The sequence below is a fragment of the Podarcis cretensis genome (assembly GCF_951804945.1).
Source record: "Podarcis cretensis genome assembly, chromosome: 11".
In the NCBI taxonomy this organism is placed as follows: Eukaryota; Metazoa; Chordata; class Lepidosauria; order Squamata; family Lacertidae; genus Podarcis; species Podarcis cretensis.
Window position 1 is genome coordinate 23,268,838 of NC_137180.1, and position 288,358 is coordinate 23,557,195.

Here is a 288,358-nt window from a genome sequence, read left to right on the forward strand (position 1 = left end):
TGCTTCACCCATCATGCAATACCAAACCATCGCTAAGCATGCAGGCTCCAAGAGAGACCATTGTGGCCACTTTGCTCCTTTCTCAATTGTGCTACTGATGTGCTGCACTAAATCAAAGTATGGCTTAGTGTGTGGACTAAATCTGGGTTCACCGTTTAGTTTTCCCAAATTGTGAGTCATAAACCACAGGACAAACCTTGGCTACAGCTCCCACTTAGTCTGGAGGGAGCTGAACCACAAGGTTGGGCTAGAGTGAAACACTAAGCCAAACCATGGCTAACTAAGTGATGCAGGGCTATCCATCCCCACCCCCAAAAAACATATACTGATGCCAGACATGTTATTTTTATGTTCAAAAGTCACTCTGGGCATGCCAACCTATGCCTTGAGATGATCAGGCTTTCAGGATTTACAAATGTTTTTGCATCCCTGCCTAGACACAGTATTATGAACTGGCAACCAAGTGAAAAAAACAACAACCAAAATATTATTTCCCTGAAGGGAAATACCATATTATGGTTTTTATAAATACCATATTAGGTTCAGATCTGGTTAACTGCAATAGCAATTTCTCCCCTTTTTGTAATGTATACATTATCCTTTCGTTTGTTCTATTTTGGTTTCTACCTGGCTACTATTTCATGTTTCTTCTTCTTTGTGTCTTCTCTTACTCTGTGCACTTGCAATTTTGTACTTTTTATAAAGAATATAAAATTAAAAAACCAAAATATCATTTTCCTGAGCCATTCATCCCTCGGACAAGATTTCACATATTTCTTCATAAAATGTTGAGTAGGACCACCAACACGCGTTGAGCATGTTCAGCTGCTGTGCTCCTGATGTTTATCACTGACATATAGTTGAACACAGGACACTGAACCAAAATTGTAGCTAAAAGGATAGTCAAAGAAAGTCTTGCCCCTTCAACTGTAACAAAATGGGACAAAATGTAACAATTTCTAGTTACAAGTTTCACAAAGGCCTATTTCCAAGTTACTATTCTGAAGGTAAAGTATTAAAATAATGGTCCTCACCAAGTACTTCCTAGAACAAGTGCCTAAATATGATTAAAGTTTATTCAAAGAATTATGCACAAGTTTTTCTTCCTTATTCAACATTCGTCTTATCAGCTTACTACAATTTGTAACCATTGGCTTAGATCCAAACTTGGTCCAGTTTAGAAAACAGCCCTTGAAATTAAGCCTTGACTAACAAGACCCATTTATTTCCAGGTTCTATTCACAAGCATGACAATCCAATTTGTTAGGTGCAAAAAGATCTAAAGACATTTGATCAAAGTTTGTGGCTACTCTAATCTGGTTAGTATTGGCCCTGCCTGAGAAGGCTCTTCCCATGGTGTCTGGATTATAATCAGTGCTTTGACTTAAACTTAGGGAAAATGCCCTGGGCTCCACACTTTTAAGGACCCCCCAAATCTTGCACAAAATCCTGTCTGCCTTGCCATTAAATTTTAAATGCAGCAAAAGTTGTTTTTCCACTGTAAATAGAATTCTGTGTAATTCTAGAGCTGGGTTTTCAATATTGTTTCCAAACAGTATTTTTGTATTACTAAATCAATATCCAGTGAAAAGTTTAAAAAGGCAAAGTACCTTCCATGGTTGAAATTCTAATGGCCTTTTTAGTTTATGAATAATGGACTGAATTAGTAAACACACAAGAAAAATAAGAATAATAATTTTATTATTCGTACCCTGCCCATCAGAATGGGTTGCCCCAGCCACTCTGGGTGGCTTCCAACAAATATAAAAGCAAAACAAAACATCGAACATTAAAAACATCCCCATACAGGGCTGCCTTCAGATGTCTTTTAAAAGTTGCATAGTTATTTAGCTCCCAGACATCTGTTGGGAGGGTGTTCCACAGGGTGGGTGCCACTACTGAGAAGGTCCTCTGCCTAGTTCCCAGTAACCTAACTTCTTGCAGTTATGTAACATTTAATTGAAACTTGCATAATATAGCTTATATGGCAAGTTCATGCTGCATTCTGTGATGTCTAGAATTCATGAAAACATCCAAATTGGTTTAAGGTGATGCACAACATTATATTTGTTAGTCATTAAAGAAATTTAAATTTTGCAGCTATTGCAGACATCTGTTCAATATACAAAAAGTGTTTTTCAGCACACAGAATTTTGCATCTTTACCATTTTTATTATCCTACTCTTACATGGTCTACCGCTAGGTAGTGACTAGGACCACACCTGACCAGCATCAATGTTTCCAAATAATTCATCAGACATCACCTCTTAAAATTTATTTAGATTTATAACTGCATATTGAGTGTTTTACCATATTGAATATTCTTAATTTTTGACAGGGAACTTTACTGTTTCAGCAGTCATTTACGCAATAATAAAAGCACACTTTATCTGTGAAGGTAGCACAGATTCGTGTTTGAATTTGTACAAAATAAAGTTATCAAGTCAAGCTGTACAGTTACCTTTTTGAAACTTAAGAGAGAAAATATCCATTATTAAACTTGATTTGCACATTAAACTGGGCATTCTTATAGAACAAAAGGAATGTTACAACAAAGCAGTCTTCATGTAATTTAAAATGCAAAGGCTTTGGTTGAAAAGAGTCTGTAAATGCACCCAAATTTCTTCAAGCTGGGGTGACAGTCTGGATAGTTCTGCCAGCAGATCTGGTTCTGATGAAAGGATTTTTAAGTGCAACTGAAAGGGAAGCATAAAATGAATTACATAAATACATGAATCAAATTTGATGGAACTCATTTCTTAAATGTCTTGATTAGTGTGTTAAACCACCACATCACTTTTTTATTAGTTAATAAAAGTTGGGAAATATCCACCATAACATGATGCCAATGTTTCACAAACTGATCAAAGTTTTTTTTAAAAAAAATTCCTTCCAGTAGCACCTTAAAGGTAAAGGTACCCCTGACCATTAGATCCAGTCATGACTGACTCTGGGATTGCGGCACTCATCTTGCTTTACTGGCCAAGGGAGCTGGCGTACAGCTTCTGGGTCATGTGGCCAGCATGACTAAGCCGCTTCTGGTGTACCAGACCAGCGCACGGAAATGCTCCCGCCGGAGCAGTACCTATTCATCTACTTGCACTTTGATGTGCTTTCGAACTGCTAGGTTGGCAGGAGCAGGGACCGAGCAACGGGAGCTCACCCCGTCGCGGGGATTCGAACCGCCAACCTTCTGATCTACTGGTGCTACTGGAAGGAATTTTGTTTGTTTGTTTATTTCGACTACGGCAGACCAACACGGCTACCTACCTGTGATCAAAGTAAGTAACTCATATTAGTAACTCCCCTCAGATGAGCACTGTAAGGCCAAGCAGTGCTATCACACAGCAATAATGAAAGTTTCAGTAGGGGGAAATGCTATTGCAAAAAGGAACGGGTGCTGTCAGTCATTCTTTATTCAGTGCCAAGTGTGTCTCCCCGCCCCCCCAGCGCATTCAAATTGGGGGCTTCTGCACTAAGCAAACTGTGCTGCACAGAATGTCACTAGCAATTGTATCAAATGATGCATTTACCTTCAGAAACAATGCAAGGTATGCCTGAGCCAGTTCAAAGTCGCATTTTGTAGTCAGCATGGCCTCAATCATTCTTAGGAAGCTTTGCATCACCCTAACAGAGCCACCGCCATCGGGGGACAAGCCTCTCAGTTCTGCCTCTGTGTTAGATGGCCCCATGTCCTTCAGAATACGGAGCGGAGATTTATCTGTCAAAACAGGAAGAGTATGGCTACAAGTTCTAGAAAGTGTTACAGAAATGGGGTATGTGTGGGTATATGTGTGTGTCTATCTCTCTCTATATAATCTATATATCTATCTATATCTCTCCCCCACCCCCATATATATCTCTGTGTTTTAAATAGTTATCCTATACCCTGCATCATTCAACAATTTGGTCATAATCCAAATCGTTCATTTTATGCAATTAAGAGAACAGCACAAGCTGGTGGAATTTTATTTGACCCTTTTTTTGTGTGGGAAAAAGAAGATCCCTATTTCCCAAAGTCATGCCATTTGAAACCTTGCCTCTTTGGTAGCGGGAGGCTCTAGCTGTGCATATGAGCCCCTCCACTTATCGTACTTTTCCGTGTATAAGACTAGGATTGTTTCCTGAAAAATTGTGTTAAAAATCGGGGTTCGTCTTATCCACAGATATTGCATAGCGGTGACGTGGGATTGGTTGCTGCCGTGAGTCAGAGATTGTCAGTGGCTATTTGGCGTGTTATTTGTGGCTGTGGCAAGGGCTGGCATTGATTGGCCGTTGCTACAGCAATATGGAAAAACAATGGAAACTAGCCAGTTGAACATCTGGCTAGTTCAGATGACAACGTTGAGCTAGGTTAAGAGCTTTGAGAACTTAAAGAAGGAAAGTCACTTGATCCAGGGACAGCCCACATATATATATTGGCCTATTCCAACCTCTTTTTCTTAATGGTGACTGCTCCTGCTCAGGCTGCACAGAGAAAAAGCAACTGGGTTCCAGAAATCCATTCCAATTGTGCAGATAAAAAAAATATATCTGATACAATTCTACAGGATGGGGTATTAGTGTGTGAAAACAGTCCAGATCCAATGATCTCAAGATGGTTGAGACAGCCCAGGCATTTTCTCTTGGTCGCAAGTGGTCAAAAGCCAAGTGCAAAATGAGCCTGGGACCAAGCTGATTTCAAACACTGGTCAGAACAGTAGTAGTGGAGTAGTTCCAAATTATCACTGACCAAAGAATCTTGGTTTGCAAACTGCCCTAAATAAAAAAGTTTTATGAAGTTATTCTCTGCCATGTCATAGTAACCTAGGTTTTCCTTCCTATCTGGCTTTCTTGATTAACCCTTTAAAACCAGAGCACTTTACACATTCCAGTTCCCTGCTATTGCTTGCCTGCATTTTTTATAAAAGGCCTTCAGCTAACCTTTCGTCAGGGCAGAAGTTCTGACATAAACAATGTCAGATCTATACAATGGAATTCTGATATGCCCTAAAGGAATTTCCTAAAGGACTGAATGCTTCAAAAAGTCAAATTGTTGTGAAATTGGCTCTGGGGTATGCTAGGTGTGTATTGCTTTGAAAGACTTCTGTAACTAGCTCGACTGTTACCACAATTAACAGGTCAACTCTTTCCCAAGGCATCCCAGGAACCGATGATTAAATAAGGATCAGAAGCATAGTAGCAGCACCATCACAACTTAATGGGAGTAATGGGGATTAAGAGGACCCAAGATATTTAACCTTTTCGTAATGTGTAATACCAAGTTCAACATATTGGGAGAATTTGTAAAGCTGGTGTCCCCTTAGGGGAACGCTCTTTTAAAGAAGCTAAATTGTTCTACACACACTGTACCATACTGAAATTGCATCCCCCAACAAGCCAAGATAAGGTATCCTTTCTCCCAATATCTATTTTGAAGACATGTTATTCCAGCCTTAAGAAGCCCAATTCACTACCACTACAATATATGGAGAAAAAGGAAATAAAATACACCTTCTCCCTCCACCTTGTCGGGATGCAAATTTATTCATTTCATAGTATAACTTACAGTCACTGTTTATCAGAGCTTCTTCAAGCTTCAGGTAGAACTCAGATTTTTGTGCCAGCACTCCAAGGTTTACTACTTTTGACTGAAATATAAAAAAAAGCTTGTCAATTGAATTGCATGAAATACGACTTTTACAAATATATGTAGATGAAATTTTAAATGTAACATCCTTACGAGAATTAAAAGGGGGGATTTTGAATGTTGAATTAATTTAGTTCTGTACTCTAACTTACAATGCCATATTGAAGAATGGCATAATTAGGAGGAATCTCACCCAGTAAGATGAATATCCTTACACAGGCACTTCTCCTTTGAAGACATGCATGTGTACATGCATGCACATGGGAAAACATGCATCGCATAAAAACAATGGAAGAAAGGGCATCTGGAGAAATCAAAACAAGGATTTCTACGAGGACTCTTCAGAAAGCTAAAGATAGATGAGGACTAGAGGTTAATCTATGTGATATTTAACAATGTATTTAGGATTAAATCTCAGTGAGAAAGCGGTCTTAGATATGATAGAACAGCAAGTTCTTTCTATATATGATGAAGCTGCCCAATATTTAAGTACCAGTTTCAAGTATTAGATTGCAGATAATTATCTACATCATCGCTTTAATACCCAGTAATTGTGCAGTTGAGGTGCCAAAACTCTGTGCTTTTATCAAAGATGTTGTAAGTGGGAATAGAGAATCGAAGGGGGGAAAATGTTATAAAATACAGTAGGACCAAGATCAGTTACTGCAATTCACCAGTGATTTAGCACCCATTACATAAGAAATTACTTCCAAGAGGCAGTCATAAATCCAGAGAGAGAGAGAGAGAGAGAGAGAGAGAAGTACTACATGCAGATGTTTTGTATCATCAGCTTTCTCTTTACCTGTTGTCCACCATTTTCATGTTCAATGGAAGCATATTGTGGTATGAGGCCAGGAATTGTGGGGATGAAGAACGGTGCAGATTTTGGGGCTTTTGGTGGCTCTTTGGGTTTGTTCTTTTGCTGTGGATGGGATATTTTATATCATCAGACAATTTTCATATTCACACTGTAACCCTAAGAACACCAAATGTATTAACTTTCTATCTGTGAAAGCGTTAGAATCTCAGCTGGTGTGTTAAATCTAGGTTGACTATGTGTAAAATAGTTCTGATATTTGTATACCCTACAAACAACCTAGATGTTATCCCAAACTATGCATTCAACATAACACAACCACGTAATATGTAAAATGAGAGCAACAGGTCCTGGTCAGAAACCTTTTAAAAAATAGCATGAACGTGCTACCTTTATAATATCAAGATTGAGGAGGTTCTTCCATCTAGATTTTGGCAACATAGAAAGGGTCACTAATGCTTCTCCCAGCTGTTCTGGAGAATCGTATTCTATCATCTCATCACTTATTTCTTCTTCTTCTGTGACATCTACATCTTTAAAAATGGTAACAGACGGGGGGGGGGGGGGAGTTTAGCAACGTTGGGAAATGTTCGAATGACAGTAGATCCTGAATGACATTCCGATAAACACAGCTGGTTAATTACACAAGCACATTGGGATGATATTAGATTCTGGTAGGCAGCCGTGTTGGTCTGATGCAGTCGAAATAGAGAAAAAAATTGTCCAGTAGCACCTTAGAGACCAACTAAGTTTGTTCTTGGTATAAGCTTTCGTGTGCATGCACAAAATTGCAGTGTATCTGAAGAAGTGTGCATGCACACGAAAGCTTATACCAAGGTGCTACTGGACAGTTTAATATATATATATATATCTATGTATATATATGCATGCATATATATATATATATATATATATATATATATATATATATATGCATGCATATATATATATATATATATCTCGATCGATTGGGATGATACGATGATAAATCTGTGAAGGGAAGAAAATAAAACAGAAACAATTCAGATACCGTTGAACATAACAAGATGAACACAGCCAGAGGAGGCACATTCCTGTAGCATAAATGGAAAGCCATGCTTGAAATTCCTCACAAGGGATGGTGTCCCCTTGGCTAAGGGTTTCATACCTGCAATATGTATCTGGTTGTCTAACTAACTTTTCTCCTACCCCCAATCTGTCAAAGTTGGCCTTTCAGAGGCCAAGGAGATAAGGATCTGGTCTTCTTGTAAGAAAAGGTTGATCACCTCTCTTTAAGAGGCACAAGTTATCAATTTTACAAGAACTAGAATGCGTATGTGGGGGCCGGCAAAGGGTATCTCATTTGATTTAGCTGCTGAATCTTAGCTGTGGGAGCTCCCCCAGTGCTCTGAACGACACAGAATTGGCAGCAACGAAGACGTCATTTTCATGCCTCTTTTGAAAGGTATTACTCACAGAACATAGAGCTGCCAATCTGCTTCAGGGAATGAATCAAAAGTAGTGCCTACACTTGAATCTGCAGGATAGATAGGAAACTGGATTGCTTCCAGTTTCATTACATATTTTGTCTGTATCATTTTCTCACCATTACACAAAGTCAGATGATTCAGGAGAAATCATCCAAGGCTAAGGGTTTCATACCTGCAATATGTATCTGGTTGTCTAACTAACTTTTCTCCTACCCCCAATCTGTCAAAGTTGGCCTTTCAGAGGCCAAGGAGATAAGGATCTGGTCTTCTTGTAAGAAAAGGTTGATCACCTCTCTTTAAGAGGCACAAGTTATCAATTTTACAAGAACTAGAATGCGTATGTGGGGGCCGGCAAAGGGTATCTCATCTGATTTAGCTGCTGAATCTTAGCTGTGGGAGCTCCCCCGGTGCTCTGAACGATACAGAATTGGCAGCAACGAAGACGTCATTTTCATGCCTCTTTTGAAAGGTATTACTCACAGAACATAGAGCTGCCAATCTGCTTCAGGGAATGAATCAAAAGTAGTGCCTACACTTGAATCTGCAGGATAGATAGGAAACTGGATTGCTTCCAGTTTCATTACATATTTTGTCTATCATTTTCTCACCATTACACAAAGTCAGATGATTCAGGAGAAATCATCCAAGTTATCGGAATGCTGACTGCACCATCAGCAACTGGAAGCACTGCCAGACATCTGCATGGACTCTAGACATCAGTGTCTCACCAGTGTCTCGCCTATTGCATGGGAACGCCTCTTGCAGAATGTAGTTTCTGTAGTGTTTTGTACCAAATAAATATCTAAATGTGGCTCATTTTGTTCATATGTTAGAAATATACTTAAAAGCAGGGCCTGGATCGCTGCAAGACTGCAGTTCTGAGTTGACAAATCCTCTGACTAGTGGAAGGGAAGCCCCTTAAGTTTGCACTCTTAGCATGCTCTTGGATCTGCAGCTGGGCCTGGAAAAGCAGCCTGTGATGGGTTCAAAAATACCCTCTGCTAACATCAGCAGCTGAGGACTGTGTCATCGTTTTCTTTTATCTGATCTGAAAGCTTACACACATAACTGTTCAATACTAGATTACTGCAATGCACTCTCAGAGGAGGCTGGCCTTCGTGGCTGTGAGCTGGTACAGCTGGCTAGCTCAGTTGGTTAGAGCGTGGTGCTAACAATGCAAGGCTGCAAGTTCGATCCCTGGGTGGGACAGCTATGTATTCCTGCATTGCGGGGGTTGGACTAGATGATCCTCAGGATCCCATCCAACTCTATGGGTCTCTGATTCTATGTTCTGCTTATGAGCTTCCCATAAGCATCTGGCTGGCCACTTTGGGAATCTGGGTGCTCAACCAGATATGCCTTTGGTATGATTAAACAGGGCTGCCTGCCATAGAATGGACACCAAACATACAGTACATCAGTGTTGATGCCAGCTCTCCATCATCTTCCTCACACAATCCACCTTGACTGCATCTCTGCCAAATTCCAAGACAAGTTCCTTTCTCTAGATGGTTGCCTATATAGCCTAACATAAAATATATATACTGCTGTTTCTCTGTGTTGATTTTCAGGTTGTAGGCCTGTCCTATATTCTGTGAAGTGCCAACTGATGGCTATATTATATTCGGGCTGGCCTTTTGACAGTCGAGGCTGAGAAGATGTGGACCAATCAATTTTATAGCACATTTTACTTGGCTATTTTCAACTCGTTTTATGTTTCGAATTATTATCTGCCCCATCCTAGTTGATGGAGAAAGATAAGGCATAATGAAGCAGATAATACTTCACAAGTTATTGTGATTTTTTAAAATATTGGATCAGATGGTTGCTGTTAATTTTTGATATGTTTTATCATGTTTTTATGTGTGCTGGAAACCGCCCAGAGTGGCTGGGGCAACCCAGCCAGATGGGCAGGGTATAATTATTATTTTTTAAATATTATTTATCATGATGCTACTCACTATCTGGAGTGAAAGCTCTCTAGATAAAGAGGTCACCAAACAAATCGCATCATGCACTCTGTGAAATTGGCTCTATGCAGGTTAGAACCGCCCCCCCGCTCCCCCCAGAACAGAACATATGGGGAGGGCTTGATATACTGACATGCTTGCAAACAGAATGTTAAACATAGCATGTCATGAGATCCCACCCACGGCTTCAAATATATGGTCATTAGTAAGGACAACTGGTTACACACTCTAGGGCAGGGGTGAGGAACCAGTGGTTCTCCAGATGTTTCTGGATGCCAACTCCCATCAGCCTCTGCAGTCCTGGCCGCTGGTCAAGACTGGTGGGAGTTGTAGTCTAGCAGCATCTAGGAAGCCATAGGATTTTCTAGTTGAACAATATGTCAGAACACAAGGGAGCGTAGAATCTTTCACACATTCAACTTTGCACTGGCCTAGGAGCAGTATGCAAGCCGTTACTTTGCGATTACACAAACAAGGGATTCAGAAAAAGTACACTAACGGCCAAAAAAACCCTCAACGACTCCCTCCTCTAGTACCTTGAGCTGGACATGTTCCAGGAAGCGTTACTACAGAAGGCTCATAATCCGGTGGAAGCGGACGCAAAGAGACAAGCGAATACAGCGAACGGTTAGACCTGTAAAATCCAAGATGGAAGACATCGTTATTTTGGCTTGGGGGTGGAGGCAGAGGAGAAAGAAAGCACGCCATGTTCTTTGTGGATCTATCTGCTATAACTATGAGTGATTAATGTAAGGTATAGGACTAAGTTGTTAAGAGTGAGAGATGGCAGACCAAAAAGAGAACATTTTGAAGTTAAATGCAATCGTCATACTGATATTTATGTAGAATATAATGCAAATGTTGATTAATATAACAGCTTTTTCTATGTTGTAAAATGTTAATGTATGTATACTGTATTTATTATGTATTTAGCTATTTGGTATGCTTACTGTTTTTGATTTAATGTAGTTTAAATTAAAGTTTTTTTGTTGTTTTTTTAGAAACTAAATTGTTCGCAGTCCTAAGAATATTGACTGGGATCCAAAGAACAACAACTACCCCGATGCCCCTAATAACGTTTTGAGCTTACTTTCTGGACAGCAGAGCCCCACCATGTCATAAGGCAAGCTGGTTCTGAAGATAAATACAATTTCAGAAGTCGTTTCTGACATAGGATAAAAGATTACAGTTTAAAAGTGGAGGAGGGAAAATCTTACTTGATGTAAAGCAAGTTCAACTGACATAAACAGAACTCGCTTCCAAGCAAACGCGTCTAGAATTTCATTATATTAGGAAAACCGTCCCAGTACACTTAACTGATTGGGAGGCAGGGGCAGCTACAGAGGAATTTTCCAAAGGGCAGAACGTGCACCTTTTACTCAAGTGCCATGGAACAATGCAGCAATAGAAATGGGCAGTCTGATGTCTTATAGTTCTGCTCTAAAAATGGAAATGCTCAGAAGACCACTGGAAGACTTACCACAGGTAAATTCCAAGATCATCTACATGGGAAGAAGCTAAGAAGTCTCCCGTAGGAGACATAGTAATGCTTACTGCTGCTGAATCTAGTAGGAAACAGTCGACAAGGCTGCAAAGAGAAAAACAATTCATCACATAACAGATAATATACAGTTCAGTTACCAGTTATTAAATGCATGAAACCAATACCAGTCATTATATTATTAGTCTTCTTATTCTGCTTTTCAGACAAATGTATAGACTTCCCAAAGACGTTCACTTCAACGTTTTAAAAAAGGAGACAGGGCAAGTTCTTGTGTTCAGGATTACAAACCAAAAAAAAGAAGCCATATTAGGGAGCAGGAGTGTGGGGGAAAGGGAGAGATGGGAAATCAATTTGAAAATGTCAGAATAAAGTGGCATTTAAATCCAGCTGGGCCAGGCTTGATCTCATGCTGGTGATCTCGCTTGCACAGAGGTGAGGCAACTGATCCAGCAGCCCTTAGTGCTCTGGATGACAGAAGGTGCCAGAACATTATTCCCTTCAGTTCTCCAGACAGTTGGAGCAGAGCGTTCAGAGGATTAGATTTAAGAAGCATGGACATCTACAAAAAAATATACAAGGATAAACACATATGGTCTTTTCTAAGTACGACTGGGTTGACGGTCCTACATCACGGTTAACAAAACAAAAATAAAATATAATGGTTAAATTCAAAACCCTGAAAAACCCTGTAAAAATGACTTATAACTTCAAAAAAAAAAAAGTTATCCGGTGTTTCTCTTTTCTTTTGCTTTTATACAATGCTTTAGCTACAAGCATCCCCATAGTTTTTACTCATTGTGAGGATAGTTTGTAATGTTTGATTTTTAGCATACAGAAATCAATCTGTAGTGTTTGTGACGAATCACAATTCGTTCCCTTATGTTCCCAAAAGACTAAACTGGCCATGTAATGTGATGACAAAAATATTGGGTGGGGGGAAAATACTGGGTGGCATTAAATGCAGGAGACTTTTATTTCCTCTTCCCTGCAGCTCCCCAGGGAAATCACCTCTGTATGGTTGGGGGACCCTCTGGAGCATGTTTTGGGGACACAGAGGAGGAGAATATTGCAGAAGCAGAGTTCTGCCCATGGAACATTGGATACACTGGGTCTAGTGGAGCCTCATAACTCAACTTTATCAGACGCGCATTGCCCATTATGAGTAGAATGAACACAGGACTGCATGACTGGCAGCTACAACTGTATTCCAGACCATCTGGAACCAAAGCTACCCCTTTACCCTTTGTCGCTATGCCAGATGCCTCAAAGGAAGAAAACAAAGAACCGACTGTTGTCAGACCAAATGAAAGCAAATCATAGTAAAACAGTTTAAAGTGTTCCACTTGGTGGGCACGCACGCCCCATCTGCCAACTCAAGAAGTGTGCAATTGCGGTCAAGAATCAAATCTGCAACTGCTCATCAGTCCTATTCTTCCTGCAAATTGGCTGAAGTTCCATTTGATCTTTAAAAAAATCTATCCTTTTTCATTCCTGCCCTAGTTAGCCACAGAGCATCAAATACAAGGGTGAAGGGAGAACCAACTCAGACTGAACTCTTCAGCAGGGAGACACAAACAATAAATCTGAATGAAAGCTACATTGGAAGTCCAAGTACAGGTAAATTAAAAAAAACTGCAATGTGTGTGTGGTTGTGTGCTCTGGATATTATTATTTTTTTTAATTTATGAAATGCCTTTAACATATGTCTCAAGGCAATGTACTGTGAAGGCATAAGGTAAAGGTAAAGGTACCCCTGCCCGTACGGGCCAGTCTTGACAGACTCTGGGGTTGTGCGCCCATCTCACTTAAGAGGCCAGGGGCCAGCGCTGTCCGGAGACACTTCCGGGTCACGTGGCCAGCGTGACAAAGCTGCATCTGGCGAGCCAGAGCCGCACACGGAAACGCCGTTTACCTTCCCGCTGGTAAGCGGTCCCTATTTATCTACTTGCACCCGGAGGTGCTTTCGAACTGCTAGGTTGGCAGGCGCTGGGACCGAGCAGCGGGAGCGCACCCCGCCGCAGGGATTCGAACCGCCGACCTTTCAATCGGCAAGTCCTAGGCGCTGAGGCTTTAACCCACAGCGCCACCTGCGTCCCCACTGTGAAGGCATAAGAAACCCTAAATGTTAGTCCAATTATGTCATGCTAGTTAACGTAATTGGTTTAGTATTGCAGTACATTCCTATTAAAATTGAAGTGCTATCAAACTAAATCAAGAGTTGCATCATCAGACTGTACAGTTTCAATGTATGCATAAGGAAATGGAAAAACAAGTACATTATGTACTAAGCTGCATATGGACAACTCCTCTGACATATGAGAACCATTTTGTCATTTCCATTTGACATCCATACTGATATCTGGAAAATGTTATGATAACAAGAAACTCTGAGACTTTTTTGGTGGGGCAATGTTGCAACATTTAAATGTCAGTGCATTCTAAGGTGAATGAGAAGAAACACAAGTTCAAACAAGACAGCCTGACATAAAAAGTAATGGCTCAGATGGCTAATTACTTCAAAGAAATCTGACAAGTCTAGGTTATGCTCATAGGCAAGATTTCAAAAAGGCAACAACACAGGAAATTTGAAATGGAAATGGGATTTAATACATCTGACAGAGGAAATTAAAGGAATATAAGACATGAGAAATTACACAATCTTGGGGCACCTAAACTGGGATTGCCAAGTAGACAAGAGAAACCATTTTAACACAAATGCTTCATTCGACTGAAGTCTGTCTTGTTCCAGTAAAAAGGATGGAGACGCATTACAGGCTGTATACAGAACTACAAAAACTAGTCAAAAACTACTAGCCATTAAATCTAAGCCATTAAAAAAGTCAAAGACTACTAGCCATCATCTAAGCCATTAAAAATTCACTTTCAATTAAAGAAAGGGATTTTAAAAATGAAACATGTATTAGTTAGCATGATTAAAGTCAAGTTCTGCTGAAATTCAGGGGCTGCCCATTCTAACTTTAGCTAGAACCTTTACCATATAGCATAAGACATAATATTCTGTTTGGTCGAGTGGGCTGGGTGCCCCTTCTCCTCCCCGCACTCGGAGCCTACACGTGATTAGCATCATGATAGAATTTTTCTTCGGAAAGGGGGCACTGTATTACATCTAGGTGCCACTTCCCTACAGCAGATGAAGCACTGGGTTATTTGGGTGGGGAGTCCCCCGCTCACATGACTTCTCTTGCAAACTGCATCAGCCATTGCAAGAACCATTTTCTGTTAAAAATAAAAAATTAAGGAACTCAAGCCCTCATCTACCTATGAAGCAAAGAAGTGCCTCAATATATTGCCAGCTGAGACTGGAAACTGAGTATGACAAGGTATCATTCTTGTGTACCTTTGGAAGGCCGATTCAATCCTCAGGCATAAAGGCAATAAAACACAAATAAAAGAAGATATTTGCAAGTAGACCAGTTCATTTCTGTTCTTGCTTATTATGTATTTTGTGTTTTCATTTTCTATTTTTATGTTGTGAACCACCCAGTGATCTTTGGATGAAGGCTGCTATACAAATTTAATACATAGTAAGAATAAGATAGAAAGGCGTGTTTTAAAACTGATTGTGGTCTTTCGTCAGTACACACATGTAACATATCAAAGTAGCAGTTTCTCTGCAATCTCTAAATTTACTTACCACCCAGATGGCAGATCCCAGGTTCTAATGGTGCAGTCCATAGCTGCCGTTATTAGCCAGCGGCCATCAGAACTGAAAGCCTACAAAAAAAATATGATTTCTCTTTTGAGTAACAGCTGCACAGATTCCTCTGACAATGTTACTAGGATATTTGGAAGAATGGGTCAAGCGTAAGGAGCTAATATGGAATTTATCACTTGTTGCTAGTACAGTGGTACCTCGGGTTAAGAACTAAATTCGTTCCGGAGGTCCATTCTTAACCTGAAACTGTTCTTAACCTGAAGCACCACTTTAGCTCATGGGGCCTCTTGCTGCTGCCACGCCGCTGGATCACGATTTCTGTTCTCATCCTGAAGCAAAGTTCTTAACCTGAGGTACTATTTCTGGGTTAGCGGAGTCTGTAACCTGAAGCGTCTGTAAGCCGAGGTACCACTGTATGCTTGTTGTGTTGCAAAAATGGAATAATAAAGCCACCAGCAAGAGTGAAAGAAAGCCTGGCAAAAAGCGAGGTTGGCATAAAGAATTACCGGTAATATGGCTGAAATATGGTAAATAAGAGAGAAAACTTGAATATAAATGGAAGCCCTTAATTGAATTCATGAAGACTAGATACAATATGATACAGTCATACCTTGGGTTACAGACGCTTCAGGTCGTGCCAAAACCCGGAAGTAGCAGAATGGGTTACTTCTGGGTTTCGGGGGGGTGCACATGCGCAGAAGCGCCGAATCGCAACCCGTGCGTGCGCAGACATGGCACTGTGGGTTGCGAACGTGCCTCCCACATGGATCACGTTCACAACCCAAGCATCCACTGTACTGATTACAACCATTTATCTATGCAGTATATTAATATGTTGTAATTTTTGGATTTATAATATTGGTATTTGTAGCTGTATTATACGCACGCACGCACGCACACACACAAACTTACACACATATATATGGTATTACAGGAACAGGTATTTACTTGATATATCCTTGCAATCATCGTATTTTATATTTTATAAATTATAATGAATATTTTTTTAAAATAATTGGGATGATACTCTAGCTACACTAGCAACAAAAAAGCATTTCAAAGTTGAGTTGTTGAAACACTGGATATATTCAAAGCTGAAGAATACTTAGGAAAATGTTTAAGTTAGCACATAGTAACTGTATCCATTCACATCATTTATTACAATTCATATTCCTGTTCTTCTTTTAGAAAGCTCAGTGTCCTCCATGGGACTCCCAGTGGTCTTCCATTCAGGTCCACATGCCCTTAGCTTTACTCTTGCTAAAGGATTAAAGGTAAAGGTAAAGGTACCCCTGCCCGTACGGGCCAGTCTTGACAGACTCTGGGGTTGTGCGCCCATCTCACTTAAGAGGCCAGGGGCCAGCGCTGTCCGGAGACACTTCCGGGTCACGTGGCCAGCGTGACATCGCTGCTCTGGCGAGCCAGAGCCGCACACGGAAACGCCGTTTACCTTCCCGCTGGTAAGCGGTCCCTATTTATCTACTTGCACCCGGAGGTGCTTTCGAACTGCTAGGTTGGCAGGCGCTGGGACCGAGCAGCAGGAGCGCACCCCACCGCAGGGATTCGAACCGCCGACCTTTCGATCGGCAAGCCCTAGGCGCTGAGGCTTTAACCCACAGCGCCACCTGCGTCCCTTGCTAAAGGATTAGGTGACCCCAAATCAACTGACCCACATACAAGAATATGCATTTGTTTCGGCACAAACCTCAAAGATCTAACATGATGATAGGCAACATGGTACCCTGTTGATACTGTGGGCTGCAACTTCCATTCTCCCTAACCATTCGCTATGTTGGCTGGGGATGATGGGAATTACAGTCTACAAAATCTGGAGGTCACTATGTTGCCTGCCCAATGTAGATGAACTCTGGCGGTATGTAACCTCTACACAATTGATAGTAAATAGATACAAACTTACCAGGTCATTTATCTGGCCTTGGTGCCCTGAAAACTTCCTCACGATTTTTCGTGTTTCTATATCCAGGACGCTAATGGTGAAGTCATCCGTAACAATTCCCAGAATGCAACTGGTAAAATCAAGAAGAATATAAAGTAGAATATCAAACACATGTTAAGGAAGAGGCAAAAAAATGCCTTCTTTGTTATTGATATTCTTGGAACACAAACTTCAGGGGAAACCCCCAATAGATGTTTAGAGTAAGGCTACCCTAAATGTTTTGACAGGGGAAAGGAAAGGCAAAAGCTGGATATAAGCAGGGCATAATGAGCAAAATGGACAGGTGACTGTAGTGGGTTGGATGTGTAAAGGGTAAGAACCTAATTACAGCAATAATTTTGTTATTTTCATCAGTTAAGATTATTCCAGTTATTTATTTGTTGCTTTTTACAAAGCAGCATAGGGAGAAATAAAAACAATGGAACGTAAGGCAAAATACTAAGCACTGAATGCATACAGACAACGGAAATGGGACCCTTTTTCTTAAGGAAAGGCCACAGTAAAGATTTTAAGGCAGGAGTGGCTCCAGATCCAGCCTGCCAAGCCAATGCCAGTTGTCTGCCAGCCCCTGGCAGACTCAGGCACCTCTTCACTTTGCAAATGTGTCTCCTCTTCTTCTGTCATCACTGTTAGGTCTCACAGGCCAGTGGGGTGGGTGATAGGGAAGGAAGGAGCACACTCTCCTGCTCATGACTGGCAAGATCTGCTAATAGCAGTGCCATGCCAGTGGGAAAAGAGCCATCTTTGAAAGATAAGCTGCATCACAGCAAAGGAACTGGTTCTATTTATCACCTGTGTGCATGTGGTGTGTGTGCATGGATGTCTGGTCTGCATGTCTGGGTTATTGTGTATTGTATCTGCATGCATGCATATGCTTGTGTGAATGACTAACCTTCAATGCAGCCCTTGGTCCAGAAAAGGTTAGCCACCCTCTTTCTAAAGCCTTCTTGAATGTCAAAACTGAAGAGGCCAAGTGAATTTTAATTGGAAGGGAGGCCTGCAGCTGCAGGGCCACCCTCAAGAAGACCCTGTCTAAATGAAGAAACTAGGGAGGCGGCACATATTTCAGAAATTAGGAGGGGTAAAATTCTTTTAGTACAACTGTGTTCTGCAAATATGAATAATGAAAATATCACCGCTGAAGTAAGAGAAGTTATTAAAAACAATATATCTTGAAATAATCCCACCTGTCTCTGTGAAGCAACATTTTACTTGGAGAAGAAGGGAGGTTAATAGAGTGAACAAATTTTCTGCTCTTGAAGTTCCAGAACTTGATCAGTCCTTCACTTCCTGCTGTGGTTGTCAGCTGGTTTAATCCATCCACGGCTACTCCTCTTATGGAGCCTTCATGAGCTTTAATTGTGAAGTAAAAGAGTCAATTAATAGTCTACCACCTTAATTTAGCATCTTCCAACTATTTGTTATTATAAAGTTATATACAGATCCTTAGCACAGCTCACAATCTAAGCACAATATAACATCCTTCAGGAATAGATAGATACCATACCAAGGTTAATCATATTCACTTTCTGTCAAATTTTTCCTGTAGCGCAGTACATTGTGCAGTACTGGATTTCAACCAGAATGTTTTCTAAGTGCCCTATTTTCACCTTTTTCTTTGCCATAACGCCCTCTGTGAATGCCAGACTGCATGTTGTATACATCCACATGTCCTGTTGAAAGTCCAATTACAGCAAAGTTTCCACAGGAACTGATATCTACTGCCTTTTGGGGAAAGAGAAAGAAACAAGTTTTTTTTATAGAAGCAAATATTTGAAATCTTACTTCCAATATTTGTGATTAACGATGTCAGATTATTAACAGACATTATTCAATACAAACTGATTCTACTTTCAAAAAATTACTGAGATGTTCAGATAAAGAATAATTCTTGCTATTATTATTTAGCATACTGTGGAACCTTGGTTTCCAAACTTAACCCATTCTGGAAGACCGTTTCAGCTTCCAAAAAGTTCAAAAACCAAGGATCAATGGGCTGGCTGCCAAGTCAATGGGGAAAAATGAAAAGCGCTTCCAAAAAAACATGTCCAGCTTCCGAAAATTGTTTGAAAACCAGAGCAGTTACTTCTGGGTTTTCGGCGTTTGGGAGCTGAAACGTTCCAAAACGGAGGCGTTTGGGAACCGAGGTATGACTTTACTTATTTGCCACTTTACCCTAACGTGTGTTAGAGCAATTTACACTAACAGAAGTTTCCATAAGTGGTAACTTCGAGGCAGGGGAAGAGACTGACCGTCATTGCCTTCCCAAGCATTTGCCTTTTGCTGCTGCTGCCAGTCTCCTCTGGAGTTAGCATATGAGCGGCAGGTGTATGTCACTTAGCCTGGTGAGAAGTCCCTTCCCCTCTGAGCTGTAGTTAAGCCAGGCTCCCTGGTGCGCACGAAGACCAGAAAGAGAACCCTTCTTGTCAGTTAACACTTGCTTTCTTTGTATTTATGTACTTAAACCTAGACTGCTTTTTTCCTTGTAATACCGAATTTAACAGTCAAACAGCAGCAAATTGTTGATTTTTGTCATTTCTGAATTTACTGACATGCTCTCTGTATTTCGTATGCTTGCATTTTGACATTTTGGATGTTTCCTGTAAGCCGCTTTGTGGAAAAGTGGCATATAAGTACACTCCAACCTACCAACCAACCAACCAACCACAGACATACCTAACTGCCCTCCAATTAAGCCCTAAAGTCTTAGGTAAACAAGAATGGGCCCTTTCAGTGATGGCTCTCTGTTTGTGCATCTGGTTTATTGTATTTTAAATATATTACTGCTTTTAACAACAACAACATCAACCTATCTTGGTTATGTCATTCTGAATTATGAGTGGGTTTTTCTGTACACTTAAAAACAACAGAACTATATCCTTCAATCAGTTAAAAACAACCCTTACTGTTGCATATACACCAAGAGGTCTATTTTTGCTGAAGTCTTGTGGCGTCAGTTTATGAATTCCCATTGACCCTTTCTGATAATTCCAGGTAGTACAGGTTACAAATCCTTGATGGCAAGCAATGATCCCATCCCAGTCACTTTGACGGGCGACCTCTGTAACACAATCAAAATACGTTAAAAGGCACAACTCTTAATCAAGAAGCAATTGTCCCATGGAAAAATAGCTTTGCACACATTTTATAACAATTGTTTAGCAGTTGTTTAATTTAATACAGTGGTACCTTGGGTTAAGTACTTAATTAGTTCCGGAGGTCCGTACTTAACCTGAAACTGTTCTTAACCTGAAGCACCACTTTAGCTAATGGGGCCTCCTGCTGCCGCCGCACCACCGGAGCACGATTTCTGTTCTCACCCCGAAGCAAAGTTCTTAACCTGAAGCACTATTTCTGGGTTAGCGGAGTCTGTAACCTGAAGCGTATGTAACCCAAGGTACCACTGTACATAGTTACAGTACAAGGGTTCCATGTCTGCCATTATCCTAACTGTAAAGAGTCCGTCCAGCACAAGGTAGTCCGTCAAACAATGGAAGTTGCTCCCCAGGAGGCCACCAACTATGGATGGCTTTAAAGGAGGACTGTACAAATTCATGGTGGACTAGGCATGACGACTATGCTCTATCCCCTGCAGCTAGAGGCAGCAATGCTTCTGAATACCAACTGCTGGAAACCACATGGGGGGGTGCACGAGTGCTCATGTTTGCTCCCTAGTTTCCCACAGGCATCTGCTTGGCCCCTGTAAGAGCAGCATGCTGGACCAGATGGGCTACTGGCCTGATACAGCAGGCTCTTCTGGCGCTGTGGGTTAAAGCCTCAGCGCCTAGGACTTGCCGATCGAAAGGTCGGCGGTTCGAATCCCTGCGGCGGGGTGCGCTCCCGCTGCTCGGTCCCAGCGCCTGCCAACCTAGCAGTTCGAAAGCACCTCCGGGTGCAAGTAGATAAATAGGGACCGCTTACCAGCGGGAAGGTAAACGGCGTTTCCGTGTGCGGCTCTGGCTCGCCAGAGCAGCGATGTCATGCTGGCCACGTGACCCGGAAGTGTCTCCGGACAGTGCTGGCCCCTGGCCTCTTGAGTGAGATGGGCGCACAACCCCAGAGTCTGTCAAGACTGGCCCGTATGGGCAGGGGTACCTTTACCTTTACCTTACCCACTTAACGTTGAACAGAATGAATATTGTAAGAACAACCTATAGTACTATTCTGAGGCTTGTTACACCAAGTGTAGAAAAAACAACTTAAGAGCAGCGCTGTGGAATCAGACTAGTAGTCTATGCAGTCCAGTGTCCTGCTTCCAACATCTAATTGCAGCACACTGCCACTATGTCTAGAAGTCCCATTTAATTGTCATAGCCAACAGCCCTAGATAGTTCCGCCCTCCGTGAATTGGTCTATGCTGCTTTTAATGTGAGGTCAGCCAGCACCCATCACAACACGACGTGGCAGCAAACGCCATAAATTAAATATACAAATAGGCTGCTAAGAATTGCACTGTAGATTTCTGTACATAGGCATTATTAGAGGAGCCTTTCATTTTCAATCTCTTCTCTATAATCATCTCCAACATGGGATTTGACCTTTTCAACACAACTGCACAGTGAGTTAGTGTTTTCACTGAGCCATCCACCAATTACTTTTCTGCATAGTCACAGCCACCTTGGTTCCCATCAGTGTCCATTGTTTTCCCCAATGCACATCATTCTAGATTTACTTGGAATCTCATCAGCCACGTAAGATGCTATTCAATGGGGGCAGGGGAGGGGGGGGGGAAGACTTGATGTCGTATTACCTCATTCATTCAAGACAAGCAAAGAATTACGCACCTGTAGCAAATGTTGTAATAGGTGGAAGAGCCATTGTATCATACCGGAGTCCTTTCCTTTTTGATTTCTTTTTATTTATGGAACCTTCAAGAGATGAGAAACATGACACAAATGTACGACAGGCACTGACAGTTTGAACATATTAAGTCTTAGGGAAGGCTGTTTCCTAACTCTGCCACACCACCACCCAATACTACACCAAAAGAAAAATTACACTGAAATTAGGATCAGGTGTTAAGTTTCAAAAGCACAAACAAACAAAAATTATCATAAGAAATTTCACTCATTTCACTAGAACTTTCTTTACAGAATATTATTTCCTCTGGTTCAGGATTGTTTACCAGTCATTAAACAACAAGAGTCTGAGCACATACAAAGAACAGCTAGAAACTGTAAGTAATCTGGGTGCACCGAGCAGCTACACAATATTTTAGCACTTGTACAGGTTCAATACACCAAAATACCTTCACAGACATTTGATTATGCATTGTGTAGTCCCACTCACCACGTCCTAAGCTTTTATTGAATCGCTCATGCACCGTGGAAAATGACTGCAAGGTACTATCTTGTCCTACAGCAGAACATTAAAAAGAAAATGTAGGTATACCTATGCATCAGTTCATTTTGCAATGCAACTTTTAAATGTAAACTGTTATAGAAATTGTTGGAGAAAACCTTGCTTTTGCATCCAACATCTCACCACTGACTTGCCTCCCCCTCCTCTCTGCTCTGGAGGATCTTCTAACCCTTCCGGGTATATTTTCTGGGGAAGATGGGCTGCAGAGGAGAGGGAGGAATTCATTCCGCCAGCAGTGTGTCCTATTGGTTAATAACCAATCAACAAAGCTTGAAATTATCTCCTAATGCAGTGTTAAATTACATGGGCCCACTACTTACACAATGGTTCAGTTCCGGGGGTCTGAACACAAAGGCAAAATTGCACAAAGTCAGGAACGCCCGCCCCCCGACCTCCCCCCCCCCCGCAGGTGGAGAGCTGCTTACTAGGGTCGTGGGAGGGTCCTGAGTGCGAGTAGGATGCCTTCCTTACTGGCCTCTGGGATGCTCCCAGAGCTTACACACCTCCTTCCCAGAGGCTGGTAAGGAAGGTGTGATCCTGCTTACTGGACTTTGGCGAGGTGGTATGAGGGTTCTGGGATGCTTGTAAGAGAGGAAGATATAGCTGGGTGTGCTGGTGCTGGTGGGAAAGTAAATAAATGAAAGATCAGAGAATGGTGGGTTTCCATGGCTCTTCATTCATTCATTCATTCATTCATTCCCCCCTGCACAATGTTCTAATCACATTAAGTAACATGTGCACAACTTGTGGGCTTATTGTATTACGTTATTTTGGACAGGGGCCAACTTTTACAAGAAAACCAAGACTTCAATTTGAAATCAAAACTCCTAGTATTTTTGTGAACTTAAGTAGCAGCAATTGAAAAAGGTAAAACTATGTTCAAGATCCAACCTGCATACTGGACCAAAACCAAACAAGTCAGAGATAAATTGGCTGGCCTATGACTAATCCTTAATCACGAGAAACTGAACTTCACATGACTTGATCCAAAAACAGTATTACTCATTTCAACATAACTGGAAGCTGGTAGAATTCCTACCGGCACTGAGAATTTGCTGCCCATTTTGCCCATGATAACTGATTTTTGTTGGAGGTGCACTGTGGCCCATTCGGAATCTCAGCAATCTACCACTTCCTCCAGGGCCATCAAAGATCCATACCTATTCAACAAGTAAACAAACACAAGAAAACAAGTGTAAAGGAAAGCAAGACTTGAAAATAAGCTTGAAGCAAAATAAATGCACAGTAATAAACCAATAAACTAGTAATATTCAGAAGCTCTGTATGTGGCCACACTCATGTTTCATTCAAGGACATACAAAACCTTCTCTATTATTTTTACAAATTATAGATACTTCATACTTCCGAATACCTGATTTTAGCAAAGAAGTATTTCCTAACGTAAGTACTTGGATCCTAATCTTTGTGTTTTTTATAAGAACAGGGAACAATGCACACTAAGTAATTTTTAAAATTTTATCCAAGAGCACAAATATGCCTTTTCTTGTTAAAAGAAAACTTGTAAAAAGACTGTTCTAGATTGGGGACAGGGAGAGAAGGAGGAAGTGATTTAACGGTACATGATTGCTCATTCAAATCCTCAACCAGATTAGTGATAGTTATATCACTAGTAATGACTGGCTTAGCAGAACTGTGCAGATTGCCTGCTGTTTCTCAACAAATGAAACCTAATTATGCAACAACGAACATAAGAGGGCATCTTACAGACGCACCATAATGCTCTACCCGGAACAGTTTTGCACAACTACACAGTATTTTTGTTCCCAAGAACAAAAAGGAGTATACATTGTGTTTCTAGGTGCATGAATTAAGTAATTAAGTATTCTATGTATATGTTTAAATCTACGTTTGGTTTTTGATCCTATTTATTTAATAATTATTCGCTTAGATTTATACCGTTATGCTATTTATTCAGATGTTTTGCTTATGCTGGTCTATGACCGTAATAAAATAAAGTGCTTGGCTAGGTGCATGAATCATCTTAGGATCATCAGAAAGGGGCAGGGGAAATCACTTTGGAAATGGAATATTAATTAGTTAAAGCCATATAACTTACCCTTATTGCATTGTCCGAACCATTGGTAATAAGAAGTGGTTCCCCTTGGACAAACGTCATACCCGAAATTGCTGTAGAATGGGCACCTCTCATCTGGCCCTGAAGTTTCTTTTCTTCTAGATCCCACAACCCAATATGCCCAACAGGACTTCCAGCAGCCATAACTGGGTGTCCATCTGATCACATGCAGAAAAGAAACAAAACATAAATACAGATACCTTAAATCAAAACAAGTAAGACTGAAGAGCATACAACTGGGAAAGAAAGCCAACTGACATTAAAATAGATTGGGAGAGGGTGGAGAGGGTGAGTGATTAAATCACTCACGCCACAATTTTCCTGTTCAGGCATAACAATAAACTATTGTTTGATTAGACCAGAAAAATTTCCATAAAAACTGTGCATGCAAGGGGAGAATAGAACGTTCAGAATCATCTGTGATCTTCAAGCCATCGACTGGAGGACTGTCTAAATGCAACTACAGCAAGACCAATTACCTGTACATTTCGGTCCTGGCCTTATGATAGCTTGCAACAGGTGACAAGTAGCTTATACTTAAATTTGTATTTCAACTTAAGGCTTTAACTCATGTCTGAGGTTTCTAATAAGTGCTGAAGTGTACCTGTACGGAATGATATCGCTGTTATGGGACCCCAGTCTTGTTGAAATTTCATCAGCGTTTCATCAAATTTAATATCGTGCACTATGATGTAACCAGACACAAGACCTACTGCAATGACATCCACTGCTGGGGCCTGCAAAGAAAGTTATACTATTAAACAACAGCAACTTTTGATATTTTGCAACTGAGCATAAATAAACCTATTAAGATTGGTAAGCTTGGTAATGGTAAGATTCCATTAGAAACTTTTCCTGGTAGGATTCCATTAGAAACTTTTCCTGGGCACACCTGAATGAAATCACCAAGTTCTGAGTAAGCACACAAGTTCATTCTAATGAGGCTTTTGTTACTTTTTAGACAAGAATGAGCTTGCTGCATCAAAGACATGCTTTTCCAATTTCAAAGCTTGTTTACTGTCATGCATTTTTATTATTGCATACTTAATAGAATGAGATGCATGTAATCATTATTCCATGGCATTATTTCCCAGTCATCTTCTAATATTTCCAAAATGGAAGGAGCCTCAGAGTTCAGACTAGGTGAGATGCTAACTCCAAGATCTTGCCTGTTTCCTTCAACCTCCACAGAAGCAGCAAGAGAGGCTATCGGAGACTTCGGGTGATACAGTAGGTTTGGTCAGCTTTCATCAAAATGTTGCCATTGTGGAGGAAGGGCAAACAAATTAGTTCTACACATTTTTACACCTACTTACATCTTTATTTGGAGTGTGTTTCACCATCTGAAGCCAGGGCAAAAAAAGCTGCGGAAGCTGCAGACTAATACTCTCTAATAATACTCTCTTTAGTAAACTTTCACTTGGATTCAATGGTGCTCTGTGCACACACGCTGTACTCGTTTGGAGCGTGGGGGGGGAAGAGATTTAATTTGACTCCCCCTCCCAACTACAGCCCACCACTCCAGAGGGTCGTTCAGAGGTCTTGATCCATGAGCATAAGTTTGCTTGTTTCATATGATTCATCCCTCTACCTCTAACTTAACACACTCTTTGATTATAACAGGCTACAGAACTTACTGTATTAACACTAAAGCCCAGTTTCCAACACCTTGCAAGCCTTTGTGCAAACCTTATTGTCGTTCATATCAAATATATGAATGCACAGCAAGGGAACATACATTCAGGGCCACACCACTCACAGTACACATAACATTTTAATTACAACTCTTCCACCTAAGAGTGGACGTTTGGATGAAATCAAATTTTGGATGCATATATTTAGCACTAACCTCACTGGGGCTTACTTCCAAACAAGTGTGCTTAAGGATTACAGCCTTGCGTAAAACCTACTAGTATATAATTTGGGACACTGACACCATTCTAATTATGTTCAAATAGAAGTGTTTAGAAGCAGAGCACAAGTAATGAGCTCCATAAAGGTAAAATTCTTTTTTTAAAAAAGCTACAATACATGGTCCCAAGATTACTACATTTTAAGAATATGTGATTTGTGGACCATGGTTTAACAGTCTAAACCCAAACATACTGCGTTAATTTTAAAAAATCCATTAAATGGAACAGAACTTACTTCTAGATAAGGGTGTGTAGACTGAAGCCTGCAAGTGATTGTTCCATTTCTATTCTAGTGCTAATTTTTAGCATAGACTTTTTGAATGAATTTCAGATTGGCAAGAGCTAGGTTCATTTATTTAAAGAAAAATCACCTGCATATATATTATTTTTGCAACGCCACTAGCAATATAATATAGTGGTGCCCCGCAAGACGAATGCCTCGCAAGACGAAAAACCCGCTAGACGAAAGGGTTTTCCGTTTTGGAGGCGCTTCGCAAAACGAATTTCCCTATGGGCTTGCTTCGCAAGACGAAATGTCTTGCGAGTTTTCCCGACTTTTCCCCCTTTTTCTAAGCCGCTAATCCGCTTATCCGCTAAGCTGATAAGCCGCTAAGCCGCTAATAGCGCTAAGCCGCTAAGCCGTCAATGGGCTTGCTTCGCAAGACGAAAAAACCGCTAGACGAAGAGAATCGCGGAACGGATTCTTTTCGTCTTGCGAGGCACCACTATACAGCCCAAGTATACAGTGTTTGCAAGAGTACTGACATGTACATTGACTTTGCTTACTAAAGTCTGTCATTCAGGATCCTGAAATAGTAGTAGTAGATCTGCTAATATGAATTAGAAATTAAGGGACAGGCTTAGCATTGTGGGCTATACCTATTTGATCTAGCAGAGAACATTAATAAAGCAATCTGAAAATAACTATCAAGGAACAGTATATAATTGTGGCTGGGTTGAAACCAGAGATGAGCCTGCAGAAGGTAATTGAAGCTGCCACTCACAGAAGGTGTTTCCACTTGATTTTCCATCACCTTCCCCCTCGGTCCAAACTATTTAGCAGGGTTCCCCAAACCTAGGAAAAGCCTTTTTACAAGGGCAGACCGGCAGGAAGAGGAGGTGCCAGGAAACTCATTTTTTGCCCACCACCTTCTGCAGACTGATCTCTGGATCCAACCCTCTATATATTCACACACTTACCTGTTGAAGGACTGTCACTCCTGCTCCCCAGCCAGGAAATGTATATAAAAGTTTGCTTTGGTGGGGGGGAGAGAAAGAGGTTAGTGAATTTTAATGCCACGAAACAAAACTACATCAGAATGGATGTTAAACACAAAACCGGCATTTGCAGAAAAAATTCTTAAAACTTCTGGGATGCTATTTATTGGGGTGGGGAGGAATACTACTAGCATTGTCTTAGGTCCCAAGAACTAAAAGCAGGAGGAAACTCCACTCATGCAAAGTGCCTCTGCCGGTTCAATCTTCTCACAGTTGTCAGGGCCATTGTCTCTATGCAAAGACACCCCTAAGACAATACTCATCAATGACACCAATAGGTGCATAGTGCATGTCTCATTTAAATAAAACTAAACAAGGAAAATAGTGCTTGTGACTTTGGCCCATATTTTTAGATCAAACCCTTCTACTGTCTTAGAAACATAACAAAATTCATGGTCACTTCCAATATTCTCAGTTATTTCCTATGTAATTTGAACAGGCTCGTTGCTAAACAAGTCCTTCAGTATAGTTTTAGTTTGAGAACCACTAGCATGTGATTGTTTCACTTATGGCCATATTTACAATTTACTCTGTTAGAATCAAACAACATTGGAAATTGTCCACCTCCAGTCCATCAGCGCTCTGCATTAATTCCACATTTTACGGGAGTAAATGACTGATAACCAGGCTAATACATTTGTAATTTGGGTCAGGAAGTTGGGTGGGGGAGAGAGAGATGTTCTTACTTGGATTTTACATTCCACAACTGTAGATTTCCTTGTTCACTACCAAGAAGAATTTTATTCAAATAGGTACTTGGGTGCATAATTGCAGAAACAGCAAACACTGTCTTATCAAAATTCATCTGCAAGTATTCTTCTGCAGGAGAAAGAAGAGCATTAGCTGCCATATATGCTACAAATATGTTTAATGTTTTTAGTTCTCTGAATAGTTATTACTTTTAAAAGGGTCAAATATTACCTTCTGACTGTACATCCCAAATAATGAGAATGTTATCACGATCAACAGATATCAAATGATCCCCAAATGGCAGTATAAGGTGAACATCTGCTCTGTGACCTTTGTAAGTGTGAACCACCTGCAATTCAAAGTATCTCAGTTATTTCCTTAGAGGTATGAAATCATATCTGGACATGAAGTGCCTTCAGCACCATTTAGCACAGGTATAGGAAGCCTGCGGCCCTCCAGATGTTATTACTTCAACTCTGATCAGTTCCAGCCAGAGTGAGGGATGAAAGGAGAGGCACAGGTTCCCTGACATTGATTAGGTGGAAAGGCAGAATACAAGGATAACATGCAACCCAAACTGGATTCAAGAGTTATAATATGACCCATACAACATACCAGCTGTACCAATTTCAGAATTAATATTTTAAACAATTCCAAACGTAAACCAGATATTGACTGTAACATCATACTAAGGTTTCAGAGCAACTCCAGCCCACCTTTGAGATAGGCAGGGGCAAATCACCCATACATTAATAGTACAGCACCCATATCCTGAATACAAATGTATACTCAAAAGCAAGTTCTATAGAATTCTGTGAACTACTCCCAGGTTTGTGGATACAGGTTTGCAGCGTAAACACTTTCAGGATCAGATACAAATTGGTATATCTTGCATAATAATTATACAAACCTCTCTGTTCCGAGCAAAAGCATGGAGAAGACTGCCACAAGATGCAAAGACCAACATTCTGTCGGCTGCCAAACAGGTAATGTCCTGTGGCAAAGCATTGCCTAAAAGATAAGGGAAACAAAAAGAGCAAGCTCTGTCAATTTTAAAGTACATACAGTAAAGAAGACACATTGTGATGGATTGATAATTTCCCTCAACGTTGCAGTATACTGAATATCAATTGCTACTAGAAATACACACACAAAATGTTGACACATGCTTAGAACTAAAACACACAATTTACTGTGTGCTCCATCAGTAAGAATGACCAGAAGGCACATTCATTTGAATGCTCTAAGATAAACAGGACTTAAAACACAAAGATTACTTGGACACAAGTTCCTCCAGTGCATGGTGGAAGGGCAAGAAGTTTTAATTTATTATTATTACTCCCAAGTAGAGTCAGTTAAGAGATTTTCTGCCTCAGATGTCCAATTAAACTTGGGTACAAAACACCCCATTTTGTAGTGGATTTTACAACTTTTAGCACCATTTTTGTACATAAACAGTATTCACTGCAACTTACAATTTGTAAAGAAAGATACAAAACTAAACCGCATATTAAATGCACATACATAGAACAATATACTTACTAACAGCAACTAAGCCTAGTCTCTTCACCTGCAATAAAAGCATAATATTTTTTAGAAAAATAGTTCAGTATTACAATTATTAGACAAGCTATAAATGTTTCTGGAGAAAGAGAATAATGTGCATGGAAGATGGGCATAGTTATTCATGAAATAACTGCTGTAGTTAGAAAAGTTATAATAGTAATGGAACTGGCCTCTTGTTAAATCTGTGGAAAAACACCCCTTTAATGAAATTCAGCTGCACTCTTTCAGATTTACATGCACCATGATATGAAAACATTTTATGTTACACAACAGCTGCAGTCCCATTTATTTTGGAAAGGATGTGAAAATGAGGATTATCTTGAGTGATATAGAATAAATTATTTTGTATAGCTGCAAGTCAAATGTTATGCAACAGAACAAGCCCCACTCCTTCCGTAAAGGATGTGAAAATGAGGATTATATTGAGCAGCACAACAACAAAAATCCAAGTCACATTTCTCGCTTCCTTTCTCAGTAATGTATTTATGTTCCCACTCCCACTCCTTCCTCTTCATTTAGAAATTACAGCCAATTTGGAAGTTCATCAAGTTGCTATGAATGAATTAATCTTTATTTGCGTCAGCCATCGGTCATAGCAATAAAAGAACCATGCAATATACAAAGAACAGAAATAAAAGTCAATTATATAAAACACACATTATGGTCCTGAATCAACAGTCAAAGAGTGGACCTTATTTTGATTGCCGCAGCTAAAAACCTTGCAACCTTTGCTGTCATCTGCTCATCTTGATCTGCCAAGAGAAAGGGCACTGTGGCAGTGGTTGGGCGACCCAGAATGAACAATAAAAGAGGGGTGATAATCTCATTCTTCAAGTCTTTATAAAAAGTGCAAGTGCCACTGATTCAGTACTGCCATCTCCACAGGGACATAAGTGTTTTTCATGTGGAATCTGTTGGAATCATTCCACAAGAACTGCCAAGGGCTATATTTTGGAATTGCTAGGTTATGCAGATAGGGTGCCAGAAAGTCGAAATGGGAAGGTGGAAAATACCATGGGCAAAATTTCCTTACTGTGGCCAAGTTGTTCTGACACTTGATATCATTAGGCACTGACAGATTAGACTGTTTGCTTTACTAAAACCCAAGGTGAGTGAGTAGCTATTGTGGTGATAAACCACAAGAGTGAAGTTTTTGACAGACAATTTTAGACCAGGCACTCTTGTGACAATCTTGTAGCACTAGGGATATTAGACGGGGGATTTGAGTGTCCTATGCCAGATCTGTAATTCTACCGATGGAAGATTAGCTTCTACGCCAGGGGTCAGCAAACTTTTTCTGCAGGGGGCCAGTCCACTGTCCCTCAGATCTTGTGGGGGGCCGGACTATACTTTTTTGGGGGGGGGAATGAACGAATTCCTATGTCCCACAAATAACCCAGAGATGCATTTTAAATAAAAGGACACATTCTACTCATGTTAAAAAAAAAAAAAAGCTGATTCTTGGACCGTCCGCGGGTCAGATTTAGAAGGCGATTGGGCTGGATCCGGCTCCCAGGCCTTAGTTTGCCTACCCATGCTCTAGGCGCAATGGTGCTTTTGGGACACAGGGTGGAACAGAAAAAAATTGCCTTAAGAACTTTTGATTGGACAGCTTCCGTAGAACCAAGGTAAGTGCCAGTCCAAATCTGAGCCCCATATAATAAATGTGCTAGGGGTTTAGCTTGGAACACTTCAAGGACTGTTTGCCACCTTTTGTGTGGAAAAAACCTGTCAGAATTTTGGTGCTCTTTCTTTTGTACATTTCTGGTTGCTAATGAAGAATGGCATGATGAAACAGCCTTTCACTATGGTTTGTCCTTTGTATCGTATATTAAGAGGTATGCAGCATCCAAACATGGAGGTTCTGTGTAGCCATAACCACTTTCACACTTTTCTCCTTTATGATTTTGTCTAACCTTCCATAAAGTTGTCAGCTGAACGACACCATGCTTTGAGCGAACTACTACTACAAGTAGAACAAAATCCTTTCACGCCTGGGGTGATGAATCACGAAGCTCATTGGGTGACCTTAGGTCACACGCAGCTGCTTAGTGTAGCCTACCTTACAAGGCTGTCATGAAGGTAAAAGGGGGAGGGGGAAGAACCGTGAGAAGCCACCTCAAGCTTCTTAAGTGGAAAGGTATGATGCAAATATTTTATTTAAAAAAAAGTTTCCCCTACAAATCTCCCTCATTTGAGGCTTTACTTGGAAGTTTCCAATTCTCTTATGAAGCTACCGAAGATAAGGACCGCCACATTCAGTGGCAGTGAACCCCATAAGGTAAATCGGCATTGGGTGACAAAGAAACTCTCATTTTTAAAGCTTCCCTTATAGCTGAACTCGAAGGGACGCAGGTGGCGCTGTGGGTTAAACCACTGAGCCTAGGGCTTGCCGATCAGAAGGTTGGTGGTTCGAATCCCCGTGACGGGGTGAGCTCCCATTGTTCGGTCCCAGCACCTGCCAACCTAGCAGTTCGAAAGCACATCAAAGTGCAAGTAGATAAATAGGTACCACTCCAGCGGGAAGGTAAACGGTGTTTCCGTGCGCTGCTCTGGTTCGCCAGAAGCTGCTTAGTCATGATGGCCGAATGACCTGGAAGCTGTACGCCGGCTCCCTCCGGCAATGAAGCGAGATGAGCACCGCAACCCCAGAGTTGGCCAACGCTGGACCTAATGGTCAAGGGTCCCTTTACCTTTATAGCTGAACTCAGTTGTTTGACTTTAAACCAGTGTTTCCCAACCTTTGGGGGGGGGGGCTATGTCCAACCTAAGCATCTCTAAAACCCATTTCACTGGGTGCCCAAGAAACTCTGCTCATTTTTTAAGCTTCTGTATGGCTGAACTCAGTTGTCTGGACCTAACCAGTGTTTCCCAACCTTTTTTTTTTTTTCTGGCCATGCCCCACCTAAGCATCTCTAAAACCCTGATGCACACATACACCTGGTGACATATAATTCCTATTGTTCAAAAAGCAAACTCCTATTCTCGTGAAGCCTAAAAGGCGGCACCATTATCTGTTAATAACTCATTCTCGAATTGCCACCAGACCCCCCCCCCGCCCTTAAATATCAAATTTCGCCCCCTCTGTGGGGCGTGTGCCCCACTTTGGGAACCACGGGCAGCCTAAACAAAACACCTGCAACTCTTTCAGCCTCTCAACGAATGGTTTTTTTGCGGGGGGGGGGGGTTAAGGGAAGCATGTTCAATTTATGCCCATCGATCCCGCCCCACTCTCTCCACACTTTCTGATTTCTGCACTTTCTGCTTTCTACACCTTCTGCACGCAGCAAGCAGGTTGAAACACGAAAGATACTCCCCCGTGTCCGGTGTTTTGGGGTGCGACTCACGTTGTACGTGTGGAAGCTCTTCCCCACCGCCGTGACCAGGTAGAACTCCCGGTGGCGGCGGTGGAAGCGCACCACGTGCGCCAAGTGGTTGGAGTAGAGGCCGAGCGCGCGGAAGCCCGCGAACAGAGCGCTGCCCCCCTCGCGGCTGCTGCCCTCCGACGACATCGCCTTCCTTTGCGGGGGGGAGACGGACGACCAACGGCGCGCGACCTCCAAGCGCCCCGGACCACGTTCCCCGCTGCGCCTGCCGGACGCTCTGCGCTGGAAAAAAATACAAAAAAAAAAAAACCGGCGTCCTCCGCTGCTTCCGGCCCTTGTGTGCGCTTGCAAAAGTGGCTCGGCTTGGCATCACGCGCTGGGCACTTTAGTTCCGGCCGGGGTCCCCTCCTCGCTACCACACGGAGCACCGCTTTCCTAGGCAGTGCTGGGCAAGGATGCAGGGCAGACACGTTGCGTTTGAGTCCCGATGGCTTTTCCAATTAAGGGGGGGGAGGGGGGGAGGAGAGCCATTTACGTATAAGCTAAACAAGCTATAGCTTAGGGCCCCACTCTCTTGGGGGGCCCCCAGAAAAATTAAAGGGGGAAAAAACTGGGTGTACATTTCGAAAATATAAGATTAAAAAACAAATAAAATAAAACCTGCATGCAAGCAACAGTGTTTGGTGTTGTGTAGGCTCCTATGATGTACATATTTAGTTATGTGCAAATGGCTTTAGATACCTATTAAAGGTAAAGGGACCCCTGGCCATTAGGTCCAGTCGTGGCCAACTCTGGGGTTGCGGTGCTCATCTCGATTTATTGGCCGAGGGAGCCAGCGTACAGCTTCTGGGTCATGTAGCCAACATGACTAAGCTGCTCCTAGCGAACCAGAGCAGCGCACAGAAACGCTGTTTAACTTCCTGCCAGAGCGGTACCTATTTATCTACTTGCACTTTGACGTGCTTCCGAACTGCTAGGTTGGCAGGAGCAGGGACTCAGCAATGGGAGCTCACCCCGTCACGGGGATTCGAACCGCCAACCTTCTGATCGGCAAGTCCTAGGCTCTGTGGTTTAACCCACAGTACCACCCGCGTCCCTAGATACCTATTATAGGTCCATAAATTACCATATAGCATATATTCAACACAAAAAATCAGTGGCACTTCGTTGTTGACAAAGGACAGCTGGACATATAAAGGGCCCCATTACCTTCAGTAGCTTAGGGACTCATCAAATCTTAATCTGGCCCTGAAAATCACCATTCAGTCTTTCCAATGAGTTTTCTCTCTTTCATTAGAATAATGCAGCCCATTGATTACTGAGTCAATATGTACTTATGAGCATAGAATAGGTTTTATGCCATTTTAAACTGCTGTGACTTTTTCCCTAAGAAAAGGGGGTTGTAATATTGTGGGGGAAGGGACGCGGGTGGCGCTGTGGGTAAAACCTCAGCGCCTAGGACTTGCCGATCGCATGGTCGGCGGTTCGAATCCCCGCGGCGGGGTGCGCTCCCGTCGTTCGGTCCCAGCGCCTGCCAACCTAGCAGTTCGAAAGCACCCCCGGGTGCAAGTAGATAAATAGGGACCACTTACCAGCGGGAAGGTAAACGGCGCTCCGTGTGCTGCGCTGGCTCGCCAGATGCAGCTTGTCACGCTGGCCATGTGACCCGGAAGTGTCTGCGGACAGCGCTGGCTCCCGGCCTATAGAGTGAGATGAGCGCACAACCCTAGAGTCTGGCAAGACTGGCCTGTACGGGCAGGGGTACCTTTACCTTTACCTTTAATATTGTGGGGGAGCTTGCCATTGATTGATTGATTGATTGAATTTAAGGTATATACTGCCCTATACCAAGAGGTCTCAGGGCGGTTCATAGAAAATATCATGGCAATTCCTTTTATTTGTTGTCGACCTCATAGCCTCCGATGAAAATAGGGACATCCCAACATTTTTCTGATGAAAATAGGGACGTCCTAAGCATAAAGCGGGATATACTGGGATCAAATCAGAAACTGGGACGGCTTCTGTAAATCCAGGAGTGTACCTGGACGATAAAATAAATTTTAAATATTTCTTACCTCCACTGATGATATTGTTTGGATGGGGGGGGGGGCTTTTATCCATTTCCGCAGTCACATAATCAATCAAGCAGTAGCTGAACTGAGTTCCACACAGTCACAAAAACAAATTAACCGAAAAAGCCTCAAAAACAAAAACGCAAAATAAATAGCAAAGACAAAAGCGACGAACTTAATCCATTCCGGAAGTCTGACTTCTGAAATGTTCGAAAAGCAAGGCGCAGCTTCTGATTGGTCCAGGTGCCCCAGAAACAATAGCCGATAGCTGCATCGGATGTTCGGCTTCTGAAAAGCATTCGAAAACCAGAACACTTTATTCTGGGTTTTCAGCGTTTGAAACCAAAGTGTTTGAGAACCAAGGCGTTTGAGAACCAAAGTACCACTCTACTGTTTAAAGCCCTATATGGCTCAGGACTGAATCTCCCCATATGAACCAATCTGCATCCTGTGCGCTTCACTAGAGGACTTTCTCCATGTGCCCCTCTTTAAAGGAGTTGTGGAAGGTGGCCATATTACAGCAGGGCTTTTCACCCGTGCTCACCCCATCTGTGGAACAATCTCTGTGGAAATATGTGCCTGGCACCATCATTGTCAGTTTTTGACCTTGGAATCTTTTTCTTCACTGAGACTTTGGTAATTAAGTTACCTCCTACACTGATGTTCATCTTTTAATGGGGTGAGTAAGGCTTATCCTTAGTAAATTGTTGGATGAACATTTTATTCCCTTTGCATTGTTCATTGTTCTACATTTTTTAAAAAAATTAAATGGCTTTTATTTATTGCATTTTATCTTGTTAAATGGGGACGCAGGTGGCGCTGTGGGTAAAAGCCTCAGCGCCTAGGGCTTGCCGATCGAAAGGTCGGCGGTTCGAATCCCTGCGGCGGGGTGCGCTCCCGCTGCTCGGTCCCAGCGCCTGCCAACCTAGCAGTTCGAAAGCACCTCCGGGTGCAAGTAGATAAATAGGGACCGCTTACCAGCGGGAAGGTAAACGGCGTTTCCGTGTGCGGCTCTGGCTCGCCAGAGCAGCGATGTCACGCTGGCCACGTGACCCGGAAGTGTCTCCGGACAGCGCTGGCCCCTGGCCTCTTAAGTGAGATGGGCGCACAACCCCAGAGTCTGTCAAGACTGGCCCGTACGGGCAGGGGTACCTTTACCTTTTTATCTTGTTAAATTGTTTTGAGATGTATAAAGAAACTGACAAATGTAATAGTAATAACAACAACAACAGAGTCAAAGAATAGTTGAGTTGGAAGGGACCCAAGGGTCATCTAGTCCAACCCCCTGGAATGCAGGCATAACAGCTAACAATAATAAGACAGATCACATGCACCAAGTCATGTAGCATGGAGAATACTACTACTAAACTCAGTGCTGGATTTAGGCATCTAAGCAGAAGCTCTATTCAAAGCACACTGTTTCATGCTGATGTCCACTGTTTGATCATAAAGCCTAACCTGTAAATTTGTTTATTTGTTTTGCCTTCAATGGGAAGAAGCTGGTTTTAAAAAGGTAAATACAGGCAAAGTGGTTTGATTGACTCCATGGGTTTCCTTATTCCCTGACACAAATTGCACAAGATTGTTCACAACTCAGCATACTGTACATTGCAAAACATTTCATCAAAGCATTTTTATTCATAAAAATATAGACCTCTGACTCATGCAGAAAACATATAAGCAGTGTACAGCAAATATAAAACCACAACATAAGGCGAATATAAAAGCAAGAAACAAAAACATAAGGAGCTGGACACTCACATAAAAGTTATCCCACTGAATTGGTTGTTGTAACAGTAAGTTATTATAAGACATCGAAAAATGGGTAACAACAGTGCCTGGAAAATTTCTATTAGCAGGGTATTCCAGGTGTGGTAAATGCTCAATTTTTCATAGATATCATTTGGACCTCATTCACACATGGGTAAATTAACAGCATTGCTCCAGTAGATCTCAGTGATCAAGCTGTTCTTAAGGGCTTTGCACATTGATACAAGGACCTTGAACCTAGCCAGTAATTTATTGTTTGAAATATTACTATAAAATAAATTAACACCATCAAATATAAGCCTTGTAAAATGTATGCTGTCTATAAAAAAAACCCCACAGTTTGAAATGTTCACAAAGAATAAATTAACAGCATTAAAAAAATAAACCTTTATAATGCATAAAGTCTGAAAGCTTGCAGAGTTTAGTAGTGATTCATTCACTCAAGGTGATGTATTAACATTTCAAATCCTCATATAGCTGTTCCACATTTCCTGAAGTTCCTTGGATGTGTGAGTCCCACATTTCTCTCTTCTCTGCATGATACACTTTGTGGTGTTCCGAAATCTGACTTCAACATTCCAAGATCCATTGTTCTGTTGGGCAAAAAAATAATATAGTATTAATTACTCATTTTTAATGACAAATGTAGTTCTTAGTGACCAAGTAGAACTGGATCCAGGAAGTGCTAATTTCTTTTTTATTCAGTAATGATTGATGGTGTACTGGAATTACATGATTGCTCTATCAGTTTCTCTTTGAAACCTTAATTGATATTATCCCCCTGTCAGTTTATTGTTAATTTAATAAAACATTGAGTAAGCAGCACATTCTTCTCTCCCTGGATATAAAATTATATATACAGTGGTACCTCGAGTTACATACACTTCAGGTTACAGACTCTGTTAACCCAGAAATATTACCTCGGGTTAAGAACTTTGCCTCAGGATGAGAACAGAAATCGTGCAGCGGCGGCGCAGAAGCAGCAGGAGCCCCCATTAGCTAAAGTGGTGCTTCAGGTTAAGAACAGTTTCAAGTTAAGAATGGACCTCCAGAACGAATTAAGTACGTAACCAGAGGTACCACTGTATCAACTTTGTCACAGTTTCTATGTTACAAACTCTTTCGACTAATGGCTACTCAACTATGGTTTGTGCTATTCTTTCTGGTGGCTAATATACAGTACAGTATACAGAAAAAAAGACATCTCAAGTCCTTTACACTTCAATGTACACTCACTGAACAAAGAAGAGGGGAAATGAAGTGAAGGAGGGTGCTGTCAAGTTTGTATATGACTTTTTCACTAAGATGAGCCCAATGACCCTTGTGGCACCTTAAAAGGTAAAGGTATCCCTGATGGTTAAGTCCAGTCATGGACGACTCTGAGGTTGCGGCGCTCATCTCGCTTTACTGGCCAAGGGAGCCGGCATTTGTCTGCAGACAGCTTCTGGGTCATGTGACCAGCATGACTAAGCCGCTTCTGGCGAACCAGAGCAGTGCACGGAAACGCTGTTTACCTTTCCGCTGGAGCGGTACCTTATTTATCTACTTGCACTTGACGTGCTTTCGAACTGCTGGGTTGGCAGGAGCAGGGACTGAAGAACAGGAGCTCACCCTGTCACGGGGATTCGAACAGCCGACCTTCTGATCGGCAAGCCCTAGACTGTGGTTTAGACCACACCGCCAGCTGCGTCCCTGTGGCACTTTAAAGACTACCAATTTTATTATGGCCTAAGTTTTCATAATCATTATTCATTAATTTATATCACAATGCCAAAATAGGCTTCTAGGCATTTACAAAGCAATGTGCTCAGGTGTTCCTTGACTACCCTTCATCAGATGCATAAAATGTTACCCTGGTTTGCAAACAGTAGTACTGTAGTTAGCAAGAAGGAATGTTCACCTGGCTTTCCATCGGTGAGCATCATTGCCAGTTACCAAGAGGGAAAGGCAGCCAGGAGCTCAGCATGGTTTGGGTGCAGCAGTGAAGCCAATCCAATGTTCCCGCTGCCACACCCATGCTGCATTGAGCTCCCTGCTTCCTCCTTCTCAGTAACCAGCTGTGACGCTCAACATAAGGAAGCCACTTGAGCAACACGATACCACTGACAGCTACTGGTTGCAGGTATACTACCTGATAGATAATGCTGGAGAGGAAGCAGTGGTTGTGGAGCATGTTGGCACCAATGACATGGGGAAGGTTTGGGAAGTAAAATTTACGTTACTAGAGAGAATGTCGTCAGCCAGGACTTTCAAGGCAGCTTTCTCTGGAATGCTACTGGATTTAGAAAGGTGCAGTAGTGTAGTCTCAATACACAGATGCAACAGTGGTGTTGAGTCTAGAGGGCACTGAGTCCAGCAATCTAGAAATTCAAAAAGGGGCAGACTTCTCCACTTACCCGTATTTTTCGCTCTATAACACGCACCCAACCATAACACGCACATAGTTTTTAGAGGAGGAAAACAAGAAAAAAAATATTCTAAACGAAACAGTGGATGTATGATTTTTGTGGTTCATGCTGTGGCCACAGACATGTGATCTGACGGTGAGTTTGGGGTAGCCCAATGCAAAAATCCTGAGGATCCATGTGGATCCATGCTTTGTAACCATGTTTTTGCACCACTGCGACCCCAGGCAACAGTGGGTGCGTGATTTTTTTGGTGCAAGCTGTAGCCATGGACATGCTATGTGATCTGATGGTGAATTTGGGGTGACCCAGTGCAAAAATCCTGAGGATCCATGTGGATCCGTGCTTTGTAACCAGGCTCTCTGTCCCTCTCTTCTCCCCACTCAATGGCTCTTCTCCCGCTTTGCTGTTTCAAAGCGAGCCATGGAGGAGGGAAGAAAGGAAGGGGAACCATGGATCCTCTGCTCACGACTGCAGCAGATCCCCCCCGCCATCCGTAGGCATTCGCTCCATAACACGCACAGACATTTACCCTTACTTTCTAGGAGGAAAAAAGTGAGTGTTATGGAGCAAAAAATACGGTAATTGTTGTGGGTGGTGATAATTTAGTACTGGGAGCATGCTATCATCCAGCTAACCAAAATGTTCAGGGGAGATTCTGAGAGGAAGAATGAAACCAAGGAAGCATCCAAAAGAAGAAATGTAGGAATGGGTGATTTCACATAGTGTGTGGTAATCACCACAAAGAGGTAAAATGTCTACATATCCACAATGCTGTGCCCTAGAACTGACTAGCAAGCTGTAGGTGCTTTTGAACTGATTGGGAACAATGAACAGATTGCTATCAAACTCAGTTGTAAATGTAAATGGACAATTGTCCCCAAAATCCAACATAGCCACTATGGGCAGGCCATAGGCCTGGGCACACTGTGTCGTCCTCTTATATACCTGCTGGGATTGACAAAGCTGCCTCTGATTGGTTATCATTTAACTCTCATGGGAAATAATTAGCAACACACGTCATGTGTATGGAAGTCGCCGAACCAATTAACCAACTAGAAGGATTACTGTTAATAGCACCAGTTTTCCTATACTGTAACTTGATATTGCTGAATATGGGCAGGCCTATTCACTATGATGTGAGTGAATAGGTGCCAGTGCCCAGGATGCTCGATCACCCACACAATTTCCCATGTGAAGGGGCCAGGCAGCCACAAATTTTGGTGCCAGGGCCATGCACGCTACATGGCACCCACGCATGCAAAGCCAAGCTGGCACTCTTGTGTGAGTGTATCACAAGCATACATACACTTGCATTTTTTAAAAGAAAAATCTAAGAATTAGCAATTGATCAAAGCAGAAATTGTAGAACACCAATCACACTCATAGCTGTCAACTTTTTCCTTTTTTTTAAAGGGAAATTCACTTATTCCGAATAGGATTCCTCGCAAGAAAAGAGAAAAGTTGACAGCTATGCACACTAGATTAGAAAAGTGGTCTGTCGCTGTTGCGTGATTGTCCCTGGAGGGCTTTAACGCTCCTCCACCGCAGTGTATTTGGCCAAGGCAATCGCCGGATCATGCATGAGCAAACGTGGGTTAGCACATTTCTGTGGACTTTATTTCCACGATTGGCATTAGTTGCGCCTGGGCTCGGCCCTAACTCCCGCAAGCACAGCTCCAAGCATCTTTGAAAAGCAAAAGCTTCTTTTTTTTTCCTCCCTCACCACAAATATTCCCTTTCCATCTGGGATTAGGAAGCAGGACTCCTAGATCACACACCGTCACTTCCACGCAAACCTTGCGCCAGCCAAACTTAAGTTCCAGCCAAAGCCAGGTCCGGTGCCGAGTGCCGTCTAAGCTGGGGGAAACTGTGAAGAACAGCGCGCTAAGGAGCGCAAACTGCAGCCCTGCACACCTGCTTGCCCCAAGCGTGTGTGTGTGTGTGTGTGTGTGTGTCTGTCCCGTCCCCTGTTCTTACCTTGGAGTAGCCTCCGCAGTTTCCCTCCAGGAGCGCAACAGTGCCTTTCCAGATAACTAGGTGCTGCTTGGAGACGCACGATTTCGTAAAGCCGTGGATGCAAGCCAGCATTGCGCCCCGCTGCTTCCAGAGGCAGGAGAGAAAGCAAAAGGGAGAAAATGTGGCACGTTAGTGACGCAACGCCTTGTCGGGAGAAGGGAAACGGCTCATAGCTGCCAGCCGGCACCGCCTCCCGTCCGCGCCCTGGGTGCAGATCCTGCCAACAACTGCGAAGAGAGGTCCTTTCCCGGCGCGCATTGAAAGAGAGGGCGTCGAGGGCGCGTCATTCTGCGGGTTCAGGAAGAGGTCGGCGGTTTCAGGGCAAGGAGGGGATGCTTAGGGAATGCGGAGAAATGTAGACCATTTCCCCCCGTTTCTGAAGCTCGCATTTATTGCCCAGGTATTATTTCTGTTCTTAGAGGACCATCGAGGTGCGAAACTAATCTGGATACTTAAAGATGATGGTTGGGTTTACCGAACTGGAATCACAAGGATGGATCACGTGTTTTTCCTGCAGAGGATCCCAGGTGCAAGCCCGGGCATCGGGTGCAGTACGAGAACGATATTGAACAAGACTAGACGGACCAGTGAAGAAGTCTAGGCGTTCATAAGGAGGGAAGATCTCTGATTCATTATAAATCTCATGCCTTTAAGATTATTTTGAGATTTTTTTTAAAAAAATGTTTGACAGGGACTTTAATACTGAACCAGATATATCAGGATTGGCACTTGCAGCAACCTTTCAGACTTTTCACTCAACGAATATAAATACAGTAATACTTTCAACATAAAAAATTCCTTCCAGGAGCACCTTAGAATCCAACTAAGTTTGTTATTGGTATGAGCTTTCGTGTGCATGCACACTTTTTCAGATACACACGAAAGCTCATACCAATAACAAACTTAGTTGGTCTCTAAGGTGCTGCTGGAAGGAATTTTTTTATTTTGTTTCGATTACGGCAGACCAACACGGCTACCTACCTGTTACTTCCAACATATATAGTCTATTGTGCCTTGAGGCATAGTTGGAAGGAGAAGAAAGGAACAAATGCAGTATGTGTGTGGAGTCTCAATGGTAAGCAGTGTCATTTTCCACTTTGCCATTATGCCCTCCAGGTTGCCATAAAACACAATACAGTATTAGATTTGCAAGCTATATCTAAACATAGAGAACTACTCACCTCCAGCTCTGGGCAGCAATTCATAATGCGACCTGCCTGGAGAGAAATGATAGACCAATTTTGGCATTTGGAACAGCCTTAAAGTAGACTTTAAAAAGAGACAATTTTGCATGCACATTATAAAAGTTTACAGACACATAACTTCACCCTAAAATATGAAAGTATCCTGTCAATCTAGGTCATGGGGAGCCTTCTGAAACCTTTTAGCTCAATATTATTAATAATTAAATGATAAGATGCAATCAGAATCAATTTATTCATAGTTAACACTTCTATTAAATTGTGAATACAATGCATATGCATGAAAAAGTTTTATCTTGTTAGCCGCTTCTATCCCTTCTTCTCCAGAAACAATTCCTTGCTCACCCCCCCCCCGATTCAAATGGTTTCTCAGAATAGTGGATTCCGTTGGATATTACACACACACACACACGCACACACACACACATTGCAAAATGTTCACATTACAACATTGCACCCATAGAATGTCCACTATAAATTTGATCCAATTTTTGAGGGGGTAGGAGAGAAAAAGGAACAAAAGAAAACAAACCTTTATTTTATTATTGTTTCCCTTCAAGATAATCTGAATATCTTTCTGAAAGAAATTAGAGATTTTTCAAAAAGAGTTGCTTACTGAACAGGTTAGAAAATGTAATAAATTCACCGTACTACAACTGAATGCTTTAGTTCCTCAAACTCCATACTTGTTAATTAGGGAATAAGTCCCTTGGGTATAGATGAGACTTATTTCCAAGTAATATATATATAAGATTGGGCTGTTAGGCTGCAATCCTGTGCTCAATTCATAGGACTTACTTCTGAGTAAACATACGTAAGATCAAACTACATTTCCGGGTTAGGGAGTGAGGGATCCATTTTCAGCCATCCAAAATTTTCTGTGTCCCTACAGAAATAAACTTACTACATTTGAGCATTATAGTTTCACAGTGCAACCTATATAAACAAGTCTAATAAAAAGTAAACCAGTTATCTTAGGTAAGTGAGTGTAGGATTGCAGCCTAATTTATTAAGAATTGATCAGTATATTTTCACTTCATAATAGGAAATGTCTTTGAGAGTAGAGGCATCGTTCTGTTCTTCTGAAAATACAACCTGAAGTTCAGAACTCTACAGTCTTTAATACGTTTCTGCCTTTTGGTTTATAATTACAGAGCTTGCCTAACACTAGATATTCTACCATAAAGCTCCCCCCCACACACATACATTTTACAATCAAATGCATTTTAGTGCAATGCTATACAATACCTGGAGCAGACTCCGGTAGCCTCTGATGATTTCCATGTGGTTACATCTAGTAAAATTGTAAGCTCCAGTGATGTAGGAAGACAAATGTGCCAAGGCAGTGCATTGAAGAAAGAAAATAACCTTGGAAGAGCCTGTAAGGAAGTTGCAAAACATTAAAAGCTGTATCATGATGCTCTTTTGGCAGCTAAATTAAACTGAAATATCAGGCACTAAAAGCTTATTAGAGAGGGATGGAGGGATGAATGAATTGGTGCTCTGAGGGCTAACGCATTAGAAAAGCAAGTCCATATATTTACCCATGATGTCCCTTGAGAACAGACTTTTGCTTCCGAGTTCCTTGCCTTGGTGTCTCCCTTTATATTTACCTTTTCACAAGCGTTTCCCCATTCCAAGCATGTCAGATTGAAAGGATGCATCACCTGTCTGTAAATAAGTTACAAATTTCCTAAGAAGGAGATGGGAAGTGGGAACCCTTTGAAAAACACTCCCAACCTTGGAATCTTATCAAACATTTAGATCAGACTATTTAAAAAATATTCCCCCAGGATCTAAGCATATATTGCCGAATTACATCACTAACTTAAAAAAAAAAGCTAGGCACCCCTACACCATAATGAAACCTCCATAAATTAGAGTAAAATGGCACACAAACAAAACTGACATATTGCATCACCTATTACTCATTTTGGATTTTCCTGTTAAAAGTGGGTTCAAAGTTCACTTTGTCACTGAATCATACATTTTACTACATTGTTGTGTGATCACTTAGCACATGGTTTCTCTTTTTCTTTTAAAATTTTTTATTAACATTTTCAACATAACAAATTAGCAAAACGTATCATATTCATTATTTCCCCCCTTTTTCCCCACCCCCATCAAACCCTCCCTCCCTCGCCACCCTAAGGCTTCCCTCAACCCCTCTCTCTGATTTCTCAGCACATATTATTCTCTGCATACTGTAAAGTTGTATAAATCCTTATATTATCTGTCTACTATGTTAACAATCAATAAATTTGTGTATGTTTATTCAAAACCTGCCAAGGAGTCCAATTCATTTTGTTTTCTTTTTAGGTAATTTATAAAAAGTTCCCATTCTTCTCTGAAGTCACAGTTGTCCTTATCTCACAGTTTGTATGTCAATTTAGCCAGTTCTGCATAGTTCATCAATTTCTCTTGCCACTGTTCTTTTGTTGGGGTTTCCTCATTCTTCCATCCTTGTGCTATCAAGACTCTTGCCGCAGCGCATGGTTTCTAACATTTTCCCACGTGCTTATTTAAAATGTACTTTCATGTTCTTTAAAATTACATATTGCATCCAGCTTTGCATGTGTCTATTAGTGGTCAATATACCATATCTTTCTTAAGAAATTAACTAGAAACCAGGAAGGCAAACAACTATTACAGAAATCATAATAATTACAAAAAGATAAAATTATCCACAAAAAGTGTCAACTAAGAACATTGATTACACTTCCATGCAAATTGTGCATGTTTTTATCGCAGAACAAACTCCTGCATTCAGTAGCATAACCCTGTACTGCCTAATTGGTTATTTACCTATTTATTCCAGTTAGTCATATCTCTCAATAGGTTACGTCAGTTCAATTATAAATGTCAATAAGCATCGCATACGTTAGTCATGTTTTAAGCAGATGGAGACTTTCCCCTTTCACTAGCTAATGAAGCATGCCTCTCCAAAAGCACCAGCACCACAATGGCGCACCACCAGGCACTCTCAGTTCCGATTAATAGCTGCTGCTCTTGCTTTGTTTGCTACACAAATCAGTCTTCATGACAACACACTCCACCTGCTATTTTGCTCTTTAACTCAAGGCTAGCCACACCAGCACGACTGACATATGAGACAACTCAGACCACCAAGGATGGGTGAGTTAACAGAGATGTCTTTAGGGACCAACTCCTCCAACTCTTGGCTAGTTAAAAAGACAAAGTCCTAGTTGAGAGCAGAGAGTCAGAAAGCTGGGGAGCCACAGAAACAGAACAATGCTTGGATTGAAGGCTGCAGTTGTGGGGGAAGCAAGGCCCCCTTGGGGTGTTAATGCTGTGAACCCGTCCATCGTAGGTTCAGGTTGTATATATGTGTAAATAAGCCGTATATCCTAAAGACACTACAGTCTCCACTGGGCCTCATTCCAAAGGAAACACGAACTCTGGGTAAGTGCATGGAACCCCTGGAATCTCACACCACTTGGAGGTTGGGATGGCATGCAACAATATACTGCTGTAAAAGAGGAGACCTTACTGAATAAATTATGTTAAGTGTCATGGCTATCATTCTAGGGAGCAGTGCTGTTTTTCTAGAAAAAGAGGTTCTGGAACTCACCATGAACACCTCCCTTGTTCTCTTATAATGGCAATGGTACCCACCTGAGAAGGTGTTGGAACTGTGTTCCAGCGAGTTCTGGCTTAATACAAGCCCTGCTATGGAGTAGGTATATTACAGGCACAGGAATATGAGAATATAATTGGTTTCTGAAATATTGAGCAGGAATGGTAGAAGGATATAAGGGAATGACAATAGTAGTTGTGTATGCCCCAAATTTTTCACAGCGGGATTCCACTCCCCTGAAATTGGTCAAAGAGAGTGAAAACTTTAGGGAAGGGGAATTAATCCTTGCAGGAGGTTTTAACTCTGTGTTGGACCCCTATGTGGACAGCTCTACAGTAAGAGAAGTAAATATTAACAAGATTTCAATGATTTTTTAAAATTATGGTTAAATCGGTTTAGTGGATGTATGGAGATTTGTATATCATACTATAAGGGTTTACACTTGTAACTCCATAAATCGTAATAATCCATATTCTGCAATAACTATATATTTATATTTTTAAGGTTACAGTGGTGCCTCGGGTTACAGATGCTTCAGGTTACAGACTCCGCTAACCCAGAAATAGTACCTCGGTTAAGAACTTTGCTTCAGGATGAGAACAGAAATCGCGTGGCAGTGGCGCAGCGGCTGAGGGAGGCCCCATTAGCTAAAGTGGTACCTCAGGTTAAGAACAGTTTCAGGTTAAGAACGGACCTCTGGAACGAATTAAGTTCTTAACCCAAGGTACTACTATATATGATTTAGGTATATGGAAATATAGATGAAAAAGCTGTCTCAAATCATTCTCCAGTGAGTATTGTATACACACAAGCACGTCAAACTAAGGAAGAAAATATGGTGACTATTATTTTACCAAAGAGTTAGTTATTCAGGATATAAAGGCTGATACTGAACAATGGAAGAAAAACGTGGTCTTTGCTGGCCAGGATAAATCCAGTTAAAATGAACATTTTACCCATATTTTTGTTAATATTTATTGCATTGTCAGTGGTTTTTAGCAGAAAATTTTGGACTGTTTCATTGTACAAGATAAACATACAAGAAATGACGCAAGTACTATGTGGGCCCCAAAACCAACAGAGAATTTAATAATTTATCATGAAACATTTGTTAACTTGGCTGAGGTTTTGCCTTTAGCATGATGAAAACGAAAGGATACATTGTGGGGGGGAAATAGCAAAGGACAAGCCAAAGTGAATTGTGGTGGGAAAATGCTATCATGTTGCGGGAAAGAGAATTGAGGGAACAACCTCTGAATGTCAGGGACTGGGCAGAGGAGGAATGATGGACACTTCCTTCCCACCCTGACCCTTCCAGAGAAGAGGAAGATAATTTAGAATTACAAAAGGGGTTTGAGGGAGGTCACAGCTCAGAAGCAGATGAGGGGAGAAGTTGGGGAATATTGGGGGAGGAGGAGGAAGAAGAAGAGGAAGCACCAGGCGGGGCGACAGCTGACGGACACAGTGTCTTTAGAAAGCATTCCAGACCTTCCCTCTCCAGAACCCAGCAAGCCTTGAAAGTAGGAGAGCAAAGAGCTCAATTACAGAGGGCACTCCTCAGCACCTGTAGGAGAGACGTTGAGCTTGACAAATGAGGAAGTGGGAGAGATGGGGGTGGAGATTCACTTGGGACAACGCCATTATCCAAGAGGCTGGGTTTTATAGCCTCTCTCTGTAAATATTGAATAAAAAGTGGACGGTAAGAACATTCCTCGTCTTTGTACGTTCCTGGGCAACCAGCCGTGGGAGTCGCTGGCAGCAGCCGGACACCGAATCACAATGGTTGAAATATACCAGTTAAGTCTGACAGTATGAGTGGTTCAATATAAATTATTAGTATGATGGTATCTAAGTGCTATGGACTGGCTGGATGCAGAGGAGGGGTGGGAGGCAACAGCTGGGGAACCCCCAGGAGAAGAGGACTCAGAGCCAGGGAATTGGTGGTGGGACAATGATGAGTGGTCAGAGGGGGAAAGGTGCAGACTGGAAGGAGGACGTGTCGGAACCAGAAGAGGTATCAGGGTTGAGTGAGCAGGAAGAGGCTATGGCAGAGAGCATTTCAGACTCTAAGGCTGCAGCAGAGGCTAGAGAGGAGTGGAGCCAAGAAGTAGAGGTGTGACAGGCTGCTGAAGAATCCAGGGAGTCTTCCCCATTTGCTATGACCAGCTCCCCTCTCCCCGGGCTCCTAGAACATGTAGAGAAATGAAAATAACAGAACAGATGTTGGTTGTGCACAGACTCAGTTTTCAACTGCTTGGGGAAGACAGTGGTCGGAAGGCAGAGACCTTCAGTCCTCGTAGTTGCCTCATTGGAGCGAGACCTACAGGGAAGAGTTGTGGAGATCACTAGGCCTGTGCTGGTTTGGTTTCTTTGAATAAAGAGTTAACAGCACTGACACCATGCAAGGCTTAATAAACTCGATTTAAATAGTGGAAATGTTTGGCAGAGAATGTGGACATCTTGCACATGTAGTGGAACTGGTTTTAATTTCTAGAGGTGATTAGTATTTCTGTTAATATTTGGAATACTTTGAGTTTAATAAAAAATTCATCATGTTTCATCTGACTGAGGAGAACATTCCTTTGGATTCAAAAGCATTGATTTTAGTGTTGTTGACAGCATAAAAAATTGTGTGGGCTAGGAAATAGCAACTAATCCCAACACAACGGAAATATTCACTGAAAAGCCCAGAACTGTCAGTGATGAATAGCCTGACTGTATTGGTCCAAGGTAGAGAAGGAAGATTACGAAAGCTGAGAGATGGACTTATTTTGTTAATTATTGGAATGCAAGAATGTAAGGCTGGAAAGAAACCCTTTGCGTAATGTTTAAGGAGGATGAATAAAATGAAACTAAGGGGAAATTCATGTATTTTGACGTTAGCTGAAATAAGTGATCAAATAAATTCAAGGGTATGTTCATAGAGATTTTACTTTCTTGGGCTCCATGATCACTGCAGATGGTGACAGCAGTCACGAAATTAAAAGACGCCTGCTTCTTGGGAGAAAGGTGATGGCAAACCTAGACAGCATCTTAAAAAGCAGAGACATCACCTTGCCAACAAAGGTCCGTATAGTTAAAGCCATGGTTTTCCCAGTAGTGATGTATGGAAGTGAGAGCTGGACCATAAAGAAGGCTGATCGCCAAAGAATTGATGCTTTTGAACTATGGTGCTGGAGGAGACTCTTGAGAGTCCCATGGACTGCAAGAAGATCAAACCTAGCCATTCTGAAGGAAATCAGCCCTGAGTGCTCACTGGAAGGACAGATCGTGAAGCTGAGACTCTAATACTTTGGCCACCTCATGAGAAGAGAAGACTCCCTAGAAAAGACCTGATGTTAGGAAAGATGGAGGGCCCAAGGAGAAGGGGACGACAGAGGACGAGATGGTTGGACAGTGTTCTCGAAGCTACAAACATGAGTCTGACCAAACTGCAGGAGGCAGTGGAAGACAGGAGTGCCTGGCGTGCTCTGGTCCATGGGGTCACGAAGAGTCGGACACGACTAAATGACTAAACAACAACAATGTTCATAGAATTGTAGAGTTTCAACGCCCTGCAATGCAAGAATCACAGCTAAATATTCCCTGACAGTCGACCATCCAACCTCTGTTTAAGAAACCTCCAGTGAAGGAAAGTCTACCACCTTCCAAGGCAGTCTGTTCCACTGTCAAACAGGTCTTAACATTAGAAAGTTCTTCCTAATGTTTAGTCAGAATCTCCTTTCTTGTAATTTGAATCCTAATCAAGACCTGCTCTCTGGAGCAGCAGAAAGCAAGTTTGTTTCATCTTCCATGTGACAGCCTTCAGATATTTGAAGAAGGCTATTACATCACCAGCCTGGGCTGGATGAATCCCAAACCGGAATTAAGATTGCCGGAAGAAATATCAACAACCTCAGACATGCAGATGACACAACTTTGATGGCAGAAAGTGAGGAGGAATTAAAGAACCTTTTAATGAGGGTGAAAGAGGAGAGCACAAAATATGGTCTGAAGCTCAACATTAAAAAAACTAAGATCATGGGCTCTGGGCCCATCACCTCCTGGCAAATAGAAGGGGAAGAAATGAAGGCAGTGAGAGATTTTACCTACTTGGGCTCCATGATCACTGCAGATGGTGACAGCAGCCACGAAATTAAAAGACGCCTGCTTTTTGGGAGAAAAGCAATGACAAACCTAGACAGCATCTTAAAAAGCAGAGACATCACCTTGCCAACAAAGGTCCATATAGTAAAAGCTATGGTTTTCCCAGTAGTGATGTATGGAAGAGAGAGCTGGACAATAAAGAAGGCTGATTGCCGAAGAATTGATGCTTTTGAATTATGGTGCTGGAGGAGACTCTTGAGAGTCCCATGGACTGCAAGAAGATCAAACCCATCCATTCTTAAGGAAATCAGCCCTGAGTGCTCACTGAAAGGACAGATCCTGAAGGTGAGGCTCCAATACTTTGGCCACCTCATGAGAAGAGAAGACTCCCTGGAAAAGGCCCTGATGTTGGGAAAGATGGAGGGCACAAGGAGAAGGGGACAACAGAGGATGAGATAATAATAATAATAATAATAATAATAATAATAATAATAATAATAATAATTTATTATTTGTACCACGCCCATCTGGCTGGGTCTCCCCAGCCACTCTGGGCGGCTTCCATAAAAACCAAAAATACACTAAAATATCACAGATTAAAAACTTCCCTGAACAGGGCTGCCTTAAGATGTCTTCTGAATGTCACGTAGTTATTTATTGCTTTGACATCTGATGGGAGGGCGTTCCACAGGGCAGGCGCCACGACCGAGAAGGCCCTCTGCCTGGTTCCCTGTAGCTTTGCTTCTCGCAATGAGGGAACCGCCAGAAGGCCCTCGGCACTGGACCTCAGCGTCCGGGCAGAACGATGGAGGTGGAGACGCTCCTTCAGGTATACTGGGCCGAGGCCGTTTAGGGCTTTAAAGGTCAACACCAGCACTTTGAATTGTGCTCGGAAACGTACTGGGAGCCAATGTAGGTCTTTCAAGACCGGTGTTATGTGGTCTCGGCGGCCGCCCCCAGTCACCAGTCTAGCTGCCGCATTCTGGATTAGTTGTAGTTTCCGAGTCACCTTCAAAGGTAGCCCCACGTAGAGCGCATTGCAGTAGTCCAAGCAGGAGATAACTAGAGCATGCACCACTCTGGCGAGACAGTCCGCAGGCAGGTAGGGTCTCAGCCTGCGTACCAGGTGGAGTTGGTAGACAGCTGCTCTGGATACAGAATTGACCTGCTCCTCCATGGACAGCTGTGAGTCCAAAATGACTCCCAGGCTGCGCACCTGGTCCTTCAGGGGCACAGTTACCCTATTCAGGACCAGGGAGTCCTCCACACCAGCCCGCCCCCTGTCCCCCAAAAACAGTACTTCTGTCTTGTCAGGATTCAACCTCAATCCATTAGCCGCCATCCATCCTCCAACCGCCTCCAGGCACTCACACAGGACCTTCACCGCCTTCACTGGTTCTGATTTGAAAGAGAGGTAGAGCTGGGTATCATCTGCATATTGATGAACACCCAGTCCAAACTCCCTGATGATCTCTCCCAGCGGCTTCATATAGATGTTAAAAAGCTTGGGGGAGAGGACGGAACCTTGAGGCACCCCACAAGTGAGGGCCCAGGGGTCTGAACACTCATCCCCCCCCACCACTTTCTGAACACGGCCCAGGAGGAAGGAGCGAAACCACTGTATAACAGTGCCCCCAGCTCCCAGCCCCTCTAGACAGTCCAGAAGGATGTTATGGTCGATTGTATCAAAGGCCGCTGAGAGATCCAGCAGAACTAGGAAACAACTCTCACCTTTGTCCCTAGCTCGCCGGAGATCATCAACCAGCGCGACCAAGGCAGTTTCAGTCCCATGATAAGGCCTGAATCCCGATTGGAAGGGATCCAAATGGTCCGCATCCTCCAGGCGTGCCTGGAGTTGTTCAGCAACCACGCGCTCAATCACCTTGCCCAAGAAAGGAAGATTTGAGACTGGGCGATAGTTGGCCATACTGGCCGGGTCTAAAGATGGTTTTTTAAGAAGCGGTTTAATGACCGCCTCTTTCAGCGGATCTGGGAATGTTCCCTCACAGAGGGAAGCATTCACCACCCCGCAGAGCCCATCGCCCAGCCCTTCCCGGCTTGCTTTTATTAGCCAGGATGGGCAAGGATCCAGGAGACAGGTGGTTGGTTTCACGCGTCCAGGCAGCCTGTCCACATCCTCGGGGGTAACGGATTGAAATTGATTCCATGCAACTTGACCAGACAGAGCTCTAGCACTCTCCCGCCCCGGCACTGCTCCCACGGTGGTGTCTAGCTCCTTCCGAATATGAGTGATTTTATCTGCAAAAAACTTTGCAAAATCGTTGCAGGAGATCTTGGGGTCTTTACAAGGCCCCGGTGGTAAAGGTGGTTCCGTTAAATTACGAACCACCTGAAAGAGTCTCCTGCTACTATTTTCTGCAGATGCAATAGAGGCGGTGAAGAAAGTCTTCTTTGCCGTCGCTATCGCCACTTGGTAGGCTCGACGTTGAGCTCTAACCTGTGTCCGGTCAGATTCGGAGTGAGTTTTTTGCCACCGATGCTCTAGCCGTCTCAGCGATTGTTTCATCGCCCTCAGCTCCGAAGAAAACCACGGAGCTGTCCGGGCTCCATGCAATCGGAGAGGGCGCTTCGGAGCCAGACAGTCGATAGCCCTAGTCGATAGTCTAGACTAGTCGATAGACTAGTCGATAGTCGATAGTCGATAACTCCGCATTCCAGCGGGCCACCAGGGAATCAGCTGAAAGGCCATCAACATGGGATAAAGCATCCCCTACCACTCTCTGGAAACCATTTGGATCCATTAAGTGGCGGGGGCGGACCATCCGAATTGGTCCCACCTCCCTGCAGAGGGGAAGGGTCGCGGAGAAGTCCAGTTGCACCAGGAAGTGATCTGACCATGGCACTTCTTTTGTTTCACTTTTACTTAGTGTCAGATCACCCACGTCACTACAGGTGAACACCAGGTCTAAGGCATGTCCATGACTATGAGTTGGGCCAAACTTATTCAGGGACAGCCCCATGGAGGCCATGCTTTCCACGAAGTCCCGAGCAGCCCCTTGTAAGGTCGTGTTGGCATGGATGTTAAAATCTCCTAGGACAACCAAACTAGGTGTCTCCAGGAGAAAATCCGCCACGACCTGAAGCAGCTCAGACAGGGAGTCCTTGGTGCAGCGGGGAGGTCGGTACACCAAAAGGAATCCTGTACTGCCCCTATTGCCCAGCTTCCAGAACATGCACTCAGAAAGCTGGATCTTCCCAGTAGGACGCCTGGTGCAAGCTAGTGACTTCCTAAAAATCACTGCAACCCCCCCTCCCCGCCCACATGACCTGGGTTGCTGTGCGTAAGAGAAACCTGGTGGGCAAGCAGCGGCAAGGACAGGCCCATCTGCTTCCTCCAACCAGGTCTCTGTCACACATGCCAGGTCAAATCCTCCATCCACAATCAGGTCGTGGATGGCAGTGGTTTTATTCATCATTGACCGGGCATTACACAGCAACACCTTCAGGTCATGTAGGTTTCCCCTGTTGATTCCAGTATCCATCTGGTCAAGACCAGACCCGGAGGCAGGGATAGTCTTCAAACAACGACTAAACCTGCCTCCTCGGTAATGACATGGTCTGGTCTTAGCGTAACTCCGCCTCCTGCCCATGATCACCGAGATCGGATGTCCCAGTGCTTCCCCCCCTGTGGAACTTGTCCCAGCCATCGTGTTGGCTGGGGCCCCACTCCCAGGCAGCCCTGATCCCGCCCCTTAAAAACAAAACACAAACTATACAGAACCAATAAAACAACAACAACAAAAAGAAACAAAACAATTATACTAAAATTAATCCCCAACTAAATATCCATCCCACCCACCCCCAACAATGGAAAAAAGGGGAAAAAAATTTAAATTTAAATTTAAATTTAAATTGCCACCGACTGCTTGAGGACATTTTAAAGCACATTAACCACCTGGAACAGGGAAGAATGGCAGAACACTTCCCACCCTTCCCAAAAAGTTTGTTCCAAATAAGTGCCTGGGCCACGCCCCCTGGGCCTGCTGGAAAAGGCCCTGGAAGGGAGCAGGCCCTGCAGTCCTCACCCAGCCGATGTTCCGAGGCCTCACTGCAGCAGGAGTCCCTTTATAGCCGGGAGAGAGGGCCTGGGCCACGCCCCCGGGCCAGTTGGAAAAGGTCCTGGAAGGGAGCAGGCCCTGCAGTCCTCACCCAGCCGATGTTCCGAGGTCTCACTGCAGCAGGAGTCCCTTTGTAGCCGGGAGAGAGGGCCTGGGCCACGCCCCCTGGGCCAGTTGGAAAAGGCCCTGGAAGGGAGCAGGCCCTGCAGTCCTCACCCAGCCGATGTTCCGAGGCCTCACTGCAGCAGGAGTCCCTTTATAGCCGGGAGAGAGGGCCTGGGCCACGCCCCCGGGCCAGTTGGAAAAGGTCCTGGAAGGGAGCAGGCCCTGCAGTCCTCACCCAGCCGATGGTCCGAGGCCTCACTGCAGCAGGAGTCCCTTTGTAGCCGGGAGAGAGGGCCTGGGCCACGCCCCCGGGCCAGTTGGAAAAGGCCCTGGAAGGGAGCAGGCCCTGCAGTCCTCACCCAGCCGATGGTCCGGAGATGGTTGGACAGTGTTCTCGAAGCTACAGGCATGAGTCTGACCAAACTGTGGGAGGCAGTGGAAGACAGGAGTGCCTGGCGTGCTCTGGTCCATGGGGTCACAAAGAGTCGGACACGACTAAACAACAACAACCTTGTTGCCAAGGGGCCAGTCATTGCTGACAGTACTGAGTTATTTGGAACAACGGTCTGCCTTGCTGTAAGGCAGCTTCCTATGGTTCTTCCCTCTGGGAGTGATGGATAAGAGTTTTCCTGTATGAGTCAATTCCTCCCTCAGGATGCCTCTCTGCCCCTGTTCCCACTTGTTCCTGAGGCTGGATAAGTATTTGGAGAGGATAGAAAGTTTTCCTGGTTTCTTGCCCAGTCTGTTGCTTATTGATGCTTGGTTTTTACCTATCCATGACAGTTATTATTTATGTTCTACTCTGAGGAGAATGCAACACAAAGCAATGAGCATTCAGCAGAGTGGATGCAACCATCATTAAAACGAACTCACACTATCTTGGAATGCCTGGACACATGAAATATTAGGCTTGTTTGAAGAGCCACATAGACTGGTTGCCATTATGTACTAACTACTGACGCAAAAGAGGGAATGTATCCAAGAGGCAAATGTTTCGTTTTTTTACTATCACATGTGAGTAATAAACAAAAGAAGAGGTGATGCTGGAACAAAGGAAATTTTCTACTGCTGAGTCACTCCACTGGTTTATTTAACTCAGAATAAAAAATGGTTGCTCTTTAGGATTTCAGAAACAGGACATTGCCAACCCTACTTGGAAATGCTTTGCGTCAAAACTAAAGCCCTTGGGTTTCCCTTGGGTTACAGACAGGAATGTTTGCTCCATTCTTCTGAAAAGTAACAAGGGTGTTTTCACATCCCAAGAATGCACAGCAACTGAGGACTCAACACCCTTGGTGGAAGATGGGAAGAGCTTATCAGTCTGGGACGCTGGAAAAGTATGGTCAATTCAAGTGTGGTGGATAATGGTATGCTTTGTGGTGAGAGCCAAACTGCATGTGAGTATTAGCTGTGAGTATTATCACTCTTTCCATGCGTAACATTTATTTGTCAGCCTTTATCAGGAGAGGGCATTGTTACAAAAGTTGGGTGCCACCCCCACTCTCTGATGAGAGATAGCAAGATCCCAGGGGATTCTTGGCACTTACCAAGGGTCTCTGTTCCTTTGGAGAATCGAGATACGACTGAGACTATCGTAACTTTAAGAAATATGATTTATTCACCTATTTACACCTTCGTTCTGCATGGAGGGAGTCCAGATCTTATAGCACGGTTATTTCAAGAGGAGCTTGTCCCCCACAGTAGTGCAGCCATGGAGTCCAAGGCATCTCTCCCAGCCAGCCTTCAGCCAGCCTGCCCAAGATGGATCTCAGTCTTTTCTTTCTCCTTCTTCTTCCCATAACACCTTGCTAACAAACTCTCTTTTCCTGCCACTTAGAGCACACACCCTATCACCTTGGCAACATCTGTCTCCCCAGGCCATACAACACCTTTTGTCATGTTAACAGATGTGATCTTCACTAGGCTGGTTTGCATAAGCCAGCCCAGGTATTCCTTGTCCCGCACAGTTCTGCAGCTTGTGCTTTCATCCATATCCCAATTAATCAAAATCCTACCATTTATTAATTTCTAGTGTTTGGGGGGGGTTCCCCTCAAATCTATAACAGTATTTTTCAGTGCAGAATCTGTCTGCAAATTGGGGGGGGGGGAGCAGACAGACTGAGAGCATTGAGTAAATTTTGCTGTTTTCTCCACTGTTCTTCAGTGTAACAGCAAAGGTACTCTGCAGATGAAAAGGAGATACGTATAGTTTGGCTCAGAGGTGTCTAATACATTTGAAGCAAACGACTTCCTCTAAAAAATATTGGGATTTGTATTTTGTTAAGGGTACTGGGAATTACAGTGGTACCTCGGGTTACATACGCTTCAGGTTATAGACTCCGCTAACCCAGAAATAGTGCTTCAGGATAAGAACAGAAATTGTGCTCTGGCAGCATGGCAGCAGCAGGAGGCCCCATTAGCAAAAGTGGTGCTTCAAGTTAAGAACAGTTTCAGGTTAAGTACGGACCTCTGGAACGAATTAAGTACTTAACCCAAGGTACCACTATATAGCTCTATAAGGGGTAATTGACAGATCCTAGGATTTTGCAGGGGGAGCAATGAGCTTTAAATGCGCTTTAATCGTACGGTGTGTACGCAGCCTTAAAAACTTGTGTAGCACCCTGCTTGTGGTTAACGCTTAGCTGGAATGAAATATTCAACGCAGCAATAGAGAAATTAAAATAATAATTTATTTGTCAGACAAATAAATATGAGGCACAGTGGTATATGGTTACCAAGCTCTGGCCTGGCCTCCTGCCATTCTGGCCAGCACTTATATTTCCTTAATCCAGCCCCCTTGCTCCTCCTGTGGCTGCCTCTGTCCAATCAGCCGGGTTGAAATTCCTATTGGCTGTTTGCTAGAACCAATCACAAAAGATAAACCCATTTCCTCATGCCCTTTTTTGGGAAACAAAAAGCTATATATTCTTCTATCTATAAATGACAAATAAGTAGTAGTATATCTTACATGTGTCTCAACAAGGAACCTTAATTACCAGCTCACCTCGCCCTATTCCCCTCCAAAACAAATGGTTTAATCTCAAATTTTTATCTTAAACAGATGTCAAGGATCATCATTGAAAGATCTCCTTCCTTTGGAGGTCTCTAAACAAAAGCTTGACAAATGCTCTAATGATGTTTCCTGCTTGGCAAGGGGGGCTGGGCTGGTGGCTGATGGCCCCTGTGATCTCTTCCAACCACATGAAATAAGAATCTAACATAAGGATTCAACATTTCTTAGCTTCTAATTCCTTTGCATAATTACATTTAAGCTAATATATTTAATACATAACACAGATAACCTTTTAAAAGGAAAAGAAATCTTAAAAGGATCTCAGTTTAAGAAAGAAACAACTTTAGAAAAAGACTTCCCAAAATACTCTCTTCTCCAGCCAAGCCAGTTGCCTTTTTTCACTGCTCTTGACCTTTCAACCTTAGGAAAATATGGCTCAAGTTTAATGGGAGGCACATGGTTTTATTTTACTATTTACCCACTCTTAATTATGTTTATCTCTTTTTTTATCTTCTGTAATATGTAGGGTCAGTGTAACCTTGGCTGTCAGCCTGTAATTCCCTTTTTTTACGACTTTGAGAATTGTTTTCTGCTATAAATCAGGGGGCCCCCTTGTCTAGGAGGAAAAACATTGCCAAGGTTCTTAGGCAGCTGCTCTTCTGCCTGGCATGAACATTTGAAAATCTTTAAGCTCATTTTAAGATACAGGCCTTAATCAAAAATATAAGCTTGATAAAAATGCAGGCTTATGATTAGATGCCTCACTTGGAGGTGAGGGAACAGGTGTTTTCAAACATACTAAGGTGGCCTATGGTGGCATGGGGGGGGGAATTCTGACTGGGGGATGCAGAAGGGGCATATTATATTTCTAGGTGGGTGAGCTGTGTCCCATGTGTTAAGATCTCTGGGAAAAAAAATAGCAGCATATGTTAATGATAGGAGCCCAGCAATAGGTGGAGGGTGGGGAAAGCAAGTTCCATGTTGATAAGGGGCTTGACCCCATGCCCCCCTCCCTCTGGCACATGGTGGGTCATGGTGGCACATGGTGGTGGGTCATAATGTCCCTGTTAAGGAACTGGGTGAATTGTCTATTGGCCTCAATCTTCATTAATCAGACATCCAAGCCCATCAGTCTGATTAGTACAGTGGTACCTCGGGATAAGTACTTAATTCGTTCCGGAGGTCTGTACTTAACCTGAAACTGTTCTTAACCTGAAGCACCACTTTAGCTAATGGGGCCTCCTGCTGCTGCCGTGCCGCCGGAGCACAATTTCTGTTCTCATCCTGAAGCAAAGTTCTTAACCTGAAGCAGTATTTCTGCGTTAGCGGAGTCTGTAACCTGAAGCGTATGTAACCTGAAGCGTATGTAACCTGAGGTACCACTGTATTGATGAAAAGGGCAAAACTGAAAAACAGACCCTCACATGAGTCAATAACCTTTTATTATGCTGATTCATAAAGTTTGTTTTCCTGCTGACTAAGATGGTGATAAGCACGGGAGAAAAAGAATTCTGAGTGTGCAAGAGAACAATTGGCCTGTTTCATCAGCAGCTTAAGCAGGTGCATCACAGGTGCAGAGTGAAGGGTTTTTATTGTATCCTTTATGTACATCCTCTCAGTTATAACTTCGTACAAGGCATTGATGATCAATACTCAAGGTGCAGAGGGCGGAAATGATGCAGTAATATGAAACAATGCTTTGTAACCTTTTCTGCCAGTCTCAGGAAAGGTGATTCATACTCCCACATGGTACTGATCAACTTTTAAAAAAATAATAATATTGGAAACGCTAAACTTTCTGCTGAAAGCAATTTAGATCGCTATTTAGATCTATAGATAAATATTATTTTACTGGTCAAAGGCCCGGTTTGATTCATGTTGATTCATGTCCACTCAGCTTATACAGTGGTACCTCGGGTTATGTACTTAATTCATTCCGGAGGTCCGTTCTTAACCTGAAACTGTTCTTAACCTGAAGACCACTTTAGCTAATGGGGCCTCCCGCTGCTGCCGTGCTGCCAGAGCACGATTTCTGTTCTCATCCTGAAGCAAAGTTCTTAACCCGAGGTACTATTTCTGGGTTAGAGGAGTCTGTAACCTGAAGCGTATGTAACCTGAAGCGTATGTAACCCAAGGTACCACTGTATTTCTTAGAGTACATATTTGAACCCCTAGTTTCTCTTACAAAGAAAAAAAAAGGAATAATCTGTTAGGATCTCATATTCTATCAATCATTTTAACAATTATGGTGCAGCAATAAACCTGTTAGCACCTTTGCAAAGTGAAGCAGGGTCTGGTATGGTTTCAAATTGGATGGGACACAGTGTGTTTGGATGGTTGGACGAGATGTCCCCTGGAGTCCCTTCCAATTCTATGATTCTCTATACTGCCACACCTCAAGGTTTAGTGGTCCCAGGGGTTGTGAATTACAGCCTTCCCTCTTCAATGAGAAATAGTTTGATGGTTGTCTGCTTTTTTGTGTGTGTGTGTGTCTCATGGAGAAAGATTATTTCATAACCATTTTGACTTCAGAAAATCACACACCCATTCCATTTAATTACTGTTTCCAGGTCCCTTTTATCCCAACAATATATACAGAAAGTCCACTCACAATTAGTGCTTCCTTAGAAAACGAATGACAAGACAGAGCTGTCACATGAAAACCATGTGCCAATAAGACAAAAATATGTATATCTCCTGTTTCGGATGCCAGTCTCGTTCTGGTGATCGCTTTGTGATATTTTTCCAGTGTCTTGGAAACAAAGGTTGGGGACAGGGGAAGATTCATGTGACCAAAGAAAGGTAAGACTTAACTACCACCACCTCCTGTCCTGGCCTGAATATACAGCAAGAATTTCCTTGCTGGATGAGACCAAGAGTCTATATACCTAAATAAACCCACACACCAGAGTATTTTCAGCAACCGGCTCTCCCTCCTCTGGGAAGTGAATGAGGTGATAAAAAAGATTTGTCTTGCTGCTGCTGACAGTAACTGTGGGGAGAGGAGAGGTGAAGCATCTGGCTCCTCATTCTTCACTTCTCACCCCCTTTCTCCACTAGCAAATCCATTGCTCTCCTTTCCAGCTGGCTGGGAACTCCAGCGAATCTCTTAGAGAGACCAACGCTCCAACAGGCAAGCTCAGTCTGTGGTTGAGTTTTTACAACTGTGGCTGAGTTTTTACAAAGAGGCTGAGCAGTTGGTTAGCTGATTCCTATCCCTGACACTCATTTAAACATAGCTGCTGATCCTGAAGAGAAACCAAAGGGTGTTGGTCCCTTTGGGGCTGTTAACTGTTGCTGGTTCCGTGAAGCTACTCCACCCAAACTCAAGACCAAAGTTATCATCAGAATCAGGCATGTAAGGTTGTTGGCTGTATCTGATTGTTTCTCTGCTGATAGGCTATTTGATGCGGCAGGTTTCCATGAGCAGGTGGTAATTTTCACCAATTCTCCTCCCATCTGCTTTTCTCTCCCCATCTGTTTTCCAAAACATTGACTCTATCCAGAGCAGCATGAGGAGGCATGACAGAAAGGATTTTGCGTGTGTGCAGAAGTCACCTCCTTTTTGCTCACTGCATGTTCTACTGGATTAAGGAGATTTTCAATGGCAGGCCACAATATCATATGTTGTGTCTTCCACAGTTTGGATAATTCAAAATATTTCATTCTCATTGTTCTTCCTCTGTGAGCTGAGTGGAGACATGTAGAACTGCTGTAATGTAGGCAGCCTAACAATTGTTTTGCTTTAAAGCACATGTATTTAGTTCAATATGGGACATGGGTGGCGCTGTGGGTTAAACCACAGAGCCTAGGACTTGCCGATCAGGTTGGCGGTTCGAATCCCCGCGATGGGGTGAGCTCCCGTTGCTCGGTCCCTGCTCCTGCCAACCTAGCAGTTGCAAGTAGATAAATAGGTACCGCTCCAGCGGGAAGGTAAACGGCATTTCCGTGCACTGCTCTGGTTCGCCAGAAGCGGCTTAGTCATGCTGGCCACATGACCCGGAAGCTGTACGCCGGCGCCCTCGGCCAATAAAGCGAGATGAGCGCCGCAACCCCAGAGTCAGTCACGACTGGACCTAATGGTCAGGGGTCCCTTTACCTTTATTTAGTTCAATACTGCCTTCAAATTCTTTTTAATAAAAACAAGGACTAAGTTTCCTGTCAGGGCTGTTTTATTTTATATTAAAAAATATTTACTGTTGATTCGCTTTAGCAATACTACCTTTTATTTTTATTTTTTTGCTCTTAAACAGCATTCCCCCCCAGGCATTTTGAGAATGCTGAATATAAAGGCAATTTCTGAAACACCAACAGCTATAACAATGCTTGTATCCTGAGAGAACCTCTCATTGTACAAAGCTGAGAAATTATTATGAACAAAAATCTGATTTCTGCATACAACCCCAGGAATCAAATGTGTTCCTGTTGAACTTTAATTAGGGCTACCTCACATGTTGAAAAAGGCTAACATGCAAGAAAAAGTATTTCCCTCTCCAATGATGAACCCAAATTAGCCAAATATGCGCTGCATTCTCAGCTTGGGACACCTCTAACGTACACACAGTATATATCAAGTTTAAAAAGATGATATGGCTCTCAGCCAACTATTTTTCTGATTCCCCCCTAATGTCATTAGCATCCTGTCTAGGTGAAACAAATTTATTATGTTATCAGGACCCATGGCTCATCACAGTATTATGTTTTTAAAGTTTTATTTAGTGCTACTAGTGCACCATCCTTTAAAAGCATTCAAGATCCCTTTAAAAGCATGAAGATATTACATCTACAACATACATTTAAAAGTCAATTCCCCCCTAAAATTCTTCTTCTTAGGTAATTTGTTTGCAGCATTTGCTTTGTTCTGCCAAACAGTCCAGATGCAGAACAGCTGATCCAAGGGCTTAAGACACCCCCAAATGTTTGCTAACAGTGAGCAGAACAAATGCTTTCTTTCAGTGCTATTTTCATGTGTGTCAGAACAGTTCAATGTGTATGCAACATTTGCTTTCTATTAAATATGAACATTTATACATAGCCTAAATTTGCACATTTACTAGATTCATACAGCTATACCAATTCTCGAATACCACTTGTTAATTTATGAGGTAAGCAAGAACTTTTCAGAACTTGTTTTCAGCATGCTAGTGAATTAGAAACATCCTTCTAAATACTTCCATTATCAAAGCAAAATAAAACATTTAATGATCGGAATTGGTTTTTAATAAAGCCAAAGTTTTAAGTCTAGTGGTGGTATATTATACTGACAAGCAACAGAGTGCTGCTCTACAACTATAACCACCTTTCCCAGAAGAATAATTAAGCAAAGATTAAAAAGCTGAAGTCATAAGTGGAGAGGACACTGATTGACACTGATTTCAGCCAAAATTCTTTAAAAAGAACTTCACTCTTTGGGGAGCAGGGGATGAGCAATGTTAAAAGGCAAGCTTTTTTATTATACTAGAATCAGAATCATCTTTATTTATTATTACTAGCCATAGCAATAAAATAAGATACTTTTGACTGGTATTTGAAAACATGATCTAATTAGGGCCATGACTGTGCTAACATATAAAAAATAATAAAGCATATCTTGGGATAAGACATATCTTATTTCGAACACATTTATTTAAAATAAAATCCATCAGACTTCAATGGAATTTGTTTTCAAGTGTTCTTATGGTGTTTGCCTAGTAGTGGTCAGGCAATGTATTTATAAACCGCTTATAATATTTTAGAATCTTCACACTTTTCATTACCATTAGCCTCATTGTCACATTTGTAAATTAACAAGAATACGATGTGGAAAAACTGGAATAGCAACCGCTTCTACATTCACACTCGTAACCATAGCAATTTTAATCCTTGTTACAGCAGTTATATGGCAAAACCCTTCAGCAGAGTTGTCAAAGTTCATTGGTTTTTGAGAGCATTCAAATGTAGTCAAAATAATTCTACGGACAGAAGCAAAGGCACACAGTCCTCAGTGCAAGTCCCTTTGAGAAGTGACAAGACTTCAAGAACAAGATCACAGCTATCATTCATTTCAAATTGAGTTTGTGCAGGATTTATCAGCAATCGGAAAATCACACTCTACACAGCAGATACAGATTTACAAAAGATGTTGCAATAGTTTATTTACATTTCAATATTGAAAAGCCCTGGCCTGTATAGACTTCCATGCTTCATTTCTCTCTCTCTCACTCTCTGATTAAGTATTTCATAAAGGGCCTGGGACAACGCACATCTATTTACACAGGAACATTCTAGGTGGCTGGCAAGGAGAAAACCATTACTGTAGATTCTAAACTTGCAGCTTTCACTTGCTGACCTACTGCCTGAATACGTGGACTTTTGAGTGGCCACACCCATCACCTTCTAAGAAACATTCTGGAGCAGCGTCGAGTAAAGAATTTTAGTGAACTGCAGAACAGCAACGTGCAAGGTGTACTGTACAACTACAGCCCCAAACCCTTTGTAAAACCCCAATATTCCTTCTTCGCGCTTTATGGTATTGATACAGTCTCTCATTCCTTCGTACTGGGTATTGATGGGGAGGACTTCGTATCCCAGGTCCGTATTGTCAATGATGGTGCGTGTTCCTTGGATATGAAGACGGTGCAAAACTGTCTCCAGAGGGTAGAGCATCACATCAGCGCAAAGGCTGGCAGCAAAGCTGGCAATAAGTTCCGGGAAATAAGCATCCAGCATGCTTTGCACAGAACTCGAGTTCTCAGCTGGAAGGCTGGGGGAATTCTCTTTCTTGAGGAGGAGCAGGACTAACTTTTGAACAATGGAACTGATCACATAATGAAGAACTCCGTGTAGAACAGTCGGAAAGGCCAGGGCCAGGAGAGGGAGGAGCCGCTTGCTATGGGGCACTCCAAAGCCCATTGCTCTGCCTATGCCCTCTTTCAGACAATCCAAAATCCCAGGATTATCCCGAATGATTTCGCTCTGTAAAAAGAAAAAAGCACCACAGTGTTTCCAATGAATAAACGTCCAGAAGTTGTGACTTTTGCCATTTTTAAAATTTTGTTACTTATAAACAAATTATCCATTACCAGCTTCAGCAACAGGATCATAACCCACATTTGCAGGGATACTCTCAGCATAGTCTCCCTGCAGCAAGAGGCATCAAAAAGGGCAAGGAAGTGGGGGACTGACCACCTTTACCTCACTGGATCTGGTTGGGGAAATTAGTGTTGTGGAGTCAGATCTCCTTTATATTTCTTGCCACTACAGTTTAGTGCAGTGGCAGGAGGCCCATTTTTCTGTATTAACACTTACCTTCCACCAGCACGCACCCTAAACGTGGTGGTTAAGATTTGGACCGACCTAACAAGCCTAGACACCGTTTACTTTCCCGCTGGAGCGGTACCTATTTATCTGACGTGCTTTCGAACTGCTAGGTGGGCAGGAGCAGGGACCGAGCAACGGGAGCTCACGCCGTCGTGGAAACGGCGTTTTCATGCGCTGCTCTGGTTCGCCAGAAGCGGCTTAGTCATGCTGGCCCCATGACCCAGAAGCTATAAGCCTGCTCCCTCGGCCAATAAAGCGAGATGAGCGCTACAACCCCAGAGTCGGTCACGACTGGACCTAATGGTCAGGGGTCCCTTCACCTTTAACAAGTCTAGACAGCATTTTAAAAAGCAGATACATCATCTTGCCAAAAAAGGTCCATATAGTTAAAACTATGGTTTTCCCAGTAGTGATGTATGGAAGTGAGAGCTGGACCATAAAGAAGGCTGATCGCCGAAGAATTGATGCTTTTGAATTATGGTGCTGGAGGAGACTCTTGAGAGTCCCATGGACTGCAAGAAGATCAAACCTATCCATTCTGAAGGAAGTCAGCCCTGAGTGCTCACTGGAAGGACAGATCCTGAAGCTGAGGCAGTGCATAACCACATTCTCTTATCTCACTCACATGTAAATATACAGATACACGCTAACCTCTCCATATGTGTATTGAACAGAGCAAATTAGATCCCAAACAATTTAGGTCATTGGAAACAGTATGAACAAACGTTTCATTGGAAACCTTTGGGGATTTGCCAATACGTCAGTAGGTGTTTCCAATTATATCCTTGCTAAATGGCAAAGGAAACTAGTGGTTTGAAGCTATTCCCACCAAGCTGACATTACGCCTCTAAAAGATATCACACCCATTTTGGAAAAGGAAGGGAGGGAGGGGAGGGCTGTTTCCACCCACTAGCTTCCTTGAACTCTACTAGGCTGTATAAAACACAAACAGAAATTCACCAGTATTAATAATTTTAAAAATCCATGGTCAGGATCCCAAGAACCTGACAACTAGTCCTATGCATCTAAAGATGCTATGGGCATTTATCAAACAACACCACACCACACCACACCACACGAAGGGCTATTTTTAAAAACCAATAGGAGTTTTCCATGTGGCACAGGGGGCTGCAGAAAAGATAGAGCATGTAGAACAAGTTGCACAGTTCTTGGTGTCCTGAGCTCCGATCCTGATCACAAGCATTTCTCATGATACCAAGAGCCATTTCATTCCTCGTTTAAGAGAACACCAAGCAGAAAGAAATAAGCATGTGCAGGTTTTTAATTTCACGTTATAGTAACAAGAAAGGTGATTTTTCAAAATATGCAGGTGAAAACCTCAAAGGATGTTTTGGAAGCATGAGGACACACACAGAGAGCTGCACTACTGTGGTTAATTGAACACAGAAATGAACCAAATCAGCTGCTCAATTTCATCCTATATTCTTCAAACCCCCAAGCCAAAAAACTTTGAAGTAACTAGTGCGCCACCAAGTGGCTTGGAATGGCACAAACTGAAAAGCAGTAAACTAGAAAATAAACTTACTGAGTGATGGAACATGCAAGCCCAATCAAATTTGACAGGTAGTTCAATACATTAAGAGAGTTTTCCTCACCATATAGTTCAGATGTCATTCCCTGCCCATTGATACAGCTTTTGGCACCTGCTACAAACCTTTGTGTTGGATTTTCCAGATCCAAATAAAACCATTTAAAGAAATTAGCTGAAATCAGCTCTTGAGAGGTAGGAATTATTTGCTGTGAATTTAAAAATAACTAGTAATACAAAACATGATATTGCTTGTATCAAATATTTTTAATAAAGGAGAATATCTCTTCTTCTAGGGGCAATGCAAATAAAGCCAGAATACCAAAGCCCAGGCCAGCTGATGCTAGGATACTTTGACCTCTGATTCCCCAAATACTGTTACCTGACAGCAGACAAAAAGCATTTAACTTACCTGTACTGTTTCGATCAGACTTGCAGAATAAAAAGGCATTGCTATCAAGCAAGTCAGCCTAGAGGAAAGCACAGACACTTATCATTTTGATAATGACATGGGTTTTTTGCTACAGTCAACAGTCCATCTAAACCAGGGGTCAGCAATTTTTTTCAGCACGGTGCTGGTCCATTGTTCCCTCAGACCTTGTGGGGGGCTGGACTATATTTTGGAGAGAAAAAAGAAGAACAAATTCCTATGCCCCCAAAATAACTCAGAGATGCATTTTAAATAAAAGGATACATTCTACTCATGTAAAAACACGCTTATTCCCGGACCATCCGTGGGCCGGATTTAGAAGGCGATTGGGCCGGATCCGGCCCCCGGGCCTTAGTTTGCCTACCCATGATCTAAACTGAGGCTTTAATTTTTAAATCAGTTTAGCCCTGTTTCTAAGATTTAAATTATTTGGCTTAGGTGGGGGAAGGTGCTGTTCAAATTCTCCTAACAGTAAGATGAATCCACACCCAAGATTAATTTAGTAGATATGGATTCTTATGGCATTACTTCTCAATATGCATATTAAGTGAGATACAGTGGTACCTCTGGTTGCGAACGGGATCCATTCTGGAGCCCCGTTCGCAACCTGAGCAGAATGCAACCCGCGTCTGCGCAGGTCACGACTCGCCGCTTCTGTGCATGCGCACGATGTCATTTTGAGCGTCTGTGCATGCGCGAACGGCGAAACCCGGAAATAACCTGTTCCGTTACTTCCAGGTCGCCGTGGGACGCAACCTGGAAAGATTTAACCTGAAGCAAACGCAACAAGAGGTATGACTGTAGATCATATTCTACAAAACCATTGGTATGATATTTCTGTGCAAATTCATTAGTGGGAGTCTTACAGAAATGACAGTTCAATTCCAAAGGCTTCATTTCTAGACATTAATGCAGCAATCTCCTTAGATGTACTCCTTGGAGCAAGATGGAGACACGTGATAAGACTTACATATATAAAGATTAGGTGATTTGAGAGTCCTAAAATTTAACTCAATTTGAAGTTGTAGATTCAGGTATGCTAATCATCTGCATACTATCCCTTCCTTTTTCCTGTAGGACTAATTGCAGTCATTAACAGTTGTCAACAGGTTTGCCATACTCACTGAGTCAATCACCCATCTCCTACTACCCTCCTGAGAAAAACCCCACCCCACCCTCCCACTATATATAAGGGTCTGGTGACTTCTGTTTCAGTGTATCTGAAGAAGTGTGCATGCACACGAACACTTATACCAAGAACAAACTTAGTTGGTCTCTAAGGTGCTACTGGACAATTTTTAAACTTTTTATATATTTCAATTTGCAGTTGACACTTCAGATTGCTAAAAAAAAAAAGTTATTGCCATATTGCTGATTAATCTTTTTTTTTCATATTTGCACTATTAAGTTGCTCTTGGTTCTTTTTTCAAGCAGTATAATAACATCCTTCTGTACTAAAAAAAAAATTGGGAGTAAATTTAACACATATACGTACCCTTTCAGCATAAGATGTCCTCCTATCTGCTTGGGACTCCACTTATATGAAAGTTCTCTACAAAAAATAAAGTAGCGATTGGCAATAAATGGTTACTAACCAAAATTCAAGGCATAGATACCGGTCCCTCCTTTATATCTTATGGTGAAATGACTTGCACAACAGGCAACACCCAATAGCACCAGTCTGCTTGCGGAACAGACTTCTGCTCACGTGACGGAAATTCTTCTCTTCTCCTCCCGGCAGCCCTCCCTGTGCAATGGCAAAAATCTGTTCCAGAGGGTGCAGGGGTGATGGCCAAGTTGTTTGTGCAGGGTTGGATATTGCTCATAATCTACAGGTTTTCAGAGACACTGGTGCCTACAAAGCTCTGCCTGAAGTGCTATGGTAAAAACAAAATAAAAAAAATCCTTCCAGTAGCACCTTAAAGACCAACTAAGTTAGTTCTTGGTATGAGCTTTCATGTGCATGCACAGTTCTTCAGATACACTGCACACGAAAGCTCATACCAAGAACTAACTTAGTTGGTCTTTAAGGTGCTACTGGAAGGAATTTTTTTATTTTGTTTTGACTATGGCAGACCAACACGGCTACCTATCTGTAACTAGTGCTATGGTATGCATTTCTACATCAGAGATTACACCGCATATAGGAAAGCCACTGCATGTACAGAACATTTCTCACAAAAGAAGAAAATCTTTAATAAAAATACATTAAAAAAAGAAGAAGAAAGGAACAGAAGAACCTGTTTCTGGGCCTTTTTCATGTTGAACCACGAAAGGCTACAGAACTTAAGAACTTTATTAAATTCAAACTTTTGTAATATAGTGGTTTTGTTCCATAAGTAATTTTGAACAGTTGTTTTGAATGACACCAAAACTATTAATACAGATTTCATAGATTTTTAACAAACTATCAGTGTTAGCACCAGGTACGATCTAAAGACAAAATGTGTAGAACCTTATAACTAGCTGGGCAACTGTGACGGGGGCGCAAGGGAAGGGAAGAAACAAAGAAGCAAACCTCTGCAAGGATATTTCATTACCTATTAGTGGTAACAGGCATTTATACCTTTTTGAAGAGTTTTATAGTTTCCTACTGAGGATTCATTTAAAGCCAATCTAGTAAATTAACAACTAGAACAGTGCAACGACTGCGTCTTATGGCTATCAGAATTTTTTAAAAATGCAAAGTTTTTATTGTATTGACTTATTTTCATTCATTTTGCAATAATCAGCATGTCAATGAGTCTTCCTTTACTAACTACTGGCTAGTTACATTTAAAATATTGCTTTATGTTCCTTGAGGTCATGCAGAGCAAGTAGTGACTCTGCTATACAGTGGTGCCTCGCAAGACGAAATTAATTCGTTCCGCGAGTTGCTTCGTCTTGCGGAGCACGGATTCCCCGGGTATTAACGGCTTTAAGAAAAAGGAAGCAAACCCGCAAGACGTTTTCGTCTTGCGAAGCAAACCCATAGGGAAATTTGTCTTGCGAAGCACCTCGAAAAACGGAAAACCCTTTTGTCTAGCGAGTTTTTCATCTTGCGAGGCATTCGTCTTGCGGGGCACCACTGTACAGCGAAGCTCACACTCTCAAATGCTTTACATAGTTTGCAATACCAATTTCCATTCAGTAGCAAAAAGGCAGCAGACTTGGATTTCTACTTTCGCTAAAAAACTACCGTTACTTTACTTTGGGCTTGTTCCTGGATTTCAAAATGCTACTGCCAAGATAACAAGCTTACTCTTTGAATGACACATACAGTAATCAGCTTGGATCTACTTAACAGCTAAAACAGCTCATCTTAACTGGAAGAGACACTGGCCAACAGGGGGGGGGGGGACTACTAAGAAATGGTATCAGCTGCTCAAGGTCAAATAGTCTTCAATCTGGAAACATAGGGAGCATCTGATACTCTTGAAGTGTATTTAGCTTCCAATAGGAGAGGAAAGCAAGTGTTAAAAAAGAGCTCTAATTCACAGGAAGACTCAGTTACTGTTTATACAATTAACACCCCACCAGAAATATATCCAGTTTCTTAAAGAGGTACACAGATCAGATTGCAGTGCAATCCTAACCGTGCCTGTTCAAAAGTCAGTTCCACTAAATTCAGTGGAGCTTACTCTCAGGATTGGGACCAGATAATGGGTCTACTGAAGACATCATAGTCTAATTTTGCGGCTCTTCAGCAACCATCTTCTATAGGTCCCTATTTACTAATGGCAAACGTATTCCACAGCTTCTTGGCTGTTGATCTCATCCATGTCATCATGCTCATTTCCTTTCCTGCTCTTTATGCCACTCTTTTCAACAATGCCTTCTGTAATTCTACAAGGAGGTTCTACTATTATTCCAGGGATATTCCCAAGTATAAGATATCATCACCTCTGGCCATTCAGATTTGCCATAATAGGACTAATTCAAGCCAGCTTTTATATGTTCTTGGAAACCTAAGACTTTAAACAGAATTGCAATGCCATGTTCTTGGCACAAAACAGGTAACTAAGCATATTCCGCTGCACAGTTCTACTAATGCAAACGTTGCAGCAATTGGTCAGACCTAAGGCGGGTGGATGAAATCCATCGGTGTCTGTCCACTAGTAGAACAGATACCGTTGGCAGAACTGTGTGCCTTCCAGAGGGTTGGAACAAATACTGCCTGGAGCAGAAAGGGGGTTGCTGAGGGAAGAGAGGAAGGAAAAGGCTCCTGTGTGAGTGGAAGTCCACTTGCATGACATTAAGAACATAAAAAGAGAGCTGCTTGATCAGACCAGAGGCCCTTCTAGTCCAACATGTCATTCTCGCAGTGGCCAGCCAGAGGCCTATTGGAAGCATGCAGGTGGGACCTGACTGCAGTGTCGCCCATTGAGTTTTAATTTAAACTGATGCAATCAATTTCTGAGACTATCCCAAAGAGGAATGATGGACAAATACTGCTTTTACTTAACATAAGAGAAAAATGAGAATTACCTGGGCAAGGGTGTGAATTCACTGATGATGCCCTCTGCTCCAAGGGTTATGCCTTGAACAATGAAAGTGCTCCCCATTCCTTTCCAAAGAGCTCTAGGCCCCTGAAATTTAAAATGATAGCTTGAAGAAAATAGCTACATAATCTAACCCAGTATTTGATGTTTTCCTGCAACTAGTATTTCTATACAGTGACTTCTATGCGTATATGCATTCATTATCTGCCATATTTTTATACTGGCCAACTGCATTTGGGGGACAGGGGTAGGAATCAGACTTAAAGTAGTATATAACTGGTAGTTATATTTAATTTCTCTTTAAACAAATCTGTAGACACCAAATACCTACCTGGGCCTTATTGATGCTATACATAATGTTGACAATTGTAAATGGAGTGAGATGATAATTCCTGGCATGGTAATTAACCTGCAAAAACAAACATACATGCATACAGTTACAAACATTTGTAACTGGTATAATTAACATGTTATAATAACATATTGTAATTGACTCCACAACACTATCTCAATTGTTTCCCTAAAGACTTACAGGATCACTCAAATACAATCCATGCTGAAGTGCTATCCAAATATCATATTTTAACTGCAACTTGAAGGAAATGTCTAATCCAGGAGAGGGTAACATGTTGGACCGTAAATCCCATTATCCTTGCCCACTGGCAGGAGTTGGAGTCCACATTTGGAGAGCCACTAGTTAGCCAATCAAATCCAGTATTTTCTGTGACATTAAAATTAAATGGGCTGTATCCAAAGATAGTCATAAACCAGATAGATCCATTGAAATTAGTGCATATGACAAATGTAGGCCCAATAACGTCATCAGGTCTACTGTGAGTAGAACTTAGTTGGATACAGCACAATACTAAAAGCACAAGCCTATCCATGTTTACTTGGCAGTAAATCCCATTTCTGTTCAATGGTGCTTACTCACAGGAGCATATGCTGAGGACTGCAGCCTAAGTGAGGCCAACAAGACACATTTGAGAGAGCAACTCACAACAACTTACCTGGCACTGTCGACGCAGAACAATGCAAGGATGAGCCAGCACATTTTCTGTAAACAAACTTTGGAAAAACAATTATGTTAAACACAGAAGTTTCTCCCACTTATTACTATTTATTTCATTTATGAAACGCTTCCTATGAAGCACCTCAAAGCAATTTCACAATACAATAAAACATACATGAAACAACTGCATATATAAAAACCACTATATATATAAAAAATAATTTCAAACTCAGTACCGATACCAACTGGGATAAAAATCTCTACTTAGAAAGCTTGTCAAAAGAAGCAAGTCTTCAACAGACACGGAAAAGACAATTGAGATGGCACACTAAATAAGTGTTGTTATTATATTGTTTTAGTAATCAACATAACTTTGAAGTATTATTAAGTTACAAAATGTTATTAAAATGCTTTGGTACTCTAAAGCAAGGTGGTTATCTATCAGAATAATTTGTATAATAGCAAGAACCAAAAAGATAAACTTTACAGAATATCTTGAAATCACTCAGATCTCATGAGGTTGGATGTAGACTTGCCCTTTCATTCATGGAAGGGATTTTGAACCAGTGGCATGATGGAGAAACAAGAGAAGGAGATCTTTGCTAAATTTCCCTTCCTCCTCTAGTCCACAGTGCTATCTCCCATGGTGTTCCAGAGGGTCCCACAATCCTCCAAAATAGGTTTTCAGGGGGCTATGGGAGGCTGCAGGGCAAACGATGGAAAAGAGCCTCCTGCTTTCTACCAAAAGAAGGGTCAAGTTAGCAGAGTTCTTTTCCTGGCAAGTCTGGATCCAACTCTCCAAGTTCACTCACAGCTTTTTATAATTAGCATCTATGAGCTGCCCAAGCAACTGAGACAACTTATAACAACACTGATACAATAAGTCATGTATGATACTTAAGCAGAAATTTAAACAGCCTAAAACCTCATTTAAAGCATTCCATTGATAAAAACAGAAATAAAAATGTATGTGTCTGAATAATAAATAATAATAAATGATGATAATAATAATAATAATAATAATAATAATAATAATACTCCTTGCATCTGGCTGAGGTAATAGGCAAGGGGGAAGGAAAATAGTAAAGGCAGCAGCACACCCAACAGCAGCAATACGAGCAACAAATCAGAACTGCTAGACTATATAATTCTACCCAATGTCAGCAAAAACCTTTTGAAAGAAAGTTGTAAAAAGCTGGTGGAAGACAAATTAAAGGCATGGCTAGGGGGGCTTCCTTGGCAATTAATTCCACTGGATGGGAAAGGACTTTTCCCTTCATACATCTTTTGGGGGCAAAGGGCAAAGCATGCCTCTTTTTCCATTCCCAAGGTATGCTGAACTCAGGTTATTCAGGACTTTAGAAAAGATCACCATCACCTTGAATTGGGTCTAGAAGCAAATAGGCAGCAAATGCAAGCAAGTTAGAGCTCTCTATATAGCCCAGTCTTATCAATAAGATGAGCCACATAATTCTGCATTAGATTAAGCTTTCAATCCATTTCCACATCTCCAATGTGGTGCATATAGTTGCAGTAATTTAGACAGGAAGTTAACAGTGCTTGGATAGTGGTGGCCAGATCCTTATCTGAGAGGAAGGGCATGAGTTCACCAACTGAAGCTCATAAAAAGCTCTCCTTGCCACTGTTATCACCTGAACACCAAGCAGCACACCCTAACACATAGTTCTGCCGTTGTAGCAGCTATTTAGTACAGAAGCCAAACTGTAGAGCCAAGTCTTCACAATATTTACTATAAAGGTAAAGGGACCCCTGACCATTAGGTCCAATCGCATATGACTCTGGGGTTGCAGTGCTCATCTCGCTTTATTGGCCGAGGGAGCCGGCGTTCAGCTTCTGGGTTATGTGGCCAGCATGACTAAGCTGCTTCTGGCGAACCAGAGCAGCGCACGGAAACGCCGTTTACCTTCCTGCTGGAGCGGGAGCTATTGATCTACTTGCACTTTGACGTGCTTTCGAACTGCTAGGTTGGCAGGAGCAGGGACCGAGCAATGGGAGCTCACCCCGTCGCGGGAATTCAAACCGCCGACCTTCTGATTGGCAAGTCCTAGGCTCTGTGATTTAACCCACAGTGTCACCCATGTCCCCAATATTTACTATGCAAAACCCAAATCTGACAGATACATGTGGCTTGAGCTTGGACCTAGAGAAGATTCTGATGACGTGACACATTCATTTCCCATGCAGCCTGCAGCAGTTATGCAATAAGTTATAAAGAGGAAACAAACAAATAGGCAGGAAACATTTAAGGCCTGGAGAGCAGACATTTTACATTAGGATCCGTTGCCGAAGCTTCATCAGTCACCCCTGCCCCTGAGAAGAACCAAGACCTGTGGAATGCCTTGACCAGTAGGGATCAAAACATCTTGTGTTACCTGATGCTGGTTGCTAGGCAGCACACTTTAAGGGGGAGGGGCTACTCTCCCTTAAGGTAATAGTAGAATCTTCAAGGAGCAGCAGTTTAAACAGCCACAATGATAGTGGGCAACTGGAAAGGCCCACCTCAGAGTGCTTGGTTTGCCAAGCTTCGCCAAAGAGGGAATTCTCCCGAGTTTTATTCACCAAATAACCAAAAATCCCCATACAATGAAAGGATTTTGCGTCACAGTTCTATCGGACCAATATACTGGGTCCTTTGTAACTTTGTTTCAAATGAACGATACTGTTCTTGTTTGTACAGAAAATTCTGGCTATTTAGAGCTATTCTGCCAAAGAAATAGAGTTATATAACATTGCAACTTTCTGTCCTTGTGCTTCATACAGCTGTCAAGTTTAGTTAGGGGAAGTGCATTGGGAGCCAACTTGAGAGTCGTGGCAGAAAACTTATGCTAAATCTGTCTGAGCGCACCATAAAGCTCATTTGCAGGCCTATGAGGAGGTGGTGGTGGTAGCAAATAACTCTTTTTTCTCACCCTCCATTGAATTGAGAAGGGTCAATTAAGCCCTAAGATAGAGTCTCTGAAATGCAAACCAACAGCGGTTCACTACAATGCCTCTGCCAGATGCTGTGCTAATAAAAGTTGCTCACATTTGGTCTGACTTAGACACAGTCACTAGGGAGAATCTAAACCGCAAGCATCAGATTCAACTGCATGTCACTACTGCTTGGATCATTTTGTTCTACCCTTCCTGTAAAAGCAACCGGAACTCCGTCCATTAAAGTCTGTTGCTTGTGGAAAAGAAAGCCTTTAATGCTTCTTTTCAGGAAAGTGAGATTCCTCTAGTTCCGAACAAAGTCTTGTGGCACCTTAAAGACTAAGTTATAATTGTTTAATTTTTTGTGATCAGGCTACAAATTTGCTTCTGTACTCATTTCAATGCACTGGCTTTCATTTATAAAGCCTTACTGAAACCCTCATATGACAATTACTCTCCCCACCTCCTATATAAGCCCACATGTTTGACATGAACAAGTTGTAAGGCTTTGCTTCCTTTATAAGAAGTGTAAATATTGATAGCTCAGAATAGAGATGTTGTACTTCCAAGTTATGGAACTTTCTATCAGTACAGGTTAGGACAACTCCCCCATACATTTCTTCTTGTAAGAGCTGCAACACCTTTTTTAAGAAGTTACCTTTTGGCTGAACTCTTTCGATGGCTACTGAGTTTGATAACTGGATGTTGCTGATATTGCCTTTGTATTACAGTATTTGTTACTTGCTTGTAAACCACTTTGGAAAGTATATAAATATTGTAATGAATACAGTTTTGAAAGGTGGTAGAAAACTCTGCTTACACTGAATGAAAATATTAAAGCATTTAGTTGCATGTGCAACCTTAACACACGTACAGAGATATGGATTGGGAAAAAGTGGTTTTGTGTTTATTAAAAATGTTATGAATTACATAATTGTGATATTACCTTGCCAGGCCAATCCCAAAGCCTGCAAATCTATTCAACTGTTCTGAAAGACAGAAAGACAACACAAACAACTGTTAGTTTTAATCAGCTACACAACAAAACACAGGGAGAAGGACCCTATCCAAAATTTGCATTAGTCTGGTAAAGGCACAAATACACACATAGATATTTACAAAATATAATAAATCAATAACTGTTTGCCTTAAATTTCTCAAGTAAGCTAATATAATTTGTTCTAAAAAGTTAAGGTAAAGGACCCCCGACAGTTAAGTCCAGTCGCGAATGACTCTGGGGTTGCGGCGCTCATCTCGCTTTACTGGCCGAGGGAGCCGACATTTGTCTGCAGACAGTTTTTCCGGGTCATGTGGCCAGCATGACTAAGCCGCTTCTGGCAAAACCAGAGCAGCAGATGGAAACACCATTTACCTTCCCGCCGGAGCGATACCTATTTATCTACTTGCACTTTGACGTGCTTTTGAACTGCTAGGTTGGCAGGAGCTAGGACCAGGCAACGGGAGCTCACCCCGTTACGGGGATATGAACTGCTGACCTTCCAATCGGCAAGCCCTAGGCTCAGTGGTTTACACTGCGCCACCCACGTCCCTATAATTTGTTCTAGTCTATGACAAATTTGGGACATACATTTGCTTAATTACAACTCTCACTGACCCATGATCCTTATTTGGTGACCTTGGGCCAACATTTCCTGGTTGGAGACATAGAGATATAAATAGACCTAGCATCATAGGGTCAACACTGCTGGACAGCTGCCAAGACCACAGTACCTTTACCCAGCTTCGCAAACAGAAAGGTGTCGATAAGCAAGAAGCAGCAGAAACAGCCTCTTCTTACAACTACCACTTGCCTAGTTCTTTGTGGTTGCACCACTGAGAGGTGTGGGATGAGTGATTATGCAAAGACTTCAGAGCATCTACCTCCTCATCTCGCTTATTGTCACTCTCTCTCTAGGCTGTGTGACAACAAATATTGGGCCTACAGGGGACAAACCACAGGTGGGCCCAACCCCCACTGCTGTATCACCCAGAGGAAAAGTATAGGTAAGTAAGTGGACTAGCTGCTTTTCTGAGCAGCATTTGAGTGGGGTGGAGAATATATTGTTATAGATTACTAATGTTTTCCTAACAGGCACTATTTCTTCTAGAGAGTAAAAGGAACACGTACCACTTAAGAAAAGAAAAAACTGGTTCTAGTGAGACTGGCTTGCAAAAATTGGGTAAAGAGAAGAGATTGTACAACATCACGAGCTCTTAGTGAACAACAGGTTAGGAGAACACTTGCTCTAGGACTCAAACTAATTGCTTTAAAAACTCCAAATCGAAATACAGTATGAACCAACCGTAAGGAGGAAGAAAATGAAAAAGCATACAGTACTAAGCATGCCTCTGGCTCATCACGCTAGGAAGAGCCTCCCTTGCAATCCAGCGCCCTCGGAACACTCCGAACTCCAAAGAATGCAGAGCACCAAACTGTTGCGGGCCCAAAATTTGCCAGAAAGAAGGGAATTCTGTTTCTACGAGAGGCGGGAAAGAAAAACAAAAACAAAAACCACGTATAGGAACGTCCAAGAGCATAAGAATCTGCACGTTGGCCTTTGCAACCGTGGCCTTTTGCAAGCAGAAAAGGCGATTTTGGGGGTGGGGTGGGGTGGGGACGGACATCCAGCGTGGGAAGCAAAAATATTTGCGACCCACGGAAGATGCTGGGCTCTCCTGGGCCCCTTGGTTTTGGGGCCCAAGGCCCGTCTAACCGGCGCGTGCCTCTCCTCCTCCTCCTCCTTATACGCACCGGAGCCGGCGGCCACGCTCCCCGCGTAAGAGTCCTCGTTGAAGCCCGCCGCCCCCAGCGGGGTCCCTGCCGCGAACTGCGGGGTCTTCTCCCCCCAGTGGAGGTTGCGGCTGCCGGGGATGTCAGGCGGGGTGCTGACCCAGTGGCCGAGGTCCGGCTTGGCCACGAAGCCCCCCGGCTCCTCTCGGCCGCCCCGGTAGCCCAGGCCGTCGAAGCCTTCGGGGCGCCGCGGATGCATCGGGCCACAAGCGAGGAGAGAGCCGGGAGACCCAGGAACGTCAAGAGGTTTTGACAGCAACAACAGGGAAGACCTCGCCGCTGCGCCCTCAAGTTCCCCCCTCAGGCTTCACTTCCGGGTGCCAACCGGAAGCAAACCCCGCCGCCCTGAAGCATACTCGTCTCCATGGCGGGTCATGTGACGCGGGCGGGTTCCCGCCCCTAAGCCTGATATTGAGGGGCGTGGCTCGTTTTGCCAGCCCGCTTCCTTGCTAACCTAGAGATAAGAAAAAGATAGAGCGTTTCGTTGTCCCTATATTCTCCATATTTACTGGGGAAAGCTGTTTTTAAATCCACCGGACAATATTAGGACCAACCAAAATATTTTTGTTATTTATTTATTTAATTTGTATACCGTCCAAACCCACAGGTCTCACCTGCTGGAAATGTAAAGAAAAAAGAAGGTACCTTTTACCATATGTGGCAGTAGTGTACTGTAAGGTAGAAAAAGCATTCTGAAAAATGATATATAATGAATTGGGGGAAAAAATGTTTAAAATAACTTTTGTTTTTTTAAAAAAGAAGCCTTTTTGTTAGGAATTGTAGGTAACGATATCCCAAAGGAGCAGACGTTTTATATATGCGACAACAGCCACATGGATGCTACTAGCCCAGAGATGGAAAGAAGAAAGAGTCCCTAACAGAGAGGAATGGCAAAGCAAGCTGTTGGACTACACTGAAATGGCAAAACTGACTGGAAAACTCAGGAACCAAGAAGACAAAAACTTCAAGAAAGAATGGGGAAAATTTATAATTTATTTAGGAGACCACTGTAAGCAGATGAAAACATTAGCAGGATTCTAATAACACTTGTCATGTAACAAACACTATGGACAATAAGGACGGACACAAAATATAGATTATGAAATAATATGCAGTTGAAAATGTTGACAATAGGACCCATGAAGGGGATGATGGGAAGTCTCAAGATTCAAAGAAATCTCTATGTATGGATATGTATTTGATATTGTTATAACTCTACACTTGTAAAATCAAATAAAAACGATTCCCAAAAAATAAAAAATAAATCCACAGGTCTCAGGGCTGTTACAACATAAAATCACAATATGAAAACAGCATCAACAAGACCTGCACCAGCAGTTGGTACTTCCAGGAGGCTGGAGAAGAGACTTGTCACCATTGCCCTCCCTGACATTTGGTGGTAACACTCAAAATGGAGCATGGTTGGGAGGCAAGGAGGGAGCACAACTTGACCAGCACAAGATTTGCTGGATCCTGATCTTCCCCTGCTGATGTGTGACATGAAGGTAATCGTCCTGATCCACCCAGGCAACACTGCTACAGCAGCCTAGGAATTGTATGGGGGAAAGGCATTCTTCCTGCCCCATACTTTTTGCCCTGGTTGGCATGAGAAATGGAGCTTTGGGTGTAGAGTGAACAACACCATTAAGCCCTGCTGCTTTGTGTGTCAGTGAAAGAGTCAACTGAAGCCAAATTGTGTAGTTTTTGGTTGGAGGGCAGTTAACCTTAAAAACACTATGTCACTGTTCAGGTGGTAGAAAATAATCTTCCCCTGGTTGTAGATTCCACCCTGAATGTCTTAACTATGATATCTTCCAGGCTCAGAAGAAGAAAGAAGTTCAGAAGGCTAGCCATGTTAGTTTGTGTTATGTACTGAAGTTCTCACCCTGGGCCAGCAGGGGGATACTGTAGATAAAAAGGTAAAGGTAAAGGTACCCCTGCCCGTACGGGCCAGTCTTGACAGACTCTGGGGTTGTGCGCCCATCTCACTTAAGAGGCCAGGGGCCAGCGCTGTCCGGAGACACTTCCGGGTCACGTGGCCAGCGTGACATCGCTGCTCTGGCGAGCCAGAGCCGCACACGGAAACGCCGTTTACCTTCCCGCTGGTAAGCGGTCCCTATTTATCTACTTGCACCCGGAGGTGCTTTCGAACTGCTAGGTTGGCAGGCGCTGGGACCGAGCAGCGGGAGCGCACCCCGCCGCAGGGATTCGAACCGCCGACCTTTCGATCGGCAAGTCCTAGGCGCTGAGGCTTTAACCCACAGCGCCACCTGCGTCCCGATACTGTAGATAGTTTTGTGCAAATGAAGGATTGAAAGTGACATTCAGTGATTGGATAGTTTTAGAAAGTTGCCACAGTAACGTTGTACTGGAGCTCTATATAAGAAGGCTGACTGAGCCCTTCAGTCAGTTCTGTTCTGGCCTCTGAATAAACAAGAGCTGTTGAAGAATTGCTGTGTCGTCTGATATGTTCACCCACAACTTAACAGTTTGTTTCAGCAAAAACAATAGTCTTGTGGCACCTAAAGTCTCTCAAATCTATTATTGTTTACTAAAGCTCGCACTAAAAACAAGCTAAACTAAACCAAACCAAAGCTTTTTGGTCCAAAATCCACAGATGAGTACAAACCAAAATGTTACAAGACAATGAGCACAACATTACAAATCCTCCAGAGCACTTTTATCAGGCTAGACAGTACACAAAACGTGTTACAGGAGGGAAGAAAGAGGTGTCTAAAGAAATTAATGAAGAAACCCAATATTTTAGTTGGGGCAGAGGCAAGAGACGGTTAAAGGACCACTGTGGTGCAGTGGCTACTGAAATCAGCTCTATTGCTGCACTCTGCATAAATTTAAAGCACAGCATAAATTTAAAGCACATGCAGACTCCTGGGTGCCATAACCCATTTCTATTTTCCCCCCAATTTTTTTTTATTGATTTTCCAAATTAATAACAAACACAAACAAACAAACAAACAAACAAACAAACAAATATCCTAACAATAATAGTTCCACTTTTGTTAACATTGTTAAGCGACTTCCTCGAACCCCCTGGCTGAGTTTCAGTTTATATCATTGTAACAGTTTTCCAAAACTTAATTTCTCATACAATTTACTTACTCAGTTTACATCTTTCTTTTTTTTCTTTATTTAACTTTCAACATATTATTCTATATTATTCTATAACGTCACATATTTAAACCCTTAGCCAATCTGGTACTTGCAAGTATTTCTATCTAAGTTATCTTAGCATATTTAGCTGAAAAGTCTTTAAATTTACCCATTCCTCGCCATCATCTACTTCAAACAGGGAGCTACAATTCCCGGCACCCTTAAACTACCATTCCCAGAATTATTTTGGTGCTTCACTGTGTGATAATTGGGAATCAGCTTAATTCACCTCCCAGGGTTGTTAAGAGGATGAAAAGGGGTGCAGTGTGCTCCTTGTCCTGGGATGAAAAGCACCACAGTGCACCACAGTGGTCCTTTAACCTTCTCTTGCCTCTGCCCCAATTAAAATATTGGGTTTCTTCATTAATTTCTGTAGACACCTCTTTCTTCCCTCCTGTAACACGTTTTGTGTAATGTCTAGCTTGATAAAAGTGTTCTGGAGGATTTGTAATGTTGTGCTCATTATCTTGTAACATTTTGGTTTGTACTCATCTGTGGATTTTGGACCAAAAAGCTTTGGTTTAGTTTAGCTTGTTTTTAAATGCGAGCTTTAGTAAACAATAATAGATTTGCTAGACTTTAGGTGCCATAAGACTATTGTTTTTGCTGAAACAAACTAACATGGCTAGTTACAGATAGGTAGCCGTGTTGGTCTGCCATAGTCAAAACAAAATAAAAGAAAAAAAATCCTTCCAATAGCACCTTAAAGACCAACTAAGTTAGTTCTAGGTATGAGCTTTCGTGTGCATGCACGAAGAAGAAGTGTATCTGAAGAAGTGTGCATGCACACGAAAGCTCATACCTAGAACTAACTTAGTTGGTCTTTAAGGTGCTACTGGAAGGACTTTTTTTTTTTGTTTTAACATGGCTAGCTTTATAATGAATAAAGAAGGCGCTTCTAAAACAACCCGCTTCTCCCCCAATTATTCAGCACCTTTTGCTTTCCCCTTCTTTGGTCTCATGAAAGGTGATGAGGCGGGAGCCACGGCTTTATTGCAGCCCAGCTGATGGGCCACTGGGTGGAATCCGGGCCTGGCCGCGTCCATAGCAACAGCTGCCAGTAGAAGCACCTGAACGCCGAGAGAGAAAGAAGGCGGCCGAGGCGGGCAGGGCGCGCGCGCTGGGCACCCATTTGTCCTTCCATCCAGCAAGCAGGGTAAGCGCGGGGTTAAGGCTGCTTCAGCAGGCGAGGAGCAGAGAGAAGCCGAAGGATTATTAATTACACGGGAGTTTCTCAATCTTTTCGAGAAGCCGGGAAACAGGCCCTGCCGGAGGGAGTTGGTTGGCTGCGCCTTAAGCTCGGGTTACTTAACTGGAGGAACTGCAATGGTTTTACTGTAATGGAATTTGGGGATGAATTTCAAAAGGAAAAACTGGGAACATAAGAGGTGGATCAGGCTAAAGGCCCATCTCCTTTCTCCTGTGTGTATGTGTGTAAAATGTTTAGGGGTACTCTCATTTTGACTCGAGAAAATCACCATTTTATAGTTCATATCGGGAAAAATAAGTACAGTAAATGGATAAAAGTACAAGGATTCACAAAATGTTTAGGGGTGTTTCCCCAGAAAAAAAGCGCTGTGTGTGTGTGTGTGTGTGTGTGTGTGTGTTTGTGTGTGTTTTCTATTTCTGTTTAATCACTTTTTAATCACTATCTTTCCTATGTTTTTAGCTTTTTCTCCTTTTTATATTTTATTTATGATCTTCAGGTTTATACATTTCAATAATTTTACAGTCGTTTTTGCATTTCAAAACTTGACTTCCCTCCCCCTCTTTCTGTGGTGCCTTAAATTTATTTTTAATATTTTCTGCATATCCAAATCTACTTAATTTGTTCATTCATTCAGTGCTTTTTTTCTTTTAAAATGTTTAGGGGTACTCTCATTTTGATTCAAGAAAATCGCCATTTTATAGTTCAAATCGGGAAAAATAAATACAGTAAATGGACAAAAGTACAAAGATTCACAAAATGTTTAGGGGTAGGTGTGCCCCTGCATCCCTCCAGAAAAAAGCACTGCATTTATTTATCTACTTTAAATATATGCTCTTATAAAAATGTTGCAGGTTACTGTATTACAATAATCCCGCCAATGTTCTTACCTGTTTACAATTTGTTTGTAAACATTAAACAAACCATTTCCATTCTTTTATAAAAAGTTTGTTATCTTGATTGCTTATTTTTTTGCCATTTCTGCATCAGTTTTTGTATCCATTCTTCTTTTGCTGGGACTTCTTTCCATTTTTGGGCAAGTAACAGTATTCTTGCTGCTGTAGTAGCATACAGTTTGGATAGTTCTGTCCCTATAATTCTCCAAAAAGAAGCTTCTGGGTTTTTCTTATAAGCGTTATTTTAAACATCTTTTTCAATTCATTCTATATCATTTCCCAGTAAGCTTTCATCAGTAGGCTGCCATGAACCCTGGGTGCTGGTAACTGTGGGATGATGATGATGATGATGATGATAATAATAATAATTAATAATATAGTTCAGCATCATGTTTTCACAGTGGCTAACCAGATGTCTATGAAACACCCACAAGGAAGACCTGAGTGCAAAAGCGAGTGTGGTTAGGGAGTAATGTTAATCTGGGGCCCACTTTCAGCCCAAAAAACAGTTTTGGAACCCAATCCTTTTTATTTTTATTAAATAAAAATGTATATTGATTATTGCTGCTATTGTGAGCGACTCAGGTAGATCGGCTGCAACCCTGTCATGGGGCTGGTCCTACTCCAATAGATGGATTGGCTAGGGTATATACAGGCAACCGCCCCCGCCCCCCCAATTTATGTGTGTTGATTATGTATGTGACTGTGTATACCTTTCCTCGCATTTCCTTTCAAGCATTAAGCAGAGGTAGCCAATTATTCCCGAATTAATAATTGTCAGATGTGAATGTAGTTTTGTGTTTGTAACACCCGAGAAAGACAGAGGCTCAAATCTCCATTTCTGAGTCCTTGGGGCCAATATTCCTTATCCTGCAAGGCATTTCAAGATTTAGTTTTTATTTTATTCAGTGAAATTTATATGTTGCTATTCTAAGAAAGCCTTTGAGCAGTTTATAGAAAACTGAGAAAAGGTATGTAATGTTACGCTAGCTTTAAAGTATTTTTCCTTTTCTCCCTGATGGGTTTGAACTGTGCAATGTAATCCATTTGGTAATGTTTCTTGCAGCGGCGTAGCTAGCCCCTCGGGTGCCCGAGGTGTAGGGCGGCTGAGGGGAGGTGGCGGGCAGACACAAGCCCCACACTGCCGCTTTGGGCAGTGGGGAGCCTGTGGGGGCCTGAGCCACCGCGTCACTCCCAGTTACCAGGCCCCTTGCAGTGTGGTACCCAATGTGTCCCACCCCCAACTCCCTAGCTACGCCTCTGGTTTGTTGGTTGTTTACAATTTTGCATGGATTTAAAAGATTCTTATATCAAATGACCCACTGAATCTTGTTCCCCTGCAAAAAAAGAAAAAGAAAAAGCCCTATTATCCAAGCAACTCTCATTAGTTTTAGTGTAACTTGTGGACTTTTTGGTGGATAGTTCCCAGAGTCAAATAGGTTCTTTCAGTAAAATTGATTCATCCAGCTAATCAAATCTAACACAGCTTTCAAGCAAAGATAATTTGCTCTTTTCTCCATCTTCATTTCTACTGAAAATGTATTTCTGGCATTTTCAAAGTTTTTTCTAATTCATTTTTTTTTTGGGGGGGGGGTAAAGTTGCTTAAATGGAGCTAGTCCAAGTCTGTTGGGCTAAAACATAAATGCAATCTTTTTTTAAAAATCGTTTTGCAGTATACAGTGGTACCTCTGGTTAAGTACTCAATTTGTTCCGGAGGTCTGTACTTAACCTGAAACTGTTCTTAACCTGAAGCACCACTTTAGCTAATGGGGCCTCCTGCTGCCGCTGCGCCGCCGGAGCACGATTTCTGTTCTCATCCTGAAGCAAAGTTCTTAACCTGAAGCAGTATTTCTGCGTTAGCAGAGTCTGTAACCTGAAGCGTATGTAACCTGAAGCGTATTTAACCCGAGGTACCACTGTAATGGCTTGGTCATAACACATAAAGCTTCTGTCTTGCATCTTGTCTTACCAGAGCCACTGGATTGATGTATACAAATACTGTCATTAGGGAGGGCAGCCAATGATCAGTTATGTGAGGTTGTGTTTGTGAAACATGAATCTGGAAACACTTATGTGTCAAGTTCGCTTCATTATCTGATAAAATTGTGTCATTTGAACCCCCCCCCCACCTCAATTATAAATTAGTGGACAGAGGGACTATTTCTGCCTTATTGTGTCATGGCTTCTGTACTATGAAAAGTTAAGCATAAAAAGTTTTTGGGAAGCTGGTGTAGCACAGTGGCTTAAGAGACTGAGCAACAAATCAGGGATTTCTTGGTTCAAATCTAATCTCTACCATGAACTGATTGAGGTGCCCTTACAAGGTGAACTCATTAGGTGGCCTGCAATATATGGGAAAATAAAACTGACCGTGCTTATTACAAGGCCGATACAATTGTAACTATTTTTAAGACAACAAGTTATAACACAAGCAATCTGTTTTCTTCTGCCTATACTAGGAGCTGATGCGCAGCTTTTCTCATTACTGCAAGACAGTAGAAGTAGCATCTGTTGAGCTCACCCCATTACAAAAGTTATGAGAGCCACTGTTGGGGGTCATGAGTTGACATCTTTCCTAGCATGCCTTCCAGTGACATTGTCCATATATAATTTCCAGAGGGGCCAGCCACTCCTTATAGTTGCTCAAAAATTTGCGATATGGCAAAGACTTAACTATAAATGGACAGTAGATGGAGCACTCAGCCAAGCATATTGAGTCTTTCGTTGGGCAAATACAGATACATATTGTGATATCTGTACGCATGCTGCATATGCTTCCATCTACTCTTACCCCTTAATCAAGAAGTGAAAATGCCATGCATGTGTTTTAATTTGTTAGGAAACCTTGTTCTCTGCATAGTTCCTAGAGCAGAGAGCTATTAATTTTGGTATTTCGAGCTACGTACGTGGTTGTTATTTTACTTCTAGGAGCAATTATATACAGTGGTACCTCGGGTTACATACACTTCGGGTTACAGACTCCACTAACCCATAAATAGTACCTCGGGTTAAGAGCTTTGCTTCAGGATGAGAACAGAAATCGTGCTCCGGCGGCGCAGCGGCAGCGGGAGGCCCCATTAGCTAAAGTGGTGCTTCAAGTTAAGAACAGTTTCAGGTTAAGAACGGACCTCCGGAACGAATTAAGTACGTAACCCGAGGTCCCACTGTACATTTATAGACTTGGCCATTATGTACGGCTTTATATTTCAACAGGGCGTTAAATCCAGGTGAGAGGAGATAAGAAAGGGCTTGTGCTAGGGGTGAGAGCAACAGAAGGAATGGCTATGCAGAACAAGGGGGATTCTCTTAGGAGGAATTTTGGGATTCAGACTTTGTCCCCATCGATGTGTGTGTGTGTGTATTTATCTGCATATCTCTGTGTGTGCATATATATATGCATATAGATACAGATATAATGTTACTTATCCAGATCTAGAAGGATGAGATACCAGACCCTTTCTATTGAGACAAACTTTAAAACATTTCACTATTTTTCAGTGGATGTAATTGCAAGCCAATTTATTTGTGACATCAATCATGTGATTTGCCCTTGAGTGCAGGATTTTTCTGTCACACGTAGCCAGAGCAGGACCCTGTTATGTACTGAAGTTCTCACCCTGGGCCAGCAGGGGGATACTGTAGATAGTTATGCAAACGAAGGATCGAAAGTGACGTTCAGTGATTGGATAGTTTTAGAAAGTTGCTACAGTAACGTTGTACCGGAGCTCTATAGAAGCAGGCTGACTGAGCCCTTCAGTCAGTCCTGTTCTGGCCTCTGAATAAACAAGAGCTGTTGAAGAATCGCTGTGTCGTCTGATATGTTCACCCACAACTTAACAGACCCCAATCCAGATCAGGACTCTAGTTTGGCAGGGGGATATGTGACTCTAACCTTTTGTCTCTGCTGCATTCCCAGTCTTGATTGCTACCCCCCCCCCCAGTGTCTGCTATTTGCATGGAGAAAAAAAAGCTCCCATTAGCTTCAGTGCATTTGGGGGGCATTCTGGATTGGGATCACGGGGAGGGGGGAGGGGGTTACAGACTCCTACTTTCAAAACCAAAGTCCACCCACACCAGACTTGGTGGCAAGTATTGGTGGCTATTGGTGTACGAAAAATCCTGCATTTGAAGGTAAACCACATGCAGCTTGGCCCTGACTCTGCTTGAATATGAAGCAAAACCACTCTGTTTCCTTTTTTCTCCCACTTTGAGCACTGATCCATGCCAGCATTTGCTTATGTGCATATGTAATATTATTTCTCAGGCTCAGTTATGCATATATAAAATTGAAATAATAGTTGCCTCCTCATGGGAGTTTAGATGAAAGACTTGCAAAATGGTTTTATGTATAAATAAATACATGGTTCTTATTCATAATGTCGTCACTCCAGATGCCTCTCTGCAGGACATTCTTATTCCAGATACTATAATTTCCAGTGCTCAGATCACTGGGTACTGTTCCTCCTGCAGTTATCTTTACTGTTACGCTCGCTGTTGCAGCAGGCAGTGATCACACTCTAGGTATCAAGTTAGGGCTTGTATGTGTTTGTGGGAGAAATCCAGGCTCTTATCAACTGGAAAGACATTTAACATTGCAAAGAACTTTGCATAGCAAACATTTTGATTAAGGACCTTGTGACCCAACCAAGTGAGCTACCATGGGCTCATGAGGGCATTCTCAGAGAGTTGCTGGTAGGAATTGTGGGGAGGGGAGAGATCCAGTTCAGTTCACATTTAAAGGGCAAGCCCACCTAATTTGCTCATTTTGAAACCTTCCAAATTCACACCTGTCCCATGTTTGCAATGCAGCTCTCCGACCAGGGTTAGAGAAGATTGTGCATAAATTATAACTGCATAAATTACTGAAAATAACATACAGAAATGCATTCTATTGAGAGAAATTGCTTGCAAAAATGTGTTTATTAGAAATTCACCTGAAAAAGCTAAAAAAGTTCATCAAGATTATACAGTGTTTTCAAAAAGTCGTACAATACAGTCGTACTTTGGATCTCGAACACCTTGGCTCCCGAACAAATTGGCTCCCGAACGAACAAAACATGGAAGTGAGTATTCCAGTTATTGAACGTTCTTTTGGAAGCCGAACGTCCAACAGGGCTTCCACGACTTCCGATTGGCTGCTGGAGCTTTCTGCAGCCAATCAGAAGCCGCGCATTGGTTTTTGAGCATTTTGGAAGTTGAATGGACTTCCGGAATGGATTCCGTTCGACTTCCAAGGTACGACTGTACATCTATGGACAATACCTATATTAGGTGTATAGTTACTTTTCAAACACCATAGGTGAACTGAAAAAACTTAGAGAACCAAAACTAACTGATCATTGCATTCCTAGTTGCTAGTGTTCCCAGTACCTTGGCAGAGCTTACACATTCTCATATCTCACCTGGACCTATGTGCCAGTGTTTTATATTTCCCACAGTACCCCTGATGTACTGTCAATCTGGAGCATTGTGGCAAATTTGAGACAACAATCTACTACAGCTGTCAGATAAGTTTGTAATCTGCCAGTGTATAAGGGACATGGAGGGGGGGCTTTGAGTTGCATGGTCAGATGAGATATAAGAGGTTGCATATTCTCTCTCACCCCCCACCCTTGGTTTTAACGGATAAGCTGTACATTTTAGTGAAGGAGCAGGTCCATGGGGTCATGAAGAGTCGGACACGACTAAACAACAACAAAGTATGGGAGGAGATGGGGTTGCATCTTGTCTCTGGCAATGAAGATCCTGTTTTGCCAAGTTTGTGAGGTCTTTGAGCAAGATGCCGTCCACGAGCCCTACATACTGTCTGTCTGTTCCTTTCCCTGATGCCTGCCTGGCTGATCTCCTGACATCCCCTTCCCCATCTTTCTTACAAAGTGGGGAAGCAGTAGAAGTCTTCATGATTTTCTTTCTATCTTTCAAATTAATTTGAACTATTTTTACCCAGCTTTCATTGCAAATCAGTGCCAGTGCAAGATACAGAAAAATGAATAACTGTGCCCTGTGTAAAATGTGCAAATTTCAGGACAGTGGTTGTGGCACCATTGATACCCAACCCCAATGGCTGCAGGGCCCCCGACCTGCACCATTAGATGTTGGGATGGCTTGGACACAAACAACTCTCTTTATTGATATACTACGTCTTCTCACTGTTTCCCTCTTGCCATGTCTTCCTCTTCCTCTTATCTCTTTCCCCCAGGGTGCTCTGTGGACAAACTTGTAGGGGGGAAGAATAATATGGGAAAGGATTACAACTACAAGAATATGAGAACTGTGTAACTATAGGAATACAAAAAAAGGTCTTCACTATTTTTCACTTAAAATTCTCTCTCCCCCATATGCATTTTCTTCTGGAGGGAATAAGATATGGGTCCCTCTCAATATGGGGGAATAAAATTGGGGGATGATTTTTAGTGGGAAAACAGCCAGAAAAGAAAGGCAGTGCTCTATTCCTGAGAGTGGTATTGAAATTATTAATGATTTTCTGAATTAGGATGATAATCAGAAACAGCATGCCTGCATGAATAAAATATACATTTATGTTATTCAGATTCCATTGAAGTTCTTATAATCAAGGAGAAATACACAAGATTTTCACAGGGGCAAGAAGACAGAACTGAATGAGGTTTGCATGTGAAACAATGCTACAATTGTTCATTCATTATGCTTTTGTCAGAAGTGCAAAGATTTAGCTGATGGGAACCTCAGACCTGATTAAAAATTGTAAATTGCCACTCTACTGAAGCATTTTATAAGGAATAAAAAATTTAGATGTATTTGGAATTAACATAGGCAGAATGGTGATTCATCATCCTCCCATTGCAAAGAAATCAGACTGATATTTTCAGAAACTCAAAGTAATCTGCTCTTTCATTATGTAGAGCTTTTCATTCCCATTTGCTTATGCTTGCAATGGGTGAAGATGGATGGTAGATTAGATTTGGTAAAAATTTAGTCCTTGAATATCTTAACACCTAGATTATTCACCAGACTTGTTGGAGCAGCTCTGTCTTAACACAACGTCATAACCGCCAGAGCTCAAAGCACTATTCTGTTTGAGTTCTGTACTGCATTTGAACATGCTGCAGAATAAAATGATGAAACAAGCTTTGTTGTTGTTGTTAAGTGCCCTTAACTGTGAAAACATGATAGTTCAAGTAGTTCAAGAGTTGTGTGTGAGCTATAATCTGCATAAGAAATTGAAAAATATGAGAAACAACACCATTCTGCAATTTCATCTATTTACTATTTGTGGGATGTTTCAACTATCTTACTATAAAAAGACATACCAGAGATAAGATATATTGATGGAGAACACAAATTGGCCCAGTTCAGACATAACAGAAAACCATGTTGTGAATTGGTCTGCTTGAGCATTATTAGAAACCACAGTTTGATCCTGCCTTGTTCTTAGTAACTAGCTTTATGCTACTGTATTGAACCAGGTTTATGGTTTTACTGTTAGTATATAAACTCCTAAACAACTTGGAACCAAATTACCTGAAGGACTGCTAGATTACCCCTGATGTAGCTGCCTTGTCTATACAATGACTAGGGATGCCCTTCTAGTAAGTACCACATGGTCCTGAGGTCTGCTCCATGGTTACCTGGAACAGGGCCATTAGCTTTGCAGCACCATCCCTCTGGAACTTTCTTTTGCAGTAGTGGCCTGTGCAGTACATAATGTTGATGGATGTGGTCTATAAAAATTGGTTTTGTGATCGGGAGCCCTTCAGTACTTTATTGTACAGCAAGGAAGGGCCATGGGCTGGGGTATTTGTGTAGGGCAGACACGTTCAACTGGTCAACCGTGATTGACAGGTAGATCCCTGGTTGATCCTGGTCGATTGCGGGATCCTTATTGATCGTGGGATTAAAAAAAATGGCAGAATGAATGTCTTTTCTTTGGACATATCCAGTAGTTGTTATAGGCTGAAGGAACACTTTAACCAAAGCATTAAGTTGGAAAGACTATTATTTTAGCTAATATCAGTAGGAATTCACTTACCTAAGATAAAAAATGGTGGGAAGCTGTTTAGAAAAAATATACTATTACCTTGATAAGGCTGAATTTGATCAGATTATAGAGCTTTATGTAATTATAAGTTTCATTTTCTCAAATTGGCTGTTTCTGTAACAAACTAAAATTTGTGAAATTATCTGTACCTATATCTATCTACATATCAGCTGAGCTAATTATGATTTAAATGTGTTCTTAAAAAATTCATGGAAGACTGCTTATTGGCAGACATTAACACAGTCTTCTAATAGCCTTTTTGTTTGATGTATTATGGTAATTGTTTCATACATCACATTTATTCTCAAATCCTTTTTATTTATTTCGTTCCGAGGCAATTTATAAACCAGAGACAGGATGCCAAGAGTAATAAAAAAAGAACAGGTATAAATCAGCTGTTAAAACATATGGCTCTATTTCATCACAACAAGGTATTCATTATTCACCAGCTTTATCAGTTGTCACTGCAGTTTAAATGTCTTCAACTTCCTTCTTCCCGTCACTGGCATTCAGAATTGTTTTCTCCTCTTTAGGCTTCCTTGACATCTTCTCTAGTTTCTCCTTCTGACTCTCTGATGGACAGAGCAATCCAAACTCCTGATCTCATGGAGGTCGGTATGGATGAGGAGCTGTCCCTCTGTCCAGCTCTGCCTGCCTTGGCTGCTCTCCACAGGTCGGGAGCTCCTCTACTGCAGAAGTCCTTAATGCGCCTGCCTAAACTGTAAAAATATAAGTTTTTTCCTTCTGTCCTGCTCCCCCCCCCCCCCCGTCCAGAACAAGCAGTGGAATGAAGGAAGCTCCTCTGCTGCCCTGGCGGGGTTGGGATTGCATTCTAATTGTCTCTTTAAATAGATATTATTTCCCCATCTTCACAATTGGACCAAGCCTTAGACCTTTCTTACTCTGTATGCATATTCACTTGGGATAGTTTCCTTCAAAGGTCCAGTGCCGAGGGCCTTTTGGCGGTTCCCTCACTGTGAGAAGTAAGATTATAGGGAACCAGGCAGAGGGCCTTCTTGGTAGTGGCGCCTGCCCTGTGGAACGCCCTCCTACCAGATGTTGAGGAAATACACAACTAGCTGACGTTTAGAAGACATCTGAAGGCAGCCCTGTTTAGGGAAGTTTTTAATGTTTGATATTGTCACTTTTTAAAATTAATATTCTGTTGGGAGCTGCCCAGAGTGGCTGGGGAGGCCCGGCCAGATGGGCGGGGTATAAGTAATTTATTATTATTATTATTATTATTATTATTATTACTGCACATCAATACCTGCATTTATTTTTGCAGCTCAGAAGTTTTGCTTTCTGGCCTGCTGTCCAGGGCTGATATTTCCTGCTGGATGTCTTCCTACCACTAGTGTGAACAATGACAATTATAGCAACTGACCCATTATAGAAATGGGAGGCAAGTGCTAGAATCCATGCTTCTTCCCTTGCCTGTTCCTAGGTGTTTCTCTAGTTTGCAATCCTAAACACACTACCAAAGGAGTAAGCCCCACTGGATGGTACCTGCCCCACTGTCACTAAGCAACACTGAATGATGCCTGTTTATGAGTAAATATGCATTCTGTTTTCACAGTGGCAAACAGATGCCCAGGGGCAGTCCACAGTGTGAAAGCAGTAGCACTGTCCCACTCATGATCACCAGCAACTGGGATTCATAGTGCCTCTGATACTGGGGGTAAAATATAGTCTTCATGACTACTAACAATAGATAATTTTATCCTCCACACGTTTGTCTAATCCCCCTTTAAAGCTATCCAAGTTAGTAAATGTAAGGGTAAAGGGACCCCTGACCATTAGGTCCAGTCGTGGCCAACTCTGGGGTTGCGGCGCTCATCTCGCTTTATTGGCCAAGGGAGCCGGCATACAGCTTCCGGGTCATGTGGCCAGCATGACTAAGCCGCTTCTGGTGAACCAGAGCAGCGCACAGAAACGCCGTTTACCTTCCCGCCGGAGCGGTACCTATTTATCTACTTGCGCTTTGACGTGCTTTCGAACTGCTAGGTTGGCAGGAAACCAAGTTAGTAGCCATCTTCTAATAGTGGCCACAAACTACTACTGTAAAACACTTTTACTAGTGAGTAAGTCCTGTTGAACTCAGTGAGGGTTGCTTCTGAATAAGCATACTTCAGATCGCTTTGTACACCCTTAGATAATAACAGCCTATTAACAGATAATGGAACATCTGTCATGCAGTGAGTTTCTATAACAACTGAACTTAACTAGAACCTGTAACTTCCTGCACTTTATAGTGATTTTTTCCATTTTCACACAATCCATTCTTGTAGGAATGTTTGTAATTTCAAGTTTTATTACAGTATTCATTGAGAAGCCTTATGAAATGAAGCATGAACACTACATTGATTTGCTAAGGTTGCATGACTAGGAAGTCACAGTGGGACAACTTCTGTATAAACAGTCTTAGGATCCTACTACATGAGCATGGAAAAGAGAACAATATTGAAAGCACCTGTGCTAATGAAAATTGACTAATTTCAATATATCCCTGCAACCAGGGCAGTTATGTTTCTTCATGCAGATTATGCCTACAGTATTCCCTTTAAAGAAAGCTATTGAGGAAGAGTGTAAGCCACATTTTCATCTTTGCTTCTGAACTTTCATTGGCCAATATCCCTACAGCTATTTACTGATATTTAGAATTTTAGTTCATAATTTCTCAGTTTTTATTGATGTTTCATTATCTTATTAATGCTATTTTAAGGTTACTATATGTTTTTGATTTCTTATGGTCAACACAATTCCAATAATTAATACAATTTGATTTGATAAACTTGGATTCGGCTACTCCAGGCTGTGAGTTTGGAGAACTGCTGCATAATTCCCTGATCAATAAGTAGTTACATTGAAGTAGTGGGAGTGAAATCAATGGAATAAATTGGCTTGAATCCAAGTGCTTTCACTTAACTGTGCTGAGGAATGGTGTGTAAATCAATAAGCTTAACCATACTGCAATTATACTTCAATTATTCTATTTTGATTTTATTTATAGCTTATTATTGTTATTCATTATTGTGATCTAATAGAAATGGACTTTCCCCAGTAGAACCATTTAGATTGCATATTCAAGGTTGTTACACAGAACTTACCATCCAAGGTCCTCCAGATTACTTTTTCCTGTAAGGTAGAAGAGAAAAACATGGCAGAACACACTTCATCTTGCATTTTGACTGTATATGGTAGCTTTCTGCCTAAGTTAAGAAAGACTTAAGATTACATTTCTATATGGCTGCAACATTCTGTCTTTTTTTTTAGATTGATTTTACAACATGCCCATCATAAAGGTGCCAGTGGTCCACAAATTTGGTATTGTATGCCATGATGAACATAAAAAACTTCAGCAGAGACTCTTGGCTAAATATCTGAAGGAAACATTACCTGCAACCAAGAAAAAGAAACACGTGTAAGTTTAAATAAACACAAAACAATATTATTATATAAAGTATACTGGCAAGCGGACAAAGATTTTCAGTGTTTCTGGTGAAACCTGCAAACATGTTAATGAGAGACTTGGGAGCATGGAGGAAGATATAGATAGGAAAAAGTGGTTTATGGGGAACTCTAACGGAAATGACAGCAGGTAATAACCATTTGACTGGGTGGGTACACAAGGAGCCAAAGATGCCCCCCAAATTAAAAGATTGTTAGACAGAACAACAGAACAAACAATACTTCTCTCAAGATAGTATGAGCTAGGTTACTACCTGCCATTCTGTGACTTACTGGAAACTGTTTGCTTAGTTGATAAAGGTAAACGTAAAGGACCCCAGGGTGGTTAAAGTCCAGTCAAAGGCAACTATGGGGTTGCGGCACTCATCTTGCTTTCAGGCCGAGGGAGCTGGCGTTTGTCCACAGACAGCTTTCTGGTTCCAGTGGCCAGAATGACTAAGCCGCTTCTGGCGCAACGGAACACCGTGATGGAAACTAGAGCCCATGGAAATGCCATTTATCTTCCCACTGCAGCAGTACCTACTTATCTATTTGCACTGGTGTGCTTTTGAATTGCTAGGTTAGCAGGAGCTGGGACAGAGCAACAGGAGCTCACCCCGTTGCGGGGATTCGAACCACTGATCTTCCGATCAGCAAGCCCAAGAGGCTCAGTGGTTTAGATCACAGCGCCACCCGCGTCCCTTTTTTGCTTAGTAACTGGAGATTAGATGTATCAAAGGTATCTGTCAACCTTGCCTTAGGCCTGCTGCTGACTAGCGTGATATCAATTGGTTGCTCAAACAGTATACTATTGTAAAAGTACAATCCATATTAAGTCTCTTTTAACTCAAATCCATATTTTTGGATGCAAAATTGAAGATGTGAAATAGTAGAAGTCATTTTTATCAGTGTCTTATTTTAATTTAAAGAGATTATATCATTACTATTTTCCCTATTAATATTATTATTCCTTTCATCATGTCACATTAGGTTTTTCAGATGCATTAATGCTCTGATTGGGTTTCTTTCCTATGAAGCTTAGTTCTAGAGAAATTAAGACAGCAGAGGTTAAAGAGGCTAATTTAGAGAAATAACAGGTAGATTTCTATTTAAGGGAGGGGTAGTAATTTCACTTAAGTAATCAGTTCCAGCTCAGAAATTATGTTTACCTGCTAGTATGCATTGATTAGTCTAATTCAGGCATAGGCAAACTCCGGCCCTCCAGATGTTTGGGACTACAATTCCCATCATCTCTAGCTAACAGGACTAGTGGTCAGGGATGATGGGAATTGTAGTCACAAACATCTGGAGGGCCAGAGTTTGCCTATGCCTGGTCTAATTTCTTCACCAACAATCATTCAAAGGGCTAATATTGTGAAGAGTTAACTTTCCAACGTGATGAAATTCTTATATGGAAATGTCTTGTAATGTGTTGTGTATTCAGTGAGTAAATACATGCAGATGTTTTTGTAAAGCATGATGGTTTACACATAGATTATTGGCTGTTTCTTAAAAAAAAACTGCATTCCATGAAGAAATGTCAATAACTTGGAAACAGCATAATGATGAACCGTAAGTGCAGTGTTTAATAATCAATATATTTCTGTAATATTCATAGTCTATTGGCTGCTATTGAAACAGTCTTAATAGCATTATCCAACAGATAAAGTATTGTAAATTAGAAACACAGAACAATGATCTACACTGTACATTGAGTCAAATAGGACTTTAAAAATTAAATTAGCTGTCTATAGTTATCTTTTATACACAAAATTTTGATTTCATTTACTGATGATGTGCCAATTAAACTGAAATTCTTCACTGGATTCTTTATCAGAAACCCATATGAACTTACAGAACAATTCGTTGAGGATTTCAATTACTCACTACAAACAGAAAGTAAAGGAAAATTCATAGAGCTGGCTAAAAAAATGCTTGCAAGATGCAAGGTCTGTATACGTAAGGATTACTGGATTTCTAAAGAGACATTTCTAAAGGCCATCTCTTGATCTTAAATTTCTACAGTGGTGTTTAATAGTTAAGAATTAATTTAAATATTTCTGATGCAAAATGTTCATCATTTACTTTTTGAAAGTGACCTTTAAGTTACCATTTTCATAGTGTTTCCCCCCTTGTTCATTTTGCAGAAATAACACATTTGCTGATATAAGAACAAATTCAACCTTGGCGCAGTTATATTGATACCACAGGCTCCTAGTGAGGGTTGGCAGATTTTGGATAGAGATTGTTGAGATTACTGATAACATCCAATATCTGTACTGATAAAAAGTCAATAATGAACACATAAAAATGCGAAGGGCAATATAGTTATTTATGTTTAGTACAGTTGTTTATGTATGCTTGTGTTTACATAACATGCCTTCAACAAATTCCAGAGTCTCACTGAAAGGTTGAGTGAAGAAGGTTTTGCAATATTTTGTAGAGGGAGCTTGGCTCAAGCTTATTTAGGCTGCCCTTGGGTACAGAACTGCATAATGTGAGATATGTGACTGAAATGACCCTGCTATGCCACCTTGTATTATCGGAAGGTAATACCTTGTGAAGCTAAGCAGCTCTGGGTCTGGTTGGTACCTGGATTGGTAACTTGGTGACATATTGGGTTCCATGAAAGGTGGAATAGAAATGTAAGAAAATGAAACAATAAATAAAGTTCTCATAATGCAGAAATCACAAATGGTCCTTTCTCATCATTTATCAGAGGAGGAGAAATATGTGGAAATATATGACGATTTTCTCACATTACTGCTTGATTGTAAACCCCACTTCCACTTATCTTAAATATTTTTTTCCAAATATTTTGTTCCAATGATAAGTTGGATGGAGATGAGAGATTCTACTGGGTGAAATCAGATACTAGAATACAAAAATCAACCAATGGATTAAGCATGTCCCATTGCTCATACTGAGAAAAAAGGCCCTAAGCTCAGAGTTCTTTCATAATGAAAGCAAACAACTTCATCGGAGGATTCTTGTAACAGAATCTCTTTAGGGCTGATATTCATCAAATGCTTTGTACAAGACATATAAAACCATTAAGAAATTATTAAATGAAAATGATTAAAGTATTTGATTTCTAGGCAGTTTTTGTGGCAATGGTAGGAGAATCAGCCCTACATACTTACAGTTTTCTAAAAAGAAGTTTAGGATTGGAAAGAACATCCTTTTTCCCCATGCGACCTTTGCTGTTTTTAATCTTGCTGTCTCTTCTGGTAAACTGGGGGAGGGGTGCACAGAATGACCTGACGGAAATGATGTAAGTTTACAAGGGAATTTTCCATTGATCATTTGGCATATGCTAATTTGTTTAAATAAATAGAAATACAAATGAATAGTACAGAGTCCGAAAAAGAGTGTTTTGCGTGTCAAGGTCCCCAGGCCACCCCAAATAACTCACACAACACACAGAATTTTTGTTTAAGGTTTTTGGCATAATTTTGGTGACTTTATTAAAATACAAAAAATGTGAGTGGTTGCTTAGGCATTGGTTGCGACTATCTGCCCCCCAGTGGGGGACAGACTGACATTTCCCAAGCCTGCGAAAGTAATAAAAGGGGAATACACTTGGGGGTTACGCGGAGCAGGGAACCTGCCCTCAGCCTTCCCCAAATGCAACCAGGGGCTCTTGCATGGCCCTAGCCTCTTGACAGGGTTCAGACAAAAGCAATAATGAGCCCCTGTATTCCTTTAACGGAATCCCTTGCAGCAGCAGCATTAGAGGGGTAGGCACAGCCAATCCATGCCCCTCAACCAACCAAACCATAAACCAATGCCTAACCGCAACCTTACAAGTTGTGACGATTTGCTACACAGTAGGCAAAAACCAAATGGCCCCAACCAATCAGCCAGATGGACAAAATTCCTACCAGGCCCCTGCCCCAAGAGCAGACGACCCCATGACAGGCATAGCAAGGTCAAAGCGAACAACCCTAAATATAGGGGGGGGGGGATGGGCAATCCGATGCACAGAGCGAAAAGAGGAAGCTCTACGCCTTGTGCAGGGAGTTTTAACATTTCTGGCTGTCAGTCATCAAATGGCAACATTAACATCTTCCCAACAGCAAGGGAAGCCCAATCACAACAGTGGCCAATGATCAATTAGCCTGCCCCACAACTTTGGAGTGTCCTGTCGGCCCCCACTGCAACACGTGCTCTCCATGAAGGAGAACACGCTTTGTCTGATTGGTGAAATGCTGTGCATGTGACCACAGAAGAGCATCTGTGAGTCCAACCAAATTAGTTTTGCAAGAGTTGCCTGTAGAACAGGCTTCCTCAACCTCGGCCCTTCAGATGTTTTGAGACTACAATTCCCATCATCCCTGACCAATGGTTCTGCTAGCTAAGGATCATGGGAGTTGTAGGGTCATTTGGAGGGCCGAAGTTGAGGAAGCCTGCTGTAGGACATGAGACACATTTTGTTGGGATTGACTAATTGGATTCCATCCTACTGAGATGCTAGCACAAGAGTTCTCTTCACAATTTGGCTCAATTTATTACTATGATGCGGAGCTAGTAATTAATTGCTTTTGTTGCAAGGTACTTCAGGTGGTAATAACAGTATAATTAGACCTAAGCATTCATCTTCTTATTTAAGTGTTAACCTGAGGGATTAAACATTGCTACCTTGTTAGCTCCAGCTTTTGTGTTTTGCACCAGCAATAACACTTCCTTTAAATATGTAGAAACGTCATTCTAAGTATATTGACTTTTGAAAGGATTTTTAAATCTCAAGTTTTGTCTTATTATCTTTTATGTTCTAAACAGAGGCGATCAGGTCTTAGCACATTAGGTATTGGGAAGTATGTAAATCTTCCTGTGGCATGGGCTGAGGCAATTCTGTTATTACAGTGTAAAGGAGAAATTCACGAAGGTAGGTTTCTTTCAGATTCTTTTTTTGCTGCCCCTTTCTCTAAGCAAGCACTGCAAAATTTATAGACACTGGAAAGAAAATAAAGCTATTCTCACAAAGAGACTAATTACACAATATATATAAAATACTATTTTTGTTTCTGCTTTGATGCCATTCTGTGTCAACTGACTTGGCTTTTGAAATTATTCTTATGGATACAGGCATGCAATAACACTGGATGAGTATAGCTAAAGTTGAATATCCCTGTCCTATAAGACCATTAGTGCAGTGCTGTTACAAAATTTTAGACCCAGCCTGGACATTTACAAGAAAAAGCTGATAACTGCATGGTATTTCCATTTGACAGCTGTGATTAACATCCTGAAAGCTGAAGCCTCAATATTGGAAAATCACAGATTTCTCTCTGGTTAGATAAAAGCAGAGTATCTCTGAAACTGAAGAGGCATGCTGGAAAGTAATGAACCAAACTGAATGTTCTTGTACTCAGAATCATCAAAAGAATACAGAGAACAATTTTTGATGGGATTTTAAAACCAGAGATATTGGAGTACTTCTGTGTTTATTATGGCCATCAAAATAGTACTACTTGCAATTCAGCTTTCAATTCTAAATGTCTGGGAGAAATGCTCAATTCACAGTTTGTTCTAAACTGTTTTTAATGCTGTATTTTATATTGCTGTACCCTGCCCTGGGACCTTCTGAAGATTAATAATAATAATAATAATAATTGCTCCTTTATATTTTATAACCTTGTTCATTTCACCTTATTAACTTTAGTCATATTGTGTAGACGGCAAGTCAGTTATCTAAATACCAAATTGCCAGATGATGAGTCATTTCCATGGTGCACAGTAGCATCCCAGACATGGCGCTGGAATATCTGGGATTCCAGGCCCCATTGGGATCTGAAGGTCTATATGCAAATGAGCAGATTGTGTTCATAAATGTAGGAGGGACCTCTGTTGAACAGCTGAAGACCTAACAAGTCACCAGCCTGAGACAGCCAGGAAGCCCTATTACCATTTGCCCCAAATCTACTTTTCTTTGTCCAAGAAGAAGAAGAAGAAGAGGAGTTTGGATTTGATATCCCGCTTTATCACTACCTGAAGGAGTCTCAAAGCGGCTAACATTCTCCTTTCCCTTCCTCCCCCACAACAAACACTCTGTGAGGTGAGTGGGGCTGAGAGACTTCAGAGAAGTGTGACTAGCCCAGGGTCACTCAGCAGCTGCATGTGGAGGAGTGGAGACGCATACCTGGTTCCCCAGATTACGAGTCTACCGCTCTTAACCACTACACCACACTGACTCTCAGGAGAATATATAATGTGAAAGGAGTGCTAAACTCTGCCAAAGCATGTCTACTCTTCATGAAGAGGACAAAGCTGGAGGCAGTTTTCAGAGCTTGCTTTGTTATCTAGAGCCTACTCTTGTTCTAGAGATTATTATTGGAACAAATTACCTACCTGTGGGTTGTCCATAGGCCTGCAGATCATGTAGGTATCTGATGGGCACCTTAGCCCCATGCAGTTGATTAAACTGGAAATGTGTGTGTATGTATCTGGAGAAGAAAACCAAAGATTATGAGAGGCATGAATATCAAAGTTCTGTGAAGAAAGGTTGAGGGACTTGGGCATGTCTAGCCTGAAGAAGAGGTGATTAAGAGGTGATACCATGCCATCTTCACATATTTGGAGAGCTTTCACATATATGATGGAGCAGATTTGTTTTCTGCTTTCCTCCAGAGGGGAGAACCTGAATCAATGGTTCAAATTACAGAACAGAAAAAAGAAAAAGATTTAGTCTAAAAATTAGAAGGACCCTCTGGATGGCATGAGCTCTTTGACAATGGTCACGCCATTACTGGTGTTGTAGTAGTGGATTTCCTACATTGGTAGGCAGTTGGAGTGGGTGATCTTTAGGTACATTCAAACTCTTATTCTATACCTCCTGGTCCCACCCAAGCTGCCACACATTAACTGTAATTTTTGCACAATTTACGTAGCTGTTGAAGGCACAATCTGTTCACCCCATTTTTGCAGTGTGTATATATAGATCCTTGTGTAGACAAAATGATCAGTGTGTGAAGGCTTGTGGGCACAACCCTGACCCCCCCCACTCTCAATTTCTATGCCATTTAACAGTTTTCACAGTCCTTTTGTCTTGCCTCTTGCTATTTCTGTTGGACCTCTGCTGTTGGCTGTTGTTTCCAGTTTGCAACTGCACGGCTGTGACCTGTAGGCTTCAACTGAGCAAGACAGACAGAATTTGGCTGCTCAAATCATTCCAGAAACCACTTCACAGATGAAAAGCCTGCAATAGAATGAGCACTTCACCTAATGCCTTGCATTTCGATACTTAATTTTGTGCAATTACAAAACCATGTATATTCAGCATTCTCGTGATTTTTTTTCAAGTAGCACTGCTTTATAAGCTCTTTCTAAATTTAGACATTAATTGGGTGTAATTTAAAATGACATTTAAACTTGTGAAGTAATTTGCCTTCAATAACGGCATGTTTTAGGTTTCCCCAATTATTTCTATGAAAAAGCATGATATTGTTAGTTTCAAAGATTTAGGAATAATGGAACAAGGTTTAAAGTGTCCCTCCCCCAAATCACCCCCCTCAAAAAAACCGAAGAATGAAACACTTTGCTTTATAAAATTTGATGAGGATAAAAGGATAAATGGACCTTGCATATTGTCAGGGCTTTTTTTCCAGCTGGAATTCAGTTCCAATGCCTCTCAGGTGGGCACCATTGCATTCTAAGAGAACAAGGGAGGTGTCCATGGTGAGTTCTGGCACCTCTTTTTCTAGAAAAATAGCACTGCATTTATTATTATTCAATTATTCATCAAATATCCTTTATTAGGCATAGCGAACAACACATTATCAAACAGATACCGTATACAAATTGATACCTGAAGAAGTGTGCATGCACACGAAAGCTCATACCAAGAACTAACTTAGTTGGTCTTTAAGGTGCTACTGGAAGGAATTTTTTTATTTTGTTTCAAATATTATTATTCCTTTTTATCTTTTGACTTGAGTGAATGGCAAATGGAATGATTATGGCAAGGGTCATACACGAAATAAATATGACAAAGATCAGTGATCTGCAGATTAACATGATTGATCCAAAGGATGAAGCAAAGTCATTTAACATATGCCCCCATTTTATATATATGGATGCTACTTTAGTTCCCTTCAGCCATCATAATTGGCCATGTGAGTTTTCAACCAAGAGGCCCCCTCCCTCCTTTGTTGCCTCCCTGATTTGCCAGGGCTCTAAATTTCATGGGTATTTACATGAGTACATAAGAAGCTACTTGTTTCAAAAAGTTATCCCTTGTACCCACCAAGGGTGATGGGGAATCACCCCCCATATTTCCCTTTTGCATGTTGATATAAAACAGTAATGTAACGTCTGAAGAGAGCTTAAGTTGATGGCCGCCAGACAACTTGTGGAAGCAAATTCCACAAGTTTAGATATATGAAGCAGTACCGTACTTCCTTTAGTCTGGATTTCCCACCATTCTGCTTCACTGGATTACGTTGGGTTCTAGTATTATGAGAGAAGGAAAAAACTCTGTTCCTTTTCTCCACAGTGTACATAATTGTATACTTCTCTAGCGTGTCACCCTTTGGTTGTTGTTGTTTAGTCGTTTAGTCGTGTCTGACTCTTTGTGACCCCATGGACCAGAGCACGCTAGGCACTCCTGTCTTCCACTGCCTCCTGCAGTTTGGTTAAACTCATGTTGGTAGCTGTGAGAACACTGTCCAACCATCTTGTCCTCTGTCGTCCCCTTCTTCTTGGGCCCTCCATCTTTCCCGACATCAGGGTCTTTTCCAGGGAGTCTTCTCTTCTCATGAGGTGGCCAAAGTATTGGAGCCTCAGCTTCAGGATCTGTCCTTCCAGTGAGCACTCAGGGCTAATTTCCTTAAGAATGGATAGGTTTGATCTTCTTGCAGTCCATGGGACTCTCAAGGTCTCCTCCAGCACCATAATTCAAAAGCATCAATTCTTCGGCGATCAGCCTTCCTTATGGTCCAGCTCTTACTTCCATACATCACTAGTGGGAAAACCATAGCTTTAACTATACGGACCTTTGTTGGCAAGGTGATGTTTCTGCTTTTTAAGATGCTGTCTAGGTTTGTCATCGCTTTTCTCCCAAGAAGCAGGCGTCTTTTAATTTTGTGACTGCTGTCACCATTTGCAGTGATCATGGAGCCCAAGAAAGTAAAATATCCATAGGTAAATTTATCCAGAGCCCATATAATTTAGGTTGCCCTTTTCTGCCCCCTGTTATTATTGTAAAATGTACACGTTGGACAGGTATTAGGAAAATTCAGTAGCAAATAGTATACACAAGCCAGATACACAATATCACTATCATATGCCAACATTCTTGTACAGCAAAATGCAGATTCTTTTTGGATGAGCCCTTTCCTCACTCCACCCTTAGTAATTTGGGCATGACATCTGGGTAAATCGCAGATAGCTGGCCTTTCAAATCTCATTGCACTGATTGCCTGCTAATTTGTATTCATTGTCGTTGTTAACCATAAGGTTATAAAAAAGAAGGTTGTCTCTCTGCTGTGCACAATGACTGTAACAGATGGACTAATAAGTTCAAAGGGTTTATTTGAATTTTAGTCCCATCAGTCTCCTCTGTATTGTTTTGTGAGTTCAGCTATGAGAATTTGTCCAAAACAAGCAGTTTGTGGTCAGTTAGCTCTTTTAGCCTTGATGTTGTTTTTTGTTTTTGATTTTGGGCCAGAAATGGTCCCTAATGGTTGGTTGTGCAAAATATTAAAACGTGCTGAAGAAACGCTTTAATTCCAGGCAGATGCCCATACCTGTAAATGACTCATTTGCATCCATGCAAACAAATCCATACTCCCAGCTTTTTATATCGAAGTCTGGTTGACCTGAATTAGTTTTCCACATCATTTTAGTTTGCTGGATAAATGTAATTCTCAGGGACAAGCCTAGTTCTCAACACCATAATGTTGCTCTTATTGATCATAGAGCCATATTTTGACTGCTTGGTATATTAAATATATGGTATTGATAAACAAACCCTTTATAGATAACAGCCCTGTTTAGGGAAGTTTTTAATGTTTGATGTTTTATCACATTTTTAATATTCTCTTGGGAGCCACCCAGAGTGGCTGGGGAAACACAACCAGATGGGAGGAGTATAAATAAATTATTTTATTATTATTATTATTATTATTAGTATACACAGAGAAATACTGGGATAATATAACATCATTTTATCCAAAAATATGAATTCATGCTTTGTCAATCAAATTATCCCCAAATCAACAAAAATATTCCAATGTTACTAAAAACTAAGTCTGAGAATTTTTTATTTATTGTTTGTGTATTATAAACTTATGTTCAGAAAAGTTGTAATGACCACTTCATAATACAGTACATTATAGTACACTATGATGAGCTATGAGTATTATAGATAAATAATACAATTCTAATTTTTAAAAATTACCTAATGCTCTCTCTTTTTTCTGAATGTCATATAAAGTCTCTTCAAATATGCATGTTTGTGCTGCTTGCTTAGAGAAGTAATTTTCTCCTTTATTGTTTGCTAACATTTTCCCCATTCTTTCTACATGTTTTCTGATTAGTCATAAATTATTTAGTATGAGCCTAGGCTAATTCTCAATGAGTTCACAAGGCTAATTATCTGTGGCTTTTACTATATACTCTGGTTTTGAAATATGAGATTATCTACCTTCCATGTCAGTGGGCTAAACCTTCTGTCTTCAACTTCAGACTTCAGTGCTATATTGGAGAATGCTGTGCATATATTTTACAGTCAGCTAAAAGTTTTTTAAAAAAGGCAAAATATATTGTTGAGAATTTTTGAATGAAAAGGTTTTTTTTTAAAAAAAAATCATCAATTCAGTTATCATAATAGTTTGCAAGCTAATGCTGTAAACCTGTACAAACTTAACTATTAAGTCCCACTGAACTCCGTGGGACTTATTTCTGAGCAGGCATGTAGGGTTGTATTGATCCATGATGGCACAAAAGTTTCCAACTAAGATTAAACTTAATTCTGTAGAAAATAATTTTTGTCCAACACTAGGAGCACTGATTGATGGTAAACGATTCGCTCTCCCGACTTATATTTCCATTTTGTCTTCATACATCTCTATGTACATGAAGCTACTTAGAGACTATTACTTGAAGCTTAGTCCCTATTGTTAATTCCTCAAGTTTTTACAATTGGTGATGCAACATTAAGTTCCTACTTAATATTACTATCTGATTACCATATATACCTGTCTTCTATATGCACATTTCTTGCAGAAATGTGTCACCTCTTAATTAAGAAAAATATAAGTATTTTTCCTGCCTTTTAATAGTTATATGCAGTCCATTTAACTGAGATTAATTTTAATAATGTTGTCATTCTTTATTTTAAGTATTACTAAAATTCAACCCACCTGTGAAACGGTTATCACCTACCATGAAAATGAAATTATGCAGTTATGTTAATAATTCTGTGTTAATTAGTTTAGAATTTTTGAGGATGAGGCCTGTGCATCAGGACTTTAATTACACTTGTAATTTCTTTAGCTTTATCAACAGTTTTAACTTTATTTCCTTTTTTTCAATAGGTAAGTCATTCAAATGAGATAACCAATTCTCTTTATTTAAGCTTAACAGGAAAACTTGGAGCTAATTACATCATTATAGTAAACAAAGTATCTTGTGGCACCCTGAAAGACTTAACAAATTTATTATGGCATACGGTTTTGATAGTTTTTAAGGTAGGGCTTTCCAAACTTGGGTCTCCAGCTGTTTTTGGACTACAACTCCCATCATCCCTAGCCAGCAGGACGGTGGGCAAGGATGATGGGAACTGTAGTCCAAAAACAGCTGGAGACCTCAGTTTGGAAAGCCCTGCTTTAAAGACTCTTTGGTTTTCTTGATTTTTGGCTACCCCTCTAGACGTTATTACCGTATTGGCCCGAATATAAGCCACACCCACAAATAAGCCGCACTTTTAAAATTCAAGGGGGAAAAAAGACGATACCCGAATATAAGCCGTTCAGCTGTTCCCTTAAATTCTGCAGGCGCTCACACCTGTAAATGGCAAATGTAGAAGAAAATCCTATGGATACAAGAGAGGACTCCTGGCACTGTTTGCCTTCAATCCCAGCTGCATTCTGGGCAGGAGGAGCTGTGCTGCATTGCTATCGATCTGTACCCTCCTCCACATTCTTTCCTACCCAGCTTTGGGGGAGACTGGGAGCGATATCGTAGAAGCCAATTTTTATAATGTCGTGAATTTAAGCCGCCCTTTAACTTTTCACGGTTGGAATTTGGGGAAATAGTGTGGCTTATATTCAGGCCAATACGGTATATCTTTACAGTAATCCCATTTACCATTAGCCACGCGGGTCCCTGATCAGAAGGTCGGCGGTTCGAATCCCTACAACGGGGTGAGCTCCCATTGCTCGGTCCCTGCTCCTGCCAACCTAGCAGTTCGAAAGCATGTCAAAGTTCAAATAGATAAATTTGATAAATTCCCACTCCGGCGGGAAGGTAAACGGCGTTTCCATGCACAGCTCTGGTTCGCAGGAAGTGGCTTAGTCATGCTGGCCACGTGACCCAGAAGCTGTACGCCGGCTCCCTTGGCCGATAAAGCGAGATGAGCGCCGCAACCCCAGAGTTGGCCACGACGACCTAATGGTCAGGGGTCCCCTTTACCCTTACATTAATGGCTTTTGTGTGAATAAGGTGGAGAGGGAGTTGTCCTGTCTCCCCCTTGCCCTCCCTGGGCTAGGATTACTATTTATTAAACTTATTATTAAACTTAGCACCTGAGGCCTCCAAGTGACTTACAGTAACATATTAATGTATTCCATGTTCCCTGCCTTTAAACTTCCCCTCATCCCACCCAAAAGTCTGGTATCAAGCCCAGCTGTTGCCAATCAGTGGTGTGGGGGTCCAGCCTCCTCAACAGGGATGGACAGGCATCCCTCCTCTCCCTTCAGGGGGCAGCAGTAGCAAAGATGGTAGCGAAACATTTACCTGCTTTGCTGTTGGTCCGGCTGCTGCTTCTCTTCTGTAGCTTTTGTTGCGGGTGCAGATCTGATAAGGATCTGTACAGTGCTGAAAAGTTTCCCCATCCCTTTCATGTATGCCCATCAAGTGGGCCTCTTTGGGTAGAGGTATTCTTGAAAGGTTCTTTCTTGTAAATCTTAATATTTGGGCAGGTTCATAATGAAACACAGAAGCACTGTAGATGCCAATGATGTAAACACATCTGAAGGCTCCTAAACTGAATAAGAGGGACACGTGTGGTGCTGTGGGTTAAACCACAGAGCCCAGGACTTGCCGATCAGAAGGTCGGCGGTTCGAATCCCCACGACGGGGTGAGTGCCTGTTGCTCAGTCCCTGCTCCTGCCAACCTATCAGTTCTAAAGCACGTCAAAGTGCAAGTAGATAAATAGGTACCACTCCTGCGGGAAGGGTAAACAGCATTTCCGTGCGCTGCTCTGGTTTGCCAGAAGCGGCTTAGTCACGCTGGCCACATGACCCGGAAGCTGTACGCCGGCTCCCTCGGCCAATAAAGCTAGATGAGCGCCGCAACCCCAGAGTCGGCCATGACTGGACCTAATGGTCAGGGGTCCCTTTACCTTTACCTTTAAGCTGAATAAGCATGGGAGAATGAACTGGCAAGAGAGAACCTCTAAGCTTCCACCTCACCCCAAGCCTTAGAGATTTAATGCATCTTTGTCTAGATTCAGCTTCATTTGGTTTATATGTTTCTTGGTAGTTGGAGACTGAGGATGCACAGGGATTGTAGATTTGAAAAGCGCAGAATACAAAGAGACCCCAAACCTGCCTTGTACATCCTTCTTCAACTTGCAGTATGAAAAGCAAAACCATCAGTTGCACTAAGCAAAAAACTGGCAGGAGAACAAATGTTACAGATTACCTCCATCATCAGTGTACATTGCACATTCTTGGTAGCTTGTTTAATTTTATTAATTTAGATGGCTTTATTATGCAATAGGATTTAATTCATAGTCTAGCATAAACATTTCAGCAACTGTTGAACAAAATTATGAAAGAGACGAGCCTTAATTACTTTTTCATCAAAGTGATAATCAGAGAAGGCAAACAATCTGGGGAAAATTTGATGTAACACTTGTTTTATTTGTTCATAACTTGGCAAGCGTTGTGTTGCAGGTGCGATGAGAGTACCGTATGAAATATTAAGGCTCTGCAGAGGAAGCTGTTTATTGAATTTATTTGTCATTTTCTTTTCACTTCAGAAGCTGTTGAAATACTTTTAATTTCCTTGGACCATGCGCCTCTTGTTCCAGACCATATCCCAGTTTTATTTTTCCTCGCGGAATCTGTTTTGTATAGACTCTGTTATGATACAGTGGAGAAGCCGCATCTCTTCTCATGTGAAATCAAGTTGTCCAAGGTATGTTGTATTTTTTTTAAGAGTAGCTGTCCGCGTCCTGATACCCTGATATATATGTTGTTTCATTTCGTGGCTACTTAAGTGCCACTCTAGGCCTTGTGTACCAATCTTGCTATACTGTGATCTTATGCCATGAGATTCTTTGTTCTCTTCTGACAGTCTGTGACCGCTCAAGGTTGTAGATGTGGAATGCTGTCCCATTGGAGGTCTTCTAGGCTACAGCTGCATCCATCTTGAGACAGCCATTAAAGAATTTGTCGTCCTTATGGCCTTTAAGAATATGTTATTGTTTTTTTGGAAAGGGGATTAAATGTTTGTATTGATTTTTGGTTTAGCTTAATGGTGTATACTGCTTTTGGTGATGTATAGCATAAAGTTGATGGAGGGAGGGAATAGTCATAAAGGTAGTAACATTTAAATACTTCATTTATAAGATCCATAGGGGCGCTTTCAGATCTATGGCATTGTTGACAATTTACATTACCGCAAATAAAAGCAGATGTTCAGTTTGCTGGAATGCATGCCGTGACTGTACTAACGACAGACAGCTGTTTCTTCTAGATCCCAACTCATAATCTTTGCCATGGAAGCGAGTTATGGGAGCTGCAGTTTATATGGTCCACCTTTTATTGGAGAAAGTAATTTGCATCAACATGTTCAAGTGAAAGCAGTGCAGTCTTCTTTTATGCTATCCTCATTATAACTCATTTTATCTTGAATTTTTATCACTCTGAATTCACTGGTTTTGAGTATTCCACAGTTCAGCTTTCAAGTGACACTTTAATGAGATGCTCTAAAATACATACAAAAATCATCGGGAGGTGTGTTTTTTTTTGTTCTCAATACATATGGATAGCTTGGATTTTCTAATAATTTCCATGATCATCTTGCATAATGTTCTTCTCACTGCTTAAATGATGTGACCTTTTTATTCTCCCATATGGATTATCATTAACTAAGATGTATTATGTTAGGTCACATAATCTTAAAGTACCAGCAAGAGATTTATGCATTCAAGAGAGAGGACGAAATTGAAGCCATGTAAATGAAAATGTCCAAATGAGAACCATTTGCTTCTGAAAGCTAAGTAAGACCTGCAAGATAAATGATGGTACCAAATTGGACTTCAATCTTGTACCTCTTTCCTATGATTCATAGATCCCTTTCAAACAACACATTTTTGTCTTGATCACAGTGATTTCTCTGCTAAAACTTTATGATCTCTTGCTAACCACTGAGCACCATTTTTTTTTACACAACACAAGCTGTCTATTACTAGGGTCCTCTTCCTCAGTTCCCTAAACTGACATGTGCACACACATGTGAGTGAAGTTGTTGCAGTGCAAATGCACCCGATGAGCCAATCCAGTGCACCCACTGGTGTGTTTGCACCGCAGTGACCTTGCTGATGCATTGCCTATTCCTCTCTACCTTCCAGTAGGCAGCAGTGATGTGACTGAGCAGATTTTGGGTGAGTGGCGGTGCTCCATCAGGTCTTTCTCTACTGGGGAATTGAATCTGAGCCTCAGGAAATATGTGTTGTAGCTATTATAAAAGTTAAAGGTAAAGGTAAAGGTACCCCTGCCCGTACGGGCCAGTCTTGACAGACTCTGGGGTTGTGCGCCCATCTCACTTAAGAGGCCAGGGGCCAGCGCTGTCCGGAGACACTTCCGGGTCACGTGGCCAGCGTGACATCGCTGCTCTGGCGAGCCAGAGCCGCACACGGAAACGCCGTTTACCTTCCCGCTGGTAAGCGGTCCCTATTTATCTACTTGCACCCAGAGGTGCTTTCGAACTGCTAGGTTGGCAGGCGCTGGGACCGAGCAGCGGGAGCGCCCCGCCGCAGGGATTCGAACCGCCGACCTTTCGATCGGCAAGTCCTAGGCGCTGAGGCTTTAACCCACAGCGCCACCTGCGTCCCTATTATAAAAGTTAGCATTGCGCAAAAGAAAAAATTAGCTGTATGTGAAGGAGTGTGAACAAGCACAATCTTTAATGGGTGCGGGATGAAATGATAGGGAGTTGTCCTCCTCCATTAATCTTGCACAAAAGTTGACAGAAGTTACTAGCCCACAAAACAAATTATTAGCATATCCATTCACATATAGTTAAATTAATCACTTGTGGCAAATCAATTTCCTGAAAGAAAAAGAAAAACCTTGTATCTTCCGATTTCCTTCCTTCCTTCCTTTCCTTCTTTCTTTCTTTTTTAAAAAAGTTTTATTAACCTTTATTAAAATTCTTCTGTAGTCTTCTGGAGGCAACTTTTTCCTCACCACGGACAAAGAAGCATTACTGGAGCAAACCTGCTCTAGTAATTTTTGCATAGGTTCTCTCCCCCCCCCCCCCGGATTTTAAAAAAAACCTTTCTGTGTATTAAGAGAATATATTGTATTAAATATTTTCACTGCACTCAGGCCTGTTTCCAAGCAAAGCAAAGACGTTAAGTATTCCACCTAGTCTGGTGAGCCCAATTATTTTGACATCTCAGGTTCTAATATAGTCCCCAGGACTTCTGTTGTCTTGTTTACCACTTTATTTTCTTTAATGATGGCTGTATAGAGAATATTAACTTTCTCAGGCATTATTGGATTCTTTCCACCAGTTCTGGTTTGGCTGGTATATTAAATAAGTGAAAAACAAAACAAAACTGATTTGCCAAGCAAAAGATTTGTTGAAAATTGGTTTTCGGTTAACGAGTGCATCATGGACAATATTAAAACACATTTCATATGAATATCTGGGATGATTCCTTCAGCTGTATCTGTTCTCCAGCCTTCTTATTCCTCTGTAAGGTATACTGCAGCTCCTATAATTAACTTGGGTTGTTATTAGGTTTTCGGGTTCAAAGAGAAAGGACCCCCCCCACAAGCCCCTTTCGCTATAAAGCTTGAGGCACACTGAGTTGGATCCAGACTTCAATTCGCTTTGGTGCAAGGGAGCAAGCAGGCAATTTTCACTTTTTCCTTTCCTTTGCGGCTTCTGGTGCCTTCTGAAAATCTGCTCCAGAGAGTTGTGGGACAATGGGGCAATTGATGTTTATTGCCTCCCCTGTTCCTTCAGAGGGAGCCTCCTCCAGATTTTGTAGCCTGCCGTGAATGGTGTTAACGGAAAAATCCAAGGGCTCCCTTGGACAAAAACAAAGACACCAACCAGTATTACCTGGAGCAAAACAGCAGCCTGTAGGCTTGGCCTTTATTGATCTGTTGCAACAGGGTGCTCCCCTCACCTGCAGGAGAGAGGAGAGACCCAGAAAAATGGTGTGCAAGGCCTTATAAAGACTTTTGAAATTGCCACCCTGTAGATCAAGACCACCCCCAGAAACATCATACATACATCACAGAAGGGGTGTAACCTAAGACCACCCCTCAGATACATCACACCTACATCACAGAAAAGGCGGTCTAAAACAGAAATTTGAATATTGTTTTTCTCCTGTTGTTGTTTATCTCCTGTCTGGCAGGTTACTTGATTGGATTGCCTGGGGAGCCTGGCCAGTCTTTTGTAGTGATAAATACTTAGTTCCTGGGCCAGGTCACAGGCTCACACCCTATTCAAACACAGACATACCCTTAAGACAGGATTTGTGAAGGAAAAGACAATGGGGAGGCTTTTCCAGTTTGACCTTGCAGAGAAAACATTTGCTCAGTTTAGGAATCAAAATGGTTCCAGGTTGGCCTTCCTGTGCTGATCTATGTACGTGCTTGGTTGGTACGCTTATGAACATTACCATATATCTAAGACCATAAAAGTCCTATCACAATGGAACTGGGCCCTTTCATTTGCCGAAAGAACCCCACCCTCTCATTCGCCTCTTGTAAGAAATCTGGCAACTGGGACCAGCCACCTCTCACCCTGCACCACTATAGCAGCCTGCAAGCAGGGGACACTGTGGGGCTGAATGCTTCTGCAATGCAGTGCCAGTACTGCAAATAGCTGTTCTCTGCCCAGCAGAGATCAAATGATACAAGAAGCCAATAAGATTCCATTTAGACCAGTAAAGCTACTTTGACCTGGCCCCTATGTTTGTTCAAGCTTAGTTTGAGTCCTTGCTTGATTCTCCACCGAACTGCTTCTTGCCTCTATATTGAAACAAATGCTTGACTCCAGGCCACCAGTCCCGATAACTTGATTTTCACTCCCCACCTCTTGAGATGCATTTGGTAGTAACCCAAAACAGCACTGCTACTCTTTTCTCCCCATCTAAGTTTTTTTTTTAACCTGTCTCTATACATTTCCGCAAGCATGCAGCGTAAAATATTAACTTTTAACAATGGTATCACCATGTGGTAAATGCAAGGGAGGCCTAATAGGTCATTGGTGCACATTCCCCTTTGTCAGGAAGGCAGCAATAACTAATGTTCAAAGGTGTTTAGTACAATTTCGTTTTTGAAAAAGGCTGGCAGATATCCAAAATGTTTAGATAATTGAGGTTTAAACCAATAGAAGTGTCATATTTATACAAAACAATGCCTCTGAAACATTAAGGAATCTTGATTAGTATGTTACCTGATTGCAGGTTAAAAGTCTTAGGGAAAATGTTACAGAAAGTGTAGAAAGAAAATTGCCTTTCTGGGTCATAGATTTGAGGTAGAGACAACTTCTGGGTCCTGAACATAAGCAAAGTTACGTTAATTGATACAAAAAATTCAAGTTTTGCAAAAGTTTAGGGGGCAACAACAAATGAATGGAACAGACATGATACTAATGGATGTGTTTTGTGTTTCTTTTGCCAGCTTGGATTTTTGGTCTTTTTAAGGCTTCTCCTGTTCTATTTCTTTGGTTACCAGGGGTTTTCTGAAGAACACAGATCCAGGCTTCATGTTGGCTTGAAAGGTAGCAATTATTTCTTTCTAGTTATCTAGCTTTACATATTTTAGGTTGTAAGCCTGAGGGCAGGGACTGCCTCACCACTGATCTGGGAGCTTTTTCAGTTAGAGAGCAGGGTAAAAATGTTTCGGATAAATGCGCTCATAAAATATTTGTGACACAGTTGGGAATCCGGAGCATTTAGCCACCCCATTTAACTAACCACCCCAGGAGTGCTGTAGAAAAACCTGCGCTGGATGAGAGAGGCTGCATCCAGAGTTACCTCTCATTCTGTTTCCCAGCTTTGCTGCTGGCTATGCACTAACTGTAGAGCAGCGCTGCCACTGTATTTATTTACCCTTTATTTTAAACCAGGACTGCTTGCTGTTCCTGAGTGTCACTTCGACGTTTGCAATCGCTCTTCAGTCTGAAAACAAGTATAACACCTCATATCATTAACTTTTAACACAAGATTCCAATTGTCAGAAACACTGTACTTAAATCAAGTGTTTGTTTTAGGGAACAATGTATTGGTTACTGGTGTGAAGCACAAGAAATCGTTATCTAGCTATTTTAAAGCTCTTTCCTCAGATGGTGTCTTAATTAAGAGCAGGCTGTTTAGCATCCTTGACTTATGTAAAGTTCACACGAACTGTTCTTCATAAGTAGTCTGTGGCTTGTGATAGGGGGCTGTGATGCCTTTTTTGTAGCTCAACGTTTGTGGAAAATGTTAATTGTATTCCATTCCTAAGGAGAGAGAAGTACTTATATATCAAGCTACTCAGTACTTTTCCTGGTCATCTCCCGAATGCTATTAGTGGGGAAGCTAAGCCCAGAGGGTTCTCAAAATCAATTAGAAAATGTTTCTCAAGTATGCCCATAGGCAATCTTTCGTTTGCAGGGAGGGCTGAGTGAATAGGCAGAAGAACAGAGGGAAAGCCCTGTTGGATCACATGAAAGGCCTCTCTAGGCTACGAGTTCTTACAGTGGCCAACCAGATGTCAGTGGGAAGCTCACAAGCGAGACATGACTATAACAGCACTCGCGGCACTTAGGAACCTCAGAAACAGTAAAGACAAAAGATAAAGGGACCCCTGAACATTAGGTCCAGTCGCGGCCGACTCTGGGGTTGCGGCACTCATCTTGCTTTATTGGCCGAGGGAGCCGGCGTACAGCTTCCGGGTCATGTGGCCAGCATGACTAAGCCCCTTCCAGTGAAACCAGAGCAGTGCACAGAAACGCTGTTTACCTTCCCACCGGAGTGGTACCTATTTATCTACTTGCACTTTGACATGCTTTCAAACTGCTAGGTTGGCAGGAGCAGGGACCAAGCAACGGGAGCTCACCCCGTCGCAGGGATTCGAACCACCGACTTTCTGATCAGCAAGTCTTAGGCTCTGTGGTTTAACCCACAGCGCCACCCGCGTCCCTCTCAGAAACAATAGAAGTAGAATATAACCATTATGTAACCTTTCTTCATAGGGGAGTTGCTCAACCCCCTTGGTCATTTGGGCTGGCCTTTTCTGAACCTTTTCAAGCTTTACAATATCCTTTTTGAGGCGAGACGGCCAGAACTGTACATAGTATTCCAAGTGCAGTTGTATGGACTTGGGAGCATATCTCCTCTAAAGTGGGTTCAGCGGAAACAGGTGTCTTTCATTTGGCGTTAGGCCACGAGAAACAAACTGGCTAGGTTTCTTGAGGGCTGGATAGCAGCCAATGTAACACCATAAAAAAAAAAGGATCCGGGGTGATCTGGAAAATTATAGGCCAGTAAAGCTTAACATCTGTTCTGGGAAAAGTAGTGGAAAACGTTGTTAAAATTAAAATATGGTCATTTGATCACTGTTTCTGTTTTTACATGCAACTGCTCATTATGTTACAGACATCTGAACTAGGCAACAAGCAGTTTATACTTGAAACATGGTGAATAACACCTAATCACGAGTTTTTGGCGAAAGTAGATGGCATTTAACAAGCAAAACAAATACAGATGTGGTCTGTTCGTCTTGGGTTAAATCCTACCTCAAAGGCAGTGGGATTGTGCCATTTCTTTTAATATGGTAGCAAAGCCAAGATGAGGAATCTTTACACTGCTTCTAATCCCCACCTGCAGTGGATTTCAGGGAGTTGTACTATGTCAAAAGGAAGCCCGTACTGCTTACCCAAGCTTCTTCTATTTCCATTTGCCAAGGGCCTGCTGGTTCACATACCTTCACCCAACTACTGGAATAAATACCGCCCAGAAAAATGTTGGAAGAACATTTCCGCTACAGAGTTTGGCTCTCATTGATTCGAAAGCCAACCGTTATTGTTCCTAGGCTCTTGACTAACTAGAAATAAAATTAGTGAGTGTTCAAAACATATGGCAGAATCTATAGAATCGCTTCTAAATGGAGTTTGATTAATGCGAGTCATTCCCGAGGGGTTTACTTCACGCTGCCACGACTTAGTATGTGTTTCAGTAGAAAGAGGTTGTTCCAACAAACAGAACGATTTGGCACTGCAAAATCTTCCCGAAGATTTCCCTCAAGCGTGGTTCTGATACACAGCCTGATTCTTCATCAGAATGCCTCACGCAGGCTCTGATGTACAGAGAGTGAGACTGCAGAAGAAGACAAGAGTGCTTGATATAATCAGATCAGTTGTCACTCATTCACAAGGCCACTGTTTCTAGCAAACCAACCTAATGTCAAATGCCTTCCCAGCACACGCTTTTCAGCATATATGTACACTGTATGCAGTGACTCAGCAGGCTGTTGCTGTGGTGGTAAGACTGCAGAGGTATTGCAGTCTTGCTACTGTTATTGGTTGTCATGGCCACAAATTCATATACAGAATGACGAAAACAGAACCAGACAATTAGAAAAATCCTGATATTATATCTGTATCCTTTCCTTTTTGAAAACATGACTCATCTGCCGCATCCGGATTTAGAAAATATATCAGCAGAGAGCTTCAGAAATAAAAGAGCCTCTCTGATTCTCATTCTTAAGGAATGCTGCAATAATATATTGTAAAACTGCAATGGAAAAAGCAACCTGATCCTCAAAATTATTTCATTGCCAATCCCAGCTCACTCATTCCAGTGGGAGAAATAGGATGGGTTTCAGGCTTTGGCTGTTACTCTCCTGTTATTACACCTAGGGAATCGGTGGGAGATTGCTGTTAAAACAGCATAAGCTTGGAACACTTCACATCTTACAATGTTTTTCCAGTATAATACACGGAAAAGAAAATTCATATCCGCTTTGCAGAACAAATGATCAAAAGTGTGTCAAGTCTTTAGACATCTGGTGTTTAAGATGCATTAAGGAAGAGGCCATCAACCTTTTTGGGGGCTTGGGCATATTCGCAAACCAAGAGGAACTGTTTTGAGCGCTGCATGCACTCCACAACCAAGTATGCACTGCAACCTATTCTATTAGCTACAATAGAATGCTTCTTTGAAGCCTAATTTCTGTGGGGAGAAGAGGACCTTTGGATGTATATGTGCCCACCAGCACTATGTTCTTTACTTCCATTAAGGCACAGTAATCCCACAACTTACATGGGGGTTACATTCTGGGGATCACACCTAAAGCAAAAGTTGTGTGTAGTCAAAATCCATTGGGTTCAATGTTGGGTGGATTGCCAAAGTTGTTTTTCCTGGAACCCTGCCCACTTCCCACCCCATTTTAATTTATTCCTTTTTTTTTTTTGCTGCGCATGGAAAGCTGAATGTGCACATTTAAATGTGCATGAGTTGCGGGTTTACTATATATAAAAAATATTTCTGTTTAAAGTTAATATAGATGTTTGTTAGATGAAATCAGCTGGCTTACTGATGGAATTCCTCCTAATTTTGTGCAAATATGCCTATATCTTCTTATAGCATCATGTTAGCCATCATGTTTGTATCTGTCAGGGATATTTTATTTTTCATTTATTTAAGAACAGAAAATTAATTGCACTTAATCAGGAATACAGCCACCACAGAAAACTTCTCCATACGTAGTGTGTGGGTTACATCTTAGAATCATGCCTGTAGTCTTTTGTTACACCACAAGGGGTCACACCATATTTATAAATCTGTCCTGGAAAACTGCTCTGCTGAAGCTAAACAGTAACAGTAGACGTTGTGTAAAAAACGAAACAAAAACTGTACAGAACAAACTGTAAAACAGTATAATAAACGTAATTTTTTTTTTTTTTGGGTGGGTGTGTGCCATAGCGCTAGCAGCTTCCGAGGTCAGCTACCAACCGTACCCAAACATCCTTTTCATGGTGCATTTTATGCTGAAGGCTGGAGAAGTCATCTGTGAAACATCTGTACTTTCTCAAACATCATTGGCCTCTGATGCAAGTTTGCAAGAAAAGCCGGCTAAGTCTTTTTCTGACACAGTAGGTAACACATGACTGAATTTTATATATAATACACCAAATAGTGTCCTGTTATTAAATAAGCATGCTTGGTGATTCAGGCATAATGACTAAAGTTGAATTGAACTAGATAGATTGACATGTGCTGTTGATAGTGGGTGTGGCAGCATTGCTTTAGTGAATCACTTTCAGGGGAGGGAATATTAATTAGAACTCTAGCAACTTTTTCCTTTCAAGCAACCCTGTACCGTTCAACATTCTCAAACTTTGTTAAGGGAGGTGAATCCGACATTTTCCTTTCTCCAGCAGAAAAACCATAGCTCGCTGATATAGCATATGCTTTGCATGCAAAATACCCCACCTCCAGTCCCTGGTATCTGCAGCTGGAGCTTGGGAATCCTCTTGTCTGAAACCTTGCAGTGCTGCAGTCAGTCATTATAAACCAGGCGTAGCCAAAGTGATACACCCCAGATGTTGATTCCAACTCCTATCAGCTCCAGCCAGCACGATCGGGAGTCAGGAATAGTGAATGTTTGTAGTCCAGTAACATTTCGAACGCGGGTGGCGCTGTGGGTTAAACCACAGAGCCTAGGACTTGCCAATCAGAAGGTCGTCAGTTTGAATCCCCGCGACGAGGTGAGCTCCCGTTGCTCGGTCCCTGCTTCTGCCAACCTAGCAGTTCGAAAGCACTTCACAGTGCAAGTAGATAAATAGGTACCGCTCCGGCGGGAAGGTAAACGGCGTTTCCGTGCGCTGCTCTGGTTCGCCAGAAGCGGCTTAGTCATGCTGGCCACATGACCCGGAAGCTGTACGCCGGCTCCCTCAGCCAATAAAGCGAGATGAGCGCGCAACCCCAGAGTCGGCCACGACTGGACCTAATGGTCAGGGGTCCCTTTACCTTTACCTTTAACATTTCGAAAGCATTGCTTTGGCTACCTTGATTGAGAGGGACAAATGGTCTGACTCAGTATATGGTAGCTTCTGCTGCTGGAACAAACAAACCTCTGGATCTAGCCTCACGCGGCTTCCCAAATTCCCAAGTATACCATAACGCTGGGTTGGCCAACTCCCAGGAGACTGCAATCTACTCACAGTTATAAACTGGCAGTGATCTACCCCCTTTTAGGGAGGAGGAAAGCCCCCTTTTTGGGGGTGCAGAGCTTTTTTTAGGGCAGCAGAAGTTGTTTAGCTTCTTTGGGGGGAGCCAATGATCTCCGTCCAGTGATCTACTTGTTGAACATGCCTGCCATAATGGATGTTAATGATGATTATTGAAAAGTAGGATATACAGTTTCATCACCGGTGCATCTATCATCAATACAGCTGAAAAAGCATAGCTGTGATGGGGTAGGCCACCCTTTTAAACATTGCCAGTGAACCATCCAGTTTGGTTGGAAGTTGAGGTACTCAGTGGAAGCAGGCAGTGTCATGTCAAAGTCAAGAGCAGATAAGGACAGGACCTTGGAGAGCTCCTAGGGGACAGTGCTGGCTGAAGCATTCTTGTCCTGAGGTATCTACATGAAGAGGCCTGGATCGAACTAACCCAGTAGATGAGCAGAAGCAGGGGCTCCCACTAGTGTAGTGAGGCTTCCTTCTCCTTCCCCTGCACTCCCTGTCCTTGCCGCAAACCTGCTGTGGGGTGTTTGGCCCAGGAGAAGCCCCAGATTAGCACATCTCAGTGATGGCTGCCGCCAGAGGGGCTCCTAAAGAACTGTCCTACCCTGAGGTAAGTGGAGAAGAAGCAGATACGGATTATTCAAGGACAGCTGTTTGTCCTTTCTGTTTTATTGTACAGTTGATGCTTTTTTAAAAAATGTAGAAGTGATATAAACCACTTTGTGAGATCGCCCCTCCTTGCTATACTCCTTGTGCACACTCACACACAGGCGTACTGGGCATTGAACAAGAATGCTCTATTTCAGGGGTGGCCAACTCTCGAGAGACTGCCATCTAATTAAAAACTGGCAGCGATCTACCCCTGGTTTTTTTGTGTTGAGCTCGAAGTTGTAGAGCTTTTTTTTAGGGAGGAGGAGTTCCATTTGGGGGGGGGGGTTAAAGGCAAGGGACAAAGGGGCAAAGTCACAAAAATATCGCTAAGGGTCAAAATAGTAGCACAGAGAAAGCTCCATCTTCCCTTCCAGAGTGTATTTAATGCAGGAGTCAGTTTTAGCGATGCAAGGAAAGGGAGCCCGAGATCGACTGCGATCCACCATAACCTCGCGGGGATCTACCAGTAGATCATGATCGACCTGTTGGACATCCCTGCTATATTTAATAAACACAGGCATTGCAACTAGCTTGTCCATTTCGTCAAGGCCATCCTGCCCTAAATATTTCCTTTTGGTAACTGGAGTGGGAACGGTGTGGAGGGTGCTACTCAGAGAGCAAAGAGTGAATGCTAATGGGCCAGCTTGTGCTCTTATTGTCCTCTCTTTCTGAGCCCCTTGAGTCTTCTCTTGGCCCCACTGTGCTCGAGTTAATGCAGCTCAAGGGCTGCAGCAACTCTCCTGCATATTCTGAGCATGAGCCAGAAAGAAAAGCTCAAGGGGGTAGGATATGGGCTGGAATTGATTTTGTTTTAAATTACCCAGGGCTCCTCTTAGAGAGCTTTCACTCATCTTGGTTTGCTGGAGGGTGCTATAGAGATGTACTCCTCAATTTAGAAAACCTTGAGGAATAATTTATTGCACGGCTCAATTAAATATATTATAGAGACTAAGCTCCATTAATAGTAATTGAATCACCACCCTGATATTTTTAGCTGTCTCTTCTATAATGTCTCTGAAATCTTTTTTTCTGCTCTGTTACTTTTTATGGAGAGATTCATAGCTATGCCACAGAATGGCAGCTCTTGAAATAAGGAAAATAAAAATAGGCATATAAGGAGAGACTGTAATGTGTGGCTGAAATGTGTAGGTGGATATCATCTATAATTTACTCAGCGTTGCTGTAAGGACACGCAAAAGCTTCAGAAGTAGCTGGGTTTGAGAAGACTTTCCTTTGTGTGCTGAGCATTAGAACTCTGTTAGAATCTCTTGTACAGGATATGGGTCAGCTTTCCAAATTCTAGCACTTTTTAAAAAAGAAATTGGTTTCATAGGACAAGGAGGAAGCCTTTGTATCAATTCAAAGGCCCTGTTTCCCCCTTAATTTCTTTCCTCCAGTGATTCAGACACACCTTGTTGCCTAGTAGACATCATTGTTATGACAAAGGCTCTATCTTCTTCTTGTCTCCCTACTTGAGGCGAGAACTTACTTAGAGTTAATGAGCCAAATTAAGAATTCTGGCATCATTTTCAATCACAGTTTTTCCATATGTTGGCTGTGGTCATGATGAAGTGAAGCCAGAGTCTGTTTTTCCCATTCATATTCAGCAGTGCTTCTGGAGCAGCATCATAAAGAGTGTTATATATATACACACACACACAAACCACCAGTATTCAGCAAACACATGAAAAATGTAGGGAGCAAGGCTGGACCACATAAGGGGGAAGGTGTGCCACTGTGTGTGTGTGTGTGTGTGTGTGTGTGTGTGAATGCAGGTCTTTTATATTAGTTTCATTTCATTCATTATTTGTGTTGCACTTTTCTGTTGAAATAATAACTGAAGTGGCTTACAGCAAAATCAATACTGTCTGATTGTGCTGCTTGGTTTGAAATGCTTGCAGCTCAGAATTTGTCTTACATTATTTGTAAAAGGAACTGGAGGGAATTGTACCCATAATGTAAGATAAGTGAATATGTGATGTTGGAACTGTAAGACATACACTTGGCATATCTCGAACCCTCATATATAGCCTAAGTAGTTGCTTGGGGTGGCGCTGTGGGTTTAACCACAGAGCCTAGGATTTGCCGATCAGAAGGTCGGCGGTTTGAATCCCTGCGATGGAGTGAGCTCTCGTTGCTCCGTCCCTGCTCCTGCCAACCTAGCAGTTCGAAAGCACGTCAAAGTGCAAGTAGATAAATAGGTACCGCTCCGGTGGGAAGGTAAACGGCGTTTCCATGCGCTGCTCTGGTTTGCCAGAAGCGGCTTAGTCATGCTGGCCACATGACCTGGAAGCTGAACGCCGGCTCCCTTGGCCAATAAAGCGAGATGAGCGGATACACCATGCAGCTCTTTAACATGGTACAGTATCTTAGGACAAAGATCTTGCAAGGATCTGTACAACAAAGCCACTTGTCAGCAGTGGCTCTTCTCTTGACTGTGTCCCAAAATGTCTTCCCTTTTTAAAAAAAACACATTGTGAGAGCAAAATGACATGTACTCTGCATGAAAATATAAAGCTGAAAAAGTCAAATATTATGATGGAAAAATTGAGATGCAAGTCTATGCAGAAAATTGCCAATTAACTTTGTATTCACAAGGTCTTATTAACGGATTTAACTTATTTTTTTTTTAGTCACCCATGGGTACTGGCGGATCAGTTGAATTAAATCCTGAACAAAAGCAGTTCAAAATTAAGCCATTTCTTTGGCACAGCCTTCTTGTTTGGGTTTGTGTACAAAACAGCTGCTCTAATATAGATGAAGTACTCAAGCATGTCCTATTCTATAAGGAAGAGCTTCATCAGGAAGACTGGTAAGGACAACCTCATAACTTGATATAATCTTTATGGAAATAACCTTTGTGCTTAAATGTTAAATAACCTTTATGTCTAAATGTTAATCACCCCAAAGTTGCCTGTCAACGAGATTTATATTTTTTGTACCAGAAGGAGAAGCAATTCATGTACTTTGTATCGCTTCACATTATCAATAATTGTTCTTACCTTTTTGGCAAGGAGCACATACCAGTTTACTTTTATTAAATTATGCCTGTTACGAATAGGAACTTCATTTCAGCATTTCAAGACAGAGTAATTTTCATATAACTAAACAGCTGCAATGAAGTGTGCCATCCTTTTGGGACAGGTACTTGGCTTAAATTTTGGGTGCTCTTTATATGCAAAGTGCAATACATTCTAATTTTGAATGCCTATAATTAATTTTACATTGGAGCTGTCTTCTTGATAGCTTATGCTAATTGAAGTTTCAGCAGGTTTCAACTGCGGATTGTACTCATTGCTGTTCTACAGTATGCTTAATTTTAAGTAATTTTTGCCAGGAAGAAAGTTCTTGGATAGAGACAACATATATGCATTTAGATTACAGCTAATGATAGCCGTGTTAGTACTACAAATTTGGCCTGAAGATCAGATCAGGATCTTCTTGAGATTTGCAGAGGTTCAGCTTGTGTGGGTGACTAGAATAACAGTGAAAAAACAAGCAAAGTTTGGCATTGTTATGTTTAGCAAATGAAATAATGCCAAGCCTGGGTTATAAGCTGATTGATGATCACTGGAATCTGGAGTTGACCATGGAAGAAATTAAGGCAGCCACTCATTGGCCCAGTTCTAAAGCTTTTATTAAATTATGGTTTGATGTGAACGAACAGCTTCCTTGTTCTTTCAGGGCTTTGGGGTGGGGGTTGGGTTGGAAAACAGAGCCTGACTTACGGTTATGTGGAAACCAGTTCTTGTGGTTTGTTTCTCTATCAACAAACAATGGGCATTGGTTCACCTACAACGGAAAGCCCGTGTCTGGTTTGTTTCCTCCACAGCACCCTGAAGAAAAGAGCACCCTTTGAGTAGCATGCATGCTGCCCTTTCACTTTTAGTCATTGTTTAATTTAAACCATGGTTTAAAGTCACATGCAAACCAGGCCATTGTGTTGTTTTCATTTTAAAGCTTCCTCCACTGTGATTGTAGCTTTAATGGGGAGGCTTATGGTTTCATCTGCACTGACACAGAAATGTGCAGCTCAAGTCCAAGCACATTTTCACATGGTTAGATCCACCAGAGGAACTCATGAAAGTGGCAACCATTTTTTCTATACTTGGTTTCAAGTCCAGTGTAAGGAAAGTGTAGAATGAGGTGAGCAGGCCTGTTGGAGACACCTCAGCTGTTTGACTCTCTCTAATCTCAAATCCTATAAATCTGCTTAATCTGTAACATTGCACCTGGAAAGCACAGTTGGCTAGAGTGTGGTGCTGATAACGCCAAGGTTGCCGTTTCGATCCCTGTATGGGACACTTGATCCTCATGCTCCCTTCCAACTCTATGATTCTGTGATATCACCTGAAAGAAATGACAGAGCTGGTCAGTTCATCTTTTAGGAAAGACCAACCCGCTTCCTCGCTTTCAGTTTCTGTGACACTCATATCCTAAACCAGTGATGGCCAAACTTGGCCCTCCAGCTCTTTTGGGGACTACAGTTCCCATCATCCCTAGCTAACAGGACCAGTGGTCAGGGCTGATGGGAGTTGTAGTCCCAAAACAGCTGGAGGGCCAAGTTTGGCCATGCCTGTCCTAAACATTTGTGCCAATGCGTTTGCTTAGTGTTGATACAACACCAGTGTAATTTATGCTGTTCGTCAGTGTGAATAGTCACAAAGTATCATGGAGCGAACCTAGACAGCACCTTAAAAAGCAGAGACATCACCTTGCCAACAAAGGTCCGTATAGTAAAAGCTATGGTTTTTCCAGTAGTGATGTATGGAAGTGAGAGCTGGACCATAAAGAAGGCTGATCGCCGAAATATTTATGCTTTTTTAATTATGGTGCTGGAGGAGACTCTTGAGAGTCCCATGGACTGCAAGAAGATCAAACCTACCCATTCTTCAGGAAATCAGCCCTGAGTGCTCACTGGAAGGACAGATTGTGAAGTTGAGGCTCCAATATTTTGGCCACCTCATGAGAAGAGAAGACTCCCTGGAAAAGACCCTGATGTTGGGAAAGATGGAGGGCACAAGGAGAAGGGGACGACAGAGGACGAGATGGTTGGACAGTGTTCTCAAAGCTACCAGCATGAGTTTGACCAAACTGCGGGAGGCAGTGGAAGACAGGAGTGCCTGGTGTGCTCTGGTCCATGGGGTCACGAAGAGTCGGACACGACTAAACAACTAAACAACAACAACAAATCATGGAGCAAGGGTAGAAGTGGGATGTGAAATATTGTGCTGTCACTCCAGTTGTTCTGAAAATGTAGAATATTCTGACTTAAACTCTGGTAGTTCGTAGCTATCATGGAGAGACTATTCCTGAAACTGCCGTGTGTAACTTGGAATAATGTATGAAATTTATGTAGTGATACGTTACCAGTGTATATTTAAGGCACTGTTGACTTGGACCAGAGACTCTGGAAGGAAGCCCAGAGGCCTTAGTCACTATCTCAGTGTCTTGGCAGGGGCAGCTGCTGGCCCAATTTCATTGCAATGCAGCATCACCACTCTAGGTGGTCAGAGGTCAGAACTACAGCTATCAGCCCAGAAGGGATAAAGTCACGCAAGAAACCGATAAGGTCCCATCTGTTCCTATAAAGCTGCCAATTCTCACAGAGCAACTTGTTGCTCTGGTACAGACAGCCTACCTCTGCTTGACCACCTGCTAAACCATCTGTTGCTTCTGGGCCACCTGCTCTATAGGGTCTTATGACAGTAACACCTAGGAATCCATAACAATAGCGAGCATTCTTAGTAAACACAGCTTCAAGATAATAAGGTAGTTCTCATGCTTCCCCCATATCTTGCCTTACAGTCTTTTTGTTAGTTTTTTGCTTTGTAAAGCACAGTGAATACTGGTGGTGCTATATTCATATATTTATTTATCTAGTGAGCTACATATGAGGCATATTTTATATACAACAAACAATTCAGAGAGTTTTTATTTATGTTAATTTAGAATCTGTAAGAATGTACTCTCACTCATCCTGATCTGCTGCCTTATCAGTTCAGTGTTATATCACTGGTATTTGGCTGAAATAAAAATGATGGACCTGGATCTGTTAATCTGCAGTCTTAAGATGATGATTCTGAAAATGATAATATTCATGTAGTGTTCTGAAATCAAGGGGTCTAACCAGGAATGGATGTTTTCAGGATCTTGCGCCTAAGGATATCCTAGGGGTTATTAGATTATTAATAGGAATTCTTCTTATCTGGGGCAGTGAGCTTAACTGTAGGCAGCAGCATAATAGAGCAGATTTTTTATATATTTTTTGCTAAATACGTGAAATGAAATGAGCTTCAAAAATATAACCATTTCGCTGCATGCCTCTTCTGTTTTTCTTTTTCTTTTTTTGTTTTGCTTTGCTGCCTTTCAGTAAGTGCTAAACCCTTAGGGACGGTGTTTGAGCTGTGGTACCCTTTTTTCTTCTATTCTGCTTGTGAAGCCCAACTTAAATCTGCTTTTTAGTGAAGACAGTGCTAAAACTTGCTTTTAATGTGAGGTTCACTAAATCAAACCATACTTCTGGTTTTTATTTAACTTTTCAAAGAGTATCGCTTTTGATACTTGAATAGGACAATGAATTGGCAAAGAAAGTGGAGAGCCTGCTCCAGACAGAACTGATGAAGGTTTAATAGAATGTATTTCCATTTTTCTTTAAGCGCTCTGCATAAATTATTTAAAATTTTTAATATTATGGAATGTCCCTTTGCCCAATCAGATGACATAGTGCTTGATGAAGCTATAATTGTGCAGTTCCCTTTTCCAAAACAGTTCAACAGTTATGTACAGTGGTACCTCAGGTTACATACGCTTCAGGTTACAGACTCCGCTAACCCAAACATAGTGCTTCAGGTTAAGAACTTTGCTTCAGGATGAGAACAGAAATCGTGTTCCAGCGGCACGGCAGCAGCAGGAGGCCCCATTAACTAAAGTGATGTCTCAGGTTAAGAACAGTTTCAGGTTAAGTACGGACCTCCGGAACGAATTAAGTACTTAACCCGAGGTACCACTGTACAGCTAATACACCATTAAACATAATGTCATTTCTAAATATGTTGTCTTTGGTAAAACTCAGTTGAATACCACCCATTATTTATTACTAAACAGTAAACTACTACAGTGGAACCTCGGTTTTTGAACACAATCTGTTCCAGAAGACTGCCCAACTTCTGAAACTTTTGAAAACCAAGGATCAATAGGTAGTCTGCAAAATCCATTGAAAAAATGGAAAAACATGCCTCGGAAGCTGTTGGACTTCCGAGGCGCGTTCGAAAATGAAAACATTCACTTCTGGGTTTTCAGTGTTTGGATTTCGAATCGTTCGGCTTCCGATGCTCAAAAACTGAGGTTCCACTGTATATGGCTATGTGCACATGTAACACTAAGCCAAACTTGTGCTTTACCACAAGTGTGTTGGCTCCCCAGGAGGAGATTGCAGCCGCTTTGCTCCACCCTGGTTCTTTTGGCAGAGGAGCCGAGGTTTGGCTTAGTGTGTTGTCCAAACGGGGTCACGGTTCAACCCTTTCTGTGATACGCAGACCGGACCTGTATTTGTTGCTGTCATTTGTCTGAGGCCGAAACTTGGAACAAAGTGTTATGGTTCAGAATATGACGTGGGTCTTATAAGTTATATCATTAAATTCAGTTCTGACGTAGCAAGCTAAAATACAGGAGTTCTTGTTGGAACAGAAAAACACAAGCAAATGCAAATCTGGCAGATGTGGGCTGGGTTGGGCTTTTTCTCATTTTTTTAGCTCACCAGAACTCAGTTCCAGCCCCTCCCAGTTGGGCGCCATTGCCATTATAAGCGAAGAAGGGAGGCGTTTGCGGTGAGTTCCGGCACCTCTTTTTTAAAAGAAAAATAGCACTGGGGGCAGAAGAAACTGTGAGAAACAGAAGAGACGTAAATGCAAGTCAGATAGGGTGTTTGTTTCTTTGTTTGTTTGAACTGAGAGATTGTCCTATCCATTTTTAAAGAACCCTGTACTCTCCCCTCAATAATCAAAGCTAGCTGCATATCTAAAATAGAATGTATTTACCCTCCTCAAGTGAGAAACACAAATGTGAAACACTGCTTTTATCCTATGACTGAAATAATAAGGGAAATAGGGAAATGATCGTTATACTTCCATTGTAAACACCCTTATTCAATTCAAGTTTGAGTGATGCACAATTTTAACTTAGTGGTCTTGGCTCATACCGTATTGCCAATTTCAGCAAGCTGTGTTCTTATGTTAAACTACATTAAATGAATGCATCTAATTCTCTCTTAGAATTTGATGAGTGTTTTTCAGCTGGCTCTAAGAGCTTTTCAGGGGAATATGATACAACATTTTTGTGTCGCTTGTTACATTTTCCAGGACATTGGCTAAAGCTGTATCATATATCCGGTGCCTTACATTGTTGTCAGCAAGCCCTCCTGGAATCATTTTTCATTTCTTCACACAGTCAGAGTTCTGTTATTTCTAAAACATTCCTTTCTTAAGTCTATATGTGAGCTAATGAGATCTGGTTACTTTTTCTGAAAGGACATTTTCCCCCCTGGATTCTCAGCCATATAACTAAGTCTGAATGAAGAGAAAATGTTGCCAAAGAACCAATAGTTTGACATAAGGTTGTTGACATTGATGAATCATTTTTATTCATATATCACAGAGGTAGCCTTGGGGTAAACTAGCAAAATGGAACTGAAAGTCATTTAGAAAGAGGCCATTTTAGGGTTGCAGATAACGTCATAGCAATAAAGAATACCATCTGCATTTTCTTTGGCCTGACGAGATTTTTGAAGGCAGCTGTCCCTAGAATTAACGTGCAAATTGGATATTTACAGATCAGCTTTATTCTTCATAATGTCATGATTTTGTGAAACCCAAGACATCCCCTTGAACATAGCTTTAATGCCATTTTGCAGGAGTAGACAACTTATCTATTGTTTGCTTAAGAATCATTAACTTAGCTAATGCACAGTATTTTGTATAATTTTATTAAAGTCATGCATTACTGCTATGCTCTGTCGATGTTTTGATGACACTTCTGTACAACTATATTACTGTATCTCGGGTTTTTTTAAAAAATTTGAAACCAAAAAAATGTATGTTAGAAAGAGTTCTGTTTTATAAATACCACAGACCATTGTTTGTTACAAGACTTACATGATTCGGATTGGCTGTAGCTTACATTATCCATTAAGATTTGAGTTTAATGTTCAAAATATGGATATCTGAAGAAAATTCTCATATATGGCCCGTCACCTGATTAAATAAATCTTAGTTGTTGTTTTTTGTCCAGGGGTTCCCAAACAGTAGTACAAGCTTCATTCATGTGGTCTTTTGTGTGTCTGTGGATTTGTGGTTGAAGACAGGTGACGGCACATCCAGTGCATTAAATATTTATATTGATTTTTAATTGTATTTATATTGCTTCTTTTATTTCTTACATTGTACATGCCAGTTTGAATTTTATGAAATTCATATTGCAATACAATAAACTATGATATAAAAGAAATAAAAGAAGCAGTAAAAGATATAATTAAAAAGCATAATGCATCTAGCACAGTGCATTATAATTGCTGCAGCGGGTAGAAAAACATAAAGCTGTGAGCCAAGACCCTCAGGGATTTTCACGTGGTCAGTGAGAAAAATTGTGGGTGAATCACTATAGTAGAGAACTATTGGTGCCCCGCTTTCCACTGTAGTTATGTCTGTGAAATGCCCAAATGGTCCCCAGCTTGAAAGGATCCAATCTTTATTTTATTTTTCTACCTCATATTGCAGTCAATGGGAGGGAAGTTGTCTGTATTGCTGACACGGTTTAGTTTTACACTGTGTTTCCAGGCCTCATTTAGAATGTTCTTCCCACCTGCAGTTTTTATAAATACTCATTTGACTTTTTTATTTAAAAAATCTGCAGCTTTTAAAGTTTGCAAAGGCCAAAGTTTCAAAAAATAAAATAAAATCAAAGGCATGGAAAAATTGATCTAGCCAATTAATTTTAGTAAATGTTGTACTTAGTTATTTAAATGTTGTTACATAACTTTGACAAATTATAATTTTCATATCCTGCAGCCCACTGGTCACATAAAATTTGCCAGGAACTGCCTTAAGAGCAAATTAGATATTCTAACACTTATATAAGCAAAACCAAGCATCTGCCATGAGTACAAAGATATGGAACTGGGGCAACTTCTTTGGCCCCGTCTTTAATAAGACCATTGGCATCTCCAGCCTCTAATACTGTACTTGACTCTTGGCAGCTTTCCAGAGCTTCCAAGCACTGCTACCTGTGATCTTTTAACTGACAGTACCAGGGATTGAGGGACGCGGGTGGCGCTGTGGGTTAAACCACAGAGCCTAGGACTTGCCGATCAGAAGGTCGGTGGTTCGAATCCCCGCGATGGGGTGAGCTCCCGTTGCTCGGTCCCAGCTCCTGCCAACCTAGCAGTTCAAAAGCACGTCAAAGTCCAAGTAGATAAATAGGTACCGTTCCGGCGGGAAGGTAAACAGTGTTTCTGTGCACTGCTCTGGTTCGCTAGAAGCGGCTTAGTCATGCTGGCCACATGACCCGGAAGCTGTATACTGGCTCCCTCGGCCAATAAAGCAAGATGAGCGCCGCAACCCCAGAGTCGTCCACGACTGGACCTAATGGTCAGGGGTCCCTTTACCTTTACCTAGGCTACACTTTGCTTCTAGAATGTGTGGTTCCCTCCAACTAGGGTGGAGACTAAAGCCTGCCCTTACCGGGGATTGAACTGGTGGGTGGGGTGCTTATACGTGAAACGAATGGCTGCTCACCCCTTCTCGGGTGGGTGGTGGTTGTGGACCTTACCCCTGTCCACCATCCCCAGCAGCTAGGGCCTGGCAGAATCAAGGTGTGGGGATTCCCCACCCAATGCCAGCTTCAACTGGGCCAACCAGAGGCCCTGCTGGTTGAGCAGTGCCCTGCAGACTGGCTGGACATTGTCTGCAGGCTGTCTCTGGTCAGCTGGCAGCCTATAAAAGCCACTTGAGCCTGCCCTCTGCAGCACGGTTGGCTGAAGAGTACTCTGTTGCTGAGTGTCAGCAGTCAGAAAGGAACACATTGAAACAAACCTGAGGCTGGAAGACTGTTATTGTTCGGGCAAAGTCTCAGCCCTTGTCTAGGAGAGACCATTGGGCAGCCTGAATCTTCTGGGCCACCCCATAGCACCAGAACTCTTCACCAACTTGAAAGGTGTTCCACCTCACACTTCTGATGGCTCACCACACAGGGCAGCTGCTCACAGAGCCAAGAGCCCCTGGTTAGCTCCAAAGGGTTCTGGCACCAACCATACTTTATAATGTTATCAATACAGAAACAGATGGAAACCAAACCATAGCATCTAGAACATAGCTCTGTATTATGCAATCTGCTTTTCTTATATTGCATTCTAAAATCATAATTACATTTGCTGATTTTCCCTTTCCCTCATTCCTTATAATAGCTCTCCCCCCAAACTCTGACCTTATTACCAAATGACTAAAATATGTATTATGTGAATAGTCTTTCTATTAAGTGAACCTTTGCTGATGTTTTGTGAATTTATTAGCTTGGTGTGTAGTTTCTCCCTAATGGACAGGCGGAATTAAATGTAATAGCATTGATCCCACCAATGTCCTACTGGTCACCTTCTCCTGTGTTCTTCTCAGTGAGCACTAACTTTTGATTATACAATTATTCATTTAATTATGGCACATCCTCACTTTACTTCCCATCTAATTAGCTAGATAACTCCTCTGTCATCACATGAATAGTATTAGGGTTCATAGATATTTAACCTAATGTTTTCCATTGGCTCTAGTGTCTATATGACTGCCACATCACATTAATTAAAAAATAGCATTAGGCACACAGTAAGTAAAATGGAGCAAATAGACAGAAGTGAAAAATAAACAAGATTATTGAGAGTTGGATCAGACCAGAGATTAATGCAGTCCACCATTTTATTTCTGAGAAGAACCAGCCAGACGCTGGCTTGATAATAAGGCAGTTTAGCCCTACTAAACTACCTGCTTGCAGCAAAAGCCCACAAATACTTGTGATGGAGTGTATCTTTTGTCAGTACAGTTTTGCAAAACATGATGCTATCCAATAAAGTTTTAGATAGAATATTCCAGTATGGCAGGCATTTACACTTGTACCATGATATGAATGAACCAAAATCCTTCTGTTGTGACATAACTGGTTTATCCCTCACAGTGTTAAGTTTCTGTTTTTTTGAACAAAACACAAATGGTTCAGATACAGCAGTGCCCCAACCGTCGAGTCTTTAGGAACAATATCATAGTTAAATAGAGCCAGTGAGGTAGTTCATCTGGAAGAATTTGTGCATATGCTATATATTTTTTTTTCATTTCAGTGGAAACTTACCCCATCTTGGTGAGATGTTGTTACCAACATTTTAGAGCACAGAAGCACTTATATATAATCCTATCTTTGGAGGGAAAGGACCAACTAAAATGCCACATGAAATTAAATGATACACTGAAATTGAGATCTTTTTCTAGATGCTGCCTTTTTCTCATTGGAGCACTGCTTTACCACTACTCCACCCAAACAACCTTACCTTGCATCGCTGTCTGATTGTGGGTGAATTACTTTTTACCAGTGCTCAAACTTCTAACTGGAGTAGCTGATGAATATCACTTCTTGCCCCCAACAAGCACCAACAACTCCAAATGCCAGATTTCATAACCTTTGGTGTGCCTAAGTTTCACCAGTGGGGATATAGGAGCAAGGGTCATCCATACACCATTTTGAATTACTTGTCCCAGTCCCACTTTTTTTCTTTTTGGAGGCTATGAACTCACTCCATTAATCAAGCATCCATCTCCTACAGTTTTTTTAAAAATGTTTTGCCCTACTCTTCCTAATAGGTTTTGTAATATTGCTCTTCATTCATTCATTCATACTCCACCTGTTATCCAAGGAGCTGAAGGTGACATACTTGTTTCTCCAGTATAGGCTGGAGCTGGGACAGAGCAATGGGAGCTCACTCTGTTGCGGTGATTCGAACCGCTGACCTTCTGATCGGCTAGCTCAAGAGGCTCAGTGGTTTAGACCACAGCGCCACCTGTGTCCTGCCAACCTAGCAGTTTGAAAGCACGCCAGTGCAAGTAGGTTAATAGGTACCGCTGCAGTGGGAAAGTAAACGGTGTTTCCGTGCTCTCTGGCTTCCGTCACGGTGTCCCATTGCACCAAAAATTGTTAAGTCATGCTGGCCACATGACTTGGAAAGCTGTCTGTGGACAAACACTGGCTCCCTCAGCCTGAAAGTGAGATGAGCGCTGCAACCCCATAGTTGCCTTTGACTGGACTTAACCATCCAGGGGTCCTTTACATTTAACCTAGGCTAAGAGATAGTGACCGGCCCAAGTTTTCCCAGTGAGCTTCTTAGCTGAGTGGACCTAGTCCAACACACAAAGCATTACACCACACTGGCTCTTGGCAAGCTCTGATGTAGTGGAGTGGCCTCTATGGAAAAGAACCCTTGGTCTGGCAATCTAAGTCTTTACATTTAATGCAGGTATCCGAGACCCGCTTTAGCAGAAGCTATGCCACATGAAAATATACTCTCTATATGTTCATGTTACTGGTACATCTCCGAAAGAAGTTAGCATTTATGAATAAAAAGTAGTTGGGAGTAAACACTGAAAACAATTGATCCTAATGCCAATATAGTTTTCCCGTTGGGGAAAAATATCAATTTATTCTTCTAATTTGGACCAATGTTTTTCTTTCCTATCCCGAAACATCTAGGTTGGAATCAGTGTTGGGCCTGATGGTCCTTGGAGAGACTGCCAAATTAAACATGTCTTGCCTGAGAGTTTTAATGGACCTAGTGAGAGATTTTATTTCAAGCTCTCTGCCTCTTCAGAAGCAGGTAACACCCAAGCTAATTTAGATGCAGGGAAGGAATGTGTTGAAAACCCTAAATGGAATAGAAGCAAAGTATTTACCAGTATTTTCTTTACTGTTTGTCTGTGAAGTTTATGTTGGCGCCAGTATTCCCGGTTGGGCAACTGACTAAGCAACCAGCTGTTCTAGTCGAATAAACCTGAAATCTGTAGCCCGAAACAGCAGCAGTGTCTGATATGTTCAACAGAGGAAACCACTTGTAATACTTACTTGGGAATAAGCCCCATTGAACACGATAGGGTTATCTGAGTAAGCATGTATAGAACTCAGCTGAGAGGTGCACTGTAAAAATTGCAGTGCATTTATCTGCCTGATGCATAGAATGTATTTGGTTGTTTAAATGTCTATCTACCACTGTTCAGCCATGTTCCTGGATATATGTAGTTCCTTTCTTTCTTTAGAAATGTAATCTTGGTGTCACTGAGTGGGTACATGATAGAAATTTCACATTTCCTTCTACAGAAAACGATCTACAAGGGAAACTTCTCATGCTGGCTTTGGCCTGTGGGATACATATATACCAATCTACTCAAAGAAGTCTGTTTACATGGCACTAGTGCAGATTTGCAAAAAACGGCTTTTCTTGGATTCTGTGATTGTGTCAAGGAACATAAAGGTGACAAAAGATTAAGAGGGGCAGGTTTACTAGATCTCTTGAGCTACCGCTCTTCACCTGATGACCGTAAGTACCAAAGATTCAAATTTCCTCCTTCATGTTGAGTGTATGTAGACATAAGGAGCTGTATCCTTAAAGCATCATGTTTCAGTTGATCTAATATAAATGAGCAAAGTTACTGCATTTGCACTGAAACACCTAATTGTCACCTATGCATTTATGAGTGATAGTTCCTCCTTCAGAAAGTTCCAGAACAATGTCTTATTATAAGAAAGGTTGACTATAGAACTTTTAAACCAGAAGAAGCTGAGAAATTTCCTGATGTATCATACCACATGAATTATGAACAATGGCTTTCATTTTTCGTCTGTTAAATGTAAATACTGTGTTGTATATATACCTTTGGCCTACATATTACTTGTAATTATAATGATAAAAATACATTTTTTAAAAAGTGCTCCAAATTTCAGGATTATAGTAAAAAGGTATTGGTCTTGTTGGAAATTAATATTACAATATTGAACACACTTACTAGGGATTTAATGGGGCTTGTTTCTAAATAAATATACTTATGATCAAAGGAATATTCAAATTACAGCCCATGCTACTTTCAGTAGGAACATAATAACTTCTAATTAACCACTTTAAAATGTGCCTTTAAGTAACATGAAAAGTTGGTGTGTCATGTCTTCTGGAACAACAGAAAATCCTCTCCATGCTTTTACATACTTAACAAATCTCAAGCACGCATTAATTGAACAGGAAATTTACAATGTTTACTAGCGCTACCAGACAGAAAGAAAAGTCCAAGCATTTTAATGCACAGCTGATGGTACAATTTATTTTACAGGATAAAGTTAAAGCATTTGTTAGATGATCAGCTGGGATCAGTATGTTTGGAAAACGATATGATTTGTCTGTAGTCAACTTTAGCTGTGGAACTGGTCTGGCTGTCATCTCGCAGTTCTCTCTTGGGTGCCATCTGAGTAAGCAAACTATGAGTTACTGCAGGGGTGTTGGCACTGTGAAAAAACATTCAGCTACATATCTTAAGTTACTGGGATGCGGTGGGTGGGTAGGAGAAGGAGCAGCTTCTCAAATATCCTATGAGATTTGTACAAGATCACAGGCAACGATCCAATCTTGAAGTAAAGTTTACTACTTAGGGGGGGAAATTGGTTTAAGCCATAAGAAAGTTTATTTTAAACTAGATGAGCACTGGCACAGAGTCATCTGGGATCACAATCAATCTGTTTTTTTGTAATATCCATGGCACATTATTGATAAAGAAGATGTGATATTCGGAAAGTCATTTTAGCTTATGGAAGGCTAAAAAATAGGGACTTCAACACCTGTGATTTCAAGACAAAGGCTCACTTTTGATACTACTTGTCTCTATTTTTATTTTTAGGATTGCAGTAACAGTGACATCTGGACTGAATCTGAAGTTCAGATGCACAATTATGTTATCAGAAACTTCTATATAGTGTGAAAATGTGCATGTGTTAAAGTCAGTAATACTAGATGTGGAATGACAAAATTCGATTCATTCAGTAGCATGGCAGTAAAGAGCCATTCATTACCGAAGCACTAAGCCAAGTTTGGCAATTTACTTTGTTCACATATGTTAAGTGATATGATGGCACTTGAAAGCATAATGAGCAATGGAAATGGAAGGAATATATGCTTGAAACCTGCTGAGTGAGGGGAAGTGGTATAGTGGCCATGTCAAGTGGTGCTGTTTGTTTCATTAAGGGTTCATGCAATTTGACTATGGTAAGAAGGAAATGTGAGATTACTCATAGACTGTTTAACAACCAGCTAACTCTATGTAGGATTATGCTGGGCTTCAGCAGTCACAGCTTGAGGTCTTCCATGGAAGCCCATTTCTTGGATAACTCTGTAATGTTATATTTCATTTGGCTATTCAAAGCCTTTAGGTATCCTGAAGTGCAGGCCAATAACAGTGCTTGCATTTGCTTGTGAAAATACTTTAGGGAAGTTTCTCCACCCCTGCTTTTATGGATAATTTATTTATTTAGCACCTGCAGTAAACATGCAAGAATACAACATGGCATAGCCGCCCCTCAAAGCCAATATCTTTTTTTAAAAAATAATATTTATTCCAGTTTTAAAAATTACAGAAAGAAAACACTAAATTAAGCAAGAAAAAACAAGACAATACATCACCATGAATACAGGCAAGCAAAAAAATAAAAATAAAAAAACTCCAGAAAAATACAATTAAGAAAAAAAGAAAAAGAAAAAAACAAATCAAACCTTCCCATAACTTATTTTTCATTTGCTTGTTTCCTTGACCTCCTCACACCTCCCTTTTTTGTATTCTAGTTCAATTAGATATTTCAGCAAATCCTTTCCATCTTTGTTTTTATCCTAATAATTTGTCTTAACATACTGTAATTTTACACTCTCTTCTTTCACCAATTAACTATCCATTTTTACTTAATCCTTTATATCATTTCTGCTAAAACCACATAACTTCATTCCAACATCCTTCTAACATTCCTTAATTTTACAATGTTTCTGTAAATAAACTTTAAATTTCTTCCAATCTTCTTCCACCAACTCTTCTCCTTGGTCTCGGATTCTGCCAGTCATTTCCGCCAGTTCCATATAGTCCATCACCTTCATCTGCCATTCTTCCCGGGTGGGTAAATCTTGTGTCTTCCAGTACTTTGCAATAAGTATTTTTGCTGCTGTTGCGGCATACATAGAGAAAGTTCTATCCTTCTTTAACACCAATTGGCCGACCATGCCCAGGAGAAAGGCCTCTGGTTTCTTCTGAAAGGTATATTTAAAAAACCTTTTTCATTTCATTATAAATCATCTCCCAGAAAGTCTTAATCCTTGGGCATGTCCACCAAAGGTGAAAGAATGTACCTTCACTCTCTTTACACTTCCAACATTTATTTTCGGGCAAATGATAATTTTTTGCAAGCTTGACGGCGTCATGTACTACCTGTAGATCATTTTCATTATATTCTCTCTTAAGGCATTACATGCCGCAAACTTCATACCTGTGGTCCATAACTGTTCCCAGTCAGCCATCATAATGTTATGTCCAACATCTTGTGCCCATTTAATCATAGCTGATTTTACCGTTTCATCCTGAGTGTTCCATTTCAACAGCAAGTTATACATTCTTGACAAATTCTTAGTTTTAGGGTCTAACAGTTCTATTTCCAATTTTGATTTTTCCACCTGAAAACCAATTTTCTTGTCCAAATTATAGGCCTCCATTATTTGGTAATAATGAAGCCAATCTTGCACTTTGTTTTTTAGTTTTTCAAAACTCTGCAGTTTTAATCTGTCTCCTTCTTGTTCCAAAATTTCCCAATACTTCGGCCATTTGGCCTCTATATTGAGCTTTTTCTGCGCCTTTGCTTCCATTGGTGACAACCACCTTGGAGTTTTGTTTTCAAGCAAATCCTTATATCTTATCCAGACATTAAACAGTGCTTTCCTGACAACTCAAAGCCAATATCACAAGGAAATTACAATTTAAATTTTGTCTGTGCAGGGAGATAATAGAGGAACAAGGAATGGAAGGGATAGATTAGGGTACAGAGCAATCAGGATAGAGGAGGTATGGGGAAAAGTCAGGCTAACAAGGAAGGAATAAATACAAGTGAATGCAGTTCTATATTAGACTTCTTTCAGTTGTTGGTGTGGGTTGTTGAGTTACATGGAAGAGGTAGCTGGGGAACGGGGAGGGAGAGAGAGGTGGCACCACACAGATGAGAAGGAATTCCTGGGTTATGAAGCAGAAAGGGCAATGGGCAGAATAAATTAAAGAAGGAGAACCCCAGAATTCATCTATTATTTCCTGTCACTTCAACACAGCCATTCTAATAGTTGATCAACTTGACAAAAACTGGTTTTAAGTAGCATGTGTTGAAACTGAGTCCATCATATCCTAAATGAACTCTATAATGTGTGATTTGACATAGTAATAATATTAATTTATTATACCCCGCCCATCTGGCCGGGTTTCCCCAGCCACTCTGGAATGCTGCCAACAGAATTAATGATGATGATAATAGTACGATAAAACGATAAAACATCATACATTAAAAACTTCCCTAAACAGGGCTGCCTTCAGATGTCTTCTAAAAGTCAAATGGTTGTTTATTTCCTTGACATCTGATGGGAGGGTGTTCCACAGGGCAGGTGCCACTACTAGGAAGGCCTTCTGCCTGTTTCCCTGTAACCTCACTTCTTGCAGTGAGGGAACCGCCAGAAGGCCTCAGAGCTGGACCTCAGTGTACCTAAGCACCTTTTCTCCAAAGTGCACAGGTAAATGCTACAATATCTTTGTGTGCCGTGAACATGAAAAGTGCAGTAATCGTACTAGAAATGTGCCACCTCTGTGGTAAGGTATAGACATTTTCTGTGACCTGGATAGATTTGCAACAAGAATTTGGAAGCCAAGCTGACCTGAGAAAAATCAATCTAGGATAAATTATCAGCTCCTTGTTACCTACACTGTAGTCAATAAGAGTGCAGTGACTACCTCAGAAACCTCATTTAGGTACATTCAGACTGCCATAGCACTAAATATTTCCCAACCCTGCTCTGTGAACACCCACTCTGCTGTAGCCGTGGCAAAAACTGTGATTGATTTAGCAAAGTTATTCTTGCTGGTATGTGCAATTTAGTTATTTGCAAGTCAGGGTAAAAACCCTGTTTGCTAGACCTTTGGCTTGGGAATAACCTACCTGTTGTGCAGGAAAATCATGTTGGTCAACCCTTTCCTTTGGGGGTAAATAGCAACTTTGGGGGAAAGGAATGATTTTGCTGGTGTAGGGTGAAAGAGTTGAATACCTCTTTCCCTTTTGTGTGTCACCACCTTCCTGGCAAAAATCATTCCAGAAGTAAATGAAACCTCTGAGGAAAAAGAGCTGTTGTCAGCCCAAGTACTTATGGGGTTCGAGAGGAGTTCACAGAGGTTACAAGCACACATACACCACATCAGCTAGGAAGAGGCTGATCTCAAGGATACCATTGATTCAATGGAACCTATTCACTCATGGCTACAGGCATGCCAAGTGTCACGGTCTGGTTTACGAGTGATCGAAGTCCCGGTTGAGGACGTCGGGACCAGGGGCAAGATGGTGGGGTGGGAGCAGGGACGAGAGTCCAGAAACCAGGAGTCAGGAAGCCAGGAGTCCGAGGTTCAAAGAGCCGGGAGTCAAGAAGCCAAGGGTCCAAGGATCAGGAAGCAGGGAGTCAAGAAGCCAAGGTCCGAGGATCAGGAAGCGTGTTGCTGTGGCAAAGAGCCGAAGGGAAATGCTGACCTTATATCCCTTCCCGGCTCTTGCCATCAGGTGCTGTGAGTTACCAATCGGCCTCACCTGTGTGGCTGCGCCTTGTCTCTTCAGAACAAACTTAGGAAGGCCCCAGTCCTGCAAAGCCCTACTGGTCACAGGGCCTGGCTCCTGCACGCACTCCTGACACCAAGATGCTCAGGAACAGAGGCAGCATCATTCCTATCTGGCAGCTCTCATTCATAAGGCTTAATCCAGAGGATGGCAGATTCCTCATGTGCTCCGATGACATTCCAGGAATGGTTTGGATAGCAGAGCCAGTTATAAATCTCAATTGATGCCAAGCAAGCCAGTGCTAAAACAACATCTCGTATTATGCTGCTTGCAACTCTTTGCTGGACAGTTCCCCTGCTATCCATGACCTCTTGATCTCTGAATCTTGGACAGCTCCTTTTGCCTTTCTGGTTAGGCAGAATTTTGGACCAAACATTAGGGTTGAGAATCAGTGCTCTCATCTAATTGGGATTCCCTTATAGCTGCATTTTATTTAGTCTTGTTTGACCCTTAGATCAGGCTTCACTGCAGTAATCAGGATATATATCCAGGTCAGTAGAAAACATTATATCTCATTTTTGTTCTAAATAGATTTGGGGTCAGTTTTTGTTTGGGATAGTTCAAATGAAGTCTACGAAGAGACAATTAATCATGTTAATTCTTCCCATATGTAGTCCAAAGCACACATTTATTTTTATGTGATGAGCTTGATTTTGTGCATAATACAGGAATACAGTCATTGCAAGTGAAAGGTCATTATTGTTTTTTCCAGTCCATCTTAATATTTTGCTTGTGTACGTATAGTCCATGGATAAGTGGGTCAAAATGCCCTTTACATGCTCTTTGTCTTTCATTTTTGGTAAGGTAACAGTTCCCTTGCTCTCCTTGTCAACGCTGAGATGAACTTTTCATCCTTTTCTTCTGCATCTTAACAAGATACATACTGCACGAAAAGCCTATTATTAACCTTCCCTTTTCCTCTAATAGTTGTGTGCATCTTAAATGATCTACCCACATAGCAATGTCGATGACATCTGTCATAAAAGCTGAGACAAATATATGTATGCTTGATTTTAAAGGCTGCTTCTAAAAAGCATTGCCGCCACCACTGTGAAACTTCAGAAATGTTATGAAAAAAAATCAGTGTCTTTGCAGTGCATCTGACCTCGATACATACAATTTTCATGTTTATCTTTTTGAGGCAGCCAGGAAACTTAAGTCTCAGCAGAGTTGAAGGGGAAGCAGGGGTTTGGGAGCTTATCCAAACAATCCTACTAAACACGTCCCATCTGCATTTCCCTTGAATTGAATGATCCTGCCAAATCCTTTGGCAGTGACAGTTGTGATGTTCCCCCTCCTTAGTAGACACAGACAAAGATATGCCTGTATAGAAGGCAGCCCAGCTTTTGGAGGGAGGATAGGGCTGTAATCAGAGAGCTGGGTAAGAACTTTGTCCCTTTCACTAGCACTATCAAATGCAAGGAAGTGAAATCAACCGAACTCGCTCGGAGGGCTGCCACAGGGAACAGAAAAATCATCAAGCTTGCAAGTGAGGAAGAAAGACTGGAGAGGTTTCATAAAATTGTGAGGTTCTGCTGCAGCTCTGCTGTTTCTCACTACAGTTGTTGTCGTTTGTCTGAAGGCTATTAGATCAGACTCATTTGTAAGGCTATCTTAGGATGTAGTTTAAAACAGAGCACCTTTGATTAGTGTTGGGAATGTTCTAATGTGTTATATCTGTCTTTCTAATTTAAAAGCCTGTGAGGCTGCAGCTAGAACTTCATTAAAGGGAATGGGGGGGAAGTACAAGGGAATTAAGAAACAGCTGTAGAACTATTTTTCCTTCTTCGTTAGAGATAGTTAATCAACTTGGACTAAGCCATTAAGTTATGAATTATGCACTTGAGATAAGTTGTGGGGGATGGGGAATAGGGATGGTTGTATCTTTCACTTTCTCTCAGTTTCATATTTTTTTTTGGTCTTTGGTTCTTCACATATCTGCTTCTCATTTATTTGCATTTTTGTTTTAAATCCTCATGAAAATACGCCAGCATTTTAGTGTGAATTTCTCCTAATAAACAGATTTCTGAATACCGTTTTGCCTGATGTACACATTTCTGTCCGCAAATCCCCCTAATTCAACACATTGTTCCGTATCTTTAGGTGCCTGACAAAACCATTCCTTTTTAATCATTCCTTTGGCTTTAAACTATCTATGGCCTTTTCACATGGGTGCAATGTTTTAATGTAATTAAAAAACCCACAGACAGAATGATTGTTTAGATCAGGGGTTGTCAACCTGGTCCCTACCGCCCACTAGTGGGTGTTTCAGGATTCTAGGTGGGCGGTAGGGGGTTCTATGGCACAAGCTGAATCTTCCTTCCATCAAGCATTGGTGGGTGGCAAGGAAATTTTACCATCAAGAAAGATGCATTAGTGGGTGATAGGTATAAAAAAGTTGACTATCCCTGGTTTAGATCGTCCACCTACCCTTTACACTGACTTTAATATATGTATGTTAGTATTGTATTTTGCTTAAAATACTATAAGTCACTTTGAATTGCCGTGGCAAAAAAGTGACCAACAAATTTAATAAATAATGATACAGTGGTACCTCGGGATGTGAATGGGATCAGTTCCAGAGCCCTGTTCGCATCCAGAAGCAAACGTAACAGCGACGGCACGTCTCCGCACACACGCGTCGCTTTTCGCCGCTTATGCGCATGCGCGTGACGTCATTTTGAGTGTCTGTGCATGCGCGAGTGGCGAAACCCGGAAGTAACACACTCTATTACTTCCGGGTTGCCGCGCATCGCAACTCGAACGCGCTCAACATGAAGCATATTCAACCCAAGGTATGACTGTAATAATTTATATATGTTACATTGAACAAATATATGCATTTCAATGCATACTTTCTCCTAATGTGTGCATTTCGGTACACATTATTTGCATCACAAAATTTGGAGACGCATGAATTTCGAAGGGCAGCTGGGTTTTGCTTCATAAATTGTTTCAGAAAATGAGAATGATAGATTCACATTAAAATTCAAAATTAAATGAATTACTCCCCCCCCCCATCCCTAGTGGCAAAATGTTTGGTTAGCATCTGTGTGTCTCAGGATACAATGGAAGAGTGCGCCTTTGTGGGTGAAGTCAAACCATGGAGAGTTACAGCACCTGCTGTGGCTGTAGAGATGGATATGGATGTGTTTTGTTGCAGCTGGGGCAGATGAAGGCATCCACTTCTGCTGACGCAGGAGTACCATGGTGTTTCTTCTTTCTGTGCTCCTCCCAGCGGTCATTGCTCTTCTGGTCACTGCTGTGGATAGATGGCCTGTCTCCAGGTGCTGTGGTCATCTGCAAGGAATTCCCATATGGCAGGATTAATCTTGCCAGCCCTTAATGTCACATTTGCAGGCATCTTTGTAAAGCAGGGTCTGCCAACAGGCCTGGTTGCCTGAAGCCAACTCCCTGTAGAGCACATCCTTGGGGATCCCCCGCCATCTTCCATTCTGTGGACACTTCCAAGCCAGCATAGACATCGCTGAGCCAAATGATTTTAATACAACAACCGCTTTACATCTTATCTGTGCAGTGACATGCATGAAGATCCCCAAGAGGACTCCAATAGCACTTATGCTTAGCTTCAGTAGTGATTCATAAAGGAAAGAAACTGACTCACCAGTATGCGCTTGGTTTTCCCTAAACAGATGCTGTCAAATTATTGACCACTTCTGACCTTGCTTAGCTAATTAGATCTGACAAGATCACAGCCCAGGATACTCTGTGGCTCATTGTGACATAGATCTTTTTGGGTTGTCTGCTTACCTATGGTCATGCCATAGTGGGACCGAATAAAGCCTGTCAGAATTCCCATCACTCTACAAAATGCTTGTCTTGCTCCTACTTTGAAGAGTTCAGTTTTCAAATTTTGCTAAAAATGACAGGTTCCGCTGCCATTATCACTGTCTCATCAATCACATCAACAAAAGCTGAGCTCCCATGGAGAGGTTATTAAAGTTTGGGTTTAATATATTTCTTCTGCATTTATGTTAAAGATATTTACACATGTACACAGGCAAGTGTATGTGTATACGTATATGTATGTGTGTGCGGAGGGGGAACAGTGTATGCGTACATGTGTGTGTCCGTATGTGTATATATATGAAAATACGAAGGAAAGCATTTGCAAAGCAGATAATAAATGTAGCTGTGCTTCCAGTTTATGCTTTACCCACTGAAAGCCATTCACATAAAATGAACATATTAAACTTTAATGTAGAATGTTACACAAACGGGAGCTTCTATTGGTGTCTGGAAGGTATTATTACTATTTTATTTCATTTATGAATTGCCATGAAGCATCTCGAAGCAATTTTGCAATACACTAAAAGCCACATACAAAACAACTGCACATATAAAAACAATTTCAAATAAATTCAGATAATGACTAGAAGAAAAGATTCCACTCGCTGAAAGAGAAAATTCTTCAACAAATGCCTAAAAGGTAAAGGTAAAGGTACCCCTGCCCGTACGGACCAGTCTTGACAGACTCTGGGGTTGTGCGCCCATCTCACTTAAGAGGCCAGGGGCCAGCGCTGTCCGGAGACACTTCCGGGTCACGTGGCCAGCGTGACATCGCTGCTCTGGCCAGAGCCAGAGCCAGAGCCGCACACGGAAACGCCGTTTACCTTCCCGCTGGTAAGCAGTCCCTATTTATCTACTTGCACCCGGAGGTGCTTTCGAACTGCTAGGTTGGCAGGCGCTGGGACCGAGCAGCGGGAGCGCACCCCGCCACAGGGATTCGAACCGCCGACCTTTCGATCGGCAAGCCCTAGGCGCTGAGGCTTTAACCCACAGCGCCACCTGCGTCCCTCAACAAATGCCTAGAAGGCAATAAAGACAGTGCTTGTGATAGGTGATGGGAGAAAGTTTCAGAGGGCAGGTGCTGCCACACTAACAGCCGAGTTTTGTCAATGTCAACCCTACAGGTTGTCCTGTCCTGCAGAATGTAGTGATTGGTTAGGTGTATAAGGGATAAGAAGATCTTTTAGGTATCTTGGGTTTATAAGTCTGTGTACACCACAGCCAGCACCATGAACTCAACCCGATAGCTAATTGGCAGAGTACCATTCTTTCAACGGGGCGATGACCATATTCTGCCTCGGTGAGAAATCAACTAACCACAGTTTGCACTAGCTGAAGCTTCTGGGTCACCTTCAAAGTCAGTCCCACACAGAGTGCATTGCTGTGATCCAGACTGGAGGTTACTAGCCCATGTATGAGAGTAAATAGGTTGTTCCGGTCCAGAAATGGCCACAGCTGTTTTACCAGCCACAGCTGATAAGACACTCTTAGCCACTGAAATCACCTGGGTCTTTAGTGACAGAGATGGATCCAGGAGCATTTCCTGATGAGGACCCTGCTCCTTCTGGGAGTGTATGATCTCATAATTGCAGTTTGACCCATTAACCTGAATTCTTGTGTCCTGTGTCTTTATTTCCTCGGGGGGAGGCGGGAACTTGCCATGCAATTGCAATTAACCAATTATCTGCTCTTGGGGACCAATCACACACAGCACCTCCATCTTGCCATGATTCAGAGTCAGCTTGTTAGCCGTCATCCATCCCACGACTGAGTCCAGGTATCGGAGCTTGCATGGTTTCAGATGTTACAGAGGAATAGAGCTGGGTCCCATCAGCATATTGATGACACCTTGCCCTAAGGTCTGTACTGTAGGTAAAGGTAAAGGTAAAGGGACCCCTGACCATTAGGTCCAGTTGTGACCGACTTTGGGGTTGCGGCACTCATCTCGCTTTATTGGCCGAGGGAGCCGGCGTACAGCTTCCAGGTCATGTGGCCAGCATGACTAAGCCACTTCTGGCGAACCAGAGCAGCACACGGAAACGCTGTTTACCTTCCCGCTGGAGCAGTACCTATTTATCTACTTGCACTTTGACGTGCTTTCGAACTGCTAGGTTGGCAGGAGCTGGGACCGAGCAACGGGAGCTCACCCTGTCGCGGGGATTCGAACCGCTGACCTTCTGATCGGCAAGTCCTAGGCTCTGTGGTTTAACCCACAGCGCCCCCACATCCCTAAGGAATGCCTAAATAAGTGACCTAATTTTTTTTTTAAAAAAAAAAATCTGTGCCAGTTTATTCCAATAAGTATTCTCATATTTCAAGCCTCTGTTTCTGTTGAGACAAATAAGGTATGATAGAATATTTCCTCGATCTAATTTTACTATCTAGGATCCTTCCCCCCCTTTCTGTTTTCAATAAAGATCATTGATGCTACGGACTGATATCAGTACAAATATTTTTGTGACAGGACAGGAGCTGTAAAGTTAGCTCCTACAGAAGAGGCCACACATTTCTTCTAGAGGTCTTGTTGCCTGTTGAAGATGGTTACACCGCAGCAACAAATTCATCCTTGTTTATTTTAAGTTGGGTCAATGCATGGAAGGAATGCTTTATGTTCAAAACGTCTTAGTCCTGACGCTGGTGTTGGAGAGGTATGGGAGAGGTGGAACACCTGTAGAATTACTAAATACATTCTTGTTTCTCAGTGGTTACTCTATTAGCAGCGAGCAGAAAACTTGAATTAGAATATGAAAGGAATCGTTTTCCTTTTCATATTCCTTGAATACCTAATGGATCTTTCTTCTTTAACTTTCTTTCTTTTCAAAGAGCTTTTGTTGCGGAGGCTTTTTATACCCTACCCTCCACCCCCAGCATATTCACTTGCTGAGCTGTCAAGGGCATATATGTCTTCCAATATATAAAGCAACATTTTTGATAGCTGTCACTAGGTCATGCAAAGCAGAACTGAAGAGAGAGCCTTGCAATACTGCTGGGGACCCTGGATGACTAGTTTCGTAACAGATTTCTCTCAATGTCTAGACATTATTAATAAATTTGCAGGGGTCCCCTTTTCATGACAGTCCTAACATATTGCCATCTGTTTGTCTCTGTAAACAGGAATAGATGCCGATGATTGATTGACTGATTGATTGCAATAAATGCAAGCACTTCTATAGTACAGGCCCTCTTTGTCAATCTTTTCTATTCAGGAATAAGTAATATACTGTAGCTTAATTCAAATGGGAAAAGAGCCGTATGGCAAATGATGAGTGGATTTATAAATCCATTTATGAGTGGCTAGAATATAGTAGGTCTGCAATACTTGTAATTTCATTGCATGGATTTTGAGACAGGCTGTATGTAGGCTGATGACGTCTCTGTTGTGCTTGCAATAACCTGTCATTGACTCACCAAACTTCTTTTTTTTATTATTATTATTCCAAGGGCTGTATTTACCTTTAGCCAACCCACTGGAAGTCACATGCTAGGGTTGAAGGTGTTACCCACACTCTTTAGCTGGCATACCGCCTTGTTTCTTTCTTTTAGCAGCTGCTTTCAAAATTGGTGGGATCGTGAGCAAGGCATGAATTTGCTTTGGGACTCAGATCACACCCCCAAACTCCTTATTTAGAGTAAAGATGAATCGAGGATCATTTATAACATTTTCACCATCTTTTGGGTGAAGCCTTGTTGGTAAGAACTCCAAATTTCCCTGTTACGTTTTCAAAATATACAAGGAGTGTTGGCATTCTGGGAAAATTCCAGTTTTCTTAATATTTTGTATACTTGTTAAATGATCGAAACTGAGTTTAAATCTAAATTTTTTTTTTTTTTTATCTCATCCCGTTTGTGAGTTATGAGGGTTTCAAATTTCAAAAAAAAATGACAAATTTGGGCTTTGGAACACATTTTAAAAGAAAAGCCTATCTTGTCAGATACCTTGGATGACATGAGGTAAAAAAAGTTGGATCACTTGATATGGAATGCCCGTCAGTGAAACACCGTTTCCTATTATTTTTTTAAAATAATTTTTTAAATTAAATTTTCAACAAAAGTAACAATAAAAACCAACAACAACAAATACAACAACAACAACAACAAAGAAAGAAAGGAAAATATACACAAAACAATATCAAATCCAAAGAATGGGGTTCTTCGAATCCTGTGACTTTCTTCCCCCCTCCCCGGTTCCTTAAATTTTCTTTTCAACTGCGTATCATTTCTATTCCAAATTATTTTTTTATCTCATATTTCCTGTACTATCTCTAAAATTACAAGTGTTCTTAAAACCCTGCCAGTGTATTAACCTGTTTACCATACTTTTGCAAATACACAATAAACATTTCCCATTCTTTAAAAAAAATTCTTGTCATCTTGATTTCTGAGCTTTCCAGTTAGTTTCCCCATTTCAGCACAATTTCCTGCCATTTTGAGTATCTCTCCAGCATCTTGGCTTCAAAAAATCTCCATTTTGCCTGTAAGAGGCAGTCTAAGCTGAGCTTCCTGGGCCCTAAAGAGGGAAAACAACATACAGGAAGCTAATGGGTAAAAATGTATTAGCACCAGTTAAGGTTTCTCTCAATGGGTGTACAGTGGTACCTCGGGTTACATACACTTCAGGTTGCATACGCTTCAGGTTACAGAACTTTGCTTCAGGATGAGAACAGAAATCGTGCTTCGGCAGCACGGCAGCAGCAGGAGGCCCCATTAGCTAAAGTGGTGCTTCAGGTTAAGAACAGTTTCAGGTTAAGTACGGACCTCCGGAACGAATTAAGTACTTAACCCTAGGTACCACTGTATGTGAAACCGCATTGGAACAGAGATGGCAGAGGATAAAAACTTACAGTCTGTGAGTCGTTAGTGTTTTTAAGCAGTTGGTGGGTGTCATAGCAAGGGTAAAGAGCTCTTGTGATATCTAGAGAGTCCTGGTTGCAAACTGGTCGTTCTAGGAGGAGAGGTGTTGGAAATGCCAAAGACGTTTCCTTCAGCCCCGGCTTCTTGTGTCTAAAAAGTCTACCATGTTCAGTATTTCTTAATTACAGTAGTAGTTTTGATCTGTTGGAAGCCTGGCCTGACCTCCTCTACTGTCTGATTGCTTAATCAGAGGACTCTTGTGTGTGCAATGTTATTTACAGCAGTCTTCCTCTGCAGTTTTGTTCCGCTTACCTCTTAATAACTCTGCAAAGTTGCCAAGCTAGCTCCCTTTCAGGATTTAGTCTGCTTTATTCAACCACTTCTCACAAACCCCTCTACCACCCTCCAGCCATGACTGGCGTTTTGGACACATCACATGAATGCTGCCAAAATCAATCAATCAATCAATCAATCAATCAATCAGGAGAGACACAAGCAGCTCCAAATTCACATTGACCTCCAGTGTGGATGTGCCCTTGGATGCACATATGCGCAGTATAGATGGATATGTCATGGACAGTCATGGACATGTGGTAACAAAGGAGAGGCACTGGTGAAAATTCCAGCCCTTTCTGACCTTTAGAATCATTTTAGAATTATAGAATTGGAAGGGACCACAAGTGTCATCTAAAGATTAAGAGTCTCATGTTCTACTGACTGAACTATCTCTCTCTCTCTCTTTTACAGTGGTGCCTCGCAAGACGAAAAGAATCCGTTCCGCGAGTCTCTTCACCTAGCGGTTTTTTCGTCTTGCGAAGCAAGCCCATTGACGGCTTAGCGGATTAGCGCTATTAGCGGCTTAGCGGCTTTTAGTGGCTTTTAGCGGCTTATCAGCTTAGCGGATAAGTGGCTTAGCAGCTTAGAAAAAGGGGGGGGGGAGGAAAAAAAAGTCGGAAAAACTCGCAAGACATTTCGTCTTGCGAAGCAAGCCCATAGGGAAATTCGTTTTGCGAAGCGCCTCCAAAACGGAAAACCCTTTCGTCTAGCGGGTTTTTCGTCTTGCGAGGCGTTCGTCTTGCGGGGCACCACTGTACTTGTGAATTTTGATGGGTGATCACCAATGCTGGGAAGATGTTAAATGTACAGATGAAAACTGTACAATACAGTGGTACCTTGGTTATTGAATTTAATCTGTTCTGGAAGTCTGTTCGAAAACCAAGGAGCTTCCTGCACTCAATCGGAAGCCGTGGAAGCTGCGTTGGACGTTTGGCTTCTGAAAAACGTTTGCAAACCAGAACACTCACATCTGGGTTTGCGGCGTTAGGGAGCCGATTTGTTCGGGAGCCAAGCTGTTCGACTACCAAGGTACCACTGTACTGGGAGCTCAACTCTTTGAACAGCCCAGTCAAGATCTCTCTTGAAATTCCCTATCCTTTCTTAAGTTTGTGTATTGTTCATAAAAAAATTGCCACATCTTGAGCTACCCTATGACTCCAACAAAGGCTTTAGGGCTTCCATTCTGCTGCTGCTTCCATTCCCTTAAGATTACATGCAAGCATCTCCTCTTCTGCACCATATTTGTTTAAATGGACTAGCAATCTATTTTTACAGGCAACTGTTGCTTTGCACTTCTGATTGGGGAAAGGGAATAGAAGGTGATCTTCTCTGTGTTACTAGGACAAATCATGTTGAGAATGTGAATCAACTTACAAGGGTAGGCATGTGCTGAAGCAGAGTTTACATATTCCAGTCTATGTTATCAACATGATGGTTTCATCCTGTAACTAACTTGGTCCAGGGTTTTAAAAACGTCCTTACTTGAGTTGTTTTCGTTTTAAAACCAAGCTTCTCAGATAGACTTGACTTCATATCTGCATTGGCATCTTGCTTATGACTTTCCATTGCATTCCAGGTATAAATGTAGCCCCATTTCTGCCCATTCGTTGATGTAACCTGGCTACCTCTAGTATGTAATTCTTACCTGAAACCTGGACAATCTTGGCTTCACTGCTGTGAAAACTGTATCCAAACAAACATACGGTTCCCTCTGCTTTGATTCATCATCTTGCTGTACTCACTCTTTAGATGCAATTTTAGGACTTCAATGCTTGTATCACAATGTCCAAAAGAATTTCAAGATTCAGTCTGGATGAAAGTAATTTGGATTTCCTGCCAGGCCTGTGTGGCGCCATTTCCTCATTCATATGCTCAGCATGAACTCATCCATTCTTGTCTAATTAATCTTCCACAATTTTTTTTTTTATCTGCCTATGGTTGTCAGTATTTCTATGCTTCCTTGTTCTCTGTATATTATCTTAAAAGTAAAATATCACCTCCTCAGCCAAAATACTGATTAAATGCCATCTCTTAATAGTTCCCTATTAGGGCTGTGATCTGCGAACGAGTTGAGTGAAGATTTTCAGGAAAGTAAGCTGCTGTATAGCTTAAACCTATCCATTTTCACTCAGTCCCACTGAGTTCAAGATGTCTTCAAGTAATTACGCATTATATGCATTGTGTTTAATGGAAGCCTTACATTTTGATTCTGTGCACGTTTATTTGGAAGTAATTCACACTGCATTCAATTAGGCTTACTCCTAAGTAAGTGTACACACGGTTGCAACCACAGAGCAAGTTTACTAGGAAGCAAATCCCATAGATTCTAACTGGACTTACTCCCTAGTAGTGCTTAGAATTGCAGCCTTGACATCTTTGGGTATGACCTACAATCTTTTCCTATAAGAAAAGATACCTGTTCCTTTCAAGCTTTCTCAGGATTTTCACCCCTGAAAGATAATTGAGAGAACCATTACTGAGAACTCCTGCTATGGAAGATGAGTCTGTGGTGATCATGACCAGTGACTTTTTAATGTAAGACACAGGCTTCATACATTTCTGAAGCAGCCAGCTAATGTATTTAATGTCTAAAGATTCACATGTAAATTGTGCAAGTTATTAATGCAGTTTCTCCGCAAGTTTTATCGGCTCTCACATAGTTCACAATGGAACTATTGTGTTCACAGTGGGTAAGAAATTGAAAAAAATGCTCAGTGATATTCTTTGGGCTTTTTGTTTGAGAACATTAACAGCTGTCATTTGCTTTCACACCTTGTTTCTGGGTTTCTTGTGGTCACAAGAGTGACTTATCCTCTGGAGCAGAGTCACAATAGTCTCCCAGCAGCAGAGTTGTTCCAGCTTACAGGGAAGGCCAAAGCGGTGAGAGCAGAGCTGCTGGGACACACTTGTGAGAGCCCTAGATTGGCTCAATGTGATCTGAAAAGCCGCAGTTGCAGTGATGCCATTGTTGTGGCTCTGCCTCACTGGGCAAGTCACTCCTGCTTGGTCATCTGGTTGGCCATTTGGAAAATAGTGGGTCGGACTCAGTAGGCATTGGGCTGACTATGGATTCATTTATGTCCTTATTTTAAACACAGTTTGCCTTCCTCCCTTTATTCTCATCCTCAAGCTATGGTCAAGTATGCCTTGTGAAATGATCAACAATCCCGAAGGGGGAGCTCTATGGAAGTAAAAGGCTTGTTAAAAAAAAAAAGATGGCAGCCCAATAAAATACCACTTTAGGCAGAAGTGGTAGTGCCTCATATATTGCCTTGGGCAGCAATGGGCCAAAACTCTGCTTCCTGGACTGTTGGCTTGATTGAGCAAGAATTCATATCTCCTGATCAGCTGTTGAACGGGCAGCCCTTTCTCCTTTGGAGTACTGCTAGCTGAAATATATTTACATGAAGGGTGTTGTCAGGGGCTCAGGAGCAGAAGCACAGGGAAGAGGGGAGATGGAGAGCGAAGGGGAAGAATCTGAGGGCAGCATAGGAGAAGATGACAGTGGCCCGAGAGATTCCATGAGCCTCTCCAGCGAATCGGAAGATTCACAGAAGGGGGCGCCAGTGGCCAGGGCAAGGGGGGTCCCAAGGGGGACACTCCAGAAGCAAGGGGCCAGCGGGGACTCCCAGAGCAGCAGTTGGAGATCAGGACCAGCTTCCCCACCTGAGCATAGTGGGGGGGAAGAGTCCCAGGTATTGGGGGTAGCGTCTCCCCCAGCAGGGAGAGAAGAGGAGTTAGGGCTGACCACGCCTCCATCGGAGAGTCAGGCAACGGAGGGGAGGTCAGGTCCAGCTAGCATCCCGGAAGAGGGAAGCAGTGACAGAAGCAGTGTAACGGTCAGGAGGAAGGTCACTGGGTTGGCGCGAGAGCCAAGTTCAAAAGTACAGGCGCGCAGGGCAGCAGAGAACGAGGATTGGGAACCGGGTCCTAAAGCCCGCCGGAGGCAGGGGGAGGAGTCAGGGGACTCAGCGTCAGAAGAGTCCAGAAAGGGGAATGCCCCAGTGGACAGGAGGACCCAGAGGAGAAGAGAGCAGAGGAAGAGGTGGAGCAGGGCTAGAATCTTAAACTGGTGTCAGGGGGGAGGAGATTCAGACGGAACTTCGGCGGTCTAGGGTTTAAGACGTAGAGCTGCGCGCTACGGCTTTGGAATGGAAACTGAACTTCAATAAAGACTTTTGTATATAACGACGACCTGGCGTTGGTCCTCTGTGAGCTGGGACCTTGGGCAGCTCTGACAGGTGTGTTTAAGGAGTGGTCAATTACTGCATACAAAGGTAGACTTCCTTTTCTTTCCTATGAAGGGATTTTGCTGCATGCATGCATGCATAGGACTTCTTTGGACATAGAGGACATTTGCTTCCTGCAAGAAGAGGATTCCCTGCATGCACCTGGAGTATTGCATGTACATCAGAACAACTGGATTGCAGCCACTGCAGCCTAGTGGCTAGGAATTTAAGACTGTGCAATTTTTCATTTATCATACAAATGCAAACAAAAGGTTGCCATTTTTTAATGGTTCTAGATTGATGTTATTTTACTGAAATATTCTTTGTATCTGTGGATAGGATTTCCAAAGATGGGTTATTACTCTTCAGTCATAACCAACAGCACTATCAGGAGAAGGCATTTTTTAAGTGATAGCAGGGCCCATATGACAAATATGGTAATGACAAATATGTGATACATATTTGTTGCATACAGTGGTTATTAATACAGGAAGGTAGCCGTGTTGGTCTGCCGTAGTCGAAACAAAATAAAATTAAAAAAATTAAAAAAATTCCTTCCAGTAGCACCTTAGAGACCAACTAAGTTTGTTATTGGTATGAGCTTTCGTGTGTATCTGAAGAAGTGTGCTTGCACACGAAAGCTCATACCAGTAACAAACTTAGTTGGTCTCTAAGGTGCTACTGGAAATGGTTATTATGTTTTTTGTATCATCTGGGTGTAGATGCTCTACCAAAAGAAGCAAAACCAAAATGCCGCAATCCTCTATATTTCTCTTGTACAACCTCAACTGAGTGCAGGACAACCCTGTGCATGTCTGTGCAGAAGTAATCCACATTGAATTGCACCAAGTTTTCAGGTTCAATCCCTGGATTGGACAGATTCCTGCATTTCAGGGGATTGGAATACATAATCCTCAGGGTCCCTCCCAGCTCTATGATTCTATGAATTTAGCTGCTTACTTCCAGGCAGGTTTGTCTATATACGTTTTAGAATGTATCTAACCGCCTGATTCAGTAGGGTGAGGAGAACTTCCTCCTAGCGAAGGGGCATGCTTTAAATTGCCATTGACATTCATAAGAATGAAAGATGTGGAGCTCCATTTCTGGAGACAGTCAGCACATTAGAGTAGCAGGCCTCTAAAGAGATGACTGATGTTTCCTCAACATTTGTTATATTCCCTGTTCTAATTAGGAGGGCATGTCGGGAATACTGCTAATGACAAGGTAACATGATGTAAGGCAGGAGGAGAAAATATTTTAAGGATGAGCGCAGTCATTTAACATGCTCTCATCTTTTTGACACTTCAAATATTGTTACATTTGTGTGTGTGTGTGTGTGTGTGTTTGTAGCATTTCTGTTTTCAGCTGGAAAGGGAAGAGTTATATTTTCCTCTACAAACGGAACAATTGCATGCTGAGAAGGCCTGGGATCAAACCACTTTCACAAGCCTAGCATATTCTTCACACCTAATATAATAGCTGCATAAACATAAATATTGTGTACAAGCATCTTTTCATGAAAAAATAAGCCAAGGCAGCTTCTTTTGATATCCTCCTAATCTTCTTTCTCCTTCAGCTGCTTATTTATCTTTTGACAATTCCTTTGTGCCACCTTCAGCAAACAAAATCCATGAACTGAAAGATTTTATTATTATGTTTCAGAATTAAACACCTGGCAGCCTGAATTCAATAAGCCTCTGTTCCCTGTATCCAGGGCTGGCTCTACCATTTGGCACTGTGAAGCAACCACCTCAGTCACTTGATTTTGGGTACAGTGGTACCTTGGGTTAAAAACACCTCAGGTTACAAACACTTTGGGTTACAGACTCCGCTTAACCCAGAAGTAGTACCTCAGGTTAAGAACTTTACCTCAGAAATTGTGTGGTGGCAGCGCAGCAGCAGTAGGAGGCCCCATTAGCTAAAGTGGTACCTCAGGTTAAGAACGGTTTCAGGTTAAGAACGGACCTCCAGAACGAATTAAGTTCGTAACCAGAGGTACCACTGTATTATAAAAAGGCAGTTAACGATTAGTTATTTAATTTAAGGTTCTTTTTTTACTCTCGGGGAGAGAGGGACTTGTGGAATTTTCTGTCTCAGGTGTTAAAATGGCCAGCTTTATGGACTGTGCACCTTGGCTTGAAAATGGAGAAGCCATTTGTTGGTCTGATTCAGGCAGCAAAATATATTAGGCTGGCCCTGTCTCTGTCTATGTGAAGACCTAAGCCATGGAGGGGGAACCTGTGAACCTCCAGAAGTTGTTGGGTTCTAGTTTCCATCAGCCGCAGCCAACATGACCCGTTGTCATGGATGATCAGAGCTGGAGCTCAACAACATCTGGAGGACTAAGGTTCCCCATCCCTGATGTGTGTTTTGACATTACGTCCACAATACATAGATAAAGCACATAGCTTTCCCCAAAGAATCCTGGGGGTTGTTTGTTAAGGCAGCTGGGAATTGTAGTTTTGTGAGGGATAAACTACAGTTTTCAAGATCTTTGGGGGAAGCCATGTGCTTTAGATGTGATCAGGGTCACCTCATAAAGCCAATGAGCAAGTACAGAAGCAGTCTGCTATTCAATACCAAATTCTGGGGACAAACAAGTTTCTTCCACACTATTGCTTTTTAGCGCTGCTGAGGCATTGCTTGCTCACAGTCAGCTGAAAATTAAAAGAGTGGTCCCAAAGAGAATTGAGTAGAATACTTCAGTCCAGCAGTGCTTCTCCCAGTGGACAGACATGTGTCAAGTGTGCCACTCAAGTGTGTCACTTTTCTTGTTTTTCTGTGGTGCCACATGAAGTGTGTTTGAGAAAACCCAATAACACAGAATCAAAAAGCACTTATTCAGAGGACGTAGTATTTTTTTTCCTGTTCAGTAAACCTTTGGTCCTGCATATTGATGGTGGTTTTGGTGGTGGTGGTGATAACAGTAATAATAATATGGTTTTTATTTTCAATGAGAAACAGTAAAATCATATTTAAAAGTAAAAATCCTGTTAAAATCTTGTAGAAGTAAATTTTGGGGGAAAGCTGCAACCCCCCCCCCATTAACTTTAAATCATACAACTAAAAACTAATGTTAATGGTTTATGGGATGTTTTTCTTACCCCATCAAAAAGCTTGCAAGAACACTATCCATAATTATAAAAATGTCCCAAAACATTACATGTATTGTGCCAACCTACTCACACTTCCTTGATGTTCCTTTACCATTTGTCTGTGAGAAATTCATGGATATTTTTACTACCGCAATCCGCTAACATTGGTTGGGTTCAATAGTATACCACAAAGGTATTTCTGGGGGCATTTTATGTCTTGTTTCCAACCCCGAATCAAAATGGTAAGTGGTAACTGGCTGGAATTTGGGGATGTGGTACAGGCGACAATTTGTAACGTCATTGATGGACTACCCTGTGGGCGTACCTATGCATCAATTGTGCAATGAAAAGTGCGCATGCAGGATGATTCCCCCCCCCCCCGAAGTTGGATGGTTAAAAAGACACGTATTATATACACAGGGGCATTTGGTTCAGCGATAGCAGTGACACCCCAACAGTGTATGGTCCAGGAGAATGGGTTGCTGAGATGCTAACACCGCATGCATATGGTCCATTGCACATAGTAAATGCCTTTTAAACGAGATGACCTCTGAGTGGAACCACAGACATGGGCAAGGGCTTTCCACACTTTGTTTAAAAGGCCTTGCCATGTTTGAATCGGGCCCAAGCTTTCAGAGGCATTAGCTGCCTGCTATTTGGAAAAAAATATATATGATAAAGACTACATATATCTGGTTGTGATCCAGCAAAGCATTCCTTATGTTCTTTTAGCAAAGGCATAGAATGCTCATGGGACACTGAAATATTTTTTGCAGGTCACGATCCATTCTGGGTTATTCGTTATGGTGTGGTCTACAATCTAGTTGTCCTGCGTAGTGAACTCGCTGGGGATGTGACTCGAGAAGGATTAAGGAATGCTGTATGGAGATCTTTACAGAAACAAAAGAACATTGAAAAGGACAGCCATGTCCTGGAGGCTCTAAGAGTAGCAGAGGTAGGTATGGAACCTAGTAGTCAATATATGCCATTGCTCAAACGAGATTGTTACCATAATATCATTAATTACTTTTAGGAAAGGACCCTGGTTAATATTGGCATTCTCCAATACTTTTGTAGCTTGGCTTGTATTCTGTGTTGAGGTTAGTTCGAAGGCAGCAGCTAGTGCAGAATGTGGTGGCCAGGTTGCCTGTTGGAGCAAACCGCTGCCAGCAAATAACACCTTGCTTGTGCATTTTGCACTGGCTGCCACTGAGACAGGGCAAAATTTAAGGTTTGGTACTAACACAGAAGGGATGCGGGTGGCGCTGTGGGTTAAACCACAGAGCCTAGGACTTGCAAATCAGAAGGTCGGTGGTTTGAATCCCTGTGACGGGTTGAGCTTCCATTGCTCGGTCCCTGCTCCTGCCAACCTAGCAGTTCGAAAGCACGTCAAAGTGCAAGTAGATAAATAGGTACTGCTCCAGTGGGAAGGAAAACGGCGTTTCCGTGTGCTGCTCTGGTTTGCCAGAAGCGGCTTAGTCATGCTGGCCACATGACCTGGAAGCTGAACGCCGGCTCCCTCGGCCAATAAAGCGAGATGAGCGCCACAACCCCAGAGTCGGCCACGACTGGACCTAATGGTCAGGGGTCCCTTTAACTTTACCTTACTAACACAGAAGGTCCCATACAGTTTGGAACCAGGTTTCTTGAGAGACTGCCTCATCTCTTACCCCAGTGGGTCACTTTGTTTGGTAAGAGAGTTCTAAGATACTCCACAGTAACTTAGAGAAGCACTTTTATAATAAATGTCATAATAATTAAATTTATTTTATAACAACAACAACAACAACAACAATAACTACTACTACTACTACTACTTTTCATATGATGCATTATGTAGTTTACTGTTATTTGTAAGTCACCGAGACAGGGAGAAGAAAAGAAAGTTCACAGGTGAGACCTGGGAGGGTCCAACACTTTCTGTGGGTGACAAAGATAAAGAGTTACTCTCAGAGTTACCTTTGAGAGAGGCCTCTGTGTTTTCTCTTTCTTTCTCTGGTTTTTTTTTTTGTTCTATTTTGAACTATTTCATTATGAAAAAGCTTTAATAACATCTTATGAAAAGAAAGAAGATGTTCAGGAATGCAAATCTGCTGCTATTTCCTTGAAGTTAGAATATTTAGTATTTTCAGAAGTTGGCATTATTTAGATATGTCTATAATGATAGATGAAAGCACATAAATATTAATAATATTGCTGTTTGTGCATACCTTGATTGTTTTTCATGCCTGGCACATGGACAGATGTCCTAAAGAATGCTTTAACTTGTCCAAAAACCATTTTGTTTCTTTGAGAGCCTCTCCAATAACTTACCCCAACCCTACAATAATATTCCAGCCCATTTACTGAATGTTCAGAGTTTGGATTTCAAATAACGTAGGGAGTAATCCAGGATTACTGTTACTGTCAGTGAAGTCAGTAACAAATCACTGATTTCAGTACATCTGGGTTATATAAATGCAAAAGTGGAACAATGAGAGCACATTGGTACATGTCATAGCTCGTATACTATGACACATTATGTCTTGCAAATAGCTTACATTGGGTAATATGCAGCTAAGTAACTACTCAAGCACAAGGACTTCCTCCCTTCTTGTCTTCCTGCAGCATCCCCAAATTTACTTGGAATAGTTGAGGGAACCCCAAGTATTTAGGGGGAGCATGGGGGTGGGATGGAGAACACTCCATTGTACAAAGAGAAATCCTTGTGCTACATTGATTACAACCCAGTGTAAATCACTTTTTTGGGGGTGTAGAAACATATACGTATACATATAGACACACAAAACTAGGGTTGCCATATGCCTTCTTTTTCCAGTACACATCCTCTTTTTCATGGATGTGTAAAATGAGAGTCTTCACAGCAATCCATTGTTAAAAGTAGAAGTCGGCAAATGCGTCCTCTTTTTTGCTCTTCAAAATATGGCAACCCTAACACACACACACACACAACATCTGCATCAAGTACAGCATACAAGCTAAGACAGGGGTTGCCCACTTTTTGGACCAGTGGGTAAATTTTGAATTTTGAGAAAGTGTTATGGATGCCATTCTGATTATTTATTTTAACGCTAGATTTATTCTACATAAAGAGTCATCAATGGATACATGACTAATAATGTAACGGCAAGGGGAAACAGTGCATAGTTGATAGAGGGGCTACATTTTCTTCCCCCAGAGCTGGGTAGTGTCTCCGGGTTTTAAATGTCTGGCATTTTGAAAGCATATAAATATTCTTTGAAATTAGATTCCATTCTTCATATTGCAGAACAGGATTACAGAAATAGGCTTTAGAATTCAGACAGGTAAGGAAGATGAATTTGGTATAAGCAGTGTCTGCAGCAAAGTTAAATTATACATTAAACACTCTGTCCATTCTTATTATCTTAGGAAATTAGATAAGAAAGCCTGATTTATTTAACTGAGTTGGAAATAAGCTTAGGAGATTTAAAATGCAGTTCTGTGATAGCCTAGGGAACAGGGGGGAATTTTGCCGGTGAGCATAGTAGGTATTCTTGTCTAAATATCCCCGGTTGTTTGCCTTTGGCCAATTGAATAAGTGCAAATCAAGAGCTGAACCACAGCTTATGCTATACAGTAGTACCTCGGGTTACAGACGCTTCACATTACAAACGCTTCAGGTTACAGGCTCCGCTAACCCAGAAATAGTACCTCCGGTTAAGAAATTTGCTTCAGGATGAAAACAGAAATCACATGACGGCGGCAGCGGGAGGCCCCATTAGCTAAAGTGGTACCTCAGGTTAAGAACAGTTTCAGGTTAAGAATGGACCTCCAGAACGAATTAAGTTCTTAACCCGAGGTACCACTGTATAGGTCTCTATTAGAGAAGGGGAGAGAGAAAATGTTGAGAAGATACTAGGGGTTTTGCCTATCCAGTTTCAAGGGAACAGTACCACTGAGGAGTCAGCTGAGACATAATAGGCTCAGTGGTTGGGAACCTTTTTGGCCCAATGGATCAGATTGTCACCGGTGCCCACCCCATGGGACAACCTACCTGTCAGTCACCTGGTGCCAGATTATTGACAGGTGTGTTTTCCTGTCCACATGTCCAAGTCCCTTGCTCAGTGTTTCTCAAGCTCTGAGTATAGGACTGACAAAGTGGAGGAAAATGTCTTTGTGGGTCAAATTTGACCCATGAACCAGAGGTTCTCCACCCCGGTCTAGGAGGTAGGTTACTCTCAGTGAACCTAACGTGGCATGGTCTTGGTCACTCCCTGGGTGGGAGACCATCTGAGAACTTCATCCACCCAAGAAACCCAAGAGGAAAAGGTGGGATATTAAAAGGAATACTATTTTGTGTTCATAGATTTACTTCCTGAAGCAATCTCATGAATGCCTACTCATTTGGATGTTACATGGGAATCATAACACTTCCCAGATCTCATTAGCAGGCTCCCCAGGTCCTGTCTGGTGGTTTTCGCAAAGCATCTGCAGAAAAATATATGGGTATAAATTCTTCTTTCTTGGGTTTGTGATAGTGTTTTGAAAATTGTCATAACCACATGTGGAGTTATTTCATGTACATAGTGTTTCCTAGGGTGATGCATTTTAAGTGGCTGTCTGCCTCTTGAGTAAGGCAATAAGATATAAATTATCATGCCACAAAAAGGGACATTTTATGGTGTGTTAATAGTTCTGTTTGAGGTGTCAGGCCCTTTAGCAAGATTTTGAACAAAGCATTGAAAGGGATGGAAGGCCAGCATAAAGGAAAAACAAACTTCTACCTCTACCATATTATTACACAATAAATATCCAATTATTATATTGTTAGAAAGTGTATGCAGTTGTCCAGGGTGTTTCAAGTTTTTCCCATGAATCTTCTTAATGAATGCCTTTATTATGCTGGAAAGAAGGACCCTGTCTTCTCTCTGCCAGTCCATGTAATATGGGAGCCCTTGTGTTGTCTATCCGTGTTGGGTCCATTGGTCATATCAGCGTGATTCCAATCAGTTTCCCCACCCAAGCCCTTTAAATGTGATAACAATACAACCTAATTTAGACATGGGTGCAATTCTTTCTTACCAGTTTTGAGTCTTATCTTTTCTGGTTCCTTTCCTTTACTGCTGCACTGAATACATTTATACATTCACACAAATTAATACACACACAGTTTTTCAAAAACTCAGAGGTTAAAAATGGCATGCATCTCTAACAAATGTCTTATTCTGGTACACGGAAATCTTGTATCTTAGCAGCACTAGTGAATATTCATGTATATTTAACATTTAAAAGCCACTTTGAAATACTTCAACATATCAGGTGTAGCTCCTAAATACATAAGATCCTCCTGAGAAAAGAGGGCAAGCACATCTATTCTGAATTGTTTGCATTTTATGCCATAAATTTCATTTTACTTTGGAGGTTTTAAAGCAGCAGATTCCAGCTGAGCACATTCTGGCATATATTGCAATGTAGAAAGGAGACAGTCTGCTGCTAACTATTAGAATACACACACACACACACACACACACACACACACTATTCTGAATTAATAGAGAAGATGCAACAATATTTTTTTTACACACAATTTGATAATGTGAGAATGGGAATTTTATTTCCACCCTCTCCTTTTCATTGCTTTTGTAGCTATTCTCTATAATATGCCAGATTATATATATCCTATATATGTAAGATGAGATATGTTAAGTGGATTCCAGCATAAACATGGAAGTGCCTTGGGCAAGAAAGCATCACTGTTATTGACAGCTGTTTTATCTCTTCATGGAAACTGGGAACATGTCTAATACGAAGAGAAAGTTCACATTAGTGCCAATCCTTAAGAGTTGAACAAGATATTGTAGCAGTTATGGTGGCGCTTCTGAAAGCACCTTTCTCATGAAACCTCTTCTTCTCCTACTGTCACATCTGTGGAACTCAACAACTGATAAGACATTATTGTACTGCAAGCTCCCCAACCCCACTCCACCAGTGTGGCTGCTGTATGCAGAGAACATGCCACACCATGACCTGATTGACACATCTTTCTAAACCAAATCATGGCTTACATCAGTGATGGCCAAATTTGCCCTCCAGCTGTTTTTGGACTACAATTTCCATCATCCCTGATCACTGGTCCTGTTAGCTTGGGATGATGGGAGTTGTAGTCCCAAAACAGCTGGAGGGCCAAGTTTGGCCATCACTGGCTTACATGAATGAGCTCCCGGAGTGATCCTGATTCCTTTGCTCCTCCCTGATCATTTTGCTGCTCTTACAAGTTTTTCCAATCTTGGGCTCATCGTTTAGCTCTCTCCAGACAAACCAGGATCTGTAACCAAGGTTTGTCCTATGTTTTTACGGCTTGTGGTTTGTCTCTGGGATTGCTGGGCCACAAGCCTGGTTTGAACCATGGCTTAGCTCAGTGCAACACAGAAGCAAAATGATCACGAAGAAGCAAAGTGGGTGCAATCTTCTGTACTGGAGACTGCTTGCTTGCTCATGGTAAGCCAAGTTTTGGTTTAGTGTTACGTGCAAACAAGGGCACTGAGTATCCCTAGGAGAGAAGATATGGGGTTACTCTTATTATCAGTACTCTTATCATCAGTATGTCCTGTAATATATCCTAAGTGAAAAGGAGTTATTCCAGACTATATAAATTCTTTTAATAATAAATAAATAAGCTTTGGCTCGTTAATGTATTTGCTTGCAGGTAAGTCTCACCTATTTAACTAGAATTTCTATTTTAACAAGCTTAGGTTTTCAGCCATCCAGTTCAAACCCAAATCTGGGAGGTGGGGGAAAGCAATTAACCTGACATTTCAAAAACATGGTAAGGTTGGTCATAATCTCTTTGAATTTACATATAGCCACGTGTCTACTCACATTGTATGATGTGCATAACTTTGCTACATGTTGGCTGCCTGATTAAACATAACTGACCAGAAGCACAAAATGAATAGCAAGAATTCGTCAAAGTAAAAAGGCTGGAAACTACTTAAATTATGACATTTCTAAAAAAAACCCAAAACATTCATGGTGTGATAAAAGAGCATTTGTGACTTGTTTTGTGCAGGAGATGCAGGAGTATATTTGTCAAGGAAGTGGTTTTTTGTTGCAGTAGCATCCAGCATTCAAAATACAGTACAGTTGTACCTTGGTTGACAAATGGCTTAGTCGCCGAATGTTCTGGCTTCCGAATGGTCAAAAACTGGAAGTGAGTGTTCTGGTTTTCAAATGATTGTCGGAAGCCGAACGTGCAGCACGGATTCCGATTGGCTGCAGGAGCTTCCTGCAGCCAATTGGAAGCCACGCTTTGGCTTCCGAACGTTTTGGAAGTTGAACGGACTTCGAGAATGGATTCTGTTCGACTTCCAAGGTACGACTGTATCTGGAAAGGGTCTCTGAGCAAAGAACTGTGTTGGAATGCTCTTAACTGTCTCTCAACATAGTTGATTCCAGCATTTTAATGAGTCTTTTCTTAGCAAACCTCTATCAGAAATGCAACTGTTAACTGGTCAGCGCACCTCAGGCACTCGCAAAGGTTTGAAATCAGGTCTGCATAGTCTTCAAAATTGTGCAGTGAAATTAAGCTGCTCTGAGTAATTAAATTTTGAGGATATTAAGCTGTGATAATACAGCATTTCAGACTTAATTTGGTTAATGAGACTGAAGGCTTATTTCCTCCCCAACTAATTTCTCTGGAGGTTGTATATTTTTATGATTTATTTTTCATCTCTGTTGAAGATTAATGTTCTGATATATCAATGCCTGATTCACTGGAACAGTGACTCCAGATATCTGGGATATTTCCAAGCAAGTCCAGTCGATGTGCCTCTTGTGCAAATGTTACATTCCAGAAATTACACATAAACGCAAAACAATGTACAATCAACACAAACACCCAAGACACACAAACTTGCAACCACCCCTGTATGAGGAGGTGCACCTTTCTAGAGCCGTGTTTTCCAAGCAAGGCAGAAAGCTTTTAAGATCTCCGTCTTGCTTACCGGACTCTGGAAGGATCTCGCAGGGCTGTCCCAAGTTTTCGCGAGATCTCGCCAGAGCCTCCCAGAGCCTGATAAGCAAGGTGGAAAACCCTGTGCAAAAAGAGCTTTTAAGCTCTCCACCTTCCGTGCTTTTAATTTGTATGATTTCAAACCGGTCAGCCACCAAGCGCGAAAAGTTCAAATTGTGCAAGTTAAACATGCACAGGTGCAAGTCAATTGTATATGGAAAATTGCACCCTTTTTGATCAGTCTCCACTGATAGCATAAGGGAGAATTCTTTAAAAGTCATCCCTCAATAGTATTTTACCCTGATGCCCTGATCTCAAGTTACACGATCAGGATTTCTCTTCTGCAGGCAGGACTGTGGGATTGGATTGGATTGATCTTTATTACGGCCATTGGCCCGTTACACGACAGTTTCCCATACCAACATAGTATACTTAAACCTCCAAATTTAAAATCGCCAAAACTTACAAAAGACAAACAGGAACCAAAGCAAAATAAAAACAAAGACCACCATCATACATTACAATAAATTTGTAACCTATACATCGCCCTCTGCTCATAAATTAATCAAGGATATCAATGGTTATATCACCTAAAACATAGATCATGGTTTAAAACAATGGTGAAATCACCTAAAACATAGAGCAGGACTGTGGGGTGTGTGGGTCTTATTGGCACATGTGGTGGAGTTGTGCTGAAGTTCATAAATTTTGGAAACAAGTTATTACATAAATAGTACAGTTATAGGTAAAAATGTGACCCTGGAACGTAAATCATGCATTTTGTCTATTTTTGATATATTCAGGTTTTACAGTGGTACCTCAGGTTAAGTACTTAATTTGTTCCGGAGGTCCGTTCTTAACCTGAAACTATTCTTAACCTGAAGCACCACTTTAGCTAATGGGGCCTCTTGCTGCCGCCACGCCACCGGAGCACAATTTCTGTTATTATCTTGAAGCAAAGTTCTTAACCTGAAGCACTATTTCTGGGTTAGTGGAGTGTGTAACCTGAAGCGTATGTAACCTGAAGCGTATGTAACCCGAGGTACCACTGTATATGTAAACAGTTAACTGTTTATTTTCTGGTTAATAATCACTGAGGGATAGAAAGACTCTTCATTTTATATCCTATGTAAGTGGTTCAAGAAAGTTATGTTTATTGCTATTTCAGAAAAATTGACATGTCATATTTGAGTAGCTGGGGTGACATTGATCTTTCTGATTTCATCTCCATTTGGGGTTTATTTATTAGATATATGACATTGCAGTCACACAGGTGGCAAATCCCTTCGAAATAATGATTTTATTTGACGGCATCTACAGGGAAGACTTTTTTCTTTTTCTCTACTTGATTGTACGGTGCAAATTGTGTTTTTGCACCCCATTTATAATTTTATAATTGTATCCATTTCATTCATTCCTGATTTTCAATTTTCCCTTTGACTTGATTATCAAAAGCTCCTGGTATTGAACTTACCTTATTTTGTTGTCAATGTCTGTTTTTCTCTTTGTGTGCATTGTCCGTTTTTGTCGTTCAGTAGAATAAAAAACAAAACAAAATTGCACGGCTCATTTGTCATGGAATATTTTGCAATTCCATGTCGGTTTAAAGCTCCATTTTTTCCTAATAAGAATTGACACAGTCTCTGATTAAGGAAAGGATATGGCTGTCATGTACCTTGGCCTCCAAAGAGCGATGATTCAAATGCATGTATACTATTCACAACTGGGGTGAGACAGGCGCACAATGTATTTTGTTACTGGGGTAGAACAAAATATTCTGCAAGAAATGCTTTTGAGTCAGTCATTAAAAGGACCTCTGACTGATAGAACCCATTAATTCTTTAAGGTGAAATAATGTGGTCTAAGCAGTCTGGGCTTCAGATGAAAATGTCTGTCCAGCTCTCTCCTTAGTACTTATGTGCTATAACCGACTTTAATATCCTCGCCATATAAAGATGAGTACTGCTTTGTATTACAGAGCTGTGAGTGATCCAGAATGTCACAGGATGCCACCTAAAATCCCAGCATAGTGTGGTAAATAAGAGCTACAAAGCAACTGAAATATGCTCTGCCACATTCTCATTGAGAAAAACAGCAGGGCTGTTGTTATTGAGGCACAGAGACAGCAAAGCCCCAATGCCCAGCTACACAAAAGAGACAGCAAATGACAAAACAGTAAGAAACAGCTTGCTTTAAGAAACAGGCTTTTAGATTCCTGTTGACTTGTCATGTAGGATGCAAAAGCAACTTTAAAGACCTGACTTTGCATCACAACTACTAAACATGTCTCCTTTTTGGATTGTAAACATTTTCAAGAGATAGTATATTTTAGCACCATTTTGTTCGTTTGTTTACAGCCTCCCTAAATTATTTATTTATTAATTAATGTGTGGCCCTATTAATTCAAGTAATCGTCATCACCATCATCTGCTGAAATGTTGCCTATATGCTACTATGTTTTTTGTATGCTGATGGAATCTGAAGCTGGTACAGAATGCACTGGCGGTACTGGGAGCACATTGTAGCAATACAATTTGCAATGTCTTCCTAAAATCTTCCAGACTGGGTGTTTCCTTTGATCTATAAAGTCCTGAAAAACATGAGCCATCTATGTTCATTTATCCTCCTCCTCATCTAGGTCACATCATGAACACAAAGATCATCTGATGATGATAATATCCTCTTTGCTGTGGGTAGTCACAATTGGGCCCAATTTAAATCTATATGAAAGATTACTTAAGTCCCATTGAGTTAATGAGAACTAGGTGGAAGTAGCTTGCATCTGTATCCAACCCTAGGTTTTTTTTGTGCTCATGCAGTTTTGCATGCAGTGGAACCAAGGTTAAAGTATATCTACCTTGTGGTTATCTGAGAAAGGTTCTTCATTTAGTTATGCACGCTTGAATATATGAGTTTGATGTCTTTGCCAAAGTTCAGGTGCTGAATTGGTAGCTTGAATTAACTCAGTGCAGTCTCCGAAGCATAAGTGGCTAACGTGTAAGTCTCCAAATGTTGTTGGACTCCAATTCCCATCAGCCCCAGCCAGTGTTGGCAAAATTCAAGGGTGTTGGGAGCAACAACTAGAGGGCCACAGGTTAGCCACCTCTGCTCTAATATGTTTCTGGGGGTGACCAGAAGCTGAACTGAGCTGAGAGTGAGAAAATGAACCCTGGCATAAGTAGGCTAGCCATTTTACATGGAAAAGATCCCTATTTCTTTAGCTGCAATAAGAATCCACACCCCTACATTTGCCACCTAGTCATAATAGTCTAATAAACATTATTAGTTAGTGATGGTTCCTTGGAGATTGTCAACAAGAATGACTCCCTTTTATAGCTGTCAACTTTCAGATTTCAAAATAAGGGATCAGCAGCTTCACCTGTCCCGGGGACAGTCTACAGGATATCTAACAATCCGGGATAGCAGCAGGAAGCAGCAGGAAACGGCGCTGGAATAAGGGACTTTCTCGCAAAAAAAGGGAAGGTTGATAGCTATGCTCCCTTTTGGCTGCCCTAACGTATATGCTGGCAAACTGAAGGAGAAGCTTCATTTTAAGTGCTTTCTGCCATCTGCCTTGCAAAACTTGAAAGATTTTTTAAAAAAACCCCTTACATTTTTGCTTCAGTGTAAGAGTTCATTCTTTCCGTATTTGACCTGCTTTTCTTATTGTGTAGAGCTTCTTTTCAAGCAAACCCTTTCACTCTTTCATCCTTCCACCCACGGTCACTGCTGAAATACATTTTGGTAGTCATTTTTTTTTAATTGAAAGAAAAGTATCCTAATATGCTCTTTGCACTATGTTCATGACTTTATAGTGTGTCTTCCCTAAGTCAAGACATGTCAGCCATATTCTGTCTTAATATAACAAAGTCTGCAGTAGCATGTAGTTCTGCTACAGATTTCTTAACCTTGCTAGTGTTGAACAGTTGGACTGGCTGTATGCTAAAGCCCAGATTGTTTTGAATATGAAGCAGAGAGTAGCAGCTTTCTAGTGTGCTTAATTTCGATAAAGAATATGCCTGCTTGCCACGTTGTCTGCTTCTGTACAGGCCACCATCTGTGAGCTTGCAATATTGGGAATATTTCCCATTTACTTCTCTGTACAGAACAGATACAAAATGCTTTCTTTTGGTGTGTGAGATCCACATTCAAGAATTGGTGCCCTTTCTGATGCGTGTGCTTGCGTTGTGGACATAACAACAAGAAGGAGCACTACATTTATATTTGGCATAGATCTACTTCAATGGAATAGCAGGAGGGCTGGTCCAGATGTTACACTCAAAATGTGGCCCAGCATCCTAACACTCCCAGCCACACAGATGATAACAATTCATCATGTGATGCTGATGAGACTTTTATGTGTTGACTTACCCCATTCTTCATGGGTAAAAAAAACACCATTGATGTGGACCACTGGCAGGAGACTGTTCTGTTCCTGGTGGGGGTTGCAGCCAGCTGGTTGTTCCAGCCCAAACAGAAGTTTCACCAGGAATCCTCATTTAAGGCATGAGTTCAAGGCAGCATCCCAAGCAGTTCAAAGTGATGCACAGGCTGGAGATTTATGCAAGCAGGTTCATATGTTAGTTCAGCAGCAGACAGCCTTAGGCGGAGACTTAAATAGAGCTGCAGCTCAGTTTGCCTAGGTGGCTCCACTTCTAGCTGCGGGAACCCTTACCTGTTTTAGCTGTACCTGGATTTTAACTGTATTGACCAGACTGTAGCCCTGCTGTGGTTTCCAAGGATGGCAGCACAACCTCTTTATTCTGGGGAGCTGGTGGCAACATAGATGTGAATAGCTTTGATGGCATAGGTTGGTGGGCATTGAGCCAAAGGCATTTTCTTATATAAGGGGATACTTGCACCAATTTAAGCTGCTACTGGAGGAGTCAGGATGTGAAATTTTTAGCTTCTGCAACAGGAAATTCTGGGAAAGTAGCACAGTGAGCCACTGAGTCCTTGTGAGCAAAGTGACTTTTGGACTTCATTCACATGCTATTTTATCCAGCAGAGGTAATGTTCATGCCAGGAAAATTATGTAAAAATCCATTTTGTCTGCTGCACATCTATCTTGTTCTCTAATGTATATTTTTGATAGCTGTTGCCACATCTTTAGGAGGGGAAACAGTCCTTACATTTGACACTCTTTTCTGGACTTGGGTTGGAAAAATAAAACATGTGAGCTAGCCTTTTACTTTTTGTAATTTCCTCTCTTCAGAGGCTGAATTAAGGCTGAGATTAATGTCTTGATAAACCATTCTAATTCATGGAGCTGTACCCAAACACTCTTATGTCCTTCAGGTCCACAATTCCAAACAGTCTCAGATCTGATACAGTTCTTGATCCTCCCCTGATCCATCAGAAGATTCATTCACCCTCTTGAACTCCACACCATTGCCTTTTTATGGGAAGGGAACATAGCTCAGTGGTGGAACATTTCCCTTGCATGCAGAACGTCCCAGATTTCAATCCCTCATCTCTCCAAGTAGGGCTGGAATTATATCCCATCTAAAACCTTGGAGAGTTACTGCCAGCCTGTGTAGACAGTACTGAGCTAAATAGGGGTCTGCTTCTATATAACACAGATTCGAAGGGACGTGGGTGGCGCTGTGGTCTAAACCACTGAGCCTCTTGGGCTTGCTGATCGGAAGGTCGGTGTTTCGAATCCCCATGATGGGGTGAATTCCCGTTGCTCTGTCCCAGCTCCTGCCAACCTAGCAGTTTGAAAGCACGCCAGTGCGAGTAGATAAATAGGTACTGCTGCGTCAGGAAGATAAATGGCGCTTCTGTGCGCTCTGGCTTCCGTCACGGTGTACCGTTGTGCCAGAAGTGGTTTAGTCATGCTGGCCACATGACCCAGAAAGCTGTCTGTGGGCAAATGCCGGCTCCCTCAGCCTGAAAGCGAGATGAGCGCCGCAACCCCATAGATGCCTTTGACTGGACTTAACTGTCCAGGAGTCCTTTACCTTTTGCCTCTGAGGGCTGGATTCAACTAACCGGTCCCACTTGTGGAAGTCTGCACAAAGACTTCCACTGTCACAACAGGCTTCCCCCACCCTCACACCTCCTAAATTGGTTGTGGGATGGGGGAGGGCAGGAAAAAAACCCAGAATAACATGTGGGGGGGGGATGAGAGAGGAGAGTGTTTCACCAGGCAAGCAGAAATACTTGCAACGAAGCATGGTAGATTGTTAAGGTTTGCTGGGATGTCGTAACTTTGAGAGAATGCCCTCTTTCTCTCTGCGATTTCACCTGGCTACATTATTATTACTCCATAGTTGCCTTTGACTGGACTTAACCGTCCAGGGCTCCTTTACCTTTTACCTTTAACACAGATATGTATATGGCAGGGCCTCTTCTCATCCCAAACAACTACCTCCTGTTTCCCTGCTGGATCTTAGTTTGGCATCCAAACCCATGTGACTGGCCTTCACCATTTTAAAGTTTGAGGTACGTTCTATAATAAGATGAAATCTGAAATGTTTTGAGCATTATGCATGTGGAGTACGTGGAGTTTTCCTTTCTTCCCTATTTGAAAAGCACACACATTTTGCTGTGGAGATGAAAAGGTACAAGGCTAAGCCAGGAGGGTGTTCCCCTGCCATCTCACTTAAACCTCTGAAAAGCAAATTTTAAAGGGAATGGAACAAAGCCATCGCTGAGCAATGACACAAGCAGAAGCTGCAACAGCAAAGATTAAAAATGTTACTACATCTGGCCAATTAAAACAGGGGATACACAGTGTATGTGCCTGATGTCATTAATAAACATGCTGCACATATCCAGATCTCATTAATACTGGAAAATACATTTGACATTCAGGTTTCTCCCCCTTTATTTAAGAATCTCCTGTTCCATTTGTGCACTGTTACAAGTACTAATGGGCTTATAAAATGTAGTCGGACTAGTAAAGGGTTGCTTGAAGATTAACTGTATTCACCAGTTGTCATTGATATTTTAAAGCCAGTTCGAAAGGATTCAATATCCTCTTCACTTCCAAGAAAGAACACTTGTCTTATGAACATAAAGGTGGTTGATTGTGACCTTGCGTGGCACCGTTTTGAGGCATATGGGTCAAGTGTGGAGTGAAAGCTTTGAGAATGCCTGCTTGTGAAAGTGCTGGATTTTTCCAAGCTCCTTAATGTTTCTATCCATTAATATTTCAATGGGCATTTCAATTATTAGCACTTGAAATCTTGTTTGTGTTCCAAAGAAGGGAAACGGTGCCAAAGCCATCTTCTTTCCAGCATTTCATTCGCAACCTTGTTTGCAGATTTCCTGACTACAGAAGGATCAGTGGAGAGCAGAAATAAGCACGATAATGTCTTATTTATAATTTCCTCTGTTGAAGTTTTATAGATTGGTTCTGTCATTACCTTGTTTTAGGTAGTAGATCATGCATACTTGGCTTTTGTTCCCTCCACTTCCACCCCTTCTCCATTCCTCTCTTAGGCTGAGTCCGAAGGCCCCAAAGACCCATTCATTGCATCCAAAGAAAAAGGTTCATCAAATCCCAGCAAAGCGCCTTCTTCTCAGAGCATTGGGTGGAGAGTCGCCACTTCCATGTGCCATCACTTCTTGCCACCTATTGGTCCAGACATCCCCTTGCCACGTCCGCCTGTACAAAAGCCACCATTGATCCCGCGTCGAGAATCGGAACTGTCTGTTAAAGAGAAGAAAGCCAAACGCCTGACTTTAAGGTACTTGATTCCTAGGTCTGCATATTGTTTAGTGCAATTTGCTTTAATGTTCTTATAAGGCTTATGAACCTTTCTCCTTCCGTCATTCCCATGTCTGATAAAGTTTGGTACACACACAAAATATTAGGAAATGATTTAATTTATCTGAATTCTGATCTTCGGGATGAGATGTTTTCTTCTCCGCTCTGCATCAATACTCCTCTCTGTTTCTCCCTCCCTTCCTCTCTCCCTCCTTCCTTCATGCCCTCTTTCTCTCTGTGATTTCACCTGGCTACATTATTATTACTGAGTTAAAAATAAGCCTTTTGATAAGGAAATACCTTGCACAGCAATGTCATAAGATTAAAACTTCTGAAATTTCTTTTGAGTTGGGTGCTGTAGCTAGCCCAGCTCCCAGAAAAGGTTGTTAATCAAAGGTAAATGAGATGATTCTACAGTGTACACTGGGTGTAAATGAAGCATTCACAATTCAGCTCTGCCCCCCAAACGAGGTTCAAACTTACCATTGTGTGTCTGTTAGCCTTGGAACTCCCTGTTCATCTTCATGGTGCCCTTTATTTACCCCCCCAATCTCTAACCAGTTCAAAACCCACCCTTTTTGTAAAACAAGTGCGGTAAATTTTTAGCCCTCCAGATGTGGATGAACCTTCAACCCCAGCAAGCATAGCCGATGGCCAGGGATGATGGTATTCAGTAATGTCTAGTAGAACAAAGGCCCCTCACTTTCTCAGGCAACAACAACAACAACAACCAAATAATATTATTTATATGCTGCCCATCTGACTGGGTTGCCCCAGCCACTCTGGGCGGCTCCCAACAAAAATTAGTGAAAGCACAATACAACATCACATGCTAAAAACATCTCTAAAACTTTAACTATTTAGCACCATCACCAATCAAAATCAAACTCATTTGTTCAAATTGCCTCATATTTCTCTTGCTTTGTTACCTCCACTAAGTATCACCCCCCCAGCTGCTTTTACTCTTGTGGGGAAAAGATACAGGTCTTCATGCTCATTTGCCTTCAGTAGCAGTAAAGCTCTGCTGGATGAAGTACAATTGGTCTATTTGGGGGGGAACTCTGCATCATGCTTAAGCACTCACACTGGGCACTGCATTGTGCCCAGCACTCCCACTGTCTCTTCTGCGGCAGGTGTGGCGGTACTGCCACAGGCGCCCCTGCTGCCACACCCATGTCCCTGTGGCAGTGGGAGCATGCCCGTGGAAGTGACAGTGAAAATGTGGCTGTAGAGTGGGAGTGGATGTGGCAGCATCGTGGCATGCCTGCAGAGGAGGTGGTGGTGGTGTGGCAGTGGCAGGCAGCAGTGGGGGTTTTGCCTCAAGGAAGCAATCCTACCAAGCCAGCCTCGCTGAGAGTGCGATAAGACAGGTGTGAATGTTTGTCTAACAACAAACTAGCCCACGATGAGTTTTCAGTATGACTGCAACTTCAACTGAGGAACTAGCCCTATCCTGGATTGTTATGTGCCGGCGTGGTTGCTCGAGAGCGAACAGGCAAGACTCCCACCGGTCTTTTCCAGGCTTTATTATCTGTACAAAAATATTTACAGTGCAGAGTGTCTCAAGTCCATGTCTGCTCAGTCGCTAGCAGAATCTGGGAGTGGGCGGTCCTTAAACCTTCCCCAGCATAACAGTCTTTTGACCCCCATCCTTCTCCTCCCCTCTCTGCACGCGAACCGACTGCGCAGAGAGGGCGCTGGAAAAGGGGGACTTGCCTCCCCTCCCCTTTGCTCAGGCTCAGTGTTGCGGCTCTCTCTAGCATCTTCTGATCTCTGCATCCCTTCCCCACTGGAGGTGGGGCTTCCCTCCTCCCCGGAGGAAGAGCTGCTTCGCATGATCTTCGGAGGCTCCCTGTAACAGAACTGCCCTTCTACCTCTCACCTCTGAGCTCATGGCAGTTCCCTGACATGGATGAATGGAGCCTCTTACTCATAAAAGGGCTTGGCCTGTTTTAAGAGCCATTGGCCCCAGCAGCATGAAATATGCGTGCTTGGGTTCTGCTGGAGTCCTTGAAGGCAACGCAACGTCTTCAGGCAGTGATATCATCAGCTCCTCTGGTGCTGGGATTCCTGCGGGAGCAGACATATCGAAGGCTGGTTCTGGCTAATCATCCTCATGGTTGGTGATGTTCTCAGAGTCTGTGGCCTCTTCCCTTGAGGCTGAGAAGTCAGAGCCTTGGCTCATGACACTCTGTAAGGTAAAAGGTAAAGGTAAAGGTACCCCTGCCCGTACGGGCCAGTCTTGACAGACTCTGGGGTTGTGCGCCCATCTCACTTAAGAGGCCAGGGGCCAGCGCTGTCCGGAGACACTTCCGGGTCACGTGGCCAGCGTGACATCGCTGCTCTGGCGAGCCAGAGCCGCACACGGAAACGCCGTTTACCTTCCCGCTGGTAAGCGGTCCCTATTTATCTACTTGCACCCAGAGGTGCTTTCGAACTGCTAGGTTGGCAGGCGCTGGGACCGAGCAGCGGGAGCGCACCCTGCCGCAGGGATTCGAACCGCCGACCTTTCGATCGGCAAGCCCTAGGCGCTGAGGCTTTAACCCACAGCGCCACCTGAGAAGTCAGAGCCTTGGCTCATGACACTCTGTAAGGTAGGTCAGTATTATTATGTCCATGCTACAGGTGGAAAGTTGAGGCTGAGACATAATGGCCTGCTTAGGGCCACATAGTCAGTGAGCCCTAGTCAGAAGCAAGATTTTGAACCAACAACTTTGCACACAGCACTTCTTGCTGCATTATGGCCTTTGGCTTATGAAACAATTGAAAGATGGATTACAATGTTAACATCTGATAGAATAGTGCAATATATTCTTGAGGACTTCAGAAAGCATTCTCAAAGCTATAAATATTCTTGACAGCCTCTGCTTTCCCCCCAGGAAATGTATGATTGACCAACAGGGGATAATGGGAGGGAAGAGAAGGGAAGGAGATGAGATAGTTAAACATAAAATAAATCTAATATCCTGGAGTCATATTAAAAATAGTGATGTATGTCAACAGGCAGAACATGTTTGTGCGCACGTATATACAACAGCTTCTAAATAGTGTTATTTTGGTTTTTCTAATACTGCCCTTTGAAGCATCTCTAGAAAACTCCTAGGCACTGCTTCTCTCTCCCCCCCCCCCTCACACACACATATTGGCTCTGTCTTCTTTTGGAAATAGCAATTTTTATATGCCAACCTGAGATTCTGCCAACTGTGCAAATAAATGATATCAGAGAAAACCCAGGAGAAACAAACAGATTTATACTTATTTACAGTAAATGAAGATCTGGCCCAGTGGCCTAGGTATCATAAGCACTCCAATAATGACTTAATGAAGAACTAGCATGCATGGTAAAATACACTTCAGATACAATACTGGGAATATGTGAAACTATTGTATGCTGATGATGAATACTGTATATATGAAGCTTGAGATGCAATTGTTGCATGTCACGGTCTTTGACTGGCTTCTCAGTTAAGTGAAAGACATATTAACTTCCTGATCTCTTCTCCCACCCAATGAATTATGCCTAAGTAAAACAATAAGTCTCTGCCAAAGAACGGTAGTTAGTGAGACATTCTCTTCATGGCACATCCCCCAAATGGCAAAATACTGCAGTATGTATACATCAAGCCTACAGTCTACAGCCTTTTTTTAAAAAAACCTGCTTGTTAATTCTTTAATTTCTGACCATAATTTGGCTTATGCCCTCCATTACATTATGCCTCTAGAAATCCAATTTCATGCACTCACTACTGGCATGGTACGTTTCTGTGCTAGTACAATGTGGCGCCAGTTATACTATCACAGATTCAAGCCTCTTTGAATTCTTATTTGCTCCAGATTTCCCCTTCCTTCCAGCCTTCTAGATCAGGCTTCCTCAAACTCGGCCCTCCAGATGTTTTGAGACTACAATTCCCATCATCCCTGACCACTGGTCCTGCTAGCTAGGGATCATGGAAGTTGTAGGCCAAAAACATCTGGAGGGCCGAGTTTGAGGAAGCCTGGTCTAGATAATGAGGTTGTTCAGTCAGTCTAGATATCGGGATCTAGATATCTTCACTTGGGAGCTTTTCCTATGACTGGGATGTCACATTTTCTCAGCACTTGAAAAAATGTAGATCCTGTGAGGGGAAGAATGCTCCTGGAAGGAACTTCTGAAAGGGCCTTTTCCTGTTCCCTTTTGACTCCCTGGGGGTTAGGAACTGCAGTAGGCAGAGGGGGATTTGCCACAATTAGGTGGAGGTGCATTGTGTGCTTCTGCCTGATGTTGGCCAGTTGGCATATAGGGCCAAAACAGGCATGGCATAAAAGGGCTTGCTCAGATATGTAGTCCTCGGGCACATACAAATCTCATATCTGTGGTGGCTCCCTGATTGCGGAATGCTCTCCCCAGGGAGGCTTGTCTGGGACCTTCGTTATATATCTTTAGGTGCCAGGTAAAAACATTCTTTTGGTTAATTAAGCAATTTATGGCCTTTTAAGTGGGGGGTGGGGCGGTATTGTTTGTGTTTTTGTTATTATGATATGTATGTTTGCGTTTTTATATTGTAAACCTCCCTGTGATATTCGGATGAAAGGCAATATAGAATAATAATGATAATGATAATGATAACAGTTATGTCTCATGTGAGTTGGCCTCTTAACGCATAGGTGTCAGGGACGTGGCTGAATCGAACGCCTGGGAAGAGTCTGACTCTGGAAGTGAGAGATCGCAGCCACAGACCGGGGAAGGAGGGGGTTAGTGCGGCCCCCCTTTATCAAGAGTTCCCAGACTCGGAGCTCACAGGCAAGAGGGAGGGGAGGAGATAGAAGACATTGAGGGAGTTGCTATGCAACCAGGAGAGAGACAGTGTTCAGAGGAAGTGTCATTTGAAAGCGGGGGGGGGGGGGAGTTCACCCACTATCGCCCTGAACCAGGAGAGCAGACATGGTTAAGATGCTACGGAAGTGCAAGAGAGGAAGGACTGGACTTTGGTGCCCTACGTGTTGTGATAGGGGCGGAGACTCAGAGTGCCCAACTTGTAGCAAAGGGCCGCAGGCTCGGAGCCACATTCCGGATGTAATTTGTAAATAAACGAACCATAAAACTGCCAGAGAGTTGTTAATTCTTATCAGGGCTTACTTGCCTGCCTGAGATCATTACAATAGAGTTAGCATGCCAGTGATTAGTGGACTTCATAGGTGTGTTGCTGGTTCATCAGCTCTGACTCCTCCTAGCAGTAAAAAGGGAGTTGTGGGGTGCACATTATTATATAGGCAAGTACTTATCTGTGGTCATCATTGCATATGCTTTGGCCCTGAGCAGACAAAGAATGAGCAAATGAAATGTTGAGGCTGAAAGATGTTCTTGTTATCCCTTCCATTATGTAAGAGCTTTTAGCATCCAATTTCCTCTCATTCACTTATTCATTGCTGCTGAATCAAATGGAGATGTATGGCTAACCAGAGAAAACACTTATTGGATTTGGCCATTGATGACATGCTTTGTGTGTTTGCTAAAGCTTCATGTAAGATCATTATTCACAAAAGGAAATTCTCTTTGAAGCCAGACATGTGCTGCACCCCAGAGTAAAAAGGTACCCCTGCCCGTACGGGCCAGTCATGTCCGACTCTAGGGTTGTGCGCTCATCTCACTTAAGAGGCCGCGAGTCAGCGCTGTCCGCAGACACTTCCGGGTCACGTGGCCAGTGTGACGAAGCTGCTCTGGCGAGCCAGTTTATCTTCCCGCTATAAAGCGGTACCTATTTATCTACTTGCACTTAGGGGTGCTTTCGAACTGCTAGGTGGGCAGGAGCTGGGACCGAAAGACGGGAGCTCACCCCGCCGTGGGGATTCGAACCACCGACCATACGATCGGCAAGTCCTAGGCACTGAGGTTTTACCCACAGCGCCACCCGCGTCCCTGCACCCCAGAGTAGGGCTTGTTAATTTTTTCTACTTTCAAATTCCAAAAATGAGGAATGCAAAAAAGTTGTGACATGACTTGGGAATTCAAAATATATTTTGGTCAAATTTATATAATTTAGTTTTGCTTGGTATATGAAAATAATGATTTTCTGTGTTTTGTGGAACATTCAATAGTTTTAAACTTGTCTAATTAAAAAAATGTGTGCATAAATGTGCTATTACTACCAACATCATAACCTGTGGGATTTACTAAGCTCAATTATTTACCAAGCTCAATGTTGTCTAATCACAAAAATAATAGCAGATTTGAATTCCTCACCTCCAAAAAACATATTTTTAAGACTCCCTTACTGAAGAAATTAAGTTTCACCCCCTAAAATTTAAAGATATTTGGAATTCATTTTTATGAATAATAGATTACGGTCTGATTAACTACAATAACAAGTCCCCCTCCCCTATTTTGTAATGTACACACACACAAATTCTGTTTTGTTTCCTACATTTGTACTATTTATTGTTTCTTCTTTTTGTCTCTGACTCTTGTAGTTTTGTACTTTGTATTTTTCAATAAAGAATATATGTTTCACCTCCTAAAATGGCACACCCTAATGCCAGAGCTCTAAACCAGAACAAAAACCAAGTACAATTCAAAACTTGCTGATGGAGACATGGTTGTGCACCAGTTGTCTTCTGAGATGATCCTGTTCCTCTAATGCAGGGATGGGGATCCATCAACCTATGGGGCATCTTCTTCCAAGCCTTGCCCAATATCCTGAGCCCTTCTATAGCCCCATTTCTTCCTAAAAGGTAAAGGTACCCCTGACAGTTAGGTCCGGTCACGGACGACTCTGGTGTTGCATGCTCATCTTGCTCTGTAGGCCAAGGGAGCTGGCGTTTGTCTGCAGACAGCTTACGGGTCATGTGGCCAGCAAGACTAAGCTGCTTCTGGTGAACCAGAGCAGCACACGGAAATGCCGTTTACCTTCCTGCCAGAGCGGTACCTATTTATCTACTTGCATTTGATGTGCTTTTGAACTGCTAGGTGGGCAGGAGCTGGGACCGAACAACGGGAGCTCACCCTGTCGTGGGGATTTGAAGCGCCGACCTTCTGATTGGCAAGCCCTAGGCTCAGTGGTTTAGACCAGAGTGCCACCCGCATCTTCCTTGTTGTTGTTGTTTAGTCGTGTCCGACTCTTCGTGACCCCATGGACCAGAGCACCCCAGGCACTCCTGTCTTCCACTGCCTCCCGCAGTTTGGTTAAACTCATGCTGGTAGCTTCGAGAACACTGTCCAGCCATCTCTGCCTCTGTTGTCCCCTTCTCCTTGTGCCCTCAATCTTTCCCAACATCGGGGTCTTCTCCAGGGAGTCTTCTCTTCTCATGAGGTGGCCAAAGTATTGGAGCCTCAGCTTCACGATCTGCCCTTCCAGTGAGCACTCAGGGCTGATTTCCTTAAGAATGGATAGGTTTGATCTTCTTGCAGTCCATGGGACTCTCAAGGTCTCCTCCAGCACCATAATTCAAAAGCATCAATTCTTTGGTGATCAGCTTTCTTTATGGTCTACTGTTTAGCTAACTCCTAGCCAACTAGCTGAGCTGTGCAGTGGGGGAGATCACAAGGGAAGGAACTTGGTTTCAACCTCACCTCCTCACTATTGTCTTCTTATCCAACATACTGCTCAATTGACTGGAAGAAAACATCAGTGCAGTTTATAGCTACTGCAAGTCTCAGGAAAACACAAGATGGGTGAAGGAAGGAGATGACAGGAGACATTTGCTCAAATGGCACATTTTCCTGCACACCCTGCCTTTACAGAATCTGGCTTCCTTTTCCTGACATTAGAATCCTTAAACAGTCAATTTGTTTAATTGGATCGCTGTGCTTGGAACACTTTCCCCTTGAAATACAGATACAGTAATTGAATATGTCTTCTGGAGATAAACCACAATAGGAATTTAGGAATACAGTGCTGCGTTACTTTCCTTAAATAGAAAAAGATGATTTCCATAAACTCCCTTTCCCCTCTCCGTCTGATATTTTAATCATATTTTTCAATTGTTAATGCACCCAGGCACTTTGTCAAAGTGATATACCCAAAGCCTGCATTTTCAAAGATGTTCAGCTTCCATTATGCCTGGTAAACTGCTCTTCAGAAAATCTGGCTGTAAGTTGAAACCATTTGAAATTCTGGATGCTCAGTCCTTTTCAAACACGGGCCACAATCCAGAGAACTCTACATACCCAGGGAGCTTTTGACATCTTTATAAACAGCAGCTTCTCTGCATTGTGTGGCACATCTCAGAGGGAGCTCCCTGGTCCATGGCCGTTGCCCCAAGTTCTGAAAAGAAAGCTGTACTTTTGGAATATCTTTCTCTGAAACCAAGAGGGCTTCCTTCATTGATGTTGCCCCATAAGCCTGCCCCACCTTGCCACACACACATTATTTGCCTTCCACAGACTTCACTGCTAACCCCAGTGTTGTCTACAATATAGCCTCTGAACAGTGCAGCCCTAATTGATATTTATTTACAACATTTTAATAACACTTCATATAATAAAAAACCTTGGTTTACATAAAACAAATTAATAACATTCAATAAAAAATTCTAAAAGCAAGATGAAAACAGAACACCAATAAAACTGAGCAATATACAAAACCAGAAAATTAAAAATTAAGAACCAGAGTCCAGGAAAGCTTCGGTAAACATAAAAGTTTGTAATAGGTGTTTAAAGGTCATTACTGTCTCTGCCTCACATATTACCTGGAGAGACCATTCCAGAGGGTGGCTGCTTTGACCGAAAAGGCCCGTTTCTGCATTGTTGCCAAGTGACAATCTACTAGTCATGGCATGACCTACAAGGCGTTCGTAGAAGAGATCCACTTGGCCTGCTCTGGGAGAGGCGTTCTGCTAAGAATCCTGATCTCAGGTTGTTTAGGACTTTAAATGTCAGCAAAAAACAAACCCACCCTTTCGTTTAGTTAGTAGCTCATTGGCAGCCAGTGCAGATTTTTCAAAACTGGTATAATAAATGCAAAGTCCTATGCACGTTTACTCAGAAGTAAGTATAAATTGCAGCCTAAGCGCTCATCCACACTTCCTTTTGTGCCATGCATTCTAGGCACAGGTCTGGGATTTCCAGGTCTGTGTCCAAGCAAGGTTTCTTTTCTTTTCTTTTGTTTTATTCCTACCACACCCCCTGGGGAAAACCCAAATTTTACTGATGAATCAGAGCAAACGGCAAGCGGATTTTCAGTGTATTGCCATTTGCTCTGATTCAGTGGTAAAACACACACAAAAAACCCAGCCACCACCATCCTGAACATGGACTTAGAAATCCTGGACCTGTACTAGAAAGCATGGCACAAATGAAGGTGTGAATGATCCCTAAATATCTCCAGACTTTGCCTGTGTCCTTTTGCAGAACTTTCCCCCTTGTCCTCTCTGTGAAACCAAGTTGTTTTTTTAAATAGCAACATCAAGTGTCACCTTCCTTACCTCTAAAGCGAAGCATCTTTTCAAAGCAGTTCTTCATTCCAATGGCATGCCAGCATTACCCATTTCCAGCTAAAATGTTCTGTATATTGTCGCTCCCCTCCTGCACTTTGGCACTCTATTACTTGTCTCCTCTTTTCAAAGTCACGCTAATCCATTGCTTCTTGCTTAGAGAGCACCGCAGCATCAAGCACTAACCATGTATCTTTAATAAATTGTCATATTCATTTATCTTCTCGAGCAGCCTCCACATCCCTCTCCAGCTGTGCAGCTGCAATTTAAGATTAGTAATTGTTTAACATCCATCATATGTAAAGAGAATTGTTTTTGCACACTTAACTCTTGACCAGAGAGTAGTAGCCGGGGCTTGTCACTTCCTTTGTGTTTCAGTTGATGTTTTGTGGATGTGTGAGAGCAGATAAAGAATGTTCAGGCCTTTCTTTTTTTAACGAAGGAAGCAAGCCATACCTGATAGTACCTAGTCAAATATACAGACAGAAACAAGCTAGACACAGAGATAAGGAAATCCAAAGCATGCACAGTGTCAGAAATGGATTGAAGAGTCCTAAATTGCTTATCTGCTGTTTCACTGGGCGGCCTTGTTAATTTCCAATGCTCAGCATCATTTTGCTGTCTGTTCAGTTCTTAATAAATTGATGTAGTACTTCTCATAAATGCTTCATTTATACTACATTCTTAGCAATTCTTACAAGAACATTGTAAGAAATGTAGGCCAGTATATTATCCCCATATTGAGCGTATTGCTGGGGGAAGAACAGAGGGAGAGGCATGCTGCCTTTGTTTTCCAGTTGTGGACTTCTTAAAAGCATCTCATTGGCCACTGTAGGAAACAGGACACTGGACTCGACAGGCCTTTGGTCTGATCCAGCAAGGCCCTTCTTATCTTCTGTCAAGGAGTTGTCAACGAGCCCGCTCAACCACAGGGCAGGCACACACACAGAAGGCACAGAATGCACTTAGCTCTTTATTAACAGAAAACAACAGCACAGCAGAGTCCTCTGCTTTGCCTTAATCCAGTTAAGACATTGCTGAAACTGACCACTACCTCCGCTCCCCCCCCCGGATCTTTCCCAAGCAAACAAAGGCTGTGTCGAGGGGGCAAGCTCCTCCTCTGGGCCCGTCTGGCCTGTTGCTCAGCAACGTGCAAGACTCTCCTCGATGGAGGTGTCAGAGGCGAGCCAGCAGGACTGGGACTGTCCTTTTGATGCGTAGCAGGGCCAACCTCTGACTTCTCTCTGTCTGAAACTGTGCTCACACTGTGATTCTCAGCCTCTAACCCTGTACTGGGAGGCCCTCCTTCTCTTGACCCTCCTTGATCACTCAACCCCCCTGTTTCTAGCACCTCCCAGCTTGTCCCAGCTTGTCTCTTCAGTGTCCCACCACCAGGATCCGAGATCTAAGTTGTCATCTTCTGTGTTCTCCTTGGGGGCTCTTGGGCAGGAGGCTCCCACCACTTTTCCTCATCCAGCCAGTCCTTGACATCTTCTTATGGTAATGTTGCAGCTTACTCAGTTCATAGGTCATGTGACCAATTGAGCATATGGCACAAATAACTCTGGTCTTCTCAATCCTGGTCTTCTCTGAGGAGGCCTAGAAAGACTTGTAGTCTGAATAGCTATCAGCAAGGTAGAAAAAGGCTGTAAAGAGATGGTGTTGTTCACCAGCTGGGAAAGCTGCCAGTCCCTCGGCTGGCTGTGGATGATTTCAAGAAAAGGTTGGGCAAGTATCTGCTGAAAATGCTTCAAAAGATATAGGATGCTATCCTTCAGTAGAAACAGATTAAGGGTGGTAAAGAAATTTAATAAACAAAATAATAATAATAAACAGCATTTTCTTCTGCTCTTAGTGTTTACAATCTCTGTCTTTCACATCATGTGTATATGTATCTGAAACTTAGGATAAAACCTAAGTGGACTGTAGTCTTGAAAGCTTATGCCATAATCACTTCATTAGTCTTTAAGGTGTCATGAGACTTTGAGGTTATGCACCCTTCCTCTTGTCCCGCTGTTTTCCCCTGGGGAAAACGTCTCTTTAGCACTCAGTTGGAGTAAACAGCAATTGGGGTTTTGCATGGATTTCCATTTGTTCCTATCTCTCACTAAAGAGCAGGTTTTCCTTTGGAAAGGAGCGGGACAAGGGGGAAACCACTCAGACCCTTGCTTTCTAGGTACAGCACAAGTGGAAGTGTAGACAAACCCCCTTGTTATTCTAATCATGGCTATCCAATTAAACAAGCTGGCTGTTAATCATTGCAGTGTCAAAATAGAAAATAATAATAATTGGATTGTGTTCTGCACCAGCTCACTTTTGCAATGGGTGGAGTTGATGCAATCTGTACATTATCCTGTTGAGAGAGCCAGTGTGGTGTAGTGGTTAAGAGCGGCAGTCCCGTAATCTGGGGAACCGGGTTCGCGTCTCCGCTCCTCCACATGCAGCTGCTGGGTGACCTTGGGCCAGTCACACTTCTCTGAAGTCTCTCAGCCCCACTCACCTCACAGAGTGTTTGTTGTGGGGGAGGAAGGGAAAGGAGAATGTTAGCCGTTTGAGACTCCTGAAGGGGAGTAAAAGGTGGGATATCAAATCCACCTCCTCCTCTTCTTCTTCTTCTCTCACAGATTAATATTAGTGTCAGCTAGCCCCCCACTCCCGATGCTTGCTTTCTGTGAAAGCCAGGATTTGGCCAGATGGTAGTTTTGCTCATGGCTGTTTTTCTCTCTCTCTCGTACAGAGAGACAGCAACCAGCATGGAGTTTGAAGGCAGCAGTTGCTGTTTTATATCCTCCCCTTAGCGCTGATCCTAATAGCACCGAGACAACAGTTTGGACTATCAGGATCAGCATGGAGATTGTGTTTCATGTCTTACAGCTGGTGCATCCCTCAGCCTCCATTATGACTAGTGAAGAAACTTTGCTTCTCATTCTCCCCTCTGACATTGTTGTTTTCAATATACATTTGTAGATCATTGCATGACAAAACACTGGTTTTCACTGATGCTACAAGAGGGTAACGCTATCAAATAGCAGAGTAGTAGCCAGCCTTTGGCATAGCTGTTCTGCAGTTCAGTTGGGATTGGCTTGTGATGCTGGTGGAAGTGTACCAGTTGTGGCTCATTTATACTGGGGTCATTAAACTGAGTCCTAGGGATCATTAAACCCAATTCCACCCTCTTCCAACAGCCCTCCTGTACAAGGTTCAGGACCTTCTCCCTCCACCAATGAAGCTTTCAGGGGTGCAGATGGCAGGAGATTGGAGAAAATGAGAAATGCTTCTTATACGAACAAACATGTGCAAACATGAGAATGCGGGCTCCCAGAGCCGTCATGTATGTCATACATCATGTATGTCCCGTCCCCCCAAGTTATTCTGCTGCTGCACTAAACTGAGCTATGTCATGGTATGTTGCTCTGCTGGACAAACCACGAGCTGTATGCCATAGGTCAAATCTTGGTTACAGCTCATGGTCACGAGCTGTATGCCATAGGTCAAATCTTGGTTACAGCTCATGGTTAGTCTGGAGAGAGCAAAACCACAAGCTTGGGCTTGGACCACATGCTAAGCCAACCCATAGCTTAGCTCATTGCAACAGCAGATCGGCTGAGGAGGAAGGAGATACGTGACTGCAAATTCCTCTCAGAGCTCACCAGGCAATTCTCTATAAACCACACGCAGTGATAGGACATTGCTATTCAACTTTGGGAGGACTACCACTAAAGTTTTGTGCTCAGGCACAAAGGTTTGTGCTCAGTTAGTAAATAACATTTGCATGAGAACAATAAGGGAAAAATATGAATAATGGTTTCGAACAGAAAAGGAAGAAGCAACTAGGGCTCCTGAACTTAGCAAAAATATTAAGTGGGGAGCAGTTTAAATACAGCAATGTAGGTTTCGTTTAGGTACCTGGAATCACCTCCTGCTGTAAGAAAATGGGCAGCAGAGCTGCTCAACCAGTCAGTATAGAAACTAAAAAGTGTTAAACAAGAGTTAATGAGATTGGTTGGCATCCATCTGTCTCAGGAGACAATGGAGGAGTGCTCCTTTGGGGTTGAGGTCAAGCTTACAGCACCTGCAATGGCTGTAGAGACTGATGCAGGAGAGACATGTTTTGTTGCAACTGGGACAGATGAAGGTGTCCTGTTGTGCTACTGCAGATGCTCCTCTGGTCATTGCTATGGATACACGACTTGACTGCCCATCTCCAGGCACTGCAGTCTTCTGCAAAGGATTCCCACTTGGCAGAGATGATGTTGCCAGCCTCTGTGTCCCATTTGCAGACATCTTTGTAACACAGAGTTGGTCTGCCAACTGGCCTGGTGCCAGAAACCAGCTCTCTGTAGAGCACACCCTTGGGGATCTTGCCACCTTCCATACTGTGGTAATGAGGTTTCAGTTCTATACCTAAAATACAGCCAGGTTAGTTGTCATGGCAGAGAAGTCACAAGGTGTTCATTGTGCAGGAATAAGCTGAATCATAGAATGTGGATATATTGTCTATTTGCGCACCTCCAGCTCTGTAACGAAAGGTGGTATGCTGTCAGTATGTTACTTTCCGAACCTCAAAACCAAGATGCCAGTGACTGGAGTCTTATGAAGAAGTTATTTTAATTGGCAGCAGGAAACCAAACAACCATGCTGTGTTCATCAGGGCCAAGAATATGAGGGGCTAATAATGAGGAAAGGCTGCATTTAGTAAAACCAATCACGGTATTCTCTCCCACACCCCCTTCTGCTATAGGACTTCACACAATCTGAGAGGAGTTAGCATGCGCAGGACCAAATTATTTTCTCACTTCCACAGTTGTATTCATTTCGCTCACAGTAACCTGGGGTCTGTCAGCATACCAGCCATAAAGCTGCTAATGTTAGGAGGTGATAACATTTACTGCAGGCTGAAAACATGGTATATGAAACTTGTTCTCAGGAAAAGAGATTGGTTGTGCTTTCATTTCACAGCATTTCCAGTTACATTCATGCAGCACTTTTTGAGCCTTAAGAATATATAGCCATTAGAAGCAATTTGAGATGATTACTTTTTCTTCTTTCCATTACGTCAATAACAGCTTAGTAACTGATATTTCATTTTTAGTTTAAGTCAGGTACATTTCTCCTATGCACTTTAATGTTTTCTATTCCATTTACATTTATCTTTGGCACAGGAGGGGGGGGGGAATAAACATGTAATAAAAACAGCTTAGACAGAAGGGGGAAAGGGCTGAGTAAAGCAAGCATTCATTTGGTGATCTAAGCCAGCTCCTTGGTTGACTGAGAACATTTTGATCTGAATTGCTTTTTGTTTTGTTTTTTGTTTTGTAATGTTAATGCTGGAGCAGTATTTGGAGAGGAGGAAAGAATTGCAGGATGCATCAGTGCTGAAATAACAAGGCACCACTCTTTTAATAACTCAAGATGGCAAGCAGATTTCAAGGGGTAGTTTTAATTAAAATGAAGTCAAGTTTTTCTACAGAGGAAGTTCCAGGCATAAGTCCTGAAGAAAAGGAAGATCAAAGTCATATCCAGGCTCCATGAGCCAAATAATAAATGTTTGATCTCTTTTTGTGCCACATAGTCTATCTTTTGAAAACTTTCAAGGTTGTGCCCTGCGGATATTTATTTATTCATATTATTTCTTACCTGTCCTTCTTCATAAAGTTCCAGGGTGGGTTACAATAATATATAATACAGTTATTAAAACAAGTGCATTGGTTTATACTAGTGGTTCCCAACTGGTGGTCTGTGGATCTCATTGGGTCTGTGTAACCAATCCAGGGAGCCCATTCACATAACAAAAACTACCATGGAGATATCAAGATTTTCAAAAGTAAAGGGTTCATGGCTTGGCTTTTGAAAAACGGGGTTTCTGCAATACTTAGCTAACTGGGAACTACTGGTTTATACAATTAAAAAAACAAACACAAATTAACGCATTCAACCAAAACAGAGCAGTATAAATCCAACAAAAGAGGTGGGCCCCACCAAGTCCTGAAAGATCTACGTTGGTTCCCAGTATGTTTCCGATGGTGATGTCAGCTGATGGTTTAATCCTGCATTGAGTGCACCAATCAGGAGAGACCAGGACCACGCAGCCTAGGTAGCAGGGTTTAATCTCTGCTCATTAGCAGCCCTGCCCACCTGTCAAATCTAGCCTGCAGAGCCAAAAAGTTTTCCCAGCCTTGATCTAGAGCAACAACAGTGCCAGAGTTGTTCGTTCCACCTATGTCAGCAGCTTCCTTCACTCCATGCAGCATCTTGTTTATGAGGGGTTAACACTTGGGTTTGACAATCTTGACAGAATTAATTTAGGAGGACACTTAAATGTGTCTCTAACAGCTGTGTATTTTTTCTCTGCTGCATTTTTTTATTATTAAAAAAAAAAAGATTTACATGACATGGAATTTAATTTGTTACACCAGCCATAGGGGAGCCCAGCATGATAAATCACTAAATAGCTATTAAGGCAGAGCAGAATCTGGTTTGCATGTGGGATTTCGGGATGTCAGTATCCAACAGCAGGCCCAGAAATGTCCATCAAGGGAAAGCCATTGGGTTTCTGCGTTCCCTTCCAAGTGAAGGGCGCTTGACAGTAGAAAATGACTTGTTGATTAATTTAGGTGCTGGTTTAAATCTGTCTGTATGTGAGCCAAGACATCAATCTGTCATGGAGTTGACCACGTGAGCTGATAAGAGGAGTGGAAAAATAGAAACATAAGACTTTGCTCAGGTGGCTCTGGAATCACTATAGATAAAATAGGAAAAGAACAGTAGATTTCCTATTGAGAAGATGGTAAGATAGAACCTACATTTCAGCCTTTGGTAAGAACACAAAAAGTAATCCTGATCTGTTAATTCATTATATAGAGAGAAAATGGAAAACCTGATTTATTTATGTTTTAATGTGATCAGCAACCATTGCATGATGAAACAGGAATAGTGTGTTATGCCTGTCCTCAGAAAGGATTGGTGGTGTTAAGATTCAAGCTAGAGAAGAGTCCAAGAGGAGGCGTGATTAGGTGAAGTGTCAGAAGAAGTACAAAGCAATGCAGCAGCCAACGTATTATCTGCAACATGTAGACACGGAGAAGCAACTGCTTCCTTCCTGATAGCTGTGTTTGTTTCTGACACGCTGGGTCATGCGTTACCATTCTCCATGCCAGTGTGTCATCACCAAGTGTCGGAGACCCTGATATGCAAAAGCTTTCAAAGATACGGACAACTGCGGATTTCTTGAGACTCCCCTGTTGTGAATGTTCTCTTTCGTTGGTCGAGAGGGTTAGGAAGTACACGATAATCATCCAATGTACATGATAAGAGCATGGAAAGGATAAAGGGCACCAGCTTTTAAACTGCACCTTTTACTCTGTCCTCATTCTGCAAGAACTCCGCTGCTTTTTACTGAAAGGTCTTTTGTAGAATCTTTAATTTTAGAATTGGTGTTGTGGGTGGCTCCTAGATGTATATGAACATTGAAGGGTTTTCTGCACATTTACAGGGCAATCCTAAGCATGGTTACTCAAAATAAAGCCCAAGTGAATTAAAACGTTATAACCCCCTACTAAAAATTCATAGGAGTACAGTCTAAATGGCTCAAATGAAATATTATTGCTTTCTTAAGTAATCAGTACTCCCCCCACCCCGGCCTTGATTTGCTACGACATTATGTGACAAATTGGAATAGGCTTCCTTCGGACCCCCACCCCATTAATCTGGATTTGTGGTGTTTACATGATCATTTACATAGACTTCCCCTCATCCTGCCTCACCTTAGAGTAGGGGAGATTCCTCTTCCGTTGGCAGAAAAGAGCATATCCTAGTGTGATACTTCTCTTTCCTTTGCGGCTTTAGAGAGCACCATTCATAAAATGATTGTAATCTTTCCACTGACATTCTGTCCCCCGCCACTGGGAGTCTTAGAAATGAAAAAAGAAAAGGAAAAAAACCTCCAAGAGGCACTGGCGCTCTACCACGCAACATAACAAATGCATTTCATGCACACGCTTTGGATCTGCGCATTCAGGCTATAATCACTGGAAGAGTTTAAGTCCCATTGAATTCACTGGAACTTGCTTCAGTGTATACTTGTTTAGGCTTTCCCTGCAACTGATTCTGCAAGTTAGAGCCAATGACATGATAAAATATGAAGCCTTAATGATTGTCCTTGAATACTGGCGGACTTTGAACAGGGGTAGAAGAGTTCCTGAGGCTTACCATTAAGCAACTGCTCACTACTTTTGTGCATTCCCCCTCCCCCTTGAATCTTTTAGGGTGTTTCTAACCTTCCTTCAGTTAATTTGCTCTGTTCAAAATGCAGGGAACATTTAATACAGCAGCCATTTAATAAAGGACACTGTTTCAAATGACATAGGCTGATTCAGCCGCATAAATCACTTTTCATGCTTCTGAATCTCTTAAAATAATATGCAATGGCATTGATCTTTCAGCAAGATCCATTTGTTCTAGGAGGACTGTGGGTGACAAATCGTTAATACTGTTCTGAATTTAACTTTGAATAACAGAATTCTGTGACACAAGTGAAGAAGTCCTTTGAAACGTCCCATTGAAAATAACATCCAGCTCGGCACCCTAATTTTATTGATAGGTGATTATTGTTTCTCACCCTACTTCCATACTTTCAGAAACACTGTAATTCCAGCATTTCTTAATGACTATTGCTGGTATTCAACTAAACTGTATTCAGAGTAGACCTATTGAAAGTGATGGTCTTAACTTGATTGTATTCATTAATCAGGTCTACTTTGAGTAAAACATAGTTGCATACTACCTTAACAGTGCAATCTCAACCATGTCTTCTCAGAAATATGTCCTATTGAATTCAGTGGGGCTTTATCCTAGGTAAATAGGGTTAGGACTGCAGTCTTAGGTTTATGCTGAAACTGTGTAACATTGCATACCATGAATTCTGAATGTCTAACACTCCTATAAAGCAAGCATGTAGAAATGCTGGAGGTGACAGTCACCCTTTCTCAACATTTTTGCAACCAAATTAATTTTAGAAGTTTAGCTCACCTATCTTTAAAGCTCACAGCATATGATGCAAATCCTGGCTTTGTGGTCAAATCCACACCATATATTTAAAGCACATTGTTTCCCATAAAGTATTCTGGGTACAGTAGGGTGTACCCAGTTTATTTAGGGTACTTGGAATTTTAGCTTTCTGGGAAGTGAACTACAATTCCAGGATTCTCTGGGTGAAGCCATGTGCTTTCGATGTATGGTTTGTGATTCCCTCTTTACAAGTGGACTATTAAATTGTTCAAAGCTACCCTTTCGCTCTATAGTTGAGTTTGTATTTGGACCCTAATGCTAAGCTCAGAGAATCCAGATAACTGAGCCTATGGCGAGGCTCACATTCACGTTGAATGCGGACCAGTGAGAGCTCTTAAGGCTATAGTTGTTTTTTGTTTCATAGATCAGGTTGTATCAGCTACTAAGTATTTTTATGACAATGGTGATCACCTCAGGGTATTCCCATCCTTCTACAAACTCATCACTTTACCCTTGCTTTAAAAAATGAACACTGTGTGATACACAACTAGTATGTTAAGCCAATACTATATAAAGCTTTTCCCACCTTGGAATTTAATAATTCTGTTGAATCGTTGGCGGTATACTTGCTTACTGTGAAAGTATATTGCTTTTTGAAGAAATTCCACTGTTGCTGTCGCCTCCTCTCTGTATCATTCACAACCAATTCTCAGTGCCTAGCTAAGGGAACATTTTATGTGCGAGACTCTATGAATGTACCTCTGAAGATAGTGCTTAGTGAATCATAAACCTTTATTATAGATTGCCTGAGCCATTGTGTAGAAAAGTTCTAAACCTGGTTTTCAGACTAATGCTCTCTCTCTCTCTCTCTCTCTCTCTCTTCTCTCTCTCTCACACACACACAAACACACACACCCATTCATATATATGTAATGTTTCTCTAGGGACGCAGGTGGCGCTGTGGGTTAAAGCCTCAGCGCCTAGGACTTGCCGATCGAAAGGTCGGCGGTTCGAATCCCTGCGGCGGGGTGCGCTCCCACTGCTCGGTCCCAGCGCCTGCCAACCTAGCAGTTCGAAAGCACCTCCGGGTGCAAGTAGATAAATAGGGACCGCTTACCGGCGGGAAGGTAAACAGCGTTTCCGTGTGCGGCTCTGGCTCGCCAGAGCAGCGATGTCACGCTGGCCACGTGACCCAGAAGTGTCTCCGGACAGCGCTGGCCCCTGGCCTCTTAAGTGAGATGGGCGCACAACCCCAGAGTCTGTCAAGACTGGCCCGTATGGGCAGGGGTACCTTTACCTTTACCTTAATGTTTCTCTGACCGAATAAAATTAAGTATGAGCTGTGAACTATCGGATGTAGGTGGTGCTTAATCGCAGAAGACCAGTGAGAAAATAACAAGAGAATGAAAAAGAGCATTATATACACATTGCAGTAAATCCTCTGAAAGGGCAAATTAGCTCACAGCTAAAGGGTAAGATGCATTTCATGTTAATGTACCCTCCTTTCTTCAACTATCAAAAAAGGAATTATTTAAGAATATATAAAAAACGCCTTCCTGGTTGCTTTCACACTGACTCTCCCCCACACCGATTGCTACCCTTTATTCCTTCACCTGTTATGGAGAATCCAGACAACTTTGTTGCAGCCAGTCCACTGCATTTTGCCTTCACCTTCTTTCTAAAAGAAACAGATATCTGATTCTTTGGCTTTTAAACACAACTGGAAAACCGCTCTGCCTTGAGTGGAAAGATGTCAAGATGTTGAGAGACCATGTGGTAGGAATGGTCTGCATTTCATAGTTCCTTCCTACATTACTTCTCAGCAAACTTTTGCTGATGCCAAGGAGCAGGTGGGGGGGGGGGGGAGAGATGCCTGGTGGTGGCTTGGTGTGCTTTAAAAAAAAAAAATTTAAAATGTGGAAGCAACCTGTTAATTGTCCATTTAGGCTGCAGTCCTATACGGTGGTACCTCAGGTTACATACGCTTCAGGTTACATATGCTTCAGGTTACAGACTCCGCTAACTCAGAAATATTACCTCAGGTTAAGAACTTTGATTCAGGATGAGAACAGAAATCGTGCTCCGGCGGTGCGGCAGCAGCAGGAGGCCCCATTAGCTAAAGTGGTGCTTCAGGTTAAGAACAGTTTCAGGTTAAGTACAGACCTCCAGAACGAACTAAGTACTTAACCTGAGGTATCACTGTATTCGTTTAGGACTGAAAGTAAACTCAATTGAACTCAGTGGAATTTTATTTTGAGTAGAGATATGTAGGATTTCAGTGTTTATCTAGCATTGGGTCTCCACCATTGGTCATCTAATAATTTCCTTTGCTCCAGTTTTGATATAGTCTTTTTAAATGGCACCTATTCCATTCAAGTAATATTCCTTCTGTCCAAGACAGATAATGAATGAGAAAGAGATTGTTTATACATAAAATAATAAAAAGGTACTGACTGTACAAAGCAGATCATCAACATCTTCACATTAAGTAGATTTAAAGAAACCAAACACACAGATCCCAACAAAAATCTTTACAAAACGCAAGCATTTTCAGGCTCCAAAGGCTGCTTATCTTAAAAAACAAAACAAAACCATTTTCTAAATACCCACAGGGAAGTATTCTAGTATACTTCCTCAGGGAGGATATTCTTTCAGTATGAGTGGCATTGTCAATAGTAAGATTCCCTGTTACCTGTGTTGTTCTTCAGAAAAGTGGGTATTTGCTACAAGATTCTGGTTGTTACAAGAACCTTGCAGCTAGTGTTTTGGGATGTTTCATCCCTCCCAGTCCCTTTCTTAATTTTTTGGTGGGTCTTTGGTTTGTAATCCTGAGGGCAGGGAGCTCTCTGACTGATCTTTGTAAGTTTCTCTGATCAGGGTAAATTTTTAAAAGATAATGATGATGATGATGATGATGATGATGATGATGATGGTTTAACACCCCAGCCCAGGTGATATCTTAATTCTCATTTACTTCAGTATGATTGGGATTCCACCTGTAATTAGGGGACAGGTTGTTTTTTTAAAAAAATGAATATTAGGGAGATGGATGCTTGCCAGTAGCAATAAATTCACATTCAGTAATGAACACTTCTCTATCAATTAAACCAGGGCCATAATATTTTGTTTATTCTGAGCTAGAGCTAATCCTCAACAGATACAGCTAGAGCTGACATTTCATATTTTTGCAGAAGAATATTTTAGTGATTTACATTTATCTTAATCTCCCTGAAAGATTATGAGTCTTGTATCTTATGGCAGATCAATTACAGAGAGCACATTGGAAGCAAATTAAGTTCACATCAGAACCTGCATCAGGAAAGCTCAAAACACAGTTGATCTCGCAACAAGCTTTGCCTAAATGTTGTCTAATCTACATATTCATTTATCATAGTAGCGGGGTAGCAATAACAATAATAACTAGCATAGTTGTATTATTTACAATCCTTCCAATGCTAATCCACTGATACAGTACATATGAGAGGAAAGGAGCTGAATGCGGGTGTAAAAGAAAAAGAAAAAGAGAAAGAGAGAGTCCATGCTTAGCTAAGATGACTCTCTTTAAAAGAGTTCAGGATCAATAGCAAGTACCCTGCTTAGAGATGATGCAGCCTTGACAGTGCACTCCAGGGAAACTCTGTAAAGACTCATCTAACTGGGTTCCACTACAATCAGCAACCTCTCCATTGATGCTGAGCTGAACAAATATATTGGCAAGGCAGCTACATCAATGGCTCACCTCACCAAAAGGTATGGGGAGAATGTGATGCTAATGACCAATACCAAGATGAAGGTCTACCAGGCTTGTGTGATGAACATGCTGTTTTATGGAAATGAATCGTGAACAGCTTCCATCCGCCAGGAGCAATGCCTCAACGCCCTACCCATGCGCTGCATCAGAAAGATTTTGGGCATCATATGGCAGGACAGAGTCTGAAATGCAGATGTGCTGTCCTAAGCCCACATTCCCAGCATGTCCACACTCCTTTCTCAGTGATGTCTACACTAGCTTGGTCATGACCGTAGAATGGAAGATGGCAGGATCCCCCAAGGACATGCTCTATAGGGAGACCAACACTGTGCTCCAAATATGTCTGCAAACAAGACATGAAGGTTGGCAACATGAACCCTGTGATGTGGAAATCCCTTGCAGATAACCACAGTGCCTGGAAACAGTTAGGTTGTGTGTCCACAGCAGTGACCAGAGGAGGAGCACGGAGAGAAGAATCACCATGGTGCACCTGTAGCAGCACCACCAGATGCCTTCATCTGCCCTAGCTTCAACAAAGTGTGTCTTCTGTATCGGTCTCCACAGCCACAGCAGGCGCTGTAACTCTCCAGTGGTTTGACTTCACTCTCAAAGGTGCACCCTTCCATTGTCTCCCAAGACAGATGGACTGATGCCAACAGCAACTCTGCCCAAAGGACAAGAAAGGCCACTGTCTGTTTGAAGTGTTTTCTTTGGGGGTGGGGTTGCACTTATTTCCAGCAGCCTTCACAAGAAAGAAACTCAAAGGAATCCAAACAGATACACTGATAGCTGTAAAGTTCTTAGTGCAAATTTCCAATTATAAAGCATGTGGGAGGATTCCTTTCTTACGCTGTCTGTAGCTGTTCTGCAGCTCGGAGCTGGATCAGGGCAGTTGCTCATGTAGTCCAGTGTCTTGTTCTCACAGGGGACACCCAGATGCTTGTGGGCGACCCCAAAACACTGCAACACTGCAAAACACTGCAACAACACTGGTCCAACTTTCGATTCTGGTATTCAGGGGCATACTGCCTCTGAGGGCTGGGCTGTGGGACGCGGGTGGTGCTGTGGTCTAAACCACTGAGCCTCTTGGGCTTGCTGATTGGAAGGTCTGCGTTTCGAATTCCCGCGATGGGCTGAGCTCCTGTTGCTCTGTCCCAGCTTCTGCCAACCTAGCAGTTCAAAAGCACACCATTGCAAGTAGATAAATAGGTACTGCTGCATTGAGAAGGTAAACGGCGTTTCCATGTGCTCTGGCTTCCGTCACGGTGTCCCATTGCACCAGAAGCTGTTTAGTCATGCTGGCCACATGACTTGGAAATCTGTCTGTGGACAAACGCTGGCTCCCTCAGCCTGAAAGCAGATGAGCGCTGCAACCCTATAGTTTCCTTTGACTGGACTTAACTGTCCAGGGGTCCTTTACCTTTTAACTTTTGCCTCAGAGGGCTGGATTCAACTAACTGGTCCCACTTATGGAAGCTTGCACAAAGACTTCCACTATCACAACAGGCTTCCCCCACCCTCATACCTCCTAAATTGGTTGTGGGATGGGGGAGGGCAGGAAAAAAAACCCCAGTATAGCATGTGGGGGGATGAGAGAGGAGATTGTTTCACCAGGCAAGCAGAAATACCTGCAACAAAGCATGGTAGATTGTTAGGGTTTGCTGGGATGTTGTAACTCTGTGAGGGGTAAACCGCAGCGCCCAGAATTCTTTGAGAGAAACAGTGTGTTTGGAATATGCTTTATAGTGTGTACACAGCAGTCCCTCCTTTCCACATTCTCCCCAGATAGTTCTGTATCTTTTTCCATCTACATCCTGACAGATTCAAATTCTGTAATCATGAAGGTTCTCACTTTCATGAGAGGTATATTTTAATCAATGGCAGGGTGCTGAATTTCTCAGAGTTTCTATTCCTGCAGTGAATTTACCTCAGTAACCATCCACAATATTAATTGAAAAAAATAAATCGTGAGTCTTTATGCTTATGCAGCTGCATGAAGTCCCCCTCCCTTAAGAAACAGAGAAATGTGCAGAAATATCCATGAATTAATCATCAAGGGTGAATCTTATGCATGTTTGCACTAAAGATAAAAGTGAGACCAAAATCATATTATCTAGAGAAGCTTAGCTGTTGACTTTGGTATCTTTTTATTTACGCAGGTGTGTGTGTGTGTGTGTGTGTGTGTGTGTGTGTGGTATTGCAGCCTAGGGGGGCAGTTCTATGCACACTTACCTAGGATTAAATTAGTGGAACTAATTTCTGAGTAAACTTGCTTAAATTCGTGCTGCATGGCAGCCATCCTAAACAAAGTTAACTGGAAGTGGTACCATTGCAATAATGAGATTTACCTCCAGGTAAATATGTTTAAGATTGTGGTGCAAGATATCCAAGACTATTAAAGATTATTTGCCAACAAGACTAAAGAGAATAATTGTGATTAGTACATACATGTCAGAAAATTAAGAACAAGCAATTGTTAATGGAACCCCTCCCAATAAACCAGGCTCAGCTCTTCGAATTAATCCTGTGAATATCTTTGTAGAGTGGGTAAATACTGCAAGTCTCATTTGCAGATGATATGAATTAGATAAAAAGAAATTAAATTATTTCTCTAAGGTCAGATCTGTTGAGCTGAATTACAAAGGCGCCATTGTCATTAATTTAACCCCCTGCTTAGCAATTTTTACTGATTTTTTGTTTAGCCATGTTAATTACCTTGAGATCTGCAGATCACATCTTGTTTTGTCATATCATAGTCAATAATTCACCATATGCCATTATTGTTTTTCACAGTGTAACAAATGACTTCACTGTAAAAATTTCTCCTAACCGAATTAGAGTTGCAAAATCAGTTTTTTGTGTGCTCTGAGTACATCATACACAGATTGAAATACTTGTTTGCAGCCTTCCTAAAAGGGCCATGGATACACTAGGAAAATTCCTATTGCCATTGTTAACATTGTTGAAATGCTAGAAGACTTCTCTGTCTCTTGCCTCCTGCACATTCTGTTGTCCCAGAGAACTGCAGTCCCCCCCCTTCATTCTCCTATGAATAGAGTTGTCACCTTTTCTTCTGTAAGGGTTCATGACTGTGTCTTCAACAGTAGCACGGCAGCCAGGACTTTCCATCATCATATGACAGTTATGGGGCTATTAAATTTATATGGAGGGTTACTGTTTGAGAAGCATGTGTCCAAAACACCCGTCACTCAAGGAATTAATTCTGTGGCTCTTTGGATCCATTCCATACACAGTTGTGAAGATTCTTGACACTAACAGTTGCTTTTAATGATAAATTCTTTGTTCGGATTCTTGCTCCGTGCTTGCAGTCATGGGATTGTTTTCTATCACATGACGGTGTATGTTTTCATTCCACAGTGTGGGAAGTGACGGAGAAAGGATGTTTGTGTTACTGTGTTCTGTGATGTGGGACTATTGTCCTTTGTTCTTTCTCTTTGCTGTCTGACGAGAAAGAGGAAGGAGCTGAGTCAGAATGCTCCGAGTGTATTATATGTAAAGAAAGTAGATTAGCCAAAATGCTGTGCTACTGCCAATACTCTGCAGGTTCCTAAGCATGCTAATGCCTCTTGGTATTAGTCGCTGTGATGTTCGGGCTGGAGAAGGCTTTTGAAGCTCCCGAATGACCGACCAGGAGGGAGAGAACATGCCAGTCAGGCATGTGTCTCTGCCAGGGTTCTACATGTGAGTAGGACGATCCTAACATTCTTAACATGGCCATCTTATAATCTAAAATGAGAGTACCCCTAAACATTTTTTTAGAAAAAAAGCACTGCCTTTACCCTAATGAATTAGGAATCCAGTTTATAATCTGAGGTCATGACTCTACCTGAAAGACCACTTGAGGTAAAATAACCCTACAATCTACAGTGTTGGAATATTTTGAAATAGGAGATTCATGAATGGATGTGACAATACCACAATACTACAAATAGAAACGTCTTAGAAGGTCAGTGAATTAAGGTAATTCAGGCTATGTCTCTAGTTCAAACTGAAAGCATTGCACAACCATCTTCTCATGCAACTGAGGTCTAAGGTGGTGTATTAAATGCATTCGTCTGGCTTCTTATATACAAAATTAAAGCACCTGTCTTAGTTAATCATAATGAACTATTCAATAACAGTGATGATAATAGACAGTAGGTGTATATAAATAGATAGCTAAGAAGCAAAACTGTGTTGTAGTGGTGGTAAAATTATATGCCTAACGAGGACTCCCTAATCTGCTGTTTCACAGAGAGAGAAAAGAGAGAAAACCATTTTTTTAAAGGAAAACTTTGTACAGTATTATTTTTTTCGTAAATTCTTGTTTACAAAGCAGTGTCTTAATCCATGCCAGGTACAATAAAATCTACTCACTGACCTAACTCCCTGCCATTCCACTACCCAACCATATATAAATATGTCTTACAGTTTAGAGTTACATTTCATGCATCTGATGGAGAGGAATTGCTATATTAAATTGGTTAAACTTTAAGGTGCCACAGTACTCTTTTTGTTGCTTGATGGTCTAGAGCAGAGTTGGGTTTGGGTGGGGACTAATGCAGCCTGTAGGTGTCTTTCTTTTATCTGTAGGAATCTCGCATGAGAGCCAGTGTGGTGTAGTGGTTAAGAGCGGTAGACTCGTAATCTGGTGAACCGGGTTCGCGTCTCCACTCCTCCACATGCAGCTGCTGGGTGACCTTGAGCTAGTCACACTTCTCTGAAGTCTCTCAGCCCCACGCACCTCACAGAGTGTTTGTTGTGGGGGAGGAAGGGAAAAGGAGATTGTTAGCCGCTTTGAGACTCCTTAGGGTAGTGATAAAGCGAGATATCAAATCCAAACTCCTCCTCCTCCTCCTCCTCCTCCTCCTCCTCCTCCTCTTCTTCTTCTTCTCACCTTCCCAGGCGACAGCCTTCACTGGTCCTGCTCTGTGCTGTCCTCAGGGTTTTTCTTTGTTTGGGTGGAATATGTCCTTGAGTTGTGCTAACATCTCTCTCTCTTATTGCCTTGATGGAGAGTGGAGAGGCCTATTTGTGTTAGAGTGTATGCAGAAACACCAGATTACTTGCTCCGCCAGCTAGCTTTTGTGGATGTACTGTCCGTCATTGTATACCTTCTTGCTGTTAATGAACAAGTTAATAAAGGTATAGCTTTCCTTAAAAGAAGTGTGCTCAAAGGATCTCAGAAACCGCCAGGTATATTTTAGTCTTTTTGATCTCAGTTCAAGGGAGAGAGTTGCCTTTCCTGGTTTTTTTATATGCGTGGCAGAGGCTATTGTTTGTATAGTTTCACAGTTATTTTACAGAATAGGGGCTCAGATATTGCTTCCAATACATTCATATTCACAAATTACAGTTTTAACAGATACTCTTACGCAGGTTATTATGTTTATTTACAAGATACCAGGTGATCCATAGCAATTCATGCTATTTATTCTGTTGCACGCTTCTGAAAGATCATTTACATGCAGCAGAGAAATGAATGTTCTGCTTCAAAAGCATGTGAAACAAAGCAGTTGCTGATGATCTTTAATAGTCCTGGTTCTGTTGGTAGAGATGCACAAGTGTTCAAGCTTCTGTAATCAAATATGTTTGCATACCAAAGGAAGTTCAGTACAGTGGTACCTCGGGTTAAGTACTTAATTCGTTCCAGAGGTCCGTTCTTAACCTGAAGCACCACTTTAGCTAATGGGGCCTCCTGCTGCCGCCGGAGCACGATTTCTGTTCTCATCCTGAAGCAAAGTTCTTAACCTGAAGTACTATTTCTGGGTTAGCGTAGTCTGTAACCTGAAGCATATGTAACCTGAGGTACCACTGTATAAGATCATTGGCAACCTCCTTTACCCCACAAAAATTACATACTTCTGCTAAAAATAATTTCTTAATCAAATGTGTGAAAATGTTATAGTTAGAAAATATTATTTCTTCCTGCTTTGTAATGTGAGAAAATAATAATAATAATAATAATGACCGCTCCCCACATTAAATGGGGCGCCCTTTGCGTGGTTGCGCGCAGCCCCCTGGACCCTATGCAGCACCATTAGCACACGCTTGGCTTTGCCTTCCCCAGGTGGGATACCTGGAGGTCTCAGCCCATCTCAGCCAGTTGCCCAATCCCGCCTGGGGAGGCGTTGCCAAGGTGATCAGGCCAGGTAGGGGGAGGGACCACCCTGCCCACACAATAGGGGGAGGATCTTACCTGGGAATCGTCAGTTGGCTCCAGAGCTTCTCCCACCCTACCCACCAGGTGCTGCTACATCAAGGTCGCTGTTGAAGGGCCAGAAAGGAATTCTCCTGCACTGGCAGGTTTGCTTTTCCCGTAGCATAACGTCACAACTTTGGCGGCATCAGGCCTTGGGCGGAATCCTTTAGTCTATCTTCCCTAAATTGGGGGTGGGCATGTAGCGGTGACTCATGCCCCCCTTCTCTTTGTGGCGGCAATACCAGGGTTCCCCGTTAAAGGGGTTGTTTTGAGGGAGGCTTTGGCCGTACGCTGAGAGGTTGTCATTGCTCTCCCCTGCGACGGCGGTGTAACGGGGGTGGGCTCTCTCTGCTTGAACATATATTCGCCAGAGCCAGCCCACACACCCCCACACACTCTGGATAACCCTGATGTTCCCCAGATCCCTGGCGGGGGACTGGGAGGGATAAACGCCCATTGCCTGAGCCAAGGTCTACCCACATCTGAAACATAATAAAGTTGTGGCCAATTTTAATCCCATAGCACAGGGGCTGCCCAGGGTTTTGGGGGACTCTGCCTGTCCACGAAATAATAATTCATTTGGATACAGCCTATGATGCAGTTTTATAAAGTAAGTTCCGGTACTTACATTGGGAGTGGGGGAGAGACAATCTAGCAATGGGGTGTTGTTGTTTTTGCAAGTTTGAATGGTGTTTTATTTCACATTCGGTGGAAGTGTAGCATGAATAAACAACATAGTGTGAAATGTGTTCTCCAAATCTTACATTACGCCAAGATCTTTATAGTCTCTGCCACGTCCCATAAATTGTGTAAATAAAGACATTTTAATCTGAGCACAGAATAATTAATTCTGTGCCTTGCTTCAAAACAGAATGCAAAATTCCATTTTTGTGTCTGCAAGGAGACTTTTTAAATTACAGCAATAGGAAGATTTGTCTAAGGAGGAAGAGGAAAGGGTGGGTGCTGCATTCAAATAGGGTTGTTTGAAAGCAAGACTGTGAATTTCAATTGTATCTGTTTAATGGCATTTTTGAAGACCATGTTAGCACCTGCCAGGTAGAGGAAAAGCAAATTCTATTATAGGAAAGTTTGAAAACAGTTCATGAAGGGAATGTTAAAGGCATCGGGGGGGGGGGGGAATAGGAAGAATTGAGTTATTACATACATACTCCCCCAAACGTGACAAATAATCTGTCGGCTCAGTTGTGCATCATGTGTAATTTAATTGCTTATAGAATAGTATCTTTCTATTATCTATCTATCTATCATCTATATCTATCTATCATCTATCATATATCTATCTATCTATCTATATCTATCTATCTATCATCTATCATATATCTATCTATATCTATCCTTTGTGATTCATTGATGAAGCACTGTGGATCAGGTGCAAGGATTCTGTCTGTACCAATGCAGTACAACAGCTGCTGATTTTACACTGGTGGCTTGGTTCAACTCTGAAAATTGTGCTGGTGCTGTTTTTAGGGCATCTAGGCAGCCTTTTGGCTAAGAGGTCCTGCAACCCCAAGGTTGCATAGGTGTATTGGAAGCATACTTGTTACTTTGCTTGGCATTCTAGTGGCCAACAAGACATGGAACCCTGGCTGCTTTCACCTGGGGCAAGGAGCAGCTTTGAGGGGATTTTTTGATGGGGCTGTGCAAGGCTTTTTCCCCATCGGAACTCACTGGAAATCAGTTCCAGCACCTCTCACGTGGGTGTCATTGCCATTATAAGAGAGTAAGGGAGGTGCTCATGGTGAGTTCCGGCACTTTTTTTTCTAGAAAAATAGCACTGGAGCTGAGGTGTGGGAGGAAATGGTTGTGGCCCTTCCACAAACACCACATACCCAGTCCTGTTCCCCCTCATTGCTGCTTCTTTTTTTTGGAGGGGGGAGAACTAATTACCCAGAAACATTAAATGTGCTCACACTTAATTTAGTATGAGTTTTGACCCTTCAAGAAAAGGTAAAGTAACAATCAAATGGTTCTATGACCTCAACATTTCACAGAAGGACAATCTTCAGAAGGTTCCAGGCAGAGGTTGAAGGTTGTAAATAGGTTTTCCAGATATTGCAAACAGATCCTTGGCAACAGTTCCTCCCCCCTCTCCTCAATTTACCAGATTTCCCCCCCCCCCAGAAAACGATAAATCTGGATTAAATGGGGTTGAAGGAGAGATAAGGGATGGCGATGCCAACATGTTGTGGATGCTTCAGATAATTTGCGAGCATACGGAGTCCCCTTCCAACGATAAACACTGGGCAGGATTCAACAAATGAATCTTGTCAGCGGAAGCCCTGGAAAGGGGCTTCTGGCTTCTGCAGTGGGGCTTTCCTCCTGCTCCTGAAATTGGAGAAGGGTTGGGGGAACCCCTAGAACAGCACATGGCAGGAGGAGAAGGGGGATCATTCCACCTGGCAAGCTGAATTGGCAATTGCCTTAGTGCAATGCTGAATTCCTCCCACTATCTTGAAGCATCCCCAGTAATACTCCTGCCTTCACCCCACAAAATGCTGCCTGACCCGCCTGCACTCACCATAACTGTAGAACTTAAGAATTCTTAATAGAATGTTTAATCTTGTTCTGATTTTATGTATTATATAATAGTTGCAGCTTCAGCATGTTCAGGGATAGCTCAGATAGCAGAACATGAGACTCTTAATCTCAGGGTCGTGTGTCCGAGTCCCACGTTGGGTTGGACTAGGTGATCCCTTGGTCCCTTCCAACTCAGCTATTATGTGATTGTGTTCCAGGACTTATTGGGTTTTTGTGAATGTTCATTATTTGGACAGGTGGTTGTGGGGCAGACAAGTAAAAACCAGCTCAGGATACAGTGTCAATCTCTGTCATTTGTTTGGCGTGTCCATATTCTGTGTAGATATATTTGCATTTATAATCATCTGCCTTCAGAGGTTTTTGCAGGATTCTATACATACATACTCAGAAGTAAGGCCTATTGAGTTCAGCGGACCTTTATCCTAGGTAAGTGGGTGCCAGATGCCAGCTTTATAGGCACAGTGATTCTGTCTGGGCTTGATGGGAGTTGTCGTCTAAAACATCTGGATGGCATCATGTTAGGGAAGGCTGCTCTAGATTTTAATTCAAGGGTGCAATCATTATCTCAGTGACTGCAGTCTGTGCAAAGTTCAGTGGGAGTTACCGTATTTTTCGCTCTATAACACGCACCAGACCATAACACGCACGTAGTTTTTAGAGGAGGAAAACAAGAAAAAAAATATTCTAAACGAAATAGTGGATATATGATTTTTGTGGTTCATGCTGTGGCCACAGACATGTGATCTGACAGTGAGTTTGGAGTAGCCCAATGCAAAAATCCCGAGGATCCATGTGGATCCATGCTTTGTAACCACGGAGGAGGGAAGGAAGGGGAACCATGGATCCTCTGCTCACAACTGCAGCAGATCCCCCCCGCCACCCGCAGGCATTCGCTCCATAACACGCACAGACATTTCCCCTTACTTTCTAGGAGGAAAAAAGTGAGTGTTATGGTGCAAAAAATACGGTATATAAATGCCCATTGATACAAAGACTGGCTTTGAAAGAAATGGTGGAATGGGGACAGTTTATGCAGCAATTTCCATCGATTTACAAATAGAGCTAGTCATTTTAACAGTGCAATCCTTCAGTGTGTTCACTGCTGCTTACTCCCATGTAAACGGTTAAAGAATTGCAGCCTAAAGTGTCATTTTTGCATTGGAAAATCTATCCCCAAGGAAATGAAAGTATGCTTTTTGGTATGCTTGTTTTTTAACCAGTTTCTGTGACACCCCCCCCCCCCGATTATTCTGTCTCTAAAAGAGAAAAGCACATACTGTTTAAAGCAAGCCAGAAATTACTCATTTGCAAATAATCCCTTGGATACTAGTGAGGCTGTTCGTGAGTAGTCATAGGATTTAGATGCAAATGCATACTTAAGTGAATAGTGCATGACAATGACGTTAATGTAGAAAAACTCGGATAACCATTTTTCAAGAAGTTTTCGAAAGGAAGATGTCCAAAAGCAATATAAAGCAGGTAGCAATTGCTGTTCGGATCTCTTTAGACTTGCAAATGGGTCCCTGCTTCTTTATTCTTTGCTCCTTGTAAGATAGCGACAATATTTGTACTGCTCTTGAATTGTGAAGAAGAACCTTTACCATGGAGCAACAACTGTGCCAGGGAAAATGGAATGGAATGACCATAGCATGTGCTAGCTTGGCTCCCAAATCTGGGTTTCGCCCTGGAACACTTGCAGGTTTTGAGTGACCCATTCAGCTTAGAATCATAGAAGCATAGAATTGCTCAGCCCTGCAATGCAGGAAACTAGATCATGCATGACAGGTGGCCATCCAACCTCTTCTTAAAATTTCCAAGGAAGGAGAGTCCATCACATCTACTGGGAGGCTGTTCCACTGTCAAAACAGCTCTTACTGTCTGAAAGTTCTTCCTGATGTTTAGTCGGAATCTCCTTTCGTGTAATGAGGTCATTACTTTGGGTCCTACCCATTGGAGCAGGAGCAAACAAGCTAGCTCCATCCTCCAAGTGACAGCCCTTGAGATATTTGAAGATCATATCTCCTCTCAGGATCCCCTTTTCCAGTCTAAACATACCCAGTTCTCTCAACCATTCATTCCACGTAAGGTTTGGTTTCCATATCCTTTAATCAAAGCAAGAAGATAAGCAAGTGAAAGGCACTTTTAGCCCCTGAGGCTACCTGAGTCTCCAGTGTCTAATTTCTTGGACATGAGGACCACTCTCTCACAGTGCCTCTGCCTTGCCAAGATTCAAGCTCAGAGTACTTTCCCTCATCCATCCCACCGCTGTGCCCAGGCAACAGTTCAGGGTCTGCCCAGCTTCTCCTGACTCAGGTGTTATGGAGAAACAGAGCTGATGGCATCTTATCCCAAAACTCCTAATGACCACTTCCAGCAGCTTCATGTACATATTAAATAGCATTGGGGATACAATAGGACTTCACCCTGGCAATCTGTCATACCTGTGGAAGTTTTCAGCAGAAAAGCAAAAAGTACAAATCATGTATGGTGAATCCCAGTTTGCTGCAGCATAAAGCTAAATTATATCCTGAAATAAGCACAGATGTGTAGATAGAAGTGAAAACATTTATTTTTTTATGAGGGTTTTTAATGTGGAAGACACTGCAGTGTAGTTTTAAAGCCCCTCTCTTTTTCATGTGTGATTTTTCTTACATTCTTTACAACATACATGCAGGCATATTTTTAGAATTTGGCGAGAATACGCACCTAACTTCTACTCACAAGCAAAGGATTGCAGCAGGAAGTTACAACCTATCAAGGCATGATATAGCCCAGTTCCTGTTCATTGCAAGCCCCGTTTGCATCAGAGGAGGTTAAAAATTGCCAGTGTTTCTTGAGCTGCACCTTTTGTTATTATGCAGCACGATTACTTATTATTCCTGCCCAACAAAGCCGAAAATGTGGTTATTGTATAAGCATTTGTTTATCACAGTTTAGCCCATTAATCGGAACAATGCTTGGAATAAAATCTGCATCAGCTAATTGTATTCCTTAGTGACGAACCATTCATCATGTTTTTAAGTATGAGTTTCTTTATCATCCCCACCTACTTAATTTGATACCTAATTATTTGTGGGAGTAGTACGTTCACTTTCTGCTTTATATTTAAGGGGCAAACCTGTTTGTTCTTTATTGAAATGCATTGCAAATCTGTATTTTTTTTAACATAAGAGAGAGTGAGTTTGTTCTTTAACTAGAAAAATACCAACAAAATCGTTGATCTTCGGCTAACTGTGCTGCAAAGGCTACATGCAGTCGGCCTTTTATGTGTTCTTGCCCGGCTGGCCAGCAAGAAATTTCCCCATAACTTGGGCCCTGATTGGCCTACTTGAACCCAGCTTACTGGCCAGGCAGTCGCGCCCCCATGGCTGTGACAGCCAGGGGAATTCCCCATCAGCCAGCAACCATGGAGTCCAGCTGCCAGGAAGGAGGCGGGCAGTGATGATCTGCAATCGACACCCAACTGGGAAACGGTGAGTGTCCTAAAATGTGAAACAGCACAGCAGAGATAAAACTGAGAAAACAAACAGGTCTTTGCCTGCCACAGAAATGGCATCAAGGAAGATGGCATGTGAGCTTTTCTGGGAAGGGCATTCCAAAGTCTAGGCCCCAACATTGAAAGCTCACCACTCTCCGCCAACCTGCTACGTTTTCCTTGTCTGGTGCACACAAGAAAAGGCCTCTGATGAAGTCATCTTAGGTAGCATCCATTGATAGCCTTATCAGTTATGCCAACATGAGTGCAATTGTTATATCGATGCCACCATAGTGTTAGCAGTTGACTTAAAGTTTTATTGGTATAATGAAACCATTGTAGTCTTAACTTCACAACCCCAATATTATTTGGACATATGCTAGCTGCAGCCCTATCCTTGACCTTGTCTAGCTAGTGTAATGTGAGGATATCACTGTACTGTAAGATGTGAACACACTTGTTAGGGGCCACAGAAGGCTAAATATCCATGTTTTCATGTCAAGAAAGATTAAATGGTTTTGCAGAAAGGGAGAATACCATTTTGATATGGACGGTCTTCTCTAAAGTGAGTGCAAGACCCTGAGAATTGATTCTCTCCAGCCATCAGTAAATCACCAACCTGCTGCTCAGGGGAAATACCTGTAAGAACAAAACAGATCGCATATCCCTAAGCTGGTAATGGGAACTTCTTGATCTATGAAGCAACAATTGAAGATACAAATTCTTGTATTTCACATTCCCTGTAGCAGCAGCTACTCACAATTTGCAAAGAAATGGGAAGGATCCTGTATTCTACTGGGTAAAACTGAATAGACAAAGTCATATCAGAACAACTTTCCTCTAGGGGGCTGAAAGCTGTTTGTCTACAATATCTGCATGCCTTTGAAAATCTTTTATATTTGTACTAAGAAATTAGGAAATGAATGCTGTGGGAGTATGGTGTATCGGCATTTTGTCAAATGGGGAAAATCCTGTGAAAATGCAATGAAGTCCCATTGAAATCAATACATTTGAAACTTGGAAAATGTAGCAGTTCAGTTTTAGTTCCATTGAACTAAATGGATTTGGTACATTTAAGAATTGAGCTACTTGTTCAGAATAATCACACTGTAGCTTTTTCTGGACCAGGCTGTACATAGGGAATTGCTTAGTGCCACACATATAGAAAATTCAGGCTGAAAAGGTCCAAACCTACCATCAGTCAGCAAAAGTTCAGGAAAGTGCATTTAAAGATTTAAGACGCTAAAAATCCATTTGAATTTAACATCGTTAAACTAAGAAGCTGAAATATGTTGGCTGAATAGAGATCACACTGTGAATACAATAAATATTTTAAAGTTGTTCTGATGCTTTCCACTGAAGTTACTGTCCTGTTTTTTCACAGTCTGTAACAAATATAAAAGTGTTGGCATCAGTCTGTCTCAAGACACAATGGAGTGTGCTTCTGGGGGTGACGTCGCTGTGTTAGCAGCACCTAAGTAACCTCCCTGGGGAGCAAGCCTGGGCAATGTGTATGGAGGTGCCTAGGCTGTCTAGACGACAAATAAATAATAAAAGCCACTATATTAGAAGGATGGGACGCGGGTGGCGCTGTGGGTTAAACCACAGAGCCTAGGACTTGCCGATCAGAAGGTCGGCAGTTTGAATCCCCGTGACAGGGTGAGCTCCTGTTGCTTGGTCCCTTCCCTGCTCCTGCCAACGTAGCAGTTCGAAAGAACGTCAAAGTGCAAGTAGATAAATAGGTACCACTCTGGCGGGAAGGTAAACGTTGTTTCCATGCGCTGCTCTGGTTCACCAGAAGCGGCTTAGTCATGCTGGCCACATGACCCGGAAGCTGTATGCCGGCTCCCTCGGCCAATAAAGCGAGATGAGCACCGCAACCCCAGAGTCGGTCACGACTGGACCTAATGGTCAGGGGTCCCTTTACCTTTACCTTTATTTTAGAAGGAAGAGTTGCAAACAGTGGTGGAAGAAGCTGCTCGGGTGCCTGGCGCGGCGTGCCCAGGGGCGGGGTGAGCCGCCCATAGGGATGGGGTACACCGCAGGGCCTCTGTAGTATGCCTGCCTCCTCCCACTCAGCCACCCTACAGCTGGGGGGGGGCAGCAGGCAGACAGTTTGGGCAGAAGAGACACATGGCTTGGGCATGTTGCAGGCCCCACAGTGAATGCCACCCGGCATTTTGTCACCCCCCTCTCAGTGCTGACACCCAGGTCGGCCTGCACCCACCGCACCCTCTTACTCCGCCCCGGTTGCAAGATACTGGATAACAAGGACTTAATAGCAAAAGAGCAATATACGTTTGTAAAGGTCTTTCACTGACAGCGCATAGGACCAGCCCATTCTCAAATAGGCAGAAACCTCTGCAAGGCACTTCTGTATAGTGAAAGCCTTTAGCTAACCAGAGTCCCATAACAGCTAAGATGCAGCTGGGAAACAATTGAACCTGCAATTAAGGCTGAGGTAAACATGACAGTGCTGGTATCAGGTATTGTGACCTAAATAGCATTTCCCAGTGGTAGACCATGTGGGAAATTGCAGAAAAGTTAGCAATGCTTCAGTAGCTTATTACTTATGGGCTGTTTTATGCAAGGTTAAGTGACAAAAATGCCATGGGTTACAGCTATCTGCTCCTGTCCATTAAAAGCAAACTGTAATTTATTTATTTATTTATTTACTTTAAAAATGCAATATTAGTAGTGAGGCATGCATCACTTTACATTAGGCGATGTCAAGCCTCATCACCCCCATATTGTTTAATGTACATTAGCCTCATACTGTGTATGCATAGTGCCGTAGTACAGATTGAAGGAGTTATTATCTGACACTTTCAGCATAAATAAAATGACTTCAATTACCAGCCTAGCAGGAAGTCAATATCAAGTCCTTCCTTGAAATTAAAAAATTACAATTCAGCACATCTCTTGGTATTAAGAAAAAACACACCCTCTCATACAGTGAAATTCAGCTACAACAAGCAATCACGAGGGGCTCAGGGAAGCATTAATCTGCAGGCACAAGCCCAGATGAAACAATCAAGTATCTGAATCCAGAAACTAGAAGCATAAAATATACTAGTTGATGGTGTGGAATTGAGATCATTAGAAAGATTCCAGCATGAAAAAACAACAAATGTATTTGACAAAAACAAAGCCCAAAGCCTATCTAAGAAAACAAAGTGTAACAAGGAACAGAAAGGAAACAGAACTAGTTGCAAACAATAGGGATGTCCAAGAGTCTTTTGCTGATGTTAACAGTTGCTGCGAAAGGAATCCCTGATCTAGACTTTGTGCAGAGCAGAAATGAATTTGAGCTCCACCACAAGAATCAAGTTTCAAAGCTTTACTGCAGAACAGTCTTAAAACAGTTATAAGTAAAGGTTACAAAATACGAAGTACAGTGACACATTGCTCTTAAACAACAAGTAGTGCAGTCTCTTCTTTAAGTTCAGTAATACAATTCAGTGACCTTTCTCTCTGGGTCTAGAGAGAAATCCTATGTAAGCATCTTGCTTGTTCATCATCACTGAGCTTTGATGACCATCAAAGACAATGAGTTCTCAGGTTTCATTTCATGCTAAGAGAGATCTCTCCTTGGGTTTCTGGGAGATGTCAGTTAATCTGAACATAAACATTCAACTTCTTCTCACTGCATTTGCTATAGACAGACCTCCTGTCTGATGCAAAGCTCTCTGCATAGCATTTTAAGTACAATGCATTCAAGCACAATGGTTTATTTTTATTAAACTTCTTTATTTAACATAGCAGCCTTGGAATGCATTTAAACCAGGGGAAAGTTGATAGACAACAAGAAGTTCTGGTGGACTCAGACCAGATGAGGAAGTGGAACCACAGAAGGAGAAAGTGTTAGGGTGAAGGGGAGTCTATGGGTCTGGGATATAAGGCAGCTGGGGTTTGTGGGGAAGAAGGAAGAGAGGAAGAAGAATGGAAATCTTCTGAGGAGGAAAGTGAAGGCATCAGCCAAGAGTTGAAGGTAGCAAGGCGACTCACAGCAATGGTTAAATCCCCAATGTGAACCATTAGCAGGAAGAAAGGGTTCAGAGTTACAAGAGATCAGATGCTGCGAAGCCCAAGGTTTAAGGAAATGTAAGGTAAAGAGGTGAATTGGCTGGTGGGATAAAGTCATCCATTGAGACCTGAGAAAGTAACCCAACTGACTCAACAAAGGGACTGTTTCAGTTCAGACCTGGTGCAACTGTGTTTGTTTGAACAGGAGACTGAAACATGGAGCCTAAAATGTTGAGGTGCCCCTAGAGTAGCCCTGGCACAACAGTAACCAGTATTTAGAATAATTATGATTATAGCTTCCATTTCTATATTATACTATTCTCATAAAACAAATGATTTGGTATTGACTGGGTTTTCTTGAATATTGCACTGCTTTCCTACTTTTTCAGCATTGAGAAACAATACCAGATTTAGCCTGCATAACTTTTTCCCCCAGTACAAAACAAAATGTACACAAGCTGGATAGAGGAATGAAAGGAAGTTGGAGGTTTAGTGAGGAATGAGAAGAAGCTGTAGCACCTTCTCCTTCTAGGTCAGGGATAGCAATCATAGGACCCAGCCCCAGTGGTCAAGGATAAAGGTAAAGGTAAAGGTACCCCTGCCCGTACGGGCCAGTCTTGACAGACTCTGGGGTTGTGCGCCCATCTCACTTAAGAGGCCAGGGGCCAGCGCTGTCCGGAGACACTTCCGGGTCACGTGGCCAGCGTGAGAAAGCTGCATCTGGCGAGCCAGAGCCGCACACGGAAACGCCGTTTACCTTCCCGCTGGTAAGCGGTCCCTATTTATCTACTTGCACCCGGAGGTGCTTTCGAACTGCTAGGTTGGCAGGCGCTGGGACCGAGCAGCGGGAGCGCACCCCGCCGCAGGGATTCGAACCGCCGACCTTTCGATCGGCAAGTCCTAGGCGCTGAGGCTTTAACCCACAGCGCCACCTGCGTCCCATGTGGTCAAGGATAGGCTCTGCCTATTCTATGCCTTGGATAGGAGAAAAGCCCTCCATAAGGAAGGTGCAGAAAGTGTAGCATAGAAGTGGAAGTTGTTTATCCCTCGTGTTGTTCCGTGATAGTAGTGCACTTACAACACCAAGCAAAAGTTTATGGATTAATTGTTTAAAATGGCAACTCCAGAAGAGGTTTTGACTGGAGATAGAGATACAAAGCCCCCTTTTTTGCTTCACTTGAAATACTTTTTTGCTTCACTTGAAATACTGCAGTTCTCCCCTAGTTCCATGCATGGGTCGTGATGTACTGGATCAGTTTGTGCTTGCCAGTCTCACTTTAAATCAATTCAAAGCTATTTTTGTGTGCACACTTAGCAAACTACCGATTGCACTCCAGGTGCCGCAAAATCAATGCCAAGGAAAAGCTAAGCGATTTAGATGGCTTCTCCTGCCGAAATGATATTGCACAAAATTCAGAGGGAGCTGACACGAACTAAGAGGCTGAAAGGAATTTAACCAACCAAGTAGTCAAAAACTCTGAAACGCTGGCAAGATCAGATGCCATACATGACACAAGTGTTGGGTTAGGTTTTAATTCCAGTGGTTCTCTTTCTGTAAAAAAGGTTTTACTTGAATGTTGAAGAAAGTAGACAAAATTCAAAAGCTTTTTCCTGCAGAGCCTTTTGGATTTCTTTTCTTTGTGTGTGTGTGTGTTAGAATAGTTTTTATGGAACTGTTTTGTGTTACAAAACAAACAGATAAACAGGGAAAGGTAATCTATTGTCTCCACTTTTAATTCACAGCCCTTTTCACAGCCTGTTTACATATAGTGAGAGACACTTTTGTCAAAGACATCTTGCAGTTGGGGGGAAGAGTGGCAGGGAGAGAGATGGGCGTATTGTTATTTTGTCCAATTCCTGTTATTAGTGTAGGGTCTGTGTCAACATCAGTTAATTGCAGTTAATTGCAGTGTGACTTGTTTATATGTGTTTGTGAGGGCGGGGTTGGGTTGTTGGGTCAGATTAGCCATATCAATTCATATGCAGTTGGGGGTGGGATTAGGTCCTTGTCCTGTTGTGCTGTGTATGTGATAAAGGGGAACCATACTGGCATGAAAGCGTCCTCAGTGGGCTGGCAGCTGTAACTACTTTGCTTTCATCATTATAATCTTGCTATCACACATGGAGGGGTAAAGTGCAATGCAAAATCAGAAAATAAAAGATACAATAAAATGGCTCCCCCTTCAAAATGGACGTGACAAAGCAGTGGTGCCTCTCCCCAGGGCTCTTCATGCAGATTAAACAAGTACCATATTTTTTGCTCTATAAGACTCACTTTTTCCCTCCTAAAAAGTAAGGGGAAATTTGTGTGCGTCTAATGGAGCGAATTCAGGCTGCGTAGCTATCCCAGAAGCCAGAACAGCGAGAGGGATTGCTGCTTTCACTGCGCAGCGATCCCTCTTGCTGTTCTGGCTTCTGAGATTCAGAATATTTTTTTTCTTTTCCTCCTCCAAAAATTAGGTGCGTCTTGTGGTCTGGTGCATCTTATTGAGCGAAAAATACGGTAATCTGTGCACAAAGCCCTAGGACAGGCACCCCCAAACTCGGTCCTCCAGGTGTTTTGGGACTACAACTCCCATCATCCCTAGCTAACAGGACCAGTGGTCAGGGATGATGGGAACTGTAGTCCCAAAACATCTGGAGGGCCGAGTCTGGGCATGCCTGCCCTAGGATGAGCAAGGCCTACCTTTAAAGTCCCAAACAACCTGGGGCTAGGATGCCTAAAGCAGGGGTGGGGCTCTCTCAGGCCCTTAGGACCAACCTATTCCTCTTCTCTGGCCATGCCTCTTACTGTCTCTAGTATAGTGTACTGGTTAGCATATTGGAGTAGGATCTGGGAGACCATGGGTTCAAATCCCCACTCAGTGATGAAGCTCCCCTGCGTGGCCTTGGGCCTGTCACTGCCTCTCTGCTTAATGGGGTTGTTGTGAGGATAAAATAAGGAGAAAGAGAACTATATATGCCACCTTGGAGCAACGGTGGGATATAAATCACAGCGAGAAGTGACGTTACAGGGAACCAGGCAGAGGACCTTCTTGGTAGTGGTGCCGGCCCTGTGGAACGTCCTCCCGTCAGATGTCAAGGCAATAAGCAATTATCTTACTTTTAAAAGACACCTGAAGGCAGCCCTGTTTAGGGATGTTTTCAATGTTGAACGCTGTATTGTGTTTTTAATATTCGGTTGGAAGCTGCCCATCTTGGCTGGGGAAACCCAGCCAAGATGGGCAGGGTATAAATAATAAATTATTATTGTTATTGTTATTATTATTATTATTATTATTATTATTATTATTAAGTTTTTGCCTGGCTGGAATGTGTGGTGATGTTGCTTGCTTGCCTAGATGGTGTGCGTGTGCAGAAACCTCTGGCTTGTCTGTGTGTGACAGGCATGTAGCTTACTATACAAAGGTAAGAGGCATGTTGGTTGCACTGTTTGCTTTTGCTTCTGGTATGACCCACCACTGGTATGTGGCCCAGGTTTCTCCAGGAAGGATTGCAGTCCTTAAGATGAAAAAGGTTCCCAACTCCTGAGCTGAAGCATGGTCTCCTCCCATATTATTGTGCTTGGCCACTGATAAAATAAAGAGAGACCTAAAGTGTACTGAGCTCCATTCGGAGGCATGGCTAGTGGGAACAGATCAGAGGGCTTTCTCAGTGATGGCACCCGCTTTCCGGAAGTTCCTGCCTGTCAGATGCTGGTGGTGGTTGCTCGTGAGTAACCAGGCAGGACTCCAACCTGGCTTTTACAGGTTTTATTGTGCAAACTATTTACAGTGCACATCTACCAAGTTCATGTCCATCTCAGTCACTTGCAGAATCCGGGAGTGGCCCCTTCCAGCTTCTCCCCCAACATAAGAAGTTCGGCACCCCAAGCCTCCTCCTCCCCTCCTTGCGTTTCATCCCTCTGCGCAAGCTGGGCGGCGGAAGTGGCGTGCATCCCTCCTGGCCAGCCTGGCGAGGCGAGGTGCTGGGGCTCTCAGCAGCATCCTCGAGCCCTTTCCTCGCTTGGCTGGCCTCTCTTCTGGACGTGTGGCTTTTCCCACCGCTGGAAGAGGAACTGCTCCTCAGGAGTTTTGGAGGCTCTCTCTATCCCAACGGCCCCCCTGTCTCCCTTCCCTTTTCCGATGGCAGTCCCCTGACACTGCCTGAGGAGGTCCACATGATGGCACAAAACCTTTTTGCTTGCCCTGCATTTTGGTTTATTTGTCTGAATCTCTTCTTTAGTTTTTCTGGTTTTGATGTTTAAGTTTGTAGTCCTGTAAGCACTTTCATGGGAGTAAGCCCCACTGAGCTTACTTCAGAGTAGAAATGCATAGGTCAGAGATGCAGTTTGAGTTTTTTTCCCCTTTGAAAATTAAACACCTCGCACATGTTTGGCAGGAGAAGACCTCCGGAATACACCTACCATGCACATGTGATTTATTTTAGTCACAAAGCTGCAGCATCTAATGATCTTTATGATTATAATTATAACCTGCACTCAGCGTGATTATAGAGCCAAGCATAACTGCTGAAATAAATAAGTGATAATAGAGTAGAACGGCTTTTTAAAAAACTGAACATAGCAACCAAGAACTACACGGAACAGTGTAAAGCTGTGGAAACCTATGTCAGATTTAAATCTTCTGCAGGACAGTTTTCACACAGAAGTGTAAAAGCTGACCTTTCGGAAAGGCCTTACCTGTTGTTGTTCCAGAAAAGCCTAACCCGTTGTTGCCAGGATTTTTCAAGCCAAAGGGAGACTTGGCATCATTCATTATTTCAATAAGGGTCCTTTTGTAGGGTGGGCATTCCTACAAAGTTACAGAACTAAAATATAACAGTTTTCTCATTTCTTTCCTAAAGGGAAGAGCTTTTGCTAGCTGGTGTACCAAAATATCCATATCCAGATTACTTGACCCGCACAGAAATAGCTCTAAGGAGAATAATTGAGACTCAGGTAAGAACAGTTATTAAAATGAGTATTTGCATAAGTTCTGTGTACAACACACCCAGGATTTGCTGTTATAGACCTTAATTACCGTATTTTTTGCTCTATAAGACTCACTTTTTCCCTCCTAAAAAGTAAGGCGAAATGTGTGTGCGTCTTATGGAGCGAATGCAGGCTGCGCAGCTATCCCAGAAGCCAGAACAGCAAGAGGGATCGCTGCTTTCACTGTGCAGCGATCCCTCTTGGTGTTCTGGCTTCTGAGATTCAGAATATTTTTTTTCTTGTTTTCCTCCTCCAAAAACTAGGTGCGTCTTGTGGTCTGGTGCGTCTTATAGAGCGAAAAATACGGTACCTTCATTATATAGGGACGCGGATGGCACTGTGGGTTAAACCACAGAGCCTAGGGCTTGCCGATCAGAAGGTCGGTGGTTAGAATCCTCGCAACGGGGTGAGCTCCCATTGCTCAGTCCCTGCTCCTGCCAACCTAGCAGTTTGAAAGCACGTCAAAGTGCAAGTAGATAAATAGGTACCGCTCCGGCGGGAAAGTAAATGGCGTTTCCGTGCGCTGCTCTGGTTCTCCAGAAGCGGCTTAGTCATGCTGGCCACATGACCCGGAAGCTGTACGCCGGCTCCCTCGGCCAATAAAGCGGTCGGTCATGACTGGACCTAATGGTCAGGGATCCCTTTACCTTTTACCTTCATTATAATAACCTGTTGTTTTTAATTAATACTCTAACCAAGGCATGATGCCCTTTGATAAAGACCTGATGTACATGTGAAGTCCTGATAAATTTTATGTATATTTCTAAGAACTCGATCCAGGTCCTTGGATTCCCCCCTATTTATTTATTTAAGATATTTGTTTCCCATCTTTCTAATATCCATGTGCATGTGGGTCTTCAAGGTAGCTCATAGCAAGTCACTAAAACAATAACAAGAATCATCCCTCATGCAAGGCTTCTCCGAACATGACTGCTAGCTGTGATCTCATCTTCTCCATCACCAATAGTGTTTCACTCCCTGAAATAGCTTGAATGCATGCTTGTCTTTTAGAGACTGTCTATTAGCCAGTTTAAAATTGAATATGGTCCCAGCCACTGGAACAACTGCCTCCTGAGCGGTGCTATTTTTCCAGAAAAAGAGGTGCCGGAACTCACCATCAGTCCCTTCCTTATTCTCTTATATTGGCCATGGTGCCCACTTGAGAGGTGCCGGAACTGAGTTCTGCCCTTTTCCTGGGGAATATTTCTTCCATCACTGACTGAGTGACTTCTATCTGCTCAAGCCCACACTCTTGCTTCAGGGCACTTGTGCGGGGGACGGGACGGGGACTGCTGTGTGGTTTGACTGCACAGAACAAGAGCAGGAAGCACAGCTTTAATAATCCTGGTTTTGCATGGCCGCCATGTAATTTCTGATCCACATGATTCTATAATGAGGATATTTTGCAAGCCTCTTTAAGGATGCTTCCTGAAGACCTGCTTATTGAACATTTATCTTGATATGTTTGCAGAGGGGTTAGATGACATTGGCTATGAGCATTCGTTCCAATTTGTGTGCAAATAACTTTTTTCAGTGCATTTCCTCACCCTTTCCTTATTGATACAAGTACAATTGTGTGTGTGTGTGTGTGGCAGGGGGAATGGGTTTGTTGTGTTGAGAGCTCCAACTTTAATTGCACAACCTGGATTTGCCAATATTTGATTAAATCCCACCTGAAAATAACGATGGTACCCTGGGAGCCACTTGGGGCTATAAAGGGTATCCTAAAAAATATTAATAAGAGTGCCCTCGTTTCCAGTGTAGAGGAAGAATGCTAGTTTATTGAGCAAATGAAAAAATCTTGTTCATGGTATTCAGGTATCACAGCCATTTGCTAAAAATACACTAGTAGACTTTGCATGTTTAGAAGTGAAAAATAAGCAAAATGCCCTTGTTACTTTCACACAACTTGTTAAAAGGGTCAGCGTTACTGCCCTAACACTAGAATTTATAAGGTAACTTGTTGTGTATGTAATTAAACCACCTCTCAGGCCTATGCAGTCCAAACTTATTTTCACACAACCAGTTAAGTGATTTGTTAATCACAGTTTTCTGCACATTTGCACTTAGAGCTAAAAAAAAAATATTCTCACAAAATTATCCTCAAAAGTGCCCCCCCTAAATTTTATTGGTGAATATTCTCAGGGTACTTGCCGAATATTCTCCAGGTGTGTATATTCAGCACTATCATCTGACAGCCAAATATTTTGTAGCTGGGCTCAACATTTTGAAGTTTCTGACAGCTGGCATGGAGAAATAGCCATCATTGTTGGAAAAATCAGTACTTGACAGTCTTTCACAGCTGACATGTGTTAATAATCAACATTACAGAACTACTGGCAGTTGACACCTGGAAGCAGTCGGCTGCTATGGGGTTGTAGTATGTGGCAGTGTTTGACAGATGACTTGCAACAGAATTCAGAAAATTTTATATGAACGGCATTCATTCATGTAACCCATAAAACAATTTGAATTTTGCCATTAAATTTCAATTTCAACCATTACACACACACACACACACACACACACACATATAATTGAGGTCAAATTTCATTGGACTTTGAAACCATGCTTGTTAATTTCCACTACAAATTTCATAACCGGCACGTGCAAATATGAGATCTACCGGTATATTAAATATTGATATTATATATTCTGCAGTTTAAATAGGTTCCCTACTGTATGTGTAGCCTCACTTTGTCCCAGAACATTTGCCACTATCTGAACCACTTAGGGTTTCCTGGTGCTGCTTATTTTAAGAGACACGTTTGAACTCACTGCTCCAAAGCCTGCAGCTGCCACCCTCTATTTCAGAGTTCCTTTGCTTCAAAGAATTGGAGATTTCCACATCATATTTTATTTTTTAAATTTTAATCTGGCAGCCCTCGAAGCAATCGGGGTAGAAGGTAGTAGTGCTGCTTCTTTATAAGTATTACGTTAAGCCATTTCTCTTTCTGACTCTAATCTTATGGGAATAGGATGTTGGATGGAGAAAAGAGTCCAATTTTATTGTGGAGCCAAAAACCTTCAATTCCCCTTTCAGCTCTGAATTTAACTCACTGGTTTGCCTAGGGCAAGTTGCTCACTTTCTGCCTTACCAACTTCCTAGCACTGTGGTGAGGAAAGAGTAATCAGCATTATCATTAATGATTAGAGTCCTGCAGAACTTGGAGATGTTCCATAAACATTTGGGTCTTGAGGTTTTCTTCTTCCCATCTTTTGCATAACTGGCTGGAACATTCTTTCTGAAAGTGTTTAAAATCTGCTATTATTAAGCCAGTTTGGGGAATGAAAGGAAAGGAATATACGTTTTCTGATACATTAAACAAGCTTTTAGAGTTAATTCACCATTGAGTTCTGACTCTGGAGGCAGTGAAAATACTAAGTGCACTGAAATATATTTTATAACTCAGAGCAGTACTGCCAGCTGATAATGATCGTAACCATAGCAAAAATGCCCACAAGCTACTAGTTTGCTTACAATACTCTGTTAGAAGGAAGGCATTTTATTATTTAAGGTTAGCCAACCCATAATGTAATTGGGGGCATCCCATAAAAGCAATCATCCCCCCTAAAAAAACCCACCAGTTTTCTCAGACTCTGAAATCTTTTCCCCCATGTTTAAAAGTCTTATCACTTCTTTTTAATGCAGTGATTATTTCTAAACCCTTTCTCCTTTTTCCTTTTTAAAATCCAAACTGCCCTTCTCTTTAATAAACGACACATTTTTATTGCTGTTTTATTCTAAGCTGCAGTTTCTACGCATAAGACCATACCTTCAGGGCCTCCATTAATGCAGTAAGGATGTTATCATCGAGGCTCAAAACAAGATGCGAACTTTTCCTTGACTACAGTCATAAACAGTTTTAGTCTTTCTGGTACATCATTTGTACCCCTGACATTGTCTATTTTCCTTTGTAGAGGCTGTACTTTGTTCCATACGCACGCCCATTTTCTTGTGCTGGACACGTGGTCAAACAGTGAGCTTAGGCTGAGAAGATCAATGCAAATATTGCTCTTTTACAGAGTCCGTCTTCAATGCGAAGAGGTCTTGCCACTGATCCATCTTCTAACACAGCAGCTTCTTCACACAGCTAGTGTAATTCTTCCGCCTTTCCCATCCATTGTCGTTGCTTCTTTTTCTTCCCTCTTGCTATTTCATCTCTCACACTCTGATAAAATCATTCCTATCCCTTTTCATATTTCTTTGGCCTTCAAATACACCGCTGCATCCATCTTTCTGTCTCTTGTGAGGAAGATTAATTCTCATATCATTTTCTCGAGTGGGCTACTTTTTTGTGAGGTGATTTCACCACACTATTTCTATGTGGTGACCATGTCATATGAATGCAGCTTTTTTCAGGTACTAGAGGGGCATGGTTTTTTCTACATGAGGGGAATGTCTCATGTTCATAGCTTTCCTTCGCTTTATATATACTACAGTTCACTATGTGATCATCTCAAGATCACCTCATGAAGTGAGGATGACAGAAGGGAACAGGTGGCGGGTGATGGAAGCCCAAAGGCCAATATGGTGCACCAAGTAGGGTGCTGATGGGTTTGTGATATAAGTTGTCTATCTCAGCTCAGAGCCACTTCTCACATTACAAAAATTCCTACATGATTATTTTTTTTGGGGGGGGGGATCGATATGGAATCTGCTTAAAATGTATAACTTGCTGTTGAAATGGAATACACAGGATGAAACGGTTAAGTCAGCTATGATTAAGTGGGCACAAGATATTGGTCATAACATTATGTTTGCTGACTGGGAAAGGTTGTGGACCACCGGTATGAAATTTACGGCGTGTAACGCCTTGAGAGAGAATATTATGAAAATGATCTATAGGTGGTACATGACCCCAGTCAAGCTTGCAAAAATTTACCACTTCTCAGATAACAAATGTTGGAAATGTAAAGAAAATGAAGGTACATTCTTTCACCTCTGGTGGACATGCCCAAGGATTAAGGCTTTCTGGGAAATGATATATAATGAAATGAAAAAGGTATTTAAATATACCTTCTTGAAGAAACCAGAGGCCTTTCTCCTGGGTATGGTTAGCCATGTGGTGCTAAAGAAGGACAGAACGTTTTTTATGTATGCTACAACAGCAGCAAGGATACTTATTGCAAAGTATTGGAAGACACCAGATCTACCCACTCTGGAAGAATGGCAGATGAAGATGACAGACTTCATGGGACTGGCAGAGATGACTGGCAGAATCCGAGACCAGGACAAAGAGACAGTGGAAGAAGATTGGAAGAAGTTTAAAGACTATCTTAATAAACATTATAAAATTAATGAAGGTTAGAATTGACATGGGTTTAAAAACGATGTGGTTTTCAGGGGTGTTGATTATGGAAAAAGAATAAAATTATTAAAAAATATGGGAAGTAAGGGAATGGATTTGCTGATTAGATAATGAAATTGGAATACAGAAGGGGGAGGTGTGAGGAGGTCGGGGAAATTAGGTTCAAGAAAATAAGGATGGAAATTATACTTGTTTCTTTTTGTTTTTTGTTTGTGTATGTTGAGTTTGATTTCATTGCATTAGCCATGCGGCCATAGCATAATATACATAGAAATAACAACATAAAATAGGGGTGGGGAGATAAAAGTGGATGTCGTCCTGGGCAAATACTTTGAAAAAATGGGGGTAACAAAAGTAACGGGGGATTTAAAACATCGAGTGACTGAGAATACAAAAACAGGTTCGATTGTGCGGCGTATCGATTACATCTGTGGTATTAAAGAAGAAGTAGGTGTATGTTTTTATTGTTAAACTTTAATAAATATCATTTTTTTTAAAAAAAAGATATGGAATCTGCTTAGAAATTATCATGTGATATGCAGGTTTTTACTGGCAAGCTGTAGACGTGTTAATGTTGATTGTACATACATACAAACATTGAAAAACTCACAGATGTGATCATCATATATGAAATTAACACATGCAGTGTTAATATGTGTAAATTTCTACAAGGGACTTCTAAAACACTTGAGATTACTATATAGAGTTTTGGCAAGTCAATAGCTCTCAGTGCAATCTGCCTCACACAAGTGTTGTGAGGATAAATGAGAAAATAAAGGGAAACATGCTTTCAACATATGAAATAATGCAAGAGGTTATTAGAGAAGGGATGAGAGGTTAATATGCAGTTAACCAGAACATGTGGAATATACTATTATTGATTTAAAAATGTGGGACAAAGCTTGCCCTCCCTCAGAATTCACACTGCTTTTTCTCCATACCCCAACCTCAATTTCCCCCCTAATGCTGGCACTGCTAATAAGACCCCATGCTGAACTTCTCATTTATTAACATGCTTAAGAGTTGGATGGGATTCTCAAGTCGTAGTTTGTGCTATTTGAGATTTAAGCAGGGTAATGTCAAATCAAAGTCTGTATCAGTGAACGATTCCTTTTCTTTCAGAAAAGTAACATATTTCTTGTTTAGAAAACAATAAGAATTGAGCAGGGCAGGAGTTTGCCTTTTGGGAGATGCATTCTGAACTGGAGCATGGCAGACGATTTACACATTTTAATGTGCATAAAATTAATGTACAACTTTCATGCGATATGCATATCTATGGTGCTTGCCAGCATTTGTGACATTGATAGCACCCATGTTGTGTGCCTTTTGATGCAGTGCCTTTTGACATCTCACTTTCAGGTAACAGAGCCTGGCATGTTGGAAAGCATGGCCATTCCTCTGTAGCAGCTGAGGCTCCTGCTATCTGGTTTTCCCAAGTCCCTGATATTGCTAGCCATATGAATTCCATGTGTGTGCATTTTCTAATATTACAAAAAATGATATGAAATTATATTTGAAGATGTGTAGTTCTCACACCTGCTTTAAAAATATTTGATCTTCACATTGTCAGTGAATTCTGCAATTTGCTTGAGACGAACATTGAAACTTGCCATTCTGAGCTCCTGAGGATCCTGTCATGAACCTGCAGACCCCACAACAGCACCATAGGAAATGAATATACTTTGTAGGGTATACCTTGGCCAGACCAATGCCTCCCAGATGTTGTTGGACTACAACCATACTGACGGGCTGATGGGAATTGCGGTCCAGAATCTGAAAGCACCAGTCCAGTGCCTGTTACTCCTTTGAATGAAGTTGCATGATCCATCACTGACTCTCCCAATGTCCAGTTCCTAAATTCCTGCCTTTAAATTATCTGCATTTCCTGCCATTGAATTGAAGTGTTTTGTTTTTACACACATCAATATCACTACTAAAGCCACTTTTTTCTTTCCTTTGCAACAGTGGGAGAGGGAATTGGAGATGAGGCTGAAACTTGAAGAAAAACTCCTGGCGCTGGAGCTTAAAGAAAAACAGAAGTTGGAAGAAGAACGCTTCAAGAAAATAATGAAATGGCGATTAGAAAAGCTGAATAAGACAACTAAGCCCTATGAGCTTCCTCATAAACAAGTAGAGGAGGAGGAGGAGGAAGAAGAAGATGAAGAACTGACAGAGTCATGCAGCAGCACTCAACTGTCAAGTGCACAACTGTCACGAGCCTGAAGACCAGCCTGCTAAGGGGTTAACTGACACATTACAGGCAAATGCATGCAATGAAGCCCAAGACTTTAGAAAGAAAAGCCTAAGTGGAGGAGTAGAGAAGTGTGTGCGCTCTTAAACCATTTCCTGCTGATGGTTTTCTGCTCAAAATTGCTCTCACCTACTTTTTTCATCCACGGTGTACCAGGTGTTTATTAGGCTAAACCATGCGGCAGCTTAGGACCAATTTTGAGGGGGTGAGGAATGCCTGATATGAAGACTTTAAGCTTCCCTTCCCACCCCACTGCTTCTCTGCTCAAAACTGTGGCATCCTGCAGCAAAGTGCCATGGGGGAGGAGTAGAGCAGCCCTCCCACCTATTGGTGGCGCTGTGTTTGCCAGGGTGATGTGGCGGTGAGGTTACAGGAGCTCTATGTTGGTGGCGTTGGCACCTTAGGAGCCACCAGACCAACCTGGAGCTCCCTCAACCTCACAACCACCTCACCTCTGCAGTATCTTGGGGTGTGGCTGCCCTGCTGCCAGGGAGATGCTGGTGCTGCTCTATCCCACCTCTTCTTCTGCTGCTGGTCTCCTGGGACTGCTTTTCATGAAAAGAACAAGGCTGGGTTTCATAGCACTCATTTCCGTGTAATGCGTCATCTGCTCTTACATCAAATTTCCTCTCCTGAAATACAATGGTTATGGGAAAGCATTTTCTGAATTTTGTCTTGTTTCTTAGCACACTCAGGTGTTCTATGCGAGGTCAAGAGAAGCACACCGAAGATGCTCAGGGACAGCGAACCCTCTCATTCTTGTTCTCTTTATTCCACCTAATCATCTGTTTGTGCCTTGCAGAGTTTCCCCAAAGTTTGTCTACACCCAGAGGAGCCAACGTGGTGCCCTACAGGTGTTGTCGGCTACAACTCCCATCAACTCCAACCAGTATAGCCGCTGGTTAAGGATGATGGAACTGGAGTCTGCAGCATCTGAAGGGCATAATGTTACTATCTGTGGTCTACATCAATACCTCCCGTCCATTCCCGTTCCCTCCCTGGTTGCTTGTTTTCTGTTGATATTTAGGCCTTGCTTACTGCCTTACTCACTTGTGCACATTGCCACATCTCCTGCTGTTTGATTTACTTATTTAAAAATAACACAGTGGCTCTTGACTTGCTGTGACTTTTGAGCACACAGTTGATGCAGTCCTTGACTACATTGAATTCTTGGTTCCACAACTGCATGGCTATTTCCCTCAACGCAGATCCGCATGTTAAAAGCTACCTGTGACCTCCATCATTCACTGTGTGTTGATGTCTGATAACTGTAATGTTGAAACCTTAACCCTCTACTACAAGCATTCTATAACTAGCTAATACAGCTGAAGAAATGCAGCCCACAATCAGACCCCCTAACTCCAAGGTTGAAATATGCTGCTTCTCTTTGAGTGTGTCTACACGTGAGATGGTTGAGGTTCAGCTGCTGAGAAGTGGTCTTTCCAAAAGTGCAGACAATGTGATGCAGAAGAACCTGATCTTTACTGGGCACCATCAAGTGCCTCACATGGGCACTGCAGTTCCCTCAACTGATGTTTACAGTTCCATTGTGGCATTTATTGTGGTTTACCCAGTAGGGATTGAGTAAACAGAAAACAGCCGTACAATTGCTCTGTTGTGGCCAATTCCGTTCAACCCACATTGCTAGTCCATCAGTTTATGGGGAAGGTGGGGAGCCCCATAACAATAGCAGAAGTCCTTGCGTGGTCTTCCACTAGCAGGGCTTGTTAGTTGAATCACTCCCTATGACTTCTACAAGCCTTCACTCCAACCTTACCTATTCCCTTCTCCATCCTCCTGGCAGTTTCACACTTTCTTTCACACTTCTTCATTCAAATAACTCCTCCTCTTCCCTTGCTATGGCTGGAAATGTGGAGCTGTAATATGAAAAACCAATGTGTCGAAGGTCTTTGCGGAAAACTTAGCCCCATGGCTTTTTTCTCTGGTCAAGGAAGTCTAATCTGATCTAGGTCACATTCTCTTTATTGGGTGGAGGGTTTTGAAGTCCCAAGGCTCTAAAATGCCTCCATACCCGTTTTCTCTTTCTTTTCCCGAAAGGTGAGAGCAGGCTAGTCCTTTGATCACTGGCCAGTTATGTCCCAAAGTGGTGTTCCATCACTGTGTGTCATCACTTCAATTAGGACTTACTTCCTTGAACAACTTTTGAACTATCTGCGCTGACTCTTACATATGAAAAGTACAAGGCAGTGGGGGAGGATCTCCTGGGTTCCCAAGTCATCATTGTTCTTCTTGCTCCTCTTCACCACATACCAAGCATTTCCATACTTATCAAGATACCACACTGACACCATTTATTATTACACATTATTCCATTGTGAATCACTTCCTATGATTTCTGTCTCTCTCTCACACACACAAGCATCCCTAAGGCATCTCCCTGGCAAACAACTTGCCAGTGAGGACAGCTACATCTCTGATCAGAATTTTGTGCAAGTTTTCACAGTGGAAAAGCTGCCACAGTCTTCGCACTTCCTTCTTTGACTATTTTGAGGGATGATTTGAGGAAAAGGTGATTATACCCATATCCTCTAGCAGTCCCACTTGAGTAAATTTTTAAAAATGGTTTGATTTGCACTGTTCCCAATTAAACTGACATATATGACCACACAGCACTTTTTTAAAAACTTTCTAAACAAGTAGTTGAGATTCATTACTCAACAATGAAATATGAATTAGTGGTAAATAATTGATGAGAACAGTTATGAACCACCCATTGGAAAAAGGAGAATAGGCGTCAGCTCTAGTTGTGCGAGAGAGAAATCTGGAAATAAACATGAGGATAGAGCTGTTTTCATACTGGAATAATTAACATCAGCATAATCTTCTCAACAGACGGGTATTAAAAATGCATATACAGTCAGCAAATGTAGATCTCTAGAAACATTGAATCTCATATTAATATCTTTGCTTCATTTTTGGAAGTAGCTCCTCAATATGTGGTAGATTTTTGCGTCTACTGCATTGCGACTTTACCATGAAAGAACACCCTTAACTTTTCTGCACTTAACTTGTCATAATTGAGCCTCAGAGTCAGCTTATGTATGGGGTCATCAGATCCTACCGAAATCAAGGCTTGATGCAGGAAGATTTAAATGAGTCACAGCCCTAACACCCATCTGTGGAACATGTGGACTCACCATTTAATTACCCTTTAAAAGTGATCGGATAAATCACTCCATATTTTTACCAGGCTACCATAAACATACTTGATTTTAATGTTTAGCCGTTGTGTAAATCTTGAAATTGCTGTACCCTGAAATTATAGGACTGCATCTATTTAGAGACTGGACTTTTCCCACTTGAGAAAACAGCAGTTAGATGCTCCTGCAGTGTTTTGTGAAAAAAATATCTGATTGTAGCAGCCTTTCAAAGTTCCTTGAAACTTGTTTTTAACATGGTTACCTTTAGTTATGTTCTCAGCAGTTGTCCTGAAGGTTTGACCAAGCTTCTTCCAACTAGTCGTAGATTAACTTGGAGCTGGCTTGCAGAGTTGAGGACCTGCCAGATCTATGTACAGTTTCCAATATGTTGTAGGTTTGAAACTCTTCTGGTGCTACAAATCTGCCATCAAAATCTGGCTGAAAAGAGAATTTGGAAGCCTCTTTAGGTGCGGTGCTGAACATCTCTAGTGGCCCATGATGGCTGAACCCAAAAACAAATTTCTTAGAAATGAGTACTAAATCTTGGTCACTTATTGGGGACAAGTCCATTCAGATTGGCTTTTGGTGTGGTAAGTGAAAGAAATACATCTCAACCGGCTCTCAATAAGAGGTCTATTGGACCAACACAGTATTTTTCTACTCTTCCTAGTCTTATATATAAAGGAGAAAGTACGATGTGTGGTCATATATGTTGATAATTCAATTGGAAAGAATACTATTCAAAGGAAATTTTAATAAGACTTTAATATTTGTGTGCTCATATTGATAGTCTCTCTATCACCACTGGATGACATCTTTATCAACTTAATAGGTACGATTTCTCCTGTGCAGGCATCAGACCTCAACCAAAAAGGTTTAAAAGGAATAACAAACCTCACTCAGTCACATGTCAAAGTCTCATGTTCTAGCTGTTGAAGCTCACTCCAGCAAGAGAATTAAGCCCTCCTGCTATTTAAATGAAAACTATTATTTCTACATTGATTTCTAGGCTATTTTACAGAGAATCTTGCTTACTAACCATGATTAGTTGCCCTCTGAAGTTATTTAATCCTGTGCTCCACACAATAAGAGATCAGAGTTTTAAGATGAATCCAAAAGAATTCCATCACGTTTGACTGGTACTTCCTGTGAAGGGGCTTCTCCAGGAATAATAGGGCATTAAAAATATAGGAATGGCCCTACTTCTCCAGCTTAGGTGTGTTCCAATAAGAGTTTTAGAATGGTGACTAAAATGGAAATGGTTATCCTTAAAAAAATGGAATATGATGCAAGAGAAATTAAGATTAGGATGCATAGGAAGAACGCATCCTTCCTGAAAAAGCTGGTTCATGTTTTGGTATAACTAGCCTTTCCTGGGGGAAGGTATTCTGTAGTTCAACTGATAGGATCCAATCCCCTACTCATGTTTTACACTTGTGTATCCAATACGCTTATTTTTTTTTTAAAAAATTTGCATTAGTGAGAAGATTATCATAGGGGTAAACTGCCTTCAAATTGAGCTGCTGCTCATCTCTTTCTTTGGGGACATGAAAAGCAAGTGAACCAACAACCATATTATACAAATTACTCATTTATGAGCCCACTGCCATCTGTTAAAAACAGGAGAAACACTTATTAAACTTGGAATATTTTGTCAGAATACAGTGTTGGCTGCAATACACTTCACTGTATCAGCTCCTTGAGAAAGAATTAAGCTGGTAAATATATGTGCACTACATACGAGGAAAGGATTTCTGATGGATTGAGCCCACGTCCCCCCTATGTAAGCTATAGGTTGGCCACCAGAGGCTTAAAAGCATTTGGTAGACTCATTACTAATTCCAAACATCTTCCCTGATATACTGAGTATGTTTAGAGCTTTATTTATAAACTGCAAAGCTAATTTGGAAATGTCAGGTTCCCTAACACAAATTCAAATATTTACATAGTTTGGCAAGTTTCATTGACAACTCTGTTACTTTTGAGCAATGTGCATTTTTCACAGTAACAACAGATTTTACAGATAATTTAACATAATGCTATTCCCTTGCTTCACTGCGAGGCTATTTTCCGTATTACCTGCCACTGTATTGATTTCATATTCCTACTTTGTTGGGAAAAAATTGTATCCCTCAGATTGTTATTGTTGCCACTGTTGTTGTTGTTGTAACTTATTGTTATCTATCTCAGAGGAAAGAAACATGGTGGATCTTTGGACACCTAGAAAACTAGGCTGTGGCTTTGAACCATTATTATCTCTGAGATGGGAGTTTGTAAAATATGGTTTGATAAATACTTTTTAAAGTGAGGCGAAGTGGTATCAGTTCTGTGAAGTGTTATGTCATTGTGCTATTCTGGGATGGGAACATCCATGACATTCTCTGGAACAATGTCATTTATGATTTATGGGAATATGGGATTTCCCCAAAGAACTGAGGGTACCTAGGGCCAGCCTGAGACCTATGGCGCCTAAGGTAAAACATGCCACTAACACTTCCCCCCGAACACAGGCCCACATCCCAGTGGGTTGGGAAGAGCACTTAACTGGTCACTTAACTGGCACACCAGCCATGCTGGGGCAGCAAGCTACCTTAGGGGTTGCAATGCAGACCAAATGGTGCACCCTTCCAACCACTTTCCACCAATAATAATAATAATAATAATAATAATAATAATAATAATAATTTATTCATACCCCGCCCATCTGGCTGGGTTCCCCCAGCCACTCTGGGCAGCTCCCCACAGAATATTAAAACTACAATAAAACATCAAACATTAAAAACTTCCCTAAACAGGGCTGCCTTCAGATGTCTTCTAAAAGTCGGATAATTGCTTCTTTCCTTGACATCTGATGGGAGGGCGTTTCACAGGGCGGGTGCCACTACCAAGAAGGCCCTCTGCCTGGTTCCCTGTAACCTCGCAGTGAGAGAACCATCAGAAGGCCCTCGGAGCTGGACCTAAGTGTCTGGGCTGAATGATGGGAGTGGAGACGCTCCTTCAGGTATACTGGACTTAGATTGGCCCTCTAAGCAGCTACCTCACTCTGCTTCATGGTAGGGCTGGCCCTGAGCTTTGTCGTCATTTACAGTGACATTACAGTGTGGAGAAATACCTAATTGGTACAAAAGGGCCAATTCAAACTCAGTTCTCTAATGATTGACTTTTCCACAACTCCTTGCAAGTTCCCACCTGTCTGTACTAACATAACTGCAAAACACTGGCTTCTTTAGGCAGAGGGGCTAGAAATAGACAGCTACATCTCTTCAGAAAGGGGCAGTGATTTGTTCTTGTCATCTGAAATGAAAGAAACACACTGTGCTCAGTCTGTCACATCCTCTAAGGTGTCTGATATGTGCAAAACATGCTTTCTGCCTGGCATCACAGATGTAATGCCATTGACAAAATCTGGACACGTTCACTGTGGCTGCTGTGATTTTCTACTGAGATAAAATCAACACACACTTTCCTCCTATTCCTAGCTGATATTTATTTGTGGATCCGCAACACGGGAAAGGAAGAAATACAAATTAATATTTGTTTCACAGGCAGCACTAGCAAGTACATCAGTAGGGAGAGCTTGGGGTCTGGGCAAAATCTGTTAGCTCTCATTGCCTGTTTCAAACTTTTCTACACATTTCTATTCATTATGTAGGGAAGCAATGTTTGTACACTGTGCAGGGAAGATTGCCATTGATCTTTTTTTCGACAAATAACCAGTGTAGGGCATATGTGTCCTGACCTAGATTGGGACTCTGACATGTCAGGAGAGGTTATTTAACCCTTTGCTCCCACTGTAGTCAATGAAAAACAGGGACATTTGGAGGGTCTGAGATTGGGATTGGCCTTCCCTCCCAATACCTGGTATTTGCAATGGGAGTAGAGCTACCATTAAGCACGAACGGGAGCTTTCCTCCCATTTTACCCCCCCCAATAGACTTTACTTCATTATGAATAGCAGACTCGAGGAGGATTTTGATAGGGACCATGGGCTCTTCCCAAGCTTCACCTCTCCCCTGTGCTGGCTATTTGTTTAAGAAGAGTTGAGCTACATCTAAAGGTAAAGGGACCCCTGACCATTAGGTCCAGTTGTGATTCGAGGACCCGATCCCCGCTTGGGGAATAAAGACATGGGTAAGGTAAAGGCCACAACTTTATTGATTACAGCATGTGAGAAGGTATTGGCTTAGGCATTGGACCACGGAACATTAGACTCCACCCACTCGTAGAGGGGTGAGTCTGAGGAGGGGTTAACCACCAGTAGGGGAAGCCTGTTGATGCTAATCCAACTATAGGCTCTCTTCCTGATGTCACCGAGGGTCGTGCCATGGCCCCCCGCCACACGGGCATCGGACAGGATCCACGACCGCCGGATTCCTTTAGCGGAATACCCAAAATTGCCGGGGAAGGCGATGGCCACACCTTGCCCCCCGAAACACCAACAACACATTCCAATGCCTAACCGCCAAATACCACAAAAGTTGTGACGGTTGCTATGAGGTAGGCGAAAAAAAACCAAGAGGCCGGGCCAATTTAGCCAATTGGAAAAAACTCCTACCAGGCCCCCTGGTTAAACAGGGCGACCAACCAGAGGTCCATAGCAAAATCTCAGGAACAGCTAATGTAAAGGGAGTGGAGGGTGAGTGACTCGAAGAAAATGTGTGTGCAATGGTGGGGATGGCTGGCATGGCTGCGTTTGAGCAGCAAGCCACGCCCCCGCTGAGCTTCCCTATTGGGTGCCCAATCGGGGAGGGGTGTGGCACGCCAGCCCTGGAGTTGAAGCAGGGGGCGGAGCGCCCCCTGCATGACACAAGAATCGTCTCCCAATCACAACCCCTTCCCTTCCTGGGAGGAGGAAAGGCTTTTTGACCGACTCGGGTTGCGGCGCTCATCTCGCTTTACTGGCCAAGGGAGCCGGCGTACAGCTTCCAGGTCATGTAGCCAGCAGGACTAAGCCGCTTCTGGCGAACCACAGCAGCGCACGGAAACGCCGTTTACCTTCCCGCCGGAGCAGTACCTATTTATCTACTTGCACTTTGACGTGCTTTCGAACTGCTAGGTTGGCAGGAGCAGGGACCGAGCAACGGGAGCTCACCCCATCACGGGGATTTGAACCGCCAACCTTCTGATCGGCAAGTCCTAGGTTCTGTGGTTTAACCCACAGTGCCATCCACGTCCCATCAAGCTACATCTAGTCTGGGGCTTATATGGTGACTTTAATGTTTTAAGGATCCCGGGAAATTAAAATATTTGCACTGCACCAAAATGAGAGCAACGTAGGTGCAAGATGAAGCTCTACAGGGAGAACATTCCAAATTTGGGGCACTATCACCAAAAACCTTTCTCCCTGGTCACTGCCCACTCTACTTCAGATAGCATAGCTGTTGCCCATACAAGAGCCTCAACTCACCATCTCAGTAATGCTCTGCCATATGCTTCGGAATGCTAGTTGCTGAAAACCACAGAAAGGAAAAGTGTTCTTTTTTTTTTTCCAAATACATTTTTATTGAGGTTATACACATAACAAACATACAAACAGATACAAAAGAAAAAATTATAACAAAAAAAACAAAAAAAGCGTCAGGATATACAAGCCAACTTTTTCCTCTCTCTAACTATACAAAGATAGATTAATCTGGCTGTTTCACAAAACAGTAAACGATTAAAAAAAAACAAAACAAAACACACACGCAAAAACCACCTCCTGGACTTCCTTCCATCCTTTTGGTAAGTATCAAATATCTGCTTCCATTACGTATTTGATTTTTAATCTATAGGCCTAAATTCACACGCTGGTAGTATTGTTCTGACCCCGCCAATCACATTAAGCATTTATTCCAATATAGTTCCAGTATTTACTCCAATTTTTCAGAGATTTCTGTTCATCGTGGTCTCTTAATTTACCTGTTAATTTATCAAGCTCAGCATAATTTATCATTTTAATTTGCCAATCATTTATATTGGGGATAGTTTCCACTTTCCAATATTGTGCCAATAAAATTCTCGCTGCTGTGGTGGCATAGAGGAATATCGTTCTATCTTCTTTCTTAATATCTTTACCCGTCATTCCCAGCAAAAAGGCTTCGGGTCTTTTGGGAAAAGTGTATTTAAATATTCTTTTAAGCTCATTGTAAACCGATTCCCAAAAGCCTTTCACCTTTTTGCATGTCCACCATAGATGATATAGGTCACCCTCCACCTCCCCACATTTCCAGCATTTCTTATCTTTTAGTCTATACATTTTGGCCAACTTCACAGGGGTGTGGTACCACCTATATAGCATCTTCCAAACATTTTCTCTCAGAGACATACATGCTGTAAACTTTATATTACAATTCCACACTTCCAGCCACCTTTCAAAATCGATATTATAACCAAAGTCAATTGCCCATTTAATCATTGCCTCCTTCACCTCCTCGTCCTTTGTATACCACTCTAAAAGTATGTCATAGATTCTAGATAGGGTTTTGTTTTTACCTTCTATTACTTCTACATTGAATTTTGATTTTTTGTCATCAAAACCCAACTTCTTCTTGTCCTCTTTTAGCAAATCATTCATCTGGTGGTATTGCAACCACCCAGTGAATAGATTTTTTATCTCTTCATAAGGTCTAAGTCTTGGCCCTTGGTCTGTTTTTCTTAACATTTCCTCATAGGTGGCGTTTTTTTCCTCCATGTTTGTTTTCTTCACCGTTAAAGCCTCAATTGGTGAGATCCACCATGGGGTCTTTCTTTCAAGGAGATTTTTATTCCTTTCCCATGATTGGTATAAAGGTCCTCTAAAAATATGATTTAGAAAGCTCTTGTGGACCTTCACTTTCCCATACCAAAGGTACGAATGCCATCCGTACCAATTATTAAAGCCTTCTAAATCCAGTAGATCTCTATTCTCCAGTTTTATCCAATCTTTTAACCAAAGTATGCAGGCCGCTTCGTAGTATAGACTTAGATCCGGGAGTGAAAAGCCCCCTCTTTCTTTTTTATCTATCAAAATTTTCATTTTTATCCGTGGCCTTTTCCCCTGCCAGATATACTTTGCCAAGGCTCTCTGCCACTCTTTACATTGTTTTAGGTCTTTAAGTATGGGGATGGTCTGGAATAGAAATAGCATTCTAGGCAGAATATTCATTTTGACAACAGCTATCCTCCCCAAAAAGGAGAGTTTCATCCTCCCCCAAAATTCCATGTCTTTCTTTATACTCCTCCAGGTGACATCATAGTTATCCTTATATAAATTTATGTTCTTAGCTGTGACCCATATCCCAAGATACTTCACTTTCTTAACTACTGCAATTTCCGTCCTTCTCTCTAAATCTATTATTTCTTCCTTTGTTAAATTTTTAACCAACATTTTGGTTTTATTTTTATTTATCTTAAGTCCTGCCACGGCTCCAAATTCGTCAATCTTTAGTAAAGCTTCTTTTACACTCTTTTTTGGGTCTTCTAAAGTTAGTACGATGTCATCTGCGAAGGCCTTGATTTTATATTCCCTCTTTCCTACCTGCACTCCTTTTATTTCTGTTGCCCCCCTCAGTCTCTCATTCAGTATTTCTAGTACCGTTATAAACAGTAAAGGGGACAGGGGGCAACCCTGTCTAGTTCCTTTATATATACCAAAATATTCTGTTGTGGTGTTGTTTATTACCAATTTTGCCTTCTGTTCCTTGTATATTGCTTCTATCCCTCTTCTAAATTTCTCTCCCATTCCCATCGTTTCCAGACTTTTCTTCAAGAACTCCCATGAGATGTTATCAAACGCCTTTTCAGCGTCTATAAATACCAAGGCCGCTTGTCTATCTATACTCATATCCAAATATTCAATAATATCTATCAGATTCCTTACATTTTCCCTTAATTGCCTCCCTGGAAGGAAACCCGTTTGATCTTTATGTATTTTGTTGTTCAAAACCTTTTTTAGTCTTTCTGCCATTATATCTGTGAATAGTTTATAATCATTATTTAATAATGAAATTGGCCTATAGTTTTTCGCTTCCAGAGTATCTGCATCTTTTTTAGGAATCAAAGTAATATATGCTTCCTTCCAGGTGTTCGGGATCCTTCCTTCCTTTAATATATTATTCATCACTTCTCCTAGCACTGGGGATATTTGGTTACTTAATGTTTTATAATATTTGGCCGAAAGGCCATCTGGCCCTGGGACTTTCCCACTTTTCATCCTTTTAATAGCCTTTTTTATCTCTTCTTGAGTAATTGTCTGGTCTAATATCTCATTTTCTTCTTTTGAAATTCGTTTTAGGTGATGCACTTGTAAAAAGTGGTCTATTTCTTGCTTTGTTTCCAGAAAGGAAAAGTGTTCTTGCCTTCAGTTCCTGCGTGCAGACTTCCATAGATGTTTGGTTGGCAAATGCAAGAACAGGATGCTGGACCTGGTGGGCCTGATCCTGCAGGGTCCTCTTGTGTTTCTTCAGATACAGGTGAAAACAGGCAAGTCTGCAGCCAAATGGGGGGTTAAGGTAAGCACTGCGACCTTGAATTAGGGTTGGGAAATAAACTAGGAGCAGCTGTTTCAGTACAGGTGAGATATAGCCTGACCCTGATAAGCAGCTGCATTTTGAACTGATGCCCATTTCTGAAGCATCTTCAGGAGCAGCCCCACATGAAAGTTACCAGAGAATAGATACATGATTAGGCTCTCTAGGCCACCTGCTCTTGAATGCAACTTGGAATATAACGGATAGCCTTTCCTTTACTATGAGTAAATTATACACTTAAGTTCTAAGGAGCTGGTGTCTTTTTCTTATGTAAAAGAGGGACTTATCTAGGGTGCCATTCTGGAGATTGCTATAATTTGGGGTGGCAGTATACTTTTCACTTGGCATTGTACTATCATACTAGGGTATATATCAGCTCTCATGTGGGGGTCAAATGAGGTGTATCAGTGATCTGAGGGACTTCCTTCCCTTTCCAAGGAAAAATGTAATGCTAGTAAGCCCCCTTAAGTCAGTTCAGGGGCCCCATAAAGCCTTGTGTTGCTTTTTTACTCCATTTCTCTACCATATGGTTCTGTTTTCTTATATATATGTCCGTGTTCCTCAAATGTTGCCTGCAGAGCAATGAAGAGCTCTTCTTTCTTGTCAAAAAACAGCAGCTAAACTCAAAAGCGTCGTCTATGTGTTCTACAAGAAAAGCAACATATATTGCTGCGCTCTGACAAAAACAAGCAAACAAACCTCAGAGCTCTTAGCAATTCCACAGGCAGCATTGTAGACAGCCTCACATTGTAAAGGCCTTTTAGAAAGCACAAGCACACACCAGATAGGAAAGGCCAGTATGAAGCTGCACAATTAAGAAAAAAAAATCTAGAGGTAATAATAAACACCACTTGACCACTTCTTAATTATTTTAAAGTATGAAAGAGAAAGAAACCCTTGTGTTTAAGAAAGCTCTAGAATCATAGAATCATAGAGTTGGAAGAGACCACAAGGGTCATCGAGTCCAACCCCCTGCCAAGCAGGAAACACCATCAGAGCACTCCTGACATATGGTTGTCAAGCCTCTGCTTAAAGACCTCCAAAGAAGGAGACTCCACCACACTCCTTGGCAGCAAATTCCACTGTCAAACAGCTCTTACTGTCAGGAAGTTCTTCCTAATGTTTAATGTGTTGGACTCTAAGGAAGATCATGATCATGGATTCATGTAAGAGGAGTCAATCTCTCAGGTATCTGAGTCCAAAGCTGTTTAGAGCTTCATAGGTCGATGCCAGCATACTTTCAAATGAGTCCAGAAATGGCTGAGAACCAGTGTGTTCCATTTACTGGTCCCAGTTAGTAGCTACATTTTCTGAACAGCCTTCATTAATATAGTTCATAACTTATTCACTTGACATAAATCAGAGTAACTTTGGGAATATCTTCCACTTCAATCAAGCTAAGCACTTGATATAGATGCAAAGAGGCTAGACTGAAAGTCTAGATTGAGATCATGAGAGTCCGAAAGTGAATTATGTGAGAATAGTGTAGTCAATTGTAAAATACATCTTGGGTGCATAACAAGAAACAATTTCTGTCATCACTGTCTGCACAACTCTACTCTTGGTGTGTTCAGCTTTGTGTTATGGCATTTTGAAATGTCTTCAGCATAGGAAGATCAGTATAAAGCCAAATTCACGTCACTTTAAGTTTAGCTGCATTAGCATAATTCTCTGTGACATCCTATTATAATTCTTTTCTTCAGCAGAAACACTTGCTTTCAAAAGCAAACTTCACATCAAAGTTGCTAAGTCAGAGATGTGAAATGTTCAAGAAGCTGATGGCCCCTATATTCTTTCTGAAAAATTGGATATCTAGATGCCGAGAGTTCACTGACAGAAGGCGCTGGACAGATCAGAGAACAAATATGTGTTTGGGCAAAAATTATAGTTAGCCAGAAAAATTGGAGGAGGAAAGGGCCTTCGATATTTGAATTTTCTGGATTTGAAGTATTTAGCAGCCAGTTCTGTGTCAGCTAGTTACTTTCACACTTGTGATCCACTTTTCTTTACATTTAAAGAAAATGAAAAGAATCCCTATCCGTATATGTTTTTTTAAAAGTATGTGTGTGTTTATATGTATGCATGCATGAATTTAGTAAGCATGCTGTAACATACTTAAAGCAAGAGTGTGCTGCTGTGCTCATGTTCAGCTTGTGGCTTCCTTTAAGCTTCTGGTTGACCACTGAAAACAAAATGCTTGTCTAGATACGTCTGTTGTCTGATACAGAAGAGCTCTCCTTATGTTCTTATGCCAAATACTAAAGACATACAAGCCCTTTGCTGAAATTATCCTCAACTCATCGAATGGGCACCTCCTGGCCTGCACCTTCTGGCCCTGACCCTGATGTTGCACAACTTGCTTGTTCTGCTCCCAACATCCATGTGTTCAGCATCGACATCTGCATACCCTCCAACACAGTGAGTCTCAAAACCGGAATGCACATCTTCCCATCTGTGCTCCCAGGTGAGTCATGTGATCCATTTGAGATCGCGGAGACCAGAAGACGTGTTGTTTTTCCATGGTCGTGCTTTCATGGCAGCCAAAAATACAAGTTTTGGGGCGTTGCACAAGACTGCGGCACTGAAAAAGGTGCTTTTCCCCCATTTTTTTTTATTGATTTTCCAAATTTATAACAAACATAAATCCTAACTGTAATAATTCCACTTTTGTTAACATTGTTAAGTGACTTCCTCAAATCCCCCTGGCTGAGTTTCAATGTATATCATTGTAACAGTTTTCCAAAACTAATTTCTCATAAAATTTACTTAGTCGATTAACATCTTTCGAAAAAAGTGCTGTTTTTAAGGGCAAGATCTTGGAACAAAATTGCACAATATCACACTGCCCAAAATGACTGCTGTGCTCTCGCGGGGGGAAACAAGATGTCCCGGTTTTTCTGGCGTATGCACCTGCAAAGGGGTACCAACTCACAATCAGCTGAATCTCACACACATGTTTTGTAGATGTTGGGCTGTGGCTAGCATCTCTCTTCCCTCTGATATAAGAAATGTAAATCCAAATGCACATGCAAATTAGAGGAAAAGTGGAAAGGACCTAACAGAAGCAGAAGACATCAAGAAGAGGTGGCAAGAATACACAGAGGAACTATACCAGAAAGAAATGGATGTCTCGTATACCTCAGGTAGTGTGGTTGCTGACCTTGAGCCAGACATCCTGGAGAGTGAAGTCAAATGGGCCTTAGAAAGCACTGCTAATAACAAGGCCAGTGGAAGTGATGATATTCCAGCTGAACTATTTAAAATATTAAAAGATGATGCTGTTAAGGTGCTACACTCAATATGCCAGCAAATTTGGAAAACTCAGCAGTGGCCAGAGGATTGCAGAAGATCAGTCTACATCCCAATCCCAAAGAAGGGCAGTGCCAAAGAATGCTCTAACTACCGCACAATTGCACTCATGTCACACGCTAGCAAGGTTATGCTTAAAATTCTACAAGGCAGGCTTAAGCAGTATGTGGACCGAGAACTCCCAGAAGCGCAAGCTGGATTTTGAAGGGGCAGAGGAACCAGAGACCAAATTGCAAACATGCGCTGGATTATGGAGAAAGCTAGAGAGTTCCAGAAAGACAACTACTTCTGCTTCATTGACTATGCAAAAGCCTTTGACAGTGTCGACCACAGCAAACTATGGCAAGTTCTTAAAGAAATGGGAGTGCCTGATCACCTCATCTGTCTCCTGAGAAATCTCTATGTGGGACAAGAAGCTACAGTTAGAACTGGATATGGAACAACTGATTGGTGCAAAATTGGGAAAGGAGTACGGCAAGGCTGTATATTGTCTCCCTGCTTATTTAACTTATATGCAGAATTCATCATGCGAAAGGCTGGGCTGGATGAATCCCAAGCCGGAATTAAGATCGCCGGAAGAAATATCAACAACCTCAGATATGCCGATGATACAACCTTGATGTCAGGGAACTGCAGGCAGTGAGGGAGGAAAGAATTAGAGGATACAGGGAACGATCTCCACTGCTTAGTACTGGGTTCTCCTCAGAAGACAGAGAAGAGGATAGTGAGTCTGGGGAGGAAGGGGTGCTTCAGAGAGAGAGAGAGGGGGATCCACGTCACAGGGGAAAACGGAAGGGGCTGAGCTGTTGGCTCTGTTGGTCTCGAGAGAGAGGGAAAAGAGAAAGCAGTTAGAGCAACACGTCATGAGAAACGGGTCGCTTTGTTTATTCTGCATGTAATCTTGTCAGAAGGAAATAAAGAAAGGAATTTATGGCTGGCTGCCGGGAGTGTTTCTCTGCTAAGTGCAGCAACGCATGCAGCTGGCTAGCTGACACTTGATGGCAGAAAGTGAAGAGGAATTAAATAACCTTTTAATGAGGGTGAAAGAGGAGAGCGCAAAATATGGTCTGAAGCTCAACATAAAAAAACCGAAGATCATGGCCACTGGGCCCATCACCTCCTGGCAAATAGAAGGGGAAGAAATGGAGGCAGTGAGAGATTTTACTTTCTTGGGCTCCATGATCACTGCAGATGGTGACAGCAGCCACGAAATTAAAAGACGCCTGCTTCTTGGGAGAAGGGCAATGACAGGCCTAGACAGCATCTTGAGAAGTAGAGACATCACCTTGCCAACAAAGGTCCGTATAGTTAAAGCTATGGTTTTCCCAGTAGTGATGTATGGAAGTGAGAGCTGGACCATAAAGAAGGCTGATCGCCGAAGAATTGATGCTTTTGAATTATGGTGCTGGAGGAGACTCTTGAGAGTCCCATGGACAGCAAGAAGATCAAACGCATCCATTCTTAAGGAAATCAGCCTTGAGTGGTCACTGGAAGGACAGATCGTGAAGCTGAGGCTCCAATACTTTGGCCACCTCATGAGAAGAGAAGACTCCCTGGAAAAGACCCTAATGTTGGGAAAGATGGAGGGCACAAGGAGAAGGGGACGACAGAGGACGAGATGGTTGGACAGTGTTCTCGAAGCCACAAACACGAGTCTGACCAAACTGCGGGAGGCAATGGAAGACAGGAGTGCCTGGCGTGCTCTGGTCCATGGGGTCACGAAGAGTCGGACACGACTAAACAACAACAACAACAACAAGCTACCTGTGTTACAAACATGCATTGGTTTCTACAAGTATTATTAATTTAATTTTAGCACACATTTTAACAGCGGTGCATGTAGTTTTACATGCTAAACTCAACAGTCTCTCCCTCCCCCCTCTTTAGATGGTAATTGTTAAGTTGTGGGTGAACATATCAGACGACACAGCGAATCTTCAAACAGCTCTTGTTTATTCACAGGCCAGAACAGAACTGAACTGAAGGGTTCAGTCAGCCTGCTTATATAGAGCTCCAGTACAACGTAACTGTAACAATTTTCTAAAACTATCCAATCACTGAATGTCACTTTCGATCCCTTATTTGCATAACTTTCTACAGTATCCCCCTGCTGGCCCAGGGTGAGAACTTCAGTACATAACAGTAATATGTATTACTTCACTTACTTTATGCCTCTGAAATACCAGTTGCTGGGAATCACAGGTGGGCAGAGTGCCATTGCGCTCATGTTTGGCTTTCCAATCTGGTTGGCCGCTGTGAGAACAAGATTCTGGACTAGATGGTCTGCTGGCCTAATCCAGCAGGCTCATTTTATTTTCTCATATTCTTACTTCAGAATGTGGCAAACCAGCTCTATAAAGATCAAGAGGACCCTCTCGATCTTTCTCCTTGAGAAGACACCCCAAAGCCCTGCTGACAAAATCATTGGTTTTTTAAGATTGCACGTGTTTTGCAACGCAATGCTGTGCTAAACTCTGCCAGAGAAGAATGTTTCATTTTCTCCCAGCTGAAAGGCACATTTGATAGCAGGCAACCCCCAGCTTGCTAGGCACAGAGGATGGAGGAAAATGCAGTATCCTTTGCCCACAAAAAGAAAGCACTAGAGAAGAGATTCCGCCATGCAGAAAGGGCGCTGAGGAGCAACGCGGTTCCTGAATCCTTAGTTTGGGTTCACTGTTAATCCCATTCATTCTTTACTCTTGTTATTACACATGACAAGACTAGTAGCCCTCTCTGAAAACTAGAACTTCCGGGCCTAAGATAGACATCATTGCTCAGATTTGTTAGTCAGGCTTCAGTCGCTCTGGACAGGTAGTTGCAGAATACATCAGCTGCATTTAGATCCAGTAGACGGGGAAAGAGAAGTGCCGTCCCCCTCGCATTGCAACAGCGCTCAAATTTTCCATAGTGCTGAACTGGGACTTTTATCTAAACGATTTCTGCTAACAAGATATAGAAGGGAAACGAATATAATGAATGCCTCAGGTGCTTTTCTTGGCCATTCTTGGTTTTATGCCAATAACTGGGGGGGGGGGGGAGTTTTTTGAGCTCTCCACCATGGGAGGCCTGGCTAAGTCCCACCCCGGAGGAACTATTTTGTGAATAGTCACATTCACGCTGTAATTAGATTTCACAACCTAAAGCTGCTCGTATGCCGTGGATGTTTTCTCCCTTGGAGATGTGCACAGCAACAAATTAGCATTTGTATTGGTTATCCAGTTCAATGGGCTGTTTTATGTTCATTTAGTATGCTGCACATAAGAAATAGTCCAAACAATTTTAAACACATTTTGAGTAAGGCATTGCAAAAAAAAAAAAGAAAAGAAAGAAAAAGTCACACACATACACACAAACACTCTGATGCATTTTAACTAAGCAGGCAGCACACCCATTAAATACTTCTCATCCTTTAATCTAAAATAAAACAGCACTGTATTCATTAGGTGCATCTTAAGGTAGGCATGTTTCATAGGATGCAATAAATGAAGCTCAGTCTGGACCATTTTAACTTCCCTTTCACTCCCTCAAGGCAGAGTTCATATTGGCGACCGCTGGCAATCTTGGACTTGCTTTAATGATGGAGAGAGGATGGTGAACAGGTTGTAATGAAGCTACATTTCAGCTCATGAAGAAGTGGGTGGGGTACAGGGAAGCAATGCTTTATTTATCGGTCGCTGTGTTAGGAAACTTCCGTCCTAGGCCAAAGAACGGTAATATGCAACCATAGTAAAGATAAGAAATAGGCACTCAAAGAAACGAGTGAGCTGCAGTGGGTAGAATATTGGATTTAGGAGCACAGGAGGTTTCCTTATACTGTACTGAATCCAAACGTGGGACCATCTAGACCAGAATGGTCTATTCTGAATGGCATCACCTCTCCAGGGTTTCAGAGAGGTGTCGCTCCAAGCTAGGGATGTGGGTGGCGCTGTAGTCTAAACCACTGAGCCTCTTGGGCTTGCTGATCAGAAGGCCAGTGGTTCAATTCCCCATGATGGGGTGAGCTCCCGTTGCTCTGTCCCAGGTCCTAGCAGTTTGAAAATACACCAGTGCAAGTAGATAAATAGGTACTGCTGCAGCAGGAAGGTAAATGGCGTTTCCGTGTGCTCTGGTTTCTGTCACGGTGTTCCGTTGTGCCAGAAGCAGTTTGGTCATGCTGGCCACATGACCCGGAAAGCTGGTTGTGGACAAACACCAGCTCCCTCGGCATGAAAGCGAGATGAGGGCCACAACCCCATCGTCACCTTTGACTGGACTTAGCCGTCCGGGGGTCCTTTACCTCTCCCAGCCTGACCTGAAGATACTGAGGATTAAACCAGGGACCTTCTGTATGCAAATGTTCTATCACTTATGTAAAAGTTGTATAGCTATTTATTTCCTTGGCACCTAGTGAGAGGGTGTTCCACAGGGTGGGCACCACTGCTGATAAGGCTCTCTCCCTGGTTCCCTGCAAGTTCACTTCTCACAATGAGGAAGCCACCAGAAGGCTGTTGGAGCTAGGCCTCAGTGTCTGGGTTGAATGATGGGGGTACACAGGACCGAAGCCATTTAGGGCTTTAAAGGTCAACACCAACACATTGAATTGTGCTCGGAAACATACTTTGAGCCAATGTAGGTTTTTCAGGACCAGTGGTATATGGTCCCAGCAGCTACTCCCAGTCGCCAGTCCAGCTGCTGCATTCTGGGTTAGTTGTATCTGGATTAGTTGCTTCACCTCAGTGGGATAGTGTTGCCCCAAAATAAATGGAAGCATGGTTTTTTATGGGAGTTATAGTCTCAAAACCTCTTGAGGTCATCACTCTGGCTATCTTTTCCATAGAAAGCACTGAAATAGATGCTCCATTTGCCAGACTTCCTTGTGTTCCTGTGGTCTTACCACCAAAGCTGCAACGTTATGCTCTGGCAAACCCTGAACACCAGCCTTCAGTGCCTGTTATGGTGTGTTGCTGTGAGCCCGGCTTCAAATTAACCAAAACAACAGCAAAAACCCCCACTTACTACTGATCATTTGTTTGTTTAACACAGAGGGAAAAGGGAATATCAAGAGAACAAGGCGTATTCATATAAATGGTTGATTTAACACACAGTGAACAAATAGATGTATAAATTGGCTGTGATAAATGTGTGCGTTCGTTGTGGTTATTTATTATGTGTTCCATTACATAAATTGGTTGCAGAATTATAACAAATGTTCTTTATTAATCTTACCTTCCCTGTGGCTGGAGAATGACTTCAGGCAATTATCTACAGCGTGGAACTCAATTCCATTATTGCTGATGGGCAAAGCTAGGCAGGCATCTTCTCAGCTCTGCACCGACAGCTGAAATTATCCTGCATCGGCTTTGCAATGTCCTGCTTCAACCCCCTCCCCCCTTTTTTTTGTCCTGGTGTGATATATCACTGCTTATACAGCCCAAAGCATTCATGCTTATATCAAGAAATCTGATTCTTTCATATCAAGTCATCTCAGTCTTTAATCTCCAGACACGAGAGCTGCTTTTAACTATTTTGTGTTCCACCCCCCATTCCGGATCTGTGTTTGTATTTCTCACTCTGGGAGTGCTTCCCAGCCTCCTTTGGCTAAAATCCACAAAGCAGTAGATTAAACCCTTTTCCCTCCAACATTCTTACATTATTTTGATTTGATTTTAATTTAGGCCACATCCTCACCATCCGGCTAGAGCAATATTACACAACTTCAACAATCATGGCTTCATTAAAGACCCCTGGGGCTGTTAAGGGTGCTCCTAAGACCCCGTAGAGGGACGTGGGTGGCGCTGTGGGTTAAACCACAGAGCCTAGGGCTTGCTGATCAGAAGGTCGGCGGTTTGAATCCCCGTGACGGGGTGAGCTCCCGTTGCTCGGTCCCTGCTCCTGCCAACCTAGCAATTCGAAAGCACGTCAAAGTGCAAGGAGATAAATAGGTAAACGGCGTTTCCGTGCGCTGCTCTGGTTCGCCAGAAGCAGCTTAGTCCTGCTGGCCACATGACCTGGAAGCTGTACGCCGGCTCCCTCAGCCAATAAAGCGAGATGAGCAACACAACCCCAGAGTCGGTCACGACTGGACCTAATGGTCAGGGGTCCCTTTACCTTTACCTTTAAGACCCCGTAGAACTGCAACTCTCAGAGCAGCTTAACGATCCTTCTCCCCAGGGAACTCTAGGAACTGTAGCTCTGTGTGGGGAATAGGAGATCTCCTAACAACTCTCAGCACCTGCTGTAGTTCCCAGGATGCTTTGAGACAGGCATGACTGTTAAAGCACTATAACATTTCTTTAATTTCATGGTGCAGGTGTTACATTATTCCATTTACATATGACTAGTCCAGTGTTTGAAAATTTGGAGGAACGAGGGCTTAGTTGCTTGCACTAGGCTCTAGGGATGGGCAAATTGTCATTTTTTGTTTCACTCAGTTTCATATTTTTCAGTTTGCCACATTTCCAAAAAAGTTTGTATTTTTTTTTAATTACAAAAAAGTCCTCACGAAAATGTGTGCTTGGTTGTTTGTGTGTGTTGCCCATGATAGTTTCTCTGGTTTGCCGATGGGGCCCTGGGGCCCTGGATTTAGTTATTTATGACTTAGCATTTAGGTAAAGGTAAAGGACCCCTGGATGATTAAGTCCAGTCAAAGACAACTAAGGGATGCAGCGCTCATCTTGCTTTAGGCCGAGGGAGCCGGCGTTTTTCCATAGACAGTTTTCTGGGTCATGTGGCCAGCATGACTAAACCGCTTCTAGTGCAACAGAACACCGTGATGGAAGTCAGAGTGCACGGAAACGTTGTTAACTTCCCACCACAGTGGTACCTATTTATCTACTTGCACTGGCATGCTTTCAAATTGCCAGGTTGGCAGAAGCTGGGACAGAGTAACAGGAGCTCACACTGTCGCGGGGATCCAAACCACAGACCTTCTGATCGGCAAGCCCAAGAGGCTCAGTGATTTAGACCACAGCGCTACCCATGCACCATGTGCCGATCAGAGTTCTTTATGTTTATCAATAATTAAACATTTACAGTCAAGGAAGTTGAATCATTTTGTGGGAAGTGGAGGATATTCCTTTACCTTATTAGGTGAAAGTTGCAGGGCTTCCACTCAGGCTCAGATTTTAATAGTGCCTCAAGCCATCAAAGATGCTCCAGATATACAGCTCAGCTTGATAAGACTCCAGTATTTTAATGCCAAGAAAGAAAGAACAAAATCGCAGTATCAAGAATCTGATCAATGTCAGTAACACTTCTCATTGTGCCAGCACATATGCCTATCCAGATGTTTGCAGTTAATATCCTGAAACCCTTTCTAATTACCAGTGCAGACACCGCTCCCCTTACTTTACACATATATAGTGACATTTATATACTGGAAAAAATGAAGCAAAGTAATGGCTTTATAAAATGCCAGCATATGGCGAGAGATCACAAAGCAGGAGTAAGGAAGCAGAATCTCTTCTTATTCCTGAGCACGCAAATGCTTACGTGATTTCATTTCGTCATTAGATTATATTATAGATTTGAAACAAAGTTTGATTTGATAACCGCGTGCAAAAATAAAAATGGAAAACTTTTTGCAAATTTGCACGTGGCATTCAATTCTTTTTTGAAAATTGTGTCCTGGTGATTAAAGTTAATTTTTCGTTTTTAAAAAAGTCATTTTTCAACAGAAATGTGTAAAAGGTATGTGCTAAACTAATCCAGGTGACTATTATAAGGTTGGTGTTTTTTTAAAAAGGTTTTAAAAGATGGCCAAATTTTTGTGATCCCTTTTGACCCAACTATCTTTAGAAAAACATTTGCACTTTGCAAGCATTCCAGCTTCCTTCATTAGTATCACATGACTCTTGTTTGAGCTACTTGATTTCATTACTAGCAACATGCCTGTTGATGAGAGAGGTGGTCTTTGGCTCTTCAAGGTAGAAAATATGAAAACTAGAGTTGGGCCCTTTTCTCTCCCTGCCCCCAGGTCCAGCCTTCAATCCATCTAACATGCAGAGTTTATAGAGATACATCTTCTTCCCCATTCCCAACCCCATTCCCACAGAAATGGAAGATCTCTGTCAACCACCAACCTGAAGGAAACGAACAGAACAAGAACTGTTCATTATTTCGTATAAAATATTGATTGCATATGTTTCATTGCAATAGGAATCCCAGAGCAGATTATATAAAAATTTAAAATACATCATATGCAATAACACATCATAAATACAACAAAGGATCTTGCGGCACATTTATTAGGGCATAAGTATTCGCGGGCTCAAGCCCATTTGTCAGTTGCAAGCTTATGCTGTAATAAATTTGTTAGCCCTTAAGGTGCCACAAAACATTTTATTAGTTTTGCTGTGAGAGACTCACACAGCTACTCCTAGCAAAATTATAACTAAAAATACTGTATCATTTTCAACAGCCAGAAAGTTAAACTAATAAAACAAACTTGCACTAATGTCCAGCAAATGCCTGAGCAAAGAGGTGGGGTTTTGTTGTTGTTGTTTAGTCATTTAGTCGTGTCCGACTCTTCGTGACCCCATGGACCAGAGCACACCAGGCACTCCTGTCTTCCACTGCCTCCCGCAGTTTGGTCAGACTCATGTTCGTAGCTTCGAGAACACTGTCCAACCATCTCGTCCTCTGTCGTCCCCTTCTCCTCGTGCCCTCAATCTTTCCCAACATCAGGGTCTTTTCCAGGAAGTCTTCTCTTCTCATGAGGTGGCCAAAGTATTGGAGTCTCAGCTTCACAATCTGTCCTTCCAGTGAGCACTCAGGGCTGATTTCCTTCAGAATGGATAGGTTTGATCTTCTTGCAGTCCATGGGACTCTCAAGAGTCTCCTCCAGCACCATAATTCAAAAGCATCAATTCTTCAGCGATCAGCCTTCTTTATGGTCCAGCTCTCACTTCCATACATCACTACTGGGAAAAGGTGGGGTTTTAGCTGGTGCCAAAAACTGGTAAAAGTTGGTGCCAGCTGTGCCTCAGAGAAGAAGGAGTTCAAATATTGAAGTGCCATTACTGAGAAGTTTGAGTATTTTTGGTGGCGGCGGCCTGGAACCTTAACACTTTGTGTTCTCTTTCCCAGTGCTTGGAATTTTTGAATGATAACTGAATCTAGTCGTTATAATTGCCAAGTGAACTAAAGATGTATTAAATTCATTGACGTGTAGAATTTTGAATGATTTCTAATTCATCTTCACATTTATCCCCTACACACCTCAGCCCCCAAAAGCATGAAGTCCAGACTTTCTTTCTTTCTTTCTTTCTTTCTTTCTTTCTTTCTTTCTCTCTCTCTCTCTCTCTCTCTCTCTCTCTTTCAAAAAAGCAAGTCAGTCGCATATGTAGTTAGTAAGCAAACTGTGGAGGTAGACAAGGAGACACTGCCATTGCTAATCATCACCGTCATTTTATTTGTATACTGCCTTACAACATGAAATGATTCACACAACAAGAGTCGTAATAAATAAAACACATCAAAAAGTACACAACCGAACTGAACAATTTCCACACAAATCATAAAAAGAATTTAAAAGAAATATACAAAAAATAATAATAATAGCAACATAAAACCCTAAACAGTACCCCAACCCAAGCATCTGTTCAGCAGCCTCAGTTTTGGTAGCTGGGTCTCACCTCCCCAGGCCAGGTGCGAAAAGGCCCACCAGGCAGGGAGCAAGTGTTCCAGGACTCAAAGCCAAGATGATGCTTAGTGACATGATCACCATTGAGAAGGCAAGAATGTGAGGCATTTCCTGTATTTTCCCAGCTATAGTGATTCGCTATCTTCCAACAGGTGCATCCTGCACAAGTAGAGCAGCAAAGCAAATTATGCCTTGTGCCTTTAACACCTGTGTGGCTCACATAAATGATCAGGGCAAGCCTTTTATAACATGGAAATACAGGTATGGGGCAAGGTTCTCCTGTCAACATTCTGTCTGTAAGATATGTTTTTACTTGTGTATGTGACCCATGATTTAATTTTGAACACTATACTTCATCTCAGCAGCTTGTAACATTTGAATGCGGATTTTTTTAAAAAAAACCAAGGCTAAACTTATAATGAACTAACCTCTTTTGTAGAAGAACAAACTTGAACTAGTACCTTTTAGGACAGGATGAACTAAAACTAGTTCCTTTTCAAAATGAACTTTCTGAGCACTAATTTGGAGACAGGGTAGTGGAGGAAGAAATAGAAGAAAAACTCTAAAAGGACCTAATTATAATTTGGCATTGGCTATAAAGACAGACTCATTTCCCTTTATCATTTTATTCCCCACATTTTCTCACAAGTCTTCTTTCCCCTTTCTTTTCGTTTGCGCAATTAATTATAGAACTAATGTACACAAAAAGTTATAGGAAACTGTTGTGTATCCCCCGATATTCATTTATATTCCTTCCATGAAACAAAACTTGTACTGTTCATAGGATTAACCTTAGATTCTTCCAGTTCCCCAGAGTGATTTACTAAGTTCATAACCTAGACTCACCTTGCTGATATTGCCCTGCAGTTTGCCCCTTTTCTTTATTATCTTGTAGTGAAGCAATAGCTTAGCCAGACCCTGGCAATTTCAGGGATGTTCAGTGAACAGTATTCTATTCTTCTTAGTGAGAGGTGATAAAAAAGCAGGAAGGCTGTGATAATTCTCATGTATAAACTCTTCCCCACTTCTCCAGAAGAGCCAACTAGTTTGGTATCTTCGTATAAACCTCACGTAAGAAAAATGTATTCCCTCATTAAAGAAACCTGACGTTTAGCGAGGAGACGTGAGACAGTGCAATATCATTTACCCAGCTACCTCAGGAGTTACGCAAGATGCCCATAAAAAAAGAGGAGTATGCGGCTTGGAGAGGGTATGCAATAAATAGTTGTTTAGCAATAATCAGCTTTCTTGTGTTAATCAGCTGTTTGTGTCATACTCCTCTATGTCTTCCCCACAACTGGATAATTAGCTGTTTAGTGCTAACAACTGATCTTCTTGAACATTACATTCTCTTGCATGCAAAAGTGCTAAACAGCTAATTAGATGCTGGTGGAATATACAGCCAGCTTGGCAATTAGAAGCATCCGCACAAGAGATGCTCGTCTAAATGAGCTTATATTTAGATCATTTTCTTTCTCTCTTTCTCTCTTCCTTCCCCCCTCCTACTCCTCTTCTTTTTTAAATCAGACTGAGCATGAAACAGGGTGAGTCAAATTCAATTATAGCAGTGGAGTTCAAACTTTCCTGTCCTCAGAGATCACTTTCCACAATTGCCCATAAAACCTGTGTGGTCCCTGGGAAACAACTATGTTCCTCAGACGATTTAGGGACATCTTCAAGGCCAGAGCTGGGGCAGACATAAGGCTTGTGGTAAGCCTCCTTTGTTGTTGTTTCTCACTAGGTCCCTGTGATCCACACACTGGGGCCAAATGACTGTATAATGGTTCAGTGGGGCAGATATGCCCGTTGAATCAAAGAAGGGTAAATGCTAAATATACACAGGGCTTTTTTTCAGCTGGAACTCAGTTCCGGCACCTCTCAGGTGGGCGCCATTGGCATTATAAGAGAACAATTGTGTTTGCAGTGAGTTCTGGCACCTCTTTCTCTAGAAAAATAGCACTGCATATACAGTGGTACCTCGGGTTAAGTACTTGGGATAGCAGAGTCTGTAACCTGAAGCGTCTGTAACCTGAAGCGTATGTAACCCAAGGTACCACTGTACACATGTGCTCAGCCTTGGAATTTATATTCAGTATCAGAAGAGAGTTAGCAGCCTTTCCATACAAAAATCAGAGAGAGAGAGAGAAGGGGGCGAGGATGATGATGATGTAAACACCATACATTTAAAGCATATGCGTTCCCCAAATATTCCTAGAGACTGTAGTTTGTTAATTGTGCAGGAAATTGTAGTTCTGTGAACTACAGTTACCAAGATTCTTAGGGGGAAGCTATGTGCTTTAACTGTATGCTGTACAGTGGTACCTCGGGTTACATACGCTTCAGGTTACAGACTCTGCTAACCCAGAAATATTACCTCAGGTTAAGAACTTGGCTTCAGGATGAGAACAGAAATCATGCTGCGATGGCCCGAAGGTGGCAGCAGGAGGCCCCATTAGCTAAAGTGGTGCTTCAGGTTAAGAACAGTTTCAGGTTAAGAATGGACCTCCGGAACGAATTAAGTACTTAACCCGAGGTACCACTGTATATGCAACGAGAGAGAGAGGGGGAGACAGGGAGAGAGACTTTTAGTTGTTGCTATTATTAGGGTCCCTCCTGACTGGTGTTTAATTGTAGCTTTATTCTACAACCTGTTCTTGACACAATATTAGCACATTAGTGGTGGGTTTATTCTTCTTTGGCTTGCTCTGCATTGGTCTCCAATTTTACCACATTAAGGATGTCAGGAGGGGTTATACCACAACGAAAGCAGAACAAAAAGAAACCGGAACATTTGTGCTATAAAGAGTGTTTCAGCAGGAAGTTATCGGATAGGCACTGATTGGAAATTGTTATGTACTGAAGTTCTCACCCTGGGTCAGTAGGGGATACTGTAGATAGTTTTCTCTCAGGTCCACATATGCAAATATGGGATTGAAAGTGACGTTCAGTGATTGGATAGTTACAGAAAATGGTTACTGTTGCTTTGTAGTGGAGCTCTATATAAGCAGGCTGGCTGAACCCTTCAGTTCAGTTCTGTTCTGGCCTGTGAATAAACAAGAGCTGTTTGAAGAATCACTGTGTTGTCTGATATGTTCATGCACAACTTAACAGAAATTAAATAGTGTGACCGAAACAGCATTGAGAGTGAGATCACATACAATTGCCCTGTTAGCATCATGAGCACAAATCAGCATGAAAGCACGATGAAAAGAATATATGGAAGGGCCCCATAAAGGTTCGAAGTCTGGAAGCAAGCTGGTCTACTGCAAGTGACCTGGAGAGATCTACCTTCCCATTTGATTTTTGCCCGCCCCTGTCCTATGGCACACATGGTTGGTGACAGAAATATATTTTGGGCTGAGCCATTGTCCTGCATGCTCTGTTTCCTATAATCATACAACTTAGATTTTCCCCAGCTCCACTGAGGCTAAATATGGCTGGGGAAGATTGCTTATGTGGAATGCGTAGCTTGTCTTCCTGGACTGATCTTCTCACTGCAGCACCTTAGAGATCCCTAGAACACAGTTTGAAAGCTACTGACATTCATTTAGGTGGACTTTTCCTCTGTCAAGAGAAATGATGACGATTCTCTTCCGTTTTCTGGAGCCATACACACACAGCATCAGCAAGCGACAGACACATCCTAGTCTGAAAATCACCCTTAATTTCACTTGTGAAACATTTTCTTATCCCTTTTTCACACGTAAGCAGGGAAGTGGTTACTAAAAATGCATGAGTAACTCACATATCCTCTCCCTACCCTTGTGCATCATATGTAAATCCTCCCTGAGGCTGTGTATATTGTTATGTACTGAAGTTCTCACCTTGAGCCAGCAGGGGGATACTGTAGATAGTTTTCACCCAGGTCCACATATGCAAATAAGGAATTGAAAGTGATATTCAGTGATTGGATAGTTACAGAAAGTTGTTACTGTTGTGTTGTAGTGGAGCTCTATATAAGCAGGCTGGCTGAACCCTTCAGTTCTGTTCTGTTCTGGGTCTGTGAATAAACGAGAGCTGTTTGAAGAATCGCTGTGTCGTCTGATATGTTCACCCACAACTTAACATATATAGAGGGTTGTTTTTCTTCTTCTGGGGAATGGCCCTTTTCTATGGCTCTCCGTTTTTTGACAGGTAGTTTCTACTGTCATGGGTGGGACACAGGTGGCGCTGTGGGTTAAACCACAGAGCCTAGGAGTTGCTGATCAGAAGGTTGGCGGTTCGAATCCCCACAACAGGGTGAGCTCCCATTGCTCGGTCCCTGCTCCTGCCAACCTAGCAGTTTGAAAGCAGGTCAAAGTGCAAGTAGATAAATAGGTACCGCTCCGGCGGGAAGGTAAACGGCATTTCCGTGCCCTGCTCTGGTTCCCTAGGAGCGGCTTAGTCCTGCTGGCCACATGACCTGGAAGCTGTACACTGGCTCCCTCGGCGATTAAAGCAAGATGAGCAGCGCAACCCCAGAGTTGGCCATGACTGGACCTAATGGTCAGGGGTCCCTTTACCTTTACCTTCTACCGTCACAAAGACGGGGCTGAGGTGGGGAGAAACATCCTACATGGAGAATAACCTTCCTGCCTTACTGTGAGGTCTTCTTCTGGAGAGAATAGGAAAATAAGACAAGAATGTTGAAACCATGGGTAGCTTAACTGGTGCTCATCTTTTTGTTGGGTGGGACAGGATATGTCCTTTTTATTTTCCTGCATTTTATGTATGACATTGTATCAAAGATACATAGCAGCCACTTCAAGGGGAGTACAATTCCACAGGCCACAATTCTAGTTTTGTAAGACCCCTTTTCCTTTTCCTTTCAGACACACAAACACACACACACCTCCTCCCCTTTCTTTTTAAAGATGAATCTTCCGTTTACATGTCTAAGTCTGTGTTTCCCCATTTGTTTTCTGTATCCCATTCTGGTCTATTGCTTTGCTGACTTCTTATTATTGTAGGGGGTTTTTCACTCGTTAAGTTTGGGTATTAGGGGGGTAAGTAATTCTATGGCTAACTGAGCATGTATGTTCCGCTATCCACAGCCTGAGGGGAAGGCAAACATTATTTGCTCTTGTTTAATGGTCAAGCAGTCACTTGTAGCTATTGTCATCATTCCTCATCAGGAAGAAGAAATTGCATTCATGAGAATTGAAATAAAAAGGCAGCATTTATTTAAAATGAGAGAAAGAGCTGCAGTGCTGATGAACACATTGTTATGCAGAGTTTTTCATATCTGAAAGAAATTTATTGTGATATTGAGATTAATATCTGTGAAAGCACTTATGCATATATGATATTGATCAAGATAAGATGAGATTTTTTCCCCCGCTTGGTCTTTCTTTCACGACCTTGGTTTAGCTGAATGTCATACTTGGAGTCAAGAAGGAATTGTTAGACTTAATTGGCTGGCAGTTCTGAGTGTGTTTCTCTCTGTCTTTTTCACTCCCCATTCATTTTCTATTGTGGCTGGTTGTATACCCTTTTTGATTTTGCTTCCTGGGACCATTCAATGAAGTGCTGTTAATTAATTACTTTTATGTCATATTGGTCTAAACCAAAGGCTAAAGATACTTTGTGATACAAAAAAAAAATACCTCCCCCTTTTTTAAAAAAAGATCTAATATTTTTTTAACCAAGATAAAAATGTTCCCCAGAAATACAGTTTAACAGTCCCTATAACATACCACTCAACATTAACCCTCTGCTCCCCAAGTTTACCTTATTTTATTAAACACATCCCTCGGTTTGCTTGTAGCAAGTAGCCATTTATGTTTAATTTCTTTGACATGTGGCACTCAGTTTTGATTGTCTTGAATTTCTTGGGGAAAGTTTAGATATGGGAATTAGCTTCAGTATAAAAGCACAGTACAACATCTCCCTTATTTTTATCATGGACTATGTGCCTCCTTAACACAAAGGATATCACATAGGGCGCCATTTTGTACTAGATCATTGAAAAATGGAGAATGTATGTGAATGGGTGGCTTCAGGGCTTTTTTTCCAGCTGGAACTCAGTACTGGCACCTCTCAGGTGGGCACCATTGCCATTTCTAGAGAACAAAAGAGGTGTTCATGGTGAGTTCTGGCACCTCCTTTTCTAGAAAAATAACACTGGCCCTTTTCTATGCTGCACCTAAGGTGGGTGCAACTGTGCTGCTGCCTTTAGCTGGGCAAGCTCCAAGGTATCCAAACCTCTGACCATCTTGGTTCCCGTCTTATCCTTTAGTTTCTGCATGGCTCCTTTTCCATGCTCTGTTTCTTTGCTCGTTCCTCTACTTGCTACAGCAGCATTTCTATGACACTGCCCAAGACCTCTCCAAAAATGTCCAATGGTCAACATTAGTTGAGACACAAAGGTTATACACTGGCAGCACCATTAATTTTTCAGTTTGAGGTGAAGTGTTTACTTTAAAGGCTAGTTATTCATGTGACCTTCACTTGTGTGTTCAGCTTCGCTGAGATCTAGTTCTGTTCACAGGTCTCTTATTGTTTATTGGTTGTACTATATAGTAGCATTACATTGTATTATATTACACTATGTTGGAGGTTGGAGTCCTCTCCTGTATACGTGTTTGATCACTTAATTTATTGTTCTAGTTATTTAGTGATCTGTTGGCTTGGTTGTTTTCCCTTTACCTGGCCTTCATGCCTCCCCCTCTCTGTCCATCCCACAATGTCTAGGCATCAGTCCACTTCTTCTCCTGATTTGGGGCAACTTGTTCTTGAGCTTTATCCTTCCCATTTCAGAATCCAGAATGTGATCTCAGAATCATGATTTCATTTGCTTTTCCTTTCACTCCTTGAGGCTTGAAAAATCACTCTGCATGATATTTTTGCGCTTGTCAATCAGTTTCTGTCTGGTATTGATAAACCTTAAACATTCCCATGTTCACAACAGGAATATGAATCATACAGTATTCACAAAGAAAACATCTGAAGAATATGGAGATGGTTGGTTAAGGAGAAGACTGAGCAACCAAGCTTTAGTAGCTTGTAAGCAATGTACATTAAACCCCTTGCTGGCTCCAGCCCAACAAAGCCTTTTAAAAAACCCTTATAAGCTTTTAAGCACAAAGCCAGAGGTTGAAATGTTCTTCCTATGCAGGATGATTTGTACTTGAGAATCACATATGTTTTAACTTCTTGTTAATATAATATGTAGAAAAAACAGTGGCCAGAATTACATCCTAAAGTTTGAATGCTTGTAAGCAAGTTTTTCATATTTCCTTTTAGAGAAAAGAACTATAGAGGTAATGAAGGATCTATAGGGTTATATCTACAATGAGAGACTGAAAGTATTGGGCATGGTCAGGTTAGAATGTAAATAGAAAACATAAGGCCAAAGTTGCCATGATATTGCTGCTTTGTGGTAGCTGATCCAATATGACAATCTTAAATCTACAGCTTCTGTTGACAGGTGTCTTTTGTACAGGTACTGTAACGAGCTGGGATCACAGGTAAGACCTCTCCCTTACAGCAGGTGCTTCTAATCTCAGCTCGTTACATACAGTGAAGATACCAGGTAGTCTGATATCTGGCTGGTTGATAGGGGATCAAATACTTTTTTCACTCATTATAATGCACATCAATCTCTGACTTTTGTCTTCTGGGTTTCCTGTTGTTATTCTGTCTCTCACAGCTACAATAAACCTACCATTAAAATTATGGACTGGTCATTTCTTCGTCAGAGGGCAAACGGGCAAATTTAGCAGGGGATCAAATACTTTCCCCCCTCACTGTATACGTAGTTCATTTACATGAGAGGATTGTAGCATATTGGACACTGAACTTTTGAACCAGCCTCATTTTAAAAAAATCTGGGTATCCAATGTCCTTCACTGCTACTATACAGAAAGAGTTAGGGCAGTGACAGTTTCCAGAGTTAGGCCTTAGAGTAAAATCTAGTGAACCTAGACTCATTAATGGACGTTGAAGCCATTCTGAGAGGGATAAGTATATCATATTTTTATGCAATGATGTGATACAACTTGGTTTCTAGACCCTTGATAGTCTTGGGTTGCCCTCCTCTGCACACGTTCCAGTTTATCAACATCCTTCTTAAATTGTGGTCCCCAGAACCTTTATAAGGAAATAAACAGGGGGAGCGGAACCCTGTTGGTTCTCCTTAAACTCTTGGTGGCCCTTTGTTTTCATTGGCCATGGTATCCTACTGGACTGATTCTGTGAGCAGGGAATAGGAGGCACTGTGTTATAGTGGCTCCACTCTTACCTACAGAGCCAACTTCAGAGAGAATCTTTGGGTAATTGCATTGCAGCCTGGGAATTGTTTTGTGGGGTACCATAGGGCAGTATTCTATTCTCAGTGCTATTCAACATCTATGTGAGTCTGCTGGGACCAGTCATTAAGGGATTTGGATCACAATGTCATCAATATGTTGATGACACACAGTTCTATTTTTCTAGAGTCATCCAAATCCTACTGAACCACTGCCTGGACCAAATTATGGTAAATTGTCATGTGGTTCCATTCATAAACTTGTCCTCCACTTTCTGTATTCTAGCCCCATGTGCTAACATAAGTCAATTGGTTTTAAAAGCTCCTTTCTCAAAAATAGTTTCAAATACATTTGTTCTAGAGTCTACAACCATTTGTTTAAACCTAGGCACAAATTTGGGAATAGCCAAAGTTTGCTAAACTTTTATCTCTGCCAGTCTGAATCAATAGTGCATGCTCATCAAATTAAAGCATCATCAGAGATATTTGCAATTAGGAAGACTTTTTAAATCCTATTAACTTAGTACTTGATGAGCCAGAACAGAAGTTCCCTGCATCCTGGTGGATGAATGGAAACTGCTGTAAGTGAATCAATCAGCTTCAGGAAGATTCTAAGCCACCATTCCCAAACCAGAGTGAAAATAGCCAGCCAGATGCTCTGCTTGTGTTAAAAAGGGAATTGCTCATTTATCTGATGGCATCCAAATTTACAGGAAAGGAGTAAAAATGTTGATCACGATATATCAACTTTGATCAAAAGTGAGGTTGCTTTACATCGCCCAAATAAGCTCTCCTTTGCTCAGATGACTTTGTTTGCAAAGAGTGTAGATTTCTGGTGCTCTAAGTATAGAGTTGGAATTAGTAAAAATGACTGTTAATGCACTAACATCGCAATCCTATGCATGTCTGGGCAGAAGTTAAGTCCCACTGAGTTCAGCTTACTCCCAGGAATATGGGTATAGGATTGCAGCCTAAGTGAAGCAACAACAACAACAACAATTTATTTGTACCCTGCCCATCTGGCTGGGTCTCCCCAGTCACTCTGGACTGCTTCCAACAAAGATTAAAAATGCATTAAAATGTCACACATTAAAAACTTCCCTAAACAGGGCTGCCTTCAGATGTCTTCTAAATGTCAGGTAGTTGTTTATCTCTTTGACATCTGATGGGAGGGCATTCCACAGGGTGGGCACCACTACCAAGAAGGCCCTCTGCCTGGTTCCCTGTAGCTTCACTTCTCTCAGGGAGGGAACCACCAGAAGGCCCTCGGCGCTGGACCTCAGTGTCTGGGTTGAATGATGGGGGTGGAGACGCTCCTTCAGGTATACTGGAAATATATTTCTGAAAAACCCCAAAGCCATGGAAGTGTCAAGGACTGACTAGATGCAGATGAGTGGTGGGAGGCACCAGCCAGGGACCCCCCCCCCAGCAAAACCCCAAAGGAGGAGGGCTCAGAGCCAGAGGATTGGTGGTGGGACACGGAGGAGAGGACAGAGGGAGAGGATTGGGAAGAGGAGCTGGATGCTGAAGGAGCAACAGGGTTTAGTAACCAGGATGCAATGGTCTCAGGCAGGCAAGCAAGCCCCGATAAGAATTAACAACTCGCTGGCAGTTTTATGGTTCGTTTATTTTCAAATTACATCCGGAACGTGGCTCTGAGCCTGTGGCCCTTTGATACGAGTTGGGCACTCTGAGTCTCCGCCTCTGTTGCAACATGTAGGGCGCCAAAGTCCAGTCCTTCCTCTCTTGCACTTCTGTAGCATCTTAACCCTGTCAGCTCTCCTGGTTCAGGGAAAAGGTGGGTAAACTCAACCCCCCCTGCTTTCAAATGACACTTCCTCTGAGCTGTCTTCCTCCTGGTTGCATAGCAACAACCTCAATGTCTTCTATCTCCTCCCCTCCATCTGCCTGTAAGCTCTCCAAGTCTGGGAACTCTTGCTAAAGGGGGGCCACACTAACCCCCTCCTGCCCTGTCTGTGGCTGCGATCTTTCGCTTCCAGAGTCAGACTCTGGCTCTCTTTGTACTGGCAATCCTTCACCTGCAGTCAGACTCTTCCCAGGCGTTCGATTCAGCCACGTCCCTGACACAGGCAGAGCCTTAATAGGGAGCAGTTCAGACTCTGAGGCTGAAGCAAAGGAGGGGGAGGGTTAAGAGGCTGCTGAAGAATCCAGGGAGTCACCCTCTCCTGATGCGACAAGCTCCCTCTCCCTAGTCTCCAAGAATATGCAGAATAATGAGGAGGGCAGAACAGAGGCCAGGGGTTGCACAGACACAGTTTGAGACTGCTTGAGAAACATCTGGGAGAGGGTAGAAGGGTTGGGAGGAAAGCAATGACAAACCTAGACAGCATCTTAAAAACCAGAGACATCACCTTGCCAACAAAGGTCTGTATAGTTAAAGCTATGGTTTTCCCAGTAGTGATGTATGGAAGTGAGACCATAAAGAAGGCTGATCGTCGAAGAATTGATGCTTTTGAATTATGGTGCTGGAGGAGACTCCTGAGAGTCCCATGGACTGCAAGAAGATCAAACCTATCTATTCTGAAGGAAATCAGCCCTGAGTGCTCACTGGAAGGACAGATCGTGAAGCTGAGGCTCCAGTACTCTGGCCACCTCATGAGAAGAGAAGACACCCTGGAAAAGACCCTGATGTTGGGAAAGATGGAGGGCACAAGGAGAAGGGGACGACAGAGGACGAGATGGTTGGACAGTGTTCTTGAAGCTACTAATATGAGTCTGACCAAACTGCGGGAGGCAGTGGAAGACAGGAGTGCCTGGTGTGCTCTGGTCCATGGGGTCACAAAGAGTCGGACACGACTAAACGACTAAACAACAACAGAAGGCCAAATTAGATGTGGATGCAAAAAGCATTTTAAAAAAATAATACCAAGACTTCTTCCACTTTACTTTGCTTTGCTTTGCTCCCTCTTTCTTCCCACGCAGAGCGGCCCTGCCTGCCTCAAAGTTGGCACATCACGTGGAGCTGGGCCTCTCCTCCTCCTGCTCTCCAGCAGCTGTTATAAGCTTCCCAAGGGAGGAGGCTGGCAGGGGCCCATGAAGAGGCCACGGAGAGGCAATGGGATGGCACTGCCACTGCCGCCATTGCTCAGGACAAGCCCTGGCTCCTCCTCCTCCTTGAGTTTGGTGGCAGCAGCACTGGCAGGGGAAATAGGGACATCCTGGGATGATGATGATGATGATGATGATGATGATGATGATGATAATAATAATAATAATAATAATAATAATATATTTATACCCCACCCATCTGGCTGGGTTTCCCCAGCCACTCTGGGCGGCTTCCAACCGAATATTAAAAACAATACAGTGTCAGACATTACAAACTTCCCTAAACAGGGCTGCCTTCAGCTGTCTTCTAAACGTCAGATAGTTGTTTATTTCCTTGACATCTGCTGGGAGGGCGTTCCACAGGGCAGGCGCCACTACTGAAATGGCCCTCTGCCTGCTTCCCTGTAACCTCACTTTTCCCAGCGAGGGAACCGCCAGAAGGCCCTTGATGCTGGATTTCGGTGTGCGGGATGAATGATGGGGGTGGAGACGCTCCTTCAGGTATACAGGACCGAGGATCAAATCAGAAGCTAGAATGGCATTCATAATTCTGGAAATGTCCCTGGAAAATTGGGCCACTTGAAGGGTATGCAATTCATTGATGGAAAAAGCCAAACAATGCAGATATGTAGCAGCAGCAGCAGCAGCAGCCCATGTGGGCTTCCTTCCTAAACCTGGCCTTCCTGCAGTTTAGCTGGACAGGGCTGAGGCACGCCAGAGCTTGCAGTTTGAATTATTACCCACACAAAGCAACAGCTTTCCCCGCTGTGTAAACTCTGCTAAGAGAGCTAAGGAAGCTGGAAGAAGCTTTTTACCGGCACGGACAGCCAGTGACGCAGCAAGGAAACGTGCCGGACGCCATTTTGGCCCACAGGATGGGCTGGCAGTGCAGTTGGGGTTGTGCTGGTGGGAGCACCCAGCTGGTTCCACTGGTGCGGCCATAGAGTCCCAACCTCACCCCTGTCCTGACCCAGCCTTCTGCAGTTCAAAGTACACCATGCATACACCCTGCACCATGAGGTTCCAACTTGAATAAAATATTGTGGGGGCCCAGGTAAGACCCGACCCACATAATCGATCACATGACGCAGTGCACACACAGCATTTGAATGAGAATGTCCATCAACTTAGTGGGGGCTTGGCCCCCTCAAATATTTTATTGTGGGGGATGAAGCCCCCATGGCCCCTAGGAGTTAGCTCCTTTGGCTGCTCCTGATATATGGGGTGGGGGGGGAGGAGGTAAAATGGTGTGGTTTCTAAATCCAATGAGCTCTTGGGGAAAACCAGCCATTTTTCAAAAAGAGAACGCCAAGGAGAACAGTATTATGCAGATGCAGATTATGCAGAGGAACTGTTGTCGTCTGGGAATCCTGTATTGTTTTCAATTAAAGGAGACCTCAGGAAATGATACTGAAATGTCTGCAGCTAACATCTACTCAATTAATAAAGGAAAGCACTCTGCAAAATTAAAAAAAAAAGTCATCCATCTGAGTTTGTTATGACTTGTTTCAAGTACAGGATGTCTTAATTAAGGATGAGGTAACTTCTTTAAAAATTAAATTAAATTCATTAGAAATCCTGTACCGTTTTCCAGACTGCTTTCAGCCAATATCTGAAATGTTCATCTCACATCTGTTGGATTAATGTTGTCTTACAAAAACAACACACCTTTTTGCTATTTACCATGCACTTGTCTCATGTTCAACAGGATAAAGCTGATACTGACAAACCGATACATATGTTTATATTGTTCGATATAAGAGATTCATAATGAAGCCTAACTTAGATTTTATAACAACAACAGCTAGTAGATTTGTCCAAAGTTTAGCAGACTTTGAATAATTTTTGAAAATCCAAAAGAGGATGTTGGCTCCTCTCCCAACCTATAAAATACAATCAAAAATATCAGAGTTGCAGTTTTAATATTTTTTAAATTATTAATTAAATTTGTAGACTGTCCTTCATCCACAGATCTCCTGCTATTCTGAATGCTTTTTATAGGGTAGGGTAGGGGGCACAGAGGATGGGTTTATGGAACTAAGGGGGCAGTGGACTGAAAAGGTTTGGGAGCCACTGATTTAGATCATAGGCCTAAAAGCCATATTTAGTTGTTCAGAAATGTTAAGTTGTGGGCGAACATATCAGACGACTCAGCGATTCTTCCAAAGCAGCTCTTTATTTGTAAGCTGGAACAGAACTAAACTGAGGAGCTCAGTCAGCCTGCTTATATAGAGCTCCACTAGAATGCAACAGTAACCATTTTCTGTAACTAGCCAATCACTGAACATCACTTTCGATCCTTCATTTGCATACAAACTATCCAATCACTGAACCTCACTTTCAATCCTTCATTTGCATAACTATCTACAGTATCCCCCTGCTGGCCCAGGGTGAGAACTTCAGTACATAACAAGAAACTGTTGGTTTCTGCTCTCTTCACTGTGCAGCGAAAGGCTTGTCACAAGACAATGTTTACATTCCACAGAGTTACTGTTGGAGTTTTCCCACGGGAAAAGGAGACTGGATGTGACGTACACTGGTTTCCTGTTTTTCACTGTTCTTTGCAGTTCAGTGTGATTCTCTCTGAGCTTCAGAGGAGAGAGGATGCAGTTTTCTGCTCCGGCAGAGACAAGATGGTTTTCTGTAATCTACCAGCTTTGAAATGTAAATAAAGCAATATACAGCATGTTGGCACGTATTCCTCATCATTCCGCTGTGCACTTGGATGCTACAAATGAACATTCTGGTTATGGGCTCCAGAAGTCGAATCGGGCTCCTGGCAAAGGAGCAAAGACGCAGTCATCTGATGCCGGCAAAAGGATCGGAATGCAGAGGGACGGATCGGACGGTATCTGCGCGTCAAGATGATTGATGAGGTATGTGCTACTGCTCCGGGCAGCCTGCCAGCTTCTATTTAATGGCTTTATGGCTGGACTTTGAACTTTTATGTCCGTTTGCCGGAAACAGGCAGCGGCTATGGCTATGCTGGCGAAATCGAAAGTAACTTTTACAAGGGCTGAAGCAGCTGTAGAAGTGACGCAGCATGATTTAGGCAGCAGAGAGAAAGCTGTTTTGAACTTGCCTTTGGAATGAGGCTTGAAGCAGCACAGACGCAGCTTGTATAAAGCAGCTAGTTTAAAGCAGCAGATATGATGCAGAAGGCTAATGCCAGAGTCATGATGGCCCTTCAGGATGCTTGTGGGATTCCCAAGCTCAATAAGAAAAATTATACGGACTGGGTTATCTATGCAGAGGCTATTCTGCGGAAAGAGGGTCTGTTTGAAGTTATTACAGACACCCCCCCAGCTCCAGTTACAGATGCATGGAAAGCTAAAGATTCCAAAGCAAGGGGAACTCTTACATTGATAGTATCCCCAGAAGAGCTCTGTCTATTGCGTGATAAGACCTCAGCCAGAGAAATTTGGGACGCTTTGAGAGAGGCTCACTTGAAGACAGAAGCTGAATCTACCATGTTTTATTTTAACAAGCTGCATAATATGGCTAGCTGCAGAAGGCTGGCTGATGCACGTGGGGAATCTGATGCCAATCAGCCACATGCTCAGCTCAGAGTAGCCTGTGATACTGCCATGATTCAAAATGAAGCAGATTGCCAGGGTGATAGCTGCATGGGAAAGGGGGAGTCTTTACAGACGTCATCCCAGAGTGCAGTGGAACCACCAGATGGCGCTAAAGCTTTGAAGGCAGTGAAATGCTACTCCTGTGGACGTCTAGGCCATATGAAGAGGGAATGCAGATATCCCAGGGCCAAGACAGAGCAGCGCAGCGAAAGCTCATCGCGTGGAAAAGGCCAGAGCAAAGGCAAAGGTCCGGTGTCCAGGACAACGCAACCCAAGGCAATGGTCTCACGCTTCACTCCAAAAGTTGCAGAGGTCCAGAAGAAGTCTAGATCTTTCTTCGTTGTTGATTCAGCGGCGACCCACCACATGTGCAACGATAAGCGACTGTTCGTGTCTTTTACACCGCAAGAAGGTGCGATTCACCAGGCGGATGACCACACAATTCCCAGTAAAGGCTACGGAACTGTTGTTCTTCACAGTTTGAACTTATCGATACAGAATGTACTTTATGTTCCAGATGCCAAACATAATTTGCTCAGCGTCGGACAGCTGAATGAGCGGAACATTGACGTTTCCTTTAAGAACAAAAGGTGCATCATCACAAAGAAAAATGATTATGTATTGTATGCTGAATATGTTGATCGTTTGTATGTTTTGTATTATGATGATGTTGTGCAGGATGACACTTGTTGCATTGCAGGTTCTAACAAAAGTTTGCATGCAGAATGTATTCATGATTTTCATCGAAAATTTGGACATTTGGGTTTTGAGGCAGTATCTAAAATGCCTGCCTTGGTTGAAGGTATGACTATTAAACCCTGCAGGTACCACATGAAGTGTAAGGCATGCGCAGCAAACAAGGTGAAAATGGCTGCGAAAGGTAAGGTGTCTAGTAGGCAAGCTACAGAACCATACCAAATTATTCATGCTGATTTGGTTGGACCACTAGCGCCCTCTTTGGGTGGAAATAGGTACTTCATGGTTCTCATTGATGCATTTTCCAGGTATATTCATGTGTACAATCTCAAGCAGAAATCAGAGGCTTTTCCTAGGTTCAAGGAATTCTGTGCTTGGTTGGAAAATGTGCATGGCAAGAAGGTAAAGATTCTTTTCACAGATCGCGGGGGGGAATTCACTTCTCAGCAGTTTGAAGCTTTTCTGACTGAGAAAGGAATTCAACATGATTTGTCTAGTCCTCGCTCGCCATGGCAGAATGGACTTGCAGAACGAGCAAATCAGACATTGCTTCAAGGGTTAAAAACCTTGCTGCATGATGCAAATCTTCCAGAGAGTTATTGGGCCGAAGCTCTCTCATGTTTCACTTACAGTTATAATCGCAGGTTATCTTCAGCGATTGGTTGTACCCCCTATGAGAAGATGTTTGGCAAGAAGCCATACATCAAACACATGAGAATTTTTGGTTCTGACATGTGGGTTCACTCACCACAAAACTCCAAGTTAGACAAGCGTGGTTTGCATGGTATCTTTCTAGGTTATGAGAAAGGTTCTTACAGAATAAGGATGACTGACTCTAAGACTATTAAGCTCACAAGAAGTGTTGAGTACAATGCCAAGTGGGGGGAGAATGTGGGAATTTTCCAATGTTATCCTGATGACAGTGATGAGACTGAGGATAGTCAAAAGCAACCACAACCACCCACACCCACTGATGAAAGTTCTGATTCTGAGACTGAAACTGATTCTGAGTCTGAAACTGAATCGGGTGATTCAGAGGATTTCAAGAGTGCGAAAGCCTCTATGCGACCCTCTGAAAGCTCTGATCAAGAATTGGAGGAACCATTGTTCACAATAGGTCGCTTTTCTCCTAAGAAGGAAGAGGAGAGTGTTGAAGACCTAAGGCTAATTCGCAGGTCACAAAGAGCCACAAAAGGTAGACCTCCAAAGAGATTTGCTGATGAGTTTGCTAAGATAGCAGTAACAGCTGTTAAAAGCTCCAAGAAGGTATTTGAACCTTCAAGTTTCCAAGAAATCCAGGATTTGGATTCAAAGGAAGCTGAACCATGGTTAAATGCCATGAAGGCTGAGCTTGATTCCTTGGAAAGGAACAAAACATGGGAACTTGTTCCAGTAGTTCCAGGAATGAAATTGCTTGGAAGCAAATGGGTCTTCAAAGCGAAGACTGATCAAAATGGCAAGATAGTCAGACACAAAGCCAGATTGGTAGCCAGAGGTTTTGCACAGGTACCAGGTGAAGACTATCACGAGACCTACTCACCCACAGTGAGGTATGAAAGCATTAGGCTTATGCTCAAGCTAGCTGCAGAGGAGAATCTACACATTAGTCACCATGATGTGAATACAGCTTTTCTGTACGGATCTCTAAATGAATCACTTTATATGCTTCCACCTGATGGCGTACAGGTAAAACAGGGATTTGTTTGTGCTCTGAAAAAGTCCCTTTATGGTCTCAAACAAAGTGCACGGTGTTGGCACACAAAACTCACTGAAGTATTGTTTTCTCTAGGTTTTAAGCAAGGGAAAGCTGATCCTTGTGTGTTTGTCAAAGAGGAGGGGCAAAAGAAACTGTATTGTTTGTTTTATGTTGATGATTTATTATTCTTTTGGGATGATGTCACAATGTACAATAACGCCCTAGCTCAACTGAAAGAACACTTTGACATGAAAGATCTTGGTGAGGTAAACAACTACCTATCTCTGGAAATAGAGAGAGATCAAGATGGTAACATTCTAGTACACCAGTCACGGAAAATTGCTGATGTGTTAGGCAAACTAAACCTGATGGATGCTAACCCTGTAGACACACCGATGATAACAGGTTATCAGGTAGATGACACTGAAGAAGCATTTTCTGACACTACACTGTACAGAAGTGTGCTAGGCAAGCTAAACTTTATTGCCAGATGTTCAAGACCAGACATTGCTGTTAGCTGTAATTTGCTAAGCAGACAAGTCAACAATCCTACTGTTAAGGATTGGAAAGCTCTGAAACGCATAGCGCGGTATTTGAAAGGCACTATGCATTACAGACTGAGATTTAACAATCAGAAGTCTGGTGGTCTTGAGATATTTGCAGATGCAAGTTTTGGAAGTGACACTACAGACAGGAAAAGCACGTCTGGAGTTTGCTACATGTACAATCAGGGTCTATTTGATTGGTCATGCAAGAAGCAAACAACAGTTAGCTTAAGTACTTGTGAAGCTGAACTGAATGCACTGTCTTATTCACTTAAAGATTGTGAATGGTTGTTACAATTGTGCAAAGACATGAAAATTCCTGTCAAATGTCCAATCCAGGTTTACCAGGACAACAAAGCATGTTTGGCTTTGCTGAATTCTGAAGGTTGTAAGCAAAGCACGAAGCACTTGCAATTGAAGGTGCAACATGCTAGGGAACGTATTCAAAAGGGACTCGTAACGGTGTCCTATATGCCAGGTAATGAAATTCCTGCTGATGTATTGTCCAAGATTGTATCAAGGGATCAACACTGTACCTATGTGCAGAAGTTGGGTTTGTACTGATATTGTACGAACACGCTGCCCAGTGGTGTTCACAGAAAGGGGGAGGATGTTGGTTTCTGCTCTCTTCACTGTGCAGCGAAAGGCTTGTCACAAGACAATGTTTACATTCCACAGAGTTACTGTTGGAGTTTTCCCACGGGAAAAGGAGACTGGATGTGACGTACACTGGTTTCCTGTTTTTCACTGTTCTTTGCAGTTCAGTGTGATTCTCTCTGAGCTTCAGAGGAGAGAGGATGCAGTTTTCTGCTCCGGCAGAGACAAGATGGTTTTCTGTAATCTACCAGCTTTGAAATGTAAATAAAGCAATATACAGCATGTTGGCACGTATTCCTCATCATTCCGCTGTGCACTTGGATGCTACAAATGAACAGAAACATGTAATGATAAGAGTGTGTCAGACCCTAAATAGACTGTAGGTTGATCTCTCTATTTCTCTGTATGTGTAATAAGGTGACTTTCTGAGATTAGGGCATTATTGAGGTGGGGAGAAATGCACTGGTGGCTGCTATTCCTTTGAGCAGCTGCTTGCCAGCAACCATATTTTTTATTTCCCCGAATGCTCCTTTGAAGAAAGGTACGCTACATAGAGCTCTCTTCTAATGGGTGTTTTGGGAAATGGAAAATCGCAACTGGGATGAACACTGTGACACAAATTAATGTATGCAAGAGCTTCTTCTGTATGGAATTTAGTAATTATTTTTATTGATTTGGCAAATTATAGGCCGATTACAACAATTGTCATCAAAGCTGGTTACAATTAACTATAGCATGTTGGATAGAAGTCAGAAAGAGAAACAGAATTGGGTCAAGGAAAGATTTAAAATGCAGAATGAACACCTTAAATGACGAGACAAGAGAAGAAGCACGTCCATGAAGGCGATACTGTAGAGGCTTTGAATTGTGGAATTTCAGAGAAGTCAAATGTACACCTTGGGAACTGATCCTGATGAGAAACCCATTATATCCCCTTGACAGATTTTTAATCACATCATATTTATGTTAATAGTTTGGATCAAATTGGTTTTATGGCTTGTGTCTGCAGCTGGATTAATGTTTCATCCTGTCATATTAACATTATAAAGGGAAGCTACTGATGCAGCAAGACTTTGAAACTGAATTAGTCTGTTTGTGTGTCCTTAATTTGACAATATTGTAGTGACATGAAATATATGAAAGTTTGCTCCTCTAACACAGTGGACTGTACAGGTCAAGGCTGGCATATACTCCACATTTTCTCACTCCCACCCATCTCCACCCTTCAAGTTGGCTACTGCTTGTTTTTACATCGAACTGGACTGAAGCTTGATGACATGTTTGGTTGTTAAACCAATTTGGCTGTAGGTAAGACAGTACTTTCAGTACTAAGAAACAGAGTCACCCCAGTGATACACCTTGTCCTTTATCTCTGAAACTGACTCAAATTCTCAACCAGTGAGGAAAAGTCCTTGTGAAACTGAGAATAGTCTGAAGCCTCACCCCTTCCTTTGCCAGTAAGCTACCGGGCTACATTCAATGAGCTAGTTCTGCTATATAAAGGCTTATACAACTCGGAATCAGGATAGATGTCCAACTTCTTATATACTGAACTGGTCACTGTGCTCTGCCTTTAGTGTTGTGGAATCTACTCTGTGGAATTCCTTTGTCTTCCAACAAACCTTTTAGGTACAGATCTTTCCTAGTCTGTATTTTGAATGGAATTGTTTTTAAGGTGTCTTGTTATATCATATACAGTACCCTGCAACTCTCCTGGAAAAACCAAGACATCCCAGTTTTTCCCCTCAGAAAGCACGGTGGCCTTTTTTTTTGAGCTGCGTTACCTCATGATTTGGGTATGTGATCTCACCCACAAAAAGCCCTTTTTTCAGGGCAGCAATCTCACACAGGTCATGTGACTCAGATGGGAGTGTGAGTCTTAGAAAGTGGTGTTCCAATTTCCCCCCTGCATCACATTGGAGGGTATGACACCATTTGTATGTTTGCTGCCTTGGGCTCCTTTGGAAGGAGGGGATAAAAATGTAATAAATACATACAACTAATTATTTTGCTACAGTGACTGGGACCCTTGTACAGGAGAATTAAAGCACTCTCTCTCTCTCTCTCTCTCTCTCTCTCTCTCTGTGTGTGTATTCATATATTCATTATTGCATGGGGCTGTATAAGTGGGTACAGTGGTACCTCGGGTTACAGATGCTTCAGGTTACAGACGCTTCAGGTTACAGACCCTGCTAACCCAGAAATAGTACCTCGGATTAAGAACTTTGCTTCAGGATGAGAACAGAAATCGCGTGGCGGTGGGAGGCCCCATTAGCTAAAGTGGTGCTTCAGGTTAAGAACAGTTTCAAGTTAAGAACGGACCTCCAGAACGAATTAAGTTCTTAACCCAAGGTACCACTGTACAATTTTTGAGCTTTACAAAAACCTGTTCTTATTTAGGTCAAATGTTTCTGACACTTAACAAGCACTCAATATATTTATATATATACATAGGAGTTTGACTTGGCAGCAGGGTTATACAGGTTTCTTGTTAGTTGTGAGGAAATTATTGATTTTCTATTCATTTCTTTGACATCCCATCTGGATATATGGCAGCCCTTCCTAACAAGGAAGGCTGGCTATCAACCAGGACCCTACAATCAGCAAATGAGGCCTTGTAGGTAGTGCCACAAAATATTTATTTATCTGCATTAGTATCCTAAGATTCCTAAGATTTCTCCAAAGATTCCAAAGCGGTGTACATGGTTCTCCCCCCTCCTTGTTTAATACTCACAACAACCCTGTGAGGTAGGTTAGGCTGAGAGACATTGACTGGTCTGGGCTTCCCAGATCCTAGTCCTACACCAGACCCTCCAAGTGTCCCTATTTTCCAGAGACAGTTCCAGACTTACAGAAGCCGTCCCAGTTTCTGATTTGATCTCGGAACGTCCCGCTTTTCCTTAAAGGTAAAGGTAAAGGTAAAGGGACCCCTGACCATTAGGTCCAGTCGTGACCGACTCTGGGGTTGTGGCGCTCATCTCGCTTTATTGGCTGAGGGAGCTGGTGTACAGCTTCCGGGTCATGTGGCCAGCATGACTAAGCTGCTTCTGGCGAACCAGAGCAGCACACGGAAACGCCGTTTACCTTCCCACTGGAAAGGTACCTAATTTATCTACTTGCACTTTGACGTGCTTTTGAACTGCTAGGTTGGCAGCAGCAGGGACTGAGCAACGGGAGCTCACCCCATCACAGGGATTCGAACCGCTGACCTTCTGATTGGCAAGTCCTAAGCTCTGTGGTTTAACCCACAGCGCCACCTGCGTCCCCCTGCTTTTCCTTAGGACATCCCTATTCTCATCAGAGAAATGTTGGAAGGCATGGTAGGAAGTCGCAGCTGGCCTGTTATAGCCAGCAAGTTGCAAAAGTTCTGTCTAAACAGCTCTATGGATTGAAAGCTGCCATTCGGACTGCTGGAAGCCATCCTTTTTTGCTTGCACATTCAAAGTAACTGTCAAACATAGTTTCATCCATCAAACCTAATTCAATTCAATATAATCCTTGCTTGAAAATTGATATGAGAGATATTTGGTCCTTTGAAACTCAAAGGATGATGTCTTATTCCATGTGAAAGTTTCTTTTTCTTTTTTTGCCAGGATCTCTTTACAAAGGAGATATATTTCCACTGTTTTATATAGCCCTGACAAACAGAAACGCCGAGCCGTTCAATTATAGATCTTGTCTGCAGCAGCCAGGGCTTTGAATATTTTGGCTACTGAGATAGAGGAAGGGACAGGGGAACAAATCTGAATGCCACAACTGCCGCATTGTGAATTATAAGAAGGGAGGAAGCTAGTAAATAACCTGATTAGTTCAGCAACTGATGTAACAGCTTTGCTGGAATGGCTTAAACTCTCCATGCGGGAGTCATTCACTCTTCTTACATACTGATATTTGCAACTTATATTTATGATACATCGCTGAGATGAAAAAGTCAGAGAGAGAGAGAGAGAAACTGCACTGAAAGCAAAAGAAAAGCCATCCTGCTATGCTCACAGATTGATCACTTGCACCACAGGCTCTCAGTGCAAACGTGCAGGAAGATGCCTTGAAAGCCATCATGCTATGGGCTTTTTCAAGGAGAAAGAAGGTTTGGATTAATTGTGGAGGGTGTTAACTGTCCACTTCCTGTGTGGGGATCCTCTGGTCCTCACTTGTATGATAACCCCTATGATCCCTGGACATTGGCCATGCCTGGTGGGATTGATGAGAGCTGTAGTTCAGCCACATCTGGAGAGGCAAAGGTTCCCCACTGTCTCCAGATATATGCTGAAATGCCAAGTGTTTGAGATAATCTTTCACTCATGGGCCATGCTCACTTCAGCCATGGAACATGCCTCTCATTTATAGGCTCTCGTGCCAAGTATTATATACTACAAGGGTGACGGGAGGCAGGTGGCGTTGTGGTCTAAACCATGGAGCCTCTTGGGCTTGCTGATCAGAAGGTCGGCAGTTCGAATCCCACGACAGGGTGAGCTCCCGTTGCTCTGTCCCAGCTCCTGCCAACCTAGCAGTTTGAAAGCACGCCTGTGCAAGTAGATAAATAGGTACCGCTGCAGCAGGAAGGCAAATGGCGTTTCCATGAGCTCTGGTTTCCGTCACATTGTCCTGTTGCACCAGAAGCAGTTTAGTCATGCTTGCCACATGAGCTGGAAAGCTGTCTGCAGACAAACACAGGCTCCATTGGCCTGAAAGCGAGATGCGCGCCGCAACTCCATAGTTGCCTTTGACTGGACTTAACCATCCAGGGGTCCTTTACCTTTTTACCTTTATATGTAAATCCTCCATTTCTCAATAGTGGGCTCCTCTCCAGATGCAGCCTCTTGCTTCCATCTCCCTGGCAGCACCACGCCCCGGTGTTCTCTCTCTGTGTGTGTGTGTTTACTACAAGGGTGGTCAATCCCCAGTTCAGGAGCCTGATCCTCCCTCTGGAAAAATGTCTCTACCCGCCCCCTCCCCGCATGATTTAGGTGACAATAGCAGAAGTTGTTTTTTGGGTTTTTTTTTTTTGTTTGGTCAATCTCAGTCTTCCATTTCAAGCATTAGACATTCAAACAGCTTGGAGGGATTAGCTGGAATTGCTTCTGCTGGGTCTGACAGCCCTGACATTCATGTGTTCAGTGAAGCATTGGAAGATGCCTTGTTTAGAGTAAGCTCATCTAGCTCAGTAGCATCTACTCTGATTGGCGGCAACTCTCCTAAAACTCTGCTGGCTTGTGGGATATGTTCAGGAGAAGAAAAGGCTAAGGCATAAACCCTACACAATTCCAGAGTTAAGTCCCTAGGATGGTTGGATGGTGTCTTGTTTGTATAGTTAAAGCTATGGTTTCCCCAGTAGTGATGTATGGAAGTGAGAGCTGGACCATAAAGAAGGCTGATCGCCGAATAATTGATGCTTTTGAATTATGGTGCTGGAGGAGACTCTTGAGAGTCCCATAGACTGCAAGAAGATCAAACCTATCCATTCTGAAGGAAATCAGCCCTGAGTGCTCACTGGAAGGACAGATCGTGAAGCTGAGGCTCCAATACTTTCGCCACCTCATGAGAAGAGAAGACTCCCTGGAAAAGACCCTGATGTTGGGAAAGATGGAGGGCACCAGGAGAAGGGGACGACAGAGGACGAGATGGTTGGACAGTGTTCTTGAAGCTACCAGCATGAGTTTGACCAAACTGCGGGAGGCAGTGGACGACAGGAGCGCCTGGCGTGCTCTGGTCCGTGGGGTCACAAAGAGTCAGAAATGACTAAACAACTAAACAACAACAACATACTTCCTTCTGTCAACACCTGCAGCCAAGCTGGTGCCAAATATATTGCTCTGCTTTCCTTAGGACCACATCAGCGAGGCTGAGATGGGGGTCTTGTCGTCTGAGCAACCCAGGACCTCCGTACACACTGCCCAGGCTTACACCCCAGGGAGGTCACTTCAGTGCTGCTAGCGCAGAGGTTTGACCACTCCTGGAGGTGCACGCTATTGTCTCCCAAGGTAGACAGATGCCAACAGGATTACTGACAGACACCAGCCCTCTTCAGCTGATCAGCCTGGGCATGGGAAGGCAAAAAAGTATGTAGAGGTCAGGAATGCACACTGATCACAAGCTAGTGTATCCAGACATGAAAGATAATGGTGATGGTGATGATGATTTATTGATTTCATATAACGCCCTGTACCCAGAGGTCTCAGGGCGGTTCACATAATAAGATCAAAATTTAAAACAAAAAAATACATGATCAAAATAACAACAACCCAATAACCCCATTCCCCCCAAACCCCACATTTTAAAAGGGCATAGGTGTATGCACTCCACACCTAGCCTTGCTGCAATTAGTGGGGAAATGTGAAGGAAGCGTCTAAGTGCATTTGGATGAATGTGCTTAAAAACCTTCCCAAGATCAGGAACACTGACCAGGTATGAGGCCATCACAGCTTACCCTTTGCAATTTGTTGTTGTTGTTATGTGTTCAGACTAAACAACGTCATAGGGCTACTGCAGTACAGTGCAGTTTAACTGTGTGTATTCTCCTCTGACATTCTGTGGCCAGTCTAATATGTTCCTTACTGGAACACAGTCTGCTTTTGCAGTATTGCATTCATGTAGATCTCTCCTTCAAGAATATTTATTTAGATTTCTCACTCTGAATGTTGTACAGCTAAAGGAGAAAACCTTTGTTTTTGTGTGTGAGTGTTTTTGTTACTGTATTCCAATTTTGGTAGTCACACCAATTTCCCAAAGGCAAGCTTGTCACAATCTTGGTGATATACAGAGACCCACGACCTCTCAGCTCTGAGTTTTGCCATTCTGTATGCTGTGCAGGAAGAAGGGTTACTATGACTGCATTCCCATAATGGTAACTGCTGAAGTTCCGTTCCCTGAAAAACACACCTTGCCGCTATCTCTGAAAAGTGCAGGAAGAGGATTGCACAGATTGTTGATCAGTAGGAACTGAAAGCAGAGAATGAATGGTCAGACAAATAAATATGTATATACATACCCATTTGCAAACTAAGCAGGCTAAACTTGTAACGTTAACTTTCTTCAGCATAAATGTAAGCTAAGCATTCCTAGACCAAATACATTTTATAACAACAGTAATATAACTTCATATCCATTTCAAGAGATAATTACTGAAACCCCATAAGAGATGGGAGCAATTTAGCTGTAGTTGAAGTCTGGGAGAACCACAATCTTCCCTTCCTAATCGCTGCTCGTTCATGCATTATAGTCTAATTTTTGTGTTGCCCCAGTAAACTGTAATTACATAATGTCATTAATGCCTAACTTTCAAATGTATCATCACTGATTAGAAACAAGAATCCAGGGCACAGAAGAAAGAGTCATAATAAATCTAGCATTGATGGACAACATTTCCATATGCCGTTAATTATCAAGAAACTTGCTATCCAGCATGTCAAGTGAGTGAGGAAAGCACTGTATGGCTGAGATCTAAAGCAAGTCCCCCACTCATGCAGAAGGGAAACCATGGCTTTGTTTCCTGGAATGTCCCACTCATACAGGGGTGCCAGAGGGTGCCAAACCCACCCACCCCCAGTCTTCTGTGATAGCCCCTTTAGCAACAATTCTTAGGCATTTAAGAGGAGCATTGATTTGACTGAAAATCAAACTAGATGTGGCATTTGTCATGTGAGATTTAAAAAATAAAGATAGCTGGATCAGACCATGGCATGGACTGGGCTGTAACTAGGGGGTGGTGAGGTGGGCCCCCGCCAGGGGCACAGGCGATGGGGGGGAGCTACAAAAATATGTCCATAAATATAAATATTGATTATTGCCTCATAAAAATGGTTTTAAATAGAGGGTGAATTGAATGGGTGGAGGGGGGGCTGAAAGAAGAGCTAAATTGTCCGTGGCTAGGGGGGCGCAATCGAGACAGTTCTTCCAGGGGTGCAAGATCACCTAGCTACAACTCTGGGCATGGAAGAGCTTTAGACCTCAGAATTGGGGACCCATGTCTGCTAGTCACAGTGGCCCCAATTTTGCATACCAGGGATAACCTCATGGCAAATGCCACAGTAGATGCAAAATTGCATTTAGCTTCTCAGGTACTTTGGCTCTTATGATTGCAGTATAATCATTAAAAATATATATCTTTTCTCAGTCCTTTCCCTCCTTTAATGTTGCTTTTCATCAACCCATTTTCCCCTGCTATATAACAGCTGCATTCAGTTCTTCATTACAGCTGCAAAATTAAAGTTGGCTTAGATTAGTTTCTCAGTACAAAAGTGAAATCTGAAACCGGTGGCTGAGTCACTGGGAATCAGGGACAAATTTGTTTTTGTTCGTGTTTGAACGAGAACCCACATAATTTGCACTTTCTGAAATGGTATGTGAAATTCGCACTTCTCCGAATTCTGCTGAGCAGTTCTCCAGCCAAGGAATGTGTACAGAAAATGCACATACTAAAGTGTGCATAAAAATATTTAAGTTAATGAAAACAACAAAGAAAATTGCTTTAAATTCAGGAAAATTGCTTTGCCAGGTTGTGTAATTAGGGTAAATGGCATACAAAAAATGTGTCTATTAGGAGATGTTCATGCCAGAATGTTGATGAATTTTCACTATATATGTACATTTTTAAAATCACAAACTGATGGGGAAATGTAGCAAATTGAATTTGAGATTGGGAAAAAAATGGAAACTGAGGGTAAACAAAATTGAGAGATTTGCCCATCCCTAGGTGTCTCTGACTTGAAAGTCACAGTTCAGCTACAACAGCTGTCATTTTCTCCATACTCTCTTCCCACCCATGGTTCCTTCCTCTTCCCAAACACCCCTGTCTGCTCTCATTTCTCTTGCATCCTTAGGAAGCTGGTTCTGCTGCTGACTTAAATAACAGGTGTAAAGTAATTGCTCAATTTGAGGGGGCAGTGATGTCTTTTTGCCGTCTTGCTAATGGTTTTATTTCTTGGTAGTCTTCAATACAGGAATGCTCCCTCAAGACTCACAAGTCATTTCGGTTTCTGAAAACGTGGTAAACCGAATGATGAATACACAAAAGTATCTCGGAGAAAGTTGTGCAGACTGCAGTAGTTACATATATTACTCATTCCTTTCTGACATGAGAGTAATTTCGAAAACTATTTCTTGATAATGAAATAGTGTGTGATGCAGAGAGCAGCTTTAACTTTCATTGCTTCTCAAGAAACTCTGAATTTCCCATTACCATGCTGGCATCATCTTGGACTTGTTCTTAGCTTTCCTAATCTGTGGAATACATTTTTTTCTAAAGTTTTGTTATAATTGTTTTCAATAACCTTCAAGCATTGGGGGGGGGTTCATCTCCCTTACTTTCCCTTTCATTGTCCTTTTAAAAGGTTCACTCTAAAGAATTCACTTTTTCTTCTTCCTTCTGGAAGATCCTTTCTTGAAATTAAGTGGCACCATGTTACATTACAGGGCAGCTTGAATAAGTTGAATATGACAGCACCATAGTCACTATTCCTGGGTGGTTCAACAAAATTTACATCTCCTACCATGTCCTGGGTACCACAAAGGATGATTTGTGGTAAGAAGAGTCAGAGGTCACTAGCAGCACAGTTGACTTGCATGCAGAAAGCTCCAGGTTTGATCTCTGCAATATCCAGTTAGAGAGATCAGGTATCAGGTGATTTGAAAGACCTTTCCCTGAAACCTTGGAGAGCAGCTGCCAATCAGAGAAGAAATTAATGGAGGAAATGTACAAGCCATTTCACATGCCAGTGCTTTTAGCCTCTCTCCTGCTGCTGATGTGCATGTGACAAAAAGAAATATCACCCCCCAAAAATAACACTGGGCAACAATTTTTTACTTTTTGAATGTTGTCTAGATTTCTACAAATGATTTAGAGTATTTTTGCACTGCTGAATCAGGAAATGGCATCCGTTTCTCTCCATCAGGTCAGGTTTTTGTGCTATGTTGATTTGAAAAAAATCAGATCTTGTGACAAAATCAATTACATTTTTGTGGCATTATCAGCTGATTTTTGTCAACACATATCATCCTAAATATGTTTTTAAGAGAAAAAAATGTTTTTCCAGCAACATATATTGATTACCTGATAGAAACATCGATTACTGGAAACTGAATGGTGGGCATTGATAAAGGTAAGTACACGTAAATTGCATGTTGCTTCACCATTTTTCAAACTTCAGGGCTTGAACTTCCATTTCTTGGAACTCCTGGAATGCTCAGCGGCAGGGAGGTCTCTCTTCAGAGTCCAACAGTAGTCAGCCATCATGACTGTGTCCCAGCGACACTGATACTTGGTCTCCATCTCTTTCATGTCCTGATGGAATCTCTCCCCTTGCTCGTCACTCATTGAATCCAGGTTCTCAGGAAAGCAGTCCATATGTGAAAATAGGTAGTGCATCTTGACGGTCATGTTGCAGCCCAGGTTTCTGAAAGCAGTCAGCATGTTGTTGACAAGTTCTGCATAGTTTCTGGCCTTATTGTTGCCAAGAAAGTTCTTCACTACCAGAACAAATGCCTTCCACGCTTCCAGTTCCACTTCGTTCATTGAGTTTCCACACTCTGGATCTCTGATGAGCTGACAGATCTGAGGACCGTCAAAGATGCCAGCTTTCAACTTCTCCATGGTCAATCCTGGAAAAGCCTGGCACAAGTAAGTGAAGCAGTCACCATCCTTGCCCAGAGCCTTGGTGAACTGCTTGATTAAGCCGAGCTTGATATGCAGCGGTGGGAAGAGTATTCTGTCTCTGTCCACCAGAGGGTCATTGATGACGTTCCTTTCTTTGCAAGGCACCAATTCCTCCCGCACAGGCCAGTCCTTCTTCGTGTAATGCTGAGCACGGTCCCTACTATCCCACATGCACAGAAAACATGGGTACTTGGTGAAGCCAGACAGTTGTCCCAACAAAAAGTTCACCATCTTCAGGTCAACACAAATAAACCACTTATGCTGATCATAACCAATTTTCTCCAGCACATACTTCACCGCTTCATAGTTCTCCTTCAGTGTAGTTGAGTGAGCCAGGGGTATAGAGGCAAACTGGTTGCCGTTGTGTAGCAGAACACATTTCAGTGATCGCTTGCTGCTGTCAATGAACAGTCTCCAATCTTTGGGTTCGTACTGTGGCACTCCAAGCTTGAGCAGAAGCTGCGCAATATCTGCACAGTACACCAAGTCCTTCTCTTCCGAGAAAAAACGGAGGTACTCTTGATGCCTGTTGCGGAAGAAGCTGATGCGAGCACTGTCAGAGAGGAGGTTTTTTTACTTCAATCTGGATGCCAACAGTTCAGCAGAGTCCTTTGACAAGCTGAGGTCGCGAACTAGATCATTCAACTCCTTTTGGGAAAATGGATGTGGAGCATCATCTTCAAGAACTACTTCTTCTTCATGTCCTTCAACACTGGAGGCATCTTCGTCACTAATGTCAGGAAGTTCTCCGAAGATAGGCACTGGAATTTCATCACAATGAGCTATAGGATGACGTGCTGATTGAAGATCAGGATACTTGAGGCTGCTCCGGTTCTTTCTGTTGATCCCAGTCACATCAACAGCGCAGAAGCAGCAGTCAGTGACATGGTTTGTCGGCTCCCTCCAAACCATGGGAATTCCAAAGTTCAGACTCCTCTTGCCATTGGTCCACCCACGTAGAGTCTCGGTGCATGCCTTGCACACCATGTGTGGCGCCCAAGCTTTATCTTGGTCACCAAGTTTAATACCAAAATAAGCATGGTAAGCACACCTTATGAAACTTGTGCACCAATTTATGGAAGATTTCGAGGTTTTATGACTTCAAACTGATCTCTTTTCGATATAATCACCCCGAACTATCGGACCTGAATACTTCTTGTCATTAAAATAATCATTTCCAATCAAAACAATTATTCGACATGGCATTTTACCCCCACCAACTTCTTCTAAAATGCTCCACACAAGCGTACATGTGAACAAAAACGTAAAAAAAGACATGTGGCCATAGCTCAAAAACTTGACCTGCTTGAGCAAAACCAATGTGATTTTTGGATTCAGTGCATCAGATTCGTCCTAAATCAACTGAAAAAACGCAGACAACAAATTTGTTGTTGACCAGTGTAATCAAATAATCAATCAATTGCTGTACAATTGTTGGTCATTTCAATTCTTCTGCATTTTTGGTCACCTATGAACGTATTCATTATATCTGAAGTGCATTTTTAATTATCTATCCAATGTTTTCCCCATAAAATAGGCCACGTTTGAAAATGGCTCCCCCAATGTGTGAAAATGACACTTTGTTCCGTGTTTACAGGGACAGCACAACTCCCTTAACCCAAAACCTTTGTCATGGCCACCCTGAGGAATGGCCATTTCCTTTACTGTTGCATGACCGACCCCACAATTCCTGCTAAAACTGAGAAGATGAAGGGAGGATCCCTGTCAATGTCGCTTTAAAAGCCAACCGACCAAAGAACTGCGTAGATCAACCTTTATTGTGTAAGTAGAAATTTACTTAATTTCATACTAGTAATTGGTTAATGCTGCAAGTTGAAAGGGACTGTTCATTGAATTTCCAAATGTGGTAGCAAAATAGTAATAATTGCAAGCATTGCAAATGCATATTAGTGCTGCTAAACACATAAACACCATTTTCAAGAGGGGGGAGTTTGTACAGGCACAAACATACCTTCTCTGCAGTGGCTCCCTGTCTGTGGAATGCACTCCCCAGGGAAGTTCCCCTGGTGCCTTCACTATACACCTTTAGGCGGCAGGCAGAAACGTTCTTTTTCAAGCAGGCCTTTGCCTGACTTGATCTACATCCTATACCTTTTTTAAAAATGCTGGCTCTTTTGAGGTTTTTTTTAATTGGGTTGTTGGTTTTGTTTTGATTTTATGTATTTTATATTTTATGTGAACTGCCCTGAGACCTTCGTGGAATAGGACGGTATAGAAATTAAATAAATTAACAACAACAACAGGTGAAATGCACAAATTTATATTTGGCCCATTGTAAGGTCATCTCCCCACACACACACCTATGCAATAAATTAGCATTGATTGGTGAATAGTTGTAATAATGTTTCTCCTCCCAAGTCCACTTGTCTGGATGAAATAGATAAGCACTTCCACAGACCTTACAATTTTCAGTGTGTGTGTGTTAGAGAGAGAGAGAGAGAAGAGAGAGAGATGGCAGGAGGTTGCAGCAGCCAGGAAGAGGCTTGCACCAGTGCGACTATGGGGTTGTGGTGCTCATCTTTCTTTCAGGCTGGCGGAGCTGTCCACAGGCAGCTTTCCGGGTCATGTGGCCAGCATGACTAAACCGCTTCTGGTGCAACGAAACACAGTGATGGAAACCAGAGCGCACGGAAATGCCGTTTACCTTCCCGCTGCAGCGGTACCTATGTAGAGCCAGTGTGGTGTAGTGATTAAGAGCGATAGATTCGTAATCTGGGGAACCGGGTTTGCGTCCCCGCTCCTCCACATGCAGCTGCTGGGTGACCTTGGGCCAGTCACATTTCTCTGGAGTTTCTCAGCCTCACTCACCTCACAGAGTGTTTGTTGTGGGAGAGGAAGGGAAAGGAGAATGTTAGCCGCTTTGAGACTCCTTAGGGTAGTGATACAGTGGTGCCTCGCAAGACGAAAAGAATCCGTTCCGCGAGTCTCTTCGTCTTGCGGTTTTTTTGTCTTGCGAAGCAACCCTATTAGCGGCTTAGCGGCTTAGCGGCTTAGCGGCTATTAGCTGCTTAGCGGCTTAGAAAAAGGGGGGGGGAGCGAAAAAAATCGCAACACTCGCAATACGTTTTTGTCTTGCAAAGCAAGCCCATAGAGAAATTCGTCTTGCGAAGCGCCTCGAAAAACGGAAAACCCTTTTGTCTAGCGGGCTTTTCGTCTTGCGAGGCATTCGTCTTGCGGGGTACCACTGTAAAGTGGTATATCAAATCCAAACTCCTCTTCTTCTTCTTCTTCTTCTTCTTCCACCCTGTCACTGTCTCCCCAACCATGCCATGATAGGACTGCATTGAAGTCTAGGCATAGGGCAACATGGGCCATAATGACAGCATGACCAAGAGAACAAGGCCAGCAGGCAGGGAGCTTGATGTGTAAGTGGCCAAAGAGGTAAGGAGCTGCTGCTGCAGGATGCTTGTGGAGCATGTCCTGGTGGCAGGAGGGGTTTCTGCTGCCTAAGGTGAGTCCCTGAGCCTTTTCCCTTTTTGATGTGGCCTTTTCTGGTTATTTGTCTTTCTAAAAATGTTTCCCTCCCAATGAGATCTAAATAAACCACACCAAGGCCAGTGTAGTTTCCCCCCTGGTTCTGTGGGAGGTGTGTTGGGAAAACCCGAGGAGTTTGCATCCCATAGATTCAGAGCTTCTCCTGGCATGCCTCCATTTTGTCTCTTTCAGTGTCAGAGATCAAAAAAGTCCTATGTTCTCTGAGACACCGAGGTCTTTGACTTCCTTCCTTTCTTCCTCCCTCCCTTCCTGCTGGCTAATTTTATTTCATGGTAAATTAACACAAAATTCCAACATAAATTTTAAACTTATATTTATGCCATTTCTACTACTCAGAGCTTTATTTATGTGTTTTTAAGAATTAATTCTGCAACAGACATTCTCCCGTCTTTTCATTTTCTTTTGTTTTTCGGCAAAAAATATATTTCTTTTTGAATTTATTTTTTAATGCAGTAGATATATTCCTTTTCACTGACCCCTTTTAAAACCCATTATCTTTTCCAAGTTGCTGCTATGTTTTCTTCCATGCCTCCACCTCACTTCTTAGTAACTGAAGCGCTGCACCATCAAGAATGCTGCGTCTTGATGGTGGCGTAATGAACATCCACAGTTTTGTATTCTTTCCAGCATTAAGTTGGCAAAGCCTTATTTTTCCTTTGCTTCTTTATCACTGTCCTTGCAAAGTGCAGCTGGCATGACCTTCATCTTGCCTATTGAAAACAGTGCAGTCAATATACAAGAATTTTGTTCTTTTTCTTTTCACTTTAATTATTTACTAGTAAAATAGTTTGCATACTCCTTTCATTGACGATAATTAACTATGGTTGATGTATCAATGGGATGTGTAGTCTGTCTATCTGTGGGAGATGAAAATGTATGTTCAGCAGGAAACACTGCTATCCCATTTTATGCTTTGTTTTCCCCTTTATCCTGCCATATTTGATGCCTGTATGGTTATGGGTATTTTCTTCCTTTGAGTCCCAAGAAGGAGGAGAGACAATAGTTTCAACCTAGGCGTTGGGTAAGATTATCCAGCTGTCCCTTCCTGTTAATTTCTGAAATTGGGGGTAATATGCATGTACCTACCTGTTGGATTACTGGAGGAGACAAGGTAAGATCAATTACTGCCTCAGCCTCTTGGGCTTGCCGATCAGAAGGTCGGTGGTTTGAATCCCTGCAACGGAGTTCCCCACTTTCTTTTTGTGTGGGGTCCTTGATTCCATTTACAATGGTACCTCAATTTTCGAATGCAATCTGTTCTGGAAGACCAAGTTCTGAAACATTCAAAAACTGCAAACTCAATATGGAAGCCTCAATGTGGAAAACTCAATCTGGAAGCCTCATGGCATGTTCGACTTCTGAGGCGTGTTCGAAAACCGAAGCATTTACTTCCGAGCATTTGAAAACCGAAATGTTCATCAACAGAGATGTTTGAAAACTGAGGTACAACTGTATCTTGTATGTTTTACTCTTTCCAATTTGGTGGAATGATGGCACGGCAATGCCCAGCCCACCTGGCTCTGGAAAAAACATCACAGTCTGTGCCAGTTGAGTCTGAGAGTGAATTGAGCTGAAATTTCACATAAAAGATTTTATTTTTTTTTTGGCAATAATTTCATTTCTTTTTCTTTTTCAAGCTCCTCCAGAAGCAGTTTCAGTTTTTCCCTGCGGAATACTGAGGGAAATGGCCTGCCCAATTTCACCATGTATGAATTTGTGGCTCCAGTTTTAAGCTAATTTTGATATTGTTGAAGGAAGAAATGAGGTTTGCTTTTCTTTTTCTTCCAATCCTCTCTTAGGTGGAGTCTAGACAAACAAACAAACAAACAAACAAACAAACAAACGCTGTGAAAATGCTTTTTAAAAAGTGTTTTGAAAAATATATTGAATTTGCCATAAGCTCACCATCACTGTCTAATGTCACATTTGTATAATACACTTAAAAGGCACTTAAAACATTGTATTTGCAGCTGTATAGCTGAGCCCTTAGTCCATTGCTTCTATCTTCCACCTCTATAAACTAATAATAGTTTCCTTCAACATGAAGTGAGCTGAAATTTTTCAGAAGACATTTTTCCAAGAAAACTGTGGGAGAATATCACCTCTCCCACAGAATTTCATCCAGGGATATCATGCAAAATGCCCCCTCTCCATTTTTGATAAGCATTATCTGAGGAGATCATTTCAGAATGAATGTGATGCAGCCCAAAAGGAACTTTGAGAGGTCACCTCTGCAGAGAAGGAGATTCAGATAAGGACCTTGCAGGAGGATATTAGTAATTAGGTGTTGTTGTTGTTGTTAAGTCATTTAGTTGTGTCTGACTCATTGTGACCCCTTGGACCAGAGCATGCCAGGTTCTGTAATTAGGTAGCAGGAAGATCTCAGTAATTACGTAGCCTCATTCATTAAACCATTTTCTGTTAATGCCTCTTAATTCACAATAGCCCTCCCTTTGAATAGGAACTTAGTTCTGTTGGGTATATCATTGTTCCCCCTCATCATTTGATCAGCATTGGAATAGGCTCCACATGGCCTTTCCATTTTTGAAATAATGTTATTAATATTGTCCAAGTATTCGGGTTTTTTGTTTTTTGTAGAGATGGAATGTGCAGGAACAGATTCTTTCTCATGTGCTGCACGTATCATATCAGATGTTAAACAAGTTACAGGAACTCTTGATATTGATCTGTTTATAGTCACGCTTTCATTTCCTACTGCAATGAGATATTCTGCAAATCTTTTGTCAGAATCTGTATTTATATTTTCTGCCAATTTGTATATTTCGAAAGTTAGCCCTGTTTTTCCCCACCTCAGACAATTGTTGTGTGGCCTGACAAAGAATAAGGTACAAGTACACTTGGCAATATTTTCTGTACTTTGTAATAACTGAATGTGTGCGTCAAACATTTTCTAATTGCTAGAGAGCCATTATTGGTGTCCCATTTAGAGATATTTCTTCTGGTCTCCCACACTCTTCTTTAACCAACCCCATACTCAGAAGTATCCCCCCCCCCAAATACAGAGCTTTCCAAACTTTTCATGTTGGTGACACGCTTTTTAGACATCCATCATTTTGCAACACAGTAATTCAGTTTTACTAACAAATCAGAGGTTAAGCTAATCCCTTTCCAGCCCCAGGAGGAGCACAGGCAGCGTTCGCGTGACACACCTACACTCTGCAGCCGACACACTAATGTGTCACGACATATAATAATAATATAATAATTTATTATTTATATCCCACCCATCTGGCTGGGTTTCCCCAGCCACTCTGGACGGCTTCCAGCAGAATATTAAAATACAATGATTCATCAAATGTTAAAAGCTTCCCTAAACATAGGTTTGACATACAGTTTGGAAAGCTCTGCCCTAGTATGTATGTTAAGGATAGCAGCCTAATGCAGGTGGCACCTTAGTGAAGCGGCTGTAGCACCACTTTCTGCTGTGTGATGCTGAAATGCAAGCTAAACGGAGTACAGTCGTACCTTGGTTCTTGAACGGAATCTGTTCTGGAAGTCCGTTCGACTTCTGAAAACGTTCTGAAACCAAGGCACTGCTTCCGATTGACTGCAGGAGCTTCCTGCACTCAGTTGGAAGCTGTGCCAGATATCTGGCGTCCAAAAAATGTTCGCAAATTCACTTCCAGGTTTGCGGTGTTTGGGAGCCAAAACATTCGAGTTGCAAGGCGTTCAAGAACCAAGGTACGATTGTACAGATAAAACCAGCAAGTGAGTGGGCGATCGGTGAGCGAATCTAGAGAAAATTGAAAGTACGAAGTGTGGAAGGGGTCAGTCTAATTTGGAAAGAGGCAAAGAACAAATTTGACCATGGCACCTTCGAATATGCCAAAAGTTTACAGCTCTATGTTGAAAGCTACACCTCTCCCCGGGACCCCCTGCTTAATTTATTGCTAATAAAGGTCATTGTGGAAATGACATTTGCTCTTTTCATAAAATACGAAACCCATGAAGGGAAAATAAACATGATTAGTTGTGTTTATGAGCGTGGAGGGGAGGCATTGAAATGGCAAGTTCCTTTCAAGGGTGACAGAGCCCCCACAGCTATGTTATTACAGAATATACTGAACTGGGCTCAAATAATATAAACATACCGATTTAGCTTTTTTTTTGGTGCTACTCTTAAAGTGTTAGGTCTGCTGTGCTCTGCTAGCAAGAGACCAAACACTCCAAACTGACTTAAATCAATCACTTCAGACACTTGTTCACGCACTGAAATGGCTGCAAGTGTGACAATCACACCATCACAGACAAGACTCAAACAGGGACCTTCAGAGACCGCAGGAAGCAAAGTCTATACAATGAGGCAAAAGAGATTTCTGGCGGCAGAGCAGAACTGGTAGGAGTTCCACAAAGCTTGTCTCAGCAAGAAGCCACCGCCACGCAGACGTGCTATCAGAGCGAAAGCTTTTAATGAGCTGCCCTTTTAGCACTAGTAGGCTCTGGTCCTTTGATACTTACTGCTTTCAGGATGCTGTGCTGCCTCCCCCCCCCCCCAAAAAAAATGTCCCCAGCTTTCCTCTCACATTAGCAGAAAGGCAGGTGCTTCACTTCAGAGGGAAAACAAAAACACAAACAAAAATACATGCTGAGAACAAATTATGGGGAAAGGACAGATCTGCTGGGACCAAGGGAGGAATTCAAATGTTTTTCCTCTCCCTGCCCACCCAAAGGGAAGACAGGGGCTACCAAATGAATCAGCAGATATGAAGTATACATTATATTAAATGTGAGATAGGCAGAAAGCTACAGAGCGATGCTATGGATTAAGCCTGCTTCAGACAAGTTCTCTGACCTGAAAGCAGCATTTACTGCTTGGAAAGCAGCTACAGTTACTCAAGTGTTGAGGAAAAATGACTCCAAATGTAGAATCACAGACTTGGAATTAATCTATTCCTACCACCCTCCTTGCCAATGCAAGAACCCTACTTCTACGGCATCCCTGAGAGGTGGCTTTCCAGGCTCTGTTCAAAAACTTACAACAAAGGAGAGTTTGCTACCTTTCTAAGGCAGCCTTCTCCGCTGCCAGTCTGCTTGTTTTGTCAGAAAGTTCTTCCTAACTCTTAGTCCAAAACAGTCGGTTTGGCGCCCACCCTCTGGAGCAATGGCAAGGAACCTTTTTCAGACCAAGGGCCGCAATTGCATCTAGGCAACCTTCCGAGGGCCACACACCAGTGGTAGGCGGGACCAGAAGCAAATTTGGGCAGAACAAGAAATAGAAATGTGACTTTTGACCAACAGCCTAGTTCCCAAGCAAACTCACATTCCCTTCTCTATCCTCTAAGCAAGGAAAAATCACCAGAGTTTGACACATTTCAGCTAGGCAAAAACACTGGGGGGCAAAGCAGCACCAGTGAGGGATGTGGCCTGGGGAGAGTTTTGAGGGCAGACTTGGAGGGTGGAAGATGGTTGCCACATTGCTTCTTAGCACCTTTTCTCCAAACAAAACATACTCAGCTCCCTCAACCTTCCCTTTATAGCACTTAGTCTTCAGCTGTCTCACCACCTTCACTGCCCCCAACTGGACATACTCCCCTATGCCAATATCCTTCTAAAACTGTTGTGCCCAGAAATGGACACATTTAAATCAGACTTCACTAACTTGGCACCAGTGTGGTGTAGTGGTTAAGAGCAGTGGACTCATAATCTGGTGAACCGGGTTCGCTTCCCCGCTCCTCCACATGCAGCTGCTGGGTGACCTTGGGCTAGTCACACTTCTCTGAAGTCTCTCAGCCTCACTCACCTCACAGAGTGTTTGTTGTGGGGGAGGAAGGGAAAGGAGATTGTTAGCCGCTTTGAGACTCCTTAGGGTAGTGATAAAGCAGGATATCAAATCCAAACTCTTCTTCTTCTCCATTTATTTTGGACTACAACCTCTGCAAGCCCCAGTCAACACAGCTGGCAGGGGCTGGCAGGACTCTGAAAAGTCTGTGGCACAGAGAGGGGACCAGAGGAATGAACCCAGGAGAGGGGTTCAGTGATTTATGGGGTGTGACGCCACCCACAAGGCAGGAGCCAGGGAGGAGGGAGAGTCAGAACAGTCTGAGGTGGAGAAAGGTATGCAGGATTTGGCAGAGGAAGATGGGAAGGTTGAGGTGAGGGGTGGGTCAGTAGATTCTCCGTCTTCCCGTGCCCCACTGTCTCCTAGAACCAGAAAGGGCTTGAAAGGGGGAAAGCAGCAGTGACTTCCGTGCAGGAGAAGTCTCAGGTTTCAGGAACACAATGTGTCAGAGGATGGTATATAAGTTGGAAGATGGTAGGGCCTCCATTGTTGCTGCAGCTGCTCCATAGAGCCCAGACTTGTGGACCACTGCCTAGAGGATAGAAGTGTGTTTGTGTGTTTATCTGTAGCACCATGGAAGCTGCTGTGTTTCTCTTGCCAGTAAAGAGTTAACTATCCGACATGTGTCTTCCTTACCTGGGACCAGCCATGACAACAGCTATGTTGGCTGGGACTAAGGGGAATTTTAGTCCAACACATCTAGGGGGCATCGGCTTAGCAAGAGCTGATTTAGAATTTCACTTGCGTATTATTTGTACAGTTCAGCCAGTTGAATTACCTCAAAGCACTTATCCAACTGAAATACACAGAACAGGGGGAACTGTGCACATAAAAGCCCTGAATATCCAACGACTTTGTTCGCCACAGCTTTTCATTCACTCTCTTGGTAAGATGTATTTTCGTAAATTGCTGAGTAGCCTTTTTAAAAGAAGATTCCTAGGTTTTACTGCAGGGAAAAGCAAGTGCATCTCCTCTCAGTACACAAATGACTAATTCCCTAATGAGCTGTGTAGATAATACCTTGCTAAATGTTTTCCCAACAGACCAAAATGAGGTGTTAATAGCAAAAGAGATTATCGCTTTCGGTCTTATGCAAAACAAAAGGCAGCGCTTGGATGGAAGAATGTAGAAGTGCACTGTTTGCAAACTGTATAATTAAATATAGGGTGATCATGAAGGTGCTAGCTGTGTAAAGCATGTAGATAATATCTCCATTTTAGGATGGGGGTGGGAGAAAATGGATTGAAATACTACGAAAGACATGCCTGTAACATAAGGCATAATCCATTGTCAATTTAATGAATCACAGCGAGTCAATGCGTCATCAGACTAATTGCCTGTATTCCCAATGCTCAATTCCTCTTCTGTTCAAAATTAGGTAGAGTTGTGATAAAATGCCACATCTACGCCAAAAAGTGCCTATGTCCCACCCCCCAATAAACAAGTGGAATAGGGACAACAGCTGTAGACACACAACCTACACACTGGACATTTTTCTGCTGCACAAAACTGATTGAAATGAATGGTGGTTTTGTGTGTGTTTTTTTAACAGCAGCTCTAAGGTATGTCAACGCTTAGGGGCCATTTCTTGTTGATTGCGATTATTGAATTTTTGTCTATATGTAGCCGTGCTGTGGAAGGGCTGGAGAGCTAATGTACAGACACTGGCACAGAAGGCAGAATTGCAACTCCATTCCTGCCACCAATAAATAAATAAAAATAATAACTCTCAAAAGGATGTTACAATGAAAGGACAGATGAATTCTGAGAGAAAACCAGCAGCTGACCTTTGCACACACTTTGTACACCTGTGCTATTGGCTTGTCTGAATTGCATGGATCAATATTTGTCAGGTTCATTCACTGGCCTGACAACACATCTGTATGCAGTGGCGTGTGCGGTCATTGGACTAGGGGGTCTAGGCTAGACTACTAAATGTTACCAATAATTAAAGTATTAAAGTATTAAAGCCTGGCACCTCATTCCCCAAGCCCAGGAAGCTTCTGCCTGGCTTAGGGAGGGATGTGTTATGCAGGGCCATCTTAAGCATATCCGGCGCTGTGGTGCAAAGATTCGTCCGGTGCTCAGTCCCCCCATTTCCCAGAGTTGCCGACCTTTTTTAAGGAGAATGGCGCTGCTGGTGACGCGCCCAGCTTTGCGGGGCTGGAGGAGGCGGGCAGTGGCTGGAGGGCAGCTCCTCCAGCAGGGAAGAGGCAGAGGCTGAATGTGGTGGCTCCCGGCTCAGCTGGTCGCTTCGTGCCGTGGTGGCCACAGCAGATGGAGGCTCCGGGTGCAGTGCTGTTTTGGCGCAGCATGGCGGAGGCAGGCAAGGGTGG

General features: G+C 42.3%; 4 protein-coding genes and 2 long non-coding RNA genes across 11 annotated transcripts; 2 read left to right on the forward strand and 4 right to left on the reverse strand.

Moving 5' to 3' along the window:
• Positions 1-1,682: 1,682 nt before the first annotated feature.
• On the reverse strand, positions 1,683-33,524 carry WDR36 (WD repeat domain 36). Its single transcript, XM_079995418.1, has 23 exons — positions 33,273-33,524; positions 29,902-29,929; positions 29,270-29,370; positions 28,591-28,708; positions 28,356-28,488; positions 27,592-27,646; positions 25,083-25,215; positions 24,461-24,636; positions 23,423-23,543; positions 22,312-22,377; positions 21,807-21,890; positions 19,929-20,083; positions 18,633-18,747; positions 18,210-18,375; positions 16,984-17,092; positions 15,045-15,124; positions 11,366-11,473; positions 10,422-10,519; positions 6,837-6,979; positions 6,432-6,551; positions 5,549-5,630; positions 3,534-3,721; positions 1,683-2,696 (listed from the first exon to the last, which is right to left on the reverse strand). Exons 1-23 carry the CDS (start codon positions 33,435-33,437, stop codon positions 2,547-2,549), a joined length of 2,694 nt encoding a protein of 897 aa, XP_079851544.1. The 5' UTR covers positions 33,438-33,524; the 3' UTR covers positions 1,683-2,546.
• A 3,417-nt stretch (positions 33,525-36,941) lies between these two features.
• On the reverse strand, positions 36,942-45,191 carry LOC307226812 (uncharacterized protein). Of its 2 annotated transcripts, XM_079995893.1 has the most exons (6): positions 44,264-45,191; positions 43,968-44,098; positions 43,252-43,296; positions 42,699-42,734; positions 41,479-41,598; positions 36,942-37,686 (listed from the first exon to the last, which is right to left on the reverse strand). In XM_079995893.1, exons 1-6 carry the CDS (start codon positions 44,265-44,267, stop codon positions 37,555-37,557), a joined length of 468 nt encoding a protein of 155 aa, XP_079852019.1. In that variant the 5' UTR covers positions 44,268-45,191; the 3' UTR covers positions 36,942-37,554. The 2 variants fall into 2 exon arrangements, with proteins under 2 accessions (XP_079852019.1, XP_079852018.1); XM_079995892.1 differs by having other exon boundaries at positions 43,968-45,191.
• Positions 45,192-63,207: 18,016 nt separating this feature from the next.
• Positions 63,208-78,422, reverse strand: SLC25A46 (solute carrier family 25 member 46). Its single transcript, XM_079995723.1, has 8 exons — positions 78,058-78,422; positions 76,252-76,294; positions 72,370-72,427; positions 71,691-71,768; positions 71,346-71,446; positions 68,374-68,430; positions 66,861-66,918; positions 63,208-64,554 (listed from the first exon to the last, which is right to left on the reverse strand). Exons 1-8 carry the CDS (start codon positions 78,293-78,295, stop codon positions 63,976-63,978), a joined length of 1,212 nt encoding a protein of 403 aa, XP_079851849.1. The 5' UTR covers positions 78,296-78,422; the 3' UTR covers positions 63,208-63,975.
• A 3,876-nt stretch (positions 78,423-82,298) lies between these two features.
• Positions 82,299-223,725, forward strand: TMEM232 (transmembrane protein 232). Of its 5 annotated transcripts, XM_079995499.1 has the most exons (15): positions 82,353-82,423; positions 89,922-89,996; positions 94,665-94,812; positions 96,676-96,787; positions 99,621-99,726; positions 109,046-109,203; positions 113,940-114,039; positions 118,226-118,395; positions 122,775-122,953; positions 133,915-134,038; positions 134,536-134,755; positions 157,189-157,367; positions 171,834-172,081; positions 215,374-215,467; positions 222,781-223,725. In XM_079995499.1, exons 3-15 carry the CDS (start codon positions 94,679-94,681, stop codon positions 223,036-223,038), a joined length of 2,082 nt encoding a protein of 693 aa, XP_079851625.1. In that variant the 5' UTR covers positions 82,353-82,423; positions 89,922-89,996; positions 94,665-94,678; the 3' UTR covers positions 223,039-223,725. The 5 variants fall into 5 exon arrangements, with proteins under 5 accessions (XP_079851624.1, XP_079851627.1, XP_079851626.1 ...); XM_079995498.1 differs by lacking the exon at positions 89,922-89,996 and having other exon boundaries at positions 82,299-82,423; XM_079995501.1 differs by lacking the exon at positions 89,922-89,996 and having other exon boundaries at positions 82,299-82,423; positions 113,994-114,039.
• LOC307226853 lies at positions 91,785-92,865 on the reverse strand. The gene is made up of 2 exons (XR_013843587.1): positions 92,659-92,865; positions 91,785-92,107 (listed from the first exon to the last, which is right to left on the reverse strand). It is a non-coding gene; the product is annotated as an uncharacterized lncRNA (long non-coding RNA).
• Positions 223,726-224,496: 771 nt separating the features above from the next.
• Positions 224,497-228,535, forward strand: LOC307226952. Its single transcript, XR_013843734.1, has 2 exons — positions 224,497-227,059; positions 227,523-228,535. It is a non-coding gene; the product is annotated as an uncharacterized lncRNA (long non-coding RNA).
• Positions 228,536-288,358: the final 59,823 nt, after the last annotated feature.

Excerpts from the sequence above, each read along its gene's own strand:
- TMEM232 (XM_079995498.1), top strand. The coding sequence starts at position 94,679 with ATGCCCATCATAAAGGTGCCAGTGGTCCACAAATTTGGTATTGTATGC. Across the intron at positions 114,040-118,225 it reads GCTTCATGTTGGCTTGAAAG|CGCTAGCAGCTTCCGAGGTC; the intron begins GTAGCAATTATT and ends TGTGTGCCATAG. Across the intron at positions 122,954-133,914 it reads GAGCTTCATCAGGAAGACTG|GTTGGAATCAGTGTTGGGCC; the intron begins GTAAGGACAACC and ends CGAAACATCTAG.
- LOC307226812 (XM_079995892.1), bottom strand. The coding sequence starts at position 44,135 with ATGATACAGCTTTTAATGTTTTGCAACTTCCTTACAGGCTCTTCCAAG. Across the intron at positions 42,735-43,251 it reads GAAACAATAATAAAATAAAG|GCAGGTCGCATTATGAATTG; the intron begins GTTTGTTTTCTT and ends ATTTCTCTCCAG. Across the intron at positions 41,599-42,698 it reads ATTGCTGCCCAGAGCTGGAG|CGGGGCGCAATGCTGGCTTG; the intron begins GTGAGTAGTTCT and ends CTCTGGAAGCAG.
- SLC25A46 (XM_079995723.1), bottom strand. The coding sequence starts at position 78,295 with ATGCATCCGCGGCGCCCCGAAGGCTTCGACGGCCTGGGCTACCGGGGC. Across the intron at positions 71,447-71,690 it reads ATAGCATCAATAAGGCCCAG|GGGCCTAGAGCTCTTTGGAA; the intron begins GTAGGTATTTGG and ends TTTAAATTTCAG. Across the intron at positions 66,919-68,373 it reads GGACATCTTATGCTGAAAGG|GCTGACTTGCTTGATAGCAA; the intron begins GTACGTATATGT and ends GCTTTCCTCTAG.
- WDR36 (XM_079995418.1), bottom strand. The coding sequence starts at position 33,437 with ATGTCGTCGGAGGGCAGCAGCCGCGAGGGGGGCAGCGCTCTGTTCGCG. Across the intron at positions 18,376-18,632 it reads GCGTTATGGCAAAGAAAAAG|CTCATGAAGGCTCCATAAGA; the intron begins GTGAAAATAGGG and ends TCACAATTAAAG. Across the intron at positions 11,474-15,044 it reads TGGGATCTGCCATCTGGGTG|CCTTGTCGACTGTTTCCTAC; the intron begins GTAAGTAAATTT and ends TTCTCTTTGCAG.